Below are 271,041 nucleotides of genomic sequence, written 5' to 3'. Positions count from 1 at the left end.
GCGCCCCACCACTGAGCTCGTCGTCCGACATTGAGTCCAACCTTACAGGATGTGTTTCAATCGAAGTTCAAATACACCCCTAATTGCTGAATATAATCTTGCCCTAAAATCTAAATTTATTTTCTCTCTCATCAAAATTCGCCGCCGTCTGACCTACTCACTGTTTGATACCACCACCAATCAACTCCCCATCTTCTGAATAGTTGATTGCACCAAGGCACCATTTTCGTCCACTATCTAGCCTATTCTCATCGTTTTCATTGTCGCCATTTTTTTGCCTCACCCATAACTAATTTTTTCCATCATATCTCCGCTACCACCCCTATGTTCTCCTCCTCGTAGTGCACACATTCCTCCGATCAGTTTCTGTCAATAGCACCATCCACGTTATGGCCTCCTCATCGATTGACTTCTCTTATATGTTTTAATTTAGTGGCAATTTTAGTCCTATACGTTTTAATTTAGTAGAAGTTTTGATTTTCTTTGGCCAAAATTACCTGTCAGCAACCACATAAGATGCTACATGTTTAAGTTGAGATCAATCGGCAACCAGAACCCTAAGCTCCAATATGTTCGGCTAATTTTTGGGTAATTTTAGCCGAAAAGACCAAAATTACCACTAAATTAAAATATATAAGACTAAAATTGTCAGTTCAATAGTTACACGCGTAATCTTGCCACTCCCATATACTTACAAGATTAATTTCGTAATTTTGCCTAATTTTTATATGTTAGACTATTTTATTTTATCCATTATTTTTTAACATATATATATACTACTGCAAGCTCTTACATTAGTGCGTTCTTGGTTTATTATCCTTTGGAAAGCTAAATGTGAGCAAACATAGGTTTTTAGTGACTACCCACGTCAACTTTGATGCTGAGTTTTTGCTTGCATGCATGCGTGTAGCATGATCTATTTGATTCTTTTGACAAAAGTTTTACCCCTTCATCACTGTAATAAAAGAGAACAGTGATGAAAAAATGCAATAAAGAATGATAGATAGGAATAAGGAACAAAATATACTTAAAATGGTTAATTAGCTAATATATAGTTGAAAGTGTATGTTCGCTTCATATATAAAACAAGGTTTTTTCGACGAAAATTATTGTCCAAATTAGGTCGAGTCAAATCGAATCAATTACATAGTAAATGTGATATATCTGATATGTGATTGATCATTTTTCTTCAATTATATATTAATCACATATCAAATATATTACACTTGCCGTATAATTTATAATTTTCAATTTAACTAAACCCGATCGGGGACTAAAATTTTCCATTTTTTCTATTACTTCACATCTTTATATGTGCTAAGTTTATTATCATATAATTTTTATGTCGTGCTATGTTTTGAAATAAACTTCTATTATCCATATAAATAACAAGACTTTTTCCTAAATATTGTTTCACTGAAAATAATAATGCAGTAGAAATAACGTTCAAACTAATATCTTAAGAATACAAAATTTCCAACTATAGATTAGCTAATTAATCATTTCAAGTATTTCAACTACAGTGAAAACTTTGTATAGACAATTCTTATTTCTAATATAATAATATATTGTAACAAGATCAAAATTATTGAGAATGTTATTTACAACATATATATATATATGATCTAATTTATTAATAATGTTAAAATTGTAAATTGATATTTTGTTGATAGCTTAATTGTAATTTTGCTCCTGTAATTACAGGCATTTGATGTTTTAGGATTCGTTTCGTTCAATTAAGAGGAAAGGGGAAGTGAAAGGGAAAGGGAGAGGGAAGGGAAAAGAATAATAGTTTTTCTTCAATTATTTGGTATATATGATTGAAAATGGAGTAAATATCAAATACTTTTTCTTATTTGGTACAAGAAAAATAAATTGAGAAGAAAACACTATTTTTATAATTTTATTGATTAATTCTTTCTTTTTTATTTTGTATTAGTAAATAAACAAGTCAATATTATGCTAAAATAATTTTTAATTAGTATATTAGAATTTGTAAGATTCTTTTAATAATAATATTCATCAAACAAGAACAAGAATATATTTTAATAAAAATATTGATAAAAAATAGTATTGTTCATTTATTTCCAAATTATTCAATTAAATAAAATAAAAATTACTATCAATAAATTAAATTCAAACATCAACACATTTGTTGGTGATTTAGTTATCTTTTTTAAAAAATTATGTACCGGTATTATCAGGAATGAGAAAAGAATTGGAGAAAAGTTATGTATACGGGTAACAGAATAAATAAAAATAAAACATATATTTTTTTGTCTTTTCGACCTTATATGTTCATTTTTCTGCCTAATTTAATTTGGACGAAAATAAAATTGAATATCGGAGGGTTTATCCAATCTTACTTTTCCTCCATCTATTCTCCTAACCACACAATATTTATTCTTATACATCCATTTTTACTTGCACTTTCTTATACAACCACTTTTCATCCCAACCAAACAAATTCTTAGTCTTGTAACATGTTCTTTTGTGGCCAATTTAAAAAACTTCGATCAATTTTATCTTCAATAATCTAAAAATTATAAACGACCAAGAATTATTTTGCAGTCCTAATAATTAGTTACGAAACTAAAATATAAAAAAGGTATATAATTAGAGAAATTAAAATACAATTAAATCTTCTGGTCCAACTAATTGCGTGATACACAATTAATTTTGTGAAGAAAAATATAATTTTTTAGGCAAAATATCACTTTTAGTCCCACTAGATAGGACACTTCTCACTTGCAGTCCCACGCTTTACTTGTTCAACACCTTTAGTCTCAAAATCCTATTTTCTTAACAGAAATGATTTTGTTCCGTTAACAACTAACAGAAATGGCATGTGACTTATAGTCAACTGGCAGCTGGCGAAAAAAACAGAAGACTAGGCTTGTGTTATGTTTTTTTAGGGAAGAAAAGGCGCCAAAAAACAAATTTTTTTTCTATTTTATATATGTAAATAACCCACAAACATCACACAATATTTTCATCACTTAATCTTGAGAGCAATAGGCCAAAAAATGTCAGAAATATCTCAAATACTTCAAATATTGTGTGATGTTTTAAGGAACAAAATGTTGCTAGGTACTGTAACACTTTTGGGGGATATTTTGGCACATTTTGGGTTTGTAAAGTGGTAGTATTTAGAAGATTTTAAGCATGTAAAGTTGCATTGTACATCACATTTCATTAATGATCAAAATCAGTGCTTTTCAGTATATATATTTTTTTTTTTTTTGCAATTTTAGTTTCCATTTTTATTGCTTCAGGATTTACACTTACACATTTAAACACAACATACACTATAATTACTTGCAAAAAAAGCATATCCATTAGTCCTTTTATACGTAATTGACCATTACCAAAAGGCCATCTAGTAATATATAAGAACATCAAATAATGCATAATAACTTAATTGTTCAAACTACCAACATACATAACAACAACAAAAAAAACCCAACCATTACAGAGATCAAAATTTGATTTCTTCGACGCAATTTTTGAATTTCTTCTTGTTGCAAATTCAGTCGGCGCAACAAACTGAGAATTATTACGGTAGCTCTTACGCACATTGGTGGATAAAACCACATAAAAAAATCCACATCCACCCCTACCTCTTCTCGAAGAACAACTATAAAACCTTCTACCTGGATTGTCACTTGTCCATGAGGTATTCAAATGAGCAGCTTTATGACAGTAGCATTCAATATTTGAAGTATTTTGAGATGTTTGTGACATCTTTTGGCCTATTGCTTTCAAGATTAAGTGATGAAAATGTTGTGTGATATTTGTGGGTTATTTACATATATAAATAGCAAAAAAATATTTTTTTGGCGCCCTTTTTTTCCTCTAAAAGTTGAACACAAGCCCGGTCTTCTGTTTTTTTCGCCAGTTGCCAGTTGACTATAAGTCACATGCCATTTCCATTAGTTGTTAACGGAGTAGGACCATTTCTGTTAAAAAAATACGATTTTGGGATTAAAGGTGTTGAACATATAAAGCGTAGGACTGCAAGTGAGAAAGGCCCTGTCTAGTGAGACCAAAAGTGATATTTTGCCATATTTTTATTAGCCAAAAGGAAATTCTGAGAAGTAATGAATTATACTTAAAATGATTAATTAGCCAATATATAGTTTGAAATCTTGTCCACTTCACGAAAGGAAGTTTTCTATTACTCCTCATCTCTATAAATTTGTTCTAAATTTAGTATAAATAAATAACACTATAATTATGTAACTTCAAAGTATAAATAAATACATAATAGATAATTTAAATTTTATATTAAAGTAATTAATAAACATAAAAATATTGGAAGTCATGGGATCGAATCCCGCAAATGCATGGGATGTTGTTCTACTATATAGTAGGCCTTTTTGAATATAATGTAGTTAATATTATTGATTTGAGTATGATTGTTATAGATTTAGATTTTCGACATGAATAATTGTAATCTATTTATTTCAAATAATAATAATTCTATCGCTTTCACCCGAAAAAAAAGGTATAAAAAAACCAAAAAAATATATTTAAAATAAAAAATGAAATAATTTTATGAACTAAATTTACCTAGAGAAATGAGTGAATCTTTTGAATAAAGATAAGCAATGGTATCATACCTATCTAAAATTAAACAGAAAATAGTTTTTTTAAGTGGCAAAAAAAGAAAATACTTTTTTTTTAATTATTATGTGCCATCAAAATAAAATTTGAATTGTATTACTAACTAACTTATCCAAAAAAATCTAATGAAGCTTTTTGATAATAATAAATAATCATACACTTATAATTTATATTTGTTACAATCCTTGGATTGCTTGTATAGCCTGATCTACAAATGCTAGTTGGAACCGATGATTTGACTGTAGTGGCAGAAACTTTTTGACACACTGGATTATCGTCTCTAACTTTGTATATCACCTTAGCTAGTCTTACTTTTGTAAGGGAGTAATACTCCTTATTTATGCTTTTGCGATTTAATGTAAGGGAGTAGTATTCCCCATTTATGCCTTAGGCGAATATTTGTAAGGGAGTAGTACTCCTGATTTTACAGCTTTGTTAGAAATGATAGGGAGTCAACACTCCCCGCTGTAAATTTGCTCACCTTTTATTTTAATAAAAAAGGACGGGGACTCCGAAAAGCTCCCCACCCAGGGTGGTTTCAATAAAAAAAGAAATAAACAAGTGCCAAAATATAATTTATTAATTTAGATAACTTGGATGGGCACCTCTATGTAGTTCGTGGTGTGCTTTGACATAAAATTTTGGTAATAATATGATAAAATTAACTAACATATGTAGTCTACATATAAAAGATTTTTTCATAGTTTTTATATAGGGTCCAGGGCGGGTTATGGGTTTGTATCCAACTTGCCCAGACTTATATTTTACATATTAATTTATTATTTATTATTTATATGTAATATGTTATTAATAATAATTATAGTAATATTTGTAAATCTTTAGACAATTTTGTATATACTCAACTCTATACAAGAAATACAAAAAATACAAAAATAGTCGATGAGAAGATTAATAATTTAGATTAATGTATGTTAAGGTATTTCAATCTAAAGTGATGTAGTTTAATAAAAAAAAATAATATTAGTTGATGGTGTTTTTTGTGTATAATTCATTATAGATCTTAAAAGGATATTACTTGATGAGAAAATTAATAAGTTAGATGAACGTATACTTTGTCTTATACAATTCATTTTAACTTAGAAATTATGTTAATGTATTTAAATCTAAAGTGATATTATTGAATAAAAAAAATATTAGTTGAATGTATTCATTGTGTTATATAATTAAATGTAGATACTAAAATAATATTACTGGATGAAAAAAATTAATAATTTAGATATTGTTTGTATTATATAATTAAAAAAGTAAAAATATTAGTTGAATGTATTTTTTGTATTATATAATTCATTGTACGTAGATCGTAAAATGGTATTCCTTAATGAGAAAATTAATAATTTCGATGAACGTATACTTTATCTTACAAAATTCATTTTGGATTGAAAACTACGTCAATATATTTACATCTAAACTGATATTATTTAATAAAAAAAATATTAGCTGAATATATTCTTTATATTGTATAATTCATTGGATTGTAAGATGATATTACTTGATTATAATTCATTAATAATTTAAATGAACATATACTTTGTCTTATAAAATCAATTTTAGATTAAAACTATATTAATGTATTTAAAACTAAACCAATATTATTTAATAAAAAAAATAAAATATTAGTTTCAATCAATGATGTATTTATAAATTGTCAATGAAACCGGAGCGGGGCGGGGTGCGTCTCGGGTCCGGTCAGACCTGCTCCAGACTCACCCGATTGCCATCCATATGTGCCGGGCATATGACCTTAAAAGTTGGGAGTTTCCAGCCAGATTTGATCAAAATTGTCGAATTTTTAATGTTATATGACTAAATTACAAAAATTAATTCTTGCAAAACTAAAACTCCAATCTCCCAAGTTATAGAACGAAAATTGCAATTTCCACAATGTAATTGAATAGGGATAACTTCACTTTTGGGTTTCTAGCTATGTCATTAAATCAATTTTGGTAGCCCAACTCTATAATTAAAAATAATAAATTTTGGTCCATACCATTAGTTGACCATTAAAATATATAGGCAGCTAATAATCATTTTGCACTTAAATTGATATTAATTGACCTAAAAAGAGAGAGAAGAAAAAACAGACACCAATTTCTAGTGTAAAATATATAACAAAATTTCGCAATAAATAAACTAATTAGTATGTATTCTACAATGTATTAGTTTTTAAATGTCCAAAAGATCTACAATGGAATTAATACATTTTTTAATATGCAAGTTTTTGAAATTATGTAATTAAGAGTGTGTTTGTTAAGTTATATTTGAAATATTTAGTTAGTGTTAATTTAAAGGGAAAAGTATTATTTTAGTCCGCTAAGTATGCCTAATTTTAATTTTAGTCCGATAACTATGTCCATTTTTGTTTAGGTCTAGGAAATTACGAAATTGCTTACTTTTAGTCCTCTGCCAAATTTTCGGATAATTTTACCCCTATGCAACTTTTTTAAAGGCAGATTTAAGTCAGTTTTAGTCCATATGCACTCATAGGGGTAAAATTATCCAAAAATCTGCCAGTGGACTAAAAGTAAGCAATTTCGTAAGTTACTAGACCTGAACAAAAATGAACATAGTTATCGGATTAAAATTAAAATTAGGCATACTTTTTCCTAAGTTAAATCAAGATTGTAAAAAGTTAGTAACTTAAAATGTTCTAAATAATAGCAAAAAAATTGAACAAAATGTAGTATTATTTGTATTTTATAATTCCAAAGAAAGAAATAAGATCACATCAACAACGAAATCAGAAGAAAAACATTGTATACTTTGTTAAAGAAAAATTGGCAAAGTAAAACATAAATTATAATTTAGAATAAAAAAATCGAGGATATTTACATTGATAATTAATGTAAAATATTTTTTTTTTTTTAGAAAAAAGATAACTAATTCAACAATGAATATCAATAATGATTTCGTTAGGTTATGATAAAAACAATTTTTAATATTCATTAATAATTTTATGGTTTTTTAAATACTTTGCGAAAATATTAGTTTCATTTGTTTTATAATATCTGAGAAGTTCATTAAGTAATTTCTGATTTTAGTTAGGTCTTATATTTTATGAGTGGTTTTTTTGTAATAAATCTTTAGTAATACATAGAAATACACACTATTTTTGAATTGAAAGTAACATTCTATTATTAATTGAAATAAATTGATTACAATCATTTATGTCGATTATTAATATGTAATAGAGATAATTATAACAATTATATCCTATTCAACAATCACTACAAGAAAGCAGGCTTTCAGAGATGGAAAATTATCCGTCAATAATTTTTAACCTTTAGAGACGCGATAGAGACGGAAAAAACTTCCGTCCTTAACTATAAAATAATTTTATAGCATTCTTGATGAATTGACATTTCAACAAAAATATTAAGAAAATAAAATTATAAAAAATATTATGCCTCTAATTCTGTCTTTGATATGAAATTAATTAAAAAAAACTTAAGACGGAAAACTTTCCGTCTTAGAAACCATAATTCGGAGATGGGTTTTGAATATTATTTTAAAAAAAGTTCCGTCATTGTTTCGTTTCAGAATTTAGGCTTCTAAGACGGAATTAGATATAAATCTTGATTTTTTTTATTATATTCCATCTCTGAATTGTCAATCGAAGATAGAAACAAAAACATAACTGATTAGAATATATATTTTCTAACTAATTTTTTTTCTATTTTTTCTTTTTCGAAATATTGTCTTCTTCTCCATGAGCCCTATTTTTCTCCTATGAAATCCAGAAAAGTGAAAGTTTTCGTGGGACTGGTTCATATCTAATATTACAAGGTAAAAGTATTGATTCTGCTTGTTTCAAACATTATAAGAAACCTCAGAAAAAATAGCAAACAAATTAGTTATGTTGCCTAAGAATTAAACCATTTTGTCCTGAACCTGCAAATGCTAACTCTTATTGAATGTGATGATAAGTAGGAAAAAAGTTAGTAGGTAATATTTTTTGTACTTTGCTTTATATGAATTTTAAAATATTCCAAAAAAATTAGAATTTTGCTTCAGAACATGTAGTCCCATAATCCAACTTGTGTGAAAAAATCGATGGCAAAATTACGTGGCCGTTATTTGTCGACGAAAATTGGTTCTTAGAACTAAATGCGTCGAAAAAAGCCCAATTTTGGTACCAACATTTCATTTTTTTTTGTTCCATATTTAGTCCCAGAAGCCATTTTTTATTGAAAATAACGGTCACGTGATTTCGCCATCTATTTTTTTTTATGGTAGTTGGACTGTAGTATTAGATGTGGGAAAAAGTTCAATTTTTTGAAACCATTTAAAAACTTACATAATGCGAATGATCAAAAGTGTAGACAACCCATTATGTGTGAGGAAAAACACTATTTTGCCCAACCATAGATATGTGGAACATGATTACAAGAATTCATACATAGGAAGAATTTATTACAACAATATTGATGACTATGGTACGGAGAAAGGTCATATGAATGTACAAACATGACCACTTCATTGACATATATATTAAGGTCAATAAACATTGACCTCTTCAATAAAACACAAACCAACTTCACTATATATATATAAGCAACCTGCAGAAATTGATTAGGAATTCTTGAAATAGTGTTTGCGATCGTCATCTTGAGTGACAAGTTTGTCGAGGCGAAGCAGTAGTAAGTTAAAGTCATCGTCGCTCTTCAAAAGACTGAGACGAACATAACGATCCTCCACGTTGAATAGACTACCGGCGCGGCCGATAATGTTTGCTGCCCGGAGAACTGCAGTGCAATTTGTGTCTTCATTTCGTTCACATTTCAACCATGCATAAGCTGCCATTAGAGTATAAATAGTTTATATATATAAGCTTCTTATGTTCACCATGCATGCAAATCCTAGTATAATGATTTGACTTAACTAAATGTGTTCAGTTTTCCAATCTAAAAATTATTTTGAAAATTTCGTAAAGAAGATAACTAAAAGTGTTGAACCCTTATCCTGTAGAACTTAAAGTACAATTTTGCCTAATTCCAACAGCCATGCAAGAACAATTACTACCACATAGGTCAACATAAACTTTGCTACTTCTCATGACATCTCACAAATTGTCTTTCCAAGTTAGTAACTATGTTTTTCTATTGCAAATTAAGATAAATATTTTTCATTATTTTCTTTCCTTTATTTTTAATATATCGATCATGTAACAAAAAGATAGGGCTTAGTGCAATTTACCCTTTGAAATATTGCAAATGAGCAAATTATCTTTCGATGAAAAAAAAAAGGGTGAATAGCAATTTATCCCCCTGTGATATTGAAAATGAGCACATTATCCCCCTATGAAAATTGCTACAGTTTAAAAATCATAGTGGGGTAAATTATTGTATTTTAAAAAATACAGGAAGGTAAATCGCTATTTCTTTTTTCATAAGGGGGTAATTTGCTCATTTGTGATATCACAAGGGAGTTGCTTGCTTTTTTCAAAAAAAAAAAAATAGCAATCTACCTCCTGAACTTTCTGAAATGAAGCAATTAACATAGAAGAGTAAATTGCTGCATTTTAGTAAACACATAAACATAAATTGCTTTTTTTTTTTTTTTTTTTCATAGAGGATAACTTGCTCATCTATAATATCACAGGGGATTGCATACATTTTTTTCCTAAAAAGATATACAGATAAGATTGTAGTTGAGTCAAATTCAAAGTTGCAAAAATGATCATTTGAAGAATCAAGTGAATTATATATATGCTTAATAATTTATTTGAGAAATTAATCACCTGGAGAAGGCCCTCTAACTTTCTCAAAGAAGTTGCAGAACAACGATGGAACTTCCTGGATAGAAAATCGTTTCGACAATGATACGATGTCGCTTAGTTTTCGCCAGCGATCGCTCATTTTCTTGTATGCATACTCGAAAAGTTCCATGCCATCTCCATTCAAAATTGTTTTCATGAGCTTCAGAGCTCTCAGTTGAGCCTCTCTTGAGATGCCCTGTTCAGCTTCTGCTATGTATGAAAGCATTTTCTGGTAGACATCCTCATCTTTCACAAAAGCCCATCTGTAAGAAGATTATATAATTTCAGAATTTATCAATTATGCTTGTATATATATATATATATATATAGTTCATTTGTTAAGGCAACATGGTAAAAATCATACAAAAAGTAACAATTTTTGTCACATTTCTACCCCAACTTTTGTTAAAAGTAATCTGTAAATAGCTACTACTAAGTTGGCATTTTGCAAGACAAAGAAATTCCATTGAAATTAATCTTAAGTTCGTCTTCCTCTACACCTCGTCTCTCTTCTTTCCCTAACAAAGTGGTATCAAAGCTACTTAAAAAATGATGAATAATGGAGTAGATCTTTTCAATTTTCTCGTCTCTAAAAGAAAATTAAGAAATGTGATGCCTACGAATGAGAGCGGTACTTGGCTCCCAAGATGTGTGGGAGATTGTAGAGAATGGTTATGAGGTACCTCAAGATGAAGCAGTGTTATCTCAAACGGAGAATACTTTGTCAAAGACAAAGAAGAATGATCAACAAACACGAACCCTCATCCATTAATGTTTGGATAATACGATGATCGAAAAGGTGGCAAGCGTTACTACTTCGGAAGAAGCTTGGAAGATTTTGACGAAATCTCTCCAAAGTGTTGATAAAGTAAAGAAGTCCGACTTCAATCACTAAGAGGTGAGTTTGAAGCTTTGAGAATGAATGAATCCGAAGTGATTTCAGATTATTGTTCGAGGGTAAAGGGTGTTGTGAATTAGCCAAGAGATATGGAGATAAAATTGATGATGTATGTACTGTCCAGAAGATACTTCGTTCTTTCACTGCAAAATTTGATTATATTGTGTGTGTCATTGAAGCAACAAAAGATCTGGACGTAATGACCATATTAAAGAATTGGAGGGATCTTTACAATCCCATGAAGAAAAAATCTAAAAGAAGATAAAACGAGCCTTTGGAGCAAGTTTTAAAATCCAAGGCTAGTTTAAGAAATGATGGAGAAAATAAAAATTATTTCAAAGGACGTAGAAGATGATACGAATGAGGAAGAGCATATGCAAGAAGCCAAAGTGGACATGGAAGGGAGTTGGAAACAATTCCAGTAATGAAAAAAAAAGTCAAGCATCACAAAGAGACCGCGGAATAACAAGGGAAATAGGATGAGGTTATTTTCAAAAGTCAAATAAAAGAAAGTATAAAAAATCTAACGTGGTATGCTACAAGTGTCATAGACTTGGTCGTTTAAAATACTTTCTCCAAGTCATTATCTCAAATTCAAATTCCATCAATCCAAATATAGCGCAAAACATCAATTGGCTTTCAATATATTTAAGGACTTGGAGGAAAACTATATGTGAAGAATAGTAAGTCAGTAATTATGTTTCTGCATTCTATGACTTATTATGGTCTGGCTACTTTAATTTCTTGATTGCATGTACTGTTAAAATGAGGTCAGAAAAAACAGTGAGTGATTACCCGAGTCTGGTTCCAGCATGACCAGTGAGCTTCGAAATCGTGAAGATCATGACATCTTCATTTGCTGGGGCTGGAATAGCTGTGTAATGAGGCCAATAGTAAGCATGATCATAGATAGCTCCGACTGATACTCCTTGTGACACTACAGCCTCCCGTAGATTTCCATCCGGATTGTTCGGTGAAGTCACAAACTCGATCACGTTGGCCGTTGTATCCGACGAATTCTTCAACAATAATGCATCTCCATCATACTCAAAGTGCATATTTTCGAAGAAATCTGTTTGTGTTTTGTAATCCTACACATCAATTCATATATCACAGGCTATGAAATATGTGAAAAATCAAAACATATATATGTTGCTGTTATATCACATCCTCATCTAAAAGTTTAAGCTTTCTAAGAAACTCGCAAAATAATGTATTACTGAATACCATATAGTCTCATAAGAGATTGGAGATATTTAATATTTATAATTGCAACGAACCGGGTAGCATGGGACGGCTGCGACGACTTCTGCAGGGGACGATAAGTTGATGGAAAGAGCGTATACCGCTGCAGCAAGGAGTTGGGTGGATCCACCACCAAAAATCAAGTGCTTCCCTTTGGTGATTGCGTTTCTTGCAACGGCGTGAACTCTACGAATGTGGTTTTCGAGTTCTCGTGAGATGTAAGAATGGTCGGAAAACGTATAGCTCATTCTGTGCCAACCTGCAATGACGACTGCGCTGCTAGCTGCGTGCTGCATCCAAAAGGGCTCCAAGAATAATGGATCCCCACTGCACTTGACAAAAATAACAAACTCAGATATATTTCCTTTGTAAGAGAATTAACACTAAAAAAGAAGAATTAAAGGAAATTTTCGTCCTCTAACTTCAGACCATTCTCGTTTTAGTCCCCTAAGTTATTAGGATTCCATTTTGGTCCCACAAAACTGAAAAAATCTCAATTTTAGTGTAGTTGAAAGTTGAGTCACTTGCCGGAAAAAATCAAATGCCAGGCATATGACTTTTTCAATTGGGGCATGCATTATGATTGGTCTAAAAGGCTTAAAGGCAATTTTCGTCCTCTAACTTCAGGCCATTCTCTTTTTAGTCCCTTAACTTGGTCTTCACCACATTATTTTTTTCAACCAATCATAATACAAGCCTCAATTTAAAAAGTCACATGCCTGGCATGTGACTTTTTCTGGCGAGTGAGTCAACTTTCTGACCAAATTTATACTAAAATTGAGATTTTTTCAGTTTTACGGAACCAAAATAGAACTCTAGTAACTTAGGGGACTAAAACAAGAATGACCTGAAGTTAAGGAACGAAAATTACCTTTATGCCCTAAAAAAATTAAGTTCAATAGGGATAGAAATTTTCGACAGCCTAAAATGGTGGCAATTACTGACGAAGATCTTAGATGGATTTTCGTCATATATCAACTTACAATGTGACATACTTTCCAATTCATTCGGAAATTTTAAAGTTTGCAAAAACACCGCATGAAGTTTTGATGTGAATTTCCATGCACCCTCAATGCAAATTTTTAAAAAATATGATATAGAGTCGGACACCACAATCTAAAACTTAAGGAGTGTTTGCAACAATTTAAAGAAAATTATTTTTCAACTTTTAATTAAATTTAAAAATTTACTTTGGTTAATTTGAAAAATTAATTTCAACTTTCTAATAAAAAAGTGCATTCGGGTTGGGTCAAAAGTTAGAAATAACTTGGGTACTTTCATTTGATTGGGTGTTTTTCTAAATAAATATATCCTAATTCTTGACAATCTCGTCCTCTTTATAATAACAATAGTCTTTAATGCACACTATAAGAAATATAATATTTAATTATGATATTGTGGTTAATGATATATAATCGTAATAAATATTTATTAATTAAAGCTACATAATGGTTGTGGGCTATAGTTTTTCAGAATGTCGCTAAAAGCCATAGCATATAGTTTTACCATGGTTCTTAGCTGTAGCAATAATTTTTTTATGGTGGAAAAGCTAGTTTTTCATCGATGTTATTTAACTGTGGTTACAAATAATTATATATTGCAATTTTTAGCCATAGCCATTAACATTATAGCTAATAGTATTTTTTAACTAGTGGTATGAGGGTAAAATAGTCTTTTGCGAATTAAACTCTTTCTAGAAGTCATTATTCTCGAATAGTGTTGGAAAAAGTGTGAATTTAATCAATATTTCATAGTATTGTTTTGAAATAACAATAAGATATATAATAACAGTTTTTGAAACAAAAAACACAAGCAGCCATGTTTGGAACAAATAAACAATTAAACAATTAGAGATGTTGTTTTAACTGATAAATTTAAATCCAAAACTTACAATGAGAGTTGTATTATAACAACTCTAAATCCGAAACTGCAAACTAATCGAATCATAGAATGATTTTGCTTGCCTTGAAAAAATTATACGTCCCGTCTTAAGTGCACCGGTACTATGCAACTTCTTTGAACAAAAGACGATTCAATTCTATCGATATTGCACTATACCGAAGAACACCTCGAAAAACACTCGTAAACCTTATGAAACTAGTGCTCAAATTTGGATGGGAGGGATAGCTCGAGAGAGAAACAAGAGAAGATTGATGTTACAGGTTGGGTGTGTTGAAGTGAAGGGAAGAACCAGCCTTATATAGGCATCACCAGCAGGCAAGTAATAAATTAAGAATTAATCTGGACTTTAATCCTCAGCAAAACAACTGGAAACAACCAAAACTGACCAATAAAAAATTTAATGCTATTAAATACAGTTTTAAAAACATTTTGACTAGGGAAAAAAAATTACTTTTTATCATGTCAAGATAAATTTAAAAATATTTTTACTGCAAAAAGATATATTCTGAGAATGAGACATTTGCCCTATTGCCCGTGTCCGGAGCCGGGACGGATCGTGTGGGGCAACCAATGTTCCTTCCAGTCTCCATAACACTTCAAACATAACTTGAATATTGTTCTTAATATAAGGAGTTTGTTTTTACAATAAGCATCCAATGTGGAACACAAAATGAGTGTAAAAACACTAACCCCCACATACACCTTATATACACATCAATGCCCAATATTTTCTTAATTTCCTATGTGGGACAAAGGCAACTATCAATTTCTAATCTATGGATTAACATATAATTGCATCCATATTTTAGTCTATTTTATTGTTACAAATTAGCATCATATTATGCCAATTACAACAATCCCCCCACAAATCAATAGAGTTAAACTCAAGTTTCTGTAACTTGCTTTTAACAATTGTACGTTCTAATTTGAACCACTGTATAAGTTATCTAACGTCAGTTGTCACCATGTTAAATTGAACTAAGCCTTAAATTTGAACTTGTGATTGTAGTAGCGTCTGTCAGTAAAAACAAACCACCGACTTTGTGTTGATCTTTAAGTTGACACTGTCATGTGTCCGGATCCTGTTCATGAGTGCTTTTAACCAGCCAAACAACTAGATTCACTTAGTTGGGCGTCTCCAGGGATGCACTACTAGCATCTCATACTCTTACTGTACTTGTAGTATTAGCACTTTTAAGAATTACAAGGGATAGACTCCAAATACAGAGTATCAGTCTATTTTTTATGCTCAGACATATCCTACGACTTGATAATACCACATTAAACCTTGTTTTTGGGATCTCCATTTAGAAGATTGGGTTGCTATCATAGATATGTCATAAATGGGCTTTCAGTCTCATCACCAATTTAAATTTTTGTACTTGTGACAGTTCTAATCCTTTTGTCAAATGATTAGCCACATTGTCTTTTGTTCCCACAAAATTAATGCCTATAACTCTGTCCGACGCTAATACTTTTATAGGCTTAACTCTAACTTGGATGTGTCTTTTTGTCTTTTGGTTTGTATTTATGACTCCAAGCATTTGCAGTTGTGGTTTGACTATCCCAATGTACAACAATAGGTGGAAGATGCTAGCTTACAATAGGAAGTTGTAATAACAATCCATACAACCATTTTGCCTTAGTACCAGTCATATCCAATGCACATAACTCGGCTTCAAAAGTGGACTGGATTATCAAAATCTATGTTGCAGACTTCCAAGAAACTACACCCCCATCTAAGGTAAGTGCATATCCTAAACATCCATTACTATCAGAGTTTTTAGCTATCCAATTAGCATCACTATATCCTTCAAGAACAATACGGAATTTGCCATAATGTATGACCGTGATACCGTGCCCTTCAGGTACCTTAGTACCCTATCCAAAGCTCCCCAATGGGTTCTGTTTGGACAACTAGTGTATCTAACTAGTTTTATGCCAGAAACATATATACCTGGCCTCGTGCCATTTGTTAGATACTACAAACACCTAATGATTTGGTAATACCTTAATTATGCTATCGGAACACCACTTTTATTTTTGAATAAAGCCATAGAAGGATCATATGGTGTCTATAATTCTGATAGCCAATTTTTCAATTATCTTCTCAACATAATGAGATTGAGAAATGGTTGACCCATCAGCTGAACACATCAACTTGATACAAAGAATTGCATCGGCCTCACCTATATCTTTCAAACTAGTTCTTCAAAAATAACTTGATTTCAGTTATTATATTTAAACATGATCCTTTAACACAATGTCATCTACATGCAAACATAAAATGATAATCTTATCTCCTTTAACCTAACAGTAAATACATTTATCACTCTCATTTACGGTGAAGTGAAATGCAAGAATAGTTTTACCAAACTTTTTATATCACTGTTTGGGTGCTTGTTTAAGTCCATAGAGAGACTTAACAATTTTGCAAATTTTGTGCTTGTTACCATGAATAACAAATCCCTCAAGTTAATTTATGTATATTTCTTCCTCGAGTTCACTACACAGGAAGGCAATTTTCACATCCATTTGGTGAATCAAGAGACGATACACCGAAGCAAGCGCTATGAGCACCCAAATTGTAGTCAACCAAGCTACCAAAAAAATAGGTATCAAAATAGTTTATTCCCTCCTTTGGTTTAAAACACATAGTCTCCAATCTGACCTTAAACTTATTCACAGTCCATCAGGTTTCAGTTTCTTCTTAAAAATCCATTACACCCAATTGTAGTACACCCCGAAGGAAGATCGACTAGCACCCATGTTCCATCAGAAACAATGGAGTCCATCTCCCTTTTGATAGCTTCATTCCATTACTTGACTTCTGAAGAAGCCATAGCATCTTTAACGGTTATCGGATTGTCGTTGATATTGTAAGTGACAAAATCATTCCGAAATTCTTATCAATCCTAGCTCTCTTACTCCATCTAGGTTTACCTGACTCCTCCTGAGTCATCTTTTCTACATGCTCAGGACTTTTGACGAGGAGGCAAGTGAATCATTAGGAGAAACACTTGAAGATATTCCCGTTTTTTTAGAAAATACACTTTCTAGAAAAATAACATCACGAAATTCGAATATTGTGTTTACTTCAATGCCTGGAATGTCTTATTTAATAACAAAAAATTTTAAAGTATAACTTGTCTCCTTATAGCCCAATAACACAACATCAACAGCCTTAGGGCCTAATTTTCTTTCTCTTGTATTGTGGGACCATCACTTTTGCTAGGTACTCTCCTACTCGAAACTATTTGACACTTGGTTTCCTACCTTTCTATAATTCGAAAGGATTACTCATATTGTATTTTAGAGGGACTCTATTCAAAATGTGGCAAGCCATATTCATAGTCTCTCCCCACAAATACTCAAATAACCTAGAGGTTAACAGAAAACTGTTCACCATGTCTTTAGAGGTTTTATTTTTTCATTCAACTATTTCATTTTATGAATAGGAATATGGAGGAGTCTCTTCGTGAATAATACCAAAACTTTGGCAATATTTTCTGAACTTACTCAACTCAAATTCTCCTCCTCTATCAGACCTTAACCGTTTGAGTTTCTTACCAATTTAGGTTTCTATTTTATTTTTAAACAAAATAAATTTATCTAAGGTTTCATCCTTATTTCTAATGAGAAAAACATAATAGTTTTACTGCAATCATCTATAAAGGTGATAAAATAATGCTTATGGTCCCTAGTAAAAATTCCATTGAACTCACCAATATCAGTGTTTAACTAAATCAAGTATTTCTGAATCCATTTCAATTGATGGATAGGGTTTCCTAACTTGTTTAGCTGGCATTTATGACCTCGTAAAAATATTATGACTAGGGATTAAATCAAGATTCATCATTCCTTTGGTTGAACCTAAATTGGAATAACCTAATCTACTATACCACAAAGTAGAAGAATCAACATTCAAAATAATAGAATCAGAAACATCAATTTTATTTTCAACTTGAACTTTAAACAAACCACCAGAAAAATAACCTTTGCCAACAAAAACACCAAATTGTTTACAACCTTATTAAATATAAATGATGATTCATAACCCTCACTAACTATTATAGAACCACTCATTGTATTTCTCCTAACAGTAGGTACATGATGAACTCTTTTTAAAGATAAAAGCGTCCTGAAGGAAATTTCAAGTCCATGCTTCCTATCCTAAGTACTTCCACTGTACTGGTGTTCCCCATACTTACTGTCCTTTCAGTGATGGCCTAATAAGACACATATAGATTTATTATAGTGCACATTTGCTCTAGCGTCAATCAACCAATCAAAAGGTTCATAAAGAGTCAGGAGTTTGGGTTGTACAGAAACGTACCCTTCAGTTGCTTCTCAGGTGCTACACCGCTAAAACCTCTCACAACCATTTGATAGCTGTCTGCCTAGTTTTGACCTTTTCAGTAGGACAATCCTTAGTTCAGTGTCCAACCTGCCTACAGTTCCAGCAGGGTTTGTTTGCTTTTGGTTTCTTATTTTTGACAACCTTGCCTTTTTTTTATGATTTTCGAGTTTGGTTCCACATTGTTTTCTTTCTTTCTCAATTATTAAATTTGTCATGGTTGATGCTCAACCAGAATTTTATGGGTCTAATTTATGTGCTCATCCTTAACACTAATCACGACCATAAGATCATCTAGAGATAGTTTTCCTTTTTTATGTTTAAGCGTCATGCCAAAACTTCCCCAGGATTTGGGAAATTTATCCACTATGGGTATGACTAGAAACTTCTCAGGAAGCTTCGTCTCAGCATCAGATAGAGCATGCTCGAGATTTATAATCTCATGCGTTTGTTTAGCTATAGAGATTCACTCGACCATTTGATGCCTCATGAACTTGGAAACATAGTACTTTTTGAGATAAAAAATTTAGTATTTTTAGTCCTTAAGATAAAAAAAAATATCATCCTTAAGCGCTCTCTAATTCTAAGCCTCTTCTCACACACACCTAAAATTTAGTATTTTTAGTCCTCTATATTATGAAATTTGCAAAATAATCTCAAAATTTAAAAAACTCGATACATTTAGTACGAAATTTTTAAAATGATCTCAAAATTAAAAAAATTCGGTACATTATTTAGTCCTATAAATCCAGTAAAACACAGATGACAAATTAGTCGAGTTTTCTAAATCTTGAAACCATTATAAAAAAAAAGACTAAATATTTAGAACCCGATATCCTATAAAACTATAAGTATAATTTCGCTTTGCCCACAAACACATGCACAAATCAATACACACACAAAGCATAGGGAAACAAAAAAACCTGTTAACATCAGCAGCACAATCAGGAGAAAAGAGAGAGCAGTGAGGTCCTCCATAGCATGTGTTACACTCACAAACAGGCTTCCCATCCACCACAGCTCCATCCAAATAAGCTCTTCCATGCCCAGAACAAGATATCAACGCCACAGCTTCTGCTTCTGCTGCAGCTTCTTCAGCCCAACTACTCAGCTTCTGCTTCTTCCATCCACTCAAATAATATGGATTGATGACGAAGAAGAGATTAAGAGCAAGAGAAGCCAAAAAGCAGAAGCTGCAGCAGAATCTTCTCATCATCAGCTTTTTTTCCTTTCTTACAGCTCGGTAGAGGTACTAAGACGCTGGTGTGGTGTGTTGTATGATCACAAAGCCTCAAAATATCTGATTCTACCTTGACTTATAGATTCTTGGAAGAGCAAAATAAACAACAATTGTTGCTTGAAAGTCAAGAAGATTGAACGCTGGAAGTCATTAAAATTGACATCTCATGAATAAATACGGGGCCAATAATTCGAGTTTCTATTATTATTTGTAAATATTTATTTTATTTTATTGTAATTTATTTTTTTATAATTTGATTTTTATTTAGGGTATTGTGAAATGCATTAGTCAACTTTTTTTTAAGGCTAAATTACAAGAAATTCTACTGAAGTTTGTAATTTTATGGATATTTATAATTTTTAAACAATAAAAAAATGTTTACAATTAGAACAAATATTAAGAAAGATCTGTGTAATTTATTTTTTTTAAATATTAATATAATCATAAAATTATTTACTTTTATAATAAAAGAAAAAATTCGCTGAAATATCTTGATAAGTGATGGGCTCATCAAAAATTGATGGTTGAAAGTGAAAAGTGGAATAATCCAAGCCCCCGGACAAAAGTCGATGGTGGCTTGGGATTTTATTGTACTCGAAAAAAAGGGAAGGGTCAAACATAAAATTAAATCCTATTTGGGTGAGTTTATAAATTTTTCAAAATATTTCATAATTAGTTCGAAAATTTATAACTTTCAAAAAAAATTTGTATAGTAAATTTCTTTTAAAGAATTCATAAGGCCTCAAAATAAAATAATTTAATTTTTATATGAACAGGGTATATTACAGTTATATCCTTTGAAATTTTGAATAATTATAAATATCTTCTCGATGTTTGAAAAATAACAAATACTTTATGATATTAACATATGTTCAATAATAAACTCATTTCATTAGTTTCGATTAAGTTTTCGTTCATACTATCCAAAATACTCTTTTGGATCAATATGAATTATAATTTAATATATTTTTAAAAATTTTTTAAAATATTTTTATAATCTAATATGCTCAATGGATTATTTACTTGACCTACCTATAATTTTTTTATATTATTTTTTAAAAAAAAAACAGCTTAGGTAAAGTAGTTATTTCAGCCTTGCCGTTTAAAAGCTACATAATTATTTTTCATTGAGGGTATTTTATAATTTCTCAAACAATAAGAGGAACTCTGTAATTATGTAAATTGAACTTCAAGAAAGTGGAACCCATGCTCTGATATTCTGCTTCTGCAGTAGATCGTGACACCGCAATTTGTTTCTTGATCTTCCAAAAAATCAGTCAACATCCCAAGAACAAATAAAACCTCGTTAATGATCTCCTAGAATCATGGCATGACTGTCCAATTGGGAGTTACACGAGCGACTGTATATGACTGTGTCCACATACATGCAATAGCTTGTTACGAAGCTTGTTTGTTGTACTTGTACAACCTTTTTACTATCTATGAAATTTACTTTTCGTTAGTACACTATAAAAAAAATGAAATTTGGCATGGGTAAGGCAATCTTTTCAAAATTCGTTCTATATTGAAATAGGTTTTGGAATACATGAGAAACGAATATGATAGATGACGTCATGATCCATATTTTTTTGGGGTTATAATTTTGGAATGGCCACCATTTCAATATGTGTTCTAAATTAACCGTTACAAAATTCGTTCCAAAGACCGCTCCAAAATAGTAACGGTTAATGTTTGAAACACGTTATTATAATTAGGAATGGTTTTGCAATGACCGTTCCTATATGTATGACAATGAATGTCCAAAAGATGACAGTTAGAAAATGTATCTCAAAATGAGTTATAATTTGGAATGATTTTAGTACAGATTTAATCAATTATGGCAAAAACCGTTTCAAATTATGAATTTTACTTAAAAAGTAATGTGTTTCAAAATTGTTCAAAACCCACTACAAATTGGAACAGTTTTTGGAGCGGATTTTGTGGATAATTTTCAAAATAATGTTCTTACACAAATAAATTTATTTTTGAAAACAAAAAAAAAATTCCTATTTAGGAACGATCCAAAAACCAACAAACCGTTCCAAATGCCGTTCCAACTTTGAATGGACTTTAAAAATAATCGTTCCTAAATATATTATAATATCCTAAATAAAGATAGAGGGAAAATCAAAATTTAGGAATGGTCAATTTATTTTGACCGTTTCAAAATCCGTTCAAAAATTTTAATTTCACGCCAAATGAAAAGTGGAGGGAAAATCGAACTTAGGAATGATTTTTAATTTTGACCCTTCCAAAAATGAATTTAAATAAAACTGTGGCAGAATATATAAAATATCAGTTCCTAAAATGATTGACAAAAAGCTGTTCCTAAAAATGAGTTCCAAAATCGTTCCTACATATGTCTACAGATTCCTCATTCACTTCCCGATTACGATATTTCAACATCCGGGACCCTTATTAATTCCAAACTTAAACGCATAACAATACTTTTCATAAGTGAACATATCTAGCGGTCTGATCTAAAATCGCATGGTCTGATGGATAGTTGAATCATTTTTAACCTTGTTAATTGTGTATCAGATACGATATCTCAGTAGCCGTATAACAAAAATATCCAAAACTTCACAATGTAGTATTTTATCGATTTAATAATATCCAATGGTCTGATTAAAATTTTAAAGGTTTGATTAGGCAACCCAATATAATAGTATAAAATGCTACTTACATCTATGTAAGCTGACAATCTTATATATACAAATATAGTTGATCTTCCAGATATGTATCAATTTAATTCAATGCATTATGTTTTCAATGGCATTAATTAATTTATGTCTACTTTTTTTCTAATCATTAACATGTCTGCAATGGGTTTTTCTACATTTTTATTTTTTTAAGTTTTTTGGGAAAATAATTTTGGCACACAATTAGAAACAATTTTATTAAAAATACTCCAGAACGACGTCATTTTTTGATTAAACGATATCATTTCTTTTCTAGGTATAATTTTTTGAACGATTTTAAAAATAGAAAAGGTTGCTAAAAATACTCGTCAACTGAAAGGTCGTCGTCAGGGTAAATTTTTTCTATTGCCTCCTTCCTTTCTCTCCCTCACACTTCCACACTCTAATAGGTGGTGACCCTCATCTCCCTCGTACCCGACGCCATCCGCCGCCGTGAACGAGCATTAGAGGTAAGTGCACAATTTTTCCCCTTATTTTTGTTCCCCCCCCCCCCCATTTCACTTCTATTTTTGGTGCCCCATTTTTCTTTCTTCATTTTTTGCCCCACTTTTGTAAAAAAATTTCCTCCATCTTTGGAAAAAGATTTCCCCCATTTTCTAAAATTTTTTGGAATGGAAGTTTTGAGAAACAATTTTGAAAATATTTTCAGAAAATGTAATAGAATTGTTTTTAAAAAAATTCATGGTAATTTATATAATATATTTCAGATTTTCAACAGAAAATGTAAAATAAAACATTTTCAAAAAATTTGGCAAATTTAAAAAGTTTTCTTAATTTTGCTGTAATTTTTAAAATTTTTATTGAATTTTTTTAAAAAAATCATAACTTTTGGTAATTTTAATAATTTTCTGTAAATTTTTGGTAATTTTAAAAAATTTTCTATAAATTTTGATGATTTTAAACATTTTCTATAATTTTTTTGTGATTTGTAAAAAAATTCTATAAAAAAATTTATTTTATGTAATTTTTGCAATTATAGAAATATATAGTTGAGTACGAATTTCTGCCATTATATAAATTTATTTTATGTAATTTCTATAATTATTAAAATTTGTGTACGGGACAAAGCTTATAAGTCCAGTAAAAAATGACCTAAGTACCTGAGAAGGAGCGTTGGGGTGCTTCCATGGAGGAAGGTCTTTTTGCCTGTATGGAAGACATGGTTTTTTATGAGAGGATGCCTGCTTGGGGGCAAGACTTTATTCGAAGAAGGTTGAAAAGGATGCCTACCTAGGGCAGAACTTTTGGCTAGAGGTTTGGAGAAGTATCCATCGTGAAATCCCTACAAAAAGGCACATGTTAGCACATCGAGGGTGGTAAAATAGACCTCCAAGATTACTAAGTTAAAATGCTAAGGATACTTCCTGAGGGAAGCTTGTATGTGAACATTTATTCGTTGAGGGAGATGTCTGCCTGAGGGTAGGGCTTATTTTCTGAGAATGCCCATCTAGGGGGCAGGGCTTTTGTGAGGAAGATGCATCCTGCTCTTCCAAGGGGATGTCCTGTGTCACAATTTTCTACATATTAAAAAGTGAATTAGTAGGAACATTTAAATAATGATAATGGTGGAGCCGCTGAAGTTGGGTTTTGAATGGAGGTAGTAATCATTAGTGTGAGGTCCTCTAACGTGAGCGGGACCATCCTTCTGGAGGAGGTGTTAGCTCCATTTTTGGTAGCTTCAATGGATCTCACATCTTAAATCAATGTTCCCAAAAACAAAACTAATGATGCACTCAAAAAATGCATGTACCTAATAAATGATGCAAGACGCTCAGCCCACTTGAAGTGCAAAATGTGAAACAAGTGCTAGAAGGTAAAAATGGTGAAATAAGTAAAGAAGAGGATGATACGGAATCAAAGTTCTAAGTATGAATTACGAGGCTGTTTTAAGCTAATATAGTAGCAAAAAAAGGTGAGAAGGATGTTTATCCTGTCGTATCCTTTCTGGAGGAGGTCCTTCTGGTTGTCTGAATATGATTTTATGGATCTCATCGTATATGGATGAGTGTATGATGGTCAATTCTCCTTTTAGTCATACATCTTTCGACCATGCCTCCCTTTATCCCGCTGGGGGATATCCTTAATTATAGATAACACAAGGTTGTTGGAAGAGGTCAGGGGTTTGGAGGGAACATGGCCTTATAGTTGTTGGATAAGATTGATCTCTCTCAAATTTGGTGCTGGTTGATCCCATTCGAATTTGAGGGGTAGTTGGGGGATTTCCTCCAGATTTTGGGAGAAATTGTTGGAGTTTGTTAGAGTTTTGAATCCTTCTCTCGAAGGGAGCCACGTATCCCTGAGGGTCTGTTGGGCTTGCTTTTACCAATCTGTTCTTTGGGGGACACTCGCCAGAGCCGCCTGCTAGGTCCCCTTGGGCCTCCTAAGGTGTTACAGGCCTGACCTGGGCCTCCTTGGAGCATTATGGGCCACTCGTTTCTTTCTTCTTTTTGGATCACTTGGGCCTCTTTGGGTTTAATTCATTTCTATGCGCATCAAATATATTTATATTATCATATTTTTATACAATAATAACATATATTTATTATTATGTTTTTTTTCAAAGTTTCTTGCACCCTACTTTAATTGTAATAATATATTAGGCATCAATAATGATCGACATCTTACAGAAAAAAATTTTATTAGCTCATTCCTTTTCTTTTTTTCTTTTTTTATTATTAGCGTAAATAAATTATAATAACTTATTTCAATATACAAAACGATAACTTAGTTCAGCACATTAATATAACAATGGTAATTAATTTTTAACATCTACATATTCAATAGGACTCGAAATCTTGAACTTGTACTTTAAAATTTAAACAACCCGCAAACAAATTTAGGTTTCAAATATATATAATACGTGAAATTATATTAATTTGTAATATCTCATCAACAGATAATGAATATTTCAAGATTGATCTCTCTTAGATTTGTTGTTGGCTGATCATTCGAATTTGAGAGGTAGTTCTAGGATACCCCCCCCCCCCGATTTGGGGGGAAGCTGTTGGAGTCTGTTAGGGTTTGAAATTCTTCTCTATGATGGACACACGTGTCTCTGAGAGCCTGTTGGGCTTTCCTTTGCCAACCTGTTCTTTAGGGGACACTCGCCAGAGCCACCTGGTCCCCTTAGGCCTCCTAAGGTGTTACAGGCCTCTCCTGACCTTGACCTCCTCCTAACCTAGGCCTCCTTGTAACCTTTATGAGCCTCCCGTTTCTTCCTTCTTTTTAAGTCACTTGGGCTTCTTTGGCCCAATCCATTTTTATACACATCAAATATATTATATCGTTATATTATTATATTATTATATAATAATGCTAATAATATATGTTTATTATTATGTATATTTGTTGCAAAGTTTCTTGCCTCCTACTTATGTATAATTGTAATAATATATTAGGATCAATAATGATATAAGATTTGTTGATATCTTATAAAAAAAATTATTAGTTCATTCTTTTTTTTTCTCTTTTTTTATTAATCGAAGCAAAAGAATTACAATAACATATTTCAATTTACAAAATGATAACTCAATTCAATGAATATTGCTATAACAACGGTAATTAATTTGTAACACCCACATATTTGGTAGGACTCGAAACCTTGAACTTGTACCTCAAAATTTAAACCCCCGCAAACACATTGACATTTATATATATATAAATAAAGCTAGTTGAATTATACTAATTTGTAATATTTCATCGATTGATAGTGAATATTTCAAGTATTTTTAGTGAATCAGTTAAATTTTATCATAAATTCAAACTTTAAATTACAAGTTCAAAAGCTAGTTGAATTATACTAATTCTCATCGACTGATAGTGAATATTTCAAGTATTTTTAGTGAATCAATTAAATTTTATCATAAATTCAAACTTTAAATTACAAGTTCAAGGTTATGGATTTGAGCTCCACCGAATATGTGGGTATTATAAATTTAATTATGGTTATTAATGTGCATAAAAATAGATTAGCCCAAAGAGGTCCAAACGATCCAAAAAGAAGAAAGAAACGAGAGAACCATAACATTCAAGGAGACCCACATCATGAGGGCAGCCCACTGAAAATTACTAGGCTTAGCCTAAGAGGGAAGCCCTATTCGGCTCAAGAAGGAGACCTAGTACAAGGCCTGTCAGACCTCAAACCCACCTTCTAAACCCAGCCCAGTAGAAGGGAGACGCCCTCAAGAAGCTGGACTCCTTGACCTAGAATGGCTTCTTGCAGAACAAGAGTCCTCGCATAGAGGGAGTCCTCCCCCAACTAAAGACGTGCTGCTCAAGTCAAGGAGGAGATAAGATAGTGCCTTATCCGCATATTGTTGCCTTCTTTTTCAAAAATGCAGCTCACAAACACAGTCTCTATGAAGAATGACTCCTCTATAAATACCAGTAGAATCCCCCCCCCAACAGACACACCTTCAAGATGTTGGAAATTATCTTGCTATTTTGCTACAACTTTCAACTCATTCTTTTGCCATATTTTACTCGCAAAATCTTTTTTTTTATTTCAAATTCTCATTTCAGCACTCCTCAGCAGGGACGTCGTCTTTAATCCTTCAACGGGGACGCCTTCTTCAGTCCTCCAACGGGGACACCTTCAATCCTCCAACAGAGACACCTTCATCCTCCAACAGGAACACCTTCAATCCCTCTATGGGAACTCCCTCTAGAATCTAGAAAACCACTCTCCCTTCTTTCTTTAGCATTCAAATTGCACTATTAGCACGATTTCTCTTACAAAATTGCTTGCCCTATCATGATTTCTCAATATATTTTATTTCTTACGATTATTTTTCTCCTAAATTCGATAGTAACTTGACCGTCGGAGTGCTAACGCCTTTTTTACAGGTCCCCCCTTCAGAATTGGAATTCACTTCGGCCCAAGCTTTGAGCATAGTCCATATCCATTGGACCCATGTGTTTTTTCAATGCATCAGTTATTATATTGATATTGATGTACATAAAAATAAGCTGTCTCAAAAAGGCCCAAGCGATCCAAAAAAAAAGAAAGGAAAGAGAAGCCCGTAACATCCTTGGAAGCCCAAGGGGACCTGTCAGGCTGCCCTGGCAAGTGTCCCCTAAAAAACAGATTGGCAAAAAGGGAGGAGGCCCAAGACATCACCTACTTGTACCATGATCAAAATCCAACAAAACATTCAGTCCAAGAGGCCCGCGAGGCAGCCCACACTCCACTGTGGCATCCAGTTAGCTTAGGTCTCAACAACCACTTTGGAACCACATTAGCCCTAATAAGGAATTACTCCCTAGAAACTAGGACTCCTTGACTGTTGGGACTCCATGCAAATGAAGGAGGTCCCACCAAAGTCCTAGAATTCTTGGCGGTTAGGACTTCCAAGCGGTTAAAAGTTCTCGCTGATAAAGGGTCTCCTCCAAACTCAAATATAAGCATTCAATAACAAGATTAACAGAAGATAAAAACAGATTATGGCTTATCCAGACGACCCATATCCATTTCTCCCCAAAAATAACGGAAACGTGCAGAGCCCCATCTCAGCGGGACACCCCCTATAAATATAGGTTTACTCCTCCATACGGAAGGGACCTCCCACACTCTCTAACGTCTCTCGCACCTTCTTGAGACCTTCCTCACACCTTTCTTATTCTCTGGACGTCCCCCTCATCTCTCGCTCTCTAAATATTTTTTAAACACTCTACAAGTACGTTATCACATGTTCTTACACTTTTCACCGACTTTATTCATTATATCTCGATTTCAATTACATTTATTTACATTTTTTATTTTATGCAATCTCAAATTCAATACAAATTTGAGTTTCAGAGTGCTAACCCCTTTTTTGCAGGTCCCCATTTAGAATTTGCAGTCATCAGCCCCTTAAACGATTGTCCAGATCCATTGGACCCGTGCGTTTTGTGAATGTATCATTGACTCCGTTTGTGGGAACATAGATCTAAGACTTGAAAACAATGAAAAGAGTCCACAACTCCTCAGATTTATCAAGATCCAACTGTCATTAAATAAGAATATAAATATTATCTTAAAATTTAAATTAAAAAATTAAAAGAACTAAAAAAATTAAAAAAAGACACGTGTGATTCACGAAACACGTTAAAGGGGTATTTTGCTCTATTTTTTTATAGCACGTGTGGGTAAAATTGCTTATTTCTCTTAATACAGGGGATAGGTTGCATTTTTTTCAACTAATTTATGATAAGAATTAGGATTAAATTGTTGATGACAATTTCAAATATCAAGCCCGATATTTCGAAGTAAAGGTGTGTGGCTCTCATATTTACATCACCAACAGCCGATCCATAAGACATCCCTCAAGTCCAGTATTTAGAGAGATTTGGGCTGAACTGAAACCCCACTATTCAACTCCCACAAAGCTCAGGTTGGGGATTTTTATTGTGCTTTTACCACTGTATCCTCGTTTAAACTTTTTACTAATATTTTGCAAAGAACAAATCCTCCCAAAAAACATATTTAGTTTTGGTATCTTTGATAATAATACTTAGTTTTTAGGACCACCAACCAAGTTTATATATACTTTATTATTATAGTCCTAATGATTAATTTTGAATTTATAAATAATGGTATTGATGCGGTCGAGGTTTTTATAAAGGGATGAAACTGAAAATTTTATGCGTGACACGATAACTCACTAGGAAAAACACGATTTTCGAATGAGTTTTTCCGTAAGAGTGGTCACTATCAATGAATAGTAGTTAGGTTAAAAAAATAATATTTTTGGTATTTATAGTAGTGTTGAAAGTTATATTGTGATGTGGGTTGCATTTGTTCAACATGTGCCTCATATATATTAAATTACTTTTTTACCCTTACAGATTAATATTTTTTACCAATTGTATATTTAACCTGTTAATACTATCAGGTATTGTTGATGTATCTTCATCAAATAATTCAAAACATTCACATATAATTATAATTTAGAGATATGTTCTTTAGGGTTGAAGCTTTCTCCAGCAATAATAGTGCTAATACATCAGGGGCATAAATGACAATACAATAATTATCATAGTTATAATCACATGAACTTCAATTTTTTGGCAAACAAGTGTGAATATTGTACAATATATCATCTATATCTCAATCTGACAAAGGAAACGGAGCCCAAAGGCGTACATATTTGCTTGTAGGAAGATGGGCCGACATCCACTCAAATCAGCCCACCTCATTTGTTTACTTGTAGGGTGATGACATCCCACATCGAATGTGAAATTATACTTTCTTGTATAAATTTTTTGAAATTATATTTATATTCGATTTGAAAATTTTTTTATTTGCACCTGTCCCTCTTTCACTATGATTTGGATGAAAAATACCGATATTAGCAAAATATTAATTTTGCCCCTTATTCAATATTTCTATGTAATAATTTTGTACTTATAAGAAAAAAATATAATGATATTAACCCCGCTCTATATATATATATATATATATTATATTTATCCCTTTACAGGTACAAAAATATACTTGAAAATGCTAAATTATGGGCAACATTAAAACTTTATGTAATATTTTTTGTTAACCTTAATATTTTTCGTCCAAATCCTAATAAAAAGCGGTCAGGTGTAAATGAAATTTTTTTGAAGGTGGTGAAAGTGTAATTCCGAAACTTCTTTGGCAGAAAGTGTAATTTCTTGCATTTTCAGAGGAGTTCAAGTATAATTAACCCTATTAATAACATGATCCGAAAAACGATCGAATTGTCTTTTCATGTTATCTATACAATTATAAAGGAAAGAGGGTTTTTAAACTCAAAGTGATAGTGTAGATACCTCTACACCAAATTATTGTAATACCAAAAATACCCTTTTACGTCCTTCTCATGTTAAATTAACCACTCAATCAAGTTTCGTTAGAAAATTAATTCCATGCAATTACATGTACTCAAAAATTAAATTTACTACAATTTTATTCAAATTTATTGTTAATTGAAATCGAAATAACATATAAGTATTTTTTTTGCATGTATATATAATTATCGTTATCAATATAACATATATTCTACAAAGTATAATTTAATTAATGTATTAAAAAAATTACCGGCTATTTCTGTACGCTAAATTGTAAGTCAAGAATCAATTTTAATATGAAAAAATAAATTATAAATTTTATTAAAACAAAATATTACTAAAAAATTATAGGCATAGGTTTATGCGTACAAACGTATCTAATTTTATTAACACAATTAATGTTTGTTTTTGTATTTTTTTTATTTTCAATTTTTTATATATAATAGATATATACTTATATATATATAATATAAAAGAGACATGATTTAACAATGAACAGTAATTTTTTTCTTCAAAAAATACAACAATAAACACACAATATTTATATATATACATATTTAATAAAAATATATATAAAAGAGATATGATTTAACAATGAACAGTAATTTTTATCTTTCAAATCCCAATATCAAACTTACGCCACTTATTTTAAAATAATTTAAATTACCTCAAAACACAAATCCAAACATACCATCTATCTTCAATACACACTTATTTATCTCTATTTTTCTCCCGCTGTCCCCAAAATACTAAACCAAAACACTCAAAACACAAATCCAAACACTATGTATATGTCTTTGTTTTTAGGGATAATTACATTATTCTTCTTTAAAATTTCGTATAATTACATCTTATTTTCACCCAACAAATAAAATTTTTGTATTAGTCAAAATTTATCAAATTTGCTGATACTAATAAAAAAATTTAAATAAAAATTTTTATTTATCCCCAAATAATTTATTACAAATCAAATAAATATTTTTCTAATCAAATTTTCATTATAAAAATCACAGTATATCTTTTCATAAATGTATTGAATGCTGTGGAGCTGCTACGCATAAAGTCAAAAGAGAGAGTCACTGATCAAGAAAAGAAGACGACATGCCCATAATTGAATTGATATTTTTCACTTGCTATATTCTATAAATATATATATATATAATTATTGAAAAAGAAATATTAAAATTGATTGACAGAATGTCTATTCAACTATGATCAGTCGATCAAAGTCAGTGGAGGAGAAGCGTTGATGCGATTTCCAATTTATGTACTCCATTGAGAGTGATTGAGTAATGATATAATCCACTTTGGAATCTACCCCTTTTGTTGGGGGGGGGGGGGGGGTCAAAAAGAGAATATTTATTATTTTTAGGGTTCTTCATTACATCAATATCAACCCTACAATACTCAAAGCACAAAATTTGAATCTTTGTTTTTAATGATTTTTGTAATTAGTCCCATAAAATAGGGGATGTCATTTTTTAGCGCAAATAAAATTATTCAATTTTAGTCCTATTCCTTTTTTTTATTATTGTAAAAATAGTCTTACCGCTAATTTTAAAAGCGACAATTGTTGTCGTATGTTGTTAAGTTCCGACATTATCACATCTACGATGAGGGCATGAATCATTGCCAAGACGTTCAGATGGGCTAAATATATGTCATCTGTTGTGTGTTGATTTTCACGTAGTTAGATTTTAATTTATCTGGATAGTAGATTAGGTATAAAAACTCTAACCGACATACATAGAGCAGATGCAGTATGCCCTTATGGGTCTACAAAGATGCCACCCCTACTTTTTCCATTTTGTCTACTAGAAGGACAAAAAAAAAAAAAAAGTAAAAATACTAATAGAAAAAGTCATATGAGAAGCGCGGGGCCATTTGTTTTTCAACAGCGGAACCATTTTTACAACCGAAGCCAATCGGGGAAAGGGGTGGGCATTCTAGTTGGGTATTTCGATCCCAATCTGACCCTTTCGGGTCCGGATTAATTTCTCATATATTTTTTTAATAAATAAATTAAATTTCAAATTACCTGATACTCGATAAGGTTTGGGCCGGTCGATTGGCTAAAACATTTGTCCAAAAAGTTCGAGTACCCAACTTGCACTACACGATTCGACGCCTACCCCTATTCAATGGATTAAAATTAAATACTTGACAAATTTGGGACCAAGAATAACACTTCCCTATTCTGTAGATATAAAAAAGAAAGATTTTTTATTGAAAACTTTCTCAAATATATAAGTTTAGATGCTTTTTGATATTTAATTACTGCAATTAGCCAATTAATTAATTTAATGAACATATTGAGTCATATCATTGAAATATTCAACTGCTAAAATAGACAATTAAAGATTAGGTATCTGCATAATCATATAAAAATACAAAACTTGCAATTCAAATTTCCTTTTCAGTGTAATCCAAAAAGTTGATATTGGTGCGACTACTTTGGTATAAATATGACATAGGACAACTATGTGAAACTACCATTTTTTAAGGGATAATTACTCTATTGGTTTATGAGTTTTGATAAAATTAAATATAAATTTATTGTGGTTTCAAAAATTATATTTAGTATTTTTTACGTTTATTTTCATCTAATAAATAAATTTTTTAATTAGTAAAAATTTACTGAATTTGTTGACATTAATAAAAGAATTGAAGGAAATTTTATATTTAACCCAAATTGACTTATTACTGACCTATTGACAATCCAATAATTTTTTTCTGACTGAATTTCCTTTATAAGGGTGAAAATATTCCTCCCCACATATCTTAGTGAGCAATGATGTATAAGGGTAATATGATTAGAAAAAGATTTGTTTGATATACAAAAGTCGGTAATAAATCAATTAGGGGTAAATCTTGATTTTTATTCATTTTTTTGGGTAATATAAGCAAATTCGATTAATTTTGACTAATGAAAGTATCTATATGCTAGATAAAAATAAATGTCAGCGGAAACTAGATATATTTTTTAAAACCGCAAAGGGATTTACGACTAATTACACCGTACCAAATCTTATGAGAGGACGGTGTAATTATCCCTTTTCTAATAAAGTATTTAATTCGATAACTAAATTTGTGGAATAATAAGTTCAACTTGATTATTTATATAATTATAAAATAAATATCCTAATTTAATAAAAATATAAACATAATTCATATAAATATCACAAGCAAGACAATAAATAAGTCAAACTTGAATATCTCCCTTTTTGTGGTTCAAAATGAAATACTTATTTTCAAGGGTTTCTTGCTAAACAAATTTAATTTTAATAATAATATATATGTGTGGAATAATAAATTCAGCCCAAATATTTTTAATTAATTTGTAAACAGAGAGTAGTCTAATGACACAAATAATGTTTAGTTAATATAAATATTTTAAATAAAACAATAAATAAAGAAATTGTTTAATATTTTAATATAAATATTTTGTACTCATGATAATATCTGTTGCAATCTTCGAATAGATACTTTGCCAAAAATATCAATCATTATCGTCCCATGAATTTAAAAAAAAAAAAAAGATAATATTAATAATAAAATATCAAGTGATTTTAAAATCATCTACGAACATAGATTTTTTTTATTCAGAGCAATCAACTATTATTAATTGAAATAACTCAATTGCAATTATTCTTGTCAAATATTAATTAACAAAGACAATTATCACAATCATACTATGATCAACAGTATCATATAAATAAAATTTAAGCAACACCGACTATAAAGTAGAATAATATCCCACGCATATAGAGGTCATGGGGTTTCAACTTCGCCAATAATTGTTTGTTGTCTTTAAATCATCACTATATATGCATCACTACGTACATTTAATCTATATGAGCAATTCTTTTGTCACTATTAAAGTTATGAAACTCATTATGAGAAAATGAAAATTTTCAACGAGTAACATGATTAAACAAAATCAATGAATAAATTTAAATTTTGATCATAGTTAATAAATTTTTGCTATATATTTAGTTATGGTTAAAATATTTATTATGATTTTTATTAGTTGATAATGATTTGACCCCACATGTAGAAACGACGATTAATATTTATTATGCAATCATAGTTAAGTAGTATTAATATATTTTTTTAATCATGATAATTAAGATAGATAGTAATTTCTTCTGATATTTGGAATATATCCCTTTTTTGTGGTCCAAAAAGGAATTTCTCTTCAATGGTTTTCTTTACATCAAGATCAACCCTACCATATATACTAAAAAGCAAAAAAATCTCCAACTTATAATGATTCACATAATAATAGAAATTTTTTTTTATTTAAAATTTTTATCAAAACATTTTGGTCTATATCTCATCTAATATAACTATATTAATAATAATTTTTCTCTTTAATTTGCTAGTTTTTTTTTTTTTTATTTGAGTATATCGATACGACCACATCATGCACAATTTCAATCACGGACAACTATAAAGATTAATACAATAATGATCAAATATCAAATATCTGTAATTAATCAACAACTAATAATTACTATTAAAATAGATACTCGACAAAGAAATGGATTATTTCCTATACTATGAATCACTATAAAAAAAATAGCAAATCAACATTATCTATTACGGTCAAATAACATTGATACTTCAATTTAAGTTTTGGTCATTAACCAATATTTGCTATGATTATCTATGACCAAAATATTTTTTGCCATTGTTTTTTGATATAGCTAATGTTTTGACTTTGCTTAAGAATTAATGGCTAATAGTCATTGCAATTAGCATTTGACATAGTTTTTTTTCTTTTGATAATAGTAATTATTCATAACAGAATATCATATTTCTTTTATTACTAATACGTTGAAATGATCTAAAATGCTTTCCAAATTGAATGAAGTGAACTTATGAACTTATAGAAATGAAGTGAATAGGGGGACCTATTTATAAAAGTTGGAAAGGTATCATTTAATAGACATGTCCAACCAGCGAGGATGTTTTTGAAAGATTATGACCTTTCATTAGAATAAACACATCATTTCATCCAAAGGACATACCACTTCACTCAAATGGACATATCGTTTCATTCAAAGGGTTTTACCCAATAGACACATTATTTCAACCGAAGAATACAACTATCCAGTTGGTTAAATACGGTTGGATGATGATTAGGCGCCATCAACCATCATACACGTATCACGAACTTTTATGTGTCCACACCGTAACCAATCACTTGCATGATTTACGATAAATTTATTAAATAAATTTATTATTTAATTTGTCATTCACTATTTTTCAACAATCCCACATGAATGGAAATTAATGTATATGAACATGCACACACTTAAGAGAGTTTCAAATGAGAACTCATTGCATCAAGAAAGGTAGCTTGTGACTTTGAACCTTCCTTAGAGGAATACCATCATATTTACTTGGTTAATCAGTGAGCATGATGTCTTGAACTGTTCAGCCGTTGGTGTAAACTAAGACAATAGTACCCCCACAATACCTTCTCTAATATCTTTGGTTCTCACAATTACGTCCATTTTGGCCCTGGACATCATTTTGGATTCATATGTGTTTTCCATTTGAAGCGGCCCATCTTCACACTTATATAGGTGATCTCCTATTCTTACTTAATTTAGTATAGGAATCATTAAAAGCTTATAGCTTACCCTCTACCCTTTAGCTAGGCACTAAATTTCATAGGAACAGGAAGGAGTAAAACTCCAAGTGCTTTTTCACAATCTTTATAACTTGGTTGTACCATTAAACCAAGATTTTGGGATCTCCAGTTAACAAGGTTGGGTTACCGCTATAAAAATTTTATTAATGGGTTTTAATTCCTTTCCCCTCAAGGAACAATATCCTTGATCTCTAAGAATGTCTTTCGTTAATGAATCAATTAGATTTTTTTGACTTGATATAGTCAATGAATATAATTTCACTAGAGATCTATTGTCTTATGGTATTATATCTTTGAACGTTTATGTCTAGATATACCATTATACTAAGCTTTGTGCCCTTTTTGTAATCGACTGACTATCACAATATATTGCTATTGCAGGCACTTGCTTTGTCCAACAAGGAATATCCTCCTAGAAATTATGAAGCCAATCAGCTTCTTCTCTAACTTTATTTAAAACTGTATACTCTGACTCCATATGAAAACGAACTATATAAGTTTATTTTGAGAACTTTCAAGACACTGCACCACCTCCAAAGGTGAATACATAACCATTTGAGGACTTAGTGTTTTTGGTGTCAAGTATCCAATTTGGCATCACTTTGTTCACTGAATAGGCATTATCATAATGAGCGTATTTCACGATTTATATTAATCTACCAATCGTTCTTGAATATTCAATTTAACATCCGTGTTCATCTTGATTCTTTGTTAAGTATAGATTGCGATCCATAGGAGTCTTAGCAGGTGAATTTGTCATAAATATTGAATTTTCTAAATATAATCCAACATAATAAGACTATGATAAAACAAGTTTATAAGATGTTTTTTAGAAATCTTAATCTCTAATATTGTGTCAGTTAAATTTTATGTCTTTTATATCCAAATATTTTGTCAATACTTTCTTGGTAGCCAAAAATAATGTCATTTTTTCTTTATCAATATGTCATCTACATATAGACAGACTGTAACAAAGGATCCGGAAGTGCCTTTAACATCGACACATTTATTACACTCATTGACCCTGAAGTCATTTGACCATATTGTTTTGTCAATTTTTTCATGCCATTGTTTAGAATCTTGTTTAAGTCTGTACAACAACTTTATAGACCATCTTTTCTAGGCCAGGAATGACAAATCCTTGAGGTTCTTCCACTAACTCATCATTTAAGAATGATAACTTACGTCCATTTGTAGTTTTCCTCTTAGAATTCCCAAAACAAAACTTTTGCAATTTTCCTCTTAGGATTCCTCTTAGCAATATACGTTGTTCAATGTATCACACATGTCATTGAAGATGTAATTTCTATATAGGAAATCCTATCTCCCCATGCATAGGGGTGGCAACGAGTCGAGCTCGACTATTTTTGTCGAGCTCGAGCTCAAGCTCGCTTGATTTCGAGATTGAGCTCAACTCCTATATATTGAGCTCGAGCTCAATCTGACGAGCTCGAGCTCAAACTGTTTTTTTTTTTTTAAAATTTTTATTTATTATTATTATTATTATTTTTATTAGATTAAATAATGGGAATCATCAATTTTTTACATAAATTTATAAGTAATAAAATAAATTATATAATGCATACTATATTATTGTTTATTATTATTATTATTAGATTAAATAATGGGAATCACCAATTTTTTACATAAATTTATAAGTAATAAAGTAAATTGTATAATGCATACTATATTATTGTTATTATTATTATTATTAGATTAAATAATGGGAATCACCAATTTTTTACATAAATTTATAAGTAATAAAATAGATTGTATAATGTATACTATATTATAAATATACCAAAATATAGTATAAATTTCTAATTTATTGTTATAAATATAAACTACTGATTAGTTTAGTAGTAATATAATTAGTAAATTGTACAAAAAAAAATCATTTTGTACAGTTTAAAGTTATTAGAAAAGTATCAATTATCTGAAATAATGCAATTAAAATACATAAAAGTATTTTATAGTTGAAATTAATATATGTTCACAATTTGCAAAACTTATATATTTATAAATGATAGTATAACATTGATGTAACTATCATTTTACATTGTTGAACAATATGGGTTAATCGGGCCATCAAAATTCAGATCAGACCGATAGATATGATAAAACTTACAGAAAAATACATTTAGTAAAGTTTTAGACTTATTGGATATACGGATGTCGAGATATCGTACTCGAAATGTAAGAGTAATCATTCAATACGGTGTATCGTTGATTTAGACCATGTGATTTTAAATCATACCGTCTGATATGATCTAATGGATACAATCTTGTATATATTTAAATTTCATATGAATCGGGTGCCCGAAATTTTAAAATATCATAATCATTGATTAATTTTTTTAATTTCATTATATATATAATAAAATAATAATTAAAATTGTTCAACCATCATCATCACCATCATTATTATTATTATTATTGTTATTGTTATTATTATCATTATTATTATTATTTTTAGATTAATTCATAGGAATTACTAAATTTCGACATAAATTTATAAATAATAAAAAATCATAAGTGAATTACTTGTCAATTTAAAAAATGTATAACGTAATACAAATATATATTAAAATATAACATAAAGTTTATATATATCATATTAAATAATAATTTTAATTATAAAAAATATTATAATTTACTAAGTTGTTGATTACATTTATTTTTATATAAAGATTAAATGTATAAATAAAAGTACCATAATTTATTATTATCCAAAATAAAATGTATGATATTGATTAATAATTATAATATATGGTTAATTTTGATTATAAAATTGATCAAATAATAAATATAAAATTAAATATATAAAAAATTAAAAAAATAAAAATATATAAAAAAATAAAAAAAATATTGACCAGCTCGCGAGCTGGTAAACAGCTATAACTGAGCTCGAGCATTCGAACTCGAGTCGATCTCAAAATCGAGCCGGCTCGACTCATCTGCCACCCCTAATTCAAAGCAGGCCTCTTTTAGGCATTAGTTTCCCCTTCAGAAATAATAGGGGCTCCATTCATTTTAAGAATCTTACTAGCTTCAGATGTAGTGAAGTAGAACGACATCTTTTAATGCCATCACTTAAAGTCATTGTCGGAGAATTTCTCCAGCCTCTACCCTTGGCTAGTAATTGCCTATACCACAACTGGTTGGAAACCGCAGAAATCGAATTAGCAACCACCAATTTAAAGACTTCCATAATACAAAAAAAAATTGATTGTTTTAAATATAAAGAGTTTAACTCTTATCTCGACTTTATAATACATAAATTTCATATATCCCTTATTTTTTCCTAACAATTAATACTCCAAATTTCATTAACTAAATTAAGCCTAATTATCTCCTAACCCACTATATAATTTCAAGAGTTTGAAACTCAAGTGGTGACAATCACATCAAATGAGGCTCTAAATTTAGAAAATTTGACCTAATTTCAATCAATTTCGTGTGTTGGAGAAACTTGCACAAAAATGAGGTGTGATGAGTTATTAGAATCAATTTTCCTCCCAAAGCCGAAAAGTTTGACAAAGATGTAATAAATGTGAGATGTCATCATCCAAACACATAACTAATCCATTTGACAATGTCTTGAGGAAATTCATAAACTAGTTTTTATTATGCAACCGACCAAAAGTACAAAGTCAAACTACTCTTTGAAATTCAAAATATTTTGTTTTTTCCAATTAAAAAGTAATTTTCTTTTTAAGTAAAATAATTAAAAAAAATGATTTATCCATATTTGAATTTATAATTAAAATGGTATGGAATAAGATATAGTCAAGGGCAGGCAAGACATGAAATTACATAATTACCCCTTTGGGGAGCGAACCATAAATACATCTTAAGGTTTTGGTAGTTGGTTAAAATGGTAATTATACTCCTTTTCTTTTTTTTCTTTTTCTTTTTCTTAACCATAATTGGAGAATTTAACATATAAATAACACCTCCATATATAAGATGAAACCATGATGTTTTTACCACAATTAATTTTAGATTGACATGATGTCAAAAGATGGTTATTATGATACTTTTCAATATATCTTTGTCTGTATTGCAAACTGACTCTTAAAAAATAAATAATATTTTTTCATCCCTTGAATACATAGATACCTCTAAAAAATACAAAAGTTCAAAGAGGGGTCTGTGAGAAGGCCTAGACGAGCATGGACTATAATACATCAATACTCTGAAAAATTATTTAATATAGTGTCGGATACGTATTGGACATCAATACTCTTCGAATAAGTTTCGGACATATGTCGAACGCATAAAAATTAAAAAGAAAAAAGAAAAAATGGACATGTGTGCCCGACACATTAAGTTTTGAATTTTTTTATAATTTCAAAAAGTTTTGGGCTATTTTTTTTAAAAAAAATAACTCACTCATCTCATCTAAAAGTTTCAAAAATAAATTAATAAAAATTTGGGAGATGGTTTAATTAATTTGAATATTAAATATTTTTTTATTGTGTATTTTAAAATAAACTAATTATGTATATTTTTAAACCATATTTGGTTACAAATATAGATGTAGGACATGCTTATTTTATATTTTATCTTGACATTCATGATATTGCATATTTAAATTTTATAAAAAATTAAGAATATATATAATAAAAATATATATTATATTGCCGTGTCAATGTTGTGTTATGTCATAATTTTTCTATATTTTCCGTATCGTATCGTGTTCGTACCGTCGTGTTTGTGTCCGTGCATTATAGTGCATGGAAGCCCAGGCCTAGGAGAGGGTTGTAGGATAGAAGCCTTTGATCTAGCACGAGGCCCTATCGAGAGGACCAAGCAACGCTGCATTAACAATCTGCTCTCAATCCAAAGGCATCGATGCCCAAGGAGACCCTTCCACACACCCTACCTTGGTGGTAAACACCCGCATCCACGGTGGTAGAATGATTCGCATGTTTGGAAGCACCCTAGGCCAACCAGTTGAAGTATCAATCGTTGCTAGCTAGGTAACCCAAGCCCAAAGGGATCTTAATTGGAGGCGCTATCCCAACTGCTTCGCCGAAAACTCAAACGACCTTATCCAAAGGCATCGGGCTTATTCCTAAGAAATGACTCTTATCCAAGGGATAACTCCATCTGTTGGGGACGACCAGAGTCTTGTGGAGTCCGAATAAGTCCTAGGGAGACTGGCCTCCTGCCAAGCGGCTAGGGGATTGCCTAAAAATATCGATACCCTCATTTTGAAGGGTAACTTTTATTACATGCTTACACAAGAACCTTGCATACTTATCAACTTACGCCTATTTTACTACCATTTCATCATTTTCAATTTATTTTAATGCAAAAAATAAATTTCTTATTCTCGTACTGATTCTTAAAGGTCCCTTTAAAGCTTGCATCATATATATTTTGATTAAGGCATAGTGATTTTTTTTTTAATTTTTTTTAGGAGTTTTAAAATTGGTTCCCAATTTCTCATTTGGTACTCAAATCTATGACTTATTTTCTACAGGAATAAAGTAGCACCATTAAGCCACTTAATCATCCCTTAATATTTTTCTATTATTTGAACATAATTTTTTTTCAAATAATATGAATTTTAAATGTTGCATCTAGCAAAAATGGTTATATCAACTTATTAAAATGCACTTATCAAATTAATAAGAAAAGCTTATTAATAATGGTAGTTGGGCATTCAATTATGTAAGAATTGTGGGCTCATGTTGTAAATTATATATATATATATTAAATTAATTTCATCTTTGATATTTTCCATTGTGTATAACTTTTAAATTTTTTAATTGTTTGACATAAGCTTAGGATTTAAATTTAAATAGAGAAAATTGCGGCTGTAATCGTTCCACGTACATCCAAAAACAAAGGAAGTAGCACGTGTCACGCATCCAACGGCTGGATGACCATGACGTGAGACCGAGTAACGTACCAGCGTTAGTTTTTGGCCGTTGACTACTTTGCCTGTAGCTGCTCCAGTTTTCCCGGCAGGTGCACCAAAGACCACGTGTCGACTTCCTATTGGCTATACCGTTGCCGGTACGCGTTTCAAAGCGTGGTTTTAGCGTATCCCGCAGATACTATTATTTATATATATAGATACTCTGACAAATTACAATGGAAAAGGAGAGTATAAAATTCTTATAAGAGCAAAAGCTGATTCTTGATTGTTTCTGAATTGAATAATACTACTGTTTGCCTATCTTTTCTCCCTTTTTCTACCTATAAACAGAGCATTCTTGCACGGTTTCAGCTTCATTGAGTAACAAACTCCCTGTTGAAAACTGTCTCAAAACTTTTAGCACCAAAAAGGGTTTTGATTCTTGCCAGCTCTGTGTGTTTGTGGGATAGTGAGAGTGCTATTCTTGGTGAGTTTGTTTGGGATTGGTTTTGGGGTTCTTGAAATGTTTGATCATTGGTTTCAGCTGGGCTTTGTGTTGTGTTGATTCTTGAATTAGTTACTGCAGTACTTTTGTAGAAGATTTGGGATTTGGGGTTCTGCGATGGGGGATTTTGGATTTTATATGGTGATCTTTTGTGGGTTTTTGTGAGTGATTCTTGATGTTTTTGCTTTCCTTGTGGACTGATAATGGTTGGTCTTGATGTTGATTTCTGGAGTACTAATTCTAATTGAATTCTTGTTCTTGTTAAGGTTTTAGGAATTTTTCGATGGCGGTGATGACGAATGGATTTCTTGAAGGCAGTCTGCCTGAGGAATTGATGCAGCTGCTATTGTCACTTGCTTCAAATTGGGGAGATGTGATTGATATTAGTACTTTGAAAGTAGTTCATCTGAGTGGCGCCATGACTAATGAGGTTTATAGAATTAGTTGGCCAACGAATACGGAAAATGTTCCAAGAACGGTTTTGGTTCGGATTTATGGTGATGGGGTCGAACTTTTCTTCAACCGGGATGAGGAAATTCGGACTTTTGAGTGTCTGTCGATGCACGGTTACGGGCCGAAGCTTCTTGGTCAGTTCCGGGAGGGGAGAGTTGAGGAGTTCATTCATGCCAGGGTATGTGAAACAATCAGAGTTTAATCTAGTATGAAGTAATTCAGGCATTTCTTCTCCATTTTCTGCAGTAGAGACCTTCAATTGTTATTGTTCAAGAAGTAGAAAATTTCTTGATCTCAGATTCAGTATTTTCTTGTTTGTTGAAAGGCTAAAACTGGTCAAACACATGCATTAAAGATATTCTTTATCAGCACGGCAATTCTGTTATGTGTCATAAATCAATGGTTCCCCTGTTTATCTAGCTTCAACTTACATCTTGAATGCTTGTAGAGGGTCATGACTTTCCCCTGTTCAATAAGATGTTCGGCATATTGCTGTATATTGTTATTAATTGCAGTCGTAACACGCTATCGATCTTTTTGTTAACGACTATGACAACGTTGTTTAACTTCTGAACATGGTTTTATACTCATTTCTTTTCTTCTGCTATCTTACTTGCAGACGCTATCAGCCGTAGACCTTCGTGATCCAGAAATATCTGACCTCATAGCAGCAAAAATGAGAGAGTTTCATAATCTTGATATGCCCGGTCCAAAGAACGTTCTGCTGTGGGACAGAATGAGGTACCAATCCGCAGCCAAAGGAGAAAAACAGAACTAGTTAACTTTTTGAAGAGGTTTCTGATTGCTGCATATGCTTTCTGCAGGAACTGGCTTAGCGAGGCGAAATGCTTGTGCTCTACTGATCATGTAAAGGAATATAACTTGGATCGCTTTGAAAAGGAGATCAGCCTACTAGAGAAGTCAATATCAGGAAGCCATCAAGAGATTGGTTTTTGCCACAACGACCTGCAATATGGTAACATAATGATCGATGAACAGAGGCGATCCATCACTATAATCGTATGTTTGCCTCACCTTACGAGCATAGAATAGCAACTACGTGAAATGATTTCTTTTTTATACAAGATCTTCCAGAAATAATATTTGCAATGGATGGTTTCCTCCATTTTCCAATTTCTTTTTCTCCGGCTTACAATTTTTATTTATGAGGCTTAATAATGTGTTTTTTACAGGATTATGAATATGCGAGTTACAATCCTGTTGCATATGATATCGCGAATCACTTCTGCGAGATGGCTGCAAATTATCACACGGATACGCCTCATATCTTGGAATACAGCAAATATCCTGGTAAGTAATTGCTAGTTCCTTTAAAAAAATTTTGGCGTTAACTCACTGCCTGTATCCATCTGATATAGAATAGGACAACTCTTTATAATCAAGAACAATCACTTAGCTCTTCTGTTCAACACGGCAACAGGTCTAGAGGAGCGTCGAAGATTTGTGCAACAATACCTCAGATCAGCAGGTTGGTATCTCACCTTTGCAAAATTCCTCTCACACTGATGTACTTGACACTCTTTTTGCTATTTCCTCCATCAACAAACGAATAATACACTATCAAAAAGAGCACATGTCGAAACTTTGACCATTCAGCATAATTTTTGTGTATGCTATAGTAGCATTATTTACTAAAAGTGAGTAAGTAATATAACTTGAGCAAGCAACAGTTCCTTCTAAAGAAATAAGGCACCTAACATCCCAAGTCAAACATGTTAACATGTTAGTTACTGATGCTTACCTTTCCTAAATAAGGAACCTAAATATAGTCAACTTTTTTCTTTCTGATGATCAAAAGGGGGGAAAGAACGAAAAGGGAGAGAAGAGTAAAAGCACTTATTTCTTCCATGTGGTGTTAAATTTCTACCTTCCATTAGGATAAGAACAACCAACTTTTAACTTTGTAAGTATCCCACATCAGTAAAATTCTTAATGTGACCTTTGCAATGGGAAAAGATCAGTTTTGTGAGCTATCACATTGTCTGGTTTTTGGCATGTAGGGACAGCCTTGCTCTAAGCCAACCTGAACGCTAAGACTATGTATTTCTCTTGGTTTTCCCCCAAGGAATCTCATCGTTATCCAATTCCGGACTTTTAGCTTATTTCCCATTACACATTGAATAAGACCCCAGAAAATTGAACGACACTATGTTTACTGTTGTTGGAGTATGGAGTCTGACCCGGTAGTACACTTTTAACCCGACTAGCTAAGAAAAACCTTTTCTATCTACACTTTATTGCTAGGGGCGAATGTGTAAGTTTACATGTTTTTACAGATGCCATACTCATATATAGTTGATAGGATTGTATGAAAAGTTCTCTCATAGCATAAATGTTGGAACAATTCATCCTCCAAAAAAAACATCTTTGTTTTGTGTTTGATTTTTCTTCTTGTTTTTGCACTTTTGTCTTTCAATTTCCTAACAAGTGCATCACACTCAAAAAACCAAGACGCTTCACATTTCACTAACATGTGCAGGGGATGAACCTAGTGACGCGGCCATCGAGCAGCTTGCAGATGATGTAGAGAAGTACACTCTTGCAAACCACATTTTCTGGGGACTATGGGGGCTAATCTCGGTAATGATCCACGACCTTACTATTCCTCTCCACGTACTATGCAAATGAAGGTAAAACGTATAGCATTTTAACACAAGAAAATATTTCTTGATCGGCAGGCATATGTGAACCACATCGAGTTCGACTACAAGGAGTATGCGAGGCAAAGGTTTGAGCAGTACTGGTCGAGAAAGCGTGAGATCTTGGATGTGAAAGGAGTTGATGGTTTTGTAGAGCAGAGAAAGTGTGATCTTTAGTCCATTTGCAAAATTGGATGTATATAGTCTACTGTTACTCTACTCAGTAATATGTTTGTAGTTGAGAAAATGCTCTGCATGAATGTAACTTAGTAGATGTTTCAAGTGAATATCACTGATTTTTGTTTGTCTACACAACAGTTGTGTAATGATTTTTCATGTGGAAAAAGCTCTGGTTCTTATCAAAAGTGTTCAATTTCTTACAATACTTGCTAATCCAAGTGATGATCAGGTCAAAGGGAGAGGGATTTGTCACCACTTATGTTGGGAGCCTTTTGGGCTTTTCTCAAATAAAAGCAATATTTGACTATTATTTTTTTATACCGAAAATAAAATTAAAAAAAAGAAAGCTTGTGCTTGCATCTTGTGTCGGTGAGGATTTCTATAATTGATAATTACCGTCAAGAATCAATTTCGTTATTATAGGCGGTTTCCGTGAGTATATAAAAAAAACTGTGATGTGAAATAAAGAGAAGAATTATATTGTAATTATAAGTTTACTAAAAATATAAAAAGTTTTTTAGGAAAATAAATATAGAGAAGTTGGCATAGAGAGAAATATGGTGAGAAAATGTTTTTTAATAAAATTGTGAGATTATTAAAAAACTTTGAATTACTATTCTGACCAAATTTGTTTTGAAAGAAATAAATGAATTTAAGAGTAAATTTGAGTATTAAAAAATTGGTACGACAAAAGGTTTTCTTTTATAATAGTAAGTATAGATGTATGACTGCGCGTGAATGAATCAAAACATATGTTTAAATCTATAGATGCTTTGTATAGAAAAGAAAGAATGATATAGAATTGTTCATAGTCGGATAAACCAATCAAAAACAAAAACAGAATTTCAATAGATTCGAAAAATTCAATTCGATTTTGAATTTTTGTGTCGGTTTACCTAATATTATCAAATACCAAAATATTAATTTTATATTTAAGTTTTATGTACATATTTGTATATACTAATTCTTTTTATTATTTTACTTGTTAAAATTTTTAAAAAAAAAGTTATAAGAAACATAAAATTATTATTTTTTTCAAAAAAATTGATAATTATTGAAAATAAATCGATAAATTTGATTCGATGTTCTGTATGGCATTTTGATGTACCAATTTTTAGATTTCTATTCGATTCGACTGACTCTATATATTCGACCAATGCAACCTCCATAGCATAAATTACATTGAATTTTTACGTTGGTGTTCCAAAATAATAAACATAAATACATAGAAAGCTTTTAACTAATATAATTAGAAATTAATTTTAGCAGAATTTCTAAAAAAAAAGAAAAGAAAATGTCGAAAATCCTTTTCTATAATCTATATCGATATCATATATTTACCAAAGTATGAATGGTCCTAAAAATTTATTTCATTTCTGGGTTTATCCAAATTAACTTTATAATAATATTAGTTTTAAGAATAATTTACTTATTAATACATACTATTTTTTTTACATTTATTTATTACTTTTCACATTGTACTTATTTACTCATATTAATCTCTTTTTATATTGTAGAATAAATATTTAAAAAGTAAAATAGGTTAAAAAAACAAATGAGAATCAATGAATCACTTATCTCCTATAAAAAAAATAATTTTGTAGTAAGATAAACTAAAATATTAAAAAGTAGCTTAATAATATAACACGAAATAACAGGAAAAGTTGATGAAAATTAAAAGGAGTTAGTGCAATGACAAGTTTCCAGCATAAATATAAATGACAAGTAGTTAGATCACTTATCATATTTGTTGGATATTGGGTCGGGTTAATGGACCAGTAACTCAATATGCATTCACATTTAAAATAGAGTTTGAGTCTTCTAAATACATGTTTGGATATGAACTCCTCTTAGAGATAGGTCTATGTACACCTGTAAATAGGGTACATGATTGTGATCAAATTATAACACAGAAACACTAATGTGATACAAAATGAGTTGATCACAATTCTCTCTCCAATTCTTTCTCTCTACGTTCTTTCTTAGAGCATCATTATAGGCTCCTTAGATTTGAGGAGTGTAAATGAATGGATTACTCTAATAGTGATCCACCAAAGCAAGTAAGCTACGTTTGTGGTGTGTATAAGATTTGGAGCAAAATCGGTAGATCTTGAAGATGTTCGTGGGGTGACCTCGAATCAACAAGAAAGACAATGTTTCGTGATCTATAAAAGACATGGGCTTATAGAAGATGTTGATCCGTATACGTGGACCGACATGCCTCCTCTACTTAAAATTAATTCGATCTAGAATTATGTGTTTATATAATTAATATTTATGTGCACATAATCATATAATTACATGCGACATTTATTAATAAGATAATATATGAATTATATTATTATTTTTCAACAATATTAAAATTGGTTAGATGACAAATGAAAATAAATTAAATAAATTGTCTTGTAAAACAAAACTTTGATACTGTAGAACAATACAAAAGATGAATCATATTAATTATTGAATGAATATTCTTATATACTAAACTAATTTACTATTTCTCATTCTTATCATTTAAATTGTTATAATAGTATATTTTATTTAATCATAGGATAATATTGTGCTATAAATAAATGGATATTTATAAATTAAGTTAGATTAAAAGGGTAAAAATATTTTATATAGAGATATACATCTAGTTGATTTTTATGTAAAAACTTAAGTACTAATTGAGGCATTTATAAAAACTCATATATCAATTCAATATTTATGGAAAAATTTGGGTATCAATTATGTCATTTGCAAAAATTCATTTATTAATTTAACAATAACACTAAAATTTGGATACTAAAATAATTTTTACTTGTTAATTTTTATATACTTGCAAAAACTACAATGCCAATGATTAATTTTTCAAAGAGAAAAAATATGTGACAGAAATAATAAAAACTAGTATAAATAATAAAAAAATATATATATGAATTCATATTACTCATCTTCATAAATATTAATTGACACTCCTTCTAGCTTTTGATAATTACAAAAACACCGTGAAGGCATTTATGTTTTTAAAAAATTATTTTAAAGGTCGACCTAGTCAATAGGGATATTTTGGATTTAACAGACTATCAAAGATGATTTCTGTAATTTTTCAAAAAATATGAGTGGTTTGTGTAAAAAAACAATGGGTGAGAGGGTGTAAGCATAATTATCCCTTATAGTAAATGTGTAAAAATAAAAGTGAGAAAAATGTGAAGTAGTGGATCGTTAAGAGGAAAAAAATATAATATGACAAAATTAAAAGATATTAAAATTACTAATTTGACCAATTTTTAAAAAAAATTAAAATAAAGAATAAATTTGAGTATTTAAAAATTGGTACGACAAAAATATTTTTTTATAATAGTATAGATATTGTAAAATATCAAATATTATTTATTATATACATTCAGGGACAACATGCTAGGAGAGCGTGCTTTATAAACACTTTCAACTTTTGCTTCGGCTACAAAATTTTCAATTTTTTTCTTCTACTATTTATGCAAAACGCGCAAGCTTCTGTAAACTCCCCCAATTTGATTTACAAGTATTCCACATGAATGTCTGAACTAGACTCAAGGATGAGCGTCCATAACTCTAAACACAGTTTCATTTCCACAACACAGAAAAACAAGAATGATTCATGTGTGGCTATAGACCAGCCAAAGTTCGGAGGTTACTAGCAATGGAGTCGATGGCCGCATGAGAGTAGTTTGTAGCGGCAAAAGGTAAGTGCTTAGGCGCTTCTGCTCGGTCGAAGTAAAACCCTCCAGGGACGAGCTTCTCTTTCGGTTGTAAAGCCAACCAAATCACTGTATCCGCACCTTCCTTGCTCGTTCTCAGTTTTCCTGATAACCTGTAAGCATCAATAGGATATTACTTGATCATGAGAAGGGAGACTTGGGGGGTATCGATGAGTTGATTATAAGCTCTTTAAAACATTTTACAAGACGTTTGGAAGCTTATAAGATGCTACTAGTGTGTGTGTGTGTGTGTGTTTTTTGTTCCCCCAGAAAAAGAGCTTATAAGTTCTTTTTCAAAAAGTAAGGAGTTTCTAACTTATTTTGGAGATCCTGACAACCTCCTTCAAATGATCTACAAAACTGTCGTTATATTATCTCATAAGCTTCATAATCTTATTTTACTCAAAGATTTCATAAGAAATAAGATTTGACATTGTACAAGTTTTAAAAACATTTTATAAGATGTATGAGCTTATAACATCTTCTAAATAACCTAAGCCAAACAACACCCTCGTAGAAATCCATTGCTTAAAGTGACAAAGTGGAACATATTACAGGCAACCTAAATTCGAGAAGAGCCTTACGATTCTGAAAAATTGGGCAAACTCTTGGCAACTCCAGGCGTCTCTGCCCAGCCGGGGTGCATTGAGTAGAAGCCAATGTCTTTATCCTTGTACATATTAGCCCATTTTTCCGTCAATGCCACCTGAGATAAAGTTCTCAGCTTATAACATCTGTCTTAACATACTATTATATAGCATCCTCTTTTATCTCTTTAGTTCAAGAAAGTGGTGTTTGCTCATTCCATGCATTTGAACAAGTAAGCTGAGCAAAAGCAAAACAGGATAACTACTAATTCATGGGGCTGAAGATGACAGGACTTAAAAGGGGTGGAAAAGAACACTAAAGTGCGATAGTTATGTACCAAATTTATTGGTAATAAAATTTTTGCATGCTCCTCCTTTCCTTATCAAGATGACTTTTCCTGCTGCACGGATCCTATTTTTGTACCATTTACTCGCCAAAAGAAAAATGGAGTAACAAAGTTTTGACTCAAGAAAAATTTGCCTAAAATTCAAGGTTGGAAGTGTGTGCATCAAACAGTATGGAGTATTAATAACCAAATGTCAAACATAAATATAATCATATTGTAGCTCATGTGGTTTAAAACTCAGAAATTTTTACAACAAGGAGTAACTGTTTTCTTAGCTCTCAGACCGTAGAAACTTGTAGATTGAAACCGAGTCTCTAATGGCATCACCAGCAGGTGCTATATGATAAGAAGAGTGTGATGTGAGCAACTTATTTCTTGCTCTGGATATCAATCACTAGGTTAATTACAACAACCTCTGCCTTAGTGTAATTACTCACTGTATCCCTTCCCTTTCTGAAATTACAAAATCTTTCCCTCTTAAGTTTCCGTTATCAGTACAATCTTATAATTATCTTTCTTCTAGGATTAGACTAATCAGACACAGAATAAGCATGTCACTAATTTGCAGAATGGAACATTAACATTCATCAAAATTCTAAACGTTACTCCTAGGTTGAGCATGACAGTGTAGGACATTTTGTTGTAAACTTGGGGGGGGGTTCTGGTAATATCAAAAGGAAGAGACATATATTCAGTAATTACACCAAGTCACATGTGAGGTTGCTGTGATTAACGCTAATAATTACCCTATACACATGATGGCATCATACCAGATTAGTAATTTATAAGAATAATTACACCCCCCTCCCCGAAGGTCTGGTGTAATTATACGTAGGATCCCTATGGTATAGAAAATTATGTCTAGTACCCCTGAGGTTTGTTTCATTCTAACAAATAAGTCCCCGATTAGTAAAAATTGAAATTTGATGATATTAACAAAAACATTAGACAAAAATCCATATTTACCCCCCGGATGACTTATTATTGATTTATTGCACGTCAAATAAATTTTTTTATGATCAAATTACCCTTATACATCTTTACACGTTGATACATGTGAGGAAGTATAATTTCACCATTATAAGAATAGTTTAGACACAAAATATTTGTTTGACCTGCAATAATTAATAATAAGTCAAGCAACGGTAACTATTGATTTTCATTTATTTTCTTTTGTTTTTATCAAGAAGAGATGAAGTTAAATTTTTTCCATGTCCTATCATTATGAAATTTCTATGAAATTTCGAACAACTGTAGTTACCTGCACCCGCTTGTTCCGAGAATACTGTTCCACCCCATCAAACTTTTTACCGCTAAACTGTGAAGATAAATTCAGTTATCACAAAAAACTTCTTATTCTGGAAACAAAAAAAGGCCCAGAACCACCAAACTCTTACTTGTAGATCTTCCATTAAAGGAGTTGTATACATTCCAGCTGATGAAACTGTGATGACACGAGCATCAGGTGCAGCCTTCTCCAGCAACGGCAACATAAGCTCTGTCATGGTGTAAGTTCCTAGAACATTTACGGCAAAGTTCATCTCATATCTGGTGGCATAGAAAACAAGAAGACGAGAATCAATTTATTAATGAGAAAACCTGGACATTGTATATGGTCCTTCAAAAAAGCAAACAAAAGATGCTTACCCTTCTGAGGTAGTACGGCGATCATTCTCAAGAACACCAGCATTGTTTACCTAAAGTGCATCAAAATATGATAATATCAGATGCACCGACATTCTTGTAATTCAATTCTTCAGATTCTGTCAACTAAAAAGATCGAAATGATTTAGAAGATTGTTATACATAATATATATATATATTAATACATTTGCTTTTTTGGCAACATGATTTTTCAGAGTGTCAATAACCAGTCAACAGATTCAACTAACTTAAACCAAACAACGATGGTTCTAAAGGTATACATAGCCCACATATCTTTGGAAAGTGATCATTTTCCTCAAGTTGACAGATTAAGAAACTCAATTAAAAGTGAAGTTACCAGGACATGAACAGGCACGTCTTTTGATGAAAATCTAGCAGCAAAGGATTTGACATCACTGATGGAAGAAATGTCGCAGATCTGCCAGCAAAACATATGAGAAATCATTAGTTTCAATCTCAATATATGAAAAACTAGATTGATTTATGAGACAAGCAAGTAAACCAAAGACCTCCAAGTAAACACTTTTACTGCCTGTTACTGATTGAATTTCTGAAAGAGCGGCTTCACCCCTCTCCTTATTCCGACAGACCATGTACACAGTTGCCCCACTGAACACACAAAAACAACCACCAAAAGAAAATTAATAAACACCTCTAATATGATCTTATTAACTTGCAAAACCAATAAAGATATCAGAAAAGTCTTTAAGTAAGAAATCTCCACCGTGATGCAAGACCCTCAGCAGTTGCATAACCAATGCCAGAGTTTGCTCCAGTGACGATGCAGTTCTTCCCATCTAGTTGTACTTGCATATCTTCTGGTCTGAAATTTCTCGAGTGCTCCCTAACATTGAAAAGTAATCTAAATAACTACATGATCAAGGCTCAAATATTACTCCACGTGAAAGCCGGACATGATGTTCCCAAGTCTATGAAATTACAATCGTTCACTCCTTCAAATTGGCACACGAGAGCACTACAATCAATTGATAAATTGAAGACAGATGTAATCTCATAATTCCATTCCTACTGCTGTTCTCTATGCTACCATTCTCCGTGGATGATACGATTCTTACAGATAAGACCCCAGACGCAAAGCACATCTATCTAACAAATCAAAAACCCTTCCAAAAATTGACTAGACTCCACCAAGAAAACCTCTTCAAGAATATCATTTGTTTAGACAAGGCTGCAAGCACAATCAAACATAATACAACACAGTGACAGCTCAATATGAAGCCAAGACACCCCACACTAATTTGATCACACTTATCCTTCACCAAAACCAAAAGGTGACAATTGAAACATAAGATACTCAATTTCAGCAACAAGAACACTCATTCAAATAACAAAAAGAAAATAAACGCAAATTTTACGATGAGCTGCAAATTCTTGATTCCAGAGCAGAACCCATTGGAAAAGATCAATACTTAGCAGCACAGGGTGACTGAAATTCAACCCACTGAGACTTACACAAAACCAGACTTCATGAAATTCTTGTACCCATACAGCCCAAATGCTAGTGATCTCCACGTCTGTGATCACAACAGTAAAACAACAACAGCAAATAGAAACATAAATACATCATCAAAGAATGGAAAATCAAAATAAAGGGCCGCCGAAAATATCGACAGATTTCTTACCTTGACAAGAAACATTGCGAGCGACGTAATTGAGATACGAATTTGAATGTGAATTGAAGTCTGCATATTCCTTCTGTCATACGTATTTTGTAGCGAGCGAATCTAGAGTGGGCAATGCTCGACTGCGTGCTGGTCGTCTATGTTCGCGGCTCCTACGCTTCCACGTACACAATGTGGCAACAAGTGTTGAATGTATCGAACTATATAATCTTAAATCTCATTCAAGTCCCTAAACTAATGAAAAATAACATTTACCTCCCCCAAATTAGTTGTCTGAATAAAATTACCCTCATGCTGTGATATTATTTTATATTTTAAGGGGTTAAATGAAATCTATCTTCTGTGATATGTTAAATAAGTAAAAAAATTAATAAATTATATTTTGCTTATTTTTCACATCAGATGAGGATAAATTGTATTTTTTTTCATATTATAAGTATTTTCCACCTCAATTTTAAATTATTTATTAACTAGAAGAAAAAGATACTTTATTCATAGAAATTTATTTAATTACTCAAGTAATTTAAAATTTAAATTAAAATAATAAGTTAATATAATATACAACAAAAATTAAATAAGAAAAAATATTACGATTATTAAAATTTCGACACCATTTTATTTTATTTTTTGAACAAAAAAGAAAATTAATTTATTTACTGCAAATCGAAAGATTAATTACAATAGGTTTGAGATGGAGAAGATGACCACAGAAGCATTAATGTTAGATGAATCAAATCAAATATCTATACTATTATAAAAGAAAATTATTTGATCGTACCAATTTTTAATTGCCTCGATTTATCATTTAATTCGTTCTATTTTTTTTTCAAGAAAATTGTCCACAATAGTGATTTTAATTTTTTTAAATTATTTTGTAATTGTTAAGTGGATATCAGACAAATCCTAACCAAACTATTACAACGATTTTGGAGTACAGAACTCCTTAATAGTTACAAACCAATATTACAGAAATATTGAATGAAAGATAATGTAAAAGAATAAAACAGAAATGAAGAGAAACAAACACTGTTTATGAAATCGGCTCAAAATCTGCCAAATCCAACACAGGGTAACTCGGGCACACAGTAGTACCGTACCCAAACACTGACCCACAGTAACACCACAAGTTTGAGAACCGACCACAAAGGACTTCATTCACTCAGATCTATGTTTCACTCGGTCACAAAGACCCAACTCAGATTCTCGGTGATTGTGCATCAATTATACTTACCCTTTCCGTTAGTTTTTCTTGAAATCATCTCTGTTTTGATTATTGCGGTTTATAATCTCTGAAAAATCATGCATGCATGTTGTATATAAATGATGTAGGGAGAAATAGTACGTAGTTGATTGGTCTTGAAAATATTGACCAATTACTAAGCAATTTTCATTTCTCACTCTCTACCTATGAACTTAGAAGTGATATTGCTTTTCTTGCTGAACAGTTAACAAGTTTAATTATTGAGATTAGTATGCGAGTGGTTGATGATCTGTTGTGGATTATGGCTTCTTAGAAATTACTGAAAAACTTGTTCCAAATAATGACTTCTTTGAACTTAATAACTCTTTTCTTAAGCAGTTGATTTTTTTTATTTTATGTTTTTTTTTTCTTTTTGATTGGAATCCGGTATCTTATTCAGGGTCTCTTGCAAAATTATTGATGCTACTTCCTTAACATTGTTTTTGCAATCTGATTATTAGATTGTTCAGCGTAATGTTCTTCTTATACAATGGTTCCACTTTTTTTGTATGATAAAATGTTACTGTTTTGATTTGCACCAATAAAAAATAATAAAAATATTTGATTTGTTTCGATATATTAGTATTATTAATCAAAACTAAAAATTATATGCAATATATTTGGCAAGAAGATAGCATCCCAAATTATTCTATTTTGTGTTTATTTATTTGTGAGGAGAATGTTAGAGAGAAAAAATAGAAATTTGTCAGGAAAAAGAAACGTGAAGTAGTGGATTGAAAAAATTAAATAAGTTATAATTGAAATTAATTGCAATAACTATTGTGCCTAACTTTTTTTTTTTTTTAAAGAAATGGTACAAATTGAAGAATACAACAAAAGGATTTATTTAATGCATGGTTAAAGCAAACGCAGTCATTAGGTCATCTTACTTCTAGCAGAACGGCCCAATTAAGTCATATACTAAAGTTTTTATAATTTTTTTTGTCGTTTTTTTTTTAATAATTAATTGTCTGTGGATATCTATCAATCAATCTATATGTAAAAAAAAACTCTTTTATCGTATAAACTTTTGAATACCTTCATTTACCCTTTAATTTATTTTTTCTATTAAAAAGATTGATTATAATAGTACTTTTAATATTTTTCAATAATTTCATCATTATATATCTTTTTTCTTTTTCTCAACCCACTACTCTATGTTTTCCTCTAACCGTCTTTATATTTTTTTTTTACTCACATACTACTTTTATTCTTTTCATAATTTTTTTCTTAAACTCATACTATAATTCTTTTTCATATGCTCACGAGAATCGCGTGCGTCAACTACTAGTCGAATTAATACTTGAACCATCACCTAAAATCCAATTCCTAATCCCCCTAATAGTCCCTTTGGGGCTCTTTAGAATGATGGGATTTAAGTAGTATACGGAACTTTAGAATAATTATTAGGATTGTGTTAAAAGTGATTACATTAAGTAGCTCAATTTATGTTTATTAGTGTTGATGCGTATCAGATTTTTTGCCACACCACAAGGATCGAAGGATTTATCGTAAAATCCTAAGATTAACAGGGACTAACCCTGCAAAATAGAGGTTAACATTTCTATGTTTAAATCAATAATGGATAAAAGAAGAAATATAAAGAAAAACTCGAATTAAAGTGAGAATAATGGTATGATATGAAGTGATAAATATTTGTGTGGAGTGCATAAATATGTTACCTATTTGTTGGGAACCACCTAAATATATTCTAGGATGGTATGCATAAATATGTTGGCAAGCTATATGATGTATCCTCCCAGTTATAGGATGACATGTCCGACTGAAAATGGACTTGTAATATAAGATATAAGAAAAATTAAACCCTGTGAAAAATAAAACCTCTTTCAAGTTCTTGATAGTAAAGCGCCAGCCGCATGCTTGATTGTCTTTCCTGTTGTCGGAATAAGCGCTCTTTTAGCCTTACTCTTATCTTTTCTTTAGCATCCCGCCACTCCTGAGGCTATCTCCGACTAGACAGGCAAGCAGACTAACTTCATCCCTACATCCTTTTGGGCATTCGCTGTGCCGACTCAGATGCGGAACTCGATTATTTCCTAATAATTGCTGTACCTCACAAGTCACATTAATTGGTTGACCAACAGTATCGCGACCTTTAACTACCAGAGCATTATAAATATTAGGCATCTTGCCCGGCGGAAAGGCTACATCTAGTACCGGACCGATGATTTGGACGATCGAAAGCCGGATGCCGATTCTCTTTCACTAGCCGAGTCATTGAGGAAAGAAGAAGCTCGATGCCGGAGAGAAGGAAGGACAGTACTAAAGAAAGGTTTGGAATCTGGGGCCCTTCTAGAGATAAACCTATTAGTCCGAAAGCGCCATGCAGAGCAACAAAAGTCCACAGACCGCCTAATTGACACCAACGAGTAAAATCTCCTTACGCTGGGACCCCTTTTCTCTGGTTATTGGGCGGAAGAGTGTGCTTGGGATGACCGGGATTAGTGGATTCCTTTTTTTTTATGCTTTCCTTTTGTTTTGGCTTTCCTGCTGCTCTTTTCCCGATCTCTTTTTCTTCATTAAAAGTCTTTACAAGCCGCAGACATATAGCCAGATAGTGCCATCCCTAAAAAACAAGGAGAATGCGGCCTTACGAAGAGGCGACAGGTGTGAAGCGATCTAGTACTAAACGGCTGACTTACGTCACAGAAGATTCCCTTTTGGATAAGCTGATTACCTATTAAAGCTTGTTTAAGGTGGGTTAAGCCTAGTGTTGAACAAGTAGGTGTAACCGTTGAGTTCTATGGCGGCGAACTCAATGGAGTCAGTTATAGTGATCCTGCTACTGTGAAAAAATATGCTAGACGCGCTCAATTGGGTGAAATTTTTGAATTAGATCGTGCGACTTTGAAATCCGATGGTGTTTTTCGTAGCAGTCCAAGGGGTTGGTTTACTTTTGGGCATGCTTCGTTTGCTTTGCTCTTCTTCTTCAGACACATTTGGCATGGTGCTAGAACCTTGTTCAACTCTCTCTTCTCTTCAAAAATTCCCTATTCAGGAAAGACGGCAGTGGTGGTGTCTTCTCTAAAGCGAGTTCAGTCACCGAGCTTGGATGGACAAAAGTAGCTGCTATCGAGTAGGCGGTTCGTACGTTCTTTCTCTCACCCTCACCGGAACTACTTGCTTATCTCGTACATGATAGGGAGAATGGTTGACCTATCAAAACGAATGAATAGATTGAAGCTAACCTCAACCAAGCTACTTCGTTCCTCACTCGGATTGTCAGTCTGTCCCTCAACCGGGGAAGATCTAGTCGAACTGTCTGGACAAGCATGATCGATCGTCTGACCTGTGAGTTGCTGAGGTTTGGGTGCCGATGGGATGGATTTAGACTGCGTCTCAATCCTAATAAAGGGATAAAGTGTTGTATGCCATTACTCTCAGCTGTTCACTCTTGATCAAATGGTTTCCGCAAATGGCAGTTCTTGTTGATTCTCTATTTATACTGTGGATAGTCTATTTTTTAGAGCGAGCGATGATTCAACAAACAATTCATCAGTTGTTTAGAACAATTGACCCACCTCCTTTTTTGAATTTCATTTCTTTGGACTTCGAAAGAATTTGTCGATATTTCCGATTCAATCTTCTTGTTCCTAGATTTTCTATGGGAATAAATTGTTATTCCCTTCCTCTACAGAGAAACCCCTCTTCCAAGTCACAAGATAAGAGCCATTTCCACTATCTTTCTTGGATTCCAGATCAAGATGAATTGATTTCTATCTAAGTCTATTTAGATGTATAGCTATCAGATCGCGGCTTCATGTACCAAACATTTCTATATCGCCGCATCCGATATTTTTGTTACGACAGTGTAATGGAGAATGGCTGCGAGAAAGAGACTTTCATTTCCAGTCTTCTATTTTTTTATTGAATTTAACGAAAAAAATAGGAAATTCTCTCTCTTTCTAAGAGATAAGACTCAATAGAAAAATATTCAAAGTGTCTTTTTTGCTTTCACCCGTGGGAGGATATACTCTGGAGTTTTCGATTTATCTGAAGTAAAAGGAGATATAACAAAGAAGACCTTTTGCCCTTTCAGCAAATCCAGGAATTGAAAGCTCTTTCTTTGGCCTAATTTTCGATTAGAAGATTTAGCTTGTATGAATCGTTATTGGTTTGATACCAATAATGGCAGTCGTTTCAGTATGTTAAGGATACAGATGTATCCACGATTGAAAAACCCCAAAACAAAAGTCAAAAACAGCAATTCCACGGCTACAGATTGTTCCAAGGCCGGCACCTAAAAGCTCCTCAGATGGCTAAACAGGCGGGCAAACTGAGAAGGACCAGCAATCTCGAAGCCAGATTGACCTTTCTTCGGAGATCGGCTCAACCCGTAAGGAAATAGATTACCACTTTTACTAAGTGTAATCGACTATTTTTTGTTGTCGATCCATTATTTATGAGACCCGAGGCATTTATGCACTTGCAGATCAATCATAATTGAGGAATTACATCGTGACAAGAAAATGCTACCTTCTTTTTATGGCGTTCCACTAAAGCAATAGTTTCTTTATACCCGCTACAAAGGTACCCACAGACAGAAGAAAAACGGGAAGGAAGATGGGAAGAATAGAGGGTCCAGACCTGGCTCGCTCCAGGCAAATGAAATTCCTCCTCACCCGAACTCGAGGTAACTGATTTCGGAGTTCACTTCCCGGGATTCACTGATTTAGGAGTGAACGAAGCCCAGTGGCTCAGTAGCCTTTCTTTGTCGATTGGGTCCCCCCATTCGAGTAGGGACAAGCGGGGGGGAAGAGCTAGCCCAGTGACGAGGAGTCTTAATCCCAGTCTAATCGAAGAAAGGCGCTAGCCGGGAAGATAAAGAGAATGAAGCGGGAAGGACAATATAGATGGATTCCCTTTCTCACATAGGACGGCTAATGCGTTCCACTTATTGAACAGGGTTCTATGGTCGGTCCGTGACCCCTGGATGCCGAAGGCGCCCTTGGGGTGATCTCGTAGTTCCTACGGGGTCCCCTTTCCCATCTCTTTTCTGAACTAGACTGCGTTGACACATAGCTATGCATCTATCTTAGGGGACCTCTATTCTGGCTTTCCTAAAATGCCTGCCATTGGTATTATAGTTTAGCTTTGTCACCTGATGTCCGGATCGAGGATTTCTTTGATGCTCCCATTGGAATATCAGACGGACTGACCCTCAGTCCCTTACTCCTTCTTTTGAAAGCCGTCATCCTGGATTTTCTTTTCGTATGCCGGGGAAAGTACCTCACCTTTATACATTCATTTTTATGAAAATTTCCTCCTCGGGTCTCTATAAAACAGAATGAAAAGCCCGGGTGGAAGCACAAAAGGAGAGAGGAAAGGTAGGAAGACTTGGAAGGTTTATAACGACAAGGGTAAAAAACTACCTAGGTAGCCCTAGCCTAATCAAAGGCTTAGAACGATCGAAGATCAAGAACCGGAGCAATGAACATGAAGGAAGTCATGTGCGGTAGCAATACCAAACCAAATACGACGAGTAGTGGGGTCCTGAGCTAACCCTTGGCTAAACCTTGGAAATCTTAATGCCATAATGCCTTTCAAATCCTCCTAGCCATTATCCTACTGCAATAATTCTTGCTAAGCAATGGCCTTCAGCTTTCTCTTCTCTCCAGAACTCTCGGACTGAGAATATTGCTGCAAGAAAGCAAGCTTAGTATTACTTAAATTCAAAGTTCTTAGTTACTTCGACTGGATGAATCCTATCGATGGAATAATTAAGTCATAATTCATTGGTTGATTGTATCATTAACCATTTCTTTTTGTTGGTACGAGGAACGAAGTAACTCGACTGTTAAGGAGAGGAACTCGGTTAAATCGCTTTCTTGAGCTTGCATACCAAGTTAGGATTCCTAGGAGAAGAGAAGCCTGGAGTTGGATTCTTTACTAGGTATCTAGGCGAATCCGCCGGGTTTTTGAGTCAGATGTGGCATTGCTGATTCGAGAGCAGTTGTCCTTTCTACTACAATTATCCCTGCTCAACTAATAAATGAAATAAGATGCCACTATCGTCAGCGATTTTCCCAGACTAGTCACTTATCTTCATGAAGAGTAATCGCTCCTTCACTTCGTCAACTCGGGCAAGTATAAATAACCTATCTCTGAGTTCAGCTTCCGCCGGGTTTCTTGAACTGGGTCTGCCCTCTCGGCGTCAGGTGAAAGAGGGTCGAAATCCTCTCATGCCGTCGCTTGCTATAATCCATCAGCAGATGAACCCGGTTGGTACACCTGACGCTGAGATTTCTTCTACGGTCAGCAACTCGAATAAATTAATTAGAGGAAACCATTATTCTATGTGTTTTGGAAAAAGAAGGAAATTACTCCCTATCTAAACTATTGATATGGGGTTATTTTGCTTAATTTTTTGAAATATTGATGAGTAATTTGCTAATTCTTTTTTCACAGAGAGGTATTTGCTTATTTTACACCAGATGGGATTAAATTGCATTTAACCTTCTATTGTATAGGCATATGGAAGAAGAAAAGGGGAAATCATTTACTTTTTTTTTTTTTTTTAAGATGAGATTTGATGCTTAAGAAGAAGAATTTGGAGTTTTGGATTTGGAGAAGGTTGCGCTCCATCCCCCTTCTTCATCCCTTACAAAATTTTCATTTTTTTTTTAAAGTGAAAACCGATTCGCACTGGATTTGATCGAAGTGAAATTTACCATATGATCGAACAGGACACATAATCAGTTCTCTGGAGATCCAAGCACTATGATGGAATCTCAAATATTAAACCAATGAAAAATTACATTAATAAATTTCCCTAGTTTACAAGAACATAAAGAAAAAAGGCATAGAACAACAAAGGAAGCTTGGTCAAAAAGATAGAGTTGAAACAAAAACTATTGAATTAAGGGTAAAAATGTAATAATTCCAGATCGATAATACCATGATCATATACTTCTTCTTCAACACAAAGTTTACATGAAAAAATATGTTGGACCCCCTCAAACTGTGTAATATAAGATCGTTGACTATACATGAAAAGATAGAAGAAGAAAAAAACACAGTAATACATAAGTCCGACAGTATCTCCCACCTAAAAAGAGTAGCAATGGCCACTTCACTATACTAACTTCTCTAGACCTCAACCCCATCACAAACTATAACTGCGGAAAACCATTTATACACACACCAAAACCCATTTACAAACTAACCATCATAAAGAATGAAAACAATGGATGTGTAACAGCCAATTCCAATACATTACACCCTCCTCAGCATATTTTTGTGAGTCGAATCCCTCAACGCTCCCAATATGAAGCATCCTAAAAAAGAACAACAGAATCGAGTGATGATATATTATAAGTAATCCACTGCTCTCGGGTTGCTGCAAAAATATTTTAGAAAGAAAAAGGCATAGAACGAATGGGCTGGTGGCTTTGAACTTCGAATGTTTTCAATACAGTAATACGGAATGGAGAAATTATGCAGCAGCATCACATGTCCTTATTTTAGATATATACAAAACTTTTTAATGCTTTCATATAAACAAAATAGGCACAAATCATATCAGATAAAGATATAAATTCTAGTAGAACCACCAGACATAGGAAAAAGGAAAAAGAGGGGGAAAATTCACCCAAAAAAGGAAAAAGAGGGGAAAAAAGAAAAAAAGCATAAACATTAGGCAAGGGAACATTTTTCTTGCTAAAAAATTTCGGCATAAGCATTTTCACTAATTCCAAATGATTCTTTGTCAGCCGTTGAACTTCACATTAACAGAGTAGAAAGTTACATTCCTTCCCCCCGCCCTAATATTTTATGTCCATTCATTGAAGGTATTGATGTGCAAAATATTTTGTAATCATTCACTCAAGGTATCTAATATTCGCAAAATTAACAGGGGTTTTCCATTTTACCCCCAAACTATCATTAAATTGAAGTATATTACCTATACAGTACCTGGCCTTTCTTGAAATTTTATATCATGCTATTAATAATTTGAACCAAGTCCTAATCTTATTAAGGGAAGGGGGTAATCCCTTATTTTTTGGGATATAAGACTTCTGACATTCTTCAAGCCAGTTGTTATTGTCTACTAATTGTGTGCGATTCACTCAATCCCTTTCCCGTCACATCAGTATTCTTTAGTAAACACTGGAGTCCCCAACTTACAGGAGGACCATAATGTCCTTTAACATATTCACACCATCATGGCACAAATGTTAGGGTAAACAAGTGAGTATCAATCTTATATATAATCACAAACATCTGACATCATGTTTGTTGGAATTAGGATATATTTGTATTTCAAAGTGCTAAGCTACTTACCTCTCCCGATCTCAACCGGCCAATTCCACCACCGAGCCCCATTTCTGTGACAATATCCTGTTCTTCAATTTCAGCATCAGTAAAAGTAAGTGCCCGTTGCAATCTTCGAGGTGAAAATACTTCAACTTCAACCATGTACGAGGCAGTGACCGGGCGGTGGTCAGATAGCTTAAGCTCAGATCTCCTATAGCTTAACAACCTCATTCCTGTCCCATAGGAGAGAACACGGTCACACCTGGAGAGTATATAGAGAAGTGTGAGAAATAAAACAAATCCTGGATCTATAAGGTGATAAAGTTTTGGTTTGTGCTAAATGTACAAATACAAACATACACGATACTTGAATACATAATATAAACAAAAGATATATAGATGGATTGAGAGAACTATTAATTAAACTGGCCCATATCAAAACCAGTCCTCCATCATTTATAAAGTTTGGTCAAGCTTCATTTGGAATTTATGAGTCAACGAGGGGGATAGAATTATGAAATAATAAGGTCACATGAATAAGGTAAATTCAAAAGATTCCAGGGAAACAATGTTTATGCTGTGTGATCCTGGCTACCAAGAAATAGCCAGAATACCTTCTAAGGCACAAATATAGATAAAACAAACGCCAGCAGAAAGCCACAGCATGAACATATGATTGTTCTTCAATAACTCAAAGAGCAATAATAAAAATGTAAAGGGAGAAAATATTATGGAAAACCACAAAGCAGCAATTGGCATGGAAAACAACAAAGCTAGATTAACGAGCAATCTTATCACAACCTGACTAGACATATGGTTCATACCAAGTAAATTGGACCGCCAAGAGATAAATTGTGAGGGGAAGCAGGACCATTCAGATAAGTAAAATGCATACCATGCCGGTGTTCGCCTCCCAGCCCTCGGATCCTCTCCAAAGTAAGACTCAGAGTTCAATTCATATTTGTAAGTTGGAGCGAAACTCAAAGTGCCTTCAGACCATCCATCAAATGCCCGGCCTTTTCTAAGCTCTTTTATAAGCTGCAAAAGAAGGCAGCAGTAAGTCTATCAGGAAAAAAAAAATACATCAACTTTGCTTGCTGCAACAAAAATTAAAACCAAAGCCAAATGAAAACAGATGAAAGTTCATCACAGATGATTATTGATCACACTACCTAAACAAAACGAATAATTTAGTGCTTAATTTCTCAGTATTGTCATGACCCATCCTCCCAAATTATGCATCCATTTGATTTTGTGTGAAGTTTCAGAAGAAGTTTTTAAGTAATATTATACCAATGTCCTAATGGTGTCAAATATTACTTTAAGTGAAAGGATATTTTGGAGAACATTTCCATTTAGGATATGGTTCTTATTTTGGGATTTCGCAATTAGAAAATGGTAGCAATAAATTCGGGACAGAAAGGGGGGTACCATTTGCTGCTCGTTACCTTGATATTTCATGTTTACAAACTTCAATGTTTTCTGCTTATCTCAGTGGAGCATAGATTAGGTATACAAGGAGTTCTAGAGCCTTGAGAAAAGGGAATCCAATTTGGGAGAAGTTCATTTCTTTGTTTCTACTTTCTAGGCTGTTTTTTACAACTGCAACATTTTATATCAATCAAAATGGTCTACTGGTGGGCTATATCAGTGATCCTAGAGGCTTCAGACTTGTTATAGTGGCTTTGTCTTGCACTGTGATGTATCAGCATATTGATCAGTATTCAAGACATTTTATTTATATTTACCACCTGAGCTTTGCCGCTTACAAATTTTATGAAGGGAGAACCAAAAAAATTTTCACCATGCAATGGGACCATCCTCAAGGAGAATAAATAAGTCTTAAACCAAACATATAACAGCACTTATCCATACAGGCCACTGGAGGATAGATCTCTCGTCATGTCAGTTACCCTTCAGTTGACTAGCAATGCTAAATTGCTGCATCATTGACTGTATTTCATATTTAGAGGTATGGAAATAACAAACACTCACAAGTAGATAGTCTTCAGAAAATCAAGTCAGCTTGTAAGGGATTCAAGGGTGATCGACCAACTTTTTCATACTAAATAGCTAAATGAGGAGGAGAAATTTTACATATGGATATGTTTCGAACAATCAGAAATATTAGCATAAGTTTTACATTACACCTTCTCCTGAGTGAATGAGACCTCTATTTGCAGCTATTAGGAGAATGCTAAAAAGAAACGACTGACAGTCAAGTGAGTCATTGGTATCAAAACATATATGTGTTCCTTCCATATAACCATGATGATCGAGAATCTGAAAGAAAATCTTTTAATGAAGCACTAGAAAGTAAAATGTGTAATACTTGTACAGTGGTAGTTTTATTTTTCTGAAGCTGGGGTCCACTTTTGTGAAACTGAATCTCCTTAATGCATGTAATAGATAGTAAAATTTGTAACACTTGTGCAGTGGTAGTTTTATTTTTCTGAAGCTGGGGTCCACTTTTGTGAAACTGAATCTCCTTAATTATCTACCGAAGCAATTTTCTAGTTTGTCACTAGGCATAAATGTAACTATTTTGAGAATGGTGAGTTAAAGGGGCCAGTAAAAGATCTATATTTGATGTTCTGGTGAAATATGAAAAGATTTTGCTTGAGGATGGATCAGAAAGAGGAATCCTAAAGAGCATAGCATAACTCAGTATGACACATAAAAACATTCTCTCAGTATAGTTCCGCTATTTGGCTCATTTTTCTCAGTAATTTGTTACTGTTAATAAATTGCTGAGTTCTGGTATGACTAGAGAGTGCTGCTAGTGTCTTATATGGTTAAGAGGTGGAAAGACAGCTCATTTGTTTTCCTTCTGCAACTTCTCTTTCCAAAGTTTGGCGCAGGTTTCAGTAAAACTTTTGTGTTTAGACAGAAAAATTAACTTGGAGCATGCAACAGAATGGTATAGATCGTCCAAATGCTCCGACTTAGACAAACATGGACTTACAGATTATAGAACATGCCGTAAATAGCATTTCTATTCATATAAATATATATATATATATATATGTAAACATATACTTATGCGCAAGAAGGCTTTAAGTGATCATAACTTTTAAAAAAAGAAAAATTAATTATTGCCACAGACTTCTAAACCAAAAGCCAATCCTTAATAGGACCGTCTTACCAAATAAAGCTTAATAGGATTGTTGTCTAGTATTGCAATAAGGAGAGCCAAATGTAAGAAATTGGAATCACCTGATCCCGCTCAGCCAACATGGACCATTCCTTTTTGGAAATCAGTTCTCTTGTCCGCTCGTAAGGTAAGTTGATTCGATAATTTAGGTCACCCAGCCAGATTATTCTCCTGCAACCAGATGAAATTTATTAATTTTATTGGCATTTTAAAGATACTGTGCAAAACAAAGGCATGCTCTCTAATTTCATGTGATCGTTATTTGAGGGAAGCAACTAGTAAGGAACATGTAAAATAGTTCAAGATCCTCTGCATTTATGAATTTATATTCAGAATTTTACATCTGGTAATGCAAAGTCATATCACTATGATTCCATAAGAGAAAATCTTGCCCACAAGCACATCAATTCAGGTTTCAGTTTTAATCGTTGAGTGACCAGACAGTCAATGCCAATTAATAATTTCCTGATACCACCAGCACTACGCACCAAAGATGAGATGTTTCCATGTGGTTTCCCCATGCTTTCTGGATTATGAGTTCAACAAGAGAAAGAGTTCCCATTATAATGGACGGAAAGGATATTAATTAAATCCCAGCACCACAGATATAAGTGTTAAACACATGCTGTAATTTCAAATAAGATTTAGAAGACAGAGAAACCTTTAGACATAAAAGGAAGACGAGGAACCTTAAAAGAACTAAGATATGCAAAGAGGAAGTGGCTAATTATAGGCAAGAAGAAAAACATCACTGTGACATTTTATTTCAGTTTCTTATGCCTTTGAATGTGAATAATTTCCTGCACATAATTAACATGTCAAGATGGTGGGGAACAGTAATTAGCTTAAAAGTTCAATTTCATATATATAGTGAGGAATGGGAATCCAGAAAAGTTTCGAGCCTATCGTGGACAATCCATGATAATGTAGGAGAGCATGGATTTTATGCATGATGACAGTTCTTTAACTTCTCCGCTTCTTTGTCAGATTACTTTCAAAGAAGGCAAATTACTTCCAATCATAATGACTGGTGTCCATTCCGCACTTGCTTCTTTCAGGATAGATAATGACCTTGCGCGCACCCTTTGCCGAGAGTTAATACAGTCGAGCAAGACATATCTACTATACAAAAATTAAAGAACAAGAAGATGGACAGATATACTTACTCATGGTCATAGATGCTTTTACGAAGCCCCATTCCAGCAAGTGAATTAAAACGTGTCCGTCTGTGTATTTCATGCACATCCGCATTTCTTTTGATTGCATCCGCCTCTTTCTCGCCCGACGTTAAATGAGTACAAACGAAACAGAAGAGTGTCTGATGTATCGACATGCTGACTGATATTGATCCCTGGGGGAGAGAGAGATTTGTGAATAACTAAAACTCTGTGAAATATCTAGATATGAGAGAAAGATAGGGAAGAAAATGAGCATGACCCTGAAGGAGAGGATTATATTTCAGAAATTAGCCAATTGGACATTCATAAAACAATAGAACATGAGTACAGAAATAAACTCAGCCCAAACTAAATGCAAAAAGGAATAAACAGGAGAATACACAGATGGATTCATGACTATCATGAAGCTAGGTCAGAAGAATAAACGGGAGAATGCACACAGGGAATATATAGATGTGTTAACCGAAATGCGAGCTGAAGCTCAGAATAAGATAACAAACCTTGTTGCCTATGTAGCCCATGACACCAACACCAACAGTGGAGACGTTCAAGTTTTGTATATGCCTCCGCAAGCTCCTGCGAACCCATATGGTAATAAAGATGCCAACCATTTGTTTGCTTACGATCCTAACATATGGGGGCCTTCTCTTCCGGTTTATTAGAGATTCAAGGTCAACTTCCGCAAGTGAAGCTAAATCAGATAGCATTCTATTTTCAGTAATCGTATTATATTTAAAAGAACTATATGTCTTGAAAGATTTGGAAGCTTGGAAAGATTTAAAGGACTTAAAGGAATTAGGTCTCTCAGTAACAGGCTGAGGTAAGAGATGCAGTGGTGGCTCTGGCCAGCTTAAGCCTATCCTTTCTGTCCCACTAAGCGTCTTGGTTAATTTGTTCATATGCTGGGTATTTGGGCCTTCCACATTTTCTTCAGCATCATCTGTCCTTAAGCAATTCAATCTGGCCAGCTTTTTTGGAGAAGAGAATTGTCTCTGAAAATCTTGTTCTACTGGTCTTGAGTTGTGATAGTCATTGGAGAAAGATGTATCCGCACAAACAAAATATTCGCCTTTGACCTGTCCATCCTTGATATCACCAAAACCATTTGATTCTTCATTCAGTGGGTAGATTTCCTCCTCAATGTCACTGTCAGATTCAAGTAAAATTTCATCTTCTATGACCGGGGCATCTTCAGATGGCTTAAACCTTGATGGAGAGGGAGGATCACTGTAGCTTTTAAACTTAGTTGCTGGAGGAACTTGGCTCAAATTTTCACGAATTATGTTTTCCCATACTGAAACTGGACGGCTATCTTCAGCTCCAAATATATTGCCAGCATTTAATGGTATGATCTCCTGCAAGCTGCAGTTGTATAAGACATGGCAAATGGGTGAATTAATAGACATAAAAATTGTATTGAATTCATTAAGACTTCTTGAACAGAATGTGTGATAACACTTAACTATAGAAGTTAAACTGATATATCATAATAGAATAATTTGCAATCCAGTGTATGTCAGTGGGACATGGAAGTATATAGTTGTACCAGAAAAAGAATTTGTAGTTATCTTACAGATTACACGGTATATTCCAAGCAGAAGGAATCCATGGGAAACGAACTTACCCAATCACATAAATATCAGCAGGATCATCAACATCTAACCAACCATCAAGATCTAGATCCTCAGGAGGAACTCTTCCCCCAACATTCCATGTGGCAGCACATATTCTAGCAAAGCCCCAGAAGATCATTAAAATCACAATCTCATTATTTGCTAAGTTAACAATTGTTATTTAGTCTTAAAGTCTCGATCTTGAAAATGCAGGGGAAAAAGTACCTGATTTCCTTTTTGTTAATGTACTGAGCTCTAAATGTCTCTGAATTTCGTCGTCTTAGCCTGGGAAGAGCATCTGAGATTGAAAATGGAAGATACACGAATTATAATTCAGAAAGTAAAACATACAAATACACTGCGATCCTGAGCCAGACCAGCATAAACCACATAATGTGAAGAAGAAAACCATGAAGTACGCAGATTGTACTACTACCTCCAGAGTGCAGTCTAACAAGGGTTACGTTCTTATCTAGTAAGTAATATCACACAATATATATACATTATATCTGTGTGCTCATGTGTCATATGACCTTAGATGGGGTCATACTGAGCCTATAAACATACATATCTAAAGTACAGAAGCAGAGGCAATTTTTTTATCTTGGATGATCATTTTGTTAAAATCAACGCTACATTACGGTATTTTTTGCATAAGCTAACAAAGCAATAAAAAGTTTGCCAAGTCAAGATCAGTGTCAAAAATGGACCTAGGCTTCTCATCATTGTTGTTTCTCTGAAAAGCAACATTATTTACTTACAAGACGGCAAAATAACTGGATCAAGCTAAACTTGTCCAGTAAACAGTAATAAGTATGTAATATCATTCTCTCATGAGCAATGTTTCCATGAGTGAATCAAAAAATATAGCTAGCTAAGAGTACTAGGAACAAAAAGGCAACTACTAAATACCAAAAACTCAATTGGGCACCTATATAAATGATGTTTATAGACTCTCTAACATGCAGTAATAGTAAGAAGGCATAGAGTTAAAGATTCTCCATCTGCATAACAAATACAGTTCATTCAACAGCATAAAATAACCTAGCTTTCAGTCTTTATTGATATGAGGCCACTCAAACTCATAACTTATACGCACTTAATGAAACACTGTGAATTTGCTCTGAAGAAATAATCCTCAACACTTGATCACTCTAGAAGAAAACGATAAGCAAGACTAATTGCTAAGAACAGGAAAATATAGAAATGTCCCTAGTTTTCCACTAAAATACTAACTAGAACAGTAAGTTCTGAAAAAGTGAAATCCAAAATAGTAATACTTGAAACAAGAGAATGCATTGCAATACAAGTAAATTAGGCACAAGAAGAATGCTGCTTCAACCAGATTCTAACTATGAACCTCCAAAATGCAAATACCGGAAAATTTAAAGCATTCGAATTACATTAACAAAATGACAGTCTGCTCCCTAATGCAGATACTCCTAATTATAATAGACCCAAGAAAGCGAATATTTAAGACTTTAGCACACCACAAAAGTAACAGGAGCACACGTTTTGTCTCCAAACCAATGACCTCAAAAGTTGAGAAAAATGCATCACAACATTGACCAAACAAAATAGACCCAGAAAAGTAGCAACATTCTGAGAACTCTGAATAAAAGAAGTAATCAAAAGATCACGTTACCATCAGCATCAACCTGAACTCCATCTGGTTTTTCATTCTTAAACCGCGACTCTCTCAACCAATCACAAATTTCTGCAAAACCCACAAAGAAAGAAAAAAGTTAAAAACGTTGAAGCACAAGCGGAATAAGCAAAACGATCGACGTGGGTGCAGAACCTGTGTCCGAATCGGAGTCGGAGTCGGTATCGGCAGAGTAATCGGAGTTGCTGTTGGCGATGTTGAACCACTTCCGCACCACCACACGCCGCCACGAGAGCTGTAGGCACGCGCAACCGAAACACAATATTTCAGCCCAATTTCTCTGCAATCCTCCTTAAGTCATCCCAAGATTTCAAAAGAAAAAAACAAACAAAACACAATAAATACTCTTAACATTCCCATCCCCCACCCCAGAGAGAGAGATGAACGCAGTACCTCGGTTTGCTGGTGGTGGTTTCTGACGTTCTCCTTCTTCATATTGAAAAAACAATGATTCTAAAGGGAATACAGTGAGAAATCCCAGCACAAAAATATGAGAACAAAAGTTTCTAACAGAATGAGCTGCAAATTCTTGGACTGGACGTGGGGTGGGGTGGGGGTTGACAATGAGTAACTACCCGTCTCAGGTCGTTGTAATATTTTGGAGGGTTTATTGTGTGATTAATTTAAATGAGCAATAAAGAATTGAAGCTATTAAATTTAAAGTTTATGGATTCGAACCCAATTTTATATATATAATATTATTTTTATTATAACAGTAAATATTTATTAAATTTAATTTATTTGATATTATTATATATGTAAAAAAAAAAAGAGTTGGTCATGCCGCTCAATGATTATGACCTTAGAAGTGTGATGAGGTGGTGCATAAACAAATAATTAATCATTATTTAGGACAGTGATTATGAACTAACATGACACATATTTATTTATTAATTATGTTTTTTTTTAATGAATTGATCAACAAACAACAACTGTAATCATCATCAGTCAATAATTTGCAATAATCAAACATTCTCAAAATCTAACCATTGTATTCTTTGGAAGTGTTTGTAAAAATTTCAGAGGGATAATTTGATTTTTCTTTGTCCCCCCTGAATTAGTTGTTATATCAACTTTGATACTTTATTTTTTGAATTCATCAATTCGGTCCCTAAATTTTTTAAAAATAATTAGAATGAGTTATGACCGTTTAAAATAGCAGAGGGGGAGGGGATTTTATGGAAAAATATGGGTTAAATCAACTTTAAAAGTAAAATAATAATAATAATAAAAGTAAAAAAAAAAACATAGCCAAAAAATTGAAAGAAATTTCACTTCTAGTCCCTCTAAATTTGTCATTGAATCAATTTTGGTATGTAATGCTCCGACCTCATTAATTATGGTTCTTAAATTTTTTTTAAAACGATCAAAATTTTGTCCGGACCGTTAACTGACAAAAAAAGTCTGTCCGTCAGTTCAGACGATCAGCTAACTATCAACTAATTCTGGTCATTTTAAGAAAACTTTGAGAACCGAAACTTATGTTGTCAGAACATTGCGACTCTAAAAGTGATTTATTAACTAATTCAGACGACAAAAAATGAAATTACCCCAAAAACTACAGTACCAAATGTAGTTTTTTTGCGGTCGCTTAAAATAAAATACTTATCAGCTTATTTTAAAAAATAAATTTTATATTTTGATCTATAGCTTTTGCTTCTAAAGCTGTCTGATTTAAATTGAATTAAACTAAAAGTTATAAGCAGCTCCCCACAAATTTCTGCAATTTCTGTAATTTCCCCAAACACTACTCAAATTTTATTTTTTTTCACTTTTCACTTTTATTTTCAAACATTCTCGACTCTACTACAACTCAATTTACAACTTACTCCCTACTATATAAGTATTTAAGTATTTTGGAGTTGGACCCAATTGCAACATGAGAAATAATTTAGGGAGTTAATTGCATTCCTTAGTTTTTCTTGGGGTCAATCTGTAGATTTGTAAAAAATGAAAATTGAATGAAGCAGTTGGGAAAGTGGGCAGCTGAATTACTTATTTAATAAGTAGTGGTTGTAATTGAAAGAACTGTATGAATTACTTATTTTAAGTAGTGGTTCTAATTGAAGGAACTGTATGGATAGTGGGATGTTGGAACTGCAGGAAACTCATGCAATTCATTAATAATTTATTACATGTGGGATGTAAACATATTTAACTTGTTTTTTTTTCATTTTTGATTTGGAGAAAAAAGATAAAATTCATTTAAAAAGAGCAAAAATATGTTCTAAAAAAGGTTATTTATATAATTTAATTGAAAAAATAGTTTGCACTAGAAAAAAATAAATTATTCCCTATATTGTAATGACCACAACTTAAAATCATGATAAATTAATATTATTCACTAAAATCAAACAAAAAACCATATAAAAATTCGATTTTTAACTAACGAATATTTGTCGCAGTTTTAACTAAAGCCATAATTTTTGGTATGATTTTAATTTTGACTAATATTCTGGCCTAACTTGCAGAAGCAACGACTAATAGTCGTTGCAAAGTCATGGTTAATTAGTATTTATTATTTTTTTAATTTTTAACCATGATAAATAAGTATTATCAAAATTAATTTTTCTTCTAGTGTCGAATGGTAATATTAAAAATTCAAAATCTTGAAATTTTATAGATAATTAATAATTTATTGAAAATATTATTCTTTATTTGTAAAAAATTATGATGATATTATCATTTAGGAAATATATATTTTTTCATATTCTAAAGTAGCAAAAATGGTTTATATTTCACAATCAAATCCTAAATTTTGACAAATCAAGTTAATCAACAATGCATTATATATTATTCCTAGATGAGAGAACATTCCATAATTCTTTTTTTATTTAAATTAGGTTTGAATGTTTGATGGATATCAATTATATAATAAATGTAATATATACTTTTATATTTATCATATAATTTATATATTATATAGAGAAAATGATTAATCATATAATATATGTGTTATATTTAGTGTAAATAACTACAAGATTTTCTGTAATTGCAACTATTTAATCGTTATTTGAAAAATTATAAATACTCCCCATCATTTTAACGTCTGTCCAACAAAGAGCTTATTTTGTTAGCATTCATCAGGTCTCCATCCAATTTTTTATAGTGAAATCGACAAAAATACCCTTTTGAATTATGAATTATAATCTTTTTATATTTGTTAGAATTTTCTAATTTTTTATAGACTTATATGCCCTATGAATTATTTACTGTACTCCCCTTCAGATTTTTTTTTTTTACTTTTTCCTTCAAATACTTTGTTTTAAAAAACATTAACAAGGACAAAACAGTAATTTTTACCTTAACGTCTAGAAACTACATAATTATTTTCTATTTAAGAAATACATTTATCATTTTTCAAATAATAAACAAATATTCAAGATTATATCAAACTGCCCCACCCCAAAAAGAATTTAAAATAACTATATGATTAATATTGTGTTTTGGGAGACAAAAATTACTATTATTGTCAAATCATGTCTTTTTTTATATATATTTATGTATATATGTGTCTGTATATATATGTGTATGTAGTTATGCTAAAACAGTTAAAAATACTCAAATAAAATATTTTTAAATAAGGATAAACATTAAATATATTTGGACTCATTTCGAAAATAATTTGAAAATAAAAACAAACATAGTGTCCGTTTTTTTCCTATTCCCTTTCCTAGTCCATGTTCTCAAAAGAGGCCGACAAAAATCATTTGACCATAAAGGTTGTTACAAGTATGCCCAAAAGAGGCGGGGTCTTATCACTAGACGCGCTATCCATCCCATGATCTATGTACATATTTTAAATTTTTATTTTATTTATAAAAATAATATGAATAGCTGATTAAAATTCTATAAATGAATTAGCTTTGAAATAAATGTATTTAAGGGTGCTTTACTCCATGCATGTAAGGTTAATTACAATACACCCTTTTAAAAAATATTAAATTACACTTTTTTCTCAAAAAAGTTTAGAAATTACATTTACACGTCCTCTGAGAATTTTTTATTTAAATTTCTTCCCTTTTTATTAGAATTTGAATGGAAAATGCCGACTTAAGTAAAAAAAAATACATAAAATTTTAATTTTGCCCTTCATTTCACATTCCTATGTAATTTCTAGTAATTATAAAGGGATAAATATAATATATCTTCTATTTATAAGTATAAAATTATTACATGAAAACTTTAAATAAGGGATAACATTGAATATTTATGCAATTTATTTATTTTTTTTTTGCTAAAGTTAGTATTTTTCATCCAAATTCTAACAAAAAATGTCAGGTGTAAATAGTAAATTTTCAGAAGGGCTGTAAGTATAATTTTAAAACTTTTATGGGAATAATTATAATTTTATATTTTTAGAGGGAGTCTAAATATAATATCTTAACGCTTATCTTAACGTCCAGTATATATATTATAATGTTGTTGTTATTATTATTATTATTATTAGGAGGAAGGTTTTCAATGGTAAAAAAATTACCTTTTGGCCCTCGAGAACTTTTAGTAGAATTATTAATTGATGGTAAATTAAGAAAGAGTTAAGAGATAATTTGATCATATACAAAATAATAATCATATTAGATATGGGTAATTATGTCTTTTTGTTTTATCGTAAGTAATTCAATTTCATAATTTATTTTTAGTTTTTGTCAAAAATTAGCACATGAACTTTTGTTTTTCCTCGATAAATTTATTCCTATCTTCAAATCCATTAATTGCGACAAAATTCGATGGGGGACTAAAATTTGAAATAATACAAGCTAAAAGGACCAAACTTACAAAAAGTTCAAATTTAAAGGACTTAAACCGTAATATTTACAATACTTGTGTGCATTTTTATTAAGATTTTAAAAATGAAAAGAAGAAGAAGAGGAAGAACCAAATTTGATGAAGGTTGAACTAGAGTGACTAGAATAGAAATATTAGCAAAATAAAGGACCAAAATGCAATTACCCATTTATATCATAATTTTTTACACATTATACATATGAATTTTCTTCCATTACTATTTGGAAAATCTAATAAACTAATTATTTAATCTCTAGAGTAAAAAATATTAATTTCTCTTAAAAAAAGAAAAAAAATTGCAAACCTTAGCCAGAAAACAATTTTAAATTTTCTATTTTACCCCTCACGTAATATTCTCATATAATAATTTTATACTTGTGAGGGAAAAATGAGGTTAACATATCTATCCCCTTATAAGCAAAAAAATATATATGAAAAATATTAAATGAGAGAAAATTCCTAAAAAATAAAATAATTTTTTTTGTTGATGGCAGCATTTTCCGTCCAAACTCTAATGAAAGAGTCAAGTATAAATAATTTTTTTTAAGGGGGTGTAAGTGTAATTTTAAATTTTTTTTGGAGAGAATATAATTCACGTTTTCAAAAGGGTATAAGTGTAATTAGTTCTAAAATCATTTCCCATTTCCTTTTTTTCAAAAAAGCTCGACAGTCTTTTATAAGCTCTCGAACATACTATAAAGTTTTTCAAAAAGCTTAAAACTCACCCAAACACCCCCTTAACAAACCTTAACTATGAAGCTACCAATGAAAGGTTGATAAATCAAATGATATACATATATATATATATATATTATATACATACATATATATATAGAGAGAGAGAGAGGGAGAGAGAGAGGGAGAGAGAGAGAGGGAGGTATACCCATAAAGTTTAAGTGCTTTATATATATGTTTTCTATAATTCTTTTAATATAATAGGTCCAATTAAACAACAATATATATATATATATATATATATTATGATGTTAAGCAAGTGGAGAATAGGTCATATGATGTAAGTATCAAGAAAGGGAACTTATTTAATTACATCTCTGTACCTTAAACAACTTTTTCACTACAAACTAAACCCATTTTCATCCACTCAGCTGATGAGATTCAAGAAAAGCAGAGCAGCTTTCAAGACCCAAACACTGCACAAGCTCCTTCACGACGACGCCGTATCCAAAAAGAGAGAGAGAGAGAGAAGTTCATACCTTTCCTCAACTTCTCTGCAACTCCGCTTTTAGCTTTTAGATTCTGCTTATCAGCTTATAATTAACTACACAAACCGGCTGGAAAAGAGCAAACACCTCTCTTCTTTTTGTTTTGTAAGAGGTTGTGTGTGTGTGTGTTTGTGGGGAAAATGCCATGATCATTTATAGACTAGTTAGCCAACCAAATACCGACACGTGGCATCAAGAACCTTTTTTTAATGTTTTTTTGTTTCTGAATGTTTGTTTTCATGTATTAATACTGGATAGAGACATCAACGTACGGTTCCTTGTTTGAATGGTGAGGTTCAGGTCCGATGACAATTAAGAACTCGTAAGTTTGAGCCCTATGAATATATTCAACTCACTTTTATATGCTTTTTTTTTGTTTATTTTAAATTATTGGTTGATTTAAAAATATTAATTGATATATAATATTATAATAGTATATTAATTAATTCGATGGCAAATATTGATATTTTTTTATTGAAGAAAAAACAAAAGAGAGAGAGACCTCTAAGTGAATAATAGTAGTGGAGAGGGAATTAATTAATTCATGTGGGGAATCTTTTGATGATAATTAGTTTCAATGGATAATCATGCTATTTATATTCCTTCCTAATCAAATTGATCACATGTTGCCCAGCTGGTCTTTTTATGGGGTTTTGAATTTGATTTTATTTTCTTTGTGATATTAGTGTTTTTTTTAACAAATTAATTATAATTATATCATAATTTCAATCATTTACCACTATAACAATTACTAATTAATATAAAATATTATATATATAATTAATATCAATATATTGTTGGTTTAGTGGTAAATGAGTTAAATTTTACGGCGAATTCTTATGAATGGGTAAGAGTTTGAAAGCTTAGAGTCATAGCGGGGGGATTAATTATTTCACTCACTACAAGAAATATTACATTTGATAATGACTAATTACTATAGTTAAAAGTAAAAAATATAAAAAAATTACTTATAAACTACGGCTGTGCAAAACATCTATTATCGACCGTTGTTTTTGCAAGTGAGGCCAAGACATCAATCACAACTAAAAACCATATAGCAATTGGTTTGTCTCTAATTAAAATCGTAACAAATGCTAATTAATCGTGATCAAAACTTAGTTTTGTGTATTGATTTTATTTGATTATGGTGGATAATATTGATTTGTCATGAATTTTAAATTGGGATAATTTACAATTAATGTAGAGAATAATTCATTTTTTGTAGTTCACTACAAAAAAAAAAGTGGGATTCGGGGCGGGTTTAGGAATAATTTATTTATTTTTAGAATGGTCTAGAATTAACGGAATTAGTTTGAATCGGATTTGGGACGATTTTGGAACGGTTCACCTTCCGTCCTTATAAACGGCGTTACAAATATTTAGGAACGGTTAAAGAAAGATCGTCCCAATTTGACACGGTCACTGTAATGAACTTTTGGTGATCATTCCTAATATTAAATTTATGTAAAAAAGTTTTTTTAATTGGAATGGATTGGATGACATTTGGAATGGTTATATTTTTTTATTTTAGGTTACTTTTAGAACGGTCTTTATAATACTCATACTTGAATTTAGAACTGTATTTATTTGTATTAGTGATATATTTAGGAATGGTCATTGGAATGGTTTGTTTGTCAAAATAGTATTAGACACGGTCAATTTTTGTTTGGTATAGTCTTCTGTAACTATTTTAGGAACGGTCAATTTTATTTAGGAAAACGTATTTAGAACTGTTTTAGCAGTAGTATTAGGAACGATCACTCTTATTTAAGAACACGTATTTAAAACTGTATTAGCAATGATATTAGAAACGGTCATCCTTATTACTACACTGGGCTCGCGGATGTAAAGATATCGTAATCAGAAAGTGAATTAGGAATAATTTGTGCCTGTAAGGAACAATATCGTTACAAAGTTAGGCATGATTTTATTACTATTCATGTAGGGAACAGTTTCTTTATATTTTTAGGAATGACTTACTTTAAATGTAAATTAGGAGCAGTCAAATAGTCAACTATCATTCCTAAAATTAAATTTTCCTCCACTTTCCATATGGCGCCAATTGAAAATTATCTGGAACTCCTCTAGGAACGGTCAATTTATTCTGACCGTTCCTAAATTTTGAATTTTTCTCATTTTTTAAATATTTTTTGTAATAATTTTAGGAACAATTTTTATTTTTTGGTCCGTTCACAGTGTTAAATTTAACAAAATGTACTTACAACGAGGAACGATTTTTGTATTGACTGTGGCTATTTGAAACGGTTTAAGAATGGTCATTTTTATTTATAATTGTTCCTAAATAGAACAAATGGTTTTCAAGAATGTATAATTAATAAGTAATATATACAAGGATCATCTACAGATGTCTGGTTACAGAAACTCTGAACTTTCAATTATAATTATTGTCTTATTTAGTCTCGTAATCCTCATTAAAGCTATCTTCGTCAGACTCGTCATCATATTCACAATTCTTCAATCAGGATGTACCTGCTCCTTGTTGATTTGCAACAGAAAGCTCAACGACTAATTGTATACCATTTGGGTGATGCAAGTCATAATTTGATTATCCATTGCAATTTGTGGAGTAGGTATTGTCTCATCTTCTTGAAATGTAATTTCGGTCCATCAAGAGTTGTTAATGACTTTTCTGACTTTTGTTTTGCAAACAACCATCTAGTCTACTTTGTCACTCTTCATGCTAGGGTACTTCGTGTAGTAGACGTTGTACTGTTTGTTGTGATAGGATGAATGGTTCGTTCTTTTGGTATACTTTGTTGCAGTTTACATCAACAAGGATGTACCTTCATACCTCTCACGGGATCGACCCAACGACATTTAAATAGAACGATCTGCATGTTCAGAATAAGGGGGTAATCTAACTGAATTATCTCTTCGAGAATCCCATAGAAGTCACAGTCCGTGTCTGTATATGATAAGCTTTTGACACACACCCCATAGTTCATAGTAGACTTGCCTATGCTGTGAAGTTCAGTGTGGAAATTGTTACCATTCACAAGTAACACAGCAATGTTGTGACCTCAGTATAGAACCCCAATAATGCAACTTCATAAGCTCGTTGTCCGTGTAATTCAATTCGAATTTTACTTGTGTTGCACATATTAGAGAAATCATATATTGACAAATTACAGTTGTAACACAATTCAAAAGGCACAATTCATAAGACACAACTTACACGACGTTTGAACCAATCCTTGAATTGAGTAGCTACTAGCTCCTCAATAATGGGGTCCTACGAATGTGGTGCTCGTAAAGTTCATTCAAAAAGGACATGTTCACATACATATCAATACATAAATTAAAAGTCTAAAATAACAATGTGAATAAACTGTATTGGTATTTTACATTTACTCGTAGTATAGCATAACTACTTCACAGTAGGTCAACACATACGTCTCGATTATGTGGCATTCTGATTCATTGAACCATCTTTTCTTTGATTCACCACTACCTCGGCTAGGGTAATTGAAAATAGACCATTGGATATGATTGTCGTTTATACAGAGGTCGTCATTTCTACGTGGCCTGTTCCGTTTGCAAAGAATCTGCGGCTCAAAGTAGTGAGAAGTGAATGACCGATTTATTCTACAAGGTAAGCTTCTACAATTGACGCTTCGACGTGTGCTTTATTTTTCACCTTCATTTTCAAGTCTCGAAGAAATCTAATAACCGTATATTTATTAGAAACCAAATTACACTAGAACTATTTCAAAAAACTAGAATAACTCTTGTACTTACCTCTCAAATGGATACATCCACCTATATTGCACAGGCCTCCCACGCACGCTTCATATGGTAGGTGAATAGTTAGGTGCTTCATTGAGTCGAAAAAAGCTAGCGGAAATATTTTCTCAAGGTTGCACAAGATGGTCACAACACTAGCTTCCGATTCTTGTACCTTGTTTACATCTAGCATCGTCGAATAGAGAATTTGGAATAGAGGGCTGACCTCTGTCAATGCACTCCACACAGGTTCAGGAAGCATTTCACAAAAGGCAATTCGGATAAACTTCTGCATGAATACGTGACAATCATGGCTCTTCATGTCGTGTAGCCTTAGCTCCTTCATGTTGACACAACATGCCAAATCAGCTGCGTAATCATAAGGAAACTTAAGATGACTAATCTATTCACATTTTCTTCTCTTCTACTCCTTGGTCAGGGATTTTGAAAATTTAATTTTTGCACTTCCATAAGGACACTTAATTTTCTCACTGTCCATCTATGCATGTTGAGACTTGGTCCATTTTATAAATGTAGCAACACCATCCTCAAACTCCGGAGTAAGACCCATTGTCTTAATGATGAGTCTTATACACACACACATATATATATATATATATATTATTATAACATTAAATTTAATTGAGAAAATTATAACAAATATAACCAATTGACAAGTAAAGGGTTAAAGTTGTTACCTGATCAAAATAACTTCAAATATCAACGAAAATTTGAGAGAGATTGACCAACAAGAGTATAAAACTATTAGTGGGATAGTGAGAGATCAAAACAATTCGAGAGATATTGAGAAAACAGAGAGAAAATAAGAATGGAAGAAGATAGTGAAACTAAATGGAAAGAAAGAAACACATATATATATATATATATATATGAATAATTGGAACGGGCTTTGGAGCGGGTACTGGAACACATATTTAGCTGTTAAAAAGTAATTGCTATTTTATTTGCAACGGTCATTGGATCAGACTTTAGGAACGATTTTTTTGTCCGTTGAATTATAGCCGTTGTACTTTATTTGAAATGGTCTTAGTAATCCAATATTAATAAAACAATAAAATCGTTCCAACTTGTACTGATTTTTGGGACTATCATTGTAACACATTCCGTCTTAAGTAAAACTCATACTTAAGAATGATTTTTAGCATAATTGCGTAGGTGCGTACTGTTCCAAATTGTAGCTCATTTTGGAATGGATTTACTAACTATAATATTTTGGACATCAATTGTCGCACATATAGAAAAGGTCAACGCAAGACCGTCCCTAATTCTAATAATGTATTCCAAACAGAGTTCCAACCATTTACCGTTACTATATTGAAATGGTTGTGGGAGCGGACATTGTAACTGTTATTTTGGAACACATATTGACACAATTTTGCCGTTTCAAAAAAATAACCCACAAAAAATAGGAATTATGACGTCATCTACCAAGTTCTGTTTCTATTTTGTTCCAATACCCATTCCAATATAGAACGGTTTTGGAATGGTCGGCTATGCGCGCCAAATTACACTTTTTTTTTATTTTTTTAGTGGTGGCTCCCACCTGTAACATGATTACATCTCTAATGTGGGATGAGAATAGATGTGGTAACTAATCAAAAATATAAATTAGGATTAACTACACATAGACCCCATTCGAAATTTTAAAATTATATTTTCCCCCAATAAAAGTTTAAATTACACTTATACCCCCTCCAAAAAAATTTTGTTTACAACCGACTTCCTTCCATTAGGGTTAAAACATAAAATGCTAATGTAAATAAAAAGACTTACACAAATTTTTAATTTTGCCCCTCATTTTATATTCTCATATATATTTTTGTACTTATAAAGGGATAAATATAATTATACATATGGAGTAAGACTAAAACATCATATTTTTCCTCTTATAAGTACAAAATTATTATATGAGAACATTGAATGAAGCGTAAAATTAAAAAATTATGTAACTTTTTTTTGGCTAACATCTGCATTTTTTTATCTAAATTCTAATGAAAGAGGATTAGGTGTAAATAATAAATTTTTATAGGGACTGTAAGTGTAATTAGCCCTATACATTATTATAGTAAAAAGATAATTACTATTAACATAGAAAAAAATAACCACACATTAGTAAGATTTGAAGCTACGACCTTACAGTAATGCGACCTTAGTTTCACCAACCGAACAAAATTTTAGTGACAGATTTTAGTATGTTAATAAGTCATTTCTATGATTTAGGAGTTCAAATTGATTGAGATTTAAGTAGATTTTAGTGTGATAGGGTTCACCATTTTGTGATTTATTTCTCAAATTAATTTCATAAAACGATTTTTTTCTAAGTATGACCACTCACAATTGGTTGCAATGCACAATAAATAATAGACTTTGCCACAATAATGTGGTCCAAAAATAATGTAGCACGGCTAATTAATTAGGCCAAGAAATATGTGACTTTGAAAAGTCTTTTTCATTTACCATCTGCCTATATATTTAGGACCCAATTCTTTAAATTTGTATCTATTTGGTACGACAAAATATAAAACCATAAATTTGTAGTATATCTATATATATATATATATATTATATACCAAAAAAATAAACTAAAAGTTTTTTTTACTATAAATAAATAATTTTAACCAAATGCTAATTTTGATTAAGAATATGATGATTTTAATTAACCTCCTTAAATATATAGTTTCCATAGCCAATGAGGGCTTTGCATCAACTAGGGTTATTCGTTTGGTTATCCTTTTGACAATTACTCAATTTTTTTGGTGTATACGTTTCGATATTGGGTAATTACTGAATATATTTTCATTAACAATATACGAAATAGTTATAAATTAAATATTAACAATAGTAGTTACACTTCTAATTTATTTTTTTTTAATTTTTGAAAGTAAAATAATAAATATAGTAAAAAAGTAAATTAATATACAATGTTATGTTTATAAAAATTAAATTAAAAAAATATAAGCACAACATTTTAATATTCGGTAGGGTTCGATAAATAGAAACTAAAAATAAAAAATGAACTGAATACCAAACTTTCAGAAAAATAATAACTTGAACCAAATTATTTGATCTGATTTCAGTACATTTGATCAGTTTTTTATTTCGGTGGGTTGGTTTTTGAACTGTGAATCTCTAGTAAGTCCCTTTGAAAGGTCGTTCGGTCTAATGCGATAGGCATGTGCATTAGACTCGCCAGATAGTGCCGACAGTAGTCGGCATAAGGCATATGTGAGACTCTTCAGGCTCTGGCAGACTGCTGAGAGTGTTGGTGCCATGAAACCGGATTGATCAGCAACACATGGTACATAGTTGGTCGATTGATGAATGAATGGGCGACGAGCACGACAGGCTGCATGGTGGGTGAAGTGCATGCCTTGAGCGTAGGGAATCACTGTTGGCATATTGTAAGCACCGGGGGCTTGTGTCTTGGCAGCATGTAGGACATTACTAGGGAGATACACGAGCATGGGCAAGTCGGATGTCTATGTGAGGGGACAGTTGATAGACAAGTGCATGTAAAAATTTCACTGCGTCAAAAACCCCTATGACACCCAAGCTAAACGGTAAGGTTGTGCTTCTAAAGTTTGTTCACTTTGACAAAGGTCTTCAACTCCTATTTACATGAGTATGTCCACTTAGACAATCATACACGTTTACTATTTTTGTTGATGTACTCGTTAGTGTTTTAAATATTTTAATATATAGTATGATATAATTTACTTTCGGAAATAAATAACACAATTAGCCTTCAAGAAAAAACTAAAATAATTGGTTCAAATTTGATAGTTACATAGAATTAATCCCAAATAAATAATAAAACATATGTGAAATTACTCGAGCTCGATTCATATTTGTTCCAAATAAAGACTCGTTTGATCCCGATTAAATAAACAATCAAACCAAATTCAAAACTCAATTAACTCGATAATAATTCAAATAAATTTAAATAATAATATACTCTACTCGACTAGACTCGAATCATTTACAAGAGTGCATCCTCATGATCACTGCATCTGACATTTTCTTTTTAAGTTATTAAAGATGAGCAGCCCACACCATTTTCATGCACAAACTATTATTATTTTTTTTAACAATAACGATATAAAAATATGTAACTTTTTTTAATAACTTTTTTAAATTTACATCCACAGCTTTTTATGAAAAGCAGCAATTTTTTTAATATATGTATGTGGAGAGGAGTTTAAAGTTCAGGCCGCGTGATGGAAGTAATATAATTAAACCTCTCGTCTGCTTGCCTTTTGGACACTTTTCTGTAGTTTTCTTCTGTTTTAACCTTATATGCCACAGTTTTCATGCTTCTACTTAATTTCTTATTTTTTGGCTATATTATATATGACATTGCTCGAAATATGCGACCTCGAGTGGTAATCTTGATAATGGCCATGTATCTCCCAAGATCTAATATTTGGGTTCTGAGGATGAAACAAGAATATAAGACTCGTCGGATTCGTCCCCGACAATGACCCTCCAATGCTCAAGTTAGTTTGATCGAGGTAAAAAATATATGATCTGGTGAAAGCAGGTCGAAAATGATAAATGCCAGTTACCTCAGATGATGTGTATCGTGTATTTATAGAGCCCAATGTTTATTGTTGTTTGGGCCACATGTCAATATCTGCAAGTCGGTGTTTCCAATCTTTTCTTCAGGTATTAAGCTGGGTCGAGTGCCAGATAACCCGACCCGATAGCAAATGACGCGGATCTCCGCCTGCTATTTATGAAAATACCCTTCATTAAGGGTATTTTTGGTATTCTCACTAGAAATTAGGGTATCCCCCATCACTATAAAAGAGTGCAACTTAAAAATTAGGGATAATCACACTATTTTTTGTGAAGGTTTGGTGTAATTATACATAAATTTTTTGTGGTATGAGAAATTTTATTTAGTACGTACTCCTAACGTTTCTAACAAAAGATTCATCCGGTAGTTAAAATTCACTGGATTAACTGATATTAACAAAAGGAAAAAGAATGAAAATTCATATTTACTCTCGATTGAATTATTATTGATTTATTGCAGATCAAAAAAGTTTTTTCTGACCAAAATACCCTTATATGGGTGACGATACACCTCCTCACATATATTAGCATGCGAAGATATATAATGGTAAATGATGTGTCTATCACGGTCAAATAAGAACGGTAAATTGATTCTTACGGTTGAATAAAAATGGTAAATCGATAATATATACCACGGCTAAATCAAAATGATAAATTGATGATATCTATCATGATCAAATGAGTACACAAACAAGATGGTAAATCAATATTATCAATCAAGATAAAATAAAAATAATTCAAAATTTGAAACTTTGATCATGTTAGTGAATATTTGTCTCGATTTTACCTATGGAAAAAATATTTATTGCGATTTTTAACTATGACTAATGTTCGGCCTCATTTGTAGAAATAATGGCTAATTAATAGCTATTGCATATAGACATGGACAATTTGTACTCACCATGGTTTTTTTTTTTTTTGTTTAATCATAATAATTAATCATAGTAAAAAGTTAATTATTTTTTCTAATATTATATATACATATATATGTATGTGTGTGTGCGTGCCTAATGATGCTTTGCAGTGTATAGTGTCAATTTAATTAAAAAGGTATTTGGTGAGCTTATAAGCTCTCTGAATAATTTTGTGGTGACAACTTTTTGTACGATTTTTATTACTTAATAATGATATCCTAACAAGACGAAAGTTACTGTAATTTAATATATACATTTGTAATAATTTTAAATATACGAAAAAAATATTTTTATTATTAATATTATATTTTATTGTAGTGTCCTAACTCGAACATCTTAAATAGTCCTTCACATGAGACAAAATAACCTTCTTAAGCCTTAAACTAAAAATCTTTAAATTATAATGTTGTTGGGATAATTCATTTTTAATTTTTGAAATTTGAGCAATTGTGAATGTAAAACAATTATTTCTTATCGGATATCTAATAAAGATCATTACAATAATCATATTTTGATCAATAATATAAGATAATTTGAATTCAACCAACACCTACTGTCACAGTAAAATCAATACTTACAGTAAAATTACAATGGGCACTCTTAGAATTTATTATAATTATATTTAAATACTTCATTATTATTTGAAAAATTTTAACAAATACGCTTACAATAAGTTGTCATGAGAGGGTATATGTTAGACGAACGTTAATTAGGAATGCAAACGAACCAGATTTTTGGGGGTCAAACCCAAACCCATCCTGAATGGAGTGGGTTTGGTACTCATATTATTGGGTCCGAGGCAGTTCTAGGTTCTAAAATATTGAACCCTATCGGGTCCATGGCGTGTTATGGGTTTTGTACCGGTCCGATTTTTTTAATACTTTTTATTATTTATTTATTAATATGTAATACATTATTAATAGAAATTACTATATTATAGGTAAGTTTTTAAATAATTTTTCATATATCCAACTCTATAGATAAAATACCAAAAAAAACTATTTAAATATATTATTTGTATTATATAATTTATTTTAGATAAAAAAATTATGTTAAATTACCTAAATTTACAATGATATTTGATATTACTTATAGAAAAGAATAATTAGTTGAATGTATTATTTGTATTATATAATTCATTTTAGATAAAATTAAATTAATTTAAATTGATATTACTTATTGAGAAATAGAAAAATTAGATGAATGTGGTTTATATTATATAGTTAATTGTAAAGGAAAATTATGTTAAAGTACCTAAATCTAAAATGATATTAGTTATTGAAATAATAAAAAACTACTTGATTGTAGTCTTTGTATTATATAATTCATTTTAGATTAAAATCTATATTAAAATTATTAAATTTAAAATGATATTACTCAATAAAAAAATTACTTAAGTGTGTAGTTTGTGTTATACAATTAATTTAAAATTAAAAACTATGTTAAAGTATTTAAATCTAAACTGATATTATTTATTGAAAAAAATAAATCGTTAATTGAATGTATTCTTTGTATTATTAATTTTTTTAGATTAAAAAAATTATATTAAATTACTACATTTAAACTGATACTACTTAATTAAACAATAAAAATTTAAATTCGGCGGAACGGGGCATGTTTGGCGGGGCCGAGTTTTTAAGGGGATGGGGCGAGGTGGGGTACGAGGCTGAGGTTCATGAAGCGGGGTGGGGCGAGGTGGGGTACGAGGCTGAGGTTCATGAAGCGGGGTGGGTCTCGGGTTCGGGCAGACCCACCTCGCTGCCATCACTATTACGTTGATATCTTTTGTATTTTTCAATTGAATTACAAGCTAATATAACTCGAGGAAACCATTTTTATGTGGAAGAACATTCAACTAGCAGCAGAAACCATATATAAAAATTATAGAAACATTACTTTAACATCCCCTGTACTTTTAGTAATTATAGAAACAACCCCTGGGGCATTTAGGTCCATGAAAAATCAAACTAAAAATTGACTGGGTCAACAGTGGTATTTTTCGATTTTTGTTGGCTTTTATTGATGATGTCATCATTCCGACAATTTGTTTGGTAGGAAAAGTCTGTCAGGTAGTTTTTGTAATTTTCAAAAGACACCTAATTTGTCTAAGAGCAATAAGTCAACGAGTGTAAATGTAATTAACCCTTTATTATAAAAATAAAAGTAATGAAAATAGAATTTACGATATGAGTATTTAGTAATGATATAAACGTGAATTAAAGACGGCATAAAGGGTGATATTTGGTGCAGGGAACAATATTTTTTTTGAGATAATTAATAATTTATTTTTCCTCTCTTTTACACCATCATTTTCTTTTAACTATTATATTTATCGAAAGCGATGATAATTATTATAACAAAATATTCTTCATAATATCGTGGAATTCCACTATATAATAATATATATATATAACCAATAAATTTTAGATTTTTAAATAAGAAAATTAATTTTTGAAAATTTTCACTATTTTAATTTTTTGGTTGACCTTCACAATTAAGGAGGGACTAAACGAATCTCCCCCTTATCGTCTTAATTGGAGCATTGTTAAACTAGTTCCTTGACAACAATCTTCAAGTTTCTTGTCGTTGTCACTTTGGTTAATATGTCGGACCAATTGTCACTTGTATGGATTTTATCAAGTTGTAGGTACTTTTCTTCTATCACATCCCGCATCTAGTGATAACGACCATCAACATATTTTGATCGAGAGTGAAATGTTGGATTTTTGATATGTGAATAGCACTTTGATTATCGCAATATAGGACATACATTTCTTGCCCTTGCCCTAGTTCAAGCAAGAAAATTTTCAACCAAAGCATCTCCTAGCAAACTTCAGTGGTAGCGATGTATTAAACTTCAATTGTAGACAATGCAATACACTTTTGTAATTTGGTTTGCCATGAAATTAACAACTCCCCCTGCAAAAGTAGTCAAGTATCTTGATGTTGATTTGATGAAATTAGTATCTCCATTTAAATCTAGGTCTGAGTATTCTTCTAACACAAGTGTTCCTTTAATAAAGCATAAGAATTTTGTAGTAGCTCTCTTGAGGTACGAAAAATTGATTTCACTGCTTTCGATTGTTCCTTTTTAGGACGAGTCATAAATCTACTGACAACACCAATAACGTATGTAGTATCTGGTCAAGTGCATGTCATTCCATACATGAGATGAGTTTGGGGTCTTCTTCATTTTTTCTAGTTCTTCTTTCATTAGTACGTACTTGGATTAGTTTAAAATGTGTAGCAAGAGGTATACTTATTGGCTGGACATCTTTCATGTTGAATCTTTCAAGTATCTTTTCAATATACTTCTCTTGTGATAACCACAACCACCTTTTTGATCATCTGTATAATTTTTCATTTGAAGAATTTGCTTTGCTGGTCCCAAACATTCACTTTGGAGGATTCATCCAAGGCTTTGTATAAAGCAACAATCTTCGCTCGATCATGTCCAAAAATCAGCATATCATCTACATAAAGTAGAAGTATAATGAGATCATCTTTAGTATATTTCTTCACAAAGATGTAATGCTCTGCGCGTGTTTTCATGAAATCTTGTTGGACCATGAAAGGATAAACTGTTTGTACCATTGCCTTGGTGCCTGCCTAAAGCTATAGAGACTCTTCTTAAGTCGAAAAACTAATTTTTCTCTTCTTGTAACTTTGAATCCTTCAAGTTGTTCCATCCTTACTTCTTTTTCAAGCTCACCATGAAGGAATGTTATTTTAGCATCCAGTTGCTCAATCTCCAAGTCTAAGTAGGCAACTAGACCAAGTATAACTCGAATGAATGACATTTTAACTATTAAAGAGAATATTTCTTCAAAACCAATGCCCTTTTTCCTGATCGGATCCCTTGGCGACCAGCTTTGCCTGTATTCTTGAGGTATTCTCTTCCTTTTTGAACCTCTATACCCATTTAATCTTCAAGGTTTTTTTTTGCCTTTAGGTAATTCCACTACATCATATGTATCATTCCCTAGCAACGGTTGCATAGCTTTAATTCATTCTACTTTGTGCTTGTCGACTATGGCTTCATCATGACTTTGAGGCTCTCCCTAATCAATGAAGATCAAGTACTCATCTGAAAGGTATCAAGCGGAAGATCGTCTCACCTTGGTTGATTGTTGTGAAAAGTAGGAAAGAGTAAAGAGGAACTGTAATTTGCCATTGATTTCTTGAAAAGGGAATACTGCTTCTATGTTTTCTATTTCTGTTCAAACTATAGGTACACATATATATAGTAAAGAACGAAGCCAAGAAGAGAAAGAAAAGTAATAGCTTTCTCAACTGCTGATGCCAACTGCTTTACAACGTATACAAAAAAACGCAACTAAGGGAAATATGCCTTTGTAAGTGAAACACAACTTTGGGCTTTCTTCATAAACAACTGCCTTCTTCTTTCTTCTTCGTTTCCTTTCACTTTTCTTTGTTACAGAGGCTATTTTGCCCATCTGTAGCAGTAATTTTGGTGTTGATCTTCAACACTCCCCTCACAAGTTGGGCTTGGGTCTGACGGGACCATGCTCAACTTGGAATGCAAATGCAAGAAAGCAGTTCCAGATAAAGTTTTGGTAAATATATTTGCTATTTGTTGCTTAGAGATGATGTAGCTAGGCTGAATTACTTCTTCCTTATATTTGTTTCTAACTATGTGACAGCCAATCTCCAGGTGCTTTGTTCTTTCATGGAACACCCGGTTGGTTGTGATGTGTAGTGCCGCTTTGTTGTCTTAATAAAATGGTATTGGAGTGTTTTCTGTAATTCCCAAGTCCTTAAGCAGATACAATAGCCAGGTTATCTCACACGTTGTAGCCGCCATACTCCTATACTCAGCTTCTGCTGAGGATCTTGCCACGATAGCCTGTTTCTTACTTTTCCATGAGATATGACTCCCTCCCATGGATATGCAATAACCTGTTATAGATTTCCATGTAGTTTGGCAAGTCGCCAATCTGCATCACAAAACGCCTTTAGATCAAGATCATTTTTGGAAGTAAAGAATAACCTGTTGATGGATTTCCTTTCTGGTATTTCACAAGGTGCATTGCAACCCCCCAATGGTGCTGACAGGGGTGTTGTATGTGTTGGCTCAGTTGCTGGGCTGCATAACAAATGTCTGGACGTGTGAACCCCAAGTCAAGGATACTGCTAATGAGCCTTCTGTATCTAGATGCATCTTGCAGTGCACTTCCTTCTTCTGCAGACAGTTTACAACCTGCAGGTAGAGGTGTTGTGGTGGCCTTGTTGTGCATATGCCCTGTGTCTTTACTAATGTCTAATGTGTATTTATTCTGTGTTATGGTCAAACCTTGTGTGAAATGGGATACCCCAAGTCCTAAAAAATATGTGGCAGTCCCTAAATCTTTGACAGGAAAAAGGTTATTCAAATGGTCCTTAACTTTCATAATGAGCTCTTTGGTAGGTGCAGTCACTAATATATATCATCAACATAGACCAAGAGTGAAATCAAGTAAGAATCAGTTTGTTTGATAAAGAGACAATGATCATGAGCAGATTGTAGGAAACCATACTCAGTTATCTTATCAGTAAATTCTTGATTCCATTGGCTTGAGACTTGTTTAAAACCATATAATGACTTCTTAAGTTTACATACTTTTTCCATGGGTATTTGGTAACCATCTGGTGGATTCATGTAAATTTTTTCGTCTAAAGTTCCATGGAAAAAAGCATTGTTAACATCTAAGTGGTGTAAAGGCCACTTTCTAGCAGCTGCAACCCTTAAAAACACTCTTACAGTGACTGTTTTTGTCATGGGTTCAAAACAGTCATTGTACTCCTCTCCTTCAATTTGACTGTAACTTTTGGCTACGAGCCTGGCTTTACACCTCTCTAGTGAACCATCATACTTTAATTTGGTTTTGTATATCCATTTACACCTAATGCAATTCTTACCTGGAGGTAGTGTTGCAATTTCCCATGTGTTGTTCTTCTCTAAAGCAGTAATTTCTAGCTGCATTGCCTCCTTCCATTGTGGCTTGGTTTGTGCTTCATGGTAGTAATTAGGTTCCTGTATAAATGACAAACTTTCCACAAAATATATGTGCTTATGAGATAATTCAGAGACAGCAGGTGAGATTATATCCTTCGAATTATTGCATATGTAATCATTCATCCATCTTGGCTTAATAGGTATCCTAGTGGACTTTCTAAGTTCCATAGGTCTGTCCTGATTTCTAATTTCAGTTTCCATAGGCCTGTCTTCATTTTCACATTCTCCTTCTGTAGTGATATTAGGTAATGGACAAATAATATCAGGATCATCTTGAAAAGGGAAGATATCCTCATGAAATATGACATCTCTAGTTATATGAACCTTTCTAGTTTCCAAGTCCATTACTTTATATCCCTTCATACCACATGCATATCCTAAGAAAACACATTTTGAAGCTCTAGGATCAAATTTTTTTCTTAAAGGGCAGTATGTTTGCAGCTAAACATAAACAACCAAAGATCTTCATGTGGTCATATATAGGAGCCTTTTTATGTAAGAATTCATATGGTGTTTTTCACATTAATGTGGGTGTTGGGAGCCTATTTATTATATAAGTAGCAGTTAATAGAGTTTCAGTCCAGAATCTTTGTGGCATATTAGCTTGAAACATTAAAGCTCTAGCAATTTAAAGGAGGTGTTGGTGCTTTCTTTCAACTCAACCATTTTGTTGGGGAGTATATATGCAAGATTTTTTATGTACAATGCCCTTATTTTTAAAGAAAGTTTGACAGCATTCATTGGTGAATTCAGTCCCATTATCAGTCCTTATCTGCTTAATTTTGGAATGAAATTGAGTATGAATTAGATTGTAAAACTGTTCTAGTTTTTCTTGTGTTTGTGACTTATGGACCATCATATATGTCCAGGTGGCCCTACTGTAGTCATCTACAATGGTTAACATGTAATGACAATGTCAAATGGAGTATTCTTGTTGGGTCCCCACACATCCACATGTATTAAATCAAATGCTTTCTCTGCTTTTGATTCACTAGAGATAAATGGAGATCTATGTTGTTTTGCTAAGGGACAAACCATACATCTCAAGTGATTCATTTTATTAGCATCAAACAAGTGTAAGTGTTTCATTATATCAATTTCAGCATGTCCTAGTCTATTATGCCAAAACTTATCAAAGGGCAGTGCTTTCTTATTATCTGTCCTAGATGCTTCTTCAATACTGTTGCTTATATGAGTGACCATAGCTCTGTCTCTCTCTATGATATACAACCTGCCCTCTTGTCTACCTACAGCCATCTCACAGTTAGTCTGTAGGTCCTGCACAATGCAATTATATTTTGTGAATATGATTTTGACATTCATGTCACTACACAGTTTATTCACTGATAACAAGTTGTATTTAAAAGCTGGCACATACAACACATGCATGAGAGTAATGTTTCTTGATATCTACACATTCCCAGTCAATTCAGCTTTTTGTATCATACCATTAGGTAGCCTTATAGAGGTCGAATTTTTCAGTGGTTTTAACAGGTCAAATAGTGCAATGTTAGCACACAGATGTGCAGATGCCTGACTGTCAATTATCCACTTGTTCTCAGTTTTATTCATTAGTATAGAGGGGGTTAAAGTCATACCTGCATATTCCTCTAGGTCTACAAAGTTAGAGCAATGTTGATTCATGTCCTGTTCCTGCAACATCTTCTTTAACTCAATTTTCAAAAAATCTGATAAGGTCTCTTGCAAGTGATTATCTGTCTTTGGCAGATTGACATTCAATGCCTTGAAATTAGGAGGTATGTTTCCCTTCTTTCTTTGTTCAGCCAGAAGTCTATACCATTCAGAAAATCCATTTATTTCAAAACACATTTATTTGGTGTGCCCGATTTTCTTGCAGTGGTCACAATACAACATCCTTTTGTCTACAAAAGTTACCCTTCTTGGGAGATCCCTTTCCCAAGAATCCTTTTCTTGTGTCTGCATTTTATACTGCCAAGCACCCTCTTTGTCAATTGCTGTAATTCCATAATGCACCTCTCTCTGCTTCTCAACTCTTTGTATCATGGAGTATGCTTTCTCCACGGTGGAAAGTGGATCCATTAGCAATATCTGGTTCCTAACCCCAGTAAAAACTATATCAATTGAGTTGATGCAATTTTTTCTATCATTTTCTTGCTACCTCCACAGCTGCATAGAGGTAAAGGATCAAGAACTGTCAATTCGTCCCATAGTCTTTTTAGTTTGGTAAAATACACTGCACCAATCATATTCCCTTATAGGTTGGAGGCTATCTCCCTTTGAATCTGATATAGTAAGGGGCAATTACTCTCCCCAAACCTTGATTGTAATTCAACCGACAGGTCCCTCGATGAAGATACATAAAGGAATGATTCAGCTATGTCTTTTGAAATGGAATTTAGAATCCAAGATATTACTAGACAGTCGTTTCTTTTCCACTACTCCATTGCTTCATTGTCATTTGAAGGTTTCTCATAGGATCCATCAATGAATCCTAATGTCTGTTTAGCCCCCAACGCAAATCTAACTAACCTTACCAGTGAGAGGAACCGTTACCAAACTCATCCCAGGATGATCAATTCCTTGAATCCTCAGATTCTCTGGTAATGGTTGAACCTTATAATCGCTTGTGTGAGGGCTAGCTCCATGGTTGTATTTTCTGTCAAGGTATTCTCAAGAGTATGTATTGGTGTTGTTGTTCAGAAGGCAAGGAGAGGGAAGAAGAGAAGAAAGTGGCAGAATCAGAGTTGTTCTTGCTCTGATGCCATGTGAAAAGTAAGAAAGAGTAAAGAGGAACTGTAAATTGCCATTGATTTCTTGAAAAGGGAATACTGGTTCTCTGTTTTCTATTTCTGTTCAAGTTACAGGTACACATATATATAGTAAAGAATGAAGCCAAGAAGAGAAAGAAAAGTAACAGCTTTCTCAACTGCTAATGCCAACTGCTTTACAGCGTATACAAAAAAATGCAACTAAGGGAAACACGCCTTTGTAAGTGAAACACAACTTTGGGCTTTCTTCATAAACAATTGCCTTCTTCTTTCTTCTTCGTTTTCTTTCACTTTTCTCTGTTACAGAGGCTATTTTGCCCATCTTCAGCAGTAATTTTGTTGTTGATCTTCAATAATTGTCTTAATTGAGGCTTTACAGATTCAATAGGTTCGGTAGGATTATTCTCCCCTTCAACTTGTTCATCCCCTTTATCACCATATTTTGTTATGGGATCATTGTTGGCATCAACTTCTTTTGTTTCATTTTGTGACATAGAGGGATCGAACGGATCAACAATCTTGCTCCTAGCTCTTTTGGCTTCTTTGTATCTTCAATTGTCCGATCCTCGAAATACATATCTCTACTTCTGATAATCTTTTCTTAATAAAATCCCACAATTGCTCCAAATTCATCTTTCGGTACTCTCAAAATAATTTGAACATTATAATAACACAGGAGGTAAATTGTAATTAACCCGTTTGCCTCTATATGTTGGAAAGGTCCCATTTTCTCATTTCGTGGGCATATTTCATGGTTAAGATTTATTTTTTATGCATTTTTCAACGTGGAGTGACATAAAAGCTAAAAAAAATAATAATAAGTGAAAACTCTTCCCAAAAAGCTAAATGAAATTGTTTGTTATGTATAAACCATTTGACTTGTATTTAAGTATTGGAAGGGTACGTAGTCGGCTATTTTTCTATTTCACTAATTTTCTTGGTTGCAATAATTTGTCATCACGACAAGCTTGTTTAATTTATTACACACTTTCATTGAATCTACTTATGAAAACAGTTAGTTTCTGGTGTTTAATTATTACACATCCAAATTATGCAATTTGTATCTCGAGCAGTGCCTCATTACGCGAGGTATTATTTGCTTTGGCTTTATAAAAAAATTATGGGATTATCCTAAAAAGGCATCTTAATAGGGTAAGAATGTCTTGAGGCTTATAAATCATTCAAATTTCTCATCTACAACCAATATGGAACACTTATCTACGTCACAAATTATCTGGTGATTGAATAATGATCTCATATTAATAATAATTGATTTGATCACTTCACCTAAAAAAAAGAAGAAAAAAAGGCAGCACATGCAATAAAATATATATCTTTCAATTTTTCGTTTCTTATTTCCACATGAAAAATAATTGATCAGTTGCCGTCTTTGTAGCAGACATTCTGGCATGAAATTCCATGTTTTTGGTGGGTCTACCATTTATTTTTCTCAACTTCATATGTATGCAGTTTTTCTCGTAGATTTTATTTATTTGTGAAGTTGGATTAAATTTAGCGATAATTACACAATCCTTCTAAGATTTAGTATAATTACGCGTAATTTTAATATGCTTTAAAAATTTATATTAGTATCCTTAATTTCAGTTGTAGGTCGATTATCTAATCTTGATCCCCCTACATTCATAATGTTCGGTAAGAACATTTTTGGGTGCGTGGGGTAACGTTCCAATGCTAAGTTTATAAGGTCAATGCCAGAATAGTTCGAGAGTATTAGATGTTATAAAATATATATATATATATATATATACAGTACAAGACACGCATATTTTTCAATTTGATGCAAGATGATTTCTTCTTCCTTGAGTTTCCTGAGTCTGTAACAGACCAAATTAATTTTTATAAAAAAAAATAGCAATCTATCACCCTATATTTCTTTAGAATGAAGCAATTTATCCCTCAGTATAGAAAGGTAAATTACTGCAAATTAAAAAACACAGAGGGATAAATTATTGTATTTTAAAAAATATAGGGGGTAAATTATTATTTTTTTATATTTGTACATTTATGATATTATATGAGAGTAAATTCTATTTTTTCTAGATATATATAGCATTTGTAGGATTATGTATTCATAAAAAGTTTTAGAAATGATTGGTTTATATGATCCAATGTAATTTGATGATCCAAAAATCGAACATGACACGAATAAAAAATGGCCTGATTTTTGGAATGTTTTATTGTTTTGTTATTTGATAATTTTTTTTTTCTTTTGGTATATATAATTATTTAATGATATCTAAGTAAGATTGGGGCCAAAATTCCCATCTATATTAATAACATATTTTTTTTAAGTATTATAATTATAAATTATGTTGGACCCAAATCCCACTTGTCACCCCACCAACTCCACAACCATAAAACTAACTATGTAAACTATAAATCAACTAATTATTATTCCTATAATTAAATTGCTAATTGGCATTGTTTCAAGTCAAATTAATTGTTGCATAAGATTAATAATTCTGATTAAACTAAAAAATTCAATGCATCGGTAGTTTGGTATCTATAATATATATATATATATATATATAATGCAAGTCGCAAAAAAAGAGATCGGGTCGCTGAATCTCTTCAAGTTTCCTGAAAATGGATCCTGAGACCAGAAAATACGTCAGGCTTGCTGGGTGGCCCCCAACTAAAGCTAAAAAGTGGGGTCGAATTCGAGCTAATAAGGTTGAAATGGCATTAAATGCACTTGTCATAAATGTTCATATTTGACAGTATTTATAATTTGTTATACCGTATAAGGTGGCTCCACGTGGCAATATCTGGGTGTTTTTGTATCAGATGATCCAACAATCATCAAAAATCGGGTCTCCTTTTTTGAACCGAGTCAAGTGTCCGATCCGACCCCGTGGATTTGTACACGGATCCTACCCTTTTGAGCAAATTGGAGTGCATTTTCATCCTTTGGATAAATTATTTGGTACAACATGGGCTATCTCAAGTCCTCTTGTGGATGGAAATAATAAAAAGATTTATTTATAATTAAGAGAGAGAGAGAGAGATTAAAATTAATTCCACTATTTTTATAATTAAATAAATGAGGAAAAAAGAAATAATACCAACAAAAACTGATCTGGATGCACATGCACGCAATGGAATTGATTCTCAATTATTAATTTTAATTATAGAGAATAATGTAATTTGTTTTATTTAAGGAAAGTATTTTAATAATAGTTAATAAAATTTGACGGTTGGATTTGTATTATAACCAATTAAACTTTTGATAAAAGAAATTAAAAAAAAAAAGAGATCTAATTTTATAATTTGAGTAAATATTAATTAAAAAAAAGAAAAGGACATAATTTAAGTCAACAAATGGACACACCGACGACATGAATGTTTGTTTTTCGGCGATTTTTAAATTACTTAATGAATGCAATTTTATTTTATTTTTTTAAATTTTCCTCATCCCTTTACAGCTTTGTTATATGTTTTGATCTACAGAAAGAGAAAGAGTGTGTTTTGGGTTAATTGCATTTTACCCCCTAAAAAGTACTAATAATTACAAAATCCCCCTATATATAAGAAAAAACACAACTCGACTCCCTAAACTTTTAAAGAAGAACTTTATAGTATGGCCATTTTTTCTGCAAGTTCAGGAACTTACCATAGTGTTTGGATTTGTATTTTGAGTGTTTTGTTTTGGTATTTTGGAGAGAGAGAGAGAAAACTAGAGATAAATAAGTGTGTGTTGGAGATAGATAGTATGTTTGGATTTGCATTTTGAGGTAATTTAAAATATTTTAAAAAAATAGTGCAGGTTTAATGTTGGAATTTAGGAGATAAAAATTACTGTTCATTGTCAAATCATATCGCTTTTATATATAAATATGTATATATATAAATATTATATGTTTAATGTTCTAACTTTGAGAAATAAAAAACACTGTTTATTGTCAAATTATGTCTTTTTTATATTATATATAAGTGTGTGTATATATATAGAAAATTGAAAAAGAAAACACAGATAAGGTGTCAAAAACACAAAAATAAACATCGGGTGTGTTTTGCCATTTCTTTTCATTTTTTTGTATAAGTGATTATTTTCCTATTAATCTTTGGTTCTAGAGTAAATTACACTAACATTCTCCAGGATTAGGTCAAATTATCCAAATATCCTCTGTATTTTATAAAATTACAGTTATTTTGTGTAAGTTGTTATTTAAATAGGTTTGTTGTTATAATTACAGCTATAATTTTACAGGGTGTAGCTATAATTTTACAAAATGTAGGGAATATTTGTGTATTTTGACCGAACCTCAATTTTGATATTAATTACTTTGTAAATTATTATTTCTTTTTTATGCTTACCAAGGTCTGGTAGCACCGTGCAAATTCAAAAAATGTTTGAAGTACCCTAACAAAATCAATACATTCAATTTAAATACTAATTTAATACATTAATATTTATAAATAAATCAACATATTAAATAATTAAAAAAAATATTAGAACAAATTTATTTCAATGTTACATTTCACTGCAAAAAACATTAATTTTCTCCTATACTATAAATGATTACAATTTAAAAATAAAATAAAATTAATAATATCTAGCACGGTCAGACAAAATCAGTACAAAAATTTAAATTTTGACCAAGTGGCAAGCATTGACTATAGCTATAACAATAAGGACATTTCTTGCACTTTCGAAGGGCCTTCAGAAGTTACGATTACAGAATTAAAACAGTACTTGAATAAGGTATTCACTACTAAGAATATTAGAACAACAAAGTACTTCTTGGGCTTAGAGATTGCAAGGTTATCTATAGATCCTGCAATCACTCAGTCCAAGTATCTAAAGGATGTCGTGAAGGATGCAGGTCTCTGAATAATGCTAAGGATGCAATCATACCACTACTTTCAAGAATTAAATTCATTTCAGAAGCAGGGAGTCCGAAATCTAATGCAAAAGCATATAGGAGGTTGGTCGGAAGACTATGATATTTAGGCTTTACAAGGCCTGATATCTCTTATACAACTCGACAATTGAGTTAGTTTATGCAGCATCCTTGCAATCAGCATTGGAATGCAGTAATACATTTGATCAGGTATTTAAAAGGAACACCTTACGAAAGGGTTTTTCTTTCCTATAAGAGGGACTCTATCCTTGACGGTCTATTGTGATTCAGGACTGGTAAACACTTGACCTTTCGGTTGTTAACACTTAGCACCAGCACTTTCTCGTTAGTGACTAACGGTTTAGTTGTAAGGTTAGCTGGCTTCCACCTGGCAAGGGAGGTTAATTAGTTGGCAACAATTAGCATGGTTAATAGCGGTTAGTGATTAATTTAGTCTATTAATCTTGCTCTTTAAATAGGGCAAATTGCATATTACCTCTTTTGTGTTTTCAAAATTTAGCTAAAAATTCTCCTGTGTTTTAAAAATATGTAAAAAAACTGCTATGTTTTAAAAAGGTAAATAAATCACAAATAACATGTTTCAAGGAATCATTTCCAAATCTAAGCACTTCATTCTTTTTTCTCTTGCGTAAATAACTCATTTTCCTTCTTCACCCGAGTTGACCACTCCACTGAGTGTTGGCACGCTTAGTCAATCTTGCAGAAATTGCCTTGTAATCTCCTTTTTCCTTTTTGATGCATTCAATTTCAATTTTAGCTTGATTTTTGCCATCTTTGTCTCATATATTCCTTTTTGACTAAATATGCAATAAAATCACATAATTAGGGATGTTTTGACTTAAAAAAAAAAATTAAATCGCTATAAAATTATGACAATTGCAGAGTTATCACAAATGGTGATCATAATTGTGGTATATCTGATGTTCTGATAATTATAGAATTTCCTAATATTTTCCTAAGTAATTACCTAAGTTACCACTTTACCCAGAAGTAGATTTTAAATAGGGACTATTCTTGGAACATCACCTGCTTTGATTACACCATATAAAATAGCTTTAGGATAATTATATGAATTTAAAAAATATTTAGGTCAATTCGTAGCAGTTCTTATAAATGAAATCGTAGTGTATTTGAGGAGTACAGAAGAGCATGAAGAACATTTGAGAAAAAAAGAAAAAAGTGTCGCAGATATTGAAAGAGAAGAGTTGTATGTTAAGTTAAGTGCAAATCTTGGATGAATTAGGTAGTATCTGAAACATGTTATATCTGGTGATTAGGTTATTCTTGACCCTGCAAATGTAAAAACTATTATAGAATGGAGAATATCGAAGGGATGCTGCTGAAAATTAAAGTTTATTGAAACTAGCAAGGTATTATAAAAGATTTATCGAGAATTTCTCGATCCTTTAATAAAGTTATTAAATACCAGATTTGATGAAGTATTTGATTGCTTAAGGTTAATATAAATTATTGATAAAATTTGAGTTGTTTTGTCAGGACAAATGTGAATTTGGTAAGAGATCAAATGTAATTACGAAGGAGATGTCACTTATTTGTTAGATGAAAGTAAAATGTAGGAATACTAAATATAATTTTTTAGATGGATAATTAGACTCTTCTCCCTTGAAGTTTGGATAATTACACAGACTCCTTATGATTTGACAAATTATATCTAGCATTCTTGAAATTTGCTTATATCTAGCAAATAAGTCCCTTAGTTAGTCAAAAATCACCAAATTTGCTAATATTAACAAAAAACTGATTAAAAATTAATATTTACACTCGATTGACTGACTTATTACCAATTTATTGCAGGTTAAATAATTTTTTTCGACTAAACTATCCTTATGACGATAAAGATACACATCCTCACATGAATTAATGCGTAAATGTGCATGAGGGTAATTTGATCGTAAAAATATTTATTTGATATGCAATAAATCAGTAATAAGTCAATCAAAGATAAATATAGATTTTGTTTTCAATTTTTTCGTTAATGTCAACAAATTTGATAACTTTTTATTAATTGAGGAATTTATTTATTAGATCAATCACATCAAATTTTAGGAAAAAAAAAATATAATTATCCTTTTTTTTAAATTATAAAAATGTATATATGATTATATTAAATCTTACGTGAGAACGCTGCAATTATTCTTTAAAAGAAAATGGAAATTAAGCATGATATTTTTTAATCTCGGACAAGACGATTATTATGTCCGGAATGCGGCCACGGCAACAGTTTTGGTAATAGACCCTACGAACGGATAAAAGGCCCGTCGACGACGTGCGCAGGATAAGCAGAAATGCCTATCCCCATCTATCGTCCCTGTAATACCAACTCCTCCTTTACTCCATCTGCACCGTTCACCAATCCTATCATCACTACTGCCATCTTCCCACTTGCTAAAAGCCCCAAGCCCCGGTCGGGATCTTGCAAAAGCTTGTGTTTTTCCTTCAAATTACCGAAATTTAGACGGACCCGTGTTCCATTATGCGCTAAAAATGGAGTCTTCGAGGAATCTAAGGATACCCTTTTGCCCAAAAGGCCCGAAAATGAAGAAGCTGAAGAGCTTGAGTTACTTAACAAGCCATCTCCAAAGCAAGTGAGCAATGGGGCTCTTGAGGAAATAGAGGAAAATGAGCTGAAAACACTAGATAAAGATGAAATCTTGGAGCCGTTCTACAAGTTTTTCAGACCGTTTGAGGAAGAAAGTGATTCGGAAGGTGGAAACCTGCGTTCAGCTGAGGAGGAAAATGAGAAGATCAGTGTGGAGTATTATGAACCGAAACCGGGTGATTTGGTGGTGGGGGTGGTGGTTTCGGGCAATGAGAATAAGCTTGATGTTAACGTGGGTGCAGATTTGTTGGGGACAATGCTGACCAAAGAAGTGTTGCCTTTGTATGATAAGGAGATGGACTATCTGTTGTGTGATGTAGAGAAGGATGCGGATGAGTTTTTGGTGCGAGGGAAGGTTGGAATTGTGAGCAATGATGAGGCAATCAGTGGAGAACCAATGCCGGGAAAGCCTGTTGTGGAGCCTGGAACCGTTCTGTTTGCTGAGGTTCTTGGGAGGACGCTTGGGGGCCGGCCGTTGCTGTCAACCAGAAGGCTCTTCAGACGTATTGCTTGGCACCGAGTGAGGCAGGTTTTTTTCTTGCTATTTTCTGTTCATTATCATGGAAACTTAATTACATGACATTGTAAATTTAAAATTGCTGAATGCTTTATCATGTGGTTGTCTAATGCAATTGAGAATGGGGAAAGAATTAATGGTTAAGAATGGAAGAAGAATAGGAAATTGTCATTAACACGGTGTTTTTCCACCTTGATTCCCATCTATAGCTGAATCTTTTTGGGCATACATTAGATGCTTTTGCCCTTACAATTAGATATTTGATGTTAAGAAATTGTGAGAACCAATTAATTAGGTTGAGTGAACCAATGTCATGTCTTTAAAAATTACTTAAAGAGATACCCTTTGCAGTGGAGACCGTTGCGCTTGCCACTCATTGCTTTTTAGTTCTTATTGTTGTGGGTTATCAACTGTGCAACTTAGGTTACTCCCTCATTTCTGCTACTTTGTGACATCTCGCCTTGCAGTCTCTCGGCACGGATTTTCTAATTTTCAGTAGATTGGTGGGTCATTCTTTGTCAGGCTAGGCTCATTACGCAATGAACTTTGGGTTCATTGTCCACTGCAGTAAAGCTCAGGAAGAACCACTATTTTTGTAATGTGAATGTGAAAGCACTTTCATTTTCAAACTGTGAGATGATTACTGGGTGTGTAATGTCAGCATGCCAAGTTGGATGGTGTTTATATATGCATGCTGTCTTAATGTGCATGTAGTTGGATAATATGTTGATATGATCATTATATAAGAACATACCAAGTTTAAGCAACAAGACATTGCGTTGCTTTCACTATTCATGCATGGAAAGATAATTGGTGTAGCTGAGAAGATATATTTGATGTTAGCTGCTAAACTGGTTCAAACTAGCTGCATTCTAATTCAAATTACAATCCATGAGGATTCTATACATTTACGTAGAGAAAAAGTACAGTTGGATTCTCTGAATGAACAGAAATGACTTATAATTTCTTTAATATAGTTGAATGGCATAGGAGATATAAAGAACCACACGTACAATTCAGAAAAACAAAATGACCTTTATTAATGTTCATTACTGGTTTCACTTCAGAATGGGACTAAGCACAAGAAACAGTTTTATTCACTGTTCGTCTGACAAAAACTCAAGATCCAAAGTCTTCATCAGAAAGCTTTCGGTGCCCAATATTTATGTTCGTTTTTTCTTTACCTTCCCATCATGTTATTTTGATGATGAAAGACCCTTGCATGGTGGTGTAGAACAACCTTGCTGAAGCTGTGAAAAGAAACTATGAGCATTAATATAGGGATCCAATGCTCATTTAGTTGCCTGTGGAATAGGGAAGACGTGGGATGTTTATTGTATTCCAGTGTTTATCAGAGGAGTAAGTAGCAACAAGTTTAAAGTTCTGAGAGTTGTGGATACTGCTGAATAAGAGAAACAGAAAGAAGCCTAGGTGTAGTCCTGTAAGTCCAGGGCATCACACGAACGACTTGGAATAGCACTACACCAATACAGAAGAAGCCCAAGATGCTTTTTGAAACTGAGTGAGCTAATATTCTGAAGTCTATTAACGCAAGAAGACCGCCAAATTGTTTATAGACCTTAAGAAGAAAGGGACTTAACCAACTTGAAGAAATGGTTTTCGTTAATTATAAACCTGCTGGGATGACTAAGGCTCAAATATAGCTCAAGTAACAGTTAAAATCCTAACTGAAAGATAATAATAAAAGTTCGGATAGATCAGACAAATTACCTAGAAACGCTTAGCCGGGGGCCTTTCTTCGAGCGGTAAATTCCCTTTCTGAATTTACTTTTCTTGACCACTTTCTTGTGTGAATCACACAGTCAATAGAAATAAGATAGTGGCTGAGTAGTGTAGCCTAATAGTGGTTAATTAACTTATATCGGAAAAATCTATTTTTCCCCCCTTCTTTTTCTCTGATCTGGTCTTAATTTCTGTATCATGTACTTTCATTATTAACCTTTCTGGTTCTCTAAAAATGTATCCTTATGTTTGGATTTGTGTTTTAAATGTTTTGTTTTGTATTTTGAAGATAGAGAGAGAAAAATAGAGATAAGTAAGTGTGTGTTGAAGATAGATGATATGTTTGGATTTGTGTTTTGGGGTAATTTAAAATATTTTAAAATAAGTGGTATAGGTTTGATGTTGGGATTTGGGAAAAAAAATCATTGTTCATTGTCAAATTGTATATCTTTTATATATAAATATATATATATAAATATTTTATGTTTAATGTTGTATTTTTGGGAGACAAAATCACCGTTTATTGTCAAATCATGTTTGTTTTATATATTATATATAGAAAGTTAAAAAACAAAAAAACACATCGATAACGTGTAAAAACACAAAAACAAACATTGAGTGTGTTTTATCTTATATCGAAAAATACGAAAATATGAATCCAAACAATGCCTATAGCTTTCACTATTCTTGAAGCCTTTCCACTTTTGCATGATATATAAAAACTGTCGGTTTGGTCTTGGTAGATTAAACAACTCAATGAGCCGATTGAGGTTAAAATAGCAGAATGGAATACTGGAGGTCTTCTTACAAGAATAGAGGTGAACGTCTCTATCTTTTTCTTAGATACATGCTTAGCTAGGAAATGACCTATCTGAATCCATAATTCCATGGGATTCTATTTGCAGGGGCTGAGGGCTTTTCTTCCAAAAGCTGAATTGACGAACAGAGTTAACAATTTCACAGAACTGAAAGAGAATGTATGGCCAATCACCATTTCGCATGTCATGCCTCCTTTTTCCTGCAATTTTTTCGCATTCACATGGTGATCGCTTTTTGTACATTACCATATGAGGCATAATTATTATAAGCTACCTGCCTGTGCCAGTTGAAGTATGCAATATTCAGTCTCATACTGCAGTCTATGTTATAAAGGGAAGCTTCACCACTCATGTCTCATTAAGAAAAACCTGATCATATTGTCAAGATTGCGGGTGCTTTTAAAATTAGATTTGACATTATGTGCATTTAACTTTTTTCACATACCACCACAACAATACATTAATTAGCATCTTCCTACTACAATTTCCAGGAGTCCTGAGGGCATTTCCTGCCAAGTATTTGACCTTTTCATTTGGAGATCAATGAATGATTCTGCTTCTTAGTTTATTTTTGAAGAGAGATAAACCTGATTCAGTTTGAGGGTCGATTTCAAACACATGCTTCTTCTTTTTATTTTTTTCATCGAATATTGATTTCAAGTTCATTCATTGGTTAATGGAAAGGAGTTCATTAAGGATTTCAGCTCTTCTGAAATCTGGAGAAGGCTGCATAAAGCCAACGATATTCATCAGGAAAAAGCTCGATGTTTTATTGAGCATTGGGTACACATAATAACACATGTTGTATTGAATGCTTTGAGAAGTTAATGGTAAACAGTAAGCACCCATAACATGAGAAGTGGAAAGGTTTAGTCCTATGATCTAGACTTTCACAACAGCTCAAGCTGCATGGCTGATTCTTGGCTTGGAAAAACTTTATACAAGTTCCTCATTTGTGTTCCTGTTAAAAAATTTGAGAAGCTTTTTACTTGAAGGGCAAAGCACAAAAATTATACAGATTACTTTTTCTAACAAAATTAAATATATTAAGGATTATCAACCATCCAAGAAAAAACCTCTCAAATAGTTCAAGAGCACACCATGTTTACCATGCAACTTCTGCAGAATCCTATATTTGCAGAATCACTAGTTTTCATTCCAAAGTTTCAACTTATGAAACAGAATTCTCCCTTTTAGGAAAAGGATCATCTGCTTCTTTTGACTGCTTAAAAGTCTGTTGGTGAAGAGGTTGCACTGGGTTTGATCCTGGTCAAATGCTTGTGAAGAAATAAATGATCACCAGCATCTCATATAGCATAAGATCCTATCTTCTTTTTTGGTAATTGAAATAATAAGGAACATGTGAATCAGTATGAAACTACCCTAATTTTGTGTATGTGATACCTGCTGGTAAAAAATCATGCATGTTGTTTCTCTGAATGCTTCTACAATGCATATGAAAATAGCAGGACGATCTAACTATGTCATATTCATCTTTACCAACTCTGAGATAGGTAAACTAGAGCCCGGATTGAGTTTTCCTTTTCCTCCTTTTTATATCTTTCTTGGAGGTTTCTCTTTCTTTCTTTCTTTGTCATGTTTACAATACAGCTAGATTGTTTCTCGACTGAACTTAAGGTGATCTTTTTTTAAAGGAAAAGGAAAAACTATATGACAATTGAATAATTGGTTCCGCTGATCAGCTGCAGATACAACTCAATAACTATCAAGGTTCAGGGGTCAAGTTGACCTTTGATGCCATTGTGTGGTTGATGTTCATGAGATCTCTTGGCTTATTAAGTTTCTTCCCCATGCACTAATTCGTTTTTGCATGCAGCTGTGTGACCCCTCATAATTTATATCTTGCTTTTGTAGGTGGGACGTAGGATACATGTCCAAATTACTAGAATAAATGAAGATACCAATGACTTAATACTCAGTGAGAAGGAAGCTTGGGTTTGTCTTTTCACTTAAGATGATGGCCTGCTTTAGTTTCATTTCTTGTCTAGGTTTCTCGTTCCTACTCGCTTTTCATGTAATTCTTGGTGCCATTAACCTGATTCTCTGATAGTTTCTTACTTTCTGCTGTTCGATGTCATAGGAGATGATGCATCTTCAAGAAGGAACACTTCTCGAAGGAACAGTCAAGAGAATTTTCCCATATGGTGCACAGATAAGGATAGGTGATACTAATAGAAGGTGAGTACTAAATTAGTGGATTAGAATCTTGCAAATCTGAATTGATAGCTGATTTTGATTTATTATTGCTTGCTTATTCATTGTTGCTAGGAAGAAAAACTTAAGACAAATTGATTTCTGCATTGAGTAGAATGACAATATGAGCTTTCTGTTTTAAGACCTGGTGCTTCTGCCCTTTGAAAAGCTAAAGATGGTTATCAAAAGTCTATCCTAAAAAGAAAAAGGTAATGAAGTTTTCACTGGGATGCTAGCTAGGAAATAAAGGCAATCGCAAGCAGTATGAGTAGAAAATGTGAGAGAAAGAGAAAAGGCTCTTCTACTTGATTTGAGAATGTACGATGACAAAACCATCATGTGATATTTTTTGTGGTTCTCTCTCTCTCTCTTTTTCTTGCTACATTTCACCAAACCTCAAAGCCAAAATGCTTGCCATAGTCCTTTCTTGAACAACCACAGCCACAGTATATTTGCAGCTGCGCAAACTTCTGGTAGCTAAGCAATTGAGACTTAATTGCTTGTACTATTAATACTTCTCATTACGGAAAGAATTTATCTCTTACTGTTGCTTTTCTCCTTGAAAGAATTCTCCTTTTAAAGTTTGGAGAGTCTAAAATTAGTTGTTTGTGGTTTATTACTCTCCAGAGTATTACATATTAGAATTTCTTTTCACTGCATTATTGCCAGCAAACATTTATGAAGATATATAAAAAAATCTTTCGGGCGCTCATAATGGAATTGTTAGCGGCCCTTTATGTCCAACAAAAGAGTCAGAATTGGGCGCCCTTTTGCATGCTCCTGCACCTCTGTCCCTTTTCCTCTTTTCAGGATTATTGGAGTTGTAATCCATTGCCTTCTTGATCTTTTGCAGTGGATTACTGCATATTTCAAACATAAGTCAAGGCCGAATTACTTCTGTCAGTGACGTACTAGCAGTTGATGACAAGGTTAAAGCTCTGGTCGTGAAGTCAATGTTTCCTGACAAAATTTCTCTCAGGTACACTGATCAATGACTTCTATAGAATTGTTCAAGATTAGTCTTGCATTACTTTTGCATATGACAGTAGGAGAGCTTCATGGCTTCGTTGCTCTGCTCTTGAGTGGATTCTGTGATATTCCATCTCCAGGATTCAACATATTGGTTTAAATAACCACTCATACCAATCAGATCCTTCCCTTTCCACACACACACGCACACAAAGAGAACGAATGAAAGCACACAAAAAGAAAAACACACACGCGATTATCTTGAAAAGTAATACAAATGGGCACCACTGATGTGCAAAGTCGTCAATCTTCTACATACATCAACTGTAAACTATCACCGACAGTTGGATTCGACTTTAGGTGTTTTGGAGTTTTGGCATCCTGGGCTCCGGCTATTAAGTTTCTTCCTTGTAGAAAATTTCATGCTTATATAAAACAGTGATTTCAACTTAAGTAGATTTCTATAATCGCATGGTCTTAGCTCGCTGCCTCAACTTCGGAAATTTGAATTCGACCTCATGCAGTTCTTTTGTTCTATATATCTAGTTGATGCCACCAAATTACTGTACGGATTAAAATTTGGGTCAAAATTTCTTCCTACTTCAAGTTTAATTTTTGCAATAAGTTAATACAAAAATAAACTTCATGTTAGCGTCTTTCTTTGTTCCAATTATAAGTATAAGCTTCTCCTACTCCTGTTAAATTGGATCATTCGTCATGCAGCATTGCTGAACTCGAAAGTGAGCCTGGTCTATTTTTGTCGAACAAGGAGGTAAATGTTATACGTAATGGATTTCGATTGCTTGTTCCACTATTCCATATCATAAGAGTTAATTTTTTAACTTAAAGCTATGAGCTTTCTCTGCACATTTGCTGTTTTTCTTCAGAAAGTTTTTTCCGAAGCTAAAAAGATGGCGAAGAAGTACAGGCAGAAAATATCATCTATTTCCACGACACGCAAGCCAGAAGCCCTTCCAACGGATGGCTTGCCGTTTGAAGATGAAGAAAGGTTGTATTCCAACTGGAAATGGTTCAAGTTCGAGAGAGACAGCGAGACGAGCCCATGATGAGGGACATGCAGATAGTACAAAATATCCGTTAATACATCGGACGAAATTTAACCAAACCTCTCCTTCCTGATGACACTCTGGAAACAAATTCATTTCCATCATAAAACATGTTGTGATGAAAATGGTCATTTTGGATCGAACCCACCGGAGAAGAGGAAAAGAAAAAGACAATGAAGAAAGAAGAAGAAGAAGAACGAAAGACACTGGTGAAACTTCGGTGGACGTTGAGCCGTCTTCTGCATTTCTCCGGTTCGATATCAGATTGTTGATTCAACATCAACTGTGCTTACTTAAAAAGCGATGGGCTTATCTGTACTGCAGTTTTGTAAGTATGTTTATAGGAGTTGTGCTGGATAGTTTTCTGCAGAAAATGCTGCTGTAATAGAAATACACTGACTAGAGCAACATTTGTTGAACATTTTGCAGTTTTCTCCGAAGATGATAAAAAGTGTTTTATTCCATGTAAGAGGTTGCATTATACCAACTGTAGATTGATGCAAGAATTCAATATGATCATGATTCACTAATAGAAATATTCTTACAACATCCGCGGTTCCGGTATCAAACGGTTGAGGGCAATGTTTTCACAGTCGAATCGGTTAAGTTACTAGATTACTGGGTTGCTGGTCCGACTAATCGGATGGAATGGAAATAAAAAAAAATCGTTGATCCGGATCCTATTATATTTTGTATATATACAAAATATATCAATTCATTAAGCATAAAGATGAGAAAAATTAAAATAAAATATATATAATCCACTTTTAATATAATTAGTGCATAATCTCAATATAAATATTGATTCAATAGATAAATAATTAAATAAAAGTAATAAAATCTTATAAAGTCATTATACCTTTTGCATTTTGGGTTTGAAATTTTAGATTTGAGAAAAACTTGAAAGTTTTGCAATGTGGGTTAAAACCCTATTCGTTCCCCTCTTCACTTTAAGATTCTTTCATCATTCTTTTTTTTATTTTTTTGGGGGTGGAAAAATACATGTTGTCCTTTGAATTATTTTTGATGTAGTATTTGCCCTCAAAATTAATAAATATAATATTTACCTTCTTGGTTCGACAAAAAAGCCCCCGTATGCCTTCAACAATTATATTATTTTGAATATATTTTAGTATTTTGCACATTAAATTATCACAATTTTTTTTTCTAATTAAAGAAATTTAATAAGTAAAGAATTTAAATTAAAAATAGAGTATAAATTACTGTGTGTAGTAGATATACAACACATATAATATAACCAACAACTCGTAGATGATTTTTAAAAGAAATTAACAAATATTTATGCTTAACCAAAAATTAAACATTTAAAAACTAATAAATATATTTTATCATGTTTTTAAAGAATATATTCAAAAAATTGATATGTAATTACTCATTTTTATCAAATTTAATTTTATTACCAAATTAATAAAAAAATATCATGAAAACTTATTGTGTATTTGTTGTATTCATCCATCACTTAACTTTGAGTTTGTAAAATATAATAAATTTCAGAATATTTAACTCACTAATTATATTTTACTTTATTATAATCAAAACGATATTTTTTCAATTAAGAAAATTTTAATCAAACTTAAAGTACAAAATTATTAAAAATAAATAAATTCTTTTAACTAAATATATATATATACATAATATAAGGGAAATATTATTCAAAAAATTAATTGTAGGGGGTAAGTGTTACATTTATTAGTTTGGGGGTAAATGTTATGTCAAGAATAGTTCAGAGAAGCAAGGTGTATTTTACCCTCTTTTTTGTTTTTTATAAGTGAAGCCCGATTTTAACTGCTTATCTAATGAAACCAATTTTTACATGTCGGCACGGGTTCTTATGCTTGCGGTTCTATACCTATGAACTGGTCCGAACATACGATCAATTTTTGATCAAACGGGCCAGTTGAGGGTTTGTGCCACGCTATCACTGTGGTCTATCTTATATTGATGTGGCATTGTCTTTACCATTTAATCTGAACACTTGTACAAGAAATTAAACTTTATCAGACCGTATATGTATGTAGAAAATATAAAAAGAAAAATAATTGTAAAACACAAAATTTACATAATTCAAAAAAAAATCTCCTATATCTACGACAATTGAGCCTAAATGTTATATTAGAACAGACTCCACGCTCCAATAACTTGATACAGGGAAGTATTCTCGAACTTGATTTATACTCTTCATTTCTTCACTTTGGTTCGAAGTCGATGTTGATTTATGCTGATAAAGTAGAGGACAGAATCCGACTGTAATTACATATGTGTATTAAATTTGTTATATACAATTGATCGAGACCAATCAAATTTAATATGAATAAAAAAAAATCATCATCTTACACTTTTACATATAAATTAAAGTAGTCGTTTGGGCTCTCTCCATAAATATAAAATAAGTCAAATTGGAATTTTTTTTTTTTTTTTTCACTTGACAGAGTTTAAAGCTCAGCTCCAATTTGGTTTGATTAATAAAAGAAGATAAAAATGCACAAAAAAGAGATAATTTTATTCAAATTCCACTCATATTCGGTTTAATTTTAGCTCACTATACTTTATTTTATTTATTAAAACTTTTAAACTTTAATAAAAATTCAAATAATGATATATTCTATTCGACTCGATTCACCTTTATACATTAGAAATCGCAGCTCCGCTCCAGCAGCCATTTATTATGACTTCTCGCATAGTGAGGAGCTAAAATATTTTGAATGTTTGTCTGCCTATATATATCTTTAGGGTTAAATGCAATTTAATCTCCTGTGATATGTGAAATGAGCAAATATCCCCATATGAAAAAAAAAAAAAAATTAGTAATCTCGCGTAGGGAGGAGCTAAAATATTTTGAATGTTTGTCTGCCTATATATATATATCTTTAGGGTTAAATGCAATTTAATCTCCTGTGATATGTGAAATGAGCAAATACCCCCATATGAAAAAAAAAAATTAGTAAATTATCCCCCTATTTAAAAGATTCTACTTTTTGCTTATTATTTCACTTGTTGTTTGTCAGTAATAATTATTTTTTCACAAAAAATAGGAATCTTTATTTCGATTAGTATATTTTATATTTATTTTTTAAAAATATTAAAAAGTATATATTTAATTTAATAATGCTCCACGAAGTAATATAATTGTTGATTAACTTGCTTTTATTGCAAAAAAAAAATATTTTTTTTAATTAATCAAATAATAACATGTGAATGAAATAATATAATTAGATGATATAGCAAATAAACATAAAGTTTTAGAATAGTAAATATGTAAAAGTGTAAATTGAATTATTATTAATTTATTCAAATTATTTGAAAACTCCAATATCAACTTTAAGTATACAATTTTGAAAATAAATTAAAAACGGTAAAGTTGAATTAAGATTATTGTAATAAAGGTATAGTAGTAAAAATAAAGTTAAATTTATTACAATAAAGAAAAGAAATCAAAACAGCTAAAAACACCCCAATGTGCTTCTGACTTTTGGCTTAAAAGCGCTTTTCTTAGCTGTTTTAAAAGCAGAAGTTGCTATTTCAAACACTTCAAAAGTACCATTGGGAGCCAAAAGCTGAAAGCTGCTTTTTGAATCGTTCGCAAAGACTCTTTTAGTATTATTCTAAGAGTTATATATATCTATATATATAGAGAGAGAGAGAGAAGCTATATATATAGCTTGTAGGTTTGGGGGCTCCATGAATCCAAAACCAATAAAAATAGAGGAAAGAAAGGTACGAAGATGATATGATGCCAAACAGTACTTTATATATATGGTCTCTAATTATTTGTTCTACTGCTGCAGCAGCTGTCCTACCTACTACATAATATGACTTTATGCTCAAAGGATCTGATGTGGTCCAAGATTTTCTACTAAAGGATGAAATTGGGTTTTTACCATGACGTGATTGCGCACCAGGTGAAATACAATTTTCGTAAAGAGATGCTCTTCTCAAGAGAGTGATGTCTAATCAATAAATAGTAACCCCTATAAAAAATTAATATTTTGGTATTTATAGTAGTGTTGGAAGTTATATGGTATGGTGGATTGCATTTGCTTAAAGTGTGTCTCATATCTATAAAATTACATTTTTACCCTTAGAATTAATATTTTTCACTAATATACATCAGGATCATTACTCAAATACTTGATAGAGTCTCCCTCCAATTATCCCACTGAACGCCTTTCCCAATGTTTTTGGCTATATTTATTTAAAATGTCTTATAAACTCATATAATATTGTTATAAGTTATTAGATTTGTTTTTAGAAATTTGTCACTTCCCTCCAACTGTGTCAATTTAAGTTTTCATTACAGTAAAACCTTTATAAATTAATAAATTCTCTAAAATAACAAAATTTTTCGATCTCGATTTGGGTTTTTGTAAAAAATTATCAAATTCGATAAGATAATAAGATAATAATTTTTTGAAAAATCCATTTATAAATATTAGATCCTATTAAAATTCTAAATTAATAATTCATAAATATTAAATATGAAGTCTGTAATGCTTTACGCATTTGATTATTCGTGGATGATTTTGCCATACATTCTAGATGAGAAGACATGGTTGGGTGTTATAAATTATTTTATTTTCATATTGAGATTTATATAGTCTATGTTTCATTCATCATCCATGAATATATTTAATTGGCTATAATAGTTATTTAAGTGCAACGAATTAATGTAAACATGTATATTTAAGTAGTTCCAATGAATTGATACATGCGTCCATGAATATAATAGTTAATTATATACAATGAATTGATATTATACATGAATGTATTTAATTAGTTACAAAGAATTGGTTGATGCATGAATATAATCAATAAACCATATATGAATTCATTTATTTTCAATACATTTGTACTAAATTTGCTTAATTTAAAAAGTCTCTCTTTTAATTAATAAAATATTAATCTATCGATATATTAATATCTCTCTAAATTAATATAATTTAATGGTCCCAATGTTATTAATTTATAGAGGTTTTACTTATATTACTTAAATCCATAGAAATTTGATCCAGGTCGAATATAACGATCTCATTGGGGTTTCATGATGTGTTCTCCTTGTTTCTACAGAGATAGATGTACGGTTCCTGAGAAAAGAGAAGCCCATTAGGCTTGTTGAGTGGTTCTCAATTAAGATCCCCCCATGCTTAAGTCAACTCTAGGTCGATATGATAGCGGTCAAGTTACTGAATGTGGCAAAAAGTGATAAAGTGTGTCTTACCATAAATGTAGCGGAACCAAGGTATTTACAGGACATTTCTCCATACTAGCTTAGTTCTCGTGGCACCATATAGAGTCGTGAGTTGTCATGAGATCCACGGTTCAGATCTCGGGCCATGGAAGTGGATTGCACTCGACCTGATAAAAGACGAGAATCTTGGCCCTTTGCCGATATTTTGGTGTTATTGGACGACTATTCATGTCATTTTCGGGTCAGATATGCCCCTATTAAAATTCAATACAAAATTGAAAAACGAAATACCTATTTTATATATGCACAATGGCATAAATTAAGCGGGGAAAAAATGAATATTAGCGACAAAAAAAGCCAATTGAGAATATCAAAAGGAGTGTTTGCAATAAATTTTATTTTTTGTGGCAAAAATAAATTATAAAAAAAATTGTAATAAGAGCAATTGCTCTGGAATTGTGTCTCAATTTTTTAATTTTCTATCTAAAAATAATTTATTTAACAATTTTACAAATTTAAGGAACTAAAGTTTTAAAAAAAAAATTAAATTGATTATTTTACCCTTCAAGAGGTTAAAATTTGGCCACATTTTCACCAAAAAGGACCAATATAAGACTAAAACTAAAATTTAGGGATGCTAACATCAACGAATGAACTTGAGAAACTAAAGTGATTTTAAACGTAAACTTAAGGTATCAAACATACTATTTAATCATTCATCACATATTTTTAAAAGTTTATAAGCTCATCCAGATACCGTCTTACTTATATTTGTCTTATAATTAGTGCATTGAGTAAGCTCGAGCTAACTGGACTTAATTATAGGGGATAGTTATACTTTCTCCTCTGATGTTTGGTATAATTACATATAAACTTCTCATAGTTTGAAAAATTACATGTAGTACCTTTAAAGTTTGTTTTTTGTTCAACAAATAAGTCATGTTGTTAGCCAAAATTCACCATATTTGTCGATATTAACAAAAAGCCTAGATAAAAATCTATATTTCTCCTCAAATGACTTATTTATTGTAGGTCAAAAAATCTTTATATGATTCACGTCAATGCATTTGATGAGGTATATCTTCATCGTCAATAAGCTAGTTTAGTCAGAAAAAATTTGTTTGACCTGCAATAAGTCAGTAAATATTAATTCCATTCAATTTTTTTTTGTTTATATCAATAAATTCAATGAATTTTCACTAACGAAAAACTTATTTGTTAGATGAAAGCAAACTTTATGAATATTGTGTATAATTTTTCAAATAACAGACAATTTACATGTAATTACACCAAATTTGAGGAGACTGTTTTCAATATTGAATAATCGTATTCAAAATTTAAATTTTTACAATAATTTATGTAATTATGGCAGCCAATTTACTATAATTTTGAAGTTGTAGTCTTTTATAATAAATTTAAATAATTTATTTTTTTTATAATTCAAAGAAACTACATGCTTCAATTAACATATTAATGACAAATTTATATTTCGATTTTAGGAATTTGCTTTTAGGAATTGAATGGAGAAATGTGTGGGGATTTTACTGAGCCCAACTCCCAAAAACGCACCCACTAACCCCTTCCTCGGTAACCAAATCGCCTTATCTCCCTCACTCCTTTTATACTTAAAAACTCCTTTTAAAATTATAAAATTATATTTTTTTTCTCAATAAATTTTAAAATTATACTTACATCCTAAATAAAAATTTAAAATTTATATATAACCTTGTGATTTGAATAAAAAATACTGATGTTAGCAATATATATATATATATATATATAGAAAGAGGTTGACATTATTATTGCATCGTCTTGTTCAAGTATTTCATCTAGTACTTCAAGAAATATATACGATAATGGTGTTCACCTCACCCCATATATATAGGAACTAAAATTCGATAATAATATTTTATTACAATCACACCCTTTTGACTTTATATATATTATATTTACTGTTTTATAAGTATAAAAATATTACATATGAATGTTGAATGAGTAAAATTAAAAATTTATATATATATTTTTTTGTTAACGTCAGTATTTTTTGTTTAAATCATAACTGAATAAAATCAGGTGTAAACAATAAATTTTTAAAGGGAATGTAAGTATAATTTCAAAACTTATACAGAAGAAAGTGTAATTTTATATTTTAAAAAGGGTTGAAGTGTAATTAATTTTATAAGTAAATAAGAAAAAAAAAAACAAAAGACAAGGAAATTAATTGGTTGCTTAATCCCAAACCTCTTTTGCCTTTCACAATCCCCTAAGCCTTCCTATTATCATCATAATCTGTTCTTCTCTTCTCCTCTTCCCAAGGCACTACCCCTCCCCCCCCTCCCCCCCACCCCCCCCCCCTTCTTCCCATGGTAAATTTAGGATGTTTGTAACAATTAAAAATAAATTATTATTATTATTTATTTAACATAAGTTAAAAATAGTATTTTTTTTAATTTACATCTATTGTTTTTAAATTTTTGGATAATTACACTTCCATTCTTTAGGGTTTGGTATAATTATATATAGATTTTTTGTGTTTGAAAAATTACATTTAGTACCCATAAGGCTTTTTTTCTTCTAACAAATAAGCCCTTTTGTTCGTTAAAATTAACTGAATTTATTGATATTAACAAAAAAAAATGAATGAAAATTGATATTTGCTCTCGATTGACTTATTACTGACTTATTGTAGGTCAAATATTTTTTTCCCCGTCTAAACTATCCTTATAACATTGAAAATATACCTCCTCACATTCAATAATGTGTGAGGACGTATGAGGGTAATTTGATTATAAAATAATTTATTTAACTTGCAATAAATCAATAATAGGTCAATTAGGGGTCAATACAGATTATTTTTTTGATTTTTTTGTTAATATAAACAAATTCGGTAAATTTTGACTAATGAATGACTTATTTGTTAGACGGAAACAAATATCAGCGGTGCTAGATGTAATTTCTCAAACTATAGGGGTCTATGTGTAATTACATCCTATCTCTTACAAATTTTTATCTCTTTCTTTTAAAAAAAATCAATAAAGGCAAAATTAATAATTCATAACTCTATCTTAAAATTATATAATTTCATTAAACATTAGGAATATTTGTAATTTTTTAAATAATAATGAAATATTAATAATTATATCAAATCTTAAAAAGGTTATTATAATTTAACCTAATAAAAATAGAAAATTCAATCCGTACAGGGGCAATTTTGGAAATTCAACAGTTTACAAAACGACCTATTAAACAGTGTATCGGAAGCAAGAATCATCACATATAATAAGCTGCACCCTAATCCATGCATTAAAGTAAAACTATTTGGGATATTTAAATGAAGCATTTGCATTTTCAGAGTTTGAGAAACTCAAAGAGAATCGTTTTTGCACACAGATAAAGGAACTTACAACTCAAATCTCTCTCCCTCCCTCCAAACAAAAGTTTGATGGAAACATACCAAATTGGTCGCCATTAATGGGGTTCACTGCTGAACTCCACAAGATTTCTTTCTGGGCTTGAGTGTACTCTGTTTCTTCTTGACTATCCCACCACCAGGTGCTGCCACCTGCACCGCCGCACAGAGAGGAGGGAAGCAGGAGGCTTTATCTCCGGCGAGAAGCGATACCTTTTTGTTTACATGCAATGGATATTCAAGAAGACCAGATTGTGTGATTTTGAAGCATTCCGCACCACCACCCACAGGAGTAGTTTCTTCACACATGCAGGTTGTCCCTGTAGTGTGGGCTTCCGCCACCGCCGCTCTTGACCTTAAGTAAGAAATCCCATTTCCAGGCCTCAAATGGAGACTAAAACAAGCCATTTTCCTCACCCTTTGTTCTCCTTCTTTTTCCTCTGGTTTAGTTTAATCTTTAGAGCACAACAAGTTCACTCTCTCTCTCCTGATGGACAAGCCCTTCTCTCTCTCCTCTCAGATGCTGACCCTTACTACAAAAAATCATCACATGTTCTCTCTTCTTGGAGCCCTTCAAGCCCAACCCCATGTTCATGGCGGGGGGTCACTTGTTCACCCCAAGAAAGAGTTATTTCCCTATCTATTCCCAATACATTTCTCAATCTTTCTTCACTTCCCACACACCTCTCTTCCCTTTCCTCACTTCAGCTCCTCAACCTCTCCTCCACCAACATTTCTGGCTCAATCCCTTCTTCATTTGCCTCTTTCTCTCAACTTCGCCTCTTGGATTTGTCCTCAAACTCTCTCTCAGGGCCTATTCCATCAGAGCTGGGAAAACTCACTGCCCTTGAATTCCTCTTCTTGAACTCAAACAGATTGACTGGTTCAATCCCCCAACACTTTGCTAATCTTTCTTCACTCCAAGTCCTCTGCCTCCAAGATAATCTCCTCAACGGGTCGATTCCTATGCAATTAGGTTCATTGGTGTCTCTCCAGCAGCTTAGAATCGGTGGGAATCCGTATCTGACCGGAGAAATTCCGCCCCAGTTAGGCCTTCTGACCAATCTCACAACATTTGGTGCTGCTGCCACTGGGCTCTCTGGTGTTATCCCACCTACATTTGGCAATCTGATCAATCTTCAGATGTTGGCCCTTTATGATACCGAGGTTTTTGGTCCAATACCGCCTGAATTAGGCTCCTGCTTGGAGCTGAGAAACCTGTATCTGCACATGAACAAGCTCACTGGCTCAGTCCCATCCCAGCTTGGCAAGCTGCAAAAGCTAACTAGCATGCTGTTATGGGGCAATTCGCTCTCGGGTTCAATCCCTCCTGAGCTTTCCAATTGCTCGTCACTTGTGGTTCTTGATGTGTCTGCAAACGATCTGTCTGGTGAAATTCCGGGTGATTTGGGGAAGCTAGATGTTCTTGAACAGCTGCATTTGTCTGATAATGCACTGACCGGCTCAATTCCAGGGCAGCTGAGCAATTGCACGAGTTTAACAGCTCTTCAGCTCGATAAAAACCAGTTATCAGGTCCAATCCCGTGGCAAATTGGTGAACTGAAGAACTTGCAGAGTTTTTTCTTGTGGGGAAATTCTGTCTCTGGAACTATCCCTCCTGCATTCGGAAACTGTACAGAGCTTTATGCACTGGACCTATCCAGGAATAAGCTTACAGGTTCCATACCAGAAGAGATATTCAGCTTAAATAAGCTGAGCAAGCTGTTGCTGCTGGGAAACTCGCTAACCGGTGGATTGCCACGCAGCGTGGTGAGATGCCAATCGCTTGTGAGACTGAGGCTTGGTGAGAATCAGTTATCAGGTCAGATTCCTAAGGAGATTGGTGGATTGCAAAATCTTGTGTTTCTTGATTTGTATATGAATCATTTTTCTGGAAGTTTGCCTTCTGAAATAGGTAATATCACGGTTTTGGAGCTGTTGGATGTGCACAATAACTACATAATGGGTGATATACCGTCTCAGTTGGGGGCCCTTGTTAACATAGAGCAGCTTGATCTTAGTAGAAATAGTTTCACTGGTGAAATTCCTGAGAGTTTTGGTAATTTTAGTTACTTGAATAAGCTTATCCTGAACAATAACCTGCTCACAGGGGAAATCCCAAAGTCTATTAGGAACTTGCAGAAGATAACTTTACTTGATTTGAGCTTCAATAGTCTTTCTGGCCTAATCCCACCCGAAATTGGCTCTTTGACAAGCTTGACAATTAGTTTGGACTTTAGCTCTAACAGATTCATCGGTGATATTCCTGAGACGATGTCTGGCTTGAGGCAGCTGCAATCGCTCGACCTCTCACATAACATGCTGAACGGGAGGATCACTGTTTTAAGTTCTCTTACCAGTCTCACATACCTCAATGTTTCTTACAACAACTTCTCGGGACCAATCCCTGTGACTCCATTCTTCCGAACTTTAACGATAAAATCTTTCCTTGAAAATCCAGACCTGTGTGAATCTCTTGATGGCTACACTTGCTCTTCCCATTTGATGAGAAGAAATGGATTGAAGTCGGCCAAAACCCTAGCTCTTCTAGGTGTGATTCTGACTTCTGTGGTAATGGCAGTTGTCGCAGTCTGGATTCTGGTAGCACGGAACCATAAATACGTGGTTGAGAAGTCGTGCATGTCGAGCTCCTCTACAGAAGAGGATTTCTCATATCCATGGACTTTCATTCCGTTTCAGAAGCTTAACTTCACGATAGAGAACATCTTGAACTGTTTGAGAGACGAAAATGTTATTGGCAAAGGGTGTTCAGGGGTTGTTTACAGGGTGGAAATGCCGAATGGTGAGTTGATAGCAGTTAAAAAGCTATGGAAAACGAAGAAAGACGAAGAACTAATAGACTCTTTTGCTGCGGAAATTCAAATTCTTGGACACATTAGGCACAGGAATATAGTGAGGCTACTGGGATATTGCTCGAATAAGAGCGTTAAGCTTCTTCTCTACAACTACATACCGAATGGAAACCTCCAACAGCTTTTGCAGAATAACCGGAACTTGGACTGGGAAACCAGGTACAAGATTGCAGTTGGATCAGCTCAAGGCCTTGCTTATCTTCACCATGATTGCTTGCCAGCTATTCTTCATAGGGACGTAAAATGCAATAACATACTCTTAGGTTCCAAGTATGAGGCTTATTTGGCTGATTTCGGACTTGCAAAGCTAATGAACTCGCCGAATTATCAACAAGCAATGTCCAGAGTCGCGGGGTCTTACGGATACATTGCTCCAGGCAAGTCTTTCTTGAATGTTTCTGACTGTTTTCATTTCGTTAGACTGTAGGAGTATGTTTATTTCCTACTTGAGCATACAATCTTCGACGAGCCTTCTTGTTTTACAGTTCTATTATGTGTTTAAGGGCTAATTACACTATGACCTGCGAGGTTAGTGCTAGAATCCTCCTCTAAGTTTACAACACTTACAAGTTACAAGCCACCCCATTGAGTTTGAGCTGATATTAATGTTTAGAAACTTGATTGGATGTTAATATTCTGCTTTCAGACAAGGGGTGTAATTGTTCTATGTTGATTAATTACCCAGAGTATAGTTTGGGACTACACTAAAGGTAATTTATAAGGTTTCTTTTCACCCAGAGTGGAATTTTTGTCATTTTAGAAGATAGAAGAGTATAGTTTGGGACTACACTAACTTTGGGTTAGAGATTGTTGTAATTTCTCATCACTAGCCGAACACTAGTCCTTTATCCGCATCCTGCTAACCATGTTTCCTGGTTGTTCTTGCAGAGTACGGATACACCGTAAACATAACAGAAAAGAGTGACGTCTACAGCTATGGGGTGGTTTTGCTCGAGATATTAAGTGGGCGTAGCGCCGTTGAACCTCAGATAGGCAACAGCCTTCACATCGTGGAGTGGGTGAAGAAGAAAATGGGAAGCTTTGAACCGGCCATAACAATACTCGACTTGCAGCTCCAAGGATTGCCTGATCAAATGGTGCAAGAAATGCTGCAAACGCTCGGAATCGCTATGTTTTGCGTGAATCAATCACCGGCCGAAAGGCCGTCGATGAAGGAAGTGGTGGCACTTTTAATGGAAGTTAAAAGCCCACCAGAAGAGTCAGGGAAAACTTCTCAACCTTTAATAAAACAGTCCTCAAATCACAGCTGATTGATTTTTATTTTATTTTTACTTTTTGAGCTGTACTTCTTTTGGTTTTCTTACACTATATTTTTTGTTTTTTTTCAGTGTTGGGGGATTAGTGATTGATTTTCTTTTGTAGGGTAGTTCAAAGTTATGGTAGGAAAACCTCTGCTCCTTGAACTGGACAATGGCTTTCTGATCTTCCTTGTACAGATTTAGTAACATTAGTGCATCTTTGTTGTTACATTAATTCATTTTTGTTTGTCTACTTAGTTTCAGTCAGCTCCTTGTACAGAGCTACAACTTTTGGAGCCTAATCTCACTCTCAAGGGGGAAATTTTGATTTTTCATACTTGATTCGGGTGGAGATCTAACCAGCCTCCAAGGGCAGTGAAATCTCATACTCGGCGTTGGCATTTGAGGTACCTAACTAAAATCTAGTGATAGAGCACAAGAATATTCACTCAAACGGCATACATTAAGTTGTATAAGGACAAATATCTGTATTTGTATGAATCCATATGTCCAGACAGCATCCCAAAATCAACAATCTTCTTATTGGGTAAGAGAAAAATACGTGGATTTTTATCCTATTGTATAATTTGTGAGTCATAGGAAGGGTGTTCTTGTCTTTTAGACAACTTTCTTATTTATCTCTTTGTAGCTATTTTTAAGTTGCCCTCCTTCCTTACAAGAAAATAAGAAACAAATAAATCGACAAGAAATTAAAAGTATAAAAATGCAAAAAAATACCATAATACAACCTTAATATTTAAGAAGATTGTATCTTCATTTGGTGATAATTCATTCTCACCACCTCTAACTTTCTCCAATTTTCCATCATTTCAGAAAAATAAAAAATAATTACTATATCAACACTAAATCTATTACCTTTTTCCCATATTTCTAAGAGAAGGTCAAATTCGACATATTTTTATTTAGATCCAACATGAATTTTGATTGAGCAAATTAAATTATACTATGGATCCGTATTTCGTAATGCATTAATTTTTTATTAGTCTATCAAATATTATTTTTAGAATACCATACAATTGTTGAAAGATACACTGTGAGTTGTGCATTTAATTAAATCCAACTAAATCATATATAATTTATGATTAATCAGCCAAAAATTATTCTTTTATTCTTGATGTAGGTCGCTCAAAATCAGGATTTCCGGATCGGGGTCGCTAGGTCGAGCAACCGGGTCGTGATCGCTGACTCCCTCTTTCAAGCTACCTGGAGCGGATCCTGAGAACACAGCAAACGTCAGACTAGCCGAGAGGCCCTCGGCGATGGCCCTCCGATGCTCAAGTCAGAAAGGATGGGATTGAAAATAAAGTAACGGGATCGAATTAGACCACAAATTGGCGGTAAAAGTAGATAGTCAAAACGTATTTAAAATACCATAAATGACGGTATTTATACTGGTACGGTACCCTCTGCGCGCACCACACGTGGCTCCAGTGAGGGCGCGCCACGTCACCCTCTGCCGAACCTGCAGCCGCCGCTGCTGCAACTGCACAGTGGGCCCCACCATGCCCAGACATAGGCTCAGTCATAGGTGCAACATGATTACTGTCTTGGGTGTGGAGCTTGTGCCAAAAATAGGGGGGGTATTTCGGTAATTATGCAAATTCCCTCATCATTACTCCCCCATTTCTCTAAGTGTCATTAATGACACTAAGGGAAATGAACAGTCATGTCCGTTGGAGGAAGCATCATGGCCGTTCAATCCACGCCACGCGTCCCCTACTGATGGTGTGTGAAGAGGCGCGTCGCTACTGGTACTCCTCTATAAATAGCCCCGCATTTGAACCATTTTGACCGCTGTGCTTAGTCGCGTTCGATCTCTCCCTGCGATCTATCTTCGAATTCCAGGTACTTTTTCCTCCTTTCTCCTTCCAGCTTTCGATATGTCGTCTGAATCTAGGAGTGTATCCGTTCATGTGTCTGTTTCCGAGTCTGCGGCGAACTCGGAAACGAGTTCGTCGTCTGGGTCGTCCGCGACCTCCCCTCGGGAGGCAGCGGGTACTTCCCGCGACCCTACTGCTTCCGTCTCTCAATCTTCTGCTATTCCCGAAGAAGTAGGTGATTCTGATGATGTCCCTATTTTCCAAAAATATTCCGAAATGATGCAACAGAAGCCCTGGTTAGGGATAGCGAGCAACCTTAAAATGACTCCCGTTGCCATAAAAAGAAAATATTATATCCCTGCCGATTACGATATTAAAATTCCTCGCTCCTTTGATCGTATGCATCAACCCCCTGAGGGTTATTGTGCTCTGTCCATACTCCATTTGGATGCCGGACTTCGCTTCCCCTTGCCTCGAGAAGTGAACGACATTCTAGTCCGGCTAGGCCTTTGCCCTATGCAACTATCTCCCAACTCAATCAGTCATATCCTCATGTTTATAATCGTCATGAAATACCTCGATCTACCTTCTTCGTTTGATAATTTTTGGTCCCTGTACAATATCACCTCCTCTAAGAGATCGGGCGAGACTGGATGGTATTATTTGACAGCACGCAAGGACTGCCGCTTCCTAGACGATTTGAGGTCTAACGTCGGTCCTTGGCGTGATAGGTATTTTTTTATTCGACCTCCGCCCGGTCAATCTTGGGATTTTCACTTGGGTTGGCGGGAAACAAAACCCAACCCCGAAACCTTTGGGGAGGGGTTCGAGAGCGACCTCATCAATCATATTACACTGTTTTGGTACCGTCCGAAAGTACTATTACAGGAAAAGGTTTTGAAGCTCGCGGGCCTCTCCCCTGCTCCTATCCCGATCAAAAGCTCCTTAGGTGATTCCATATTCTTCATGTATCCTTTATTATCTTTTGGATAATTTCTGACGACTGATTTGCCTTCGCAGAAATTGAAGTTATGCTAGCCAGACTTGCAAACAAGGCGAGAGCTAAGAAGGGGACTCTTCCTCCTTCCGTTGATCGCGAGTTGAAAGAGGCTGCAGCGGCTGCCAAGGCAAAGCCTAAGACCCGGGCCGCGACCCCAACTCCTTCCCCCCACGCCACTACCTCCGAACCACAGTCGACCCCCACTACCACTAGGGATCGTACCCCAGACGAGCAAGTCGAGGTGGTAGAAATCTCTGAAGAACCGAGTCTGAAGAGAAAGAGGGGGAAAGAATCCATCCCTAGGCCTGAGCCCACGCAACTCACTGAGAGCCAAAGCGATCCTTCCTCGAGATCGACGAAGCAGGGCAGACTCGAGGCTAAACTTGCTGCAGATCGGGTCGCCGAACCCGAAAATAAAAGGAAACTCGCCGCTTTGGAAGAAAGTTGGCAAAAGATGAGGGACGAGCGACCTGCTTCTGCCCGACGTGCTGAGATGTCCGGAGAAAAATGGTTACCGGATTGGAACATCTCCAAGAACAGCAGCGTCCTGCGTACCTTTGCGGGGCAAGATTCCTGGGAGGTCTACAAAGCTGCCTGCCTGGAACGCGATCAGGTCATCCTTGCGCAGACCTCCCTGGCTTCTCTTGAGGAGCATTTTGCGCACAACATCGCCCAGGTACTTTATTACTTTGTTAACTGCTCCATCAGCACGAACTCACCTTTCGATCCCATGTAGGCCATGGCTTTCGCACACCATATCACCCTGCAAGGCTCCATGTGGAGGCATGACAAGATCCAGATTGAGGGGAAGGCCGTGGAGATGGAGAGGAAGATACTCGAGCTGCAGACGGTGGTCGAATCCCTGCGTGCAGAGAAGGGGGAGCTTGTCTCTAAGCTGGGGATTTCCGAAAGGGAATTGGAAGAGACTAAGCGAACAGCCCACACCGATCGGGTGGCTGCTTTCGAGTCCGGCAGGGAAGAAGGATTAGCCGAGGGTCGAGATCGGGGCATGGCTGAGGGCAAAGCTTCATTTCTACAGAGCCAGGACTTCCAAGGCATGATGAAAGAGGCTCGGCTGAACGGTGCTCGGGACTTTCTGAGATCCCCAACCTTCCGAGCGGCCGTGGAAAACCAAGCCACGGAGCTGATGATTGAGGGATTTGAAAAATGCCAAGGACAAATCCAGAAGCTCAACGGACTGGCCGAAGGTTTCGATCTCGAGCGGTTGGATGTCTCCCTGGACAGAAACCTCGAGCCTTACCCCACCGGCCCTGAACCAACTGATGCCTTTCCGGAGTTCCTACCTTTGATGGACGATCTTCCTCCTCCATTTCCTATTTCATGCTGCTCATGGGACAAAACTCCTTTTTTTTGTAATTTTTTGGTGCATTTAACGATTACAGCGGGTATCCCCCCTGTTATTTTTGTAACTATCACGACCGAGGTCGTTTTTGTCGCCTCGGGAATATATACCATTGCAAGTTACCCATTTTTATTGCCCCCCTTTTTTTTTTTTTTTTAATCGCTTTCCATGATTAGGAATCCTGCATTTACATCTCCTATCGCGATCATCTAAGGTCGCTTAGGAACCTTAATAGGTTAGATCCTCCAATCTTTTGAGATCGCTTATGAATCTTGTTAGGTTAAGAAATCCTGCAATCTTTTGAGATCGCTTATGAACCTTGTTAGGTTAGGAAATCCTGCAATCTTTTAAGATCGCTTATGAACCTTGTTAGGTTAAGAAGTCCTGCAATCTTTTGAGATCGCTTATGAACCTTGTTAGGTTAGGAAATCCTGCAATCTTTTGAGATCGCTTATGAACCTTATTAGGTTAAGAAATCCTGCAATCTTTTGAGATCGCTTATGAACCTTGTTAGGTTAGGAAATCCTGCAATCTTTTTGAGATCGCTTATGAACCTTGTTAGGTTAAGAAGTCCTGCAATCTTTTGAGATCGCTTATGAACCTTGTTAGGTTAGGAAATCCTGTAATCTTTTGAGATCGCTTATGAACCTTATTAGGTTAAGAAATCCTGCAATCTTTTGAGATCGCTTATGAACCTTGTTAGGTTAGGAAATCCTGCAATCTTTTGAGATCGCTTATGAACCTTGTTAGGTTTAAGAAGTCCTGCAATCTTTTGAGATCGCTTATGAACCTTGTTAGGTTAGGAAATCCTGCAATCTTTTGAGATCGCTTATGAACCTTATTAGGTTAAGAAATCCTGCAATCTTTTGAGATCGCTTATGAACCTTGTTAGGTTAGGAAATCCTGCAATCTTTTGAGATCGCTTATGAACCTTATTAGGTTAAGAAATCCTGCAATCTTTTGAGATCGCTTATGAACCTTATTAGGTTAGGAAATCCTGCAATCTTTTGAGATCGCTTATGAACCTTGTTAAGTTAAGAAGTCCTGCAATCTTTTGAGATCGCTTATGAACCTTGTTAGGTTAGTACAAGATTATGTACGCATGTAACTTAGATAATGACCTTTTATAGGTCGCCTTTTTGAGGCAGGAATGTCTTTCATAGACAAGTACACAACTCTCTTCTAATCGTCTTTTTTAGACGAGTTCAAACCCTTCATAGCGAAGATTCTCACGACTAAGCTTACAAGCGTTTCAAGCATAAAACTTTTTTAAGTTATGAATATTCCATGGTCGCGGCAAATTCCTTCCTTCTAAATCTTGGAGGATGTACGTCCCTTTCTTCCGGATTTCCACAACTTTATATGGGCCATCCCAAGTCGGATCGAGCTTTCCCACATGCTTAGATACTTCCACTTTCTTTAGAACCAAGTCTCCGACCTGGAAATGCCGTGGTCGCACTCGACGATTATAACTCCGGGTCATCATGCTTTTGTAGCGCAATATTTTTGCGTAAGCGCGATCCCTTCCTTCTTCAATCACAGTCAGATCGAAGGCCCGTTCTTGAGAGTTCTCTTCTTCCGTGTATTGAGTGACCCGAGCAGTTTCTTCTCCAATTTCAGCAGGAATGATTGCTTCACTCCCATATACTAAACAAAACGGGGTCTCGTCGGTCGCCGTTCGCGGGGTCGTTCGATATGCCCAGAGAACCCCAGGCAATTCTTCGACCCATCCCCCCTTCGCTCCTTCCAACCTGGTCTTTAAGTGTTGCAACAGGGTTCGGTTGGTGACCTCTGCCTGACCGTTCGCTTGAGGGTTCCCAACCGCTGTGAAATTCTGCTGAATTTTCAACTCTTTGCACCACGCCATGATCTTCTTTCCTTGGAACTGGGTTCCATTGTCTGATACAAGAATGCGGGGGATTCCGAACCTGCAAATGATATTTTTCCAAATAAAATTAATTACCTCTTTCTCAGAGATCTTGGCGAGAGCCTCAGCCTCGACCCATTTGGAAAAGTATTCGACCGCCACGATCAGGAACTTCTTCTGTGCCACCGCTTGGGGGAAAGGGCCCACGATATCTATTCCCCATTTATCGAACGGACATGCGACCTTAAGAGGTTCAAGAGGGGTCGCTGGCGAGTGCAGCAGTCCAGCATACCTCTGGCAACTTTCGCATTTCTTGGCGAAATCCTTCGCATCCTCTACGACCGTAGGCCAGAAATAACCCTGCCTCAAAATCTTCTGCGCCAGCGATCTCCCACCTGAATGATTTCCGCAGCTGCCTTCATGTATTTCTCTTAAGACGTACCACGCTCTTTCTGCATCCAAGCATTTCAGTAGAACACCTTCCGGGGTTCTTTTGTACAGGTCGTCCCCGATCATGGTAAAACGATTAGCTTTGAACTGTAATCTCTTCGCTGCAATCGAATCCTTCGGCAGTTCTCCATACTTCAAGTACCTAATAAATGGTGTTTTCCAAGACTCCTCCGCCTCGACCAGGTGGATCTCCGCCTCTTCAATCGTTGGTCGAGTTTTCACCATCACGGTGATCTTTCTTTCTTTAACTCCCTCGATCAGCGACCCGAACCGTGACAATGCATCCGCACGCATATTCTCGTCTCTCGGTATCTGACTGATCGTGCACCGCTCAAATTTCTTCATCATCTCCTTCACTCTCGCTTGGTATTGTGTCATGGACCGCTCTCGTGTTTCGTACGTACCTTGCACCTGCATTGCAACGAGCTGTGAGTCCGTGTACACATCTATTTGCCTTATGCCCCCATCGATTGCCGTTTGCAACCCTTGAATCAGAGCCTCGTATTCGGCTTCATTGTTAGTGGCCGGGAAATCTAACCGGACCGCAATTTCGATCTCGACACCCGCTGGTCCTTGCAGATAAATGCCCGCTCCTCCGTTCTTTGAGGTCGATGATCCATCCACATGTAAAAGCCACTTTTCCTCCTTTTGTGGTTGATCGCCCGCGAACTCGACCAGAAAATCGGCGAATACCTGCGCCTTTATCGCGTTCCTTGTCTGGAACTCAGTGTCAAACTCCCCCAACTCCACGGCCCATTTGACCATCCTGCCCGATGTATCCGGCTTCGCCATAACCTGCTTCAGAGGATGATTTGTTAGTACGACAATTGGGTGGGATTGGAAGTAAGGTCGCAGCTTTCTCGCCGTAATCACCAAAGCTAGCGCTAGCTTTTCTATCTGGATATACTTTTTCTCTGCCCCTTGCAGCATCTTACTCACATAGTATACCGGGCTCTGCCTGCCGCCTTCCTCGCGAACTAACACTGAGCTCACTGCATAATCAGAAACAGCCAAATACACGTACAGCTTTTCCCCCACCATGGGATTAGAGAGCAAGGGTGGGGTGGTTAAATACACTTTAAGCTCTTGGAGAGCTCGTTCACATTCTTCGTTCCATTCAAAATTGTTAACCTTTCTCAAAATTTTAAAGAAGGGTAAGTTGCGATCTGCAAACCTGGCGATGAAACGGTTCAGCGAGGCGATCCTTCCTGTCAGCTGTTGCACTTCCTTTATAGATTTTGGTGATTCTAGCTGCATAATGGCCTTGATTTTTTCTGGGTTCGCTTCAATGCCTCGTTCGCTGACCATGTAACCTACCCCGCACCCCGAAGGTGCACTTGGACGGGTTCAGCTTCATTCCATATGATCGCATGATATCGAAAGCTGTTCGCAAATTTGTCAAGTGATCGTCCTCCTTCTTACTCTTGACCAGCATGTCATCCACGTATACTTCCATCGTGTTCCCAATATGGTCCTTGAACATGCGGTTAACCAATCTTTGGTAAGTTGCTCCTGCGTTCTTTAACCCGAATGGCATTACATCATAACAGTATACTCCCTTTTCGGTTACGAACGCAGTCTTTTCAGCGTCTTCCTTTGCCATGAAAATTTGATGGTAGCCTTGGTACGCGTCCATCATACTGAAGAGCGCGCATCCTGCCGTTGAATCCACCAGCAGGTCAATCCTTGGCAGCGGGTACGGGTCTTTAGGGCATGCCTTATTAAGGTCCGTGTAGTCCGTACACATCCTCCATTTTCCTGCTGCTTTAGGGACCACCACAACATTTGATAGCCAGGTCGTGTACTGGACTTCTCGAACAAAGCCAGCACGCAACAACTTGGCGACCTCTTCTTCGATTATCTTATTCCTCTCGACCCCGAAAACCCTCTTCTTCTGCTTCACTGGTTTGACCTATGGGTCAATATTTAGTCTATGAACAATAATCTCGGGATTGATACCTTGAAAATCTGATGGGCTCCACGCGAACAGGTCGTGGTTACTCCGTAAGAAGTCGATCATCATCGTCTCCATTTCTGTAGTCATCTGCGATCCAATCCTGGTCGTTGTCTGGAAGTTCCCAGAGATCAACTCTACCTCCTTATACTCGCCCGAAGGTTCAATCCTTTCCATCTTTCCTCTCTTTGCCGCCTCTCGGCTTGTTTCCTCCTTCCTTTTTTCTCTCTTTGATTCCCCCTGCTTCACAGCAAGATTATAGCACTGCCTTGCTGTTCGTTGGTCGCATTTGACTTCCCCAATTCCCTGTGGCGTCGGGAACTTCATCTTCAGATGGAAGGTAGATACCACCGCTCGAAACTTGTTCAATCCTGGTCTTCCCAAAACAACATTATACGCGAATGGGCTATCAACGACCAGGAACGAGATCATGCATGTCTTCCTCTTGGGCTCCTCACCTAGCGACACTGGCAGCTCGATTACACCTTCTGGGATGACCTCATTCCCTCCGAACCCAACTAGGGGTGTCCGTACGGCCTTTAGTTTCACATCTCTCAAATCCATCTTCCTGAGGACATCACTAAAAATAATGTCAACAGAACTGCCATTATCAATCAATACCTTATGTACCTGGTAGTTCGCAATGTCCATCTTTATGACCATAGGGTCGTTTTGCTCCGCCATGTCAGCGCCTAAGTCCTCGTCACCGAAGATAATGCTCTCCTGCTTTTCCACATGCATCATTAGCCCATCGTGTTTCCACCTGCTTTCTCGAGCGTACCTTTTCCTTGCTCTGCTTGAATCCCCACTTGTGGGACCCCCCGAGATGGTGTGGATGACACCCTTGTTAGGAGCGTTGTCTCGGGCTCCGCTCGCCCCCGCTTCATCCCTCTGGAGCCTTTCCCGGCTTCGCGATCTACTGCGATCTCGCTGTTCTGCCCTCCTGTCAATCAAATGTTTAAAATACCCTTGTCTTATCAACCGTTCAATCTCGTCCTTTAGTTGGTAGCAATCCTCCGTATTATGCCCTCTATCCTTGTGGAATCTGCAGTACTTATTTGAGTTCCTTTTTGTTCGGGTATCCCGCATCTTCTCTGGTTGCTGCAAGAGGCCCTCGTTTTCCACCATCATCATCACCTTTTCTCTGGTAGTCATCAGCGGGGTGTACCTATGGTAACGGGGCACATAAGGTCCTTTCCTCTCGCGATCTCCTTCCGCTCGTTGTTTTCCTTCCCGCGATCTTTCTCCCTTCGTCCTGGTCGGATCTCTAGACCAATAGTTATCCTTCATGGCGTTCATTTCTTCCTCATCAATATATTTTTGGGCCATCTCCATTAACTGCTCCGTGCCCGTAGGCGGGTCGCGGGCGAGCGCTGATGCAAAAGGACCTTTCTGCAAACCATGGATCAAAATACTAACCATCATGTCGATTCTTAGGTCCTGCACCTCCAGCACTTCGTTGTTAAACCTCCCCATGAAAGTTTTTAGCGTCTCGTCCTCCCGCTGTCGGATCGTAAACAGGTGGGTCGCCGATCTCTTTGCTTTTCTCTTACTGGCAAAATGAAAAGAAAACTTATGAATTAACTGTTCATATGAATCAATAGTTCCACTACCTAAGCTTGTGAACCACTCCTGAGCTTTTCCCTTCAGCGTGGTGACAAACAGTTTTGCCTTGATCGGATCGGTCTGACCGTACAGATTCATCACCAGGTCAAAAGCGGCGACATGCTCCCTTGGGTCCTTACTTCCATCATACTTGGGCAGGTCAGGGAATCGGAAATTGTTATCCACCACTTCCAGCAATATCCGGTTGGTGAAGGGCGAGCTCCGATTCTGCGATACTAACTCTCCCCTCTTCTTCAATTCCTCGATTTGCTTCCCTAATTGCTCAATCTGCTTACCAACACTGTCCACCTCTTAACGCGAAATAGCTGGCTGTCTCGCAGCAGTTTTTCTGCTTGCCACTGTTCGCTTACTAGTCACCTCATTGGATAAGGTTCTCTCCGGGCCTCTCTCCGGTGCCCTCAGGGTCTCTCTTCGTTGTTCCGTCTCCAACTCCTGGAACAGCTGCCGCTTAACCCCTTCCCTGGCCGGGGTCACCGTTCTGCGTTCATACTCAACAATGGCCTTCCTGCTCGCTTCATCGATCATGTGCTGCAATTCTTCTCTCGTCATTTGAATCATCCTCTCATCTCCTTTTCTCGGAGTCTCTTCTGCCGGTTGATCCCGTCTTGATGTCCCTTCCATTTTGACTTATCCTCAATTTCCCACAGACGGCGCCAAATGATGTAGGTCGCTCAAAATCAGGATTTCCGGATCGGGGTCGCTAGGTCGAGCAACCGGGTCGTGATCGCTGACTCCCTCTTTCAAGCTACCTGGAGCGGATCCTGAGAACACAGCAAACGTCAGACTAGCCGAGAGGCCCTCGGCGATGGCCCTCCGATGCTCAAGTCAGAAAGGATGGGATCGAAAATAAAGTAACGGGATCGAATTAGACCACAAATTGGCGGTAAAAGTAGATAGTCAAAACGTATTTAAAATACCATAAATGAGGGTATTTATACTGGTACGGTACCCTCTGCGCGCACCACACGTGGCTCCAGTGAGGGCGCGCCACGTCACCCTCTGCCGAACCTGCAGCCGCCGCTGCTGCAACTGCACAGTGGGCCCCACCATGCCCAGACATAGGCTCAGTCATAGGTGCAGCATGATTACTGTCTTGGGTGTGGAGCTTGTGCCAAAAATAGGGGGGGTATTTTGGTAATTATGCAAATTCCCTCATCAATTCTTAATATTGAAATATTATTTTTGATAACTAAAGAGATGCTATTATATTTATAATAATACAAGCAATTTTTTTAGAGTTTCTTTTAAAACTATATAAATATAATATCTTCTACATAAATATAGTTCCATTCGCCTAAAAAGAAAAAAGGTATGATTTCTAATTCTGATAAGTAGTATATTATTACTTTTTTAGATAAAATCAAATCGAATTGAGATTTTGATAAATAAAAATTTCAAAAGTAATTATATTTGATATTATAATGACATACATAATTTGCTAAAACTAGCCTACAAGATTTAACAGCAGTTCAAAATTTTATAACAAAATTAAATATCTTAGCCATACCCACAAGTACTACAGCTCGAAAGTAAATTCTAACTTAGATCAAATTTGAACTAATTATGCAGCAAATATCATATACTTATCCTATAATTAGCGCACAATTCAAGAAAAATAATCAAGCACATGAAAAGTGTATCAAACTTACTCTATAATCGATTTGATTCAATCAAACCCAATTTGTATAAGAATTTTACCAACCCGAGTCATATATGAGCCATACACTTGAACCCTTTCCGCAAGAAATTTATTATGAATCCAACCCACTCATTTCTAATTGATTTGATTCGATCAAATCTGATTTGTATAAGAATTTTACCAACCCGAGCCATATCTGACCCATACATTTGAACCCTTTTCGAAAGAAATTTATTATGAATCCAACCCACTCATTTCTAATTGATTTGATTCGATCAAACCTGATTTAAATAAGAATTTTACTAACCCGAGTCATATCTGACCCATACATTTGAACCCTTTTCGAAAGAAATTTATTATGAATCCAACCCACCCATTTGTGATTGATTTGATTCGATCAAACTTGATTTTGAATAAGAATTTTACCAACCCAAGTCATATCTGACCCATACACTTGAACCCTTTTCGAAAGAAATTTATTATAAATCCAACCCACCCATTTGTGATTGATTTGATTCGATCAAACCTGATTTAAATAAGAATTTTACCAACGCACCCATTTGAACATATCTGACCCATACATTTGAACCCGGAAAAAAATCTATTATGAATCCAACGCACCCATTTGCCACCTCCATCTACAATTAAGTCCAGATATCAATGAATGCGGCCATCACGTTCACTCCAATTCTGTTAATTAACTTTGATCAAACAAACGTTTTCTACTTCTGCTAGATTCGTTTCCCTCTGTGCGAAGAATGTGTTTGTGATGCAGTCAGTGTATGCGACAAAAGTAGACCCGTTTCATCACATGCACCCAAAACATCAGTTGTTGCATGCACACACCGCCCCGACAATACATTATTGTAATGAAAGAAAGTTATTGTGTAGTGTTTGTCCTAACCACGTAATTCTACACATTCGAGAGACAGAAACCATAAAGAACATGATGGCAACAACGAATCAGTCTATACATGAAATGCACGTGGAAATGACATTGTCGAGACTGCATCTACGATTGCATCTCTTAAAAACAAACATGTACATCTGAATCTTAACAGAATTAAAGACAAACCAGAACGAAAATAACAAAGTGACCGCAATAGTCTTTATGTTTATTATCTCTTACAATGTGCATGTACCTGAATTTTACACATACAAGAGATAAATACCATAAAGAACAGATCGATAAGATGAATTGTGACGTTCATAAAATGAAGTCCTCACGAGAGTTGATGTTTATATCTCTTACAACACACATGCATCTAAATACTACACATTGAGAGATGGAAACTACATCAAACCCAATGAAAACTAAAGAGCTAAGATGTCTCCGACAAAGTGCATCATCATCTCTAAATCCTACACATCTAAGACAGAAAATCATCAAAGAAACTGGATGAAATCCCTGAACCTGGCAATGGATAAAACGTTCCTGAAAGGAAGTGCACCAAGTCAAAGATATGTAGGACCGAATGTTTGGACTACTATGCAAAAGTAGGGGGAAGACAAGGGAGCATGGGACGGTGTATGTTCCATACCTGCATTCCACACATGGGGTTAGGGACAGTCAAAGAGATGATTCTGACGCACTCACAATATCTCAAACTTTGTCCCTTTCTGCTTTGGATCTGATTCCAGAGAACAAAGTAAATCTTCTGGGATATCACAAGTTCCATGTTCTGCTGTTATTTCTCATTTTCCTGCCTCCCATTCTGCTCTTACTACAACTGCTCTGTGCCATCAATGTGCTTTGGTTAAAGGATATTAAGTAGAGGCAGCTATCCCATTATACAATAAATGCAAATCATATGCGGAATATTTTCACCAACTTGAATTTTACTACTAATATTTTAGCCCTGATTTTTATTTCATGCACTCCGTTTTCACTTTTTCTTCAATAGAAAACAATTTTATCGCTGTATTAAGTTTTCCACTGTTAGCCCATAAAATTCGAATTCATAGGTTATAATTTTTAGTTTGTCTTTGTATATCGAAAGATCGTTTTAACCCTCAAATTTGTATTATTAAAAGTTCTAATTATTTAAAGAAAAATATATTTTTTTTAATAGAATCAAATAGTACCCATATTTTACAGGTCTCGATCAGCCCAAACCCTTTTTTTTTTTTTTCCTCTTTTTCCTTTTTCCTCTTGTCCTACCTTCTTTCTCTTTGTTCTTCCTCCTCCCTTCTTACCCCTTCCCCTTGCTGCCACATCCATCATCCCACCACCGATCCTTTAAGATCCGGATCTGCCCCACCCCTGAACTACTTTCTCCATCGCCAGCCCCCAACCCTTGCCAACCAGATCTTCCTGCTGCAGCCATCACCCGGCTGCACTGAATCCTTCAAATTTAAGATCTAATGATTGTCATAAGTTGATTAGATCCTACTGTTCTCATGTATTTGGTATAGATCCCACTGTTACAAAAAATATAGGTTGTTTATATAACAAGAAAAGAAATAAATAGAGAAGCATAAAAAATATGTTCAATATTTTAAAAACTAGGACTTGATATTTTGTGCGCATATTTTTGTCTAATATATATAACCAATATGCTATGACATAATGACATGTAATGCAAGAATTTGAATATGACTTATCGAAATATTTCATAGACATTTCATATATGTATGTAATTGGTCTCTCAACTATGCCACTTATCCGGATTTGGTGCCTCACATTTCTTCCTCATCAAACTTAGTCCCTCGTGTTTTAAGGTTTCATCAAAATTTAGACCTCAACTTTAAACATCCGTTAAAACTAATAGATTTTCCCAAATAAAAAATAAAACTTAAGTGCCCTTTTAATGAAAAATATGGTGGCCTCACCACTGCACCAAACACATTCCTTGGCTTTTTTATTAATATGCAACAATAAACATGTTAAAAAAACATCTCAAAACCATGCTAAAAAATTTAAAATTCAACCATCCGAATAACCATCTCAAGTTCCAATAAAATTCATATATATATCCTGATAAAGAATTAAAATATAAGACGTGGTCCTTCGACACATAAAAATACATAAAAGAAAAAGACATAAAAAAAACTGACTTTTGGTCCCTCAACACATAAAAAGAAGACATGACTTGTGTATTTTTGTTTTACGTATTTTTATGATATGCGACCCCACACTGATAGGTTGATGTAAGTTAATTATCATTATTATGTGTGCTTTTTTAAAATATTATATATATTATTATTAATATTATATGTTATAATTATTTGATTACAAATTTACATATTTTTCTAATTATAATCAATGTTGAAAAGTTATTAATTAAAAAAATAATAATTAATTGTTACAAATATTACAATAAATATAAATATTATAATATAGTTAAATTTTTATCTCACTTTATATAGGTTATTGTGATTTAATTATCATTGTTATATTAATGAATTTGTTTAATTGAGTTATTATTTTGTATATCGAGATAAATTATCGTAATTTATTTACCACTATTTATATTTAAATCATAAATAATATTTGTATTTATTATAATTATTATAATAAGTTTTAACATTAATTATAATTAAAAATATATAAATGTAAAATTAAATAATTATAATATAATATATACATATATATATAAACGGCAGGCGTGTCAGCTTGTCAGAGGCTGTCAAGCCTTGAGTACGAGACTCAAGACTGTCAAGCCTTGTCAAAATAAAAGAAAAAAAAAAACTGCATCCACGACTCGATTTTTGAAAAAAAAAATTATTTTTTGAGTCGAGTAGTGGATATGATCCACAACTCGACATAAAATATTTTACATTTCTATAAAAAAAATTTTAATAATAAAAAAATAATTAACCCTTCAGACACTCCTAATTGAGGTGAACCAATAACAAGTACAGATGTTGATAAATCTGTATCGGACTGGCAAGACTATTGCATGTTATATATATAGATCTATTATTAGGTCGAAAGCCCAAATATAGCATGCAAATAGTCTTACTCAATCCAATCCCAATCTATAAACATCTGTGCCACTTGTTAATTCATCATTAATTAGGAGTGCCAAGATCTTGATGACATATTGGAGTGTAATTGTTGCTTCTTCCACACGAAAAAGAAAAGTGTATTTCATGCACCACCTCTCCACAAGTGTTGTAATAAGATGAAAATCATACTTAAGATGGCTATACATGTACACCATAGAATCCCATTTAATATAATAATTGAAGTATTGGGAGATGAGGTGGATTATTTGAAAGAGATTCCAAAAAAATCCATCTACACGTCTGGCGTATAATATACTATTAATGTCAGCAAAGCTAAACCAAGTTATGAGCCAAGCTGATGGTCTTTGATAAACCCAAAATATGACACTAATTTTTACACCCGATAAATACTTGACCGTTGACCCAAGAAAAGGGACACATTCATTATTTTCATTTAAATTTGATCACAACCCGTTTTGATCTTCTCAACACCTCTTCTTAGTTAAAGTCAGACTATCAAAGGATGCTGATTGGGAGTCTAGACGCCCCTAATAACTATAACCATCTCTGATTTCAAATTAGTTTTCAAGAGTATCTTCAACTCCTACAGGTAGGACCTCTTTGATCATTAAGGACGAAAATCATCTTGGTCACTTTTAGTTATGTCCCTTGACTAATCAATGAGATCCCACCTTAAGGAGATGATGATGCTCCAAAACGTAATTTGCAATAACCGAAATTTCGATTAGCATTAAATTGGTAGCATAGTAGTTAATGGCGCACGGCACAACATGGCGCCAAGGGCTCCCGAAGCCATGGCCCATGGCGCGGTGCGAGCCTTTTGAAAGGACGGCGCAGATGTTAAAAATAATCTAAATATTTATATAATTAGTATTTTCCAATTAGAACAATGTAAAAGAAGTTAAATAAGACTATTAAACAACCAATTCAACATAAAACATATGAAAAGTGATAATTAAAACATATGAAAAGTAATAATTTTAATTTATATGTATACTTAATTAAAGAAGTAAATAACACAGAGTCATAGACTCCAAACAATTACATAATTTTAGAAATTAAAATTTAAAGATTAGTAATATACGTAGTAGTTATATATATTATATTTATACTAAATTAAACAATACATAGACTTATAGTTGAATTACTTAAACTGAATCATAATTCATAGCATACTTTAAGCATTAAAACATATGACAAATGACAAGCTTAATTGATACCTATACTCATTAAAGAAGTAAAAAACATAGTCTCTAGACTACAAACAATTACAAATTTCAGAAATTAAAATTTAAAGAACTTAAAACAGAGACAGAAAAGAACCAGTAGCTCGACAGTGGAACAGCAGCGGCAAGAAGAAGAAGAGGAGACGAACAGTCATTTTGTAACTTGTGTTGGATTATCATGCAACCAGCAACAAACTATATATTTATGTTGAGGCTCATTGACCTCCCTTAGTTAATTAGTCTTTTTTTTTTTTTTATGGGTAACTCGTACCCCCCTTGTTATCTATCGTGGCCCACCTCACAAAGGCGCGCCTCAGGCGCACCTGGGCAACAGGCCGAATGGCACCCAAGCGCACGCCATGGCAGCACCTGGGCGAAGGCTTGCACCACCGGTCCCGAATGGCGCGAGGGTTGCCTTTAACTACTATGGGGGTAGATCTCAACAAAACATCCAATAGAGGTGAAGAAGACCGAAATAGGTCAATCTAGGACTTGCATTCGAAAGAGTTAACATTTGCTTTTTCGCAATAACCATCGAAGTATTTATAGGGGTTAAATGTCATGTGTGCATACCGCATACCAATATCTAGTTGTGCCACCTAGTAGCCAATTTGGGTAAGGTCGGGTCAACCTTGAGTTGGGTATAACCAGTGTAGTTAAAGGCGCAGGCCTGAGCCTATGGTGCGCCTGGGCGCTATTTGCCTTTGTGAGCCCAAAGCTTTTTTAGGCCTGGGCCCATCAAAACAAAAAAAGAAAATACCTAATCAACTAGGAAAGTCAGCCAGCCTCAACATAAATAAATAGTCTGCTGCTGCAGGCATGATAATTCCAACTCCAGCAAAAGTTACAAACGACAATTCGTCTCCTCTTCTTCTTCTTCCACGACTGTTCATCTCGTCTTCTCCTTCCTACCTCTTCTTCTTCCTGCCGCCGTTGTTCCACTGCCGCGGTGTTGCCCCCCTATTTCCTTTCTGGTTTTGCCTTTGTCTCTGTTTTGATTTCTTTAAATTTTAATTTCTGAAATTATGTAATTGTTTGTAGTGACTCAATGTTCTTTACTTCTTTAATTAAGTATAAATATAAATTAAAATTATCACTTTTCATATGTTTTGTTATGTTGAATTTGTTGTTTTATGTCTTATTTAACTCCTTATACATTGTTCAAAAAATACTAATTATATAAATATATAAATTACTTCTTATATTTGCGCCGTCCTTCGACAAGGTGCACACCGCGCCGTGCGCCATGGCTCCAGGGGCCTTTGGCACCATTGTGCGTCGTGCACCACTGACTACTATGGGTATGACCCACGTAAAAACATGGGCCTAGTCTTCTATGGAAACTAGAATTAAGTAGTGGATATACTTTAATCTTTCAACACCTCTTTACAACCAAAAAGATTCAGATACCTAAAAAGTTGGGTCAAGATTGGAAATGAGAAAAAGCTCGCGAAGAACGGATAAAAGATCGTAAGCTAAAAAATTGCATGTATTATTCCTCAAATACTGTCGCATTTTTCACACAACACATAAACCACATTCTACCATCTCGTAGCAACCTTCCAAATTAGCTTGGAATAACATCAACACCCCCTTAATGTACTAAATGTTTTAGTAGATCATGTGAACCTTATCATAACCTATGAGCACACAGTAACCTAAAAGACAACCAAAATTGAGAAACCGATAGCTTAACACAAGGAGAACTAAATAGATCAAAAAACAAGTGATAGTAAGAAGAATCGCCCACATCATTTCCATGACAATTTCAAACTTTATCATAAATTTGACAATTAGAGACTTTATGTCAAATTGATATAGATGAATAGAAGGAGGGCACCTGCAAGTATTTGAACAGTCGGTTCCTGCTGTCGAAGGTTTAAATTATGGTCTACGGCGTTGACGTGACTTATTAATCTCTGGTTAAAGCTTGTGACATGATACACACCGCATAGAAGCTTCCTTATTCTAATCTTCGTGATGAAGTCTTCTGCAAATAAGTGGAGTTCGCTTGTCTGAATATTTGATAGAGAATGTGTGGGAGCATTATATGTGAAGATCCTTTGGCTAGTTAAACTTCATTTCTCAAGGATGGCCCTTTGTGACAATGGTAAAGATTGAAATAGAAGCTTCTTTGAAGTAATCTTCGTTGGGAAGTCTGCAAGACCACAAAGAATTCAAAAGCTGTTCCAAGATGGGATAAAGTGCATCTCAATCAACTCTCTTTATAATGAACAATTCAGCTTAGTATAGAGCCACATGTCTGAGAGTAATCCATCCATTTCATAAGAAAACTACAGTTGACACAACAGAAATATACATTCCAGAAGCAAGAAAGTGCATGTCCAATCCAATATTCTTTTTCCGATTTTTTCATATAAACCAAACTTTCCAAGCTAAAGCCAACACCAAATCATGTCATCTTCTCCCATGAATATCATACAACTAATTAGGAAGTAATGAGGAATCAATTAAATAAAATCTACGATTCAGTTCTTTTCCATCATGTAATAAACGAAACAACGAAAATTAGACGTTGAAACTCACTACTCATTCAACTGTCAACCTCAGCCTTCAACTGCTAACTCTTGAGACCCATAGCCCTCTGTATCGCCGCCCTCTCGCTCTTCGGAGCCCTCAAACTCCACGGCCGATTCTATATCCACCATAGCTTCGGAAAACTTGAGGTTAATGTTATCCACTTCACCATCAGTCGCAACACTGCATTGCCCAGAATCTTGGAAATCTTCGGCTAGTTTTTGGTGGGTCTGTTAGAAATAGAGCAAGAAGGAGCATTGATTTGTGAGAGCTGTGAGAGAACCCGATTGAAATGGAGAATTGGGGTTTGAAGATCTTCCAAACGGGCGTCTGAAAATGAATTCACGGAGATAAACAGATGAACTACGACGCATTTTGCAGATTGTAGAGTCAATAACGGGAGAAATCAAATCAGGGTTAGAGTGAAAGTCGAACTGAACCCTGTGGTGAGGTTTTATTTTAATGCATTTATCTCATTGGGCTTTAGATTAGTTTAATGGGCTTGAAATTACAAAGCCCGGTTTCCAACTGGGCCTACAGAACTAAGAGGAACTTGTGAAAACTTATAGGAAAAACAAATCAACAATTTAATAAATAGGGAAATTATAACGAGCTCTTCTGATATTTGACATCATTAATTATATAATTATCAATACTCTGATATTTAATTAAATTATGAAATTATTAATTTTGTCTTTACTGTATATGTTTTTTACAAAAATATTAGAATTTACAGAAAAATCGGACGAGGTTGATGAACAATTTCGAATTTTTTTTCAATATTTTCCATAAAAAAGAATTCACAAAATTTTTAAAAATAAATAAAATTATAATTCATAGCCCACAAGAGCATTTTGATCAATTCAACACAAAAAATGGATGAAAATCTAATGAAAATTAACAAATTGAGGTAGTAGTTGGACAATTTTCAAGAATATTTGTAATGATGACGAAGGAATTAAAAAAATTAGCCAAACATCAAACCTCACAAAAAATAGCTATAATTTACTCATACAAAACTATCCTAATAAGAAACCAACCTTGAAAAAACTATAAAGGAGGAGACTTTTTCCAACCACATAAATTTAAGTGTAAATTATAACTACTTTTCATAAATTTTGAAATATAAATATATATACATACTTTTTATTATTTAAAAAATTATAAATATCTCATAATTCTAATGTCTATCTAACAATGAGCTCATTCTATTAAGTTTTCATCCAATTTTTATGGTGAACTAATCAAAATGCCCTTTTAATTTATAAATTATACTTTTCTAAAATATTTTTTTGTGAATTAATATTTCATCTAGATTAATTTTACCCACCCTCAAATTTTGTTACATTTTTTCAAATACTTTTTTTAATTTTTTTTAAAAAATTCAACAAGGAGAAAATAATAATATCTATTTCACGTCTAGAGATTACATAATTATTTTTCATTTGAGTAAAATATTTATAATTTTTCAAAAAAATAAATAAAAATTCATCGTAATATTAAATTTCAGGATAGGTAGTTATAATTTGCCCTAAATTTAATGAGTAATTGCAATTACTCTCTCATCATATTTTTTGGACAAGTTGATAAAATTAGGGGATAAAACGCTTCCAAGAAAGGAACAGAAACAATTCTAGCAATGAAAATGGAAATCATGGAATTTTGAGTAAGCATCACACAAATCTCTTCATGAAACGACATTAGAATCCTCTACCATTTCTGAATCCAAGCATATACCAGCATTTACATACAAAGAAAGTTTCGGAGCCTATTTCTGCTACAAGTGATCAATCCATATTCAAGCTCTCAGGAGATACATACGCAGAATTCCTCCAAGTATATAACCTTATATAACAGACAATCTTCAGAGAATATATTATACTACTGACGCACGAAAGGAAGACGACAAGTCGGATATAAAGTTAGATCATTCGTCGAGACAACCCCCCAAAAGATCGAAAACACAACAGCTGCAATACATACAAGCAACAGTTTTTTGTGTCTTTATAAATATTCATTTCAGGCCTAGAGTAGCCTTTAGCTTTCCCTCCTGCTGCGTTCTTCTCTCAGGCTTCGCCCTCTCCTGTACTCGATTTCTGCATCAGAATTTGATGAGCCAAAATGATATTTACGGCCAATTCTGTGGGTCCCCATCTTAGTGAATATGTCATCATCATCACTCAGTATGTCATTACTTGGAACGCTTCGTCCGGGAACATTCTCAAATTGCTTCTGCGTGACTTGTTCTGTGACGTCATTAAAGATAAAAATGTTATCACCTTGAGCAGGCAGGAGAATCCAAAGTAATACTAATAAATTTGACAGGAGAATATAGAACTCATACGACCAAGTTTTGTCTAAGTGCACCTTCTCAGCTTTCAATTAGTCAAAACCATACATAATGTGTGCAACATTTCAAAAAAGATCACAAATTGTATCCAATTGATGGGCGAACATTATGCAGAGATTTTTAACAATGCATTTGGACCTTGATTTTTTATCGAGGAAAACACTAAAGAAATATTTTCCTTACTTCAAATGATATAACTTTGTACTTTATGTTTTCAGACCTTTTCCTTCTCCTCATCAAATACCATGATCCAAACATAGCACAAACATTCTTATAAGAGTAGAGATTATTAACTAGGATAGTGATAGTTCACCTTCAAGACTGTTGTATGAACCAGGCTTTCCAGGAAGCGTCCCCTCAGCACGCGTTAGCTGTGCTTTACCAAGCTGTGGAGTAGGAAAATCCTCGTGCCTTGCTCCTGCTCCAACTCCCTCTTTTGTTGGTGCAGTTAAAATATGTTCCTCTCCAGCAGATTTATTGGAAGTAAGTGGTGTCATGCTAAAAGAGTCCTCTAACACATCCGATATCTCCACATAATGAGTTGTAGTTATGATTTCATCAGCACTGAACCCGAATGATGCCCTGTAAGCTTCTAGTTCCTCAGCATCGGGTTTACAAATTTTGCTCTGCCTATTCTGATGCACATTTCCACCATTTGAGTAAGCATCTGATTCTTTGGAAATACTTAATCTACCACCGGAATGAGAAAACGATGACTGGTCCAGGTAGAACTGGGCAAATGTTTCGGGGCAGAAGAAATTGGAATCTTGGCGTGACTTTGAGGTACCTGTCTCCTGAAGCCCAAGAAACCTGCCCGACTCAGATTTCGAGGTTGCAGGTTCTTGTGAAGGAATTGAAGGATTCCATTGAGGAGGGAAGTCCCTTTCAGTAAAGGATGATGATAAACAGTCACCAGACGTTCTTGAAACAGGTGATCTGAGAGTACTTGCGGGGCTTCCAGGATAGAGTGAATATGTTGCTTGAAGATCATTTCCAGCAATATAACTGGTCTTATCAGTTGTTTTGATATTGGCAGAAGACAAAAGGAAATGAGCATAAGGCACATCAGGGGAAGATGGAGTGGTTAAATGTGCTAATTCTGGTGGAGGCGTTAAAGGAGCTGTAGATGGCTCAGTTGTGAAAGTCGAAAATACGGGAGGAGATACAAGTTGCGTCTCATGGGCATATGGACCTGTGACGAACATATTAGATGACGGGCCTCCAGGAGAATTGGCAGACAAGAAACAGCTTGGTGACTGAGCTGTGGATGGGAGGGCGGAATGCGAAAATGAAGCAGGTGAAGATGGTGGAGCAAAAAGAGATGGAGCGATTCCAGTAGTCAGGTTAGGCAATCCACCAGCTTGCGGCCCATTTGGTTGATCTGACACAGCATTGCCATCAGGAATTCGGGATGCAGGTACAATACGTTTTCCACCTTTTTGTTTACGGAAGCATGACAGTCCACCCAAACAACCTCCCCACCTCTTGTGCTGCAAATAAGGTAAACCATTAGCCCCGGTTTCCACAGAGAGAAAGAATCTCAAAATCAAGAATTTATTGATCTATAATTGCAGTGAAAATCAAAGCAAACAGTCAAAGAGGAAGCCACGAAAATAGGCGTGTCTGGAAGTACAGTCATTGCTAGTATATGAGGAATAAGCTTATTTTAACCCCGTCTTTTATTATTTTCCATTGATTACAGTTTCTAATTTGAAATGATATCTTACATTTCAAGTATAGCAACTGAGGCCATAACAAAATTCCGCTTCTTAAATGGTTTGCGCCAAGGGTGATTTGTGTCAACACCATCCTAGGGTATTAAATTAATGAATTTATTGCATTATATAGTCTATTAGCCATGTCGCTCCTTTCCACTTCAAATTCTATTTGTCTTCTCCCACTACACTCCTAATTGAGCTGTGCACCTAATCACCATGTCTCAAGAACATAGCTCTAATGGCATGGAAGATCCCAATGTAAGAGAAAGGTAATTCACAGGGGACAGGCGTAAAAAACACTCCAAACATCTACCAATTTACTGCAAAGCGGTTGCCCTAACCCCACATCCTGTAAGCAAAACTTAGAGAGTCAAAATTACGTGGCAAGACATCCTGCATTTGTCCATCCAATTAGGTAGGACTTGTTTTCTCGCTTCAAGAAATAAGTGGCTAGAGTGGGAGTGACTGAGTGGGTTTCTCATCTGCAAGCGTACCATTTTTATCCACAACCAAGAGTTCCACTTCTTTAATTTATTTTAAGCTCTCTCATATGGCATACAAAAGAGTGAAGACATTAAAGAAGACTATACACCTACTTCAGCATCTAAAAGGACAAAAAAGCTAAATAAGGGGAAACCAGTATTCTGTGGGGTAGCTAACTTGCTGTCACTCCGGCGCCTGCTTGATTATCATCATACTTTCATCAGCAGCCAACAAGGCCTCAAGAAAACAAGGGTACTTACTTACGAGTGGCCACTATTTTACTACCAGAGTTGGCACTTTCCAATGAACTGGAAGGCACTCTGTTTCATAAGATGTGGTTCAATCCCAAACATGATCAGGTCTTCAAACATTTAAATACAATTTCTAATTCAATTATTCCAATTAATTTCCCCTATATGCAAGCTTCATTAATATACTGGGATTAACACCTCATATTGAGAAGGATTTGAAGCCAAAGAAATACTTAGTTAGATTGCGAAGGTTGAGATTCAATTAATTAAATATGACCTAACTGTTACAAACTTTTATATTTATGTCATGTTGAAGCCTAAATAAATTTAGAATTTTCAAAGTACTGTTAATGTGGCATTATACTTAAGGTGATATTCCGCTAGAACAACAGCAGTTTGGATAAAAAAACAAATAAATTTTAGGGACAGTCAAGAATATTAGTTGACTATTTCTCATGGCACAAAAAACATATGAATTATGAATATTCAAGATCATAGAAATCTCTATGTCCATTGTAAAACTTAAAATGACAATTGATGATATATACTATTAAAGCAGCCTTATCAGTAATAACCAGATCTACACTTCCCCGTGGGTGAAACCAGCTATTTCTAAAGTTTTGCATGTGATTAATATCCCTTAATATGCCATAAAACCAAATAAACATACTAAATCCATTAACGGGAGGAACAATTTCATTTTTACATTTTCTCATTAAATAAAAACCTTTCACAATCCAAAACTGCACCTTCTGCTCAATTTACATAAATCCTGTCAAACTTGTTTTGCCATTTAGGTCTGACTTTGAAAGATCCCATCTTCTGGAGGCCTTTCCTGCTCATTCTTCATTAGCTTGGAAACCTTACAGAGCAGTAAACCTGTATTCTTTTGCCCCACTTTAAATAATTCCTACAAAACCGTGCTTCCAGTGCTATTAAGATGTCACCAAGTAAGATCATGCATTTTCCAACCTCATTCTTCACTATCAGGGTATATAATCGATGGATGAATTTCTCAAAAGTACAACACCAGCTCTGTGTTTGTTTATGCTCTATGCATGTAAAAGTTACGAATATGACTTTGATAACATATTTCAATTTTCTAATTTGCAGTTAGTAACACTATTTCTAGCTTAACAACTTTAAAACACATCAAGCTGTAGATCTTGCAGATTCTTAAGATTTTGTCTCATATATTACTGATAGGAGATATCGAACCAAAATTCAGATTAAAGCAAAAAGTTCTATTACGGATGAATCCTAATTGACACACAATTTAGCTGTTGATGTTTGAGCACAGAAAAGAAATCCGTATTCTAAGGGTAGCCTCTTTCCCTTTCAAGCTTAGGCAGCCAGTTAGAAAGATGCACTACTCACCCATAAAGTCAATGGACCTTTAGCACTGGAATTTTAGAACTGGGGCCCACTTATGTGATGACCTCATGTTGTATGTGGATTAAAGGATTTAAGAGTTAAGGGTTTCATTGGGTTTATCTCATAATTTTTAGTTAAAATAAATTTCAAATCTTTTATCACACACTTTGAGCTATTTCCCCTATCATTATGGTATCTCTCAAATCCACCTAGTATAGGAGTCACTCAACACCCTTAGCTCGAACCCCCTTCCATAAATCCAAATCCCCCACATCACATGACCTTAGGGAAACTTTGTCCTTATATGCATGTACTTGATTACGAACATAAAATTAACGAACTTCCTACAAGAATCAAATCGTCTTACATTACTTCTAATGACTCTACTTGACTAAGAAACAACTCTCTCTCTCTCTCTCTCTCTCTCTCTCTCTCTCTCTCTCTCTCTCTTTAAGTACCAAGAATGTCATTAAGTCGGAATAAAGAAGGTAAATAAAGAAGTCATGTACAATTCTGGAGTATATCGAATAACAAAAGGCCATACCAGGAATGAACTCAGCCAATTACATCAAGAAAGACAAAAGGAATACATGATTCCAGGTAAAACCAATCATCTGACCACCTATTCTGATGAGCATATGTCTATTAAACCGAAATGGGACCATAGGAATAAACTTTTCTGCCCAAGCATGCAATTGATTACATGGAAAATGAAAAAATGCTTAATCATAAAGTAATATACCCGAGGTGCTGGTGCTTGCTGTGGCTGCAGAAATCTATTCTGCTCTGACCCCATAGTCAAGTTGGCACTGGACCACGCACTAGCTATGCCGTCCTTTTATAAGATATAAGTATCGACCCCCTTACAGTTAAAACAACGACACTATGCAGATCTTCTCTCCTGTCTGTCCATTCGAATCTTTCAAGTATAAGTAAAACTTCAAGCAACCAAAACAAAGTATTCATCATTCAACAAGAACAAAAACTAACAAATATATACATTCTGCATAGCCATTGGTAGAATGATAAGCAGTCTATTTAATGGAAAAGGATCTTCAACTTTCTACAGTATCCAGAAGGGCTATAATGTTATCCATGTAAATCAGATATCGGATCTCGTCGAAATTATAAAGAAAGAAGAGAAAATCAGAAAGCAATAGAATTTCCTTTCAATTCTCTTGGCATCACTGGCATGATTTTTACAAAATAACAAAAAAGAAATACTACTCTTTTATTTTACAATAGATAATCCCCATTCCTGAAATTCAGATACTTCCAATTCTAGCCCATCAAGATATTGGAATTTTATCATGTTCTTTTTGTCATTTCTAAGAAGAAAATAATTATATTCCATTTTTGGACCAAATACAAGCATATTTTGTGAACAAATACGCATGAAAGCGACCCCACTGAGAAAAAAAAATAAAAAATCCTGCTGCTACCACTATACCCAAGTAGCCTAATTTTCAAGCTCACCAACCTCCAACAAATTCTTTCCCACATCACATCATTATCAAAGACATGGAAGAAAATACACACACATAAACACACAGTCAATGGTGTTTCCCACTCACACTTGATGCTTTCAACCGAAACTTAGAAAATTAAAAACCCATCAAAGAAAACAAGAAACTAACTAGGCCCATCAAAAAGAGAAAAAACAAAAAGAACCCACAAAGAGAAGGAGAACATAAATCCCAGCAAGAAAAATGCTATACCTGAACTAAGAATCACCTACATTTCCATGAATCCTGCTGCTGGGCAACACAAAAGAGCAAATGGGCTAAGAGAAACTAGAAGAGATCTGGAGAAGCTAAGTGATAATCAACTCGTAAAAAGAAGAAGACTGAGTGTGCGTGCGTATAGTGTGTGTGTGTGTGTGTTTTTATGCGTATGAAAGGGAGAGAAAAAGCAAACGCCAGATCTAATCTGTAATCTGGTCTTTTCTTGATTGATTGTAGCGATTGCTAAAATTGCTTTTTCTTTTTATAAAAAATAAAGTAAAGTAAAAGGAAAGGAATGGGGAAACATAACGGCGTTACTGTGTGTACTTTCTTACTTTAATCAGCTACTGCTGGATGAGAGGCCTTATGCCCATTGCCCACTTCTTCTCCATCACACTATCAATTCTTGTTTATATATGTCGTGCAAGATTGAACTCTTGTAAATAACATGGATTATCTAGTTATAATCTTTCCATATTTAAATTTTTAATGATGTTTAGACATTAAATTCTAAAAATTATATCTGCAAGTATACGTTTATCAGTATGATCAAATTTTACAATTTTCACGTGACTCATTGATGCAATTTGAGTTAAAACGACTTCAACGGGTTTGTATTTACGATTTTCACGTGATTTATTGATGCAATCTGGATTAAAACTACTTTAGTGGGTCTGTACAACTTGATTCAGACTGGGTCGAATTTAACTCTATCATATGTGGATGTCGGGTATGTAAAGGTATAAACTTAATTAGGTAGGGGCATTCTGGTCATTTTGAACAATCCAAGCATCAAGCATGCTGATATGCATGGCAAATAATTGTGGCTTTTTTATGGTGAAATACATTCGGCCATTATGTTGACTTGTTGGACTGTTTAAAGAGTGATATTGCGAACTAATAATTTCTGGTGCAATATTAATCAGCTGCGTGTCATGTTTTTTCGATAAAAAATTTTATTGAAAAATAGTTATAAATGATAAAGTGCAAAATTTCATAAAGTTGAGATGATAAATTGACACATAAAAAAAGAAATAGATGCTGAAATGTAAAAATGACCCTAGTTTAAAAGGCTATATATAATTAACCGGGAAAAGTATTATTTTAGTCCGGTAAGCATGCCTAATTTTAATTTTAGTCCGATAACTATGTCCATTTTTGTTTAGGTCTAGTAACTTAAGAAATTGCTTATTTTTAGTCCTCTGGCAAATTTTTGGACAATTTCCCCTATGCAATTTTTGAAAGGCAGTTTAGTCCATATGCACTCATAGGGGTAAAATTGTCCGAAAATCTGTCAGAGGACTAAAAGTAAGTAATTTCGTAAGTTACTAGACCTAAACAAAAGTGAACATAGTTATCGGACTAAAATTAAAATTAAGCATGCTTATCGGACTAAAATAATACTTTTTCCTAATTAACCCAATTATTTAACTAAATATTATACACGTACACTACATATATAAAGTGGTATAAAAAAAATTAAATTAAAAAATAAAACTGATTTTAGTCTAAAAAGTAAAAAGAAGATAAATTTATGGAGAAAAGACAAAGTTAGGGTTTTAAAGAGGTAAAGAGCATAGAGGGAGCAAAGAAAAAGTGGTGGGCATATGGAAGCAGAGACATAATACACATGATGATTAATGTTTGCTGGAGAATATATTATATATATTTTAATTAAATATATTTTGCATCCATAAATTATATACGAATTGCATTTACTTACTATGAATTATTAAATATAATAAAATGTCTCTTCAGGATATAAATTAAATTTTTACGATGAAAAAATCTTTATTATTTACATTTCCTAATTAAAATATATATATTATACCCTAAAGTATAATTTGAATTGTTTAAAAATATTATTTAAAATGAAATACTATCCAGAATTTATAATTTTTATAATTAGTATAAAATCTGTATAAACTCTACAAAATTTATGATTTTTATATTTTTTACGTAACTGTTAAAAAATTTTAATATAATTTTTACTTGTGTTGTTATATATATTGAATTTTTTAAAAATAAATTATCAATACAATTTTAAAATATTACCTCAAACAGATATATATATACACTGTAGAATACATAAGTTTATAATATAATTAATCCATACAAAAGTTTTTGAGTAATGATATAATATATTTAATTGTGCATACATATAATTGAATAAAAAATTATAATTTATTTTACACAAAATTACAAACATATTTGCATATATTTAGCAGGTATATATTTTTTGTATTATATAATTTATAAAAGCCTATAAGTTTTAAATATTATTTTTTATATTGAATAATATTTTAAATTACTAAAAGTAATTTTGGAAGAGATTTTTCAATAATACATGTTTTAGGGAGTAAATGAAAAGTATAGGGGCAAGTAAGAAGGGTATTTTTGTTCTGTCAATGCTAAATTATTTTATTGGGGGAATTTTTATTACTTTTTGTACTTTAAGGAGATAAATGCGATTATATATATAGTTTTAGGGTGAAAAATATATTTAATTCTATATATTTTGGATAAGTATATCAACTTTTTCCCAGCCTTAATTTAGGACATGAAGTTGAGTGTCGGTTCCCATCCTTGACTAGACAATGATGCTTAATACTCGAGATTCGTTAACTCTACTGATCTGATCTAAAAAACCTAACCTCGATCGATCAATCGTTTTGGCCAAAGACTTTTAGAGTCTAAACTATCTCAGGGTACATAGGAAAACTCTCTGTCATATATAGACAGGGAACAGATCCTCTTTTGGAATCCACAGTCCTTGCTACATACTACGACTGCACTAGATAAGGTTTATGATGATCTTGTCTCACGACACAGTCACCGCTCGTCATATCCAAGATACAGTCTTCATATGCACGTGATTGCCATGATTCCTCAAGTTTGAGGACTAATCTTGTACTATCAGAATCGAGATTCCCAATCATACCGACCAACCTTTAAGTGGCTTTCGTATGATGATTCTAAAGAGTTAGTTCAGTCAGTCGACTACCTTGCTAATTAACCCACTAAAACTGCACAGACGACCTATATCTTCTGCCTACAAAAACACAGTTGCAGTGCTTAGTGCAAGTCTCTATAGGACCCTCGATGCCCTGTCTCGAGGTCCTCGACTTGGAACATTTTATACCGACCCTCAGCAGTTGGTTTCATGGCTGTCAAACCTATGCGCATCCCAAATCCACGGGTTTAATTTTTCAGTCTGTGTACATTTCATTAACATTGAAACCCCATTTAATACTAGTTGTAAGCACAACGAAATATAGTGCCAACTTGATGAATTCTTATCATATTAATCAATTTTATATAATGCTATAAGATTGGTGAATGGCAAAGAACCAATCTAATGGGCTTTTGTCCACCCATTCCAATAGATCTGCTATCCTTAATTGTTTTGAACTGAGCCCTGAAGAGGTGAATATGGATCCATCTGCTGGTATACTTCCTTGCAGCTTTCTTTTCATGTAGTTGTTCAAATAATTTAATGTTATTTTAACAATTTCTTTGTATCCATTTTTTGGTAGTAAAAATATTTCAGAAGCTATTGTAAGAACCAACTCGTCTGCTAAGAGAACCATGCTGAAGAGTCCTCTTGCTATCACAGCCAATTCTGCTTCTATAGGGGATTCCAAAGGCAAGTATCCTACTGATCCGCTGCCAACACCCCCCAAAAGGGTTAAAAGCTCTTTTGGTTTAGCTGTGTCAATTTCTCCTCACCCTACTACATGAGTTGGGACCCCTCGCCCTACTAAGGATAAGTCCTCGAAAAAGAGAATTCTCCCAGATTGAAAACCTATTGCTTGAGACATGAAAATAGAGCATGAGATAAATCAATTTTGAGAAGTTTGGATTCTTACATCTATCACTTGGTGCTCTAATTTAGTTTTTTGAATTTTCACCTCATTTTTCCTTATTCTTCCTACCCCTAAACCAAAGCCCCATTACAACCAAAATATAAGACCTCTTGATTCAAGTATGTGTATATTTATAAGTGGTGAAGATTTTGGTGCATAATCAAGCCTAAGATGAAGCATTTTCATAAGCATTTGAGTGAAACACTCAACAACCAAAAACACTTGAGAGATTGGGAGATATGAGAGCATAGTCTACTTGTTCTCCATGCTTAGTTTTTTTATGAAAATCATCTTGTGAAAACTTGTTTGAAGCTTGTTGAGTTGTCTTTTATCATATGGTGTCCCATTCTTTGAACATTGAACTAGTTTTCGCTTGGGTACTTTCTTCTGCGATCCATAAAGTTTGGAATGAAATTCTTGAACCTATTTTATCTTTATTTCTTTGCATCAAGGATGAGCAAAGGGTTCAGTGGAGGGATATTTGATAGGATCGCATTTTTGCTTATTTCATGTGATATTTTGACCTATTTTATGACCAAAATGCTCCTAATTAATATTATTTTGCAGCATTAGGATAAAATGGAAAATGAAGAAAAGCACCAAAATGAAAATTCGGACAAGACTCAAACTCAATTTTTGGCAAGAATTTGGAGCTGTTTGGACTACCTTTTTCATGAATGAGGAGTTTAACTAGGATTATAATTTTATTTCCATAAGTCTTTTTAGTTCAATTAGGAATCTACTTTTAATCCTAATAGAATTAGGTATCTAGTTATTATATATATGTGATGTAATTCACTTTAAGAGTCAACTTTTGAACTCTTGAGATCTCTACGTTTTTATGATATTTTCTTACTTTGCTTTTCATGCGTTCTTCCATGAGCATGTCTAGCTAGTTCTCTCATTCCCATTGAAGACTTGGTGAATGCTTAAATTAATGAATTGTGAGATCTAATTTATGCTTTCTACTTTTAGTCATATTGATATTTGTGTTGTTCTTTGTGCTTTTATTACAAATAATCTGATTTATGAATGATAGGTATCGTTGTTCATTATCAAGAATATTTCCTGGCCAATTGAATTTACAAATCCGTAATTGTTTGTTTAGTTCAATAACTAGTGGTAACATAGCATAATTGATTATGTAGAAGTTTTCGATTATGTTGTAGGGAATGCACAATCTAACTTAAATAAATTCTCGTAGGAATTTATTGGTTAGAATTGGGCCTTTCTAGTTCTTAATGCTGTCAGTAAATTAAATCTTGAGAACATTCCCAAGGTTGTTTACTGATTAGGGATTTAGTCAACGGACGTTCCTTGACTATCCACAAGGTAAGGAAAGGTGAGGTCGTTAGGTCGTACCAATGGCCATAACCAATTTCTCTTTCATGAATGATTGTTATCTTTGCATCTATGATCGACCGTGGAATTAAGCATGATCCTATCTTTAACTGGAATACTTTTATCTTATATTTACCTCTTCTAATTTTATTAGCTTTTTAGTTAAATTTAGTTTTTATTTTTATTCTTCTTCACAATCATAACCCCCCTAATTACTCTTATTTTGAGGGAACTAATTTAAAACCAATCCCTGTGGATTCCATCCTACTCACACTTCTACAAAAGTATTCGTAGGAATTATTTTTGGTGGATTTGATACCCATCAAATAACAAGAATATCATTGTGTGGTAAGTGAACTCCTTGTGTGTCAGCAGGTCTAAAGTGGATCATAGAATCCCTTTCTGCTACTTGCAATCAATTTCCATAACTGTTTTGGCATAACGCGAGCATGCGTACGTTTGGCCTTCCTGGAGTCCCCCATCAGTAGGTTTTCCTACTATTATGTGGATCACGCCTTTAGCTAGGGTGTTTTTCGGGCTCTGCTTTTCGACAAGAGCCTTATCCCTTTTTGTGCCTCCTTTTGTGGGGATCTGCAATCATCTCCTTGCTTCTACGCCAGTTGGGGGGAGTGCTCCTGCTTTGCTCTCATCTTCAATCTGTATTAATGCAATCTGTAAGGTACCCAACTTGGATTAGCTGCTCTATCTCCTGCCTTAGCTGGCCCACTTGTTGGTATTGCGCCTATACTCCCTGTGGTAATTGCAAAAATATTTAGATTTAGGATGTTGGATTCTTCCTTGGAACCCTTGGGCCACTGCAGGGCAGAGAATCGATCTATGCCATGAGCATCCGTGCTGGAATGGTTATGATGGGTTGAAATGCTTATTCTTGGAACCAAGGGGATCAAATAGTCCTCTAGGTTGCCCTGCTCCTACGGGAGGAGGGTCCTTCATTATCCCTCCTTTGTTGTGCTGATTATCCTTCTTCTTCAACTCGGAATCTTCTAAATTTATGTACCTGTCTACCTGAGCTAGTAGGTTGTAGAAGTCGGGAGTAGGCTTCTTGGACAGGGATTTGAAGAGAGGTCCCCCGTGAAGCCCTTGTGTGACGGCACTAATTAGTACTTACGGGTGCGTGGCGAAACCTCTAGGATGCCTTGGTGAAGCACTCAACATAAGCCTTCAATATATCATTTTCCTCCTGCTTCACTCCAAAGAGGTTGATGGCCCAATTTTCGGCACTTCCTACTGCTAGCAAACTGGAATAGAAAAAGGGCACTAAATTTTGCAAAAGATCTAATTAATTCAACTTTGAACCATTATTAAGCAAGATTGGTTAGTGTAGTAAGAAATAAACAACATTTAATACAATTAGTATATATGTACAGTAGTGCTGGATTTTCAAACTTATGGGTATGCTTAATAGTGTTGGTATTGCCATTGTAGGCTGCGAGGGCGCCCTAAAATGAGTAGGGAGCTCCTCTGTCATGATATCAGCGTTGATGGAAATACCACGCTCCAGGAGTGGGACTTCCTTCTTTATCCCTTGGCAAAGTTCCATTATCCTCTTTATGAGAGAGTGCCAGCTCTTGGGGGATCCATAAAGAACCCATCTCTTTGTTGGTATGCTCGATAGGTAGCGATTCGTCCTTTTAGAGACCAGTAGGGCCCTGCTTTTTTATTCTTTGCTCACTAGGTGCTCTGCTCTTGTTTTTTTTTTTTGTTGGGAAGATTGTCTTGCTCTGCTAGCCTGTGAGCCTGAGAGAGTTGCATTGATTGTCTCCACGATAAACTGTTAAGTTGCTCAATGAGAAGTGGATTGACGATAGCATGTAGGGTTGTGGATCGAAAGCTGGATGGAGCCAGGTAGTTCCCCTACTGCTTGTCTTGGAGGTGGAACAACGAAGTCTACAATAGAAAGAAGAGATGTGTTTCTTGGGTCTGCCAAGTTAGAAAAAGAAAATAGTTTATGGGTTTTACACCTTGCTCTCGCCCCAATAGGGTTTGGCCTACTGGAATCCCGTAGTGGGGACCACTACCTTGCTCCTGGACTTTGAGAAAAGTTATTTGAGGGAGGCATCTAGTATGATTTTTTCTAAAAAAAAAAACTTAGTATTAGGTTTGGTTACGATTTTGAGTACTGATTAACTATATCGAACTTAATACCTATTTATTTATACATAAATATAGGTATATTCTTTTAAATAACAAGCTAAAAGTGTTAGACATGTTTGACACTTTCAAACATGTCTTATACTTTTACTTTTATCACCAAAATTGAGTAGGGTTATCACCGAACGAACACCTATAATAACAGAGCTCAAAATAGGTAATATTCCAAACCCAAAACTGAAAGGCTGAGTAGTTAAAAGCTTCAGTGCGAGCCCAGCCCATTTGAGTTGGGCCAAAGCTCAATATGGCCCAACTGAAACTGGACCCGTGATAAAAAACTATAACTGTAAACCCGTAACCCGGATTTCGAGAATTAAAGAGAAGAGCGCGCTCCGGAAATTCATTTCGGGAAAGCAAAACCCTTTTTTCCGCCGAATTGGGGGAGTTCGTGGCCGAATCTTTCTCTCGCGAACGAGCACGGAGAGAAGACCAGTGAAAGCAGAAATGCCTGCGACCTTCATAGCCGTTCAGTGTTTCCAATGCTCTACCATGCAGGCAATAATCTCTGTGTTTGTGTATGTTTCTGAAAATTAATGAGTTTTTGTATGTGTTGAAATGCAATTATTGGAATGAGAGTGCAGGTGAAGCAGGAGAAAAAGAGCAGCAAAAGGTGGAGCTGCGTGGTGTGCGATGAGAAGCAATCTGTGCGGAAGGTGTTTGCTCAGGGTTCCATGGCCAAGGACGTGCGCCACTTCGTCCAGAATTTCAACATGTCTCGAGAATTATCCGACCAGAAACAGTTTCTCTTGGAAGAAACGGAAACTATCAATTCTCCCATCGATGATCAGAAGAGGACGAAGAAAAGGAACGATTGGACAGAGTACGTTGATGATCAGGAGGAACATTGCACAAAATACGATGAAGATAGAACGCTGTCGGAAGGTGTTTGATAAAATTGCTAAAGATTCTGAATTCTTTTAGAAATGTTTTGTGGATTCTGATGTTGGATTTGGGGTGAGCAGTGGAGGAGATTGTCGTGACAGAGATGCCCAAGGCCCTGTTCAAGAAACCGAAATTGAAGGGCTATTCTTCCAGTGGAGATGGGGCAGAAAAGCGTTTCAAGCCACTGTTTCTGAACAGAAACAATGCCAAAAGGCATCAAAATGATCATTCTCAAGGTAAATTCACTTCCAGTCGAAATTGGATGCTTATTGGTAACACTGAAATATACTAAGAACCGAGAATTTCTTTTTAAGGAATGGATGATTGAGATTTGGTTAAGTGCAGGTATACAGTACACTGAAATTCAACAAACATCTTGTGGAAGAACTTCCAAGAAGAGACATCAAGACATTTTTCCTGATGACCAAGCTATCACGTTACATACATCAGAGAAAGCTTTGAAATGGAACCAATTGAGAGCACAAATTCAAGAAAACAACAGCAATGCAGCTAACATGGATATGGAGGAGCCATGTTTACAACAACCAGTAAAAGGGGCAAAGAGATCAATTTCAAAGTGGAACGGTTACATTGCACAAGATGACAACAATTATGCAAATGGGACACCAACAGCAGAAAAGGGACCAGTTTCTAAGTGGAGCAGCTTCATAACTGAGGAAGACGACTACCTCTTGGAGACAAGAGGGAGAGGAGACTCATGGGATGGTGTTAGCGAACAGAACAACGACTTGTTCGAGTCAATCCTGAACGATGAAAGAGTAGAAGATGATATCCACCCTGATTTCCTCTGAGCTTCTTGTTTTCCCTTCTCCATTAGATCAGACTGTGAGTGGTTGAATTACATATATGATGCTTCATCAGTTCACTCTGCAATCTCATTATACATTATTTATTTGAAAATTACATGTGTAAACATTATTGTTATTTTTGAATTTATATTTTGACAAGATCTTAAGTTAAGTGTATTAATTTAAAACCTTAAAACTTAGACTTTTTATTGAAACAAAATTTTATGCAAAACAGATGAATGGTTTAAATTCATTTATAGAATTTTAAATTTTTTTGAGTTTATTTTGAAATATGTAATTTTTGTAAATAGGTAGCTATATAGTTCACTATGCACTTGAGACTATAATATAAGAAATTCCTTTGTTTTGACATTATGAAGCAAACTTTAATGTCAGCATATATACAAAAACAAAGTTGAATAGAAAATTATAAAAGCTAACTAAATAGTTGTGTCATCTATTTCTATCTAATATATATAAAAAAATCATTCCTCATTCTGCATCGTCAAGTTTTAAAATACCAATTATACTCTTAAATATTCGTACCAATATAATTACTTATTAATTTTAAATGATCCATGCTAATTTTTAACTACCAATTATTCTATTATATTATCCTCGATTTTCACTTTTACTATATTGATTTTCATTTTTAAAGTTATATCCATTTGATTATATGTCCGCAAGTAATACTCAAGTGTATGATGTTATAAATGTGGTGGAAAAAAAAAACTATATAATTGTTAGTGAAAATGAAAATAAATCCTTTTGGAAGAAATGCTTGAAATGGGAAGTCAAAATCCAATGATAACGAGTTGAAGTATCACCAAACAAATCCATTGTATATTCTTATAATTTAGTAGTTTGAATACATTTCACCGTCTTTCTGTTGCTCTTTGACTGCTCAAGGTTTCGACCATTTGATTCCCAAGCTATAATTGTCCTGGTCTTTGGGATCACAAACCTTCTTCGGATCACATTCATTGACAACTATACTACAGGCATATAATTTGTAGTATTTCAGTCCTATTCAACTCTTCCTAGAGACCAAGTATACTCGGTGATTCGTTATATGAAAAATACATTCCTGAAGTTTTTTGATACATCTGGTTCTTTTTCTCAAATTTTACTCTTATCAACAAGAAGCAAGATGTTGTTCGATGAGACCACGAATTACACATGGGGAGAAGTTGTATTGCTATTTGGGGTGGCAATTCAACCAATTTGAGCTAATTTTTTCACCGTTTAAAAGATGATTGACAAACAGCATCACGAAACGAGACAAATAAGCCATTAATTCTTCATTTATTTTCTAAATAACTTTTGAGTCCAAAAGAATTGAAAAGAACATAAATACAACGTCTAGTCACTGAACACAACTGAAAAGGGACCCAAATTTTCGAAGAATAACTCTAACATTAGCTCAAAGCCTACAAAATAAATTCATTCTCGGACATAAATCCGAGCAAATAGAATAAAAAGCACCCTTAGAAGCTTAAGAGGAGGTGAGTTGATCACCAATGGCGGAGCCCGACGCTGCTAGACGAAGCACATCCATAGCCTCTACGACTTTCTTCTTTAGTGCATCGGGAGACTCGATGAGGTGAAGCACCTCTGTTTGGTCCATCTCTAGCAGCATCCCGGTTACCTTTCCTGTATGATTGGGCTCGAGTCGTTCCACAAGTGGATAAAGCTGTTCGCCTAGCATCTGCACAATTTAAGCATAGCTCGTCAAGTTTAAGAATGGATAACCACAGTGTAATATATTCATGGTTGCAAAGAACAGACGAAAATTGGACTAACCATGCGCTGATTCTCTGGAGTAGCAGAAGCCAAAGCTGAAGCGAGTGTTGATCTGGATAACGGAACTGAGAGCGGCATCTCCAAGGCAGTAGTTCCTGGAACTGCAGATGAGTCGAGAGGCAGTGGCACCATTGGCCCCATTAGACCTTGAGGAACCACTGATGGATTGGCACCGTTTCGTGGATTTGCCATGTATCTATTCAGGCCTTGATTTGAGTTGCGCTGCATCAGACCATTAATGCTTCGTCATTAGAGATACGGCCATATAGTCCATAAGAAATGATAAACATCGAATGGATATACATTTCCCAAGTGCGAAGTTAGCAAACATGACGAACCTGTTGTTGCTGCTGTTGAGGATTTCCACCTCTTCTTGAACCCATTCGCTGTCCAGACTGACCTTGTCGCTGAAGTTGGTATGGCATGACAAAATTGGACGGAACACCTGACTGTAGTCCAGGCAACTGCTGCTGAAATCCATATGCAGGAGCTTGAGGGATAAGTCCAGGACCAACCTGGCCGAAATAAAGCTGCTGATGAGCAAGTCTTGGTGCGCTGGTGTGAAATCCCGGAATTCCTGGCAAAGGTGACACTGTACCAGGTGTTCGCATCTGAGCGAAATGTGCCTGGACAGAAAAAAAAATGTTATTATGAAGCTACAAACAAATGTCATGCAGCCTCACAAACTCAAGCTCATATGCTACCATGGAAAAGCTAAGAGGGTTCTTTTGAAATTTTATAGGCCAAACACTCAAAGAAGTGGAGGATTTCAATGCTCAAGAAGCACAAAACAACAGAGTAGAAGATTTCGATGCTCTAGAAGCACAAAAAATAAGCCCATCATCTAAACACCATCCTTAAGAAACTTTAATCGTAAAGAAGTCATGATGTATAACCATGAATACAAGCGTAGACACATACATGTCTATGCAAATTTATAATTACAAGTCTATGCAAATTTATAATTACAATAAGTAACAGAAGATGCAATTGGAAACAAAAGGTGAACACATATTATTTTTACCACAGATGGTATAATATAGAAATGATTAGAACAAAACTTTCCTTATTGTATTGATTTTACGTACGTAGTGTTCTTAATACAAATGAATGACATCAAGGAAAAGCCAAGGCATCACCTGCAGCCAAGCCTTCCTTTCTTCTTTGCGTTGAGCTACTGCAACATATAACGGTTTTCTTCCTATCATCTTCCCATTCATTTCATTCAACTGTAAGTATTAAAACATAACATAAATGGCTTTCAACATATAAAATAGGAAGAACTCATGAAAACAAACCTCACCAGAAAAAGCAAGGACGCGGAGACTTAGAAATTGAAAATCCAAAAGCAGAAATGTATCTTACAGCTTTTGTAGCTTCTTCAGGGGTGGAAAAGGCCACGAAACCTGCGCCCTTGCTCACTCCATTTGGATCACGCATGAGCTAAAGAACATAACAACAAGAAGTAAAAAAAGGTGATAATAGAGTAAAAACGAAAAAGTTGTTAATATTAGATATCATTCGTAAATAGAAACTACTCTCAGCAAAAATACAATGTCCGATACCTTGCATGACGTAATGGTTCCAAACTCTGAGAATAACTCTTTCAGCTTTTCATCACTTATGCTATCTTCAAGGTTTTTCAAGTACAAGTTAGCGCCTTTTAATTTCTCAAATCTACTGCTTCTCTCCCGTTCAAATTTGGCTTTCAACTCTGCCTCCCTTTCAGCTTTCTTTTCAGCTTTTCCAACATACAGTACCTTGTCGTCTAATGAGGATCCATTCAAATTCTCAACTGCAGCAGCTGCAGCATCAAAAGTTTCGAAATTAATGAAGCCAAAGCATCTGGATCTGCCATTTGGATCTTTCATAATTACTGCACTAGTGATAGGACCAAACTTTTCAAACATTTTCTTAAGGTTCTCCTCAGTAGTACTTTCAGAAAGGTTTTTCACATAAACATTCGTAAATCTTGGAGATCCTTTTGCTTGATTCCTTTCTTGTCGACGAACAAAAGTACCAACATAGACCTGCTTATCATTTATCAGCATGCCGTTTAATCGCTTGATTGCAGTTTGTGCAGCTTCCTCCTTATCAAACTGCACGAACCCGTAGCCCTTTGAATTTTCATTAGTGTCCACAGCAACCTTGCAAGAAAGCACATTTCCAAAGGCAGAAAAAGTTTCATAAAGTGCCTTATGGTCTATTGAAGGATCCAAGTTCTTAATGAACAGATTAGCATATCCACTTTTCCTGAGGCTAGGATCTCTATGAGAAAACATAATCCTTATAGGCTTTCCATTGACAGGGGTAAAGTTCAAAACATCCCTCGCATTAGAAGCTGCATAATGTCAACATGAAATAATTAAGAAACAGATTCATAATGAAAATCTGCAAAAAAGTATCAATAGATTGTCATTGTTGCCACAATGTTAGTATATTCAGGGACACAACACACGGACATAAAAAAATTGAAATTCAGAATAGAGAAAAAAAAAATTGAAGTAAAGAGATTATCGTATCAAAATAATTACTTCAACAACTCACTCAAATTGTAATTACTCTAAAAACACAAAATTCCAACATAAAGTACAATTTCACATGCATGCAACCACGTTTTAACACAAAACGAAATAAACAACAATAATCAGAAAAGAAAAACAAATAGAACATAGATTTGATCAATGATGATCACCTTCCATAGGAGTGTTAAAATTGACATAGCCGTATCCGAGCGAGGAACGACGAGTCTGATCCCTGCAAACCCTAACGGAAACCACCGGCGCCACCTGACTAAACAGATCATACAGTTTGTTCTCATCCACCGTCGCCTCCAGATCACCTACATACAGCGCCGAGTTCGGGAACATTACCCCCGCCGCTCCTCCTCCAACCACTGCACCCTGATTCAGAGGCGGAACGGCTGCCACCAAACTCCCAACCGACTGCGCCTGCATCGCCACTGGGGGAACCGCCATCGCCGCCATGTGAATCCGAAAAATAACTCAATCAAACAATCAAGATCAATAATTGGAAGTAGTAATGTAGAAAAATACGTATAGTTATATACGTATATAATCCTTATATCTATCGCTATATACGCACACAATGTGTATCTCTATCCCTCTCTGAGAATCTGAGTGATGAGAGGAGAGAAAGGTAAGAGAAGAAAGTGATTGCCTGTCGCCGCTTTATATATAGATGGCAAGAGTTGAGAAGGAAAACCCGTCTGTTCTCAGTTAGGATTTAAACGAGTTGTACTTCGGGTTTGACCGTTGAGTATTTTATAGATAGTAGTTCAGAGTTCGGAAGGTACCACCCTTGTGTTGGGTGTAGAGGGGGTTGAGATTCTAGACGATTACAGTTGCTTGGGTGGGGATATCGTTGTGAACCGGTTCAAAGTAAAGAACTGCGACGTTTGTGATGCGGCACGTGTGACGTGGCATTCGGGTTTTGTTTTCTTGCATTCCGCACGTGCGCTTTCCTTTGGTTTTCATCAATTAATTAAGAAATATATAGTACACAAAATATTGTCTTTTTACTCTCAATATCATTTATAGTAAACTACAACGACTTTTTTTTTTTCTGAAATTTAATATAATTTTGAATATTTTTTTATTATTTAAAAAATTATCAATATTACTGATATTTTATAAAATTATGTAATTTTTAAATAAATGTCTGAAATATTAGAATAAATGACTAGAAAATCGATTGAATTAACTACTATTCGTCAATCTTTATTAAAATAATATTATTATGATGAATAAAATAAATATTCGTGAATGACTTAAGTGTTTGTTGTGCTTACTACTAACGTTGGACGAACATCAAAACAAAGATTGAGCCAAATACCTGGCCCAGTCCAGAGAAGTAAATGAGGCCTTAGTGGTTTGGATTCATTAATTAGATTTGTGTTAGAAATAATTGGTTAGACTAATTATTTATTTCGGGCTTAATTAATTAAACTGGTTTGATTAGATTAAATATTCACTTAAGTTTTTCTTGTTGGGTATTTTATTTAATTAAATTAAATAATAAATCCAACAAGAAATAATATATGGATTCAATTATTGGACAAATTAATCGAGCCCGATCAAAGTGCAAGGAAACCTCAACCCACGTTGACATCGTTTAGGTCAATTTACCTTGTTTTGAAGTGAGGAAAAACGTGCATAATGCAGATATATAGAGTAGTGGATAGATTACGGAAAGTTGGTGGAGATATGTAAGTTCGCTAAAAGAATAATATAGTGTTTGGATTTATGGTTTGAGTATTTTGTTCTGTGTTTTGGAGATAGAGAGAGAAAAATAGAGATGAATAAGTGTATGTTGAAAATAGATGACATGTTTCAATTTGTATTTTGAGGTAATTTTAAATATTTTAAAATAAGTGGTGTAGGTTTGATGTTGGAATTTGAGACACAAAAATCACTGTTTATTATAAAATTATATCTTTTTTATATATATAAATATTGTATGCTTAATATTGTATTTTTTTTAGACAAAAATCACAATTTATTGTCAAATTATGTCTCTTTTATATTATATATATAAGTGTATATATATTATACATAAAAAGTTGAAAAATGAAAAAATACACAAATAAAGTGTAAAAACACAAAAATAAATATTGATTGTGTTTTGTCTCGTTTTGAAAAATACGAAAACATAAAACCAAACACAGTGTAGAGGTTTTCCTATTCTTTTTCTCTTCATTCCATTTCTTCTCAATCTTCTTTAGACTAACCCTAGCCGTTTTTCTCCATTTTTTCAAGGAAAAATTCGTCGCTCCATCTCAAGAAAATTTGGTATGGACGCATTTAGAGAGTCTCTATGTTGAGGCTTTGCACGACCGAACATAGGAGAGGAGATCTACGTGTGTTGCCGATTGGATGAGAAAACAAGTGTTATGCACTCGATTTTTTCTTTCTTTCTTTTTTTTTTTCATATGTTTAATACATCGAATATCCGAAAAAATCAAGGTACGCTCCTTGATCTTGATTTTTATGCATTATTTGCTTTTAATTTTGTATTTTTTACATTTCAGCCGTGTTCCCATGCTGATTCGATTCCTTTAATGAAATTTTCAATTTTGTCTTTTTTGTATTATTATTATTTTTTAATTTAAAATTATAAAAAATCAGATGAGGTGAATGAATAATTTAAAAAAATTATTCACTTAGTTTATAAAAAAATTTAAAAAATAAATACCATTATAATTCATAGACCAAAAAAGCATTTTGGTCAATTTACTGAAAAAAAATAGATAGAATGCCAAAGGAGACTAACAGATTAGATAATCGTTGGATAATCATTAAAATTAGAAAGGTATTTTGTAATTATAAAATTTTTTAGAGAAACTCGTTGTAATTTTTCATATTATTTATTGAGGCTCAAATTTTAATATAATGAATTCAATTGATAAAATATGAAGGGTTCAGGATATAAATTGCTTAATTTTTTAAAAAATAATTATTTTTTTCGATTAATCATTTCTATAAATAATTTTTTATCCACACACATTTAAACTTAATCCATTTTATTAATTTTGATCAATTATTAGTTTTTGTTTTTATTCACTCTCATTCAAAATCAATGAATATAATAAGAGTTTAAATCACGTACCTGCACTAAATGTGGTTAGATTGCTAGTCCCGTTATGATTGGACGTGTGATTGTGGTGATTAAAAAACAAAATATAAAAAATAAAATTTTAATATTTAGGGTGGAAAGTATTCATATGAGTATTTTTAGAGTTATTTTTACAATACTATATATAAAAAAATTACAACTATACCCCAAAATAGGATATAGTTGCAAGACTGAGGAGAATCGATAGTGCTACTAACAACTCCCTATTTTTTGAATTTTTTTAAAGTGCGGGTGTATTAGTGCTACTAACGACTTGGCACCTTTATTATTATTTTTTTATTTTTTTATATTATATTTAATAATATAATTAATTAATTAGTGGTTATTATTTTTTATTTATAATATTATGAGTTTTTTATTTAATATTTTTGATGCGTGCGATTTTAGCACGAGTCCAGAGTCCTTGGATCTTGATGTCGGATTTGGGCTAATTGGTGAAAGCACTTTAGGGACATGCAAAACAACACGTTAGTACTTCGATGCTTAAGTTAGTCCGGATTTAATAAAAATAAATATAAAAATAAATTATAACGAGAAATCGTGGTAGAAATAAGGATTTCGTAAGTAAGATCACAAATTTTAGAATGGCAGAGTAGCAGCGAGAGACTTCTCAGAATGTTGAGGGGTGGTCTATTGAGGGGTGCCACCCATATTTATAGAGGAGGAGCCCCTCTTCGCAGGGACTCTAGAGAGAGTTGTGTATCTGAGAAGGAAGACAGGATTTTGGTGGATAAGATCGCATCTTATCCCTTTTTTGAGCAACACGTCTTTGGATAAGGGAGAACTCGTTCTTCATGAAGACTCTTGCCTTTGCAAGGAGGCTTCCTAGGCTGAGGAGTCCAGTTTTTTGAGGGTACCTTCCTTCTTTTGGACCGGCTTTGGGAAGGTGTTGTAGGCCTTCGTACTGGGCCTCCTTCTTGGTCTAATCTTGATGAGGCATGCTTCTTTCTTGGACAAATACCGATGTGGTGGGCTCCTTCTTGGGCTTAACCTAGTGGGCTTCCCTTTTGGGCCGAACCTGCTGCAGGGTGCTTTCTTCCTAAGCTAAGCTCAGCACCATTGGGTGGGCGAACTCTCTCCTAGGCTAGCGGGCCTGACTTGGGCCAATTTCTTTTGGCCTAGACCCTTCATTTAGTCCCCCCACTCTAAGGAGGAAGGATGCCTCCTGACTCCTTAGAGTAGGAGCCGTCTGTAAAGAAGGAAGATGTTTCCTAACTCTTTGAAGTAGGGCTCCTTATAACCTAGGAAGGAGGGACCCGTCTTCACTAGCCTAGTGCCGGCTTTTCTCGTGACCTCCTGCAGACTCTTGGGGAAAGTGTATTCTCAGCTTTTTGTCAGGCCGATTTGACGGCCGTAATTATGGCAGGGGGGCGCGTTATTTAGGCAACTGCAGCACCCACGTCTGGTAACCTATTTCCACGCGCGTGGTAACCACCCTCACTCTAGCGGTTATCAAGGACCTGAGTTAAGAACTCCTCCATTAGCAGCCTTTCGATTTCCTCCCTCCTCCTCTTTCAAAAAGTTTTCTTTGAAGCACTAGGATTTCCCTCTAGTCTTCCTCTTAGTTTGTAAGTATTTTCTCTTAGTTTCCTTAGAGTTTCATACGTCTTTCGAAAAATGTCTTCTTCCAGTGCGTCTGTGCACTTTCTCAAAGAGATCTTCTTCAACAATGATCCCTCGGAGGCAACTTCCAAGAGGGCGGACCCTATTTTGCCTTGTTTTAGAAAGGGCTAGAGGAGGAGCCTGAGGCAGGCTACCTCTGCTGCCCGCCATTTAATGATGAGGACACGGACGAGGAAGAGGGGGAGAACAAAGGGGAGGGTTCTTCCCTTGAGGAGGAGAGGGTAAGGTCCCCATTTGAGGAGGCAGGGACTCCTGAGTCCTCCTCTGAGGATAAAGTGTCTGGGTCTCCTTCATGAGAAGAGGAGGGAGTAGTCCCTCTAGTGGAGGAGGGAGAGGAGGAGAGGGCTCCTCTTCGCCAACAGACTGAGGGCTTTCCACCCTGCGAACATCCTCACAGACCAGCTCCTTCAAGAATTCCATGTCCCTCCTGCTTTCGTTGTATATACCCCCTTCCCGACAAGTACCCCTTTCCATCCCTTCGTAATTGTTTATATTTTTTTGCTGTCCAACTCCGATCGGGTCTATGTTTTCCTATTCCTCTTTTTTATTCTGAGGTTGCACATATTTTTCAAGTTCCTCTAAATTAGTTGGCTCCAAATTCTTTTAAGGTTTTGGCCAGTTTTTTTATAGTTCTTCATTTCCATAGTCATCCTATAACTGCTCATCTCTTTGCTAAATGGTATCGTTTCAAAAAGTCCAAAAAAGGGTTCTTCTATCCTCATCCTCCCAAACATTGAAAGAATAGTTATTTTTTTGTCCTCCCTCCTCATGCTTGGTCTTTCCCAAAATAATAGATCATCGAGCCCCCTCCCCCTGTACATGCGGGACCAAGGACAGCGGCCTTATCCTCCTTGTTGAAAAAGTTGAATGCATCCCCTTATGATTGTCGGTCTTTAATTGATGAGAGGCTGTTGGGGCACTTCGGGCTGGCCCTTAAAACAGACCCCTTGGGGGATTCCTTGGATATTTTATTTCTTTATTTTTGTCTGTCATCGCCTTTCATTCTTTATGCTTTCTTGAAGCACTTATCCTCCTTATATGTGTGCAGAGAACATAATGTTCAACAAGCTTATGAGGGATCACGTAATGGGGGGTCGTGCTGGGGGACTCCTTCTCCAATGTCTTCCAAGGGTGCTCCTACCTCCAATGGTTTGAGAGGTAAACGCCCTTCCTCCTCCTTTCCTCCTGGTCCAGTGGCTGGGAATTCCTCAAAGAAGCCTTGCACGGGTTCCATGGTGGTCCCTCCTTCCCGTACTTCCTTCATGCCTCCTCCTGCTCCTCCTTTCAAGGAAGAAATGGATACCCCTCCCAGGCCTTCTCATGCATCTTCTGTTTACCTCCACAGCCATTACCTGCTCGATCAGGATAAAGCTAACACCTCCTTGGTGACGAATTTGAGGAAAGGGGCCCTATCTCCTGGGGACAAACAACTCTTGTCCCCTCTCTCAAAGGAGGAATTGGAAGGGATGGGGTATCTCTACATCTTCAAGGTACCATTCTTTCTATATTATGTTTTCATCCTTGTGTGCATTTTTCTAACGATTCTTGCTTTTCGTAGGCCGCCTCTGTCAGTGAGGAACTCTCTTCCAGGCCCGATGGGGTTTCTCTTATTCCACCAAACGACGCCCAAAAGCGAAAGTTGGAGGATATGATAGAGAGCCTGGGAAATGAGAATGCCAAACTGGGAGAGACCAAGAAAGAGATGATGAGCCGCCGACAACAATTGGAGAGGAAGGTGAGGAAACTGCAGAAGAAAGCAGCCAGTCATGAGAGTGCACCGAAGAAGGAGGTGGAGAAGGCAGTGATGGACTTCCCCCATTTTAAGGAAGGCAAGAATTATTTGGAGGCCTACTGGAAGGCCTCTTGAAGAAGTTCAAGAGGTCCATAGAGAATCAGCAGGAGGTGGCCAAAATAGCGGGACCCTTCTTTGAGCATGACTTCACAACTTGCAAAGAGCAATTCTAGGCTCAAGGGTACCCCCTGCAGGAGAGGACTCTTCCTTTCTTGATCTTGCCACAGCTTTGAATGCGCCCAATCCTTTTGTCTAACCTTCCATTCCAAGAGAGGGAGTCCTTCCCCCAAATTCAGGCTGGTTCATTTTTTGGCCTTCTGTTCATACCTCTTTTGGTGATGTCCGTAGAATTGTTCACATAATGGGGAGACTAATTGGTAATTATTTAGAAATTTAAATTTATAAATAAATTATACATTGAAATTGGGATGTAGCTTGAATGGATTAAATTGGGGTTTGTTATAATATTTGGGAGCAAATTATATTAATTAGAAAAATTAAAAAGGACGTAATGGGTATTTTGAGAAAACTTTAATTAAATAAATAAAATAATAATAAGAATAATAATAATATTACATATATAGTAATAAATATAAATAATAATAATATATATGTAATGAGAGAGAGAGAGGGGGTTGAGAGTGGGGGTCCCACTACCGCCTCACCTCTCTCTTTCCTCTTTTTTAAACACACACACATATACAAATTCATACTTCAGAAAATTTGCAATTTCTCTCAGGCGAAGAAGAAAAAGAGGGTAAGAATTTATGTTTTAATTTTTAATAATTTATATAATTATATTATTTAATTAGTCCGTTTATTAAATTTATACTGAGCGATCTACTATTTAATCGGAACATTTTATTAATTTGGCTATTTAAATTAGTATCAAATTAAATATCACATTTGATATAAAAATGATATATTTGGTTAATTAAATTATTAGATTTGTTAGATTTAATAATTATTATAGTTAATTTAAACAATTCCATTGAAATGATTAACCAAATACATAATTCTATGTATTATTATTTAATTAAATTGTATGACAACGATAAATTGATAGAAAATTCATAGAAATGTTTCGAAAATTATATTTAAAAAATATTATGTTATTAAAAAAAGAAAATAAGGTTTTAATAATAATCTAATTTAGGAATGATATTAAAAACGATGGTTATAAATATATAAGGGGTTTGATTAAATGAATTCTTATGAGTTAGTTGATAAATTAAATATATGTTTGAGAAGCTTAGAAAGTGGAGTTATTTAAAATAAAAGGGAACAGAGGTTGAACTTCAATATAAATAAAATATTAACAGATTGGTGGAAAATATACAAATATTATATAATATTTTATTTAAAGTTTATATATTCTATATATATTGATTATATGTATAATATTCTATTATAGAACGTGACGACAACGTAGAATGGTGAGTAATTCCTTGTGAAATCGAAGCATTTTAGGATTTAAGATAAGTATAGATATGTTTGGTATTACATATTATATATATTGGTTTCTTATATTTGATCGTGAATTTGCATTTATATTTATATACGTGAATTTTGTATATTGATTGTTTATATAATTAGTTGTGGATTACTTGTTGGATTATCTTATTATCGGTGAAATGGTTACTATGTGATATATGTGATTGTGATATGGGACTTGCGAGATATGATTTTGTGATCATCGTATGATTGATTGTGTATGAAATCAAATTGGGAAGTTATTGTTGAGGAGGTAATTATTATAGAGAATAGAATGATGATTGTGAATTAAAATAAAAGATGGTGCTTACCTAATCGGGAACATAGTTAATAATTTACGATAATGTGATTGATGATGATGTGATCGATGATGTAATATGAAAATTATATGAATTAAGCTAGGTACCATGATGCATAGGATACCGGGGTATTCCGTGTAGCGGGAAATATTCTGTGCTGTTAGCTAGAATTGGGGTGGTGTGGTGATACCGTGCTTGTTGTGATGTCTTGTGTTGATATTGCTACACATTAGAGTAGAGTGTGTGGGGATATCACATACAACTGGTATCTTGTGCTGCATATGATATGATGTTGACTGAGATGATGATGGCTGACAAAAATCATTGACTAATGTACTCCAATTAGAGTAAGTAGGTCCCTCAGTTAATAAGCCATAACGTTAAATATTGTATCGTGGATTGATGTACAGTCGTAGGTATGTGTTATTCTTTATATCTGTTGTTCCTACATGACGAATATTTGTTAAATTGATGTGATTGTATTGTACGTACCTTGCAGTCTCTGTGTATATATATAGACTGGTTAGCTATACTCATTAAGTAGACAGCTCATTCCTTGCCACGTACTTTTCAGGAAATAGGTCACATTGACTAGCCACATCGAACTTCAAGTCGCGCCGTGGTCTTTATTAGGTGGATCAGCCGTGTTATCTGAAGCCGGAGTTTTGGCTATTTGGTTGTTAAACATTTGAGTATTTTGTCGGGTGGTGTTAAAATTGTGTACTGTGGCTATTATGCTATTCCCTCGAGGTTATGTATATAAAGACATCAGGTGGGGTAAATAATAAACTTTTTACGATGTCTAAAATCTTTTATGATGTTTATATAATATATTGATAAAGTAGAATATTTTATGTTACAGGTTGAAAAGAAATTAGTTATAAAATGAATTGTAATTAAAGAAAGGATGAAATAGAGATAATTAAATGTAGTGAGTAGGGGGTTCTACATCTTCTTGCATCGTGCTGATTCTTGCTGAGTTTTTGTAGAAGGAGATTTAGATAACTTGTTGGGGGAGGTTGAGGCAGAAATTAGGAATCCCCCATACAAAGTAGCAGTTGATGCCACAGCTGGGGATCCTCAGGGAGAAGGCGCCCCAGATGAGAATGAAGAAGGACCTTCTCTGGCCACTGATGCAACTCCTCCTTCTACCCTAATGCCTACTGTTGGTGCTCCCCTTGAGAAAGAGGCAGAAAACCCCGCTTGTGTGGAAAAACCTGATGATGTAATGTGATTGCTTGTTAAGTCAGTTGGATGGAGCAATCTTGTACTTTACTTACTTTTACTTGTTCTTCCCCCATTTGAAATAGGGACGAGACGATTTTAATCTTCTGCTCTGTTGGGATATTTTTTTCTAGCACGCCCCTAGTGATGGTTTTAAGCCAGGGGCTTGAAATGTGATGCTTCTCGTTTTTCTTTTCACACTTGATGTTTGTCTTTAGATTGATATTGTTCCCTTGATACTTTGGAGTCTTCAGGCCTGGTTGTGATGAGGGGTTGCCTTTAGAGTTTTGGAGGGAGGCCTTCTCAAACTTTCTTGGCAAGGAGGTTCCTTGCACTTTTTCTTGGAGGATGCCCCCTTGAATCTTTGTCGTAGGGGATTCCTTTTGTCTTACTTGAAGGGTGCCTCCCCTAGACTTGCTAGTTGTGAGGGATGTTTCCTTGGGTCTTCTAGGTAGGCAGGTTCCCTTCAACTTTCTTAAGGGATGCCTCCTTAGGTCTTCTAAGTAGGCAGATTCTCTTCAGCTTTCTTGAGGGATGCCTCCTTAGGTCTTCTAAGTAGCCAGATTCCCTTCAACTTTCTTGAGAGATGCCTCTTTAACTTTTTTCGTGTACGAATACTTAAACATTATATCATGAAATATATTTGTATAAAGAAGCAATGAATATAAAGCGTGCGAGGGCTTGAAAAGGGGAGTCTCGGAGGCTCCTTCGATGATGGAGGCCTGCATAAATTTTGGCATGACTTACTCCATACAATTTTTATGCCTCGCTTTAGGAAATATAATACATCATACCTTTTTGAGAGGGGTGTCTGCAGACGTAGGCTTAGTAGGGGGAACCCTACAAGGGGACTCGTAGGGGGATGTCCTTCAGGAGGATAATTTTAGAAGGGGTCCTACAAGAGGACTTATTGGAGGATGCCTTGCGCGAAAATATTTTTAGATGGAGTCCTTCAGGAGGATTTATTGGAGGATGCCTGTAGGAGGACATTTTTCGAGGGAGCCCTTCAGGAGGGCTTATTGAAGGATCCCCTGCAGGAGGACATATTGAAGGATCCCCCTGTTGGAGGACATTTTTAGAGGGAGCCCTGTTGGAGGGTGCTTAATTTGTATAGTAAATTTTCTAAGCATAATAATAACTACAAGTTAGTATGAAAGAAAAGCAAATGTTTTTTCATAAAACAGCTAAACTTTGAACTATCTCAACACGAAACTTGTGCAAAAAAGTAGGCCTAAGCCAGTGTTTGTATGGTAAATTTTTTAAGCATAATAATAACTTTAAGTTAGTATGAAGGAAACAAACTTTCTTCAATTAAACCGTGTAAAACACCTAAAATTTGAACTATCTCAGAATTCAACGAAACTTGAACCAAACATAGTCCCAAACTCTTGCATTTGTATGATAAATTTTCTAAACAAAATAATAACTACAAGTTAGTATGAAAGGGAAGCAAACGTTTTTTAATAAAATCACGTAAAATAACTAAAATATGAACTATCTCAGAAGTCCACGAAACTTAAACCAAAAGTACGCCTAAACCATTGTATTTCTGTGGTAAAGAGCTCGTTCAGTCAGAAGCAAAAGGTAAACGTAGCTTAGATTACTATAAAAGTCAGCATGTATGGCACTGGTTTTGTAAATTGCTTTATTTATAGAGGAGAAATCCCTTAAAAGCGGGAGCGAAGACACGACACTATTATTGATTTTCTGTAGTTTCACCACCGATGCATGTGATGGAGACGTCCTTCTTTATGCATAATACTTCTTGAGGTTATGAATGTTCCAAGGGCGTGGGAGTGGACGTCCTTCAAAGTCTTCAAGTTCATAAGGCCCTCGTCCTATTACTGTTGTCACCTTGAAGGGTCCTTTCCAAGTGGGGTTTAACTTTTCCATGGGTTTCAGTGTTTCTACTCTTCGTAATACGAAGTCACCTACTTGAAACTCCGTGTCTTTACCCTCCTGTTATGGGCGTTGATCATGGTATTCTTGTATTTTTTGATACGAATGAAGGCTCTTTCCCTCAATTTTTCGACAAGGTCCAAGTTTTCTTTCAACAATTTCATTTTTTTTTTTCAGAGAAGTGTAGTATTCTGTGGAAGGGTACTCCCAACTCGGCTGGAATGATTGCCTCGGTCCCGTAAACCATGGTGAAGGGTCTTTGTCATATGGATTCTCGAGGAGTTGTGCAATATGCCCATAGGACATTCGTTAATTCTTCGTTCCAATTTCCACCGACTCATTCTAATCATCTTTTGATCCCTTGAACAAGAATTCAGTTGGTGACCTCCACTTGTCCATTGGCTTGAGGGTGTACTACTGATGTGAATCTCTGCCTTGATGCGCAAACCCTTACACCAATCTTGTATTTTATGGTCTTGGAATTTCCAACCATTGTTTGAAATTATTTCGTGTGAGAGTCTAGAGCGGCAAATGATATTATTCCATATGAATTTCATCACCCCTGTTCTGTGACGCGAGCGAGTGGCTCGACTTCCATCCACTTGGTGAAGTAGTCAATAGCCACTAGCAGGAATTTTCTTTGACCAGGAGTTAGGGGGAATGGTCCCACGATGTCTATCGTCCACTGTGCGAAGGGACAGGGTGATAGCATGGTAGTCAAAGGCTCCGCAGGCAGGTGTATGAGGGAGGAATGTTTTTGGCATTTCTCGCATTTGACCACCAGCTGCTTTGCGTCTTGTTTCATAGAAGGCCAAAAGTATCCTACTCGCAATGCTTTGTTGGCGAGCATCCAAGTGCCTGCATACGCTCCACAACAGCCACTGTGTATTTCTTTTAGATATGAACTCCTTCTGATTGGGATAAACATCATAGTAGGGGGTGTGTAAAGGATCTCTTTTTAAAGGATCCCTCCTTGTAGTAGAAAACGTGCATCTCGGACTTCAAGCCTCGCAGCCTCCCATTTATTGTCTGGGAAGGTCCCTCTTCCAGCCGTCGGATAATAGGGTCCTCCAATCTTTTGAGGAGGATATGGCTTGAATACAAATTGGAGTTTTGGTTTAGGGAGGTATTGTGTGGTGATATGCCTCGTTCTACAATCTTATAGAGCTGGCTAACTTGGAGAAGCAGTCGGCTTTGATGTTTTCTTCTCTCGACATTTGTACAACTTGAAAGCTTTTGAACCCCATTTTGAGTTATGCCATATGCTTCAGATATTGAATCAAGTTTTCTTCCTTGGCCTCGTAGGAGCCTTCGGCTTACTTTACTATCAGTTGGGAGGACTATGCCTGCACCGCTACCTTGAATAATGGACGACCCGTCTACATGCAATAGCATTTTTCGACTTGAGGGGTGCCTTCTTCAGATGTTCCGTAGTCTCAGAGACGAAATCGGCTAGGGCTGGAGCTTTGATGGTAGCTCAGGGTTGATAAGAGATATCGTATTCACTTAAGTCTACCGCCCATTTCATGAAACGTCCTGAGGTGTCTGGTTTGCCTAGCGTTTGTTTCAACGGCAAGTTTGTCTTCACCCCAATGGGGTGTGAAAGGAAGTATGGGCGCAACCTTCTAGCAGTGATGATCAATGCGAGGGTTATCTTTTCTATCGTGTATCATCCTTCTGCTCCATTAAGGATCTTATTAATGTAATAGATCGACATCTGTCTCCATTCTTCTTCACGAATCAAGACGGAGCTAATAGCTTGAGGGGTGGCTGACAGGTAGACATAGAGGGTGTCCCCTAAAGATGGCTTCACCAGTAGAGGGAGCCCCGCTAGGTATCACTTGAGTCCTTCAAAATCTTGTTGACATGAGTCATCCCAGTTGAAATTCTTTGCCTTCCAAAGAACTTTGAAGAAGGGCAGGCTCTTTTCTGCCGATTTGGATATGAACCGGCTTAGTGTTGTCACCCTCCCTATTAGCCTTTGCACTTCGTTGATGTTGGAAGGTGCCTTCATATCTAGGATGGTCTTGATTTTGAGGGGGTTGGCTTTAATCCCTCTTTGGGTAACTACGAATCCTAGAAAGCGTTCTCCTTTCACTCTGACCGTGCATTTTTCAGGGTTGAATTTCAGTCGGTACTTTCTTAAGACAACAAATGTCTCCTCTAGGTCCGCCACATGATCCTGGGCTTCCATACCCTTCACAAGCATATAGTCCACATATACTTCTACATTTTTTCTGATTTGAGGATGGAATATTTTGCCCACCAAGCGCTGGTAGGTGGCTTCGGCGTTCTTTAGCCCAAATGGCATGAGCACGTAACAAAATGCTCCAACAGATGTAATGAAGCTGACTCTTTTGTGGTCTTTCGGAGCTAGCGTTATTTGGTGGTACCCTTATACATCATGCTTAAGAGCCCACATCCAGATGTGGAGTCTACCAATTGATCAATTCGAGGGAGAGGATAAAAATCCTTGAGATCTCTGAAGTCGATGAACATTCGTCATTTCCCTCCTAGCTTGGAAACTAAAGTAGGAGGGACATGGCATTCTTGAAAGAGCTGGTTTATGGAGGAGGTTAGTAGGGTGAAAGGCCCCCAGTCTGTTGGCGATTGAGGAGCCCTCTCATCCTATCCCTCTTCCACTTGAGGGATTGCTCTCTCCTCTTCTCCTGAAGGAGACCCAGACACCTTATCCTCAAAAGAGGACTTAGGCATCCCTGTCTCCTCAGACGGGGATCTCACACTCTCCTCCTCAGGGGAAGAACCCTCCCTTTCATTCTCCCCCCCTTCATGTCTATGTCCTCATCTACCAAACGACGGGCAACAACGGTAGCCTACCTTAGGCTCCTCCTCTGGCCCCTTCCAAAACGAGGCAGAACAGGGTTCGCCCTCTTGGAAGTTGCCTCCGAGGGATCATTGCTCAAGAAGGTCTCTTTAAGAAAGCGCACGAACTCGCTGGAAGAAGAAATGTTTTGAAAGACAGATGAATCTCTAAGAAGATGGAAAGAAAATGCTTACAGAGGGAGATCCTGGTGCTTCAAAGAAAACTTTTTGAAAGAAAAGGAGGGAGGAAACGAAAAGGCTGCTAATAGAGGAGTTTTTAACCTATGTCCCTAATAACCGCTAGAGTGAGGGCGGTTACTACGCGCGTGGGAAATAGGTTAACAGATGTGGGCACTGCAGTTGCCAAAAGAACGCGCCCCCTGCCATAATTACGACTGTCAAATCGGCCTGACAAAAGACTGAGGATACACTTTCCCCAAACGTCTGTTGTAGGCCATGAGAAAGGCGAGCATCAGGTTAGTGAAGACGGGTCCCTCCTTCCTAGGTTACAGGGATCCCTACTTCAAAGAGTTAGGAAGCATTCTCCTTCCTTACAGACGTCGTGCTAATGAAAACGGGTTCTTTCTTCCGGTGATACAAGAGCTCCTACTCTAAGGAACCAGGAGGCCTCATTCCTTGTTAGAGTTGGGGGACTGAATGATGGGTATGGCCCAAAAAGAAATGCTAGGCCTAAGTCAGGCTCGCAGTCCAGGAGATAGTCAGCCCGCCCAAGGGTGCTGGGCTCAGCCCAGGAAGGAAACACCATGCGGTAGATTCGGCCCAAAAGGGAGGCCCACTAGGCTTAGCCCAAGAAGGAGCCCACCACACTAGAATCTGTTCAAGAAAGAAGCCTGCCTCATCAAGATTGAACAAAGAAGAAGGCCCAGTACGAAGGCCTACAGCACCTTCCCAAGACCGGCCTGAAGGAAGGAATGTATCCTCAAGAAACTGGACTCCTCAGCCTAGGAAGACTCCTTGCAAAGGCAAAAGTCTTTACGAAGAAGGAGTTATCCCTTATCCGAAGACGTGCTGCTCAAGAAGGGGATAAGATGCGATCTTATCCACCAGTATCCCGCTTTCCTTCTCGAGTACATAGCTCTCTTTAGAGTACCTGCGAAGAGAGGCTACTCCTCTATGAATATGGGAGGCACCTCTCAACAGACCACCCTTCAACATTCTGAGAACTCTCTCGCCACTACTCTGCCATTCTAAAATTCGTGTTGTTACTCACGAAATTCTTATTTCTATCACGATTTCTCATTATAATTTATTTCTATATTTATTTATTCTTAAATTCGGGACTAACTTAAGCATCAGAGTGCTAACGTGTTATTTTGCAGGTTCCTCTTCTTAAAGTGCTTTCATTCAATTAGCCCAAATCCAACATCAAGATCCAAGGACTTTGAACTTATGCTTAAGTTGCACGCATCACATACTAAATTATACTTTCGGTTGCATGAATTCTTTTAATGATAAAATATCGGAATAATTAGGCTGTGATTTTCAAAATTTGGTGTAATACACATAAAATTTATGTGGTTTGAAAAATTTTATGTAGTATTCTTGGCGTTTATTTCTATCTAACAATTAGATTCTTCTATGAATCAAAATTCACTGAATTTGCTAAGATAAACAAAAAAATTAAATAAAAATTCATATTTGTCCCAATTGACTTATTGCGGGTAAAGTATATGAAAAATTTATATTTATCCTAATTGATTTATTACTGACTTATTGCGGATAAAATATATATATATTTTAATCAACCTACTCTAATAAGGATAAAGATTGATCCATCACTTGGACATAACATCAGTATAAAGGGCTCCATTCATTTTGCCGTAAGTCCATATCTCATATATGCACGCATTTTAAAAGACTTCTTCAGACATCAACTTCAATAATTTCCGACTTTTTTGTGATTACAAGGAACAAAACATGCAAAAGAGTGTTAGCATGCAAAATCAATCAACCATGCTATTCAGTACACCTCAATATGCAAGTGGTCCAACTTCTGGAGTCAATAGCAAAGTAAATGGCAAGAAATCCAACTTCTGGAGTGAACATCAACCCCCCTCACAAATGGTTGTATTCATGTAGTGACAAGAAGACATTGTATTCTTGTACAATAAATGTCTTAACAACATCAACAACGTTTTAACAATAGCAAAAACTGACAATTACACATTTCTAACCACAAATTACTCATCCCACATTTGCCCAACACTCCAAACCAAATTAAAAAGCAAAAAGAAATCCAAGAACAATATTCACCATTAACTTTGCATACATCCTCTTGCTTTTCTCCGTTTCATTTGTTTGTTTTTCTTCTCTAACAATGGTATTTTCCACGACAATATTCTAGGTATATATTACCGCTCTCGCTCTCAAACACATTCACCCATTGTCCAACCAGGCATGGAAGACATCTTCAAAGCTTCATCAAAGGCCCAATCCTAAAACCCTAAAAAATACCAACTCAACACTTTCCGATCAAATTTGGTGACTTCGGCTGCCGGAGTCCTCAAATCAAGCAAAACTTAGAACTTCATGTCACTAAATTGCAACCTCCATATCTTATCAAAGTGCCAACTCCACAACATACTGGAGTCTAGACGAAAATATACAATTTAGCCCTTTGTGTTTTATATCTTCATCCCCCCCCCCTATAGTTATCGTTTTTTTATGAGAAAAGATACATGTGTAATTAGTCACCTGGTCGGCAACTCCAAGCTGTGAAGTAAACGACTTTTTGAGTTCCATGTGCCTTTTTTTTTCTGTAAAAATCTAACGGTATGTGAGAACGAATATAAATAAAAGATATCATAAAATTCTAAAGGGATCAGAAGTAAAAGTACTAGAGCAAAAGTGAAATCATATATGCATTCTATCATATGCATGTTCTTGGAATGGTTTTGAAACGATTACTACACATGTAGGAATATGCTCTCATTAATTTCATGGCTACAAATTAATCAATCTTATATGCCTGATAGAACAATATTTGAATAAGCTGCATAAAGTGTCTGAACGCGTTTTTAGTATAATAATCTATTAGAAGCGTTGAGTCTAACTCAAACGTTACAATATCCAAGCTCAACAATCGTGGATCTAACCCCCACACAGAATTGGCGGGGATTGTAGGAAGCTAGCACCGATTTTTCTTTCTTTTTTCTTTTACTTTTTGTGGAGGGTACAATTATAAGTTTATAAATGCTCTATAGATATTCTAACATAAATAATAGTGATGTATCAACATTTGTTACATTTCACTTAGAACAATCCTAATTAGTACTAATATAATTAAGTGATCTTGAGCAAGCCTTGGCATATGCTTCTTCTCCTAACCACGTAAATCCTGTGTCCAACAACTATTTTTATTTTTCAATGTTTTTGCATATGATCATAATCTAACTAAAACCAATTTCTAACATATATTCATCACGAAAACCTATAACGTAACACTTGAAAAGCTGGGACAACACTTGACACAAATAAATAGACAACATTAGACAGCAACAAAAACCAGTCATGCATGTGATCCTAATTTATTCGTACAAGACCAACAACATCATCAAAACATATGAAGCAATTTTACTCAAATTTAGAGTAGCTTGCATCAAAAATCATAGGAAGTTATAACAAACAAATATGACCCAAAATCAAAATTGCTCAAAAACCAGTTCCAACACAAATGAAAATTGCCAAAAAAGCTATGCTCATCACGACTTAGATATTTCACTTAAAAAGATACTAAACAAGTGGTACTAATTCCTCTTCACCTGATTGAACCAAGAAAACAACATCCAAATGGGCTATATATATATATATATATACAACAAAAATATTAACAGAAATTCATGTCAATCTCATCATCCAACCATGAACTAGCTATGAGCTTCAGTGCAATAAAAAGGAACTTATCTTTCATGATACGTTGCCAAACCGAACTTATGATTGTCATCATCATCGAATGATCAGGTTGATTTGACAGCAAGATCCCAGTAATGTGAAGCCCCATGATCAGCAAAGAATTTGCAGGCAGCTCCTGCACCACTACAATGCAAGATAGAGAACTTACTAAAGCTCGGCTTCGCAACTTTTCCCTGCCAAATAACTTTCACATTCTCAGCCTTTTCCTCCTCCTTCCTCCGCATAAATCTCAAACACTTCCTCATTGAACTAATCCCACCCTCGACCACCACAATCCCTTTTGAAATCACGGCGCAGCCACTCAGTCTCAGCCTCCCGTTCTTTAGTAAATTGCAACAACTGCAAGAGAGGTCGATGATCTTGCAAACTGAGACCGCTGTTGTTGCAGTTCCGGCGCCGCCCCCAAGAGGCCTCCGTTGCCTCCGCCGAGACTCTTGCTTCTGATGAAAATCAGCATCAAGATTCCTGCTTTTCGCATTCTTCATTGTGGGATTCTTGTTTTCCATCTGCGACGGCGCGACCAGGGCTAAAACTATCATTTTGGGCTTGTCTTTCTCACTTTCGAGATCAAGATTGTTGATGTCTTCTTTGGGTGGAGTCGCCGGCCGCGATGTATTACTGATTGTTTCCGGGCTTTGTCCATCTCCGAATTTACCGGGACATCGACAGCAGCGGCATCGCTTGCAAGGTGATGGCAATTCTTCTTCCATCGCTGCAACAGACGCGCTGACACAGACAACTACTGGGACGATCATATATACAAACATACGTGTATGCGTCAGTGTGTGTATATACATATATGCATTAATCTTAAAACTTTGTCTCCAAGTTAGGTCTTGAGAGTCCTACTAGAAAACAATTGTCAGTCCACACCCTCATACTTTTTCTTTGACATTCTAACCCTCATAATATTTGCTAATTGTAAATACGTCCCAAATTTTCTTTACTCATTTTGATCTCAATCCTTTTAATTAATATGAAACTTGAACTATATATATGAACCTAATAATTGGGTTTTGTGGTTAATTTCATTTCACCCCCTGCAGAAAATACTAATAGCCACAAAGTTCTCTTGAAGTAGAAAAAATGTCAACGCAACCCCTTTTTTAAGTTTGTCCTTATTTAATATTAGTCCACTAACTATGATAGTTATCACATTTTATGCACTATATTGCAGAAATGCTTTAGTTAGGTCCTCTAGTGGCCGGATTTTACTTTTTTAATCGGGAAATAACATGTGCACTGCACATGCTGCAAAATTTGGGAATGTTTTATTCCATGTGGCACTAAAGAATAAATTGACGCTTTTAGTGGAATTTTTTTTTTTTTTAATCTCTTCTCTGCCACATAAGGTCAAATTGCATAAAAACAAGCTTTGAATTTATATTTCATACTAGCTTCTGTAGAACGTCGTCTTTGCATGCATAAAATAAATAATCTTACACACTTTAAAATATATTATAAATTAGAATAAAATATATAACTCGGTATACCAACTCAATAAAAATATATATTATCGACACAACAAAAAATACAAACACATAACATTATAGATAATTATAAATAATTATTTCATAAATACTTATAGATTATAGAAAATAATTATAGATTGTAATTCAATTGTTATTTTATAAATGATTATAGATTATATAGATAAAAAAAATACATAAAGTTATATGTAATTATAAATTATTTTATTTTATTTATTATATATAATAATTTTATTTAATTATAAAATTATAGGTAAAAAATACATAAAATTATAGGTAATTATAAATATACTTATACACTATAAAAAATAAATTCTTATTTTATATCATATAATACATAAAATTATAAAAATAAAATTAATATTTTTATAAATAATTATAGATTAAAAAAAATAAAATTATTAGTTAATACAATATAAATTTAAATAAAAAAATAACCTCCAAGTCCCTTCCTCCACTACAAAAGAAATATTTTATTGGAATGGCTTTTATAACGACTTTTTTAATTTTGTAACAATTTATATTAATTTGGAATGACTTTTTGAATGGAAGCCCACTGTGGTTTTTTCAGGCGTTACCAAAAAAAAAAAAATTATAACAGCTCAAGACGAAGTCGTTCCTAATTGTACCGGATACTGTAACAGCTAACATAACCATTACAATAATTAATCGAATGCAAAAAATGATTTTGGAACTCTTTTTGGAACAACCGTTTTGAATTTATTAGACCAATTTTTGAAACTACCTTTGGAGCGATTTTTTTTCGAGTTTTAGTAACGTTTTTTTAAACTGAGATATACTAGTATTTGTATCTCATTTTGGTACAGTTTTTAGAACGATTCATTGAAATTATTGAAACAGCTTTAGGAATTGATCTAGGTTTTGTAATAATAAAATTTATTCCTAAAATCATCACAGAAGCCGTTACAAATGTAGTATATTTTTATATTTTTTATTTATATCTAAATTATTATAATATTCATTTGAACAATGTTTTTTTTGAAATTTTTTGATGAATTTGTTAAATGTGAAATGCTATATAATTTATCTGGCAAGAAAATAGTAACAATACAATTAACAAAATTAAAGTAGTATTTAAAAATTGTATTCATAATATACATATAAATTTAAAGTTAAAACAAAATAAAAAAAATAAATCACTCTAATCTAGATCATGCTCCTGATCAGCACCATTTTCTTCCTCGTTGTCGGGCGCTGGGGGATCAGCTGGAGGATGGGCTTGCTAAGGTGACAGAGGGTCGAGCCAGGTGGTCGGGACCTGAAAAAATAATAACTATAAACAAATGTATTATATTACGTATAAAATTATATTTTTGCTAATAGATTACAAAATATTGTTATATATAAATTAACATAAATTACATAAATTAACAAAAAGTTTTCAGAAATTACACATATTTCTAAAAATTACATAAAATTAAATCCCAGCTTTTTTTCTGACATTCATAAGATTACAGAAAAGTTAAAATAAACTTCAGAAAATACATAAATACATATTTTAAGAAATTACTGAAAATATTACTGTAATATTTTCAGAAAAAAATCAAAAATTTTAGAAAAAAAAATTTATACAACTTTTCAAAAAAAAAATAGAAATAAAAAATATATTTTCGTAAATTAAAACAAATTACATAAGATAACACAACTTACACATATTTATAAAATTAACACAGATTACATAAAATTGCACAAATTGCACATATTCATAAAACTATACACAAATTACATAAAAATTTTACAAATTATACATATTTTCAGAAATTACATAAAATTAAATCCCAACTTTTTTCCTAATATTCATATGATTATAGAAAAATTAAAATAAATTTCAGAAATTTCAGAAACATAGAAATTAAAAAATTTCAGAAATTTCAGAAAAATTAAAATAAGTTTAAAAAATTTAAGAAAAATAAATTTAAAAATTTTTCAAAAATTCTTTTCAACAAATTTTCATAAAATATAAACTTTTAGAATCATTACATAAAAATTACAAATTTTTAGAAAATAGATATTTTAAGAAATTATTATTTAAAAAATAATGAAAAACAATTTTTACCATCAAAATATTATAAAAATAATTTACACTAAACAACATTCATATTAACTATTAACAATAAATAACAATTAACCCAACCAATTTCTTCAATAAATAAACCCAACAAAATTATGTCATCCTTATCCTCATCCTCAATAAATTAAATAAAATCAATAAAATATTAAAATAAAAATAAAAGTAAAAACTTACCTGATTCTGGTGGCGGAGGCGACTGTGGTGGTGGCGAGGAGCGGCGTGACGATGGTGGTGGCGGCGGGTGGTGAGAGAGAGAGAGAGAGGGATTTGGTGGTGGTGGTGAGAGAGAGGCATTTGGGTGGGGGAGGCGAATTGGAGAAGATGAATTGAAAATGAAAAAAATCTGTTAAATATATCTTTTATATTAGAATTTTGGAACGGACATGGCTGTTTCCAAAACCGTCCCAAAATAAATTATTATTTATATAAGCCGTTCCAAAAGGAGTTTCAATATTTCTACAGATTAATTTTCATAAATCAAAACGACATCGTATTGGTTAGTGGTTCATAAAATCGTTCCAAATGAAAATTTCAAAATAAAGAATTATTTTTAAAGATATATATAAAAATTAATAAAAATCCGTAATGGACAATTTTAATGCTGAAGATAAGTATCCATTGTGTGGAATACTAGAATTAAAATACATAAAATGAGATTGATATATGTTCACAATATGAAATAAATTTATGTATTTATAATTGTTAGTATCGCATTGATGTAACTATAATTTTATATTATTGTACTGTATGGTTTAATTGGACCGTTAAAATTTAGATCAAAGCGTTAAATATGATCAAACTGACAAAAAAATACATATGATTATATTTTGCACTAATTGGGTATACGGATGTCGAGATATTATATTTGGATCATAAGAATAGTCTTTCAATCTGGTGCGCCATTGAATTAGGTCATTTAATTTTAAATCAGACCAACATATGTGATCAAATAGACAGAGTATTATATGCATTTAAGTTCGGCATGAATTCGACCATTATAACATATTTTTTAAATTTTTGGCCGTTTCAAATATTAGTTTCTATATTTTAGAAAAAATAAAGAATTATTCACAAAGTATTATAAATTAAATATTTCTCAAAACATTAGATAATTGGAACGGCTTGTGGACCGTTCAAGTGTATTACATTTAACGGCTTTATATTTAATTCTTGGAACGAAAATTCTGTTTTTTTTTTTTTTTTCAGTGGCCATTACAACGCCAACACAGCCCTTCCAAAACTAATTTGTAACGGTAAAAATTTTATACTAGTGTTTGTAACGACCATGACGAATTATATATTTAGAACGGTCGTTGGACCAGATTTTAGAACAGTGAGCTTTCACAAAAAGAGAAGCCTTTCCAAATTTTAATAACAATTCCAAAAGTCGTTCCAATTTGTACCGGTCAAATTTTTGTAATGGCTTTACGAATACGGCTATTTAGGAATGGCCTTTGTAACTATTTTGCCGTTCCGATTTTTGAAAAAAAACATAATGTCAGCAATTATTTTTCATTTTAAAGTTATTACAAAGACCGTTTCAAAAGAGCAGTTACAAATCTCAATTTTTTTGTAGTTCTCGTCCCCCACCCCACCCTTCCCGCCCTAGCTCGCCATAGAAGGGGGCAATGCCGCCCCTAGCAGAGGAGGCGGACGGCGCGTCACCCCCTAGCACCACTAGTCTACTCTACTCTGGTAGCCCAAAGTAAAGGCGAGTCGCTCAGTAACGCCCAGTTGTGCACAACCATCGCCAATTGTGGGTGTTGTCTCCCAGTGGCACGTAGCCCCCCTCTACTGGGAGGTGGATCGAGGAGGGGAGTGTGGTGGCAGGAGAGGGGGGTTGGAGGGGTAGGGGATTTTTTTAGTTTATATTAATTATATAATAATTTTATTTTTATAATTATATATATATTTATATAAAATTAAGTCATGTTGGAATCCAAAATGCCACGTAGACACACATTCTTTCATTCAAATACAGCTCTTACGTAAAAGTCAAATTTGAGATTTTCAGAAGAGAATTTGAATTTTTTAAATTGAAAATATCTTTGAGATCTTATTTTAGGGTTTACCGATATTTCAAACCTCGTTACTTCTTTTAATTAGGGTTCGTTTGATTTAAATAAGAAAGGGAAGGGGAGTGAAAAGACGAGGGGAAGAATACTGAGTTTCCTTCAAATTATTTCATACGATAGAAAATGGACTAAATTTTAAATGCTTATGCTTATTTGGTACGAGAAAATAGATTGAGAAAAAAAATTAACTTTTTATAATTTTACATATTATCCCTTTTTCATTATTTTATATATAGAAAAAAGAAGGTAATATTATACTAAATAATTTTAGCATATAAGAAATTGAAAATCTTATTAGTAAAGATATTAGTTAAAAAAAAAATGTTTTTTGTTAATAAAAATATTTATCAAAATAAATATCTTGTATTTATTCTAAATTACTTAGATTAAAAAAAATAAAATACTAACAATGATCCAGAACGTAGTAGCTTTTTTTATAATCTAATTATCTCTTCTGAAAAATGATTAGCGGGGAGGAAAATTTTATATATCAATGATAGAGTAAATAAAAATAAAAATGTATTTTTTTGTCTTTTTGGCTTTATACGTTTACTTTTCCTACCAACTTTAAATGGAAACAGAATTGAATTTCGAAGGGATTTCATATGCATCCAATTTTACTTCCCCACCAACAATTCTCGTTAATCAAATACCAAACTTTTTCTTATACATTCATTTTTTTTATACACCAACTTTTCGCCCCAACTAGACAAACTTTTAAATTTGACTTACTTCACGCCTAACATAGTTAAAAAAAAATCATCAACTCGCTCCTTCCTCCCTCCCTCCCCCCAAAAAAAATCGAATAAACTTTCGTATTTTGTCCATAAAAATACCTTTTGTAGGATTTAAATGTAGGAGCGTAACATAATAATTCGATACATATATAAAAAGAGATACGACGTAGTTGTTTTCTAATACAGGATTTAATATAATTTCTCTTAATGTGATTTAAATGAACAAACTACACCCTCATAAAAAAAATAATAGCAATTTACCTTCCTGTCTAAGGAGATAAATTTCTTCATTTTTAAAAATGCAAGGGATTGAATTGCTGCATTTCAGAAATATAGGAAAGGTCAATTGCAATTTTTTTTTTATATGAGAATAATTTGTTCATTTGTAATATCATAAATAACTGCTTGTATTTTTTCCTAATATATATTTACGGGCAAATTGTTCATTTGTTTTTTAGATGTATTTCAGGTCGATAAATACTAAACACTATATGAAAATCGTAAAGCCATTGAAATTCGAGTACTATTTTTGTAATATTGGAATTATTTTTCCATGTAATTCTTGCTGCGACTAAATTATATTATAGTATAATTAAATTTGGACTATACATTATAGATCTCTGAATTAAAATTTGATACATATATGATAGTACCATATGTTAAATAAATTTTAACTCAATTGTTATTGAATAAAGTATGTTGGAAGTTGTTGCAGATGAAGATGAGGGTCACGCCTTTAACTCTTCCTCTCATAAGCGTGTTCGTTAGTAGCTTTTCAGTTAGTGTGAATACGTTTTACATATGGCTGGCCACAATACATGCGATTCCAGTTAGCTAGAGTGAGTTGGTTGGTTGGAAAATTTACAAAATATTCACTGTATAACACCAAGAATTTATATATAACTTAGTGGAACTATCATATAAGCGTTTGGATAAATTACAATAACCTCCCACGAGATTTGATATATTTACGAATATCTCCTTGTTATTTAAAAACTTATAAATACCCACTGATATTTAATGAAATTTTATAATCTTTAAATGGAGGTATGAAATTGTCAACTATATCCTTACTGTATATTTCCTTTTATTAAAAAAATTAAAATCTGTAAAAAAATTAGATGGGGAAAAAGATTAAATATTAAAATTATCCACTTAGTTAATCTAAAAAAATTTGATAATAAATAAAATTATAATTGTTAGTTCATAAAAGCATTTTGATTAGTTTACCGTAAAAAATGGATGAAAATCTACTGAAAATTAAAGGAATTGGCTAATTGTTAGACGATCCTTAAAATCAAGAAGGTATTGATAATTTTACAAATAACAAGAATGTATTCATAAATTATACCAAACACCAAATGAAACGAAAAGAGTGTAGGAGAATTAGAGAAGTTTATAAGAAAAAAAAAAAATTCAAAGCTACAATTTATTTCTATTTCCATTAAAAAAAGAAAAGAAAAGAAAGCTTTTTTCTATAATTTCAATTCAGGATCTACAGATTCAATTTTGCAAAAGACATAACACAGGTAGTAGACGACGATGAATCCATTCCAAGTAGATAACTCAAAACTTCCTCAATAAACTACACAAAACACAATCCAACCGCAAATTATTCAAAGGACTCGTCACATTTTCTCCCTAAATCTCACTTTCTATGTACTATGGATGAGGCCCTGAGCCAGTCACAATAATCAAAAAGGGCTGGCTGCTGCTAAAGATTCAGCCGAAAATAGTAAATCACATTTGAAGAGAGAAAGCCATCCAACCAAGCTAACAAAAAATTTGAGATGTACGCCAAAACGATTATTGCAATAGATGATCAAGTTCTGAAATATATGCATAGCAAATTTTCAGCATGCTAAGCCTTGTTATGCCTCGGTACTCTTGAATCTGCAGCAGATCTCCACCCGACATAGGAGATTGCCAAGGAGCACCAAAAATATGCCACAACCAAAAGGTAGAACAACTAGCAAACAAGATAGATACTAATTTCATGCTTAGATGAAGTTTCGGATGTCTAATGACTTCACGTCAGGCATTTCTTCATCCTTGAACTCTTCCCTGCAGAAGTTGGAGGGAGAAAAGAGTTCAATTTTCTTTGAAACAGACCATTCATGAAGGGGGGGGGGGGGGTGGAATGTGCCTACACATGGGTCGAAGCAAGAGAGTCGAAATGTTGAACGCATACCGTTTCTTCTGAGTTTCCATTGCTTCAAGAGCATCCTTCTTCAGCTCCTCCAGTTGGGCTTTTGCAATTTTAAGTTCCAACTGTTCCTCGTACTCGGGCAGATCTTCTCTACGAATGCCAAGCCTACATCACCGCGAGTAATAAGCAAAATCCAGTAGGAAACGCAATGCTATCTTGCTTACTAGATGATGAAGTTGTATATATAAGAGCTTGTGCTCAATAAGAGAATGTACCAAATGCTAAAACCAATATATTTCACAACCATCATCACTCATCTACTATTAGAGATGAGCATTTAGAATGCCACACGTGTGTTAATTTTGCATCCTGGAGCTTACCTTTGGTTGATCTTATCAAACTCAGCCATAAGGAGGGACATTCCCTCTTCATTATTTCTCATGAGTGGCTTCTTTAATTCGTTTTCAACTTTATCCAGTGCATCCATCATCATAGCCTCTGCACCCAATTCATCGACAAGGCCCCTCCTGCAAAAAGGAATGATGAGGACGAATGAGAAGCTGAGTGTATCTCAGCCTGTTCAGGCACATTTATATTCTCATAAATGCACTCAAGAGCAGCAATAAACCTATCATATTGGCGTTGAATGGTAATTCCAAACGAATGGCAGATTAGGTGAAGTATGCAATACCCTTATGGTCAAGGTTATCATATATGATGCTTCATCTTATGAAATAAGAATTAACACATTATGCAATATATATTTACAAGTTCATTGAGAGAGGAGAAACGTGATATTTGACTGAAGAATCGCCCCCAGCATAGAAGAAAACCAAAAGCCTAGTGGAAATATATAAACAAGGTCTTCATGTGATAACATACTTCATCCTTATGTCCTTCAAGGCAAGTAAATAGGATCGAGCATCAGCAATATCTTGTGTTCGTGTTTCAATGGTATATTTGATCCTCTGTGACTCAGAGAAAAGATCAGCCCTGCATGTATAAACCACACAAACGGAAAACAGGAAAACAGATGATAAGGGAGTAAATCATAATGAATGCTCAAAAGCATGTCGCCACTTTACATAATTGACAAGGGGCCAAAAAGCATGGAAGTTTATGAACACCAAGAGAAAAGTCAACATGTGATGAGAAAAAAATATAGGTACTCAAAATTCCATTAAATTAGCAAGGATATAAGCAGTAACAACTAAATGCTGTACATAAATTAGGTCATAGTGATAGGTGAGAGAAACATTACATGTAAAAGGAGAGGTCAATTTGCATTGAAACAATGTATTACTGAACAATGAACTCTTGAAACTAAAAGCACCGGTAGAAGAGTGTGTGAATATCATGTTCTCCAATAGGTGCAAGCTCAAAAATCTATCAGGAAATTTCGAAAGAACTTTTTTAACCTTGTCATATTCATGTCCGATCCATACATAGCTAATAACATGGGGTTTACTCTGACACACTGCTTTAAAAGATTGGTTAACCATGAATTGACACTAGACTCCATTGCGACAAAATTTTCGTGCACGCTCTTCTTACTATGAACAAAGAAACTTTCATATATATCTAAAATTACAAAACTTGAACAGGCATGGTAAAAAAAGATTCATTTAATAGACAAATCTTACTTCTCTCTTATAGTCTTCATGACTTTGGCATATTGAGCCACAGCAGCAGGATCATGAGGATCTATCATAATTTTCTCTTGCCTGAGAATCCCTAGGGCTGTCTCAAATTTCTTCTTTACCTCAAGAAAAATGCCCTTCAACATCTCTTTGGGAGCATGTGTAAGAGTCAGAAGCTCACAATTTAGGGTATTGTAGGTGCATAGCATTTAGTGATTAACAAAACCTTAAATAATACATGCCCTCAAAAGTGTTGATATAAGAAATAATGATTATTTCTAATATCCATAGCAAATAGCTAAATGTATGAAAATTGCAGAACCATCCTATTCATAGTTCAATGTTGTCTAGAAATATGCTGTTATTCAGGCAATTTCTGAAATTTACAAAGATGCCTGGTGATTGGCAACAAGCAAACATTTAGCAAAAATCTACTGAACTACAACAAAGTATATCCAAGGCTCAACCGAACAATTCTCTGTAGTATCTATGCAGATCAATGACATCCTCTCGTCAAACATTTTGGATACATTCAGAAGTGTGGACTCTAATACCTTTTTCCTCCAATTATTCGGCAGATAACACAACCCAAAAGATTATCTTTCTTTCTTTCTTTAACCTAAGTGGATGCAATTTCAAAATTTCAAGTATGTTCATCTTCACAATCAGATGAATTCTTCAGAATAAAGAAAAAATAGAATATCTCAAACTGTAACCTCCTTCTCAGACTTCTAAATCAACCATAGCCATGAGTGCATGCAAAAATCTAAAATGATTGCAAAAGTAATAATTAAACATAAAAAAGAAGAAAGAACAAGACAAAGTGATGTTAGAATATCTTTTTCAGTTCTCCTCATATGGTAGATGGATAACCAAATACAAGAATTCATACCAGTAGAAAGTTTGGAAAGACATTAGCTACTGAAGTTGCAAAATGTTGCCAGCATTTATCAGGGGCAAAATATTCCCTAAATCGGGCATGCATACTATCCTAATCCAAGCACAATATGACAACTATTCCTGGTATATATAAGTCCGGATAGACAACACTTACAAATATTAACAAAAATATATTTTTCTAATCTTTCCACAAATTCTGCGGTACATTTGGATCAACAATTATCACAAGAATATTCTATCCTTCTGAGTGCTATGCTTAACTCATTCATATAATTGAGCTGATGCCGTTTCCTCTCCACTCCTTTAATGGAGCTTCACAACCAAAGTACATTCCAGTACATTTTCCTCAAAGTGTCCCCCTGCTCTCTTCCATTTTCGGACAATGACCATCACAGAGATCAACACTACAATATTTCACGCAGCAGCCTTCTAGCATTGCAAAATAAACTCATTTATGACTATCACATTGGTCAACATATCATTTCACGATAGTGAACACTCAGCTCGTCAATTATTCCAACAAAAACCATGGAGATTCTTCTTCATCATTTTCGTCATCATCATCAACCACCACCACAGTAGATAATAAAAACCAAATAAAGAAAAATTCCAGGACGGAACAACAGAAATAAATAACGTCATAAAATAACAAAATTCCAGAACCCACCATCACCCTTTAACGCCGTAGGAGCAGGGCCAGCTCCTTTGGCGAATGAACGACATTGATCACCATACTCCGATCGCAAAACATTTTGCCCAGCATACGCCTACAAAACAATTTTTCAAACCATCAAATTACAACTACTAATCCAATTCCTAGGAAATACCATCACAGTCTTTACCTCGGAAACGTAAGAAAAAACTGGGCATTTCACTGGTAGATCTAAATAGAGTAAAACACAAGAGAGAGAGAGAGAGAGTCAACAGACCTGGCGAGTGGATCTGGAGAGGAAGCGAGTGGCGAAAGCCATTTCGAATTGGAAGAAGCGATTCTCTTTCCGCCTCTCAGACTACTGGTATTGAGAGAGTACTGTTGTTGTTTCCTTCTAGTTTTGAAGGAGAAATGCCGATTGCCAACGGCGTCGTATCAGTGGTCGGATGTGCTTGGGCCTCTCTTAATGGGCCTAGGAAAGAAATGGCTGTTGCATATTTTGTGCTTTATTTCCTAATTTAATGTTCTTCACTTGACTAAGAGGGTATTCTGTCAAATTTCTTTAAAATATTTTATAAGTTCCTACGTCTTATAAAATATTCGATCTTATTTTAAAAATAAATTTACAAAATATTTGGATAAAACAATATGTTATAATAAATTCTTTTATTGTGTTGATAATGCTCTAAGTTCTTCTGTTCATTTTTTTATTATTTTTTCAAATAGAATTTATTAATTTATATATTTTATTTTTAATTAAAATATATTTTAAAACATGAACAATATATTTTATTATATACATACAAGAATAACGTGTCACGATAATTAATAGTTACTAATACTAAGTCCTTTTTATTTTTTATTTTATGGATGTGTGTCTAAAATATAAATTCAATTTATTAAAAATTGTTTTCTTTTCTGGGCACAAAACAACTCTTTTATTTAGATGATGATCTGATCTTACAATTGGCAAAAACTCTATGTTTTTTCTCCAAAAATGCTTAATTTTAGGGGGGGAAATTAAGTAACTAAAATATAAAAGTTTGGAGTGTTCACCAAGTAACAATTATAAGAGAAAAATTTTATAATATATGACCATAAAACTAATTAGATCAATTATTTTATAATCTATTTAAATAATTTTTTTTTGCTTTGTAATATTAAATTAAATGAATAAGAGAAAGTATTCATTTGGCATTAATGTAATATTGAATTTAATGAATAAAAGTAAGTATTTTTATACATTACAACAAGCCTACAGATCACTAATCAATCAATAAAGTTGAGCTGAGTATTTGATAGCAACTATGGAATCAATTTCCAATGTTGAGTCTAAAAATTTTTAAGCCGAGAACCCTAAAAATGGACATAGGGGTTTCTATTAAAACTTGCACTAAATATTACGTCCATATGATGAGTGTTATATTTCATTGAGTACAGACATATGAAGTTTTATTCAATTTTAATGGGTAGTTGACAAAAATTGTCAAGTTGACTGAACTGACATATGGAGAATTGTTATATGGAAGTCCGTGTAGCTTGGTCGGTATGACTTGAACTCTTCGATTATGATAGTATGAGATTTAGTCATCAAACTTGAGGATCCACACAGTATCATATATGGACATCTACATCTAGGGTCTGGCAAAAGATGACAATGTCCGGACGTAAATTATTATAAGCTTTGTTTCAGTGCAGTCAGAACATGTATGAAAATTGATGGGTTCCATGAGAGAATATGTCGTCTAACATGAGATTATAGTAATTTTCTATGCGTTCTTATATGTGTTGTGCTCTAGAAAGTCATTGCCAATACAAGTGATCAAATAAAAATATGATTTTTATGTTGATCAAGTGGAGAAACACAATCAAAATATAAAACATAGATGTCTAGTCCAGGATCAAAATCGATGATCAGTTCTATGCCCTAAACTAAGATTGAAGAATGGTTGATGGAAGGACCACCATAACTGTATGGTACCCGGTAGCTTAACGTTCCCTCCATTTTTACCCATTCTCTGGTGCCACCAACCGTTGCTAGACTATCACCGGGACAGGTGCTTCTAGATTAAATATTAATCAAAAGCGATTAATTAAATATAATTTAATTAATTTAACTCTAAAATATTTGCCAATTAAATTTTGTATTGACACAAGCTCAAGTCTAGTTAAGTGTAAACCTGTAGAGTCACACAAAACACCATCCAATAAAATAATAGAATTAATTATTAATTAATTCTAGAAGGATGAAATTAAACTAAAGATTTAAACTGATACAAGATTAAATGATATGATCATTTAAATAGGAGAACCCATGTGATAGGAAGCCTAAAATTTAGTTAATTTGGTTAATTAAATTTAGTTTAGGTTCAATTAATTTGATAAGATCAATTAATTAGAATTTGAATTTAATAATTTAATGTGATTAAATAAATTCGATCCGACTCGATTATTTAATAAGATTAATTAATTGGGCTTTTGGGATAATTGGATTAGGTCTATAGAGGCCCAAGCCTATGGGTTCAAATTTTAATTAAGCACAATAGGCCATATATGTGTAACTACGAGGAAATTAATACTTAAGTACTTATATTACCAGTAGATAATGTACTATTCAAACACTTATTTTGATATACTAAACTAATAGTATAATCAAGTCTGTCATATTACATACATCTTACCTCTAGCAAGGTTTGTTATAAATTACCTTATGGTGTTACGTGTATTCGACGTAGAAGAAATCTCTTTGGTCTTTGCGTGAGCACACCATTGGAGGAGAAAAGTTTGAAAAAAACCTTCAAATCGAAAAAAATTAAATTTCATGATTACAATGTCACTCTATGTTACAACAACTATTTATTCTATTTCAAGTTTCTTTTACATTTGTTGAGTACTAAACATCCGGGATTAAGGGACTAGTTCCTTCCTGACTTAGAATTTTAAATATACTTATTTTCATATTTTTATTGCGTTCTAACCATTTCAAGTTACTTTTATATTTGTTGAGTACCGAACATTCGGGACTAAGGGACTAGTTCCCTCCTGACTTAGAATTTTAAATATACTTATTTTCATGTTTTTATTGCGTTCTAACCGAGTCAACAATCGCACAGATTCTTTTTAAAAAAAATGAATATATTACCAATTTATTTGTAAAACTATCTAACTATTCTAATAGGTGGGTACATTTCTTACCCCCTATAATTAAATTTTTTGATAATTTTACCCTTATATTATATATATATAGTTCAAAGAATTTCTTTTTCTAACAATTTTATATTTTAAGTTTAATTAAAATGTTCTAAAAAAATATCTTTTAATTATAATGAAGTAATAGAAAATTAAAAAATTAAATAGTCCGAATGTTATTGTATTTTAAAGACTCTAAGTTAAGTAATGAATCAGTACAAGAAAATATAACAAAATAATTTCATAAAAAGATTTTATTAATTTGGTAATAAAATCAAGTTATTAACTATTTATTCTTTTAGATAAAAATGAGTAATTAAATACTTTTTTGAATATACTTTCTTTAAAAAATATAACAAAATATTTATATTTATTCATTTTTTTCTAAAAATATTTAACTTTTGGTTAAGTATATATATTTGTCAATTTCTTTTAAAAAGCACATATAAATTATCGTTTATATTATATTTGTTGTATATCTACAATATATATTAATTTATACTCACTAATTTAAATTCTTCCCTTATTAAACAAAATCAATTAAAAAGAATTTGATGACGATTTAATATGCAAAAAAAACTAAATTATATATTAAAAATAATATAATTATTTAAAGACTATTTTTTACTAAACTTTCATAAAGACTATTTTTTACGTAACTTTGTAAATATAAATAATTTTTTTTACTTATTTAATTTTATTTGCGTATGTATTTTGAGTCCAAAGACATATAATATCGAAAAAACAGGCATGAAAATTATTACATAGCTAAATTGGACAACAGAATAAACTTTTATGCTATTGTATATCCAATTATGATTAGGATTTAATGCAAGACATTGTAAATGAGCAAATTATTCTTCTATTAAAAAAAATAGCAATTTACCCCTTCCCCTCTCTTGTTTTTGTTTAAAATGAAACAATCTATCCCCTATTTAGAAAGGTAAATTGCTTCATTTTAAACAACACAGGGGATATATAAATTGCTATTATTTTTTTTCATAAGAGGGTAATTTATTCAGTTACAATAGAACAGGGGGTTGCTTGCATTTTTCCCTTTAGGATTAGAATAAATTACATTGAGCTCTCTTGAGATTGATACAATTAAAAATATTCTCATTATTTAAAAATTTACACATATCCCTAATAATAATGTTCGTCCAACGATTGATCCATTTTGTTAGCCTAGAATTTCATTCTAAAATATTGTATTGAATATGATTACACATATTTTTTAAAATTGTCATATTTTTCGATAATAACATTCATCCAATATATTTCTTTTTTTTAAAAAAAAAAAAAACCTAAAAGTTGGGGGTCTCGTTAATTTCTCAAACCATAAACAGTATTCATAATTGTATCAAATCTTAGGAAAACTTGCCGTAATTTAGCTTGCAACATAGCATAGTAGTCTATACACATAACAAATTTGCTTTTCCATACCATAAAAATTACAAATGAAAGTTTATACAGAGAATAGCCAACAGCCTTGAAGAATAGGCATCAGATCTATCTGAGTCTGTGTGTTCAATCCTGAACCAAATTTCATGAAGAAGGTTCAATTTTACCTAACCAGCTGTACATTTTTGTGTCTGTAAAGTTCCTTCATAGCCATTTCCTGACCTACCATCAACAAGAAAAGATTTCCCAAGTTAAAGAAGGTCAGATTGCGTCTACCGTATCAATAAACGAGCAACGTCTGGGCTATACTGTTGCCATCATAGTTACAGACTTGCCTGCTGTTGCTGCTGAAAAGAACAAGGAAGACGGGATCTCCAGACGAGAGATGGAAAAGTTGTAGAACGATATAAGCGCAAGTAGTGATACTGAAAAAGTGAGCGAATATATGTTGTGATGTGAGATAAATGACATAAAAAGCAGGGGAAAGTTTCAGAATTTTCATCAACATGAACAAATTATTGCTTGTTATGGCAAAAAGGGGTGGAACATATGTTGCTCATGATCATGAAAATGAGGAGGAAAGATGAGGAAAGCAGTAATAAGCAAAAGTAGAGGCACATGAAGGAAGATTGTGCTGATAAGATCAAAAGAAAATTGCTGCAATCTCCTTCAACAGCAAGGGGAATTCACCCCAACCCCCTTCAAGAAACTTTGGCAACTGACGGGGAACATGTTCAATGCTATACGTTTATCCAAGTTAGGAATGTAGTAAAAAGAGAACTGCAAGTTATCAGCAGAGAATTAACAAAGAAAACCGATGGTTGCAGTACTGCATCGAAGGAGAAATTACCTTCCGAAGCAGATCAACAGAATGATCCAAAGTGCTGCAGTTTTCCAATTTGATTCTTTGTGCGCCACCCAAACCTGATATGACAAAAATGTCAATAGTATTTGTTGAAATGACGGGGATAGCAACTAAGTCCAGGATAAGTTCAAAATATAACTGAGACTAAAACAGTCACACCACCACACTCAAAAGTCGTTGTGTTTTAAGGAGAAAGGTAAACTACAAAAATAGATGAGTTTCGATGGTATACTAATAGCATCACTTTCACTCTGAACACTTAAATAAGTTCCTAATATTGGGAAAAAAATACTTGAACTTGCATATATTGCCGCATGTTAAAAGACCTTATCGCTATTGCAACAAGTCCTAAAATGCATCTTAGTATGATCTGCAAGCCCCATTGGGAACTTTTAGCAACTTTGAACAGCTTCACGCTGACCACCCGTGCAAGAAAGAAGTATAGTATATGATAAGAAATCTATATTTAGTTGCAATTCGTAAGCGAACTGATATGAAAAAACTGAACTGCACAGTTAAAGAAGTCTGCATTGAGAATTACCGATAGAGCGAAAACATTGACATAGAAATCAACCAGTGTTGCTGACAGCCACCTGCAGAGATGATAACTCCTTAGAGAAATTGAATAAATATAAGTACCAGTGTTGAGGAAACTGGAAATTGCTAGCTGAAAGCTGGATAAAATGTTCCCTCTATACTTGTTTCCTTGAGGTTTTCAGAAAGTTCAACTTTCAACATGAGCATGAAAGAAACTTACGGAGTCAAAACGTCCCGGCGGAATGGAGATCCATCAGTGGCAATAGTGTAAATCAACGTCCCCAGCATAAGACAACCCAAAGCAGTGAAAAGAATCCTTGCACTTGCAATAGATAGAAATCTCTTTGATTCAGTTCCATCCCTAAAGACAAAATGGCTCTCAGTTAAACCCTTATCAAATCAAAAAAGATTAAGTTACTGTGATACAACCCAAATGCGGTAGTGTCTGGAGTCACATAAGAAGGTTACTTACTTTTTCCTATTTCTTAGCAAGACAAAGTAAATAGGATCTTGTTGCGATTCTTGAGGAGACAACTTTAGAAACTGGACAACAATGTACCCACATGTGGTAATGCTGCAAAGAAGAAAATTAAAAGGTTCACCACCATTGACAAGCGTATCTCTCATGCATATATCCATCAGTTTTGGAAATGCATGAGACGATTATGACAAATTCACAACCATACTTTGAAACAACTGATCTCAACATGTTACAAATGAAACAAACAGAAAAAGTGAAGGAGCTCATTTCACCGGTTAATGTAAGATATACTTGGGAGCTGCCAGGTTTTCTGCTGGACATACCGTTACATACAAACTAAGAGTAGCTAATACAATTGTTGGTAAAGTAATCCCATTAACAATCTCTAGATGAAAAAGAACCTGCATCTAATAGATGATCAGTGCAGAAGGGATAAAGCCATTAATCGAAAGCTCAAGTACTAAATCGCCTGAAATATCCGTAGCTGGTCTTTAGCTAGTTTCTAATCTTTTTACCCTTCCGTGGTAACAACTATAGGAAGCATCCGATACAGTAATCTTAACATGTTAAAAAATCTATTCACGTGCCGGCAGTATTTTTCTTCATGTGAAATTTGTCATGAATAGGTGGTTGCAAACTTGAGTCCAATTCCCTTGCCTTGCTTTGTTACCATATCGAATAACCACCTCATCTAAATACTTAAATTTTGAAGGACTTGGAGACGATAACAAGAAACTCTCTATACAAAGGTCAAGTGTTACTTGCATCTAGAAAACAAGTAAAATTGGAACATGAGTTGATCATATGACAGTTTTAGACAAGTTGATCAAATTGGAATGAACAACAGCAACCATACCTTCCTAAACATATAAGTAAAATTATCCAAATCAGGGAACGAATCCAGTTTGGTTCCTTGTAGATAATCCATGCCTGATATGGTGAAAACACACAAATATCAGAGAATACAAGTACAGGTATAAAGAAATAGAAGCGCTTGGGGTTTATAGAGCCTATCATCATAGTCCAATTGACATATATATGCAAGAAAATGGATTACTACAAGTTTTTGTCTTTTCCAACTTCAGCATTAAATGTCATGCATCCAAAGACTAGTTGTACGTTTTTGAAATGCATTAAAAGCAGCAGAAAATATCTGAGACCTGGTCAACAAAAGATGAAGTCATATTTGAATAGGACAGACCATAATGAAAACATTGCATACCCCTATTGCTAGAATATTGATATAAAAATCAACCAGGGTCGCTGCCATCCACCTGCATCAAAAATTACAAAACTATTTAAAATTCTGCATGAAGATGATTACTTAACGTTTAAGCCATTTTCAAATTCAAAATGGTAAAAGATAAATATAAAATGTTTGACAGAAGAAATGACTAAGTTTCTTAGATCAAAAGTACAGCAATGCTCCATTACCTTTACTATTCTATCCATATGAATAATTAGGAGTTGATACACATTATATCGATTTGGTTAACATCATTTTGATATATGATGCAAAAGTTAAAACACAACTACATAGATTAAGTGAAAGAATATTTAACAGAGAAATCTGTGGAAACTAATTGACTAAGATAAGTAACAAATTCATCACATTCATTTTTCTTCCCTCAAAAGCACTTTAAGTAATAATGTGACGCCATTACTGTGATCTCCCACTGAGTGCTTTATTATCTTTTGTGATCTGCATTTTCTGAAATTACTGTGATCTACAATTTTCTGTGATTTGCTTTGACAATTTTTCTGTGTGATTATTGCTAAATATTACTGTGAAGTGCTAAGATTTGCTCTTTGGGATTAATTTTGAACTCTGTTGATATAATTGATATTCTTGACTGTTTGGAATAATTTTGTCTGAAATAGCTAACATTCTGTCAAAATATTCTTTCTGAAATCACTGCCATTTTTGATAAAGTTTTCTTATAACGTTTGAAATTTCTTTTTGTTAATTTTCGAGTAACATTTTTTCGAAAACTGAAATGGCTGGTTATAATCTTCAACCCTTTGATGGCAAAAGTGATTTTTCCATATGGCAACAAAAAATGAAAGGGATTCTTATTCAATAAAAAGTTTTCAAAACTATTGATGGAAAATACATGGAAAATGTTTCTGAAGAAAAGAAATTGAAAAATGACGAATATGTCTACTCTTAAATCATTTTGAATTTATCCGATACTGTTCTTAGGAAAGTAGGAAAACAAAATTCCTCTAAAGAATTGTGGAAAAAATTAGAAGAGCTTTACACTGAAACATCCTTACCTAGTAAACTCTTTTTATTAGAAAATTTTTTCAGATATAAATTGGATCTATCAAAAAACATTGATGAAAACCTTGATGATTTCACTAAGCTTATACAAGATGTAAAACTCACTAGTGATAAAAACATAGATGAATACTTTCATATTTCTTGTTTAATGCTATTCCTGAAACATACTCTGATGTCAAAGCTGCTATTAAATATGGTAGGGATAGTGTGAATCTTGAAACAGTAGTAAATGGACTAAAAAGCAAAGAAATGGACTTAAAGGCTAATAAACCTAGTCAAAACCAACATGAGGTTAATTTTATTAGGGGAAGACCTAAATTTAGAAACACTAATTTCAGATATAATAGCAGAAGTAGAAGTGGTAGTAGGAGTAAATCTAGACCAAGAAAAAACTCATATAAGGAAGATAGAACAAAAGAAAGACGTTGCTATAATTGTGGTATTAAGGGACACTACATAAAAGACTGTAGAAAGTCTATGAGGGAAAATAGAGATAGATTTTATGACGATAAAGAAAAGTTAATACTGTCTCTGATGATAACTCTGGTGAAGTTTTTGTGGTATGTGAAGCTAATTCTGCTTATTCTTTGAATAAACATGAGTGGTTGATTGATTCCGATTGCACTTTTCACATGAATCCTTCTAAAGAAATTTTTTCAAATTTTAAATATGAACATTCTGGTTTTGTTTCCATGGCTAATGAAAAGAAATATGAAATCAAGGGTCTGGGTGATATTTCATTAAGTTTTAAAGAAGGTTATAAGTTAACCTTAAGAAACGTCAAATTTGTTCCTGATTTGAGTCATAATCTTATTTTGTGTGCTGCTCTCGAGGAAGAAAGTTTAGAAGGCAGATGGGGCAAAGGCCTCATGAAAGTTATGAAAGGTTCATTGGTTGTGTTTAAGGCCGAAAGAAGGTATAATCTTTACATGTGCACTGTTATGTATGATAATATTGTTGCATCTGCGTCTGAATGTGATACAACTATATGTTATAAAAATGGCCCAATGACCACTAATGGTAGGCCCATCTGATAAAAGCCCAACCCACCTGGCTACCCACTAACCTACCCAACCCACTACACCCGACCTACCTCACTACCTATTTATTCTAACCTAACCCTAATATCTCTCAGTCTCTCCTAACCGACAATTTGTGATTCTCTCTTCTTCTCCTTTTCCGCCATGGATATTCTGTGATTTTCTTACCTTCCTTCACCACCATTGGTGGTGGCTTTCCAAAGCCAACTTAATGGCTTTTGGAAAGCCACCATGGACGTCCATTTCTACTGTTTGTTCTCCCCTTTAAAAGGAGTTCTCCCCTTCGGCTCCTAGAACAGATTACTACACACACTCTTCTCCTTCAGTCTAAAAGTTCTAAGTGAGCTCTGTAGTGGGTCTTTGTGGCCGAGTTAATTCTGAGATCTCTGTGATCCTATGGTGTGGTACAGTGGTGTAACCATGGTGGTGGCTAAGTCTCTGTGACTGAGTATTTTGAGCATATGTTGGTTGGATGCAATATCTGAACTAATTATTATTCTCATATTCATATTCATTATTCTGTTTATTTTGTTAATATATTTGTTTATATTTTCGACCTTTAATTATTTAAGGAGTTTTGTCCTCCATTCTTTTGTAATAGTTGGTTAGGAATTTCGGAAAGAAATACCACGAACGGGTGTTTAAACCCTACATAAATGCTCTTCTGGAATAAAGGGTCTAATAGGGTAGGAACACTGATCAAACACCTACAAGATAGGAATCTAGCAGCACAAAGAAAACACATAGAGCACATAAGACAGAAACTCTTCTTCCCCCCCCAAGTAATCAATCATAACTTCAACTATCCAATAAAAAGCGTAAAAAAAGTTTGCATACGGGGTGAGGAGTTCTTTGCGAAAAGGGAGTCCATCGGTGGCAATGGTGTAAATAACAGTGGCTGTGATCAGACATCCCAACACCATGAACGCTGTTCTCAGCCCAACTGCAAGTGCCGCCGCCGCCATTGATCAGGACCTCTGTATTGTTTGTCATTACAACTTGTGGGAGTTGGAATTTAATCAAGAACGTAGACGGGAGAAGAGTAGTCTATGGCGTTTGAGCTGCGGAGATAATATGGGAAGGCCATTGCTCCACGTCTCGCCAGGGACCACTTCTTCTGCAGAGTATGTAATAAGCTTCTCCCACAAATTTATTTCTTCGATAATTACGTTTTCACCCCTGATTTACATTCTATTTCCACAAACTACCTCTATATTTGGATAATATCATATACACCTATAAGTAACGTCAATGTCATTTACATAAATCACTCGTATTTTTTAAAAATTATATATACACCCCTCCAGAAAGTCAACATCATTACACAAGCTTATTTTACTTTATGTTTGTCAAGGATGATTTTTATAAGTATGCAAAAAGTTGCGGTGATTTTTATAAACAAATCATAAATTAGGAGTGTAAAATATAATTATTTCAATTTATTTTAAACTTCATAAATAAAATTGGGTAATTAAATTAATAATCTTGAGTTTTATCTCTTATTTTTTATAAAATTATATATATATATATATATATATTCCTTAAGTGGTATCGGTGTAATTTATTTTAGGAGTATTTATAAGTGTTTGTCCCACGAGGATGCCAATGTAAATTATAACTATAATCCCATAAATATTATATGTAATTTTTTAAATTACAATTATTTATGTGTAATTATATCAAATTTTAAAAAAGAATAATATAATTATCCCTTGGTTAAATTTATATTACTAAAATAGGTATTTATGATAGTAATTTAAAGAAAGAAGGTTTGTTTTAGGCTTTAGCATTGCTTAATTAGAATTGCAATGTAATGACAAATTAGAATTGCAATGTAATGACAAATTAGAATAATTTAAAATTAATAATATAATAATTCGAGACCAATGAAGAAAAAGATTGCTGGGTGACATTGATTACGTTATTTTAAATTTAATGTAATGAATTTAATGATAATACATAAAAGGATAAATTACATTAACACCCTTCAAGTTAAACTAAATTACACAAACACCCTTGTATTTAGGTACATCCCTAAGGGGTATTAGTGTAATATTTTTCAGGAGGCGTGTGTGTAAGTTTTGAATAGAAAGTGTAGTTATAATTACAATTATGATGTAATTATAATTTAGCGAAAAAAAGATAAGATTTTGCCCTAACTTCAAAGAATATCAATATAATTCACCGTACGTAAAATGGTTAGAAAGGAGTAAGAGAACTCGATCATATAATGTTATATTTACTCTCACGAGTAAGAGCATATATTGATTTTTGTTATTTGGTATCTTTTACTCACCATCATCAAACAAATAATAGTCGGACTTTTAAGAATGATGATTCAGTACAGTATGATTAGATATGATAAGATTATTTGTCATGTATAATCGCATGTTAGGTTCATAGTATTAGAGCTCAGTATTAATGCTAGACTTGACTTTAATCGTTAAATACATGCATGCTTAATATGAATATTTGTTTCTTTTTTTCTTTATCAAATGTCTATTTTAGACTTCTGTTTTATATGAATATAGAAAAAGAAAGAACGAGAATACACCACAACAATTATTATCTTAAAAATTGCACTTTAATAAATATTAAGGGGTTTTTTGTCTTATGTAATCATCCACAAGCTATAATTTTAAAATAAAAATAATTTATCCTTAATGGTCTTTTTACATTTAATCATACTTTGTAGTCTTTTCAACTAAATACCATATTATGTTATCATATGAGATATCACACATACAATAAGTCAAATCAAACACTATATAAAATGGGTGAGGAGAATTTGGAATATAAAGTGGCTGAGTGAAATTGAATACATATGGGAAATGCTACCATGCTTGTCGAACAGAATTCAGATGAGGGGAGAGTATGGTCAGTAGTGCCATGCTATTGAAGATCTGCGACCCAATTTGTTCGACCAATTGCAACCCCGTTGATACAGACTGGCAAAGCAACTGTTACAGGAGTTGGCCTCTCCAGCCAAACTGTCTAGAAATCAACTCCCCATAGATGAGATACCAGAGTACCTGGTCAAGAATACGGAGGAAAAAATTCAAGTGATGAAACAAAGGAGCAACTCGTGCGGTCCAAAAATTCAGACAAGGAGAATCAAAAAACGATAGCAGAAACAACAAATATGATGTCACTGGAAAATTGTTTCAATGTAAAGGAGTAGTACTCCTCCTATGTTTTGTTGCGCTTATGATGTAATGTTGACTACGTTTTATTTTCAATGAAGAATGGATGGGGACTCCAAAAAGCCTCCCCCACCTTCGGATGCTTTTAATAAATAAAAAAAAAATCAAACACTATATAATGAATAATAAAAAGTAACCATCATTCCACCACATTCGGTCATGCTTTATAGTATTATATGAACTAAACGAAGCCCGTATATTTAGTCTTTAACCACAAGCAAATGCCCAACTCTTCAGCTAGTTGTAGCATGTCATATCTAGAACGGCACATTAGCATTATACTGGTCTGAAGGCTTACTCTTTTAACTGACCCCTCCAGTTGTCTAGTCCATTCCTCGGCATCAACAGTGATGATCGACATCGAATTCAAGAGCTTGGTGTTAGATTTTGTTATTAAACCATGCTCTCAAAGCGCGGATTAACATAAAATATAGAATCTTTTTCCTTTTTAGATTACAAGTAGTGTGGGGTGGAGGAACCGGAGTTTGAACCCATAACCGTTCATTCATTGAGGAAGGGAGATGCCAACTCAACTAAAGATAAGAACTGAAAATGTAACAGTAAACAAAATAAATAAATAGAATTAAAGAAGCAAAAGTTACCAGATTAGGAAGACAAGTAAATGCAAGTTACCCATTTTCATCTTTACCATACTCTGTATCCAAATCCAACACCAATCCTCACCCAGTCCTTTGGAGGAATCAGTAAGAAATATGCCACAAGAATGAAAGATATTTGAACTGTTTGGGACAATTGTATAGAATAGTTAATCTATCGGATGTTTGTCGGCCTGGCGAGACGTGTAATGCGCTGAGAGCAAAAGCAGAGAAAGGAATGCGCTGGCTACAAAGATGGCGTCAAACCATCTGTGATAGAAGTCAAATTGAATATCACCACCCAGGACATCTGTAATAATCATCCTGCAGAAGAACACGTCTGCATCAAAACATCTAAAAAGCAACGAATGAAAGCCAGCCATCTTGGAAGTCTGGGAAGAATGCAGCAATATGATCGAGTATACTAGTTTACTACTATAACTTTTGTCAGCTCACGAGATGCAAGCAACACATGTGACTTTAAAAACAAAGGAAATAGTTTCTGCCGAGGGAAGAATTCAAACAATGTCACACAGGTTAGCAGAGAGGTAAAAGCCAATAGGAGTATTATGCATCCACACAGGTTAAATGGATTCTCTGACCGCCTTTCCCACACTAATCACAGCAACCTCAAGAAAGCCACTAACTGGAAAAAGCCAGCTAAAGAAAGATTTATCTAAGTCAAAATGCTTATTCGAATAGTATACTGCAATTTACAAGATAGATACACTAGTCAAATACCATCCTGTAAATACTAGGACAAACAGCATTATTCATAGCCATCAATGTCTAGGTGCGGGATTTCATGAGAGCTTCTCAATGTCAAAGGGTTACCAAAATATGGGCAAATGCATAGTCCACAAAAAATTCAAAAGGTCTCATACAAGATACTCTTCTCATGTGTCAATACGCAGCATGCTTATTTGTTCAAGCACCCTTCTACATATGATCTTTAGAAATCTATTTATGCATTAATGGTAGGAACTGGAGAATCAAAACTTTGTTGAATGATTTCTTTAAATTAAGAATATCAGTATTTTTCCTGCATAAAACCCCCAAGTGTGCACCTCCACGGCCGCAAAAGTCAATCTAAGATTTTACAGAAGCTAACTTAAATCAGAATTATTTGGCTCCTCATAGCAAACTTGGAAGACAGATTTCTGCGTATCATGCGGTTCAAGTAATTTAAGGGATAGAATGCAAAACAAAAAACATAAACAAAAGGAAAACAAATAGTAGTCTATAGATCACATTAAGAAAATTAAATAAATACTGGAGAACAGCAATAAATTGATCACATTAACAAAATTATTGAAAGAAGGAGAAACAAGCAGCAACAATCAAAATTATTCCGACAATCTGCACAATTCCATTACACCAAAAGACACATAACCTTGAAAAAGAAAAGGGTCTACTAATAACAACTGATCATACCTGTATTCTGTTGCCAAGCTTTTTCTAATTAATAGTATGGAAGAAACAAAATACATCCCCATTATTTCAGAGAGGAAAAGGACAACGTTACTTGAAGATCCGCTACCAACTCTCGAAACAGCAAAAAAGAACTGTACAAAATCCCGGAGTTAGGTATCAGATGCCAGGAAACTACTGTGATCAACCATTCAAGCAACAGTATTAAGGTTATTCATGCACCAGCATAAAACTTTACAAAAGGTTATTATTCATTAACTAAGTTGCTTTGCAGTGAATTCCTATCTACTTCGTTGTGAGCAAGAAGAATCATGTGTCAACTCAATGAAAGAAGCAGACAACTGCCACAACCTCCTAGAGAACACAAACTAGCTCAAAGCGATAAGAAAGGGTAAGATGAGAGCAAATATGCCACACAAACTTGACGAGAGGAGGATTAAACACTTGCCTTCATCAGATTTGTTAAGAATCCTCGTACAGATATGACTATCAGCATCCCAATGAATAAAAGGGAAATGTACTGCATTACAGAAGACAAAAACATGTTACTCATGAAGAGTATCCTGGTTATATAATATATCTGAAGATAGAATATAATTCACCGAATGGCTTTCATTTGAAATATTATACTATATGTAGCATCCTCCTGATTTTTAGTTGTCATTCGGCAAACAAATATCCGTAATTTTAAGCATACAGTTTTCTTTTCTCAAATTATTGGATATAGATACAGCCTATTTGAGACCTTAATGCACAAATGATGGGAAATCCATTCTTATGTTTATTATTCAATGTTGATCCATCTTTGCTCACATGCATTAACAAACAAGCCACAGACCCCACAAAGTAAATTGTAGCAAATAATAAAAGATTTTCATATAATCTAGAATTTGAAATTGAGTGCTTCACGTTCAACAACCAAGTAATCTGAAACGTCAAGGATGTCTTTGACATTGCATGCTACAGGGAAATGGATAACACAGCAGGAAGTTAAAGTGATGCAAGGCAGACACTAACCTGTGATAATAAAGTTACATTGATGCCTATATCAAAGAACTGCAGAAATATGCTGATTGTCCTTGTCACAGGATCAACAGAACCAGCCTGAGACAAGAGTTTACTCCATTAACATACTGTAAACTTTGAAATAGAATGAGTTAAGATGAATATCATATGTCTAAGCAGAATAATTGCACGACATAAACGTAATGGGTATTATAACATTACCTCCTTGAATACAACACTTTGCAAAGACTGCAAAATAAAACAACCAAATATACTTCAATCATCAGCATATCCAGAAAACTACAGAATATTTTAGTAGATCTTAAACATGGCCAGTTTAAAGATAACTACAGTGTGCCTGTTACTAGTCCTTCATCTATTGTAGAAATTGAACTACAACAAAAAAATTGAACCATAAGAATGTAATCATATAACATGAGTGAAAAGTACCTTGATCATTTTATATACACAATATACGGAACATGCATAGCCCAACAGATTCTGCAGGTGACCCTTCCAGGTTCGAGAATAAGCAGCAGCTTCCTGAAATTATTGCAGTAAAACAACATGAAAATTGCAAAAAGGATCTTGATTTCACAAGAAACTTAAAAGCCCACAACCAATTGCAATCTTATTTAGCAGAATATGCAACTTGCAATACGCAGAAAAAGACACAATCTGACAAGCACTAGTATACCTTAGCTTGGCGAAGCTCATAGATCTCCAGAAAAAGTTGCTTCGAGAGCTCCTCCAAAGCTTGTACCTCTGCTTCCATGGTTTTGACATCTTGACAAAGAAAAGAGTCAACAACAATAGGAAGTAGCAAAGAAGCAAAATAAGAAGCATCCATTTCTAAAACCCTGTTCCTCCACTCTGCTCCACGAAAGAGCTTAACGTCTCATCATTTCAATTATGGTAATTAAGGGTCAGTGATATGGCTCATCAAAGGACCATGTTATTTTCATATACACTATAAACTCCACCACTGTAAGCAAAAAACCAATTACTAGCCAGTTAAAAAAAAAGCCAAAATACTGAAAATAAATTCAAATAGGAATCGACGGACTTGCAAGTCAGAAGCAAAAGAAATTAGGAAACTAAGAAGTTTCAACATTTTTGCTCATTGCTCAAGGTTATATCAGAAAAAAAAGAACAAGAACAAGGACCACCCATGTGCAGTTCGACCTATTCGCCAGTAGCATTTTTCCTTTCTTCTACTCCAGAGTTACTTACTTCAGTGTTTGTTTAGTGCATGCATTTATCGGACGATGGAAATAATGGATTCCATGATAATAAAGGGTTAAAGATGGCCAGTCCAATACAAGAGGCTGAAGGCAATAGCTAGACGTGAAGATGTGATGAAGAAAGGTCTATGCCACAAAAGCAGCATTACCATATCATATAAACCAAACAACCAGTAGGAACAAAGGGCTGGAACAGCCAGGTCATTCGAGCAATCATGAATAGCAATATAAGTAGTCTGGAAGAGCACAAGCAGCCACTAAAGAGAGATAGAATATAAACCAAATGAAAAGAAGATTACACCAACACGGGTTCTCAATCATCTTATTTAAAACTTAAAAGAATCTTGAGAATTTATTAATTTGCTATAGCACTATACAAATTCTACAATTACTAACCTTGCTCGTTTTGGTCATCCTGAACAGATCGAACAACAGTTCCAACTATGCGCTTGAAGAAGGATCTATTGTTTAACTTCTGTCACAATAAAATTTAGCAGCAATCATATTTCAACTTCTTGGGAAAGATATTAAATAGCATACTTTTATCTCCCCATTATTGGATTGCTCATTAATTGTACTGTATAGTAAGACTAGAAACCATTTCAGAGTACAAATCAAATGAATTCATCACAAAACTGCAAAGCAGTTTTCAGCAAACAATATTAAATGTCTTGGAACAACTTCTGAATAGCATTATACCACCCATATTTTTCTACTACTTTGCCACTTAACCGTGTCCAGAAAGTAACTTCTCAATTTCAAACTAAATGATATAATTGTGAGTGACAGCACAAACTTACATAACCAATTCCTGCACCAAAATCAATAAAGTATACAAACAACTAAACCAATAATCTCCTGAAAATGGCACAAATTCTTGATTATTACATTCTGCGGACCAATTAGACCAAAAGCCTTTAATCTCTTAATTCTTTTTTCTTCATAAAACCTACTAAAATTTTCTTCCTTAGCAATAAACATATTCCATAGACATCAACGACAATTATAGGCCTTGATGGTGATCATTATACAACTTTTTCACTGAATTAAATAGGTAAGTAAAATCATCTCTAGCCAGGTTTCTTTTTCCTTTTTCATTCTTTTGGTCAATCCTTTGTCATGTTCCATTACTTGAAACACTATGTCCTATACGTGGACTTAGTTGTATTTGTCGCAGTTGTTGACATTTGGGAAACTCTTTCTCCAGACAGCAAATAAGATTCATTATAGATAGTGACAATGGAACGATAAATAAACATCTCTCACAAATGTTAGCCAAGAGAATATTTGAAAGTATCAGGCTAAACAAAGGGGGTCAAGTACTATATTTGAAAGTTCAAAAGGGTATAACTGTGCGGCTGTTTCACCATTCAGCTTTACCATTTCTTAACCATATTAGATTATTCCTGTCATGACCTATTTCTATCACATATCAAGAATAATGGTCAAGTCTCGGGTTGTTTTAGTGTTGACTGGAAAGTGCCAGAAGATGAAATTTTTCAGAAACGTACTACAGAAATAAGATGTATTTTTGGATTTGTTTTTAGGTAATTAGGAATATATACATATATATATATATATATATTGTTATTGGTATCACATCAAATGTTTAATGATTGGGAGATGTACATATGTATTTCTATATTTACGTAATGATTTAAATATACATTACAATATAAACTAATCGAATATATATGGATATACATTAATGATCATGACTTCTTATTGATATTCTTGAGAAAGAAGTTTAAAAAAAGTGGAATGTGTTAGGTTTTGGTTTGAGAAAGAATAGAACAAAGATCTAGAGAAAATTAAAAATAGAACCAAATGCAGCGTGCACTTCTCCAGAGAAGTAGGAAATTATACCCACCCAATATTAATTTCCTCATGAAATTGAAAATGCTGGGATTATCAATCAATAAATTTTCACAAACAAAATAAGGAATCCTCCCTCAGTCCTATTCATATGAATCCATGTGGACTTGTCACGTCATTTTAGATGGGAGCTGAAAAAGTGAAAATTCGATTTATGTTCAAACATTAACCTCAAAAGTAGTGGTTTTACATCCTTGCTTTAGCAATTGGGGAAAAATTTTCATTTTGCAGACCAGTGCCTTATATTGGAATATGGCAAAAAGAAAATAGGAGTAATAAATTTGAGAAGAGTAGTTTTAAATAGGTTGCAAGATGACTGAACCTCTTCTGACCCTTGCTTTCGCTCCATCTCCATTTGACACAAAACTATTCTCTTTTTCTTTGCAATGCAAGTCTCAATTGACTGCATTAGCTGCCTTTCAAGTGCCTTGACTTCTGATTCATCAATTTCTCTTCAGATTGCAAAAAGAAAAGAAAACACATTAAACCAGGAAGTTACTGAATAGAGAGTCAAACAGGAAAACACATCAAAGGTTTTAACTTCCAAAGTAAACATGAACTTTGAACAAAAAGCTGGGCAGCAACAAGCAAATATATATGATCAGCAAAAGCATCAGTAAACTTCCTCTCAGCTTAAATAAATAATCAAAAGAACTTTTCTACATTAGCCCTTTATGAGCTTTTTATCTAAAACAAATTGGTCCTGAAAATTTTAATTCATAAACCTATACTTTTAGCAACAAGCATAATGCTCCATATAAAACAAACTACAGAAAAATCAGAAAGCCTGCGGGAAAGGCTAGAATTGCATTAATGCAAAATCAGCCATGTGACTGATGAAACTAAAACTTTCAGCACTCAGACCTTATTAAATATAGTAGCTCTGTGCTACATACTTAATTTTGAGTAGCAAGTACTAAGATGCAGTGAACCAGCAAAATGCGAATAATAGGAAGAAGCATGTCCCATGTAAGACCTCAAGATTTCTGTTTTTGGTCCCTTGGGGCAAATCCAAAGACAATGTGCAAAAATATTCAGCTTTCCCTAGTTTCACATTAAGTGATGTCATATAGCTTGCATCATTCTTACCGGATAAAGAGAGAGAGATAGCTATAGGGCAAATTCACAGCTCCAAAACCAGATAATACAGCCATGACAGTCACACCAATGACCCCAATTCTGCTCACCAACTGAGGTGTAGTGAAAAATCCTAAGAAACAAAATCATGAGGATAAAGACAGCTAGCAACTGCATAAAATACTTTAACAGAAACTATATCCTCTAAGAAAAATTCTACATAAAAATGGTTTCACAAAGCTAAATAGTAAAATTTTGCAGAAAGCCAAACTTTTTTTAGGTCACAGAGATACGACGTAAAAGTAAAGTTTGATAGAACTGAAGAATTTCCATCTAGAAGGAAATGGGTTTGCAGATACTGAACACCAAATTTGAGACTATGATACAACTATTATTTTGGTACTGGATAAATTAACCTGCACCAAACAATGTCATCCAAAGAGGAAATAATTGTCTTATTCAACATGAGTGCAGCTTTAACTCTTTCGCATAAAAAGAGTGTGGACAGCAAAGTAAAGAATGATGTAGGGTGCTAAAGAGATGGCAATAAAGATCATTTCATGGTCGGATGGATCCCTGGATAACTGGAAGCCATTAAAAAAAAGCATGCAACAATAGATTCGGTAAGAGGCTGTGGATATATCTTACCCCTCTCCATTCTCCATTATAAAAAATTAAATGCTAACCTTTATCTGGAGAAGGCATTGGAAAATGAATACCCAGTCGCCAAAAACCATAAAGAAAAGCCAACAAGAATAGAACAGCACCAAGCGAAGCACGTTCCTTTCTAACACCTGAAACACAAAGTTGACCGTATAGTGACAATTGGTAGAACGACAAAAAGAGGGGAAGGGGAAAAATAGGTAAGTTTGGATCTATTGTTAGTCTTTTCCCTTTAGAGCATTAGTAGCAAAAACTTAAGGTGAAAAATTTAATGATGAAAGTACTTGAATGAATCTTGACCCCAAACATTAGCATGCTATTCCCTCCAAATCATAAGTGATAAACAAAGGAAACTTCTTGTACAATAAAAAGAGTTGCTGAAAGTATAAAAAATTGCCGAAACCAGCCACCAACAGTCTCATGCACACAACCATCCACGCAATATGAACACACAAATATAGGGAAAATCAACATACATAAAAAAACTTTAAATGTGGAGTTGGAGATTGTCAAACTTACCACTATTACAAAGCATCAGATAGCAATGATAGTATGGCAACATGAAGACGAGCAACATTATCAGACAAAACAAATCCACCTTCCAATTCATCCATCTTGCCCTACAGACAATAGCAACTGAGATCAAAGTTCTAAAAAGCCTCCATCAAAGAAGGGACAAAATATATGACAGCGATAGCATGAAAGAGCCAAGGCCTCCTACATGTATGCAAAATTAACTCAGCTCTTTTATACTTAATCATGGGATCCATGTAAAATCCACCAATTCAGAAGATTTATGTAATCCAGATTCAAGAAGAATGTGCAGTTATCTTACACCGTTACAAACATGACCATTCATTAGAAGCATTTCACAAACAGGAAATTTAAGATAAAACCTGAAATCCAAATGGCAGATTGAGCAGAAAGTAAAACTAGACTACTAACAAATTGATGAAAAGCTTACTCTTTGGAGAGAATGGGAATGATCTCGAAGAGGACAAGCTGAAAGAGATTGCAAGAGAAAGCAAAGACAACACTGAATATGATTTGGACCAATACCCGCTTCTCCTCGTACTCCTTGTAAAGCCGCCTGTTCAAGAACCATAGCCCACCCCAACCCAGCAGTAGCAGCGATCCCACCGCCACCACTCCCTCGTAAACCGCGGTTCCCCACCCCATTTGCTTCTTCGTTCCTGGGTTTACTCCGGATTTACCTCAGATTCACGGTTCTCTCAACTCCGTTCTTCAACCCACCACCACTCCGGTTTGGCGGTTGTCATCAATGCTTGACGGGAAGCTCTTTAAACAATGAAACAACACGAATTAAGAGAAACCCTAATCGAATTTGTAAAAAGGGAGATATCCCAGATCGATCAAGCATAAATTCCAATACAATACTGATTTCTCTTGCAACAAATTTGCTTAGCACAGTGCTAGAGTATGAATTCGCAATATACAATCGCTATGTCAGCAAATACTCCTAATTAAAATTTGAAATTCATTCCCAGGGTGGGGTTTCAACTCTCAACTCAATAATTGTAAAATACTATTCCCTTTTCCGGTCATTTTTTTATGTATCCATTCTTGTTTTGGAACAAAGTTATAATACGGATTGAACAGGCAAACAATTTGTTTGGTAAAAGTTTGGTAAGTTAGTATTATCGATTTATTAGTTTAGAGGATGTATAATTTAAAATGTGTTATTTCAATATTAGAAATTTATTGAGAAAATAAAATAATAATAATAAATTGATCAGAAAAATACCGCTTACGAAACTATACTATATATAATTGAAAGGGTGTGAATTGGTGTCTTAATTATTTTGAGATGTTCATTTTAATATATAGTTTGATTTAATAACTTCTCACCCACGCACTCTTCTAACTTTCATTCCCCCACTATCTTTTGCTAGTAATTTTTTTTCTTGTGCATTTTTTGACATAATTATTTTATAAATTTAATATTAATATTATTATATATATTTTATTAAATAATAAATATATTATTTTAAATAATATTATATAATTTGCACGACAAATTACTAGTATTTATAAATAATACATAGAAATTTCAGCTCTCGTGTATGTATCATTGTTACAAATATATATATATATATATATATATAATGCTCACAATTGAAAAAAACAAATTGTATTATTCCATATTTGTTAAAGATGATGGATCCATTAAATACAGTGAGAGGCATCGGATCAAATCATGAAATAAACCCCAACAATCATCCAATCCAACCCTACCACAACTTAGCTGTTATGAGTTGATAATCAATCTTGAATTTTAGGGGAAAAGAAAATCCTACCAAAATAGGGTCGTCATACATGATTTGAGTACTTTCATACCGTTAAAGGTTGGTTGGTAAGTCGATGACCTGATCTTGAATTTAAGAGGAGAACGCTCTACAAAACCAGGGTAGGTAGAAGGAGAATGCGGAGTGGTGGAAGGCCCTTAAGAGTGAGAAGAGATCAAATGTGCTAAACCCATTAATTGTAACATCAAAAGTGCAACATACTCTACATCCTTTGCCGTGTGAGATCAAAAGTGCAATTTTTCCCTTTTTCATGGATAGCTGGCAATACTTCCACCAGTTTCTACTTTGATCAATTCAATCTTTCGAGCTAGTTAACTCATTGCTCTTAACGACAACAAACAATCCCCTGCAATGGTACATTCAAGAACGGCAGTGTTTTCGACTAAAAGGTAACCTTTTAGTCAGTGCAGTATCACAGCAGTTTTGTATATTTTCACATATTTGATCATTGTCACAACGTCTGCAAGAGGCGGTAAAAGTTCTACCAAACCGATTAAATCAAGTAAAATACAGATAAAGTTACAAATCCATAGATCAACAAAATGTATCTCACATAAAAAGAAAATTCAGGATCTTTTAACGTGAATTCATCCGCCTACATTTAATACTGCATCATGTTTTACCTTGCTGCAGCTCTTGCACTCATAGATGAATGGTAATTGGTGCTTCTCTGTTTTCTGTATGAAGAGTAGACATCGTCATATTGACTCGGCTCATTTGGATCAGCCGTTGCCCCAAGTCCCAATCTGCCAGAACTACTTGATCCAGGTTTTCGTTCTACACTTCCATCAGCAAGAGTTCCAGTATCTGGGTCGATGTTTAGGCTAGGAGGTGGAGGGATGCAAGCTCCTCCCTTACGGGCTGGAAGCTCTCTTTCATATTCATAGTCGTCATCATCCCTTGATTCTGATGACTTCATGGGTCCTTCAGATGGGTTAACCTCTCCTATCTCTCTAAAGAATTTTGACACTCTCTCGAGAATTTCTGACTGTGATACATTTGATGGTGGAATCACAGTGGGAATATCCAGAGGGCTCATTGGAGAGTAAGGCACCCCACTACCAATCTGCATCTTTCTGACCATACCTGGAATAAGACCAGGTGGAAACAAAGGGTAAGGGGGAAGTTTTTCACCAACTTTGCCGGGAGTAGGTGCCGTTTGTAGATTTGATGGTTGAACAGCGGAAGGCACAGGCAACGATCCAGTAAACCCACTGGGAGGAATTGAACTGGGATGAAATTGCTGGGCTGGCAGAGATGATACTGAAGGAGCTTGTTTTTCTGCATATTCTTGATCCGGTGTATTTGAAATGGAGTTGTGCTTATCAGGCTGCCATGAGTTATGGTTCGCCACCTGGTGCGGTCCTATTACAGAGAGGTAAGCATGAAGGTCAAATACATTGGTTTATCAAAAAAGACGAGCAACAATAATGCACATATTAGGAGACAGCCACTAGCCGATTCTTATTGCTAATCCTCCAGAAATGCAAAAGGTGGATTAGTGCAGATACCTGGGCCAGCAGAATGATCTCCTGCCACAGCAGCTGCACCTGCATGAGGACCTGGAAAAGGATTTGGTGGCATCCCACTCATCATCTCATTTTCAAGCGAGAAGATGGTATCTTGATCATACACTTCCTTTGTGGCCCAGAATTGTAAGATTTTCTGAAGACGTGACTGGTTTTCCTCTTTGTTCTGCGGGTTGTGGTATATCCTTCCCAGCATAGAACCCAAAACTGGCTTAAAGGCAAGCGCCTCATTATCAAGCTCTTGAGGGTTGATTCGCCTCTGCAAGCTGTATATTTCAGGAACCACACATAAATACGTGATAAAACCAAATTGGATTCTCGGGTATATAGCGGACCTTAAATTTTCATAGGTCGAAGTATTTGCTTGTATTCTTACTACCTCATAATGAATCTATTATCTAAGACAAAAATTTGCCTAGATACACCTGAAAGTGATCAACTGCTTGCATGAGATTGGTATTAATAGCGAAAAAATATTTCGTGCAAACACACCACACAAGAGTTTAAAAAGCAGAAAAAAAAACACTTACTTGGTCAAGTACTCCCATTTCACAGTGTGCACAAAGGAGTATGAAAGCCATGTAACTATAATTGATATTTTAACCAGGGCGGTATAGTCCATTTTACTCTAAATGATTGCTCAATCAGAAATGGAAGAAACTCATAATAATCTTTGTAGTGCTTGTCTATATGTTTGTAGAACTTGACTAGTGAGTCGGAACCAAGGTAAATTATAGAGGAAAACGAATCATTATTAAATCTCAGGATGCAAACCCAGCCATGGATGGGCTTATTATCTGTAAGCATCTAACCTTGGGGGAGAGCAAGGGGAATGGAATAAAGAGAATAACTTCACCTGCATTCTTCATGTCTTTCTTACTAATTTATATGATGAGATAGTTGTTATAGATGACAACTAGAGAGAACTCAAGATGAAAAGCCAATTTTTCTGGCATAAATAATAATAGTACATAACAGCAGACAAAAAGGTTGCTATAGGCGCTTACGAGTATGGGGCTTACGCCGATAACACAAAATTAAAATGTCTAACTTGATATTTCATACAAGTACATATTAATTAAACTAGTTGATTACAATCCACACTAATTGCATGGCTACTTAAACAAAAGAGCTCAAGTTTAAAAAAGATTGATGTACAAGTCACAGAGGTCAACCAAACCTCACTGGTCCCAAAGAAATACAAAATACATACATGCTTTCCCGAAGTCTCTATAGGAGCCATCGTTTCCTAAAGATATTAAATTCAATATATATGTCTAGCCTCAAGGTTGTATTATCATACTCATTTGACATTTTGTTCTTTCATAAAGTCTTCACTTACCATTTGTGGATTTAAGTATTTTCTTTTATTTAATAAAGACAGCAACATTTTGTTGTTAAGTAATATTCAAACTTTTCTAGTGGTCTTGCTATTATTAGGCTATAATGATTAAGTGTTTCTTATTTTTTACTTTTCTCTTTTAATTTTTTAACATAATCTTGCCTACATTTTTTTTAAATACCTAGCTCATTATTTTAATTTTTAAAATTATTTTAATTTAAATAAATAAAATGTCAACAATTCCAGAACACACCCCCCATGCTTCAGGGCTTACACCTGCACAAGAACCACGAAACGCTGTGTCCCCTGCATTCGCCTTCTAAAACACACTGTATAAATTCTTAGGGACAAATAGCTGCTCCATGTATGTTTTGGTTGGTAGTTCGGTTTGGGTATAAGAATGAAAGAGAGGGAGAAAAAGGTTAAAAACACTGCTTTAATAGAAACATCCCACATTTCATTTAAGTTAATACAGTCCCAACCATCCTTAACATTTGTCCACCACAGGTTACTACAATAAGAATCTTTTGGGAAATGCATAGAATTAGACCCACCATATATTGACATAGAACACAAGCAATAATATCAGTAAAGAAAAGTGCAACAAAGATATATTTGAAGAGTACTCAATATTCAGAATTTTAGTTGAGAAAAAAATAGAGAAGTTGAAGACTAAGGCAATCAGAGCCTACCTGTCAAATAGAATATCATTGGCAAGGTATACTATATGCAGCTGTCTCTCAGAATCGTCTAGGGAAAACACCCTATCTCGGAGTGCCTCAGCCAGGGCAGGTACAAAAGGAGACCTCTGCATAAACCAAGTCTTGGCACCTTTAATTGACTCCTTTGTACCAGTAAGATTGTTGAGAACACCATTCAGCTCCATCTCAACATCAGATGGAAGCGGTCTAGATAGACCTTTGAAAGGTCTGTAAGGTTGATCAAATTCAGGACGGCTATGACCAACCAATGGCTGAGAGTGATGAGGGTGCTGCTGCTCATAGAACGGCGGAAATGGAGGTTGCTGGAGGTGAGCAGAACCGAGTACTGAAGGAGAAACTGCAGCAGCATTCGGAGCATTATGAGGTGCTGAATTCAACATGGGGTTGGGAGGATGCATCACGGGCATTGAAGATGGGAAAGGAGGGCTGAAAGGACCCATGAGGGGTCTTGTTGCCATCCAAAGCTTATAGCGGTAGTAATTATGCCCTTCACCACCAAAAAGGAAACCATAAGCAGGATTATCTTGCTCTCTTTCGCGGACCACAGCTTCAAACTCCGGACCGTTCTTGACAGCATATTCAACCAACTTATCAATACGCTTTTGAAGTTCGGGATCAGATGGCGGTGGCGCAGGGGGGGGTGCAGACTCATATGGACTATGGAAAGGTGATGGAGCAAGATGTGGGGGCACATGCTGAGGGAAAGAAGCTTGTGACTGTTGATGAAGGTGAGGATGGGGAGGTAAATGTGGATAGAGTTGGGCTTGTTGCATTGGACGGGGGTAGGGAAACTGTTGAAGGGAAGGATGAGGGGGCAAAAATGGAGGACCATGGACAGATGGAGGAAATTGTTGATGTTGTGGATGATAACCATATTGTTGTTGCTGTTGCATATTAGTCGCTTGCTGCTGCTGCCCATATGTCATAGGAGGCCCATAATCATGAGGCTGCCGATCCATTAGTAATCCAGGAGATCCAGTAGTCTCTTGCCAAGGTCTTAGAAGATCCCACTGAACAAGCGACTGCAGAAAAAGGCAGTCAAAACCCATCATTATTCAAAAAGTACATCAACAAATCAAGCACTTCAAGGAATGAATGAGATATGCCATTTTAGTTGTATCATGTAATTTTAGGAGGAAATAGTGCACTATAAGACTAGTTCATGGCAGAGTCCAAAAGTTCAGAGTTCAGATCCCTTTACACATATGTTGCAAGGTTGATAATACTTCAAAAAGATATGGAGAAGCAGATAAGCTAAGAATTCCATACACAAAATTACTACAATCATTGCATAGCTCCTAAAAGTCTCACATGTCTAATAAGGTTAGGCATACTTCAAAGACTAATTAACATAACATTAATGTCAATTATTTCATAAAATTAAGTAGCCCACAGCATGAAGACAGAAAGGAGGTTCTCAAAGACAATAAATTTACAGAGTGGAACTTAAAGGAAAAGAATGCCTGTTTTAATTTCATTGAGCAACTTAACAATTAAAGAATGTAGTTATATATGTCTATTTACATACAAAGGCAGTCTACATTTAGAAGGTTCTTTTTTTAAAATCTTAAGGATAGGGTAAGGAGATAAAAGCAAAAACTTATAGGAAACAGATCTTACAATTCAACTTTCTTTCTTGGGCTCTTAAGTTCACTTACAAAAGAAAACTCTTATCAGTAATTTGGGCTCATCTCCCAGATTATACCATCAGCTGTCAAGTTATTATCTTCTAACACAAGATTATGTTTCCCGTGTCCTCTAGTAAATCCTCAAAGTTTTCACCTTTAGACAATGCAGAAACCACCACCACTCATGGTAAGTCCTATTAACAATGTCTCCACCACAGAGAGACCCATTTTCTTGATGGACAATTGGAATCGTCATTTTCAACTATGTATATGCATATGCAAAAAGGATCCCAATTGTACCTATGGGACGATTTATCAGTTCCAACAATAATTTTTATTTTTCCCTATAATAAATTGATCAAAAAAGAAGATTACAACCATGCTCCAGCAAGCAATAACAAAAGGCAAAAAGAATACACATTACCCATAATAATAACTTTAAATACAAAAAAGAAAATGGCATAAGCTAAGCCCTAAAACAACAAACATCACGCACGAGCTTGAGCAGGCAACAATACAATGAAAACCTACTCCACACAAGTGGGAATACGGCAGCGAAACAATCAGAAAAAGAAAAAGCATATATCAAAAGCCATGTTAATGTCTCAATGTGTTGCTTAAAAGGAAAAAAAATCGATCTAAGCCGCATCACATATAATTGTTTACCCCAAAAAAGAGGATAAATAAAATTTTATCACACAGCATATATGAATCGAAGCATTCATAAACAGAGAACGGAAGAATTACCTGGTGGGGTCGCAGAGACACAAAAACCCTACAAATTAGAGATTTATCAGTGCAGGACCTGCAGGTATGTATGTGTATTGCGTACTAATGTAGAGAGAGAGAGGGTTTTTTATGTGCAACATTGAAATTGTACAATTTATATGCGTAGTGTGTGTTTGAGATCCGGCTTAACTTGTACCCGGGGTTGACGCCGGGTCGCTTTATAGACCTGGGACTTTTGGTGCAGCCTTGTTGCGGACCGGGTTTGATTATCCCTAATTAATTGTAACCGAAGTGGCCACGTTTCAGTACTATTCAAATCAATTATGATCGTGCCTTGTTCGATGGTGGTGCGGAGATTGGTGTAGGTCCGGGGTGGCAGACCAGCGAGTCGGCTCGATTTTGAGCTCGAGTCAAGTTAGGTCGAGCTTCTTCGAGCTCAATTCCTCTGTTAATCAGTTCGCGAGTCTTATTCTATTTTTTTTATTTTTTTGTATGTATTGTTATATTAAAATTTTTATATATTTAATTTCATATTCAATATTTTGTCAAGTTTATACTCAAAATTATATTATGATTATTAATTAATATTATACATTTTAATTTATTTTGGATAGTAATAAATTATGGTAGTTTTATTTATACGTTTAATTTTTATACAAAAATAAATTTAATCAACAATTTAGTAAGTTATAATATTTTTATAAAATAATTATTCAATATGGCACATATAAACTTTATGTTATATTTTAATATATATTTGTATTGTGTTATACTTTTTTTAAATTTACAAGTAATTCACTTATGACTTTTTCCGGTAAATATAAATTTTATTAAATAAACAGTACAACAGTTCTCAATGAATGGCGTCTCCCTCAACAGGCCAAGAGATACGCCAAAGTCTATATAACGCACAAGAACTAACAGAGCGAGCTAAAAAAATAGTAAGAATTCTCTGTTTAACATCTTCCACAATGAGTCCAACAAGTGCGGTCGGTTCTCGCTCAAACCACTGGTCGTGATGAGCGTCGCCGCGAGATCGCATTTGGGCCGGCTGCACGGGACTACGCACGGGAGGCCAATGTCTGCCACCCACGCGCTGGGTGGGGGGGAGGGGGGGCGACGCGATGCTTATGACTTTTTTTATCTATTTCTAAGTTTTATATTTATATCAAGATACATATTATGCAATATATTTTATTACATATACATTTATGTCGAAATTTAGTGATTCCTGTGAATTAGTCTAATAATAATAATAATGATGATGGTTGAATAATTTTAATTATTTTTATTATTATTTTATTATATATAATAAGATCAAAAAGTTTAATAAATAATTACGATATTTTAAAATTTGGATTCATACCAAATTCCAATTTATATAAGATTGAGTCCATTAGATCATATCAGACGGTATAATTTAAAATCACATGGCCTAATTGAATGATACACCATCTTGAATGATTATTCCTATATTTCAAGTACGATATCTCGATATTTGTATATCCAATAAGTCTAAAACTTTACCAAATGTATTTTTCTATAAGTTTGATCTATCTAACGGTTTGATCTGATTTGATGGCCCGATTGACCCATGTTGTTTAACAATGTAAGATAATAGTTACATCAATATAATACAAATATTTATAAATATATAAATTTATTGCAGATATATTAATATCAATTATAAAATATTTTTATATATTTCAATCGTATTATTCAAAATAATGGATACTTTTCTACAATTTTAAATTGTTCACTATGAATTTTTTTTTGTATATTTTACTAATTATATTATTACTAAACTAATTAATAGTTTATATTTATAACAATAAATTAAAATATCATACTATATTTTGGTATATTTATAACATAGTATGCATTATGCAATCTATTTTATTACTTATAAATTTATGTAAAAATTTGGTGATTCTCATGATTTAATCTACTACTACTACTACTACTAATAATAATAATAAAATAAAAAATAAAAAAATAAGCTCGACCTCGACTCGTCGCCACCCTTAGTGTAGCTGTTGTTGCTCGGGGTCTCTTCGGGCATGGATGGCTGAGTGCTGGTGTCGAGGAGGGGGTCCGTTGGCAACGAAGGAGGGGATGCGGATGGCCCTTGGCCATGAATGGCAGCGAGTTGAGTTAGAAGGAGATTGTCAAGTAATTATCCATTGGCTTTCCTTGTCTGTCTTAAGGAGAGTCTACGACCGCTTTAGAAAAATGCTTTTTAACTTCTGACTTTTAAAAAGTATTATAAATTTTTTTTAAGATGTCACCTTTTGCTTCTAAAACAATTAAAAAAAAAGTGCTTTTAAGCCAAAAGTTATAAGCACCTTGGGGGTGCTTCTAGCGGCTTTCACTTTTTTTGTAAATAAATTTAATTTTGTTTTAACTGTTTTACCCTTGTTATAATAATTTCAATTTAACTTCATCAATTTTTATTTATTTTTAAAATTTTATATTTATAGTTGATATTGAAATTTTCTAATAATTTGAATAATTTAAGGGTTAAATACATTTTGCCCCATTGAACTATTCCTGTTGTAATATTTACCCCCTAAATTAATAAATGTAACACTTACATCCTTGTTTGTATAAAAATGCCCCTCATACTTTGATAACTGTATTGTTCTTAATATAGTTTTAGTATTTTGTATATCAAATTATCACCAAATTACTTTTTAACTAATTTTTTTAATAAGAGAAGAATTTAAATTGAAAGTGGAGTATAAATTAATATATACATATAATAGATACACAACAAATATATATAACCAAAAATTCATATATGCTTTTTAAATGAAATTGACAAATATATGTGCTTAATAACCAAAGTTAAATATTTTTTAAGAAAATGAATAGTTATAAATATTTTACCATATTTTTTAAAGAAAATATATTCAAAAAAATATTTAACTACTCAATTTTATCTAAAAGAATAAATAGTTAATAACTTAATTTTATTACTAAATTAATAAAATCTTTTTACGAATTTTTTTTGTGTATTTTCTGTACTCATTCATTACTTAACTTTGAGTCTGTAAAATATAATAAAATCCAAACTATTTAACTCACTATGTATATATTACTTTATTATAATTAAAAGATATATTTTCCAATTAAAAAATTTAATTAAACTTAAAATGTAAAATTATTAGACAAAGAAATTCTTTGAACTATAAATATATATCTAATATATATATATGTAATAAGGGCAATATTATCCAAAAATTTAATTATAGGGGTTAAGTGTTACATTTGTTAATTTAGGTGGTAAATGTCACATCAAGAATAGTTCAGGTGGGTAAAGTGTATTTTATCCATAATTTAACAGTAATCGAATTTACACTTTCACATATCTAATATTTTATATTTTTTATATTTTTTTTGCTATATCATCTAATTATATTATTCTCGTCACCTATTATTATTTGATTAAACATATTTTTTTTGTAATATTTTTAAAAAATAAATATGAAATATACTAATCGAAATAGAATTTATTATTTTTTGTCAAAAAATAATTATTATTGACAAATAACAAGTAAAATAATAAGCAAAAAATACTATCAACCATGGAGGTCCTCATCACCTCTTGCTATTTTGCCACTTGTTTTGCATATTCTTCGAGTCAGTTCATACTACAAAAGAATGCGGGATTCGTAACGACTATTTTTGGAACGGCCTATCCACGACTTTCGACACAAATTTATAACGAATAAGTTATGCTGACGTCATATCGAAGATAATATAAATTTTGTTAAGTTGTAACGGCCTAAGCCGTGTAAACAGTGTTACAAAGTGAATATATCACAAAGACCATTACAACATAAGGCCGTTACAATTTATCACGATTTTTGTAATTGTTATTTAATTTAGGGACGGCCAACATTTCTTATAATGTCAGTCGTTATAAACAATGTATGAAAGGCCGCTACAAAGTTTTTAAACTAGGACGAGCCGATAATTATTTTTGGTTGTTACTATTTTCATATGGTTTTTGGCACGGCTAGTTAATTTTGGAACGACTATTAAAAAAATGTAAAGCTATTACAAGAACCATATAAAAAACCAAGAGAAATGCTATGTTGGTTTGATGTTAGAAAAACCGTGGGAATATGGATGGTTTTTCTTGCCCACGTGTATTATAAAAGTCGTTCCAAAGGCCGTTACAATGGCCGGTAGAAAACAACTTATATATATGTGTGTTGCAAGTTGTTTTTATTTCATTTCATTTATTGTGGAATTACTTATTAACCACACACACTCTCAATATCTCTCATATTTTCGTTCATATACACTTGATCGGGTAGATTGCTTAAATTTTTGGACCAGCAACTGCTGATCTCTTGAGTTGGTTGACCAGGTAACAACAACTAATTTAAGTCGTTTGGGTTAATAAATTGTAGTGTACTTATTATAGCTTTATGATCTTCTTCTTATATGTTATGTATTCTTAATTAGTATAATGTGATTTTAAATTTATAGGTCGAATTATATAATTATATATATAGTGTGTGTGAATATGCAGTGACATATCATCATGTTACGACTACTAAGGAGATGGATGTATGATAAGAACCTCCTAGGAATGACAGGTCTTACATCGAAATTTAAGGATGGGGTTAAGACTTTCATAGAATAGGTCAAGTATTAGCGTGGACATATGGATGGAACAAAATTAGGTGCCCTTACCGGAAGTGAAAAAGCACAAAGTTCCGGACACCCGACGATGTTAGTTATCACTTGTGTATGTGAGGTTTTATGCCAGAATATTATAATTGAATTTTACATAGAATGGTGAGAGTGCAGAAATACTTTGATGCTGTGGCTGCGTCTCTAATGCAAGAGGAACAAACTCCAGCTGCTCATAAGGAATGTAATTATCCATACTGGGGTGATGAACAATAGATAGATTGGGGGATGGTTTTTTATGCAGTTGGGCCAGGTTATTTTTCTTCTTCTCACGATGGTGTACCTAGTGATGGTACGAGGTCCTGCCCTACTGATGTCGATCCTAGTTCACATTATTACATCGATGGCCCCTATGATTATGTGTAACGGTTGGCAGACCGATTTTACGATGTAATACATGTTGCCAACCAGTCGTTGTGGAACGGTTGCACCCAATCTCAATTGCCATCCGTTGTTAAGTTGGTGAAGCGGACATGCCATATTTCAAGCGATCATATGATCGAATATCCCAATAGGCTAATAAAATATTGTTCCCCAGTCACACCCTGCTGAGAGATTACTACAGTACGAAAAAATTGATAAAGGATTTGGGTTTGACCATTGAGAAGATTGATGTGTGTAAGAATGACTGCATGTTGTATTGGAAGGACGACATCGATTTGAAGTACTGCAAATTTTGTGAAGACGCTAGGTACAAGCCGACACGGGAGGGAGACCTCCGCTGCAAGAAGTCCTCGTATACCGTTCTTAGGTACCTGCCACTTACTCCCCGTCTGCAGAGGTTGTATGCCTCGAGAGCAACTGCGGAGCATATGACGTGGCATGCCACATATCAGACGGGGGAGAGCTTATTTTGTCATCTTTTCTATGCAGAGGCTTGGGAGCATTTTAACCGGATGTATCCCTATTTTGCAAAAGAGCCGGGTAATGTTCATCTAGGCCTTTGCACAGATGGTTTTGCGCCGTAGAGGCAGTACGGTCGTACTCATTCATGTTGGCTCGTTATCATTATATGTACAATCTCCACCCCGGTACGTGCATGAGTTCTGAATATATGTTCTTATGATGGTGATTCCTGGCCCTTCTAATCAAAAGCGTGTGATCGATGTGTACTTAATATTGTTGATCGAAGAACTGTTGCAGTTGTGACATATGGGTGTTCGGACGCACGACAATGCCACAAACAAGGCATTCATTATGCGGGCGGCGTCGATGTGGACTGTGAAGCCTATAGGATGGCGTCTAGGTGGAGTACCGCCTGTATTATGGGTTTCCTAGTTTGTATAGATGACATACGGGCATTCCATCTGCAGCACGATAGAAAAGCGTGCTACTTTGACTACCATAAACAGTTTCTCCCTGAGGACCATCCCTACTGAAGGAACAAGAAAGTCTTCACAGAGAATCGTATAGAATATAAGGTTGCACGTTTGAGGCTGACAGGAGAGTAAGTCCATGATTGGGTTGCAGAATTAGTTTTGTAGTTGAACAGCCGTTGACCCTCCCTTCCGGCTATAGTAGCAACCACAAGTGGACAAAGAAAAACATCTTTTGGGTTCGACAACCTTTATGATTCGACACAACATTGATGTCATGTACATTTAGAAAAATGTGTTTGATAATATATTCAACACCGTGATTGACATAAAGGGAAAGACGAAGGATAATTTGAATGCACGAAAGGACTTGATGATCATCTAATTGCCCGGAGCTTGAGTTGGATGAACATAGACCGAACACTACGATTTCTACCCTGACGAAGGAGCAGAAGAGGGGGATATGTGAGTGGAGTCATTGTCTTAAGTTTCCTAATGGCTACGTGTCTAACATTCCCCTTTGCGTCGACATGAGGCTACACAATCTAGTGTTTGTAATTGTATATTTTAAATTTGCAATATTTTATAAATAAAAATTTATTTAGTTTAATGACTCTTTCTTCATCTCCCTTTATTTTTTTCATAATTTACTGTTTTGTAATAATATATTTCAAATTTGCAATAATTTATAAAAATTAATATTTTAAAAAATAATTTATTTGAAACAGCTAAATATTAAACATACAGTTACAATAGCCGTTTTAAATTATGACGAAAAACTTTTGGCTCCATTTGTGAAAATGGAGCATGTTGAATTTTTGTAACGACCATGATTTAATAGGCCGTTACAAAGGCTGGTACACCTGAAATTAATGACGGCAAAATAAAAGAGTTTGGGGAGAATTTTTCATTTAATTAGCCGTTACAAAAGCCGCTATAAGCCTAAATATTTGAACCGCTTTAAAAGCTGTTGCAACTCTTGACCTATTTCAAGAATTCACCATCCGATTCATACCAAATTTAAATATATACAAGAATATGTCCATTAGATCATACCAATCGGTATGATTTAAAATCACATAGCCTGATTCAATGATGCACCGTCTTAAATAATTATTTTTATGTTCTAGGTACGATGTCTCGACATCCGTATACCCAATAAGGCTAAAACTTTGACAAATGTAATCTTTTGTAAGTATAATCATATCTAACGGTTTACTCTGAATTTTGACGCATGATTAACCCATGTTGTTCATTGATGTAAGATGATAGTTATATCAACGTAAATAGGAACATTTATGAATATACAAATTTATTGCATACTGTGAAAATATACAGATGTCAATTACAATTTTTTTTATGTATTCCAATCGTATTATTCCACACTTTGAATACTTTTTTTACAATATTAAATTATCCAATACGAATTTTTTTTTGTACATTTAATAAAAAATAATTAATATTTGAAATAAACTTTGTAACGGCTTCTTGTATGCGTAGGAGCAAAACGACATCATTTTATAATTTTGAAATACACTTTGCAACAGCTTTTTACACGATTTTCAATACGATGTCGTTTTGTGGTGATACAAATACCATATGTTATAACTCTATTTGTAACAACTTTACACACGGCTATGTTATTATAATCCCTTTAAACACGGCTACTCACTTTTTGTAATATCTTTTGTACCAGATTTTGGAAACAACATGGAAAGATATATAATCGATACTTGACATTCCCCATTCCTCCCTCACTCTCTTCTCTCACTCCTCTCACCCGTCTGTGTCCGAGTCTAGCTAGCCACGGTTCAGTGAAGTGTAAAGGGGCATATGATGATGTGCAATGGTTTTTTAACATTTTCATTCATTTCCAACATTTTTCATATGTTTACAGAGAAACGAGCCCGAGTCACAAATGGAGCATGATCAAACTGCGAAAACCATAACAGACACGGCACAAGATAAACAAGACATAATATGTAATGATGCAGCGGAGAGCAGGACGAATCGTAACGAAAGCAATCCAGTGTTTACGACTCTATGTATTCAGCTATCAGGAAGTCTCATTTCAATGATTTCAGAAGGTGGTCGTAAGGTACAAACCATCTCCTTTGTCTTCCCAAAATATACCTGGAAACAAGTACTTATTTCAATTAATTACTGCATCTTCAAAAAGATGCACAAAAGTATACTAGGAAAGAACAAGAATCGCCTCACAAATGGAAACAATGATTTCTTGCCATGCTACAAGCTAAGTTTTCGTCTGCGATGTAGCATGATCATTTGAAAAGAATAATGAATACCTGATCCAATGAGTTTCTCAGCTTGCTCTCCATTTCTTCGATCATTTTTCCCATATTACATAAATGACCCTCTGCAACTGAAAGCTCCATATTCATCTATACAGAAAAGGGTTCAAAATGTGTTGAGAGACTTGGGATATTTACACGACTTCATTGTGAAAAATGAAACTAAATGAAAAACAAATAAATTGCAATTCATTTGGCACATCAATAATCCCTATTCAACAACCAAATACCTGTCTTCTAATTGATCCTGACAAATTGAAGGTGCCAGAGGAATCATTATTAGTGGTCAGCGAAAGCATCACAGAACTAGTCAAGCAGTATCGAGCAGTTTCGTCCTCCACTGGTCCCACCTGGAAAAACACAAAGAAACGACATAATATTAAGAGGACAGTCATTTTTCTTTATTTCAATGCAAGATAATTTACCTCAATAACATGTATCGCATCCCAAGATCCTTCTTGAAGACAACCTCTTTTACCGTGTGCAGTCTTTGCACCATCTTCACAAGGCAAAAAATTAGACAAAGGAAAGAAGAACACCATTTACCATAAAATTTGAGAGATATCATTACCTTTCTTAATCAAGAAGCAAGCTACAAACCCTTCATTTTCATCCTCCCAGATATACACTGAAGAAATACCACCTTCATAATACCTATCCATTGTTTGGTCATTTAAGCTGCCAGAAGCTCTTAAATAAACATGCAGTAAATTGAACATATATATAAAATAAAACATCACAACGTGATATATTACATCATCATGGAAACAGGGAACGAATTCTACAAAGACAACACCAAACTCTGCTATATTTTAAAACTTAGGCAGGTCAAAGAGAAGCAGTCGCATTTGTATAAAGCTAAAAGAGAAAGTACGAGGTAAGTAAAGGACCTCACTGGTCACAATAGATAGCAAAGATGTCATTTGCTTCAATCTCAAGTTTCCTCAACTCTGCCGATGGATAGGGTCCGTCATCTAATGGAGGATGGTACTTATTTGACCAAGGTGACCTTCAAGTGGAAAACAAGAAACAAATTAGTAACAGTATCTCTATTATACCAATGAAGTAAAAAAATGAAAAAGAAATGTTCAATTTTAAATGATTGCTACAGTAAATAAGTGCCTATATAAACCATGGTACGAGTTACACAAACCATTCTAACAATAATGCATTAGACGAATTCAGCAGCATTCTGACGATATTTTTATTTCCAACGGTGATTTAATTTAAGTTCCAGATATCTGAGGAAAATGTTGATACTAATTATAAGGGGTTCTTCGGCCGTTCATTACTCCACTTGCTTCAAAAGAACTCATAAAGCTCGAATCATAAAATAGTTACCTATAAGAGTCCGCATCTCTGTTATACTCGCACAATATGAACTCCTTCCCGCTATCCACATCACATAAAACCTGATAAAGAATTACTATATTTAGACACAAAATCTAAACATGGAATGTCTAACAAGAGTGACCAGTTAATTATCTGGAACGGGAAAATGAATTCCTTTGATTTGTTTTCAGCCCAAATGATTGAATACCCCTTGAAATTGAAATAACAACCAACCAAAAGTAAACTTATAGAACTCAGCCAAAACCCCCAAATTTCAATCGCTTGTTAAGGAAAATTGACCTAATGAGCTGCCTTCAGGCAACTTGTAGCATATCACATTAGTGATAATATAAAATTAAACCAACTTCAAGCTCCCTGTGATGGATATACACTTGATTCATAAGAAATGGAAAATAGACAATTCCCCTTGATGATTGATTACCAACTAGAAGATCAGAGTCCAACACCTAACCCAGAACTTCAACAAAGCTAAAACTAAAATCTGAGTAATTAATAATTCAATAACTCGTATAAATATAAAAATCCTCCAACATTACATCCAAACCAGAAGAACCGCTGTTCTCTTCCAACACATTCCTCATTTCTTCAAAACATCAAAAGACAAAAGAAACAGTACATATTCATTTCAAAACCCTAAAATTTCACTTCCATTTCTTTCAAACCCACATTCCATTCGAACATATTACGAACACATTGAAACAATCACTTGCACAATTGAACCAGATAAAATGTCTACGGAATTTTACCTGAAGAGGCTGATCAACTTGAGAAAGAAGATCCGAGGAGTGCTGCGGCAAAAGGCTTAAAAGTGCAGATAAAGCCGTTTCCGAATGCTTCGGTGGAACTCTTCGCATCAACCCCATTGCGGCCTCCATTTTCTCCTGCTCAATATATTTCCTTCCGTTAATTCTTGAAAATTGAAGGAGAAATTCGCTTTTATTTGTAATTTCTCAGTATGAGGGCAGATTTAATTATCCCTCAGAGAGAGAGAGAGAGAGAGAAAGACGGGTCGGTTTATGGACGCCGGTCGGTTTATGGACTAGGCCTTTTCGTGGACCGGGTTTGATTTCTTTCTCCATTTGAGTCCATAATTAGTTATACCTCAAGTTTATATTTTACTTGCCTTTCTGGCACGCGTTTCTATATGTATATAATAAAATAAAATTTATATTTTAAAAAATACTATAAATAAAAATAAAATATATAAATTAATAAATTATATTTAAAAAATAAATAAATAAAAATAATTTAAAGTATTATAGACACAACAAAAGAATTGGTAAGTGGTGTTAAAATGACGTGGAGTCACTTTTATTAAAAAATAATAATTATAATTAATTTTTATAATTATCTAATTAGAAATACAATTGAGATAACAGTGTCACTAATCATCGTTCGTGATGTATAGTGTCTTTTTATATATATATATTTCGTGACTGAATCATAGTTGATATATGTGTATAATTAAAATTTTATTGACTAAAATTAATTAAATAGATTAACTTGAAATGTACATGAAAAAGAGATTATTGATGAAATATTAAGCAATAGGAAATGAAGTATATAATAAACTGTGATATGGAGCTAGAAGTTGGATTGAACTATCCGAGTCCAGGTCGAATATAGGCCGATGAGATGGGCTGGACCCAACTCAAAAACCAAACAAGGACAATTGTCCACGAGGACAAATGGATAAACTGTAAAGTATTTTATAATTTTTATTTTATGGGATAAAAAGTATTATAATATTTATTTTATGAGACTAAATGTGTTAAATTCTTAAAATTGTGGGTCCAAAAAAGCAGCGAGAATTTTTTAAATGCAAAAAGAAAAATAATTACGAAATGGTACTATTTTAAAAGTTTAATAATATAGGTAGATTTGGGATTTAAAATCCCAATTCTGACACATTCTTTTTTGAAAAAAAATTCTCCACAGAATCAGGATTTCAAATCCCGAATCTTGCATAATGTAAAAAAATAAACATGCCATAGAACTGGTATTTCAAATCCCACTTTTGAAATGGGATTGGAAATCACATTTACAAAAAAAATTGATCATAATTATATTATGTAATTTTACTTAAAATAATTACATCAACTAATAATAAAAAATTGACAAAAATAGTATTGAAACTTTATTAATATCGAGTACAAAAATTTGAAAATAATCATATTGCGTGACTTTATTTGCAGTACGACATCAAACAATTTCTTTTAAATAATTATTATTAGAATGTATTTGTATTAAAAAAAAGTTGATTTAATATTTTTACTAATATTGTGTACAAAAAATTGAAAAAATGTGTGTTTATTTATGTATATTGTGCATAAAAATTGACAATAATCATATATGAGCTGGTGGCGAAATTGAGATATTAAGTGTTGGTCCATCAGATCTGTAGGAGATGGAGAAATATTTTTTCCAACTTGGAATTGTAGATCTAGTCAACATCCAAATCAATAAAATCGCTCTAACACTACTACCACCAAAGGGAAGTACATGTTCAAATGATCCCTCACAGGATCATCCAATGAGAGAAAGTTCGTATATCCACAATAATGCAACTCCAAGATTCGTGGGGACAAGATTAAGAGAAATCCAGGATGAATCCAAAAGAGTGCTGAAAGATACACCATGGGTAAGGACAATGCTCCATCCTTTATATATATGACACTACACTTAACCATGATATTATTGACTTTTGAAACATTAAAAAGTTGATAGATGAATGAGCTGCAACCATGAAGATAACAACAATCACATTAGAACTGAACCGAAAAAATTTTATATGGTTATTGGGGTTAAGTTTGGAGGGTCTTGTGAAGGTTATATTAGATAATATCCCAAAATACACCAACGCAAGTATTATGGAAGGAGAGTCCAAAAGCGTAATTGCACAAAGACTCGGTAAAATGAAAAGAACCATTTTTTGTTGTGATAATGATACTTTTCGAACCATTAAAAAGAATCAAATGAGCAAAGAAAGAAGAAGAAGAAGAGCAATAGCTCATACTCTAGAAGTTCCAGATTCCTCTTTTCAAAGGAGATAATGGTAGTCCATATCAAAGGCTAGATTATATAAATTTGGATAGAAAATAGGACTAATAAGGGCTTCATCTTAAGGATCTAAATGAACAGACGCAAGATCTAAGGAAAAAATTCGTACTAAAAGAACTTTCAGACGAGCCTATATTAGAGCCAATGAAAGTTTCAAAGATTATAACTTCTGGACATGCAGAGCAAAATGGCACATATCTCAGATTGCTCCTAGAAACATGGTGAATTACAAAACTTTAAAGCCACGGACAACATCTTGAATGCAGTTTACTATGACGATTTGGTACCCATCAATCGCTACCTTCCGTAGATGAAAGCATCACGAGGAAGAAATAGAGAGTAATTCAGATGAATCTTTAATCAAGTCAGAATAATTAAAAGAATGAGATAGGTTCCAAACTTCTAATAGCCTGGCAGAATTCTTTTCAAGAATGATGTTGTCAAACAAAACCATAGAAGGAATCATACGTCAAGACTCTAATTTCAGCCCATACGATGGATTTATTATTGGAGGAATCGGTAGAGTCCTCAACCAAATAGGACTAAATCAAGCATCACATAATCTACAAATTCAGTTCAGGTGAATTTATTGTTCCTATGAAACTTACTCGTAATGTGATAGAAGTACAATTTATTCCTAAAGAAGAAATTCTTGAAGAATTAAATAAGCTTAGAGAAGAAATAACTGTTACTATGACATGGATTCACATAGAAACTATTGAAGTAGTAATAAAGGTAACTTTTAAGGAAGGAATTTATTCAAAAATACATTTACCAATAATGGATAGCAAAAATGGATATCTTGGAATAACGATAGAAAATTTGTTATGTAGGAAAACTAATGTTTGATATTCACCCTAGAATTGTATATAACCTAGCTGACCAAGATTTTAGTCGTTCTTAACATTTCCTTCGAATTTCAAGAGAAATGATTATATGAAAGGAGGAAATAGATTATATTCCCTAACATATAGAACAACTTATGCTTTTCTCAATACATATCATTTTGATTTATATATTAGGAAAGAGTACATTGAGATTCCTTGAATTTTCAATAAATTTGCTAAGGTAATGACACCAGATCCAATTAGGATACCTAAAATAGGTGATGTTAATATTTTAATAAAGGACCATCCAGTTTTAGATCAAACACATAGCTCTAGAACTAAGTTTACTAGCAGGTTATTCTTATCAGAAGATAGGATTACAGGCTACAAACAAAGTAAAGAGAAGGAGTTGTTAAAAGCTTAACTCCTTAGGCAATTAGGGTTGATAATGTAAAATTAGATGTCTTGAATGCTAGAAATAAATTCAAGTTGTATTTGTCATCATTAAAAAACAGAATTATTTTCTTTGTGATAACTTATATCATTTGGAGCAACCTAACATTGGTAAATATAAAGGCATGCTAGAACTAGCAGACCATGAGATCATGGTTATATGTATGAGAAAATGAGACTATAACTTTGGGGTTAAGTTTTCTCGAAGATCATAAAGCATGGAAGAAAAAAGATAATGGTACGGAATTCAATCTAGATAGTTTCACCATTAGAATCGAATGACTAGTCCATCTCTATATAGATATCTGTTGGTAGGTAGTATGAGAAATATGAGCCTGAATATTTTGCAGCCTATATTGATTCAGGATTAGAGATTTGTACAACAAATTTTAATGTCTTTCCTAGCAAAGCTATGAAAACCTTACCCGTTATTGCGGAAACGAATTTTTCACAAAAAATCTTAGTGCTTAATAAAGGAATGCAAGAAGCAAAAATTAAAATTGGAGTTGGAACACCTTAGTTCAAGGTAAAAATGCCTTTTATTTACTTTCAGGATACAGGGGATATATTTTGATAGGTAATAATTTTATCAAGACCTTTGCAATATATATATACAGGATAACCATAGGAATCTGTTGATTTTTATTACTAACTATGGTAGCTGGATGCAAGTTCTGCAAAGAGAAAAAAACATTTAACAGGATAATTCCTGTAAATTTTCGCAGCAAACGTGGTGGTTGTGATGCCAAATTGGCCCATCCAAAAATATAGGATAGAAGAAAATTTGTTAAGGCTCTTTTGTATTTCAGGCAACATGGTTTCAACGAAGCTTTTGAAGAAGAACTTAGGATTTTCAAAAAAAAAATTATAGGAGTATAAGTCATTAGACATAAATGATGAAAGTAAGCTTTCTCTAAAAAATATCAAGAGACTTATCCTTAGAAATTTCAGTGAGAATCCTCTAGCATGGTGGGATAGAAATAAAATTAAAGCTACTCTGAATGTCAAAGATGAATGCAAATATGAGTATATTTGATACGAACCCATTCAATGAACATGGTGGATAAGAAAGATATGCAGAAAATCATCAAGGAGCAAATCAATATTAAATTTATCGAACCTGGAGTCTCTACTAACAGTAGCCTCGATTTTCTGGTAAGAAACCATGGTGAAATAAAAAGAGGTAAACCCAAATTAGTAATTAACTAATCAAGGTACCAATAAGATATTAGAATTTGATGGTTATAACATATCAAGTAAAGAACACTGAATTGAATGCTTTAAAGGTGAAAAAGTGCTTTTAAAATTTGATTGCAAATCTAATTTTTATCAGATCAAGATGAAAAATGATTTAAAAAAATACATAACATTTTTCACATCACAAGGACAATATATCTGGAATGTATTTTCCATTGGACTTGCAAATGCACCCTAGATATTTAAAAAAAATCTAAATCTTTTCAAAAACTATCTAGAATTTAGGTTTGTATACATAGACAATATCTTCATTGCATTTAGAAATATGTAGGATCATATTAGACATTTTGAAATATTCTCTATGACGCCATAAAGAAGGATTAGTGCCTTCTGAAAAGAGCTTCATCATAGCTGCCAATTAATTTTGAATTTTTACAGTTTCTTATTGACGAAGCAAGTATCAAATTATAGGAGCATATTATGGAAAAAAAATCCACAATTTTCTAGATATTCTTAAATACAAGAAGCAACTACAAAGCTTCGTGGGAGTTGTTAATTTTGCAGAAATCTTCATTAAGTATCTTGCAGAATACAGAAAAGATTTCGGAATACTTCTGAAGGACACAAAAAGCTCAAAGTGGAAATGGAAGAAAATTCACACTCAAAGGTTTCGTGAGTTAAAACATGTCTACAATAACCTTCCAAAGCTTGCAATCCAATAAAATGAGGATGGATTAGTAGTTTATACGGACACCAATTACTATAGATGGGCAGCAATGCTCATGAAAAAAACGACTAATGGTGAAGAACCATATAGATACATAGAGGGTTGTCCACTGAACAACAAGCCAAACTTTGGTATATTAACGAGAAATAATTCTTTATGATTTGGAATGCGTTTAAGAAGTGGCATTTATTCTTAATAGCCAAAGAATTTACTCTAAAAATGATAATACAGATGTTAAAGCTTTCTTGAACAATAAACTCAAATCTAAAATTGAGAAAGCTTGTACTATTAGATGGTATGCTGAATGCTAATACTATGGTTATAAGGATAAATTACATAAAACCCCCATGTGTTTCAAAATTTTAGCTAAAAATTCCCTTGTGCTAAAAAAGTAGGCAAAAAATTCCTTGTATTTTTCTTTAAAATATTGCATACTCTCCCCTTTCGTTAACTAAGTTTAACAGCGTTAAATATTATGCTAATCGCCCGTTCTGCCCTTCTTATAATAGTCATTAATCTTCAATTGTTAAAAATGAACGAGATAATTTAAAATACATTGTTTATTTATGTATAATTATACACATACAATATAATATATATTATATATATACATATTACATATATTATTTATACATATTATATTATATATGTGTGGGCTGTGACAGCCACCACCTACATGGGTGGAGAAGCCGCCTCTGCCTAGACTGGGCGACGACGACGACGACGGCACGGGGCCATGTACAAAGCAGTTGCCCTCATTCGTTCAATCGCCTCCGTAGAAGGGGGCAACCTCGCCTCTGCCCCTTTTGGAAGGGGCGTTGCCTAGACCTAGGCGACATTTTTCACCCAGAGAAGATGGGCAACCTCTGTTGCCCAGGTGCCATCGTCGACATGTAGTAGCCGATAATGAAGAAGAAGGAAAAATATTTAAATTATTTAAAATTTGAAAAAAATTAAATTATTTTTATTTTTTTGATATAATATAAATATAGATTATATTATACATTAGTTTAAATTATATTAAAATCTATTAAATTAATTATATTAAAATCAATATTTAAAATTATTTTTAACCCAAGTCTTCCCCCCAATATTACGTTACAAGCAAAAGGGGTGCCTACCACCAAAAACTTTACCATTATGGTTTTTCTTGTCGGTTCATCTCCAATAGATACTGAGAGCTCAATGGTACCTTGTGATGTCACTTCACTACCCCCAAATCCTACTAATGGTATTTGCACTAGTTCCAATCTTATATTATCTAATCCCATTTTATTCAACACATCTTTAAAGATGATGTCCGCAGAACTACAATTATATACCAATACTTTATGGACAGTGAAGTTTGCAATGCCCATCCTTATAACCATGGAATCGTTTTGCGATCCCATCTCAACACTTAGATCCTTGTTTTCAAAAACTATCTCTTCTTTGGGTTCAACATTCATCACGAACTCGCTCCTTCTGTCGATCTCGATTCTCTTTCATATCTTTTCCTTGTTCTCCTAGAATCTCCCCCGATCAGTCCTCCAACTATAATGTGGATCACACCTTTCATCGATGCGTTTTCCTAAGCTCCTAAGTCTCTACTTTATTCTCTTTCCCGATGTACTCTTCTTTCCTTGCTTCTTGATCTGCTCCTTCTTTTTACCTCATCTCTTCCTCCTTTCCGATCTTTGAGTATTTGATCCTTGAAATACCCTTGTTGTACCAATCTTTCTATTTCATCTTTTAACTGATAGCAATCACTATGTCATGCCCCTTCTTTCTATGGAATTTACAATACTTGTTGGAGTATTTTTTTAGCAGGTGTAAATCTGGTGTGCCTAGGCCATTGCAGTAAGTCAGACTTTTCGACCATCATTAATGCCTTCACCCTGGTCATGGGAGTGGAGTATGCTTATGGTGTTTAGGTTGATAGGGTGGCTCTCTTCCTTTGTCAAATCTTGATCGCTTATATCTGTCATCTCTCACTCGATCCCGATCTTGATCTCGGCCTCTGCGACTTTGCCATTCCCCATCCTTCATTATGTTCATCTCTTCCTCATCAATATATTTTTGTGCAATCCCATCAATCGCTCCACATCTGTAGGTAGATCTCGTGCCAATACTGAAGCAAAAGGTCCTTTCTTTAATCCATGAATGAAGATACTCACCATTATGTCGATCCTAAGATCTTGAACCTCCAAAGTTTCATTATTGAACCTTCCCATGAAACTTTTAAGTGTTTCGTCTTCTTTCTGCCTTATCATGAACAGTGTAGTAGATCTCTTCTGCTTTCTCTTGCTCGCAAAGTAAAAGGTAAATTTCTGCAATAGTTGCTCGTACGATTTGATGCTGCCATTAGGTAGGTTGGTGAACCATTCCTGCGCTTCTCTTGCAAGAGTGGTAACAAACAATTTAGCTTTGACAGGACCAGATTGCCCATATAAGTTCATTACCAACTCGAAGGCTGCCACATGCTCCTAGGGATCCTTGGATCAAGCATCTTAAAATTCGGGTTCACCACTTCTGTCAATGTTTTGTTACAAAAAGGGGAATTTCTATTATGAGCCACTATTTTCCCCCTCCTTTTCAGTTCATCAATTTGCTTGCCTAGTACTTCTATCTGCTTCCCAACACTATCTACTTCCGCATGCGAGATCGTAGGTTCTCTTCTTTTGATCCGCTTTTTGCTACCAGATCCCACTTCTGACTATTTTGGTTCCTAACCTTTCACATGTTCCCTTATGCTCACCGCTTCAAATATCCTTTCTGCTTCAGGTTCCTTATCATTGAGCAACTATCTTATAGCCATTTCTTTAACTATGGGGGTATGGCAATTCTTCTCTCGTATGCCACAATCGCTTTCCTTCCAGCTTCTTCCATTATAATTCCTCCCTTGTCAATTGTACCAACAACTCTCCTTTTCTAGGTGTGTCTTCCAATCATTGCACATTCCCTCTCGACGTTCCTTCCATCTTAAAGCTAGCGATCCTCAAATTCCCACAGACGCCGCCAAACTGATCCGGCTTGAAATATGCGACTTTTTTAGGCGATCCAAATCAGCCATGTAATCTCCCCAGATCGTTAATGGCCCTGAGGATTAAAACACATATGTTAGGCTCGTTGGATTCGTCCCCGATTAAAACCTTCCGACGCTCAAGTTAGTTTGGGTCAAGATAGAAATATGCGATTAGAAGGTGTATAGTCGAAAGTAATAAATGCTAGTTGTCTAGAATGACTTGTATCTGGGTATTTATCAGGCCCAAATGTATACCGTTGACAGGGCCACGTAACGTAATTTGGATATTCCTTACTTTTCATCGATGGTGCCATCCTGGGTCGGTTTACAAGTTGGAGCTCCAGTGACCCGACCCACGAGTTGATACGCAGGTCTTGTTGTATTTTGTCCATTTTACCCTTACGAATGGGCTTTTTTGTCCTGAAATAAGGGTAATCCCCCATCAGTGGTAGACTTTGTCTTGTAAAATTCTTATGAAATTGAGGGGTATTTAAGACACAAAATTTAAGATATATAAGAGGACAAAATTGCCTACTTGAATTTATTCCATGTGGGATTGTGGTTTTGGATTGCAATCGAATGGTAGTCTGATAACTAGGGATCGGCGTGGGCCGATTTTTTCGGGTCGGGTACCCCAACTTTGTCGGGTAGTATATTTAACTACCCGATACAAATCGGATAAAATAAGGAACCGACTAATCGGGTACCCATTAAAGTCGGATACCTGGTTTTTTTTAATTTAAATGTGAAGAAAAGTAAAAATATCAAATATATATTTAAAAGTTTGTATTATTTTTTTTTGAAAATTTTATACTTATAAATTGTAATTTGTATGCATGGTGTGACTTTATTTTTAAAATATTATTAAAAAATTTAATATAAATTATGATATCAATCTATTATAGTTAAAAAATAGTATAACATCATGATTAATTCAAATTAATAAACAAAATAATTCAATTCGTAGTATCAATAATTTGATAAATAGATCAACTAAGTCATATATCATTCTCTTTTTTAATTTATTATTTTATTAGTAACAATAAATAATAATTTTTTATTTTTTATCATTTTTTAAATTATATATCAGGTACCCGATTAATCCGATCGAGTATTTATCTCTACCCGATAACCAACTTAATTTATGCAAAATCAGGTTCGGGTAACCAAAAATTAAAAAATGATTCAACTTACCCTACTCGATCGAATAAGGTCAGGACCTGAGCAACCCGATCCGAACACCCACCCCTACCGATAATACCTTGTTTTAGCCTAATAGTACAGGGATTTTGGTTCTATAGGCTGAGGTAAAATGAAATAAACTATTGGCTTTGTTTGTTTTTATTTTTGGAGGTCTTCGAGATGGACCAAAATACACCCAATATTTGTCTTTTTTTTTTGTACCTTATCTGTGTGAAATTGTGATTTTGGACTTTATAGATATAATATATATATATATAAACACATATATGTAAATATAAATTAAAAGAGACATGATTTGAAATGAACAATAATTTTTGTCTTAAAAAAGTACAACATTAAACATACAACACCTATATATATACATATATATAAAAGAGACATGATTTGACAATGAACAATAACTTTTATCTCCCAAAATACAACATCAAACATACAATAGTTATTTTAAATTAATTTGAATGATCTCTAAAAATAAATCCAAACATACACAGTGTTATCTCCAATACATACTTATTTATTTTTATTTTTCTCTCTCTATCTTACAAAACAAAACAAAACACCCAAACAATGAATCCAAACATTATGATTAGGTTCGGCCAAATCTCTGAGGGTAGGTTGGGCCTTACAAGGATTAAAACGGTGTTCGTCATTCGGCTAAACTTATTTAAAATATCTTATAAGATCCTAAAATAAGATTATAAAATATTTGGATAAATAAGATGTTTTCACATCTTATAAGATGTTATAGTGTATGACATAATAAGATCTTTACATTGATTAAAAAATAAAAAAAGGACGTAATACTATTATTTGGTCATTTTTCCATCAAATAAATAGCTATTCGTTCACATATTTTGCATCCAAATTTTTTAAAAATACTTTTATCAATAGTACACATTAATTAAATTTTAAATAAAAATTTAATAAATAATATTTTATATAAAAAATTGATAAATGATTACCTAATTTTTGAATGAAAATAATATATATTTAGATTCATACTAATCCACTATTAATATAAATATATAGTTGATATTTTCTTTGTTAATGTAATAACTAATTTTAATTATATAACCTATAATATTTTGAATCTATATTTTTTTTTTCAGTACATATAATATGAAGAAAAAATCACTAGAAAATTCTTTAAACTCCCAAAGATAGTGTGTGTGAGTGGGAGAGTAAAGTGTATGTGCGTGAGAGAGAGAGACATAAATTCAGAAACTACATGAATGATGTGGAAGGTGGGTATGTATTATAAACAAAATAATAAAAATATATTTATTTTATGACAAATTAATTTCATAAAATTTTATAAAATATCTTAAAAAAATTAAATAAATTTTTTCTTTCAAAAATATTATAAGTTCTAAAATATTTTATTTTAAATTTTATACACTGTTAAAAAAAATTACAAATTCTTTTGAACCTTATAAATTACCAAAGTAACCAAATATTTTAAGATGTTTGGAGAAGCTTAACTAAACACTCCAAAAAAAGGAAAAATTGCATAAATTTCGCGTGTATTTTTAAAATTTAGTTAAAAATTCCTATGCTAAAAGAATAGGCAAAAAACCCCTCTATATTTTTTAAAATATTGCATACTCTCCCTTTCCATTAGGTAAACCTTAACGGCATTAAGTTTTTGCTAAATTAACAGTTAAACCCTTCTTATAACAACCATTGATATTTGAATATAAAAAATAAACGGTCCACATCTTAAGTAATTTAAATATATTTTTTATTTATATATTTTTATATATACATTATATACAATGTAATATACTATTTCTCCAAAATCTTCTCTCTAAGATTTCAGCGTCGTCTGAAAGAATTTTTGGCCAGGGCTTATACCATTCAAATCCTCCCTTTAAAGCGAACATATCCATACAATCAATTTGAATTTTCATTGATCGAAGAGAATGGGCACCGAGCACGACCGTCAAAACTTATTGGCTTCGATTAGTCGTCGTCCAGATGAATTTCGGCCTAGGACCACGACAACTAGACTTGCCTCGACCTCCAGATTCGAAAGAGATCAACCTTGCTCATTTTCATCAAGTTTTTGCTGAGATCCAAAAATTTTAAATTCATTTCTTTCGTGAAGTTTCTTGCCGTTGATTCGCCGCTGTATGGGCGAATCAACACCCGACACTATCACCGCTCAACTCCTCTCGTCCAGACGATTCGAACGAGGCCAAGCTTGGCCATTTTCATCAGTCGCCGATGGAGAAGAAGAGAAAACAAAAATTAAGTAAAATATTTAATTTAACAAAATTTTAAATAAAAAATATTAAATGTTTGATTTAAATATATATTAATAGTTTTAATATAATATTTTATATAATTTAAAAAAATCAATATAATTTTTAGGTAATTTATATTTATTTAGTATATTTTATAAATAAATATCAAAATATATTTAAATTAAATAATAATTTAATTTAATTAGTAATATATAATATTGTGAGTGATTTTTATTTATATTTAAATAAAATTATTTAATTTAATAAAATTTAAAAATAATAAAGAATATGAAATGGTTAATTTAAATTTATATTAATAATTTTAATATAACATTTTAAATAAGTTAAAAAAATTGATATAAATTTAAGGTATTGTTATATTGATTTAGTATATTTTATAAATAAATTTTAAGTATATTTGAATTAAATAATAATGGAATTTAATTAAAAATATATAATATTATAAGTGATTTTTATTTATAGTCAAATAAAAGGGAAAATTGAATATCTGCCCACTTAAAACCCTATTTTTATGTAGTATGTTTGTGGGAGGATGTTAAGTTATATATCAGTGAAGGAGAAGAGTATTTTGGATCATTGCACTACCAAAAAAGTTGAAATAGGATAAAAAAATACTCCTACTCTCATTCCATTGCGTGTACAGCACCTTCTGTCAGTTTTTGACAAAGGAGTTCTTTTTTGTAGGATTTCAGAATTCACAGGGTCAGTTATGACTATTTATTTAATATAGGTAAGATTTGTGTAATTTTAGTATAACACAAGGGTATTAGGCAATTTTCACAAAAAAAAAAAAGGAAAAAGAAGGGGTTAAATCCATTTTGACCCTCTGTGATATATAAAAATATAAAAAAATCTCCATATGAAATTTTTAATATCAAAATCACCCCCATATTACGAATAAATAAGCACACTGTCCCCTAGTTAATTTGAACCTATTTTTTTAGAAACAACGACTAAAATACCCTTCTAGTCAACGGGTCAAATTTGGCTTATTAATCTATAATTATTTTAATCTATAATATATATGATTTAATACTATTAAAATATATTTATAATATATATATATATATATATATAATTTAAAACAATAATTATAACCCCCCCCACTAGCCGTCACCCTCGCTGGCCATCGCCCAGGGGTAAGGAGGGTGCGACGCCCTCCTCTTCGCTGCCGCCACTGTATTTTTTTTAATATAATTTAATTAAATTAATATTTTATTATATAAATAATTAAGTAATTACTATAAAAAATAATATTTTATTATTAATAAATATATAATATTATATATATTAAATGTAAGAGAAGGACAAAAATATAAAAAAAATGTACTTTCATAGAAAAATTACAGTTAACGTGCGTGTGATCCAAATTTTGTATGAAGAAAGTTTTTTTAATTTTACTTTATATTATAAAGAGAGTATTTGATATTTTAATTTTTATAGAAATTTTTTTAAACCTTTATATTATCACTTGTATGAGGATTTTTCCCAAAAAAATAAAAAAAAAGAGATAACACGCAATTCTTTGTCAGTTTGCGGAAATGGGTTGCCTCAAATAGCTAAAAGCACAAAAGTTGCAGCTCAAATCGTGAAATGTTTGTGCCATTGATGATGAGCAATTATTAATTATTCTGACTTGTCGGCTCATCGTTTGTCCAGAGGCTCCGGATTCCTCATCCTCACTCTAAAATCCTCTCCATCCACTCAACGCCCACCTACCCCCCACCAACTAGCCAACAGAATGGTTACGCCGCCGATCAAATTTGGGATTCTGGGCTGCGCCGGCATCGCCCGGAAAGTGTCTCGGGCCATAACCCTCTCCCCGAACTCAACTCTCTATGCCGTCGGCAGCCGCTCAGTGGAAAAGGCCGCCAAATTTGCTAGAGAAAACGGGTTCCCGGAGTCGGCTAAGGTTTACGGCTCGTATGATGCCGTCTTGGATGACCCCGACGTAGACGCCGTCTATATCCCGCTCCCCACCAGCTTGCATATCAAATGGGCCGTGCTCGCTGCCCAAAAGAAGAAGCATGTGCTGTTGGAGAAGCCAGTGGCTCTGAACGTCGGAGAGCTGGATGCGATTCTCGAGGCGTGTGAATCCAGTGGGGTGCAGATCATGGACGCTACCATGTGGATGCATCATCCGAGGACGGCCAAAATGAGGGAGTTCTTGTCGGATAATTCGATGTTTGGCGAACTCAAATCTGTATGTTCATATGTCTCTTAAATATGCTCGTGTTTTCTTGGTTTTGAAGTTAGTTTAAGGCAAGAAATTGTTGAATTGAAATTGCCAAGTTTTGCTCTACTGTTCTTGAGGTTTCTTTTCCTTACAGTGTTAATTAGAGAAAGACATCCACCTTTCATTGTTAAAGTTGAGAATTTTGATCCCATGACGACATTATGGTTCTGGTGAAAATGGATGGTTCAGGATCATATGTTCCGATATTAGTTCTTTGGTTTGTATTCCCTTCTCGTATGTATTACTCAGACAAAATGTCTCATTAAGTATATAAATTACAGAATATATCACTCTTGGCATGTATCTATGAAGTGGAGCTAGATGGGATGAAAAAATAAACAAAGAACAGAGGGTCTGATATAGAAACGAATTTGGATTTTGTCGGCCTAATTGTTGGTTTGATCATATGGGAATTACTGAAGTTGTTCGATTGTTGCACATTGGAGGGATTGCATTTGTTGTTTTTGGTTGTTATGCTCTTCATCTATGGAGTTTTGAAAAGAAATCGTGGAACAGCCCAGCACGCACCACACACCACACACCACACACCAGCCCTTTTCTTCCTTCTCACTTATGAGTATTGTGTATGCTGCCACGAGAACCACCTCCAAGCATTTTAGGCAATGTTTGAAGCAACTCTGGAAATATTAAGGGGAAATAAGAAACAGGAGAAGAAGGGGATTAGAAGAAAGCAAGAGAAAGGAAAGAACCCTTAAGCGAAGGGAAAAGAACAGGAAAACTCGATCACATAGCAAATTGGGAAAGACATTGAATGAGATTGAAGCTTGTAAGGAAAGCGAATTAATTGCGTGTATTTTGAACACAGGCTCGTTTACTTGTAAATGAGATTTACTTCCAGAAGACAGGTTTCTTATTCTATAGAACATTGAAATGTGCACAGGTTTAGTTAAAATTTTCTGTCATCTTTATAGTTCACGACAAGAACTTCCTTTGTAGCTAGTAGATTTGTAGGAGTATTCTAGTTTATATTTAAAACAAATAGTGCTAAAGATGAAAGAAATATAAACATCCCATGTTAAGTTAGCTGGTCCAAGACTTACATGTTGTTGGAGGTAAGAAATTACCCAGCATTGTACCTTTGATTGTATTAAACTGTTTTGGTTATATCTTCTGGCCATATATTTCTTTAGGACTTGTTTGTCGTCAGCACATGGATCCTCCTTTTCCCTTTTACCAGCCATCATATTCTCAGCTGTTTATGAATTTTATAGTGACTTTTTTCTTTTACTTCAGGTGCTCAGCTGCTTCACCTTTGCTGCAGACAAAGATTTTCTAGAGAATGACATCCGCGTGAAGCCCGACCTCGATGCTCTTGGTGCCCTCGGTGATGTGGGGTGGTATTGCATCAGATCAATCTTGTGGGCTGTTGATTTTGAGCTGCCCAAATCAGTACTTGCATTGCGTGGCACAGTTTTAAATAGCTCGGGAGTCATTTTAGCTTGCAGTGCTTCTCTGCTATGGGAAGATGGAAAGACCGCAACCTTCCACTGTTCGTTTTTGGCCAACTTGACAATGGATGTGACTGTAGTTGGAACAAACGGCACTCTGCATTTTCACGACTTTGTAATCCCTTTCGAGGAGAAGAAGGCTTCGTTCTCCACATCCATCAAATCGGGATTCAATGAGTTGGTGACGGGATGGGAGCCAAAACCAAGTCAACACACCGTTACAACAGAACTCCCTCAGGAAGCCCTTATGTTGAGCGAGTTTTCCCGGCTTGTTGGAAGCATCAAATTTGAAAATGCAAAACCAGAGAAGAAGTGGCCGATGCTTAGTAGGAAAACACAACTTGTTTTGGATGCAGTGAAGGCATCGATCGAGAGAGGTTACGAAACTGTTGAGGTCATGAACTAGGTTACTTTTGTTGCATGCTTATGTTGTCCCTGCCTGGCATGTGTGTTTACTATGTGCATCTCCTGCCAATTTATTGTGAAATCCTTGTTGTGAACCAGTAATGTCAGTGCAAACTCTGTGTATTCAGGCCTGGTGCCTGTTTCATTGAGAATAAAATCTCCAGTTGATTGTGAATAATGCCTTCATTTTAGGGAAGCACCCTATATATTTTTTCTGAGGTCTTACTGCTATTTGTTGGACCACAACATACCCATTGTCGTATGCTTATCAGATTAATGAATATGCATGTGTTACTTACAATTGCCTATGGTGCTAAGGAGTTGGGAGGGAGACGGGAGCTCTGGCAAGATCTTGGTCATCTTGCGCATACTAATGATAATTTTCGTTGGCTAGTAGGTGGACACTTTAACACTGTCCCGATGATTCTCGTTGGCTAGTAGGTGGAGACTTTAACACTGTGCTATTGATGATTCTCGTTGGCTAGTAGGTGGAGACTTTAACACTATCATCGATACGAGTGAAGTATTGATGATTCTCGTTGGCTAGTGGGTGGAGATTTTAACACTGTCCTCAATACGAATGAAGTGCTTGGCACTTCGGGAGATACAAGGACAACATTGAAGGACTTCCAAGAGTGCCTTCATGACACTAGCCTCATCAATTTACCTGTGCAGGGGGAGAGTTTCACATTTGAGATCTCACTAAAGCCTTTGGTAAAAGGCAAGCACAAAGGACAAGGAGTTGAATACTATTCCACTTCTTAGTAGGGTGGGGTGTAGGAGATGGGCAAAAGTTTCAAGCTCGAGCTTGTTAATTTTTTTAATTAATAATAAAGATAGAATTAAAATACTTACTATTTTTAGAATATTTATTAATTATATTACATTGGAAAAAGACATATTTTTTGAATATACTAATGAAAATGTACTCTGTAGCACCCCCTTCGCTACAAGGGCTATATCTTCCCTAAACGTCATACTTATAGTAATCCCTGTATTCATATATATAAATTTGCACATAATCAACTAATCAATTTGCATACGTAATCCCAACATGTCATAGCAAGTATTATCAACCTACAATATTATATATATATATACATATCAAACACCACAAGGTTCATCTAGGTTCAATGAGTCTAAGATTGATATGCTCCTTAACAATCTCTTGTATATCTTTCTTATCCTCCAGGTTCATCTGGATAGGCTTTTACCAAAGACACTCATATTTGCATTCGTATTTGACTTTCAGAATTTCTTTGGTCTTGGTCCTATCCCATCATGCTGAGAGTTCTTGCTAAAATTCTTCTAGATAAGTCTCTTGACATTTACGAGAGAAAGCCTGCTTTCCTGGCTTATGTCGAGTGACTTTATCTCGTGCAATGCTTCCTTGAGGTTTCTAATTTCTTCTTCAGATTCCTCGTTGAAGCTATTGCTATTGATGAGTCCCTATTTCCTAAAAGACAAAATTTTTTCTCTTATCCTGCATTTTTGGATGAGTTAATTTGACATCAAAATTACCACGCTTGCTGTGAAAATTTATGGGCATTATCCTATTAAATGCCTTTTCTCTTTGCAAAACCTTAGTAGCAAAATTTAACAGATTCATCTGATTATCTTGTATATATCTTCAAAATGTTTTAATGAAACTATCACCAAGCAAGATATCAGCACCTATATCATTAAAATAGACATGAGTGTTCTGAATGCTCCTCCAATCATGATCATTGCTTCCCGTATTCCTTTATTGAGTATTAGAATTTTATGTTAAGAATCCCTTCCTGCAATAATGAGTAAGGTTTCCCTTTCTTTTTTAGGAAAAACTCCAGGTTTTGCTGTGCAAATTCCTGATCCTAGAAATCAATATAAGTTGCAAAATACTCTATCTTATATCGATTATATAACATACCAACCTATATGTATATAGCAAAGGGACTAGTCATTTAATCCTTATGGTAACACCATCAAGACTGAATCCCATATCATTACTTTTTCTTTCCCAAGTTTTATGATTGTCGAGGAAACTTAACCCCAAAGTCATGCTCCCATTTTCTCATCTTGCAACTAGAATTTCATGGCATGCTATTTCTAAAATGCCTTCATATCTACCAATAATAGGTTGTTGCAAATGATACAAGTCACACAAGGAAAAAAGATTTTTCTTAGTGATGTCAAATATAGCTTGTATTTCTTTCTATCCTTTAGGATATCTAAATTTTATGTTATTTACCCTAATCTCTTGAGGAGTTAAAATTTTGGGTAAATTACAACGACCTCCCCCGAGACCGATTGTAGCAATTTTATTAAAAAAATAAAAATAAAAAATCAAACTGAATATTTGGTTTGATTCTCGATACGAACCAAAAATCCGGCTCGGCCTATTTTCGACCGATTAACCAAATTTTTAACACTCCTAATAATTTATAAATAAATTCATAAATATTGAGACCAATTTACAAACAAATCTTTTTTGTAGCACCCCCTATTCGCTACATCTAATTATCACTATTTCACCCTTTTTTAAATTAAAACTCATTTTATAAGTAATTCTCTTTCAACCCGTAAAATAAATTCTAATTTATTAATATAATATATATATATACCACAAAAGGTAATAGATACCTCCGAAAGTTTATATTCACCCCCACTAGATGTTCTCATGTACATAACCTCAAGAAAAATCATACCACAATTTAAAACACAAATTCAGATAAAAGACCAGAATATTTAACAACCCAACAATAAAAAACTCTAGCTTCAGAAGTCACAGCTGACCTACCTAATAAAGACGACGGCACCGCTCAAAGTCCAATGTGGCTAATCAGTGTGACCTATCTCCTGAAAAGTACGTGGCAAAGAATGGGCTACCTACTCAATAAGTATAGCCAATCAGTTTATATATATATACACATGCAACAATACACGTACATGCAGTCACATCGACAATAGTCATTCATCATATAGCAACATCAGATATAAGCAGTAATACATACTCAACTATAAATCAATCCATGACATAATATTCGACATTATTGTTTATTAGTTAAGGGCCCCACTTACTCTAATTGGAGTACACCAGTCAATAGTTTCGCCGGCCATCATCATTTCATATACAACACAGGATACCCGTTGTGTGATATCCCCACACTCTTTTACTTCAGCTGTGTAGCAATATTAGCACAGGACATCACAACAAACATGGTATCCCCACACCACCCCAGTGTGTAGCTAACAGCACAGGATATTCCCCGCTGCCCGGAATACCCCGATACCCTACGCGCCATGGTACCTAGCTTAAATCATATATTTTTCATATCTCAATATCAATCACATTTTCATAAACCATTGACTGTGTTCCCAACTAGGTAAGCATCATCTTTTATTTCAACTCACAATCGTCATTCTATTCTTTATAATAATCACTTTCTCAATAACAACTCCCAATTTATATTTCATCAACAATCAATTATATGAGTATCACATAATCATATCCCACATATCTCTACATTACCATCACATATCACATAGTAACAATTTTACCAATATTATGATAATCTAACAAATAATTCACAACTAATTATATAAACAATCAATATACGAAAGCCACACATAATAAGATAAAGCCAAGTCCACGTTCGCATCCAAGAAACCAATATATGTATAATATATACAATACTACACATATAGATATTGTTGGGATAGGTATGGCCCAATGACCCAAGCCCACTGTCTAAACCCGCTTGGCAAGACCCACCTCGTCCGACCCGGTCCACACCCGGTACTTGACCCGCTACTCCACTTAAGTAAAACCTAACCCTAAGTTTTTACCTCTCATCAGTTTTTCCCCCTTCTTCACTGCGCCGCTGATTTCTCTCTTCCTCTCCCAAATCTCCTTCTCCAATAACCGAGATCCTCCTTCCCTTCTTCTCACCGGAGATGGAGGTGGCTTTCCTAAGCCAATATGATGGCTTATGGAAAGCCACCAAGCCTTCCCTTTCATGTCGACCCCGGTAACCTCTATAAATGGGGATTTCCGCTTCGGCCGAAAGAGATACGATACACACTTCCCACATATCTCCAAAAGCCTTCTAAAGTTCTTTGTGACCGAGCATTAGTTCTTGGTGAACTAAACCCTCAGACTCTGTGATCCTGTTTCTCGGTGTTCTTCGGTGAAAGGGTTAAGGTGGAGTAGCCGCGGGTGTGACAGTGGGCGTACAAGTCTTTGTGACCGAGCTTTGTGCCATCTCTCGTAGATCTGGTTCTTTCTGAGCCACTTTCATTATCTAAATATAATCTGTTTATATTCGTTTTGATTCATTTATTTTTTTCTTTGGCCTGTAATTTTAAGGAGTTGTGTACTCCATCCTTTGTCATTGTAATAGTTCAGTTAGGCTATTTGGTAAAATATCACTGAGGGGTTTATCCACCCTACAGTGGTATCAGAGCCATACCTCTGAGATTCGGCTCCTGGTGGTGGTAACTTTCTAACCCCTCTCCTTTTGATCATAACTGTTGATATATTCTGCTGTTGTCTACTGTTAATATTCATATATTACTGTTATTATACCGCGGTTTAAGCCCCCTAATATCCCTCCTGGCCGGACCCTTGAGGTCGTCGGGTATCTGGACGGGACTTAGGCTGGTGAGCCTCGGTTCGCATTATCTTTTGGTTCTGATATTATCGTCCTTGTGATTTCTGTTGTTTACGGTGATTTCTTAATCTCTGTGATACATACTGATCTGTGTGATCCTCATATAAAACTGCTGGTATATTTTTCTTGAGTGATTTCTGTCATCCATCAACTAATTGAGAATAACTGTGATCTTTGTGATCTCATATTTTCTGTGAAATCTTAAGTTGTTGCGACTCAGTTCTTCCTTTAATAAACTGATTACTGTGGCTTATTACATCTGCTGAAATCTCTGTTTTCTTTGTGACTCCCTGCTTCTATAACCTGTTGTCTGCCGTATCTGTTGAGAATTTCGGTTTTTCGTGTTAATCACTAAAGGGGTACATTTTCTGAAACTTGCTGAAATTTTTTTTAAAAACCTTTTTTTTTAAATGGCCGGATATAACCTACAACCTTTTGATGGAAAAACTGATTTTTCAATTTGGCAACAAAAAATGAAGGGAATTTTGATACAACAAAGAGTTTTTAAGGCCATTGATGGAAACTATTTAGAAAACGTTTCGGAAGAAAAGATTCAAGAAAATGATGAATTTGCTTACTCCTCGATTATTTTAAATTTATCTGACACAGTTTTACGAAAGGTTGGCAAACAAAACTCTTCCAAAGATTTATGGAATAAACTTGAGGAGCTTTATACTGAGACTTCATTACCGAGTAAACTGTTTTTATTGGAAAAATTTTTAAGTATAAACTTGACTTGTCAAAAAACATTGATGAAAACTTGGATGATTTTACTAAGCTTATACAAGACATTAAGCTCACCGGTGATAAAAACATTGATGAATATTCTCCTATTATTTTGCTGAATGCTATTCCTGAATCGTACTCTGATGTTAAATCTGCTATTAAGTATGGTAGAGATTCTGTTAATCTTGAAACTGTTGTGAACGGACTTAAGAGTAAGGAGATGGACCTTAGGGCTAATAAACCTAGTCAAAACCAACATGAAGTGAATTCGGTTAGGGGAAGACCTAAGTTTAGAAACTCTAGATATAATAATAGAAGCAAAAGTAGAAGTAAGAGTAGAAATGGATATCGGAACAAGTCTAGACCTAGAGAGAATTTTAATGATGACAAAACTAGAGAAAGGCGTTGTTATAACTGTGGAATAAAAGGTCACTACATTAAGGATTGTAGAAAACCTATAAAGGATAATCGAGATAGGTATGAAGAAAAAGAGAAGGTTAATAATGTGTCTGATGAGAATAATGGCGAAGTCTTTGTTGTGTGCGAAGCAAACTCTGTGAATTCCTTTGACATGCATGAATGGTTAATTGATTCTGGCTGCACATTTCATATGAGTCCTTTCAAAGATATTTTCACTAATCTGCGTTATGAACATGCTGGTTTTGTTTCTATGGCTAATGAGAAAAGATGTGAAATTGAAGGTCTTGGTGACATTTCTATTTGTTTTAAAGATGGCTATAAAATGACTTTGAAAAACGTGAGATATGTTCCTGATTTGAGTCATAATCTTATTTCTTGTGCCGCTTTAGAGGAAGATGGTCTTGAGGGTAGATGGGGCAAAGGCCTCATGAAAATCATGAAGGGATCATTAGTTGTTTTTAAAGCTGAACGCAAGCGTAATCTTTATATATGCACTGTTTCTTATGACTATCTTGCTGCAACTGTTTCTGAAAATGATTCCACTACTTTATGGCATAAGAGACTTGGTCATATTAGTCAAAAAGGTCTTGATTTTTTGAAAAAGGATGGTATTTTGAATACGAACATTGAAAAACTGGACTTCTGTGATGATTGTATACTTGGTAAACATCATAAAGTGCATTTCCCTGCTTCACCCTCCCCAAGTCCCTCCATGTCTACTTGCATCCTTGATTATGTGCATGCTGATGTTTGGGGACCTTCGAATGTGCCTACTCATGGTGGTAATCGATATTTTTTATCTATCATTGATAATTTTTCTAGAAAAGTTTTCGTCTTCTTAATGAAGCACAAATCTGAGGTGTTTGAAAAGTTCGAAAAATGGAGAGTTTTAGTTGAAAATCAAACTGGAAAAAGATTGAAATCTCTTCGTACTGATAATGGTTTGGAATTTTGTAATCAAAATTTTTCTGAAATGTGTGATAAACATGGCATAAGAAGGCATAAAACCAACCCCTATACCCCCCAACAAAATGGTATTGCTGAAAGAATGAATCGCACTTTACTTGATAAAGTTAGATGCTTGCTTGTGAGTTCTGGTTTACCAAAAACGTTTTGGGGTGAAGCTATCCTTACAGCTGCTCACTTAATAAATATGTCCCCTTCTGTGCCATTACTTGGTAAGACTCCTGAACATATTTGGACTGGTAAAATTCCTTACTTATCTGCATTACGTGTTTTTGGATGTTCTGCTTTTGCACATCAATCTGTTGATAAGTTAGAACCTAGGGCCTTAAAATGTGTTTTTATTGGTTATCCTATGGGTGTTAAAGGGTATCGCCTTTGGGTACGTAGTCAACCCGGATTTAAGGTTCTAATAAGTAGAGACGTAACATTCAATGAAAACGAAATGCCTTGCTTAGAGAAAAACCAAAACTTAGAAAAAGAGCAAACGTTTAATAAGGTGGAGAACAATCTAGGGGATAACCAACAGGAGGGAGAATTAGAGAACACATTAGAAATTGAACCTGATAGTGAGACCGAAAATGTAGAAAATCTTGAACCAAACCCATTAGAAAACTACCAACTTGCTAGGGATAGAAATAGAAGACAAATTAGGGCCCCAACAAGACTTAGAGATTTCGAGACCGCCTTAAATATTGAGATGACTGAACCTACTAGCATAGATGAGGCTATGAAATCCAAACAATGGCTTAGTGCCATGAATGAAGAAATGAAGTCACTAGAAGAAAACAAAACTTGGGTTTTAGTTCCCAAACCAAAAAATGCCTCCATAGTTGATTGTAAGTGGATTTATAAAATCAAGCAAGAAAACCCTATCAAATACAAGGCTAGGTTAGTAGCTAAGGGATTTACGCAAAAAGAGGGAATAGATTATAATGAATTTTTTTCTCCTGTCGTGAAATTTACAACTGTGCGTATTATTCTTGCTCTCACTGCACACTACAATTGGGAACTCAAGCAAATGGATGTTAAAACTGCTTTCCTACATGGTGATTTGGATGAGAATATTTATATGTGCCAACCTGCTGGTTTTATTGATAAATCCAAGCCTGATTTTGTGTGTTTGCTGAAAAAATCGCTATATGGCTTAAAACAATCACCTAGACAGTGGAATAAGAAATTTGACTCATTCATGCATTCCTTGAAATTCAATAGGAGTCATTATGATCACTGCCTCTACTTTAAGCATGTGCATGATTCACCTATCTTTCTTGTTCTTTATGTAGACGACATGCTTATTGCTAGCCCAAATTCTCATCTCATTAATGATTTACAAAAACAGCTTTGTCATGTTTTTGAAATGAAAGACCTCGGAAATGCAAAACAAATTCTTGGCATGAACATCTCTAGAAATAGAGAAAAATCTTCTATTCTCTTAAACCAAAAGTCTTACATCTCATCTGTTTTGAAAAAGTTTTCCATGGAAAATGCAAAACCTGCTTCGGTACCTCTAGCTGCACATTTTCAGCTTTCAAAAGAACAATCTCCCAAAACAGATTCTGAAAAAACCAAGATGGATAAAATCCCTTATTCAAATGTTATTGGTTCCATCATGTATCTCATGGTATGCACTCGGCCTGATATTGCATATGCAATTAGCTGTCTTAGTAGATACATGTCAAACCCTGGTATACCTCATTGGGAAGCTGTGAAGCATTTGCTTAGATATTTACGTGGCACCATTGATATTGGCATCACCTTTTCTAGAAATTCTGATTGTACACAACTTGTTGGATTCGTGGACTCAAATTATGCAAATGATCGTGATAGTCGTAAGTCCACTACTTCTTATGTGTTTACTTTATGCGGTGCATGCATTAGTTGGAAATCACAACTACAACACATAGTTGCCTTATCAACTACTGAAGCAGAATACATTGCCACAACCGAAGCCTTCAAAGAAGCCATTTGGCTTGATGGTCTTATCAAAGAAATCGGTTTTTCAAAAGAAAAATTAGTTGTCTTTTCGGACAGTCAGTCCTCTATACAACTTTGTAAAAACCCCGTCTTTCATGATCGCACAAAGCATATTGACGTGAGATTTCATTTTATCCGTGACATCGTGGGAAAGGATGTTATAAAATTAGAAAAGATCAAGACTGAAGATAATCCCGCTGATATGGGGACCAAAAGCCTACCAGTAGATAAGTTCAATTCATGTTTAAAAATTCTTAGATTAAATCCTGACTAACCCTGCTCTCCTCTAGCTGTTTGTCGTTTTGCAGGTTAACGCAGGAGGGTCCCCGGGCTGTGATGAAAAATTTCCAGATCTACAAGCTCCGGGCAATGTTTCCTTTTTTGGGTTCATTGGTCCAAGGTGGAGCATGTTGGGATAGGTATGGCCCAATGACCCAAGCCCACTGTCTAAACCCGCTTGGCAAGACCCACCTCGTCCGACCCGGTCCACACCCGGTACTTGACCCGCTACTCCACTTAAGTAAAACCTAACCCTAAGTTTTTACCTCTCATCAGTTTTTTCCCCCTTCTTCACTGCGCCGCTGATTTCTCTCTTCCTCTCCCAAATCTCCTTCTCCAATAACCGAGATCCTCCTTCCCTTCTTCTCACCGGAGATGGAGGTGGCTTTCCTAAGCCAATATGATGGCTTATGGAAAGCCACCAAGCCTTCCCTTTCATGTCGACCCCGGTAACCTCTATAAATGGGGATTTCAACTTCGGCCGAAAGAGATACGATACACACTTCCCACATATCTCCAAAAGCCTTCTAAAGTTCTTTGTGACCGAGCATTAGTTCTTGGTGAACTAAACCCTCAGACTCTGTGATCCTGTTTCTCGGTGTTCTTCGGTGAAAGGGTTAAGGTGGAGTAGCCGCGGGTGTGACAGTGGGCGTACAAGTCTTTGTGACCGAGCTTTGTGCCATCTCTCATAGATCTGGTTCTTTCTGAGCCACTTTCATTATCTAAATATAATCTGTTTATATTCGTTTTGATTCATTTATTTTTTTTTTTGGCCTATAATTTTAAGGAGTTGTGTACTCCATCCTTTGTCATTGTAATAGTTCAGTTAGGCTATTTGGTAAAATATCACTAAGGGGTTTATCCACCCTACAAATATATATATATATATATATATAAATCCAATTAGCTATACTTACTGTAAATTCCAAAATACTTCGATTCACAAGGGACTGCTCAACCCTCTACTTTGTCCTCATGTCCTATAATAGAATATTATACGAATCAATATATTTAATTTACCAAATAATTCATAAGAATTCACTTAACCAAACCCCTTATATATTTATAATATCATTTTTAATAACATTCGTAAATTATATTACCACTGAAACCTCCTTTTCCCTCATTAATAACATAATATTTCTAAAATATAACTTTCGGAATATTTTTATGAATTTTCTGTCAATTTATCGTTGCTATACAATTTAATTAAGCAACAATACATAGAAGTACATATTTGGTTAATCATTCTGATGGAATTGTATAAATTAGCTATAATAATAATTAAATCTAACAAATCTAATATTTGAATTACCCAACTATATCATTTTTATAGCAAATGTGATATTTAATACGACACTAATTTAAATAGCTAACATTATAAAATACTCTGATTAAATAGTATATCGCTCAATATAAACTATATTTAATAAAAGAACTAATTAAATAATAGAATTATATAAATTAATAAAAATTAAAATACAAATCTTACCTCGCTACGTGTCGCTGAAAAAGAAAAGAGAATTTGCAATTGAAGAATGAAATTTTGATTCCACACACATATTTATATATAGAGGTTGGGCGGTGGGTGATGGCCCACCTCCCTAATCCCTCTTTCCTCCCTTTTTTTTTTCCCTTTTATTTTCTCTTTTTTTTTAAATTTAATTTAACTTTTGCCAAAATATTCATTACGTCCTTCCTAATTTTCTTAATTAATATAATTTACTTTCAAATATTATAAAAAACTCCAATTTAATTCGTTCAAATTTTATTATATCCCAAATTCAATTTATAATTCATTTACTAATTAAATTTAAATTTTTAATAATTATCAATTAGTCTCCCGATTACGTGAAAAATTCTACGGACGTCACATTTTTTTTATAGAATTTTTTTAGATAATATATCATTTATTATACGGTTTACGAAATAATCTTATGAAATATTATACGATAAATAATACTACGATGTCTTGAGTTTTTTAAATTTGTTCACTTGAAATTAGATCCATTGATAAATAATAATTCAATGGAACAACAAAGAAAAATAAAAATATTTTTTGGGTTCAAATTAGGTATATAGACCCGTGGGGTGTTGATGGGATTTGATTTTTTTAATGAATCTGAATTTAAATTCGAGTCTAATAATATTGATTGAGTTTGAATTTAATCTTAAAATTAATTCATAAGTTTGACCCTACACCCTAATCTAGACCGCCTTGACTGACTTATCTTCTACTCTAAATCAAATCATAAGATTAGCAAAGGGGTTTTAGGCGGCTTTACTGATCTAAGAAAAAGTAAAAGGGACATATGTCCAAGGAGTTGGGTATGTCCTGACCTAACATTCAGGCAAAGGTGCAACCAAAAAGAGTGTGGTGGAGAAGTAGCACACGCTATCTCGGCATTGCGGCTGCTGTCAATCATCAGTCACGTCACCATCAATCACATCATATGTTGTCCCAACTTGACCAAAAAAAATATAACTAATAAAATTTGCAAAAAAATTCAAGTAATTTTATTATAATATTATAAAATAATTTTAAAAATAATAATAATTTCTCTTTTTATATTTTTTAAAATACAGTAATTTTACCGTCGGTATGTTTTATAGTGAAGTAATTTACTTTCTTAGATAGAGAGTTAAATTACTTTATTTTAAAAATACATTGGGATAAATTGTTATTATTTTTTTATAGGAGATTATTTGTTCATTTACAATATCACATAATGATAAATTGCATTAAATTCAATAAAACTTTAATATTTAATAAAATTTCTATAGAAAGATTATACATTCTATAGAACCACCAGTCATACGCCGATGTGATCAGCGGAGGGTGTTTGGATAAATTTATTTGAAATATTTTATAAACTCCTATATATCACGAGAAGTTTTAAGAGCTCAAAGATATCGAATTTTTTATTATAGTTTTTTTGGAAAATACAGTATTAACAAAGTTGACAATTTTAAATATTCAACTAAAAATTATATAATATCATCAAATATTATGGAGTATTTATAATTTTTTAAAATGAGGAGTATTCGTAATTCTATCAAATTTTAAAGAAGGTTGTGATTCATCCTTAAATTAACCCAAAAAACATATACAAATTTATTAATTAAACCCCACTTAAATTATAGATTAAATTAAATAAAACTTAACTTTCTATATATACCAATTGGGAAAAAGATTCGAATAGTCCTCTATTTATATCCTAAAATCGTTTTGGTTGTTTAACTTTGACAATATTATTTTTAGTCTGTATCTTTCCATTTTGCTTAGATTCGGTTTTTTAGCCAATTTTATGACCATTTTGCCTTTTTTTGATAATAAAACCTAATAGTCCATTTTAATGTTCTAAAAATGACGCAACATGCTTCCGAAATAAATTAAGCCCTCATAAATTCGTACCTTTTTTCTATCGCCTTGTTTCCATGAGAAATTTTTTTTTTTGTATTTCCAAAATTTTGAAAATATTCCCTGTTATCATTGTAACTCGAACTTTCGTTCGATTCCATTTTTTCTCAAGAGTCTCCTCCATTAGTGGATAAATAATATCAAAATATAACATAATCATATATTTATTCAATAAATCTAGGTTCTGATACCATCTTAGGCGAGCATTAACGAAAAATTATGAAATAAGTGCATATGGACTAAAACTGCCTTTAAAAAGTTGAAAAGGATAGGGTTAAAATTGTCCGAAAATCTTCCAGAGGACTAAAAGTGAGCAATTTCGAAAGTTACTGTACCTAAATAAATATGAGCATAGTTATCGAACTAAAATTAAAATTAGGTATTATTAACGGACTAAAATAATACTTTTCCCTATACAAATTTTTACAACATACCAAACATGTGTACAGTGTTCTCCACTATTTTCATATATACAAATTAACGATCTAATCTTTATACAAATTGTGTGTGCATCATTAAAAAAAAAAATTGCCATCAGATGCAATATTAGTAGCTATGATAAAAAATCATAATAAATGACTATTGTTAACTATCGTTAAATAAAATTGATTTAAAAAGTAATTTTTTCACCATAAAAAAAAATATTTTTCACGGCTAAGAGCTACGGTCAAAATAATTGTTGTTGCTTTTAGGCATAACAAATGTTTTAGCCATTCTCGCAAAAACTACGTCCAACAACCGTTGCTTGGTCGTGGTCAATAAGTATTTGTTACGACTATTTGTTATCAACTATGATTATTAACCGTAGTTAAATGTTATAATTCTTCTAGTGTATGTGTGTGTCTGAATTGGACTATAAGATGTAACATAAAGTGTACTAGAAAATTCAATTTTTAATAGATAAAATTGACAATGTAATCTTTATACTCGAGACTTGTACTTGTGAAGTGGGAAACCAATCACAAAATAAGTATAATATACTTAGAGTAATATTTTTTTTAAAATTATATATAATTATACAATAAATATATTTAACTTACTATATAATTATTTTCAGTCGATAAATTCTATTTCGATTAAAATTTTACTACAAATAACAAAAGTTACAATAAAAATTTCAATCGGGATAAGATATTCTAGAAAGAGCAGCCGTCTCTCCTTTCTGGCTCCACCTACTGAAATCAAATGGCCGCGGCTGACCCACCACTTACGGCGGTGCGCTTCGGGATCATCGGCTGCGCCAACATAGCACGCAAGGTTTCACGAGCAATTCTCCTCTCTCCCAACTCCACCATCGTCGCTATAGGCAGCCGCTCCCTGGAGAAAGCCGCCGCCTTCGCCAAGAACAACGGCTTCCCGGCCTCGGCCAAGGCGTACGGATCCTACGACGCCGTTCTGGAGGACCCGGACGTGGACGCCGTCTACATTCCGCTGCCGACGAGCCTCCACCTCCACTGGGCCGTTCTGGCGGCTCGGAAGAAGAAGCATGTTCTGCTGGAGAAGCCGGTGGCGCTGAACGTGGGGGAGCTGGATGAAATCCTGGCGGCGTGTGAATCCAGTGGGGTACAGTACATGGACGCTACCATGTGGATGCACCATCCCCGGACGGCTGAGATGAAGGGTTTTCTCGCCGATGAGCGACGGTTCGGGCAACTGAAAGCGGTATGCTCTCCAAATGGCTAAATTGGGAAAGTGTAGATATTATATTTTGCTAAATTGGGTAAAGGTTACTAGTTAGAATTGAAAAACAAATCAAATTATATCAATATGGAAAAACTAAATATAGTAAAGAAAGTTTGAGCACATTTTCATAAAACCTAAATGTTAAAATCAACTTGATTTATTACATTTAAAAAACCATGTGGAATATTATTTTAATTTTAATCATTCAAGAAACGCGACATATCTAGTTAATTTGGATCAAGGCCAGATTGGTCTAATAAGAAAAATAGGCTGGTCCGACTCAAGGCCTGTTGGAATCTGCCTAACTTAATGACCTAGGATCGCCTGATTGTTGGTCCAGTGCAAGTCCGATTGGATTGGCCTTGTATGGTAACCAAAATGATAAACTTATTACGTAATTGGTCACTTTCCCTAAACTGTACTCTAATCACATGACAAATTATTGACCACATCTATCAATGAAATGATAAATAATTCACCCATTATCATGATGATATACAACAGAGTTTCTATTGAAACTCACAAACCTCGATATATAGGCGACCATGCCCAAAAGTCAGGGTACTTGCATTAATCATTGGTCAAAGACTCAAAGTATAATCACCGGATAAAGCAAGATTAGAAAAAATTGCGTTTTAGATCCCATAAATCACTTCATTGATAATTTTGGTTCCATTATTTTTATTCACATTGCATTCTATAGCTCCAAAAAATTCACAATTTAAGTTCTAAGTTTTAAATTCATTAAATTTTTAACGGAAAGTACACGTCCATAACACGGGTCCATTAAGTCTTAAACTAAAACAAATTAACACAGTATTTCCTCACAAGGTTACTATGGAACCTCAAGTCAAATACGGGATAATGCACTATTTAACAAAATCTTGTAGTTACTTCCATAAATTTTTACGACTCTTTGTCAAGATCCCGCCAATATCTACAGGTTTCTTCATGATATTGTTTTCTAAAACATGATTATTACTTTATGAATGCATCACCTAATACAAATCTCGACGAATCATTTATCATTGCCTCTTTTTGATGGATTTTATGATTTCATACATTTTAGATTAAACTATAGAAATTAGTCGTGATTGCCATCAATATGCTGATTTGCACATATATTTACATGTTTCCTTTTCATATTGTATTCTAATCTTTTGAAAATGTTTATACAACGTATCAATAATTATATCCGTATACTATTGAAAATTGAGAATAAAATTGATACAAGTAAAATGAACTTATTTTATGGGACCTTAATTAAGTGTAGATTCAACAACCATTTGCATGTCAGGTGGCTCTCTCCAGTAATTTTTAAAAAGGTGAAACAAAATGACCAAACGTGTCGTTCGATAGGACTAAATGTGCATATTTTATGAATCTTGTAAAAGGTGGAATGGAAAACAAAACGACCTATTCATGAGAAGGAAAAGAAAAAGGGTTAAATGCAGTTTACCGTCTTATGATATGTGAAATAAGCAAATAAACTCATATGAAAAAAGAATTAGCAAATTATCACCTGTGTTTAAAAAATGAAGCAAATTACCCACTATCAATTGTTTAGATAAGGGGTAATTTACCTCATTTTCCAAAATACAGGAGGTGATTTGCTATTTAGTTTTTCGAAAAAAAAAATGCATTTTTGCCTGTGCCTTTTTCATGTTGTGTTGAAAATTGTTGTTCTTAGTTTAATTTCCCTGAATTAGATTGGTGAAATGATTCTTGCTAGAAGCCATCTAAAATTGTGATGCTTTTCACTACAAAAAGATTTCACTTTGGGCATGGTTATAAAGGCACAGTTGAACGTCAGGAGCCATAGTCAGTAGCTATCCATCACGGCTCTACCGCAACTTGTTAGCCATTGTTTCATGCAGGTGTAGCCAAAACATAACGGCCAAAAGCTATGACGAACGTTTTGGCCATGACTTCTGTCGGCTAGGCAGTCGTGCGCAATAAGTTCCAAATAACAATCAATTGACCAAGTTGTTGTTTGAGGCCGACGGTATAGGTCCTCAGCGAGCACTAAACTATTGTGCTCAGCGCATGAATACAGTTTTTGTGCGGTAAATTTGTTCTTACTGAAATGCCTTTCCAGTACTTGCCTTCCAACTTGTAGCTAAGTTTTTCTTTTTCTATCTGTTCTTCACCTTCTTGCCCACATGTTGCCTGAGATGTCTCCGTTTATGTTCACAGGTACACAGCATTTTCTCGTACAATTCTGGTGCTGATTTTCTTAAAACCGATATTCGTGTGAAGCCAGACCTTGATGCGCTAGGTGCGTTAGGCGACACTGGCTGGTACTGTATCCGGGCAATTTTATGGGCTGCCGACTATCAACTACCAAAAACTGTGACTGCTTTGAGGGATGCTGAATTCAATGAGGCGGGCGTTATCCTGTCGTGTGGTGCTTCCTTGCAGTTTGAGGATGGCAAAATCGCAACATTCTATTGTTCGTTTCTGAGCAATTTAACCATGGAAATCAGCGTTCTTGGAGCTAATGGATACTTGCGTGTCCACGACTTTGTAATCCCTTTCCAAGAGAGCGTAGGGCCGTTTTATGTGAATGCAAATACGAAATTCGCTGAGCTATCAATTGGGATCGAGCCTTCACCAACTGAGCACCTTGTCAAGACCGATCTCCCCCAGGAAGCTCGTATGGTGAAGGAGTTCTCATCTTTAGTGAGGAAGATAACAGATCATGGTTCAGAAACTGAGAAGAAATGGCCAACAATCAGCAGGAAAACTCAACTGGTGGTGGATGCTGTTAAGGCGTCGATCGACAAGGATTTTCAGCCCATCCACGTTGTGTATTAGTAGTTAACATCGTATTTCTTGCATGTTGAGCTTGTGCAGTGACGATGAGAAGGACACATTGGTAAGGATGTGAAGCTCTGTGTGTTTGTTATGCATGAACGTAAGAATCGAGAATAAAGGAAAAGGTGACCTTTAACGTTCATTTACAGTCCACTGGTGGAGTAATATGTTTATTTGCTGTCCCAGAATGCATTGAACATGTAAGAATTTGAAATCGTTGTGTAGTGGCTGCTTTCTGGTAAATCTTGAATTTTGAAGATGAGAGTCTCAATTCAGCTGTTTATCACTTTAAAAAAACAATTGTTTATTGCCAAGGGCATTTTGTGACGGTCAATGTCAATGTCCACCCTAATCAGTGCTGAAATTTGAGACGGGCTTGCAACGGATGATGTCATCTCGTGTTCCAAGAAGAGGAACCCAAACTTGTGATAGTCATATCGTCGCAGAGTAAGTACCAAGAACCATCACAATTCTTTTAAATTCCAAAAATTGCAACATATTTTTTGTGATGGAGGACAGACAGTCGCAAATTGTGATACTATTTGCGACGGGATTCATATTATCTTGCTATTGATGAGACCTCTGGGAAAAATTCATAGGTTTCACGCCTTTTTGAGGTGCCTCATACCCAAATCGGTCCTATTTTGAACCAAGACTTTGTGAGTAAACGAACTTGCGCAGGCTCAATCTCCACAAAGTACCCCTCAGGTTGCATTTCGGTCTTTTATCCGGCTTAGCTGTACAGCTTAGGTACCTGCCTGCCTTACTAGACAAGATCTATCGAAAACCTTGACAATTAGGAGGGATGCTTGCCATTTTTATGGTAAGAGACTATGATCCAACTACTCGATACAACGACCTATTAGATCGTGGTTCAAAAGTTTTCCAACAGCTTTCCGAACATTTTCTATGGCTTTCTCTCCTCATTGCTAATCTCATCACAAATGACAGATCTTTTGCAAAATTCAAAATACCATCGCAAAGATGAGTGTCTTCATTTGAGCTATCTATACGCATAGCTGAGTTTCGGTTATTTATATATCAATATAACAAAAAATAATAAAGACAAAATCCCATATAGCTAATGGGACTTCGACATTTTGGCTTGTGGTTCGTTTGGATTTTGGATTGCTTTTATTAATAAAATCTTACAAAATCGGTTTAGTTTTCAATTTGGAATTGAATCAAAGAAAGCCTGAGCCAGGTATTATTTACGATTGGTTCTAGACATTTTAATTATATTCATTTTTAAACTTAGGTCCGACTTATGGGTCAACCCAATTGAGGCTTAGACTAGGCCTTCTTAGACTTGCTTTATTTTTATTTTTTTAAATAATTACTTGAATTGTTATATGAAATAAATAAATTAATGAATTAAATCAAACAAACACTTATAATAAAAAATTATAACTAAAAAAAATTAATTAAAACTACATAATAATTTGACAAACATACTTACTGATAAACTTAAATAATAAAAAATCAAAGGAGGCTTAAAATAAAATTGTACAAAAATGACCTAAAAGTATTAATTAATTAATGTACCAAAACAATATAAGTAAAACAACAGAGATAAAAGTTATAAAATCTTAAAAGTTTAAAAAATCTACTAAAATAATTAACTTAGAAGAATAAAATAAAAATTACATGTCGTACATTATTAAAAATAAAAATTAAATAGCTCTACTAGACCAATTCACTAGCCCGAATCGATAGACGCGACCAAGGACCAGATGGTCACATTATTTTTTATTGCAATTATTATTATTATTAAAATAAAAGTGAGAAATTTTTATTTTTCTTTTAATTAGTCAATTATAATTATTAATATCTAATAACTACTACGAATAATAATAATTATATACTATTCGTCAATATCGAATAATTATATTTAATTAATACTTACTATTAAATTATAACTATACCTACTGTTAAATTGCTTTTTTTGGCGTAGGTTACTAATTAAAAATTTCTGAAAATCATTTAATGAAATTCTTTGGAGAATTTCTTAATGTTTTGTCATTTCTGACTTCCTTAAATTAATTTCCAACATTAATAATAAGAAAAGTAATCGTTTGTAATATGGAAATAGGGAAAAATATTAGTTTAATCCGTTAAGTATGCTTAATTTTAATTTTAGTCCGATAACTATGTTCATTTTTGTTTAGATACAGTAACTTACGAAATTGCTTACTTTTAGTCCTTTGGCAGATTTTCGGACAATTTTACCCTATGCAACTTTTGAAAGGCAGTTTTAGTCCATATGCACTCATAGGGGTAAAATTGTCCGAAAATCTGCCAGAGGACTAAAAATAAGTAATTTCGTAAGTTATTGGACCTAAACAAAAATGGACATAGTTATCGGACTAAAATTAAAATTAGGCATACTTAGCAGACTAAAATAATACTTTTTCCTATGGAAATAAGTTTATAGGTATAAAATTACTATGAATCAATAATGTTCTAGTCGTGTGGTTAAGATTAAGCTTGAGATTTTACGAACAAGTTCAAAAGTCATGGCTTTGAGTCTCATCGGACATGTGGTTATTTTTCTCACTTTATGTAAGCGTTTGTTTTATAATTATTGTAATTTGTTTACAATCATATTGAGTATTAATTGAGCCGAAATTTATTGAATTATTTATTATTCTTAGTATATTAATATATTGATTGAATTAGTGTAATGCTAAAAAATTTAGGGTAAATGGTACATTTGGCCCCTTAAGTTTTAATCTAAAATCACTTTAGTCCCTCAAGTTTATTTCTTGATTATAGCATCCTTAAACTTTAATTTTTGTATCATTTTGGTCCCTCTGACCATTTTTCGGCAAAATGTGGCTGGAGTTTGACTTTTTGGAGAATAAAATTATCAATTTAAGTTTGATTTTATCACTTTAGTCCCTTAAGTTTATAAAATTATCAAATTAGTCCTTTTTAGAAAGAAAACTATGTTATTTTTTTATATTTTTATATGACAAATATGATGTAATTATCTATAGTATGAAAAATGAATATTTTGAACTCTTGTAAATATGATAACATATTGCTTAACGTAAAATTTAATAGTGACTCTCTTTCTTCTTACATTTTCAAAAGTGATAAAAGAAATTAAAATTATGAATAGATTTTATAAAAAATTATCTAATTTGAAAATATAATTAAAAAATCTAAGTCTTTTTTTTTTTAATTTTAAGAGTTAAAGATAAATCAATAAAATTAACTTTTAATATTTTTATATTAAATATTAATAGCTACAAGAAATTATCCACTTAATCCATAAAAAGATCAAAAATTTTTATAAAAATAAAATAAAGTTATAATTTTTAGTGCACAAAGGCATTTTGGTTAGTTCATAAAAAACAAATGGATGAAAATCTAACGAAAACTAACAGAATTGACTACTTATTAGTAATTTTTTAAATAATGAATGAGTATTCATAATTATGTCAAATTTTTAAGAAATATTGTTGTAATATATCAAATAATTTAATATTAAAACATGTAAATAAAAAATTCTTTTCTTTTTAATTTATTTTAAATTTAAAAAAACACTTATTTAAATAATCGTAAACTCTCGTTAAGACCAAACTAAAAAGTAATGTGGGCATATAGCGACGAGAACCTTTCATGTCCAATCGATAGTCAACATCAAATGTCTATGTGATTTTTAACGATGTTTCACAATTGATATTACATCAAATCATTTCAGTGATGGTGTTGGAAAATGCAATAAAGACACCTTCCATTGTATTTGAATTTGTAATTTGGGTGTTTTAATTTTGTATTTTGGAGATAGGAGACAAGTTACTGTTGAATGTTAAATTATGTCTTTTTTTATATATTTTATTAATATAATTGTGTATATATATAATAGTTTGTTTGTTAGTGAAATATAGTATATCTATTTAAATTAAGTAATCATCTTTGTTAAATACTTTTTTTTTTAACATTTTAAATAATAATTACAATTAATGAATAATTTACTGCACTGTAGTATTGTCTCGAAAATGATCTTGTTACACCTACAATTTGGACTGGAAAAATATAATATATAAACATTTGAATAATAGATATTTTTAATGAAGTATATATTATTGGTATATTGTCCTCAATTTTCAAATTTCTCAAATATTTCACAGAAGTATTAAAAATTTTGATTTCGAAATATTTAAATAGTGTAAGTTCAAAAAATTTGTAATTAATATTTAGTAAATTGAAGTATAGTAATGTGATGAAAATACATTCGTTAGACCTTATATTCGGATTGATTAATTATAATAGATAATTAAAATAATAAAAAATATGAATTTTGTATATAGCATTGGTGTATTATCCGCAATATACAAAACTAAGTAATTTATTGAGGTAGAAAATTTTAAAATATTTTTAGTCAGTAGCATTGATAGTAAATATTTTTAATACCAATATTTTTGTAAGTTAAAAATTATTTTTATATATAATTGTTGCTTAGATTTAACATATAGCATATATTAAATAATATATAATATACATTATATAGATAATTTAAAAAAATTCACTATATCTCATCTGCTTTGGTGTGGAGTTGATTACTTTATATTAAATAATAATTAAAAATTAAATAAATAATTACATGCACTACAGTATTATGTTGAAAATGATTTCATCTGCCTTTATATTCGCGGTGAAATATTTAATTGATAAATCAAATAATAAGTATTTTGCATTACGCATGCAGTAATTATACAGTGTCCACACGGTTCAAATTTTGAAAATTTTTTCGTTCAAATAGAAAACTATATTGAGTCCAAAATATGTAAATAATCAAAGTTGAAGCAATTACCATTGATTAGTCAAAAACAGAACAATTAAAATTATTTTTAATCATAACATACAAGGCTGTCAAATTTTAGGGAATGATGAAAATGTAATTACACAACTGCACAATATATAAGAAACGAATGCATTTGACACTCACAAACTGCTCGATTAGTTGTTTTCTTTTTAATGATTAAATCAATATTCGACTTGAAAGTTTTCCAGTCGGCATTGTATGCTTAAGGACCATCACGACGGCGTGGTGGTAGTACTCGTGGTCGCGGCGAGCGCGCT

At 33.9% G+C, this 271,041-nt stretch overlaps 17 protein-coding genes and 4 long non-coding RNA genes across 38 annotated transcripts; 7 read left to right on the top strand and 14 right to left on the bottom strand.

Moving 5' to 3' along the window:
- Positions 1 to 8,974: 8,974 nt before the first annotated feature.
- LOC105179045 (tryptophan aminotransferase-related protein 4) lies at positions 8,975 to 20,163 on the bottom strand. Its single transcript, XM_011102639.3, has 5 exons — positions 19,728 to 20,163; positions 12,581 to 12,872; positions 12,096 to 12,391; positions 10,385 to 10,665; positions 8,975 to 9,440 (listed from the first exon to the last, which is right to left on the bottom strand). The coding sequence occupies exons 1-5, from the start codon at positions 20,018 to 20,020 to the stop codon at positions 9,217 to 9,219; spliced, it is 1,386 nt and encodes a 461-aa protein (XP_011100941.1). The 5' UTR covers positions 20,021 to 20,163; the 3' UTR covers positions 8,975 to 9,216.
- Positions 20,164 to 42,306: 22,143 nt separating this feature from the next.
- Positions 42,307 to 46,060, top strand: LOC105178768 (putative choline kinase 1). 3 transcript variants are annotated; one of them, XM_011102330.3, is made up of 8 exons: positions 42,307 to 42,564; positions 42,856 to 43,213; positions 43,655 to 43,776; positions 43,860 to 44,055; positions 44,229 to 44,346; positions 44,477 to 44,524; positions 45,536 to 45,636; positions 45,735 to 46,060. In XM_011102330.3, the coding sequence occupies exons 2-8, from the start codon at positions 42,866 to 42,868 to the stop codon at positions 45,870 to 45,872; spliced, it is 1,071 nt and encodes a 356-aa protein (XP_011100632.1). In that variant the 5' UTR covers positions 42,307 to 42,564; positions 42,856 to 42,865; the 3' UTR covers positions 45,873 to 46,060. The 3 variants fall into 3 exon arrangements, with proteins under 3 accessions (XP_011100632.1, XP_011100620.1, XP_011100626.1); XM_011102318.3 differs by having other exon boundaries at positions 42,849 to 43,213; XM_011102324.3 differs by lacking the exon at positions 42,307 to 42,564 and adding an exon at positions 42,619 to 42,743 and having other exon boundaries at positions 42,849 to 43,213.
- Positions 46,061 to 49,328: 3,268 nt separating this feature from the next.
- LOC105178788 (NAD(P)-binding Rossmann-fold superfamily protein) lies at positions 49,329 to 54,010 on the bottom strand. The gene is made up of 10 exons (XM_011102338.3): positions 53,840 to 54,010; positions 53,670 to 53,731; positions 52,921 to 53,040; positions 52,706 to 52,805; positions 52,534 to 52,614; positions 52,179 to 52,228; positions 51,929 to 52,079; positions 51,793 to 51,849; positions 50,182 to 50,303; positions 49,329 to 49,710 (listed from the first exon to the last, which is right to left on the bottom strand). The coding sequence occupies exons 1-10, from the start codon at positions 53,903 to 53,905 to the stop codon at positions 49,506 to 49,508; spliced, it is 1,014 nt and encodes a 337-aa protein (XP_011100640.1). The 5' UTR covers positions 53,906 to 54,010; the 3' UTR covers positions 49,329 to 49,505.
- A 7,924-nt stretch (positions 54,011 to 61,934) lies between these two features.
- LOC105178793 (type IV inositol polyphosphate 5-phosphatase 3) lies at positions 61,935 to 77,114 on the bottom strand. Of its 3 annotated transcripts, XM_011102345.3 has the most exons (12): positions 76,970 to 77,114; positions 71,361 to 71,420; positions 71,103 to 71,247; positions 70,947 to 71,018; positions 69,527 to 69,599; positions 69,313 to 69,417; positions 68,189 to 69,050; positions 67,677 to 67,861; positions 66,573 to 66,681; positions 64,252 to 64,394; positions 63,384 to 63,618; positions 61,935 to 62,377 (listed from the first exon to the last, which is right to left on the bottom strand). In XM_011102345.3, exons 2-12 carry the CDS (start codon positions 71,400 to 71,402, stop codon positions 62,354 to 62,356), a joined length of 1,995 nt encoding a protein of 664 aa, XP_011100647.1. In that variant the 5' UTR covers positions 71,403 to 71,420; positions 76,970 to 77,114; the 3' UTR covers positions 61,935 to 62,353. The 3 variants fall into 3 exon arrangements, with proteins under 3 accessions (XP_011100647.1, XP_011100644.1, XP_011100648.1); XM_011102342.3 differs by lacking the exon at positions 76,970 to 77,114 and having other exon boundaries at positions 71,361 to 73,502; XM_011102346.3 differs by lacking the exon at positions 76,970 to 77,114 and having other exon boundaries at positions 71,103 to 71,202; positions 71,361 to 73,499.
- A 24,982-nt stretch (positions 77,115 to 102,096) lies between these two features.
- PDE338 (Nucleic acid-binding proteins superfamily) lies at positions 102,097 to 110,304 on the top strand. Of its 4 annotated transcripts, XM_011102353.3 has the most exons (8): positions 102,098 to 103,036; positions 105,511 to 105,585; positions 105,673 to 105,744; positions 107,461 to 107,541; positions 107,687 to 107,784; positions 108,653 to 108,778; positions 109,492 to 109,540; positions 109,656 to 110,304. In XM_011102353.3, the coding sequence occupies exons 1-8, from the start codon at positions 102,194 to 102,196 to the stop codon at positions 109,833 to 109,835; spliced, it is 1,524 nt and encodes a 507-aa protein (XP_011100655.1). In that variant the 5' UTR covers positions 102,098 to 102,193; the 3' UTR covers positions 109,836 to 110,304. The 4 variants fall into 4 exon arrangements, with proteins under 4 accessions (XP_011100658.1, XP_020547824.1, XP_088733936.1 ...); XM_011102356.3 differs by lacking the exon at positions 107,461 to 107,541 and having other exon boundaries at positions 102,097 to 103,036; XM_020692165.2 differs by lacking the exons at positions 105,511 to 105,585; positions 105,673 to 105,744 and having other exon boundaries at positions 102,097 to 103,036.
- Positions 110,305 to 118,367: 8,063 nt separating this feature from the next.
- On the top strand, positions 118,368 to 122,821 carry LOC105178820 (uncharacterized). 2 transcript variants are annotated; one of them, XM_020698878.2, is made up of 3 exons: positions 118,368 to 120,272; positions 120,366 to 121,700; positions 122,212 to 122,821. In XM_020698878.2, the coding sequence occupies exons 1-3, from the start codon at positions 118,838 to 118,840 to the stop codon at positions 122,592 to 122,594; spliced, it is 3,153 nt and encodes a 1,050-aa protein (XP_020554537.1). In that variant the 5' UTR covers positions 118,368 to 118,837; the 3' UTR covers positions 122,595 to 122,821. The 2 variants fall into 2 exon arrangements, with proteins under 2 accessions (XP_020554537.1, XP_011100663.1); XM_011102361.3 differs by having other exon boundaries at positions 118,368 to 121,700.
- Positions 122,822 to 130,388: 7,567 nt separating this feature from the next.
- Positions 130,389 to 133,304, bottom strand: LOC105171199 (uncharacterized). Its single transcript, XM_088877519.1, has 3 exons — positions 133,041 to 133,304; positions 131,063 to 132,950; positions 130,389 to 131,005 (listed from the first exon to the last, which is right to left on the bottom strand). Exons 1-3 carry the CDS (start codon positions 133,302 to 133,304, stop codon positions 130,389 to 130,391), a joined length of 2,769 nt encoding a protein of 922 aa, XP_088733645.1.
- A 2,112-nt stretch (positions 133,305 to 135,416) lies between these two features.
- Positions 135,417 to 141,678, bottom strand: LOC105178828 (uncharacterized). The gene is made up of 3 exons (XR_849184.3): positions 141,361 to 141,678; positions 135,864 to 136,057; positions 135,417 to 135,757 (listed from the first exon to the last, which is right to left on the bottom strand). It is a non-coding gene; the product is annotated as an uncharacterized LOC105178828 (long non-coding RNA).
- Positions 141,679 to 143,744: 2,066 nt separating this feature from the next.
- LOC105178834 (uncharacterized protein At1g76660) lies at positions 143,745 to 150,360 on the bottom strand. Of its 4 annotated transcripts, XM_011102384.3 has the most exons (5): positions 150,294 to 150,360; positions 149,953 to 149,991; positions 148,977 to 149,139; positions 144,722 to 145,898; positions 143,745 to 144,304 (listed from the first exon to the last, which is right to left on the bottom strand). In XM_011102384.3, exons 3-5 carry the CDS (start codon positions 149,028 to 149,030, stop codon positions 144,096 to 144,098), a joined length of 1,440 nt encoding a protein of 479 aa, XP_011100686.1. In that variant the 5' UTR covers positions 149,031 to 149,139; positions 149,953 to 149,991; positions 150,294 to 150,360; the 3' UTR covers positions 143,745 to 144,095. The 4 variants fall into 4 exon arrangements, with proteins under 4 accessions (XP_011100686.1, XP_088734084.1, XP_011100695.1 ...); XM_088877958.1 differs by lacking the exon at positions 150,294 to 150,360 and having other exon boundaries at positions 148,977 to 149,172; positions 149,953 to 150,236; XM_011102393.3 differs by lacking the exon at positions 150,294 to 150,360 and having other exon boundaries at positions 149,973 to 150,236.
- Positions 150,361 to 157,661: 7,301 nt separating this feature from the next.
- LOC105178849 (uncharacterized) lies at positions 157,662 to 159,195 on the top strand. The gene is made up of 4 exons (XM_011102406.3): positions 157,662 to 157,832; positions 157,919 to 158,219; positions 158,300 to 158,455; positions 158,565 to 159,195. Exons 1-4 carry the CDS (start codon positions 157,782 to 157,784, stop codon positions 159,029 to 159,031), a joined length of 975 nt encoding a protein of 324 aa, XP_011100708.1. The 5' UTR covers positions 157,662 to 157,781; the 3' UTR covers positions 159,032 to 159,195.
- Positions 159,196 to 160,326: 1,131 nt separating this feature from the next.
- Positions 160,327 to 163,978, bottom strand: LOC105178857 (polyadenylate-binding protein 3). Its single transcript, XM_011102418.3, has 7 exons — positions 163,527 to 163,978; positions 162,397 to 163,172; positions 162,197 to 162,274; positions 161,971 to 162,060; positions 161,170 to 161,457; positions 160,832 to 161,053; positions 160,327 to 160,736 (listed from the first exon to the last, which is right to left on the bottom strand). The coding sequence occupies exons 1-7, from the start codon at positions 163,816 to 163,818 to the stop codon at positions 160,524 to 160,526; spliced, it is 1,959 nt and encodes a 652-aa protein (XP_011100720.1). The 5' UTR covers positions 163,819 to 163,978; the 3' UTR covers positions 160,327 to 160,523.
- A 15,722-nt stretch (positions 163,979 to 179,700) lies between these two features.
- On the bottom strand, positions 179,701 to 181,603 carry LOC148789108 (uncharacterized). Its single transcript, XR_016064066.1, has 2 exons — positions 180,356 to 181,603; positions 179,701 to 180,251 (listed from the first exon to the last, which is right to left on the bottom strand). It is a non-coding gene; the product is annotated as an uncharacterized LOC148789108 (long non-coding RNA).
- Positions 181,604 to 184,106: 2,503 nt separating this feature from the next.
- Positions 184,107 to 185,555, bottom strand: LOC148789107 (uncharacterized). Its single transcript, XR_016064102.1, has 2 exons — positions 185,330 to 185,555; positions 184,107 to 184,357 (listed from the first exon to the last, which is right to left on the bottom strand). It is a non-coding gene; the product is annotated as an uncharacterized LOC148789107 (long non-coding RNA).
- A 3,945-nt stretch (positions 185,556 to 189,500) lies between these two features.
- LOC105178866 (putative ATP synthase 24 kDa subunit, mitochondrial) lies at positions 189,501 to 193,745 on the bottom strand. Its single transcript, XM_011102430.3, has 7 exons — positions 193,586 to 193,745; positions 193,324 to 193,423; positions 191,760 to 191,904; positions 190,999 to 191,109; positions 190,497 to 190,643; positions 190,159 to 190,281; positions 189,501 to 190,031 (listed from the first exon to the last, which is right to left on the bottom strand). The coding sequence occupies exons 1-7, from the start codon at positions 193,625 to 193,627 to the stop codon at positions 189,968 to 189,970; spliced, it is 732 nt and encodes a 243-aa protein (XP_011100732.1). The 5' UTR covers positions 193,628 to 193,745; the 3' UTR covers positions 189,501 to 189,967.
- A 4,173-nt stretch (positions 193,746 to 197,918) lies between these two features.
- LOC105178874 (uncharacterized) lies at positions 197,919 to 204,226 on the bottom strand. 3 transcript variants are annotated; one of them, XM_011102451.3, is made up of 9 exons: positions 203,943 to 204,225; positions 201,004 to 201,055; positions 200,638 to 200,711; positions 199,773 to 199,874; positions 199,521 to 199,661; positions 199,305 to 199,356; positions 198,749 to 198,822; positions 198,234 to 198,323; positions 197,919 to 198,115 (listed from the first exon to the last, which is right to left on the bottom strand). In XM_011102451.3, the coding sequence occupies exons 1-9, from the start codon at positions 204,068 to 204,070 to the stop codon at positions 198,103 to 198,105; spliced, it is 726 nt and encodes a 241-aa protein (XP_011100753.1). In that variant the 5' UTR covers positions 204,071 to 204,225; the 3' UTR covers positions 197,919 to 198,102. The 3 variants fall into 3 exon arrangements, with proteins under 3 accessions (XP_011100753.1, XP_011100745.1, XP_011100762.1); XM_011102443.3 differs by having other exon boundaries at positions 197,919 to 198,120; positions 203,943 to 204,224; XM_011102460.3 differs by lacking the exon at positions 198,234 to 198,323 and having other exon boundaries at positions 197,919 to 198,120; positions 203,943 to 204,226.
- On the top strand, positions 204,089 to 206,384 carry LOC148789106 (uncharacterized). Its single transcript, XR_016063968.1, has 2 exons — positions 204,089 to 204,229; positions 205,960 to 206,384. It is a non-coding gene; the product is annotated as an uncharacterized LOC148789106 (long non-coding RNA).
- On the bottom strand, positions 205,854 to 215,819 carry LOC105178894 (GPCR-type G protein 1). 4 transcript variants are annotated; one of them, XR_002286576.2, is made up of 15 exons: positions 215,164 to 215,819; positions 214,719 to 214,819; positions 214,223 to 214,330; positions 213,549 to 213,669; positions 212,782 to 212,911; positions 210,981 to 211,059; positions 210,038 to 210,126; positions 209,791 to 209,883; positions 209,563 to 209,589; positions 209,353 to 209,439; positions 208,784 to 208,855; positions 208,339 to 208,469; positions 206,942 to 207,228; positions 206,607 to 206,854; positions 205,854 to 206,137 (listed from the first exon to the last, which is right to left on the bottom strand). XR_002286576.2 is itself a non-coding variant. In XM_020691793.2 (13 exons), exons 1-13 carry the CDS (start codon positions 215,376 to 215,378, stop codon positions 207,075 to 207,077), a joined length of 1,407 nt encoding a protein of 468 aa, XP_020547452.1. In that variant the 5' UTR covers positions 215,379 to 215,819; the 3' UTR covers positions 206,915 to 207,074. The 4 variants fall into 4 exon arrangements, 1 of the variants encoding a protein (XP_020547452.1); XR_016063967.1 differs by having other exon boundaries at positions 205,854 to 206,854; XR_002286577.2 differs by lacking the exon at positions 206,607 to 206,854.
- A 1,168-nt stretch (positions 215,820 to 216,987) lies between these two features.
- On the bottom strand, positions 216,988 to 222,651 carry LOC105178912 (SWAP (Suppressor-of-White-APricot)/surp RNA-binding domain-containing protein). Its single transcript, XM_011102501.3, has 4 exons — positions 222,495 to 222,651; positions 220,090 to 221,141; positions 218,038 to 218,321; positions 216,988 to 217,891 (listed from the first exon to the last, which is right to left on the bottom strand). The coding sequence occupies exons 2-4, from the start codon at positions 221,076 to 221,078 to the stop codon at positions 217,146 to 217,148; spliced, it is 2,019 nt and encodes a 672-aa protein (XP_011100803.1). The 5' UTR covers positions 221,079 to 221,141; positions 222,495 to 222,651; the 3' UTR covers positions 216,988 to 217,145.
- A 7,685-nt stretch (positions 222,652 to 230,336) lies between these two features.
- Positions 230,337 to 233,160, bottom strand: CPB (Subunits of heterodimeric actin filament capping protein Capz superfamily). 2 transcript variants are annotated; one of them, XM_011102514.3, is made up of 8 exons: positions 232,911 to 233,160; positions 232,153 to 232,223; positions 231,707 to 231,820; positions 231,383 to 231,489; positions 231,237 to 231,310; positions 231,042 to 231,161; positions 230,806 to 230,901; positions 230,337 to 230,632 (listed from the first exon to the last, which is right to left on the bottom strand). In XM_011102514.3, exons 1-8 carry the CDS (start codon positions 233,037 to 233,039, stop codon positions 230,549 to 230,551), a joined length of 795 nt encoding a protein of 264 aa, XP_011100816.1. In that variant the 5' UTR covers positions 233,040 to 233,160; the 3' UTR covers positions 230,337 to 230,548. The 2 variants fall into 2 exon arrangements, with proteins under 2 accessions (XP_011100816.1, XP_011100820.1); XM_011102518.3 differs by having other exon boundaries at positions 231,383 to 231,465; positions 232,911 to 233,158.
- A 13,315-nt stretch (positions 233,161 to 246,475) lies between these two features.
- On the top strand, positions 246,476 to 249,190 carry LOC105178934 (putative oxidoreductase At4g09670). Its single transcript, XM_011102529.3, has 2 exons — positions 246,476 to 247,105; positions 248,393 to 249,190. The coding sequence occupies exons 1-2, from the start codon at positions 246,644 to 246,646 to the stop codon at positions 249,011 to 249,013; spliced, it is 1,083 nt and encodes a 360-aa protein (XP_011100831.1). The 5' UTR covers positions 246,476 to 246,643; the 3' UTR covers positions 249,014 to 249,190.
- A 13,357-nt stretch (positions 249,191 to 262,547) lies between these two features.
- On the top strand, positions 262,548 to 266,209 carry LOC105178946 (putative oxidoreductase At4g09670). The gene is made up of 2 exons (XM_011102538.3): positions 262,548 to 263,112; positions 265,330 to 266,209. Exons 1-2 carry the CDS (start codon positions 262,636 to 262,638, stop codon positions 265,948 to 265,950), a joined length of 1,098 nt encoding a protein of 365 aa, XP_011100840.2. The 5' UTR covers positions 262,548 to 262,635; the 3' UTR covers positions 265,951 to 266,209.
- The last annotated feature ends 4,832 nt before the right edge of the window (positions 266,210 to 271,041 follow it).

The sequence above is a fragment of the Sesamum indicum genome, linkage group LG2, assembly GCF_026168435.1.
Source record: "Sesamum indicum cultivar Baizhima isolate 11 linkage group LG2, ASM2616843v1, whole genome shotgun sequence".
Taxonomy (NCBI): Eukaryota; Viridiplantae; Streptophyta; class Magnoliopsida; order Lamiales; family Pedaliaceae; genus Sesamum; species Sesamum indicum.
Note: the sequence above shows the minus strand (reverse complement) of the source record. Positions and strands in the feature narration are given on the sequence as shown.

Coding starts and splice junctions, on each gene's coding strand:
- LOC105178866 (XM_011102430.3), bottom strand. CDS start 193,627: ATGGCTTTCGCCACTCGCTTCCTCTCCAGATCCACTCGCCAG. Junction 190,644..190,998: donor TTGAAGGACATAAGGATGAA/GTATGTTATCAC, acceptor TCCTTTTTGCAG/GAGGGGCCTTGTCGATGAAT. Junction 190,282..190,496: donor TTTGATAAGATCAACCAAAG/GTAAGCTCCAGG, acceptor GCGGTGATGTAG/GCTTGGCATTCGTAGAGAAG.
- LOC105178894 (XM_020691793.2), bottom strand. CDS start 215,378: ATGGGGTGGGGAACCGCGGTTTACGAGGGAGTGGTGGCGGTGGGATCG. Junction 212,912..213,548: donor TATCTCTCTCTCTTTATCCG/GTAAGAATGATG, acceptor TGCAATCTGAAG/AGAAATTGATGAATCAGAAG. Junction 208,470..208,783: donor TCTTAACAAATCTGATGAAG/GCAAGTGTTTAA, acceptor GATTTTGTACAG/TTCTTTTTTGCTGTTTCGAG.
- PDE338 (XM_011102353.3), top strand. CDS start 102,194: ATGCCTATCCCCATCTATCGTCCCTGTAATACCAACTCCTCCTTTACT. Junction 105,586..105,672: donor GTCTTCTTACAAGAATAGAG/GTGAACGTCTCT, acceptor TTCTATTTGCAG/GGGCTGAGGGCTTTTCTTCC. Junction 109,541..109,655: donor TATTTTTGTCGAACAAGGAG/GTAAATGTTATA, acceptor GTTTTTCTTCAG/AAAGTTTTTTCCGAAGCTAA.
- LOC105178788 (XM_011102338.3), bottom strand. CDS start 53,905: ATGCAGACTTCAATTCACATTCAAATTCGTATCTCAATTACGTCGCTC. Junction 53,732..53,839: donor TCGCAATGTTTCTTGTCAAG/GTAAGAAATCTG, acceptor TTGTGATCACAG/ACGTGGAGATCACTAGCATT. Junction 52,229..52,533: donor ACGTGCCTGTTCATGTCCTG/GTAACTTCACTT, acceptor GATGCACTTTAG/GTAAACAATGCTGGTGTTCT.
- LOC105178849 (XM_011102406.3), top strand. CDS start 157,782: ATGCCTGCGACCTTCATAGCCGTTCAGTGTTTCCAATGCTCTACCATG. Junction 158,220..158,299: donor AGATAGAACGCTGTCGGAAG/GTGTTTGATAAA, acceptor TGGGGTGAGCAG/TGGAGGAGATTGTCGTGACA. Junction 158,456..158,564: donor TCAAAATGATCATTCTCAAG/GTAAATTCACTT, acceptor GGTTAAGTGCAG/GTATACAGTACACTGAAATT.
- LOC105178820 (XM_011102361.3), top strand. CDS start 118,838: ATGGAGACTAAAACAAGCCATTTTCCTCACCCTTTGTTCTCCTTCTTT. Junction 121,701..122,211: donor TTACGGATACATTGCTCCAG/GCAAGTCTTTCT, acceptor TTGTTCTTGCAG/AGTACGGATACACCGTAAAC.
- LOC105171199 (XM_088877519.1), bottom strand. CDS start 133,304: ATGGAAGGGACATCAAGACGGGATCAACCGGCAGAAGAGACTCCGAGA. Junction 132,951..133,040: donor AGAGAACCTTATCCAATGAG/GTGACTAGTAAG, acceptor GTTGGTAAGCAG/ATTGAGCAATTAGGGAAGCA. Junction 131,006..131,062: donor GAGCCCATCAGATTTTCAAG/GTATCAATCCCG, acceptor AGGTCAAACCAG/TGAAGCAGAAGAAGAGGGTT.
- LOC105178874 (XM_011102443.3), bottom strand. CDS start 204,070: ATGGCGGCGGCGGCACTTGCAGTTGGGCTGAGAACAGCGTTCATGGTG. Junction 200,712..201,003: donor TCAATATTCTAGCAATAGGG/GTATGCAATGTT, acceptor TCACCATATCAG/GCATGGATTATCTACAAGGA. Junction 198,823..199,304: donor TCAATGTTTTCGCTCTATCG/GTAATTCTCAAT, acceptor TTGTCATATCAG/GTTTGGGTGGCGCACAAAGA.
- LOC105178768 (XM_011102330.3), top strand. CDS start 42,866: ATGGCGGTGATGACGAATGGATTTCTTGAAGGCAGTCTGCCTGAGGAA. Junction 44,056..44,228: donor GGCGATCCATCACTATAATC/GTATGTTTGCCT, acceptor TGTTTTTTACAG/GATTATGAATATGCGAGTTA. Junction 45,637..45,734: donor GACTATGGGGGCTAATCTCG/GTAATGATCCAC, acceptor CTTGATCGGCAG/GCATATGTGAACCACATCGA.
- CPB (XM_011102514.3), bottom strand. CDS start 233,039: ATGGAGGCCGCAATGGGGTTGATGCGAAGAGTTCCACCGAAGCATTCG. Junction 231,821..232,152: donor AGAGATGCGGACTCTTATAG/GTAACTATTTTA, acceptor TTCCACTTGAAG/GTCACCTTGGTCAAATAAGT. Junction 230,902..231,041: donor CAGGATCAATTAGAAGACAG/GTATTTGGTTGT, acceptor TTTTCTGTATAG/ATGAATATGGAGCTTTCAGT.
- LOC105178857 (XM_011102418.3), bottom strand. CDS start 163,818: ATGGCGGCGATGGCGGTTCCCCCAGTGGCGATGCAGGCGCAGTCGGTT. Junction 162,275..162,396: donor GAACCATTACGTCATGCAAG/GTATCGGACATT, acceptor TATGTTCTTTAG/CTCATGCGTGATCCAAATGG. Junction 161,054..161,169: donor CTCAACAGCAGCAACAACAG/GTTCGTCATGTT, acceptor GGTCTGATGCAG/CGCAACTCAAATCAAGGCCT.
- LOC105178912 (XM_011102501.3), bottom strand. CDS start 221,078: ATGGATCGGCAGCCTCATGATTATGGGCCTCCTATGACATATGGGCAG. Junction 218,322..220,089: donor AATGATATTCTATTTGACAG/GTAGGCTCTGAT, acceptor TGAAATATACAG/CTTGCAGAGGCGAATCAACC. Junction 217,892..218,037: donor AGATCATTCTGCTGGCCCAG/GTATCTGCACTA, acceptor TCTCTGTAATAG/GACCGCACCAGGTGGCGAAC.
- LOC105179045 (XM_011102639.3), bottom strand. CDS start 20,020: ATGATGAGAAGATTCTGCTGCAGCTTCTGCTTTTTGGCTTCTCTTGCT. Junction 12,392..12,580: donor CAGCCGTCCCATGCTACCCG/GTTCGTTGCAAT, acceptor ATTGATGTGTAG/GATTACAAAACACAAACAGA. Junction 9,441..10,384: donor AGTTAGAGGGCCTTCTCCAG/GTGATTAATTTC, acceptor CTCTAATGGCAG/CTTATGCATGGTTGAAATGT.
- LOC105178946 (XM_011102538.3), top strand. CDS start 262,636: ATGGCCGCGGCTGACCCACCACTTACGGCGGTGCGCTTCGGGATCATC. Junction 263,113..265,329: donor GGTTCGGGCAACTGAAAGCG/GTATGCTCTCCA, acceptor TTATGTTCACAG/GTACACAGCATTTTCTCGTA.
- LOC105178934 (XM_011102529.3), top strand. CDS start 246,644: ATGGTTACGCCGCCGATCAAATTTGGGATTCTGGGCTGCGCCGGCATC. Junction 247,106..248,392: donor TGTTTGGCGAACTCAAATCT/GTATGTTCATAT, acceptor CTTTTACTTCAG/GTGCTCAGCTGCTTCACCTT.
- LOC105178793 (XM_011102345.3), bottom strand. CDS start 71,402: ATGAAGAAGGAGAACGTCAGAAACCACCACCAGCAAACCGAG. Junction 69,418..69,526: donor ATTAACAAAAAGGAAATCAG/GTACTTTTTCCC, acceptor GGGCTTTGCTAG/AATATGTGCTGCCACATGGA. Junction 63,619..64,251: donor GGGAGGCGAACACCGGCATG/GTATGCATTTTA, acceptor TATACTCTCCAG/GTGTGACCGTGTTCTCTCCT.
- LOC105178834 (XM_011102384.3), bottom strand. CDS start 149,030: ATGGGGTCAGAGCAGAATAGATTTCTGCAGCCACAGCAAGCACCAGCA. Junction 145,899..148,976: donor AGCAAGCACCAGCACCTCGG/GTATATTACTTT, acceptor CCTTATTTGCAG/CACAAGAGGTGGGGAGGTTG. Junction 144,305..144,721: donor TTCATACAACAGTCTTGAAG/GTGAACTATCAC, acceptor ATGACGTCACAG/AACAAGTCACGCAGAAGCAA.